This window comes from Bombyx mandarina, chromosome 21, assembly GCF_030267445.1.
Source record: "Bombyx mandarina strain Sakado chromosome 21, ASM3026744v2".
NCBI classification, from domain to species: Eukaryota; Metazoa; Arthropoda; class Insecta; order Lepidoptera; family Bombycidae; genus Bombyx; species Bombyx mandarina.
The window spans coordinates 6,553,954-6,798,459 of record NC_143227.1 but is presented as its reverse complement, the minus strand read 5'-3'; the positions used below and the strand labels follow the sequence as shown (position 1 = coordinate 6,798,459).

Below are 244,506 nucleotides of genomic sequence, written 5' to 3'. Positions count from 1 at the left end.
CCACAGGGTGGAAATGCCACGTATCATTTGGTCCAGCACTCACTCACTGACCTCTTGTACATTGCAGGCAAATAAAAATAGCACAGACAAGTAATTTTTTTTTAATAAGTATTTATTTAAAAAAAAATAGCAACAGTAAATCAGTAACAATCATTAAAATTCATGACTTGGAAGAACATTACATAAAAGAATAAAGGTACTTAACAAGTTCATAAAATACCACATCGTATTGTTCATTTTACATGCCCCTTTTATAAAATTACTAGCAAATTGCTGTTTACGAAATTTTCTATTTTATAATATAAATTCCGGTTGTCAGAAATAAGATCAAAAGAAATGTAGCCTATATGCACTTCTGTTAAAGTAAATTATTAATTTTATAAAATCAGTATGACTCTCTTCTAGTTTAGAATTTTCTTTAAGGTTGGGAGACAAACGTTCTAACTCGACCACCAGCCATTCTATTAACAACTTAACAAACTTCTAAAACAACAGTGCGCTAGCCGTGAGCTTTCGTGAACACTCAACGGTGCGAGCCGAACTACCAAATTGCTTTCTTTTATTGAGAGACGTAAGATATAGAGACCAGACAAGAGCAGGTTTGAGATGCGTTCGAATGAAATTTTTTTCAAACATCGGACATTAGACACGAAATGCCTGATGATACACGACCTCAATATTTCATTGCAGCTATATTGCAAATATTTTTGGGATAGGGTGTCTCTAAATAACTGACCAGAAATTATTGATCAAGGTGTGTCAATAGTATTTGAAGATTTTAAAAAAACTAGACACGAAGTCATAGTGGATAATACAATCAAATTATGTTCCTCGTGTCTAAAAGTCACGTTAGACAACTGATTTTCTACACTATTATAAAAAGAAAACAGGAAATAGGGCATCGAGTGGAGACCATAAGTCAAATAGGCGATATTTTCGTCAATACAAAGTGTTTTGTTTTTTTTTTACAAATTCCTTTTTTTATATTCATACATAAATGACGACGTTGGAACCAGAGTGATCTAATAAATTACAAAATAATTACAACGGAGTTTAATTTACACTTTTACATGTGAATATGACATTGAAGTGTTAGTAGGTATTCATTCTAAGTTTGTGAATTAAAAATCTATATCATTTATTTATTTTTTGATAGAGTACGTTGTTTCTCAGCATGTTGTACGAGTTGTTTGTCTGTAGCGAGCCCTTTCCTCGCCCGCACGGAGTCCATGTACGCTTTAGCGCGGTTCACTCCGTCATATTTCTCGCCCCAGTGCAGATACTCCTCTTCGGTGCAAGGCCGCCAAAATGGATCTATGTCGATTACCTATAAAATCAAATAATTGAAAATGTTAGTTTCCTAACGAGACTTAATGACATGTCCTTCTTCAAACGAGGCTTGTGGAGAGTATTAAGCGATAGGCAGCGGCTTGGCTCTGCCCCTGGCAGTGCTGAAATCCAAGGGCAACGGTAACCACTCACCATCAGGTGGGCTGTATGCTCGTCTGCCTACAAAGGCAATAAAAAAAGAGTACCAATAACATTTGAGAAACAATTTTCTTTGTATTGTTTTCAAAGACCACATGACGCGTATTTTTAATCATTTAATGTATTTTTTTTTATTGCTTAAATGGATGGACGAGGTCACAGCCCACCTGATGTTAAGTGGTTACTGGAGCCCATAGACATCTACAACGTAAATGCGCCACTCACCTCGAGATATAAGTTCTAACTAAGGTCTCAGTATAGTTACGACGGCTACCTCACCCTTCGAACCGAAACGCGTTACTGCTTCACGGCGGAAATAGGCGGGGTGGTAGTACCTACCCGTGCGGACTCCCAAGAGGTCCTACCACCAGTATTTATATCATATGTATATTTATATCTGTAGTTCTGACTTTTTTAAAGTTCACGTATGAGGGGACTAAACCTACGATCAGTTCAGCTATATACTTGTCGGCATATGATTGTAACATAATAACAATTCTCATGTGAACAAATGAAGACATGTGTGAACGATGAAGGGGATATGATACAATTTGTTAATTTTGAGAAAACGGTCAACGAACTTTTGTTAATAGTACTTTTACTTCTTACATAACTCCTTCATCACATGCAATTTCTAAAAATAGCCTTTACAACCGCGGTTTTAAGGTCTAATATGGTTTATAGGTATATAACACCTTCATTCAATGTAAAAACCCAAAAATCTTAAAAATCGTACTTAACTCCATTCATCCACTAATGTCCTCAAATGTGGTCTTAAAACTATTATTTCAAATGAAGTCCTCGTGAAAACAAGATCTTACCTCCCAATGACTGAACAACATCTGAGGTGCGGCCAGACCCGAAGTATGGGTTCTAAGTTCGAGGGCAAATTTAAAGCTCTCGGCTACTGGCAACAACGCTTGAACCCTGAAGGATGCTGAGCCGCTTTGTAAGTCGCTGCCTACTACACGCCCACCGCGGCGACCGAGAGCAGCGTACAGTTTACCTGGTAGAACAAAACAAACATTTCAGCACATGACTGCAACACAAAAAATTTGATGAGGTTCTCTATCTATACTTATAATATTATAAAGAGGAAATATTTGTTTGTTCGTTTGTTTGTTTGTACTGAATAGGCTCCGAAACTACTGAACCAATTTGAAAAATTCTTTCACTGTTTGGAAGCTACACTATTCCCGAGTGACATAGGCTATAATTATTTTTGAAAAAAATTAGGGATCCTCACTAAAACTCCAATAATGTAACCAGAGGTGGAAAAAAAATTACCTAAAATATTCTTTACATCGCGTGTCCTGCGAAAACTAATGATGATAGAATAAAATAGTGTACTACGACTTTGTAGAACACATTATTATTTACAAAAAGTATCGCGACAGCATACAGTCTTTCTATTATAGTTATGCCACAATAAGTGTTCTTTTATTTAAAAAAATAAAAAAAACGTCAAATATCTTTGAAATTTTTGTTAAAGACCCGAGCGGAGCCAGCATTGACTTAAGATCTCTGCTTGAGCTTAGGATCGACTGAGTTGCGAGCTACTACTGTTCACGCGAAACCCTTCCACGTCAGTCCTCCAGGACCTTCCTGGAGTATCCTCTATTGATTTATTCCTTTACTGGGAATGCTATTTGGGACCTTACGACAAAAAGCAAATACCTCAATATGTAAAACTATAAAGATTATCTATATATATAAAAATGAATTGCTGTTCGTTAGTCTCGCTAAAACTCGAGAACGGCTGGACCGATCTGACTAATTTTGGTCTTGAATTATTTGTAGAAGTCCAGAGAAGCTTTAAAAGGTAGATAAATATGAAAATGCTGGGAATTAAATAAAAATAACAATTTTGGTTTTCCTTTGATGTGTCTTCCGTCGGACGGATTCATTTTGTTTGTTTTATGTTTTTTTATACAAAAGTTTAGCTCTTTTATTTATCGATTGAGGCACTACGAAGTCTGCCGGGTCAGCTAGTAAAGGATATATAGTTTTTTCCTATCCAGACGTGCTCAGAGCACGTCCTACCACAATAAACTCATTCAACAATACTCTATTTTGAACTATCAATTTATGCTTACATTAGGCCTGACCTTATGTGATCCGATCTAACGTTTTTTTAGCTGTATCACATTTGATTTAAACATGATGGAAGTTATTTAGGAAATGTAATCTGAAGAAGTACTAATAAGAAATCCACTCAGTTCTTTTTTTGTTATTATAAAAATTCTCAGCCATTCTGTCGTAACCTTCCTAATTAACGATGAGGTAGTTAAGTTAGCTACACTAATAAATTATAACGAATGAGCCATGAAGGTTGAAAGCCTCGTGTACTTCATAAAACACATTATAGGTCATTCAGATGACTAAGCGCCCGGTGCCTAATCTTGATCGCGTGACGCCAAATTGTGAGTCAACCACCGATAGAATTACTGAAAAACTATCCGTGCCAATCAGGAAACCTAAAAAACACGGGCCCACCCAAAAAAAGTTCGCTTTCGTGCCGCTCGGGTATCGTTTAGTTTGATTTCTGATCTCTACACATCCAAGACAGTCATGATAAAATAAAAATTACATGGATTAATATAGATAATAGTTAGACCTTTTTTTTTTTTGGGAATGTTTACTTGAATTAGTTTGTGTTATTGTAGATTTTTTTGTATTTAGCAACATTTAGCATATATTAATACGTGAAGCAAGAACTTTGTATCCTTTTTACGAAAATTGCGCGGACGGAGGAGCATGAAGTGTCCCACACACACACACGCATGCATAATACTTGTTCATTCGTTATTCCTTAAAGTCTGTGGTCAAATTGACAATAGATTAATATTGTTTGTCTTTATTAATATTTGTCTAAAGTGTTGTAGTCTTGGTGAAATCTCGACGTATAATAAATAGTCTTTGACAATAGAATCATAATAATGTACAAACTTATAATTTCAATTAATTATAGTCGAATTTTGACCACCAAGAGACCACTAGTTATTATAAACACACAACTAACTTACGATTGTAAGTATATATGAGTACAATAAATAAATAAAATGCAAATATTATAATCGGAAAATCGATATAAATAGTTTTATCATAACTTTTTCATTTATGTTTATTAGAAAAATATAATAAATAGCTTAGCCTAAACGAGGCACAAGTATTCAGTGATCAGTCGGTTAGAAAAATTCCTGGCTTCATACCGATTGGGCGCGGTCATTTTCGGATGAAAGGGGCCTTCCGGTGACGGGCGGTCGCCACGACAGAGTTTGACGAACAAACAGACAACCTTTTTATTTGCATCCGTATTTGAACTATCGACACGATGAGAATGTCCCACAAAAAAAAACATTCTAGTAACCGTTCTTGTCGTGCATCCAGCCCACTGAGTTTCTCGTCGGATCTTCTCAGTGGGTCGCGTTTCCGATCCGATGGTAGATTCTGCGAAGCACGGCTCTTGCTAGAGTTCGTGTTAGCAACATCGTCAGGTTTGAGTCCCGTGAACTCACCTACTAGTTAAGGTTACGTTGATATGGTCTCTCTAGACCATCAGCTTAGATAGGAAAAAAAAAGTCGCGCATAGTCGCCTTCTTTTATTCATAGGTATATTAAATTCATAAACAAAGTTATCTGTTTGTTTGTACGTCTGTAGATGATGCCCTCCACAACAAGCGAATCAGTTTACAATTGTAGATGATTTATAATCGTTGGATTATCGTTTATGTGCTTCGTTTGAATCAGTTTAAAAATAAAAATAAAGAATTAATGCAATTTTAAAGCACGGATGAAACCGAGAGCACATGTTAGCGCGTATACGTAAAAGGACCTTAGTGTGTGTATAAAAAACTACAAATATATTGAATTGTTTTTTTTTTTTTTTTTTTTTTTTTTTTTTTTTTTTTTTTTTTTTTTCCTACCTATGCTGATAGCCTTGAGAGGCTATTTCAGCTTCACCCTAACGTTAGTAGGTGAGCTCGCGGGGCTCAACCGGAGAGTTGCTAACACTGACCCTAGCAAGAGCAGTGCTTCGCAGAATCTACCACCGGATCGGAAACGCGACCCACTGAGAAGATCCGGCGAGAAACTCAGTGGGCTGTGTCTATGGGTTAGTTCGCTCGTCGAGCCCTTCGTCGCAAGCGACGGGTTCGACGAGGACGGTGACCGGTGCTTGTGGTGCCTAAAAGCACCGTTAATGGATCAGGAGGATCCGTAATGACGTGCTTTGGGCGACGTCGACGGTTTACCATTCGGTCTACTGGGTCGGGTATGTAATTTCCAGCGGCTACGATGAGAGGGTTCTCATGTCGTGCCGCCTTCTCAAAATGGCGCAGCGATGCCGACTGTAGATACTTACTAAAAGAGTCGAGCTCCAGGTCGTCGTGGAGATCCACATTCCTAAGGAACCAAGGCGCTCCGACGGCTATCCTGCAGAATCGTGATTGAATAACCTGAAGGGATTTCAAGTTGGTGCGGGCTGCGTGAGCGAACACTACGCTTGCATACGTCATGACGGGGCGTATACAAGTTTTGTAGAGAGTTACCTTATTGCGGAGGGACAGTTTGCTTCGACTACAAAGCATTGGATAGAGTCGTCCTAGAATAAACGCGGCGCGGTCGCGTACCGTTTTTATATGGGGACGGAATGTCATCCCTCTGTCGAGGGTGACGCCTAGATATTTGACCTTCGAGACCCACGGAATGGGCTGGCCAAAGAGAGTGATGGGACTAACGGCGGAGGTGTTTGCGCGCCTACTACGGAGTGGGATGCTCGAAGTGATGTTCGGAGGGCGACCCCTTTTGAAGAGCACCGCTGCGCTTTTCGTGGGGTTGATGTCTATTCGCCACTTCCGGAACCACTGTCCCATGGTGGCTACTGCGATCTGGAGTCGCCGATGAAGCAGCGACATCTTCCTACACGAGTAGTAGATAGCCGTGTCATCGGCGAAGAGCGCTAGATGGGTCTCCGGAGACCGGGGTATATCATTGATATACAAACTAAATAATAACGGGGAGAGTGCGGAGCCTTGCGGGACTCCGGCGGTCAGTTGACGGGGACGAGAACGAGTTCCCTCTACTCGATATCGAAACGAACGGTTCGACAAGAAGTCTCGTATGATGAGCACGAGTCTGTCTGGCACTCCCATGTTGTACAGTTTATAAATTAAACCGTTGTGCCAGACTTTGTCGAACGCCTTCGCGATGTCGAAGAAGAGGGCGCCGGTCGGGATTTGTTTACGCCTATTTAGTCCTATCAGAATGTGCTCCGTGAGGCGGTGCACTTGTTGTACGCACGAGTGTTTAGAGCGGAATCCGAACTGTTCGTCAATGAGAATTTTGTTCGCGGTAACAAAATCCCAGAGGCGTTTCCTAAGGAGCCGTTCGTAAATTTTTCCTATCGTCGAGAGGAGACTAATCGGACGGTAACTAGAAGTTTCGTTTGTCGGTTTGCCCGGCTTATGTATACCGATAACGTCCGCTTCTTTCCACACCGCGGGAAAGATGCAGTGCGTCATAGCGGCATTTAAAATTGTAGCCAACATTGCTATCAGTTGGACTGGCAAAAATTTTAGCGCGCGGTTGTGGATGCCGTCGGAGCCGGGTGCCTTCCTAGGTTGGAGGTTGTGGATCGCGTCTCTAACTTCGTCAGTGGTAATGGGGGGTAACGCGTCCGAGGGCGGCAGGGAAGCTCTGCGCTCGACCTCCCTGTCGACTAACTCGGTGTGTTCGGGGTCCGCGTGTTGAGTGCTGGTGGTGCACTGCTCTTGCAGTGCATCGGCCAGCAGCTCAGCCTTGTCATCGTCATCGAATGCCGGTGGTTGGCCTGAAGGGCGTATGAGGGGAGGCATAGTAGCGGTAGTTTCGGATTTGAGAGTCCTAGCTAGTCGCCAGTATGCTTGGTGGGAGGGCGCGAGTTGTTCTAGATAACTATGCCAATTATCGTTACGCGCGTCGCTTAAGCGGGAGTGGACTTCGCGTTGTAGACGACGCATCCGAATCCGGTTTGAATGCGTGGGAAGACGATCGTAGGCCCGGATTGCCGCGTTCCTAACTCTTAAGAGATTCCTAAGATCGGGGGACAGTCTGATGCGGTGGAAGCTGTCCTCCACATCGACTTCTTTTGAAGATCTAATGATCGCGGAAGAGATGTGATCGGTAATGATGTTTATGGATTCGACGGTGTCCTCGGGGAATGGATTCGAATCCGGGCCGCAAGGGAGGATTGGCGGAGCGGCGTCGGCTAGGCACGTGCCCAGCTTATTCCAATCCACCATGGTCCTCGTAACAGTGACTGGGTTGTGAGGGCGACCGAGCTGCATAACGACAGGTCGGTGGTCTGAGTCGAGCTCTGACATTGCTTCGATGGAACGCAAGCGCAGAGTTACGTTCCTAAGCAATGCCAGGTCTATAGTGCTCGGACGGAGCGCGATGTTATACGGATAACATGTTGGAGTTGTGGGACCGACTATTTCAAAGGTGAGGTCGTCTATAAACGCGTCGAGACGCCTACCGTTGACGTTTGTACGATGGCAGTTCCACCTAGTGTGGTGGCAATTTAGATCGCCTGCCAGGATGACAGAGTCTCCCATGCCGAACAGTGACTCGATGTCACTGCTCAGAAGGGGCTTGTCCGGGGGGAGATAAACGGATGCGATGACGATCGGCTGGTGTCCCGTCAGCGAGATACGGCACACTGACGCCTCGATATGTAAGAGCGAGGGAGTATCGAGAGGGACAACGTGCAGGGCCCGTCTATAGTAAATGGCAGTCCCGCCTTTGGAGGCGGTGAGTCTGTCATTCCTAACCATGACGTAGTTCGCGACTTTCGGGTCGCGACGCGAGGGCTTCAGACAGGTTTCCTGCACTAATAGAATATCTACAAGATTATCGCGGAGGAATTCAAAAATTTGATCGCGTTGCCGCGCGAGTCCGTTAGCATTATAGAATGCTAACGTAAGGGAATACGGTTTTTCTCTACCTTTTTGCGCCATTGATTATCGGTAAAGATTTTATAACGTACGCGACACGGACTCGTAGACGTCCATGTGATCGAAAGCGGCCGCGAGCCGCTGTTCGGGGGTTACCGACCTACGTATCGCGTCTGCGAACGATCGCAGACGGTCGAAGTTGACTGCGGTGACGAAGTCACGCACGAGCGCGAAGTCGTTGACGGCAGAGGGTTGCGGGGGACGGAACGCGGGCGCGGGGCGAGGTGCGAGCAGGGGCTGGGGCGCGGGGCGTGTCACGAGCGGGGGCGGGGGTGCGGTTTCCGTTCCCGCCTTCGTATACGGCAGCGGTTTTTTCCACGCCGACACCGTGAGAACTGCAGCCGGCACGAAGGCGGGTTTCGGCACTGAAGGCGTCGAAGTCTTTGGGCCGACGGTTCGGGGGGCTGGGTGGGTCGGACGTTTTCGCGGAGCCCTAGGACATCCACGGTAGTTCGCGGGGTGCCCTTGCTTAAGGCATAGGACACAGCTTGGAGGTTCGGTCGCGGTTTCCCTAACACGCGAGCAATCTAGTGTGGCGTGGTCGCCGAGGCACTTTACGCAGCGGGGGCGCGCGTGGCAATTACGAGCCGAGTGGCCGTAAAGCTGGCATCTGTAGCACTGCCCGGGAGTGCCACGTCTATGGGGGGCTTCAATTGAGATCCCGGATAGGCCGCAAATTGTCGTGAGACATGCGATCTTCTTTTTGGCCTCCGGGGTGGGTTCTAGCGCTACTAGAATCATGTTGTAGGGCTGTTTGCCCCGCCCACTGTGCATCCGGTGCACACTAACTAGCGGGAGGGACTGAGCGGTCAGATCCTCCTTAATGTACTCGATATCTAGCTCTTTTGGGACTCCGCGTATTACTACGCGGAGCTCGCGGTCCTCCTGAAGAGCATAGGTGTGAAAACCTATGTTCTCCTTTCGGAGGTATGAAGAGAGGGCCCTATGGTCGCCCGGCGTTGCGACCTTTATCTGAATCCCATGCGCGACGTTACGCGCATGGGTATAATTAATTTTATTTGCCTGAAGGGCCTGGGAAACGCGGTTCCACGCAGTTTTTTCCTGGAGAATCAGCGGGGGCGGGGCAGCTACTTTAGGAGCGGGCGCGGGTTTGGGACGCGGCGGTGGGGTTACACGGCGAGCGGAGTCCGACTCCGGTGTCACGACTACCTGCGGGCGGGAGGCGGTCGCGGATTTAGTCTGCTTCGTCGTGGAGCTCCGGGACTCCACGGCGCGAGTACGCTTTTTACCGCGCGTTACGGTTTGGAACCCATCCGAAGTTCCAGGCTGAGGGCTTGACGCGGATTCGAAATCCATCTCCGATTCGGTATCGGAGCCTGAACTCGAAACGATCGAGGTCGCGACGGATGAAACGCGCGATGACGTAGTCGACGCGGGCGCGGGGGTGGGGGTAGCGTTAGGCGCTTCATGAGTCGCTACGTCGGAACGTGCGCTCGAATTTGACGCGGCGGCGGGGGGCGCGCGGCGTGCCTCCGAGGCACGTTTGAAGTACGCGGCGACGGACGCGGGGGGGGAGGGATTGCCACGGGCGGCCCTAAACTCTAGGTACTCGGCCCTAATTGACGGGTACCTATCCCGGAGGAACCCGACAATATCACTAGCACAATCTTCGTCCATTTTTCGGTCTTCTTGCCCGGGGGGGGCGGCCCCGGGACTTTTGTTGAACTCGCCGAAAGGCGAGGCCCCGGATAGGATTTGTAACCCCCCTGTGCTGCAGGACAGCAAGGAGCAGGGGGGGGGAATGCCTATGCCGTGAAAACGGCAATCGGCGGGGAAAAGGAAAGGAACCCGCTCGGGCTGTATAGTGCTACAGCAGGCAGAATCGCGAGCGGGGGTCTAGTCTTGAAAAAGACTGTTGTTTTGGGAAGGGTTAGGAAATCGCTAGCCTGTGAGTGCCACAGGAAGCCTGAACGTAGCGATTGGTTTTGCCTTGAAAAAGGCAGTTGGTAAAGGGTGGGTTCGCGGTTACAAAACTTTAGCGCACAAAAATGGACTCCGAGACGCAAATCGCAAGCGACCAACGGATCGGCACGTCCGCACTACCGAATTGTAAGCACGATGTATTCACGGTCACTACACTGTCGAGCACAACTGTGAGTTCAGAGACGCAGCTCGCAAGCGGGCCACGGATCGGAAAGCACGTCCGCGCACGACCGAGTCGTGAGCGAGAATGTTGAATTGTTTATTAGTTAGTATAGTATTTGTATTTACTGCTTGATTTATTTTATCTAAGCAGAAGAAAGTTTTTATTTATTAATTGCATAGATTGGTGGACGAGCTCTTGGCATACCTGGTGCTAAGTGGTTACCGGAGCATACTAGACTACGAGTGATAGCTTATAGGCAAAAATAGGTACCTATGCGTACGGCTTAAATAAGCCCTATGATCATTAGTGCGGGTTGGCGATTGCAGTTCACAATGAATGCAGCTATCCGCTTACGAGAAGACACCAACGAGAAGAGATGACTTGGAATTATTCTCTCTATTGGTCGATTACGCATTTATTCGATTACGAGATTTTTATTCAGTTTTTTTCTTCATTAATTTCATTATGTATAATCAAAGAAAAGTTGTGTTTTTTTCAAACTTTTTTCGAAAAATAATGTGATTTCGTTTGGAGGAGTATAAATTAGGAACGTTTCTAACATGATGGTAGAATTATCAAATAATAAAAAAATAACGCGCACACTATACGCCTCAATAGCGGTTCTACGAAAGAGAAGGCGAGATATTTATTATACGCTTTTACAAAAAAAATTATACTATATTATTAAACTATATTATACTATATTTCGTTGTCTGAACAAAATAAATCTATTTATTTTTTATTAGTTAATATTATAGTATATTTTATTAGTTAATATAGAGATCCATAAAATTTATATATATAAACTTATGCAGAAATTAACAAGTAGAAATATAGATTTTGTTAAATTAAATCTTAGTGTTAAAACAATGCATACATGTCTAAATTTAGTTTCGATTACGGAAGCTATTATAGATATGTTAATTTATCAAAAAAAAAAAAATTAAGAAAACCGAATCAATAATTAAGTAACACATATTGACCTACATAAATGTCCTTAAAGCCTACACGTGTATCGGAAATCCCACGCAGAATAATAATATCAGTATACATAATATGTGTATATTTTATTTCGTAATCATAAGCGATACCAGTAAGTAGCTATTTAATACCATGTTTGTAACTTTATAACGGGCTTGAATTGGTTTTACGTCTATAGTTTGAAAACATGTGTTTGCTTTTTAATATAAACATATAAAGTTTCTCGCAAGTTATAAGCACTGGCAAAGTACTATAATTTTGTCTCATAATATGGAGCGAATACTTAAAATTCCGTTGGCGCAGTGCACGAAGCCAATAATAATGTGGCGACATGGTCTTCCTTTGGATTTTACTAAGTCACATTTTTTTTTTCTTTTTTTTTCTTTTTTCCCTTGTAGACAGACGAGCATACGGCCCACCTGATGGTGAGTGGTTACCGTTGCCCATGGACTTCAGCAATGCCAGGGGCAGAGCCAAGCCGCTGCCTACAAAGTTGAAGTAGTACTGGTGGCCCGGAGGCCTTTCCAGTTTCACCAGGACATGTGGCCTTTCCAGTTTCACCAGGGCGAGCAAAGGCTTAGCCAGGAGGGGTGGGATTTGCTAACAGCTACCCGAGCGCCTCCGAAGAAGACCTAACAACTCAAGAGTAGCTGCTTCGCGAATGAATCTACCGAATCGGAATCGCGACCCGCTGAGAAGATCCGGCGAGAAACTCAGCGGGCTGATGCATGGGTTAGGTTGCACGGCGAAATCTTTGCCGAGTTCGACGAATACGGTTACCGAGATCCCTAAGCCTGCTCCTAGTGTTAGAGCTGAAGGTATCTAATGCAAGAGTTATTGGACCTGATGGATCCGTAAGGACGTGAAATCATCTTTATTCTTGGTTTTTACACATACATATCGAGAGGTGAAAGTAAAAATTTGGTTTGAACGAAATTTTTGCAACTTTACAGGAGAGCCGTTGAAAGGATAACATTTGGAGAAAATATCATAACGAAAATACTTCTTTAGCTATATGAATGGACTAAATTTAATTGAAGTTCAATTAAAAACACCGAATTATTGATACTAATATCAAATAAAATGGACCTTTAAATACAAAGATAAATGTTGCGTATTAACCGAAATGTCGCTTAAACCAAACAGCCTTTCACCCCTAGATATATTGGTTTTACCTAAAACATTTAAAACAATTAAATTTTATTTCTTAACATATTTTTCCATAGCAACGACGCCCGATGTGATACCAATCACCATCTGATAGGCCTTAGGCTCGTCTGAATACATACCGAATAAAAAAATACTAGATTCCAATATTCAACATCAATAAACACATTTAATAATGGGTTTTAATGTTATTCATTTTTTAGTATTTCGAACCCATTACGATTTCCGTTGGCCGTGACCATGAATTCTTTCTACATCAAAAAGAAAAAAAAATTGTTAGGAGATCAGCGAATAGGCGGGCAAGTACCGTTGCGTCCTAGTCCGTTAGTAACGGAATGCTTCCTAGGACATCCGTATAAATAGCGCCATATCTTGTAGACAGTTATTGCTGTGTTTCGAAATATCTTATGATTATAATGAAACGAGAAAGGGGAGATCTTCGAATTTTTTTTCCTACCTAAGCTGATAGATAGCCTAGAGAGGCTATTTCAGCGTAACCTTAACTAGTAGGTGAGCTCACGTGGCTCAAACCGGAGTGATGCTAACACTGACCCTAGCAAGTGCAGTGCTCCGCAGAATCTACCACCGGATCGGAAACGCGACCCACTGAGAAGATCCGGCGAGAAACTCAGTGGGTTCTTCGATCGAACGGGTGTCATTGACTTAATAGACTGGCGGAAAAAAGGCATTTACAGTTTTTTTTGGGACGGAAGGATAACTGGTGGCTCGAAGGCTTTTTCCGCTTCACTAAGACGGGTAGGCGAATTCAAGGGCTCAGATAAGAGTTGAAGGTTTGTTAACAGCTACCCCAGCGCCTCCGAAGGAGACCTAACAGCTCAACGGCAGCTAATGCAGCTACTACCGCATCGGGTTCGAGATATGCTGAGAAGATTCGGCAACTAAGCGGACTGATGCTATAAGAGGTCTAAGTTCGATACCTGTACATATGGAAGCTCACCTTGAAAATACGGTTAGCGCGATTCAGGTTTATGTTTGATTTCTTCTATTCTATGATAGCTAGGATGTATAAATAACTCTACATGTTCACTGAATAAATCGATTTTTTATTAGAATTCATTATGTTAAATTTCTAATAGAATTGTCAACACAAGTCCAAAAATGTATTATTCAAACATTCGAACAGCAATGGAATGTTTTAAGGATCGATGTGATTAAAGTGAATGCTTGGTGCTTATCTATCTGTTTACCCCTTAATATATCCGTCACTGGCGCTTTCAAACTTCCTGTACCACATTTATATTCTCGATACGGACAGTTTGTAAACACGTTCGGAGGCATGTAAATTTTATGTTTATAAATGTGCCGTTCGTAATACAATACATTAGAATGCGGAGAATACGGTAAGTATAATGTACACGCATGATACGTACAAGTTCTGTTCCACGCGTGATTTACAATTTTCCCACGGAACTGTAACGTTTGCAACGACAGTATGTATTTTTTGGTTTGAAATAGATGATATAGTGTCTTTCTTTCTTATTTAGTTTGAAGTGAAAGTAGTTAGTCTTATTATGAAACATATAGTTTAATATGAATGATAAGATTTATTGATGATTTTTGTTTACATTTCCTCCTCCTGTATATAAACCATACCTTTAAGCGTTTATAAGAATGCTATAAATGTTTGATCCGTCATCATAGGTTTTAAATCTTAGCTAACTTATCTTGTATAGATATTATAATCTAACTGAGGTATCTTTTTCAATTTGAGGAATCGATTGATTTTTAAGAATTGCTCTATCTTTCTTTTCAGAACTCAAAATCAAAATAACATTTACATGAAATTAAATAGATTTTTCCATTATCATTTGCAGACCGTAACTTGTTTCCGTCACGCGGCCGCACCACGAATTATAATCATAATTTTATTTGATATATACACGTGACTAATCTAATTTTATTTTGACCACAACAACACTACGATTTATTGGTGTATTGATACCTAGCAGAGTTGAAGTCTGCCTTCGTAGGATGCTAGAATTCTTCGGACATATTGCTCGTAAAGAGGGTCACAATCTAGAACAGCTGATGGTGACAGGAAAGGTAGATGGCAAACGTCCCAGAGGACGCAGTCCCACGAGATGGTCGGACCAAATGCGATCTTCTCTAAACATCAACTTCCACAATGCCCTTCATGAAGCTAAGGATCGTAGCAGATGGACGGAAATCGTACGGGAGAAACTGATGCAGCGGGAGAGTTGAAGTACTCGTAGTTTCGTTCAACACTTCGTGACTCGTGTTACGAGAATAAAAGTTATTAAAAATGAATATTTTAATTTTTAAGCATTTGATATGCACGGTTTTTTTTCTTTTAAAAAGAGAATCTTACGTCCTACGGGATAATAAACCCTTAAATATAGCTTACGGGGTCAAGAGACGACCTTGAGACTATATCGCACGTCATTTCGGATCCTCCCGATCCACTAACGGTGCTTTTAGGTACACCAAGCACCGGTCATCATTCTCGTCGAACCAGTCGCTTGCGACGAACGGCTCGGTGAGTAAATTAACCCACAGACACAGACCACTGAGTTTCTCGCCGGATCTTTTCAGTGGGTCGCGTTTCCGATCCGGCGCTAAATTCTGCGAAGCACAGCTCTTGCTAGGGTAAACGTTAGCAATTATCTCAGGTGGATCCCGTGAGCTCACCTACCGGTCCGTGAGTGGTTGGAATAGCTACTACCTAAATCACTAGATCACGGATATGGTAGCAAAAAAACTTTTACCGAACATGGCTTTTAGCGTAACGGAAATAGCCGTTTTGAAGTCGTCGTGGCCTACAGGATAAGACGTCCGGTGCATTTGCATAGAGCGATGCACCGGTGTTTGTATCCCGCAGGCAAGGTACCAATTTTTCTAATGAAATACATACTTAACAAAGCGAAATGCGAAGCACTGCTCGTGCTAAGGCCAGTGTTAGCAACACTTCCGGTTGGAGCCTCGTGAGCTCACGTTAGGGTGAAGCTAAAATAGCCTCTCAAGGCTATCAGCATAGACAGGGGAAAAAAAAGCGTAAGATTTTTTGACATAACACTGTCGTAACACTGCTTTGATAATTCATTCACCATTACCGGCTGCAGTGAGAGCTGCTCCAACTTTAAACTGCTTTAAAATAATTATGAAGGAACATTACTTATCTGCTTAGTGTTGTTTGTTTGTATACGATTTATCATTTCCATGCTGTTGATTTATTATGTGTATGTAAGTATTTTGGCATATAAATCATATAGTCATTTCATAATAATATGTATGTTTCATATGATTTTCAGGTGTATATATTTTCTTTAATAATGTATTGTTCACCGCAAAACACCTGCTGTATCCTTACATTTTCAGATGTTTTTTTATTGTGTTTTGGCGTGCAATAAAGTGTATCCTCTCTCTCTCTCTCTCTCTGAAATTTACTAATAAATATTTTCGTGAAACCTTAGACGGTAGTTCACACGATATTACATATTTTATAATGTCGACGAATAACACCTCAGTCGTTCGTGAGCCACGAAAACAGCGGAGTATTTAAAACGTCGGAAATAATAAAATGAGAATAATAAAGGCAAGATTAAATCGCAAAATAGGTTTTAATTGAGCCCTGTGTTCTTTATTATGAGTCGTGAACAAAGAACAAAGTCTTTATAATGTTAATGATTACAAGCCACATTTTAGGGATCGCTTCGTTGTTAAATCAAAGATGTAAATGATGAGGAAAGTTGATAAACTAAGATCCATATTCTCGGTGTTCTCTTCAATGTGAAATAAACGCGGGTAAAAAGTCGAACGTCATTACCGTTCGACATAACATTTTTACTCGTTTCCTGCCGTCTCGTTTCCCGTCACGATAACGCTTAACATAAGAACAAATTAAATACGATACTATGTCGAGGATATTCGTTAATAACACACCGTTGCCGATCTCCGTTTTCCGTTCGAATGTCGCTCGCTGTTTACATGGACGCGTTTAAATAAAATTTAACTAAAACTTGAACAGACCGGTACTTACCTACCGACGATTTGTAATTAACAAACTCTTCAATAGAAAAAAAATGTGAGCCGTCACGGGACGCCTGGCAGATGTGAAATATCGACATTATTTTGTAAAAGTTATATGCAGAAAAGAACAGATTGTGATAGGAACTAAATATGTCATAATGATAAAATAAAATATTACGAAAAAATAATTTGTTTTCAAGTAAACACACACAAACACAGGTTATGTGTACTGTAGTAAACAACACTGTATACACTACGGAGTATACACTATCACTATAGGTATCCAAAAAATTCAAAAAATTCAAAATTCAAAATCATTTATTTCAACTTGGATGTCATCAAAAACACACTTGTTGAATGTCAAAATGTAAAAGAAAATGTTAACTCTACCACCGGTTCCAAAAAAAGCCACAGTCCTGAGAAGAACCGGCGAAACAAACTCAGCGGGCTTTTTTTTTTTTTTTTGTATTTTCTCAACTATTTTCTTTTTTTTTTAAACAGGAAAACATATTTACAGTATACAAAAAAACAAGTCAAAAAAATACAATTCAAATAAATAATAATAATAATGAAAAATGAAAAGGCCAGGAGCGAACGCCTCATTCCCACGTAGTGCCATCTAGTAAAAAATCCTTAACTTTATAATATGCCTTGTTGCACAAACGTTCCTTGACAGTTTTCTTAAATCTATGAACAGGTAGTAGTTGAACGTTTTGTGGGATCTTGTTGAAAAGCTGTACACCCAGCCCCCTGAAAGAGTTGCTTATTTTCTTAATTCGAGCCGCCGGCAACGCAAGCCTATGTTTGTTCCTAGTGTTCACATTATGCAAATCGCAGACTCTGGGGAATTCTACAATGTTTTTACGCACGTACAATAAATTTTCAAAAATGTATTGGGACGCTAAAGTTAGAATTTTGATTTCCTTAAACTTGTCCCTCAAGGATTCCCTCGGGTGCATATTATAAATAGCACGAATAGCCCTCTTCTGCAGGATGAAAATCGTTTCGACATCGGCAGCATTGCCCCATAGCAAAATGCCATAGGACATAACACTATGAAAATAACTGAAATAAACTAGACGTGCTGTATCTTCATCAGTATACGTTCGTATTTTTTTTACCGCAAACGCTGCAGAACTAAGTCTATTCGCTAACTTGCATATGTGAGGACCCCACTGCAGCCTGGAATCAACTGTTATACCAAGAAAAACTGTCGAATCAACAAGCTCCAGTGTCTCTCCACTTACAATGATATTAGTGTCTACTTGTCTAACATTAGGTGTGGTAAATTTTATACATTTTGTTTTTTTGTTATTTAATAACAGATTATTAACACTAAACCAATGTACCACGCGCGAGATAGCATCATTCACATCGTCATAATCTTCCAATTGTCGTTTAATTTTAAACAATAAGGATGTATCATCAGCGAATAATACGACCTCGTGACGGGTTTCAATAAACTTTGGTAAGTCATTGATATACACAAGAAATAAGAAGGGACCCAATATGGAACCCTGAGGAACACCCATATTAAGTAAGACACCGGAAGATCTCTTTCCTTTAACGTCTACCTTTTGGATTCTTCCGGATAAATAAGATTTAATAAGTTCTAATGAAACGCCCCTAATACCATAATGGTGTAATTTCCTCAACAATGTATTATGCTCAACACAATCAAAAGCTTTAGATAAGTCGCAGAATACCCCAAGGGCATTATGCGATTCCTCCCAAGCCTGAAAAATATTTTTAATAAGATCTACACCTGCATCAATAGTCGAACGGCCTCTAGTGAATCCATATTGTTTGTTATGAAGCAGGTTATTGGAATAGAAATGGTTCAAAAGCTGTTCCAAAATAATTTTTTCAAAAATTTTACTCAAAGTTGGTAGTACTGAAATGGGTCTAAAGTTAGTGGGGTCAAAAGTACTACCAGATTTAAACAGAGGTATTATTTTACTATATTTCATTAGATCAGGAAACACGCCACTATCAATACAGTCATTAAATATTGTAGCAAGGTAAGGTGCGATTATATCAATAATGGATTTTATAACCTTAATTGATATTCCCCATAAATCACCAGTTTTTTTAATATTAATGAGCTTGAAATTATCAATTATGTCCTTTATAGCAATATTGGTGAACTTAAAGTTAACACTGCATTTATCAACATGATCTTGCAGTAATGATTCGGCGACGGTAGGAGATGAAATTAAAGATTTTGTAGTAGAAGCTGGGATATCAGCAAAGTAGCGCTCAAAAGCACTGGCCACTTCTTGATGAGAAGTTATTATTTTATCATTGATTTTCAAAATTGATTCAGCATTGCTGTTTCTGACATTCCCAGTCTCCCTATTAATGATATTCCAAGTCATTTTAATTTTGTCAGGTGCATTTTTTATAAGATTGCCTAAGTGCAATGACTTGGCCAATGTACAGACTTTTTTAAACAGCTTGGAATATTTACAGACATACTCATGAAATGACTTATTATGATTATATGATTTTTCATGATAAAGGTCATATAATCTCTGCCTACTTTTGTGAATTCCAACAGTCGCCCATTCATTGAATGATCTTTTATTATGTAAGATCAGAGTTTTAGAAGTAAAGATGGCACTAAATTCATCATTAATGCAATTAAATAAATCCATGTAGTGAACATTAGGATCTTCACTATAACAAACATTCGCAATTTTTGCCAAAACTTTACCTCTAAACTTCTCCATACGTCTAATATTAATAGGAACAAACTGTAGGTTTCTTGAACTATTAACATCTGTAACAGATTTAATTTTAAAAGATATGAATTGTCCACTGTGGTCTGAACTTAAATGATTAATAATATATTTATGCAAAGGTTTTACGTTTGTGAAAAGATTATCTATACAGGTTGCCGATGTGCTAGTTTTTCTTGTGGGCTCTGAAAATAAATTGCTAAGGTTATATGATTTTAACAATGTTCTGAATCTAATAGTGGCATTTGTATTTTCTAATAAATTTATATTAAAATCACCACAGATAAAAATATGTTTATTAGAAACAGAAAGCTTTAATAAAACATGTTCCAATATATTTTCAAAAGAATCATATAACGAATTCGGGGGCCTGTACACACTTACAACAATGAATTGCTCAATCTCTACACATGCCATTTCAATAATCCGTTCCACAGAGAGGCTCACAATGTCTCTACGTTCCTTACATTTATAATTTTTATTAACAATGATAAGAGAGCCTCCTCGTATAGCATTCTCTCTGCAGAAGGAACTCATAACCTGGTGATTTTTAAAATTACAATTTAATTCATATTTTTTAAGCCAATGTTCAGTTACACATAGAAAGTTGACTTTATTGTAATCTAGAAACAAATCAATTTCAAGTTCTTTACCCATCAAACCTTGTAAGTTCTGATGCACCAGGTTGATCACAGTTGTTTTCAAAGAAACAGTATTTGTTGATGGGCTGTGTCCAAATAAATCATATTTACTGCAAGAGGTAAACTCTGTTGTCTTAGTATTTAATTTAAATTGCTTGGAACGGATTCCAAATTAATAGATGTCATATTTTTTTCCTGCTCAAAAGAAGCAGTAGGTTGATTAGCCAAATTCATGGCTAGATAAATGTGTAAAAAATAATGTAGCGAGTTTGCTACTTGTCTAAAATTGTAGCTACCTAAATAGTATTTGTTAGGTTTTGTCATACTAATACATTTATTTTTTATCATGCAATGAATGTCAATAGTGTAAAATATATTTTGTGACTTGCATGGTGTCATGACATAATAATTATTTACATTTGAAATTGTTTGCATAAAATCATTAATACTATGTCTCATTTTGTTTTCCGCTGGCATACTCTGAATAAATGGAAATGCAAACATGATGATCTTTTTCACCTGTAGTGTTAATAATTGATTTATTTGATATTTTATATCTCTTATATCTGCATTTCCCCTTCTCCCAATCATTATAATTATTGTTGTGTCATCCGAGCTCAGTGTAGCGAGAGAGATGGCTTAACGCCGGATCGAGTGGGAGAGAATCGCATAGTCGATTGCGCATGGCGACGCGTCGCCGCGGCATGCGTCGCCACGCCAGAAATCGGTTTTACGTGCGTTCAAAAATACGTGAATATTCCCCTGCGTGATCCGAGAGCTATTATCGCCCGTCATGAGTCAGGGTAAGAACCAATCTATTGCCTATAACTGTGTCGCCACGTTATTATGCCATATCGAAATTCAATTCGTAATTGCAAATGCACATTTTGCTTTAGAACGTAATGAAATAACTTGTTAATTGGACGGACAGTTAAACGCTTTAGTTCGCGTTTCGAACGACAAATGTTTCCTTTTCCTTTAGTTAACGGTCCCGTGCTTCATAATGTAATCACTCAAGGCAAGAGACTTCCTACCATCCCGTTCGCCTATTTACAGTTCTGTACGTAATTAATCGTAGTTGGTGCTGTGGAAATCAATTGGAAAATTCATTTGGAAGCTTTACTTTTATTCTATTTACCTTACTATTCTCCTTTACCGTTTGCAATTGGAAAAGCACCCCTAGCGGCAAACGTAGGCAAACGTCCCAACTTCGTACAAATTTAAGTTAACTTTTACGCTATCGAGAACGTTAAAAAGCTCGCACTAAGCACAATGATAACCTTTTCAGTGTAAACAGTAAACTCAATTGCTGCATCCGTATTCGATTCCCCAATTCGAATCAATGTCTTAGCTCTTTAGCTATTTAGTAAGTCTGATTTGAAGTAATTGTGTATTAAAAGATAGGACGCCCGGTGCACTCATAACTAAAGATACAATAATGACATGATAACCAAAGATACTGTACAGATGCTCAAATTCCGTAGGCAGGTACCATTTTTTCCGCTAAAATACGTACTCGACAAATGTTCACGATAAACAAATAAAATCGTGTAGTAAAAAATAAATGCGTAAAAATTATATTTTGAATTAATACTGGTGGTAGGGCGTGTTGTTAGGCCGCAAGGATAGGTGCCGCCACTCTGCCTATTTTTGCCGCGAAGCTTTTGTGTTTTCCGGTTTGAAAGAATGAGATAGCCGTGCTAAAGATATAAGAATTAAGACTTAAACCTCATTAATCGAGGTGGGTGACGACATTCATGTTGTGATTTCTACCAGTTCTGCTATTTAGGTTATATCAGGGAACTGTAGCGGTCCGTTCTGACCTGACACTCCGATGGGTTATAATTGAAATATGCATCTCTAGAATATTCGGGATAACGGGATGACTATAATCCTGCATAAAAAAGTATATTGACAATCAGTATAGCCTTTCAATGTTTAGATGTATAGTTAGAGAGCTATGTACAAAATAAGTTTGTCTCATTAATTGTCTCTGTACAGAGGATGTCTTGTTTTTGTCATGAGCTTGAGATTCCGGCTTCTGTCATCCGCTGTTGCCAACATGCCGCTCGACATAGGGCTGCCCTAATCCAGTAATTGTAATTAAAAAATAAATTATCATAATGAAACGGAAATTATTTACCGTAATTAGTAAAACTTTACATTGATACATATTGTTTTTTATTCGCTGTTCGCAAATCGAATACACGATTAGAACCACTTTAACGGTTCGATATCACATTTTTCACTATTATTATTATTATTTTTGACGTTACGAATGTTTTAAGCATTTCGTGGTCACGGACGATTCATCAGTCCGACAATATTGTAACATATTGTTTCCTTAAATGAAAAGCTTTATACAAAAAAATCTAAAATGTGCGCACTGTCCACTTCGTGCCAAGAGGAAACCACGTGCATATCAATGAAAAAGCCACTGCCCGAATTGAGATATTACATTGAACTTACAGCTATCACACCCTTTAGATCGGAACACAATTACCCCCCGACGGTCAAGCTTTTTAAAGCTGCTTGTTCGATTTTCAAAATACTTTATTCAGGGATAAATTTTTTTAAACGAACGCTCGACAACCTTGTCTAAGATCTAGTTTCTTATAAGGTAACCGTCATCGGTTGATTACAGGTGGAATGTAGATCAACACTTTTATTACGACACGATGATTACTGACCGAGCCGCATGAAGACTGATTGTTGTTTCGTGCGATCTTTGCTTATCTGATTTAGAGTTACTTCAAGAAGGTTGGTTGGTAAGTGTGATGGCGTCTGTGCGCCTCCATCGGCTAGGCTCTGTTGTTGCACAAAGTAAGCAGAGTTCCGACGATACCGTGCTGCCATCTCTCGGGAATCGTGCCGCGTTTCGTTTAGCTACCAAACTAATGACCGTCTCCGACATATATTATATCTGAATAGACGTTTTTTTAAGCGAAACGCGTTCAATATTGCTAGTAGGTAATAATTTTTGCGGGATAACTAAGATGTCGACCAAGACAACACCTCATCACTTCCCATGGGCAAGATTTGTAATGACTCTGATAACCGTCATTACTAGCCCCATATCGGGGCGGCATATTCGATCCTGCGGACTAAGCGGTAAACAGTTGTCGTCGTCTTAAACACGTAACTTCGGATCCTCCCGATCACTATCGGTGCTTTAAGGTACCTCAAGCGCCGGTCACCGTTCTCGTCCAACCCGTCGCTTGCGATAAAAGGAGCAAGTTAACCCTTAGACACAGCTCGCTGAGTTTCTCACCACATCTTCTTAGTGGGTTGCGTTTCCAATCCTATGGAAGAAACTGCGAAGTTCTTGCTAGGCCTAGTGTTAGCAAACTCGTCAAGTTATAGGCCCGTGAGCTCACTTACTCGCTCGGCGAAGATGGAATAATCTCTCGAGGTTACCAGCATAGGTAGAAAAAAATCACTACTAGTGTTACGGTATGTTGTAAGCCCGCTAGATTAAGAAACACAGCCCTGGTACATCTGTCCATTTATACCGCGAAGTATTCATTCATTTCAGTTTGAAGGGTGAGGTAGCATCATGCAATGCAATAAAGTATATTAAATAATTCCATCTCATAACTTGAGGTGGCTTTGTCATGACATTCTGATGCCTGTGGGCTTCGATAGCCACTTTACACTAGACGGGCTGTGACATCGATGACAGCTGTAAGCAATGAAAATTTCTTTATAAGATCTGAGGCTGATTTCAATCGACGCTGGCGAAGTTCAATATCTTTTTGTTGCATCTATTATATAATATATACATACAAATATGTATACATATATCTTGGATTTGAATATCGAATTGAATTGAAATTATTATTCGTCCAATGTATAAAATCTGGTTTCAATTCATAAAATTAAATTAATAATAAGATTGGTACATTTAATTCATAAAAGGTAAAAGGCCTTGTCAATGTGCCCCATGAGTCATCAACCAGCTTCTGTGCTGTCATACGTCAATCCTTGTACGTTTTGATTATAATAGAGGTAATATAAGTACGAATGCAATCGGAAATAATAATAACTGTATTTTTTTTAAAATCTATACTAATATTATAAACCTGAAGAGTTTGTTTGTTTGAACGCGCTAGTCTCAGGAACTACTGGTCCGATTTGAAAAATTCTTTCAGTGTCAGATAGCTCATTTATTGAGGAAGGCTATAGGCTATTTATAAGACCAATACGAGCGGAGCACTAATAACCTCCTCTTTTGAAGTCGGCTAAAAGGCATGATTTTGGTGCCTTAAATAGCTCCTAAGCATTCTATTATTCAAAAATATACTTACTTCTATGTAAATGAAGTCGCGGGTAAAATTTAACGTTATACCAAAGTAACTATTCCACGCGGACGAAGTCGCGGGCAAAAGCTAGTGTAAAATATAGTATTTCAAGTAATACGAAAATTGGAGCCGAGGCGGCATTAAATAAAATAATAGTAATTAAAATAGTTTTTTTTGGGTAAACAGTTTGAATCATTTCGAAGCACAGGCTCTTTTTTTCCCCACCTATACTGATAGCCTTGAGAGGCTATATCAGCTTCTCCTTGACGTGTAGGTGAGCTCACGGGGCTCAAGCCGGGTGTGTTGCCAACAGTGGCCCTAGCAAGAGCAGTGCTTCGCACAATCTACCACTGGATCGGAAACGCGACCCACTGAGAAGATCCGGCGAGAAACTCAGTGGGCAAAACCGTTCACGTAATAAATGATTTTATATACTCAGCTATTACATACTTATTTTATATTTAACTAAGGTCATATTTCGTGATCGCAATACGAAGGCAGCCGAATCTTTTTTTATTTTATTGCATAAATGGGTGGACGAACTCACAGCCCACCTGGTGTTAAGTGGTTACTGGAGCCCATAGACATTTACGATGTAAATGCGCCACCCACCTTGAGATGTAAGTTCTAAGATCTCAAGTATAGTTACAACGGCTGCCCCACCCTTTAAGCAGAAACGCATTCCTGCTTCACGGCAGAAATAAGAAGGATGGTGGTACCTACTGGCGCGGACTCACAAGAGGTCCTACCATCAGTATTCCAGGCATATATTACTGCCTTCCTTTACCAATCTTTGTTTTTGCTTCCGACTCTTTTATAGCCAGATTAATATTGTACAGAGTGCAATTTTTCATATACCGTCTCTTAATAGTTGGTTACCATAAAAGACGTATCTAAATATAGTTATTCGGGGCAGTGTCGCTCGTAGGCGTAATAATACGACGCTTCACGTAGGCCATTTTCGGTCAGCAACATTATGTAGACAATGATGTTTGTTTACACTTCCGCCGGTACCTCCTCAGTTTTTGTTTTGACGTGGGTACATTTATTGTTTACGGATGCAATCGCGCGGAACCGGACCGTTATCGATCTAATCTAATTTATCTACAGTTTAGTGATTGTGATTTTACGCATCGTCGTTCATCGTTTTGTATCGTACCTACTAGTGGTCCCTCTGTAGTCGAAATTTAACTATAATTTATTGAAATTACTAATATTATAAAGAGGAAAGATTTGTTTGTTTGTTTGTTTCGAATAGGCTCCGAAACTACTGGACCGATTTGAAAAATTATTTTTCCATTAGAAGCCGACATTGTCCCTGATGAACATAGGCTACTTTTTAAAAAAAAAATTTTTTTTTTTTTTTGTTTCATGTGTGTTTTAATGTTTCCGAAGCGAAGCGAGGGCGGGTCGCTAGTTGAAATTATAAGTTTGGACATTAATATTGTTCTATTGTTTATTATACTTCTATATTCACAGTTTTCGTCACGACTACACCATAGACAAATAATATTAAAGACAAATAATATTAATCTATTCTCAATTTGACCCCAGTAACCACTTAGCACCAGGTGGGCTGTGAGCTCGTCCACCAATATAAGCATAAAAAAAAGATGTGTGGTGTCGCGGGACACCGGATAGGAACGAAGTTCCTTATTATAAAAATATTAATTTTAAGTTTTATTCGAGGTATAAAGAAAATTAACTGGAGGTTTCGCAACAACCCACGGTCACTCGGTAACGTGCGGACTTATTGTGGTACACTTCATTCACGGTTGTTTGCATAAGAGTTAGTGTATTGCGCAAACGAACGCTCTGAGATCGTGGTCAATGAATGATAAAAAAATATGTTATTTTTTTGTACGTTATTACAAAGTTAAACCGTACACTGTGTGCATTACTAATAAAAATCTTACGTTACGGACGTTTTTTCCCGGTTAGGGTACCCCTGCCCATCTTCCATTAAGGAACTTTGTTCCAAAAATAAATATTCCAAATATTCGAAAAGTAAAGTAAATGCTTGATATGATTTGGTTATTTCAAATCACGAATTTACATCATGCTTAACTATGTAGGTAGCTACTTATAAGCTAAAATACGTCGATAATTACTACAGGTGTTTGTTTATTTGGCACAAATAAGTCAAATCGCGGTGAATGTGATCGAAATGATTTCGAATCACATGAATAGAAGTTGCATTCGGTCAATCCGAATATTATCTAAACGACCGACAGTAAAAGTTGCTTCATCGAAAAATTATGTAAATGTTAATATGCAGGCGCGTTTTCAAGGAAAATTTACTCAACGTACCTACATACAGAGCGAGCCATATTTGTTTCAGAGGAAACAGTGGGCTACATCACGTGGGCGGGTGAATAGTGCTTACTACCCTACAGGTCGGTGAGTGGGTGGTAAAGTAATTACTGTTACGTCATTAATTAAGAACGCTTCGTATTGCTTCTGTGTACGTAGGTGTTAGTACGTGCGCAACTACAATACGAAATGTACCTGGTTATTTGTAAGAAACTTTGATTAGAAACATCTGTTTTGCAAATTTTACGGTGGTAGATTCTGCCCGGTACTAGATTCTGCGAAGCATTGCTCTTCAACCCTCAGACACGGCCCACTGAGTTTCTCGCCGGATCTTCTCAGTGGGTCGCGTTTCCGATCCGGAGGTAGATTCTGCGAAGCACGGCTCTTGCTAGGGTTCCTGTTAGCAACGTCATCAAGATTGAGCCCCGTGAGCTCACCTACTAGTTAAGGCGACGCTGATATAGCCTCTCAAGGCTATCAGCGTAGGCAGGAAAACAAAAAAAAAATTGTTCTTTCTAGGACTAGTGTTAGCAAATTTTCTCAGGTTGAGCCCGTGAGCTCACTTACCCGTCCGGGCGTAGCTGATATAGTCTCTTAGGCTATCAGCGAATATGTAGGGGGGAAAAAAGCAATTTCTAGTTTTATTAACAAAAGGAAGAGCACTTCGAAAAGCGTGGTTCGCAGCGTCCTTTAAAAAATGTGGTCGTGATAGACTTGTTGTCGTCGACACAACTACAACAACTAAAAGTAATTCTCCCAGGTGTCTCTCTCAGGCGTCTCTTGTATGCCCGGCACGAATGGTCACCCTCGCTATTTCTGACGTGAAGCAATAATGAGTTCTGGTTTAAAGAGCGAGGCAGGCGTTGTACTGGAAAACCGAGACTTAGAACTCATGTGTCAAGCTGAGTGGCGACATTTACGTTGTTGATGTCTATGGGCTCCGGTAACCACTGAACACCAGGTGGACCGTGAGCTTGTCCACCAATCTCTGCAATAATTGATGCTCCACTTAAAACAACCCAAAACTGTAATATTTTCCATTTGTTTTTCTTATGTTTCTCAAAACGATTCTACATGAATTCAAAGCAAACAGAATGGTTAAAACTCATTATGGATCGCTAGACATGAATTTGTACTGTCGCCGAGGTTTTCATTCAAAGGTCGGAGGTCGCACGTGGGTCCCGTGATTAGTGACGCGCGTGGAGAAAATTCGTGGAAAACATTAATATGTTTTACTTGGAATATTACAATTATATGACCTTTAAATTACGATCTCTTTTCTATTCGTATTTTCTTGAACTGTTTTGGAAATAAGTGATTGGCTTACTTATTACTAACTTTAGGAATATAAAAATGCTATGTTACCGATTAACTGTACAATCAAAGGTGATCTAAACACAGTCGTTAGACCTTCCGTGCTCACTTTCAGAACCTGGTCCCTCGCTTGTTGGGGGTGGCCGGCTCGCTAAACCAAACTCTGCCCAACGTCGGGGGGCATGACAAGGTGACGCGCCGTCTCTATACAGGGGAGGTGCGATCAATGGCCCTATACGGGGCGCCCGTGTGGGGCCAGTCCCTGGCCGTGGCGGTAGGGAAGCTGCTGTAACGGCCACAACGCACCATCGCGGTCAGGGTTATCCGTGGTTATCGCATCATCTCCTTCGAGGCGGCGTGTGTACTGGCTGGGACGCCGCCTTGGATCCTGGAGGCGGAGGCGCTCGCCGCAGACTATCAGTGGCGGGCTGACCTACGTGCCCGGGGCGTGGCGCGTTCCAGCCCTAGTGTAGTCAGAGCGCGGAGGACCCAATCTCAGCGGTCCGTGCTGGAGTCATGGTCCAGACGGCTGGCCGATCCTTCGGCTGGTCGCAGAACCATCAAGCGCAGGCCAGGGAGGATGGATTTTGCCCAAGCCCTGGCCCTCTAAGTGTTTCGGGTCCCCCTCACATGTTGGTCTGGGTACCGGCGAGGGGGGCTTAGGCGACATGCAAGCTGCTCTACACGCGTTTTACGCAAGAGCATCCGGGTGACAGAAGGCCGACTAACCTCGACCCACGTTTCTGACCCAGAGGGGTATTCCGTGGGATAAACCATTCTAACTGGCGCCATCTAAGCGGGTTCTGGATAGCCTGCCGACCGAGAGGGTTGATGGTCCGGCGTCCCGAGGGGGAGTGTGATGGGAGAGATGTGCTCCAGACTAAACGCTGCATTATCTCCCCTTTGCCTTTTCATGAGTTATGTCTCATGCGAGGTTCAGACGTGGGCTGTTGAGCGACAGGTTTTTAGTCGGTTCGACTCCGACATGCCCCGCCCGCCTTCCCCAGTGGAAGGCGGAAGAGCGGCGATTTCCTGCTGATCCAAAAAAATAAAATAAAACAAATGACGTTTATCTTTTGTAACAACAGGACCGATATTTTACATATATATATTACCGTTTAGGTGTTGACGTTGAAAATAGCGTGGAATAAACTATCATAGGGCTTTGTAAAGTTTGAAAGTTAACCACGTAGTCGTTGTGAACTGGTTCTAGTAAATTAGTTTTTGTTGAAGAACATTTATTTTGCGTAGCATTCGCGTACCACGGACATGGAAGTCGCAATGATGTTAATGCGATTTTGGTAATAAGTATTATAAGAAATTTTGAATTATAATAACATTTAAATGTTCAATATCTTATTAAATTTTCGCTTAAGCTTATTAAGCGATAACTAATGCTGGTTGTTAAGCTATACGTATTAAGAACGTTGTTGTCCAGTAAAGGGTACTCAATTGTTTCGTATTTTATCTGTTTAAGGACAAACTTATTGCCTATACGCCTACTATCTGTTTATTGTTTGCTATCTGCTGGTTCCCTATCTGTTTATATATAACATTAATAGCTGTACCGTCCGCTTCGCTGGGCATTTAAAATTAACATTATTATTTCTCACCCCCACAAAGATTCTCATCATTAACGCCCCCGCAACTGGTGTAGGGAGTGCAACACTCATATAAATAACAGCCTATCCATTGAGTACACGTATTTTCTACATGGACACCAAGTTTCGAGTCCATCGGATGCATGGTTCAGTAGTTATAACGGAACATCCGTAAAAACAACTGTAGATTTATATATTAGTATAGATTTTGCTTTACCTTGAATGTATTTGTTTTGGCGTTACTAAATCGTAAAAAAGACACACAGTCAATGGTAGTGGAATGAATACCGTGTCATGTTCTCACCATCATGATAACGTCGACAGCTGAAACTTAATTTTTAGTTGCACGCATCACGTTTTAGGATCGCGTGTTACGAAATAATGTTATTATGCCATTTGGAATTAGTCGACATGTAAATCTTTGTACTGTGTTTCCTTGTTATTGTTGTTTGGCTTATTAAAAGATTGTCTTCATCCATTGTTTAGGGAGTTAAAAAAAAAATTTTTTTTTGTTGCACCTTTTTGGTGTTTGTAATGTAGTCGAGAATTATATTAATGTATTCATTATCTTCTGTTTGTTTTACTATAGCGTTTCAGTGCCCTCATTCAACTCTTCAGGTTTATTAATTTCTTTTTTTAGTTTCATATGTCATCGTGGCTTAAAGGATAAGTCGTCCAGTGTACTAATAAGCCAATATGGCTTCCGCAAAGGCCGATCAGCTGGTGATCTTCTGGCTTTACTAACTCACCGTTGAGCGCAGGCGGTTGAGAGTAGGGGTGAGGCACTAGGCGTTAGTTTGGACACAGCGAAAGCCTTCGATCGGGTTTGGCATAAAGCCTTACTATCGAAGCTTCCTTCCTATGGGCTTCCTGAGAGGCTTTTCAGTTCAGGCAGTTCAGTTCAGTTCAGGCAGTTTCCTTGCGGAACGGAGAGTTAAAGTCGTCGTAGACGGCTCATGCTCGGACCCCCGGACCGTAAATGCTGGTGTTCCCCAAGGCTGCGTGTTATCCCCGACATTGTTCATTCTGCATATCAATGATTTGTTGCATACCAGTGGCATTCATTGCTATGCGGATGACAGTACCGTGGATGCACTGTATTTCGGCCGCAGCAATATCTCTCGGGATCACGCACTGGCGTCGCTGGTGACCGTGGGCGGCGGTGAATCACTTACCATCAGGTGACCCGTCTTGCTCGTTTGCATATTAGATGTTATAAAAAAAATATATATCAAACGATGCGACCGTGCCGGTGTTCATATCACGCAGGCAGGTACCTACCATTTTTGTAATTAAATACCTGCTTAACTCATATTCACGAATTATTTTCACGACGAAGGATTTACGTCGGGTAGTAAAGAGCACAAATTTTAATCATCGTAATTAAGTATTTACTACAGAATTGAGACGCAAACCCCAAGTCTCAAGATAAATTGCTGTGTTCACATGCATGTGTCTAGATAATAATAATTTTCTTTCATGTCAATTTTATTATCACTACATAGTATAAAACAAAGTCGCTTTCTCTGTCCCTATATACAGATATCCCCCCTCCTATGTGTGCTTAAATCTTTAAAACTACGCAACTGATTTTGATGCGTTTTTTTTTAATAGATAGAGTGATTGAAGAGGAAGGTTTATATGTATGTATAATAACATCCATTAAATAGTGGAGAAATCAATAATAAATTACAGTTTCCGAAGCGAAGCGAAGGCAGGTCGCTAGTATTTACAGAAGACTAGCTTTCCGCCCGGACCTTCGTGCTCTTGGACTACACAATCTATATGGCGTGGGCGAGGACTAACGCTTAGTACTGAAGAGTGATATGAAAGGTATCTTATATGACTTCTCAGGTTTTAAACGATTTTTTTGACAAATGTCGTCAAAATTATTTCAAAGCATTAGGCTAGGAAACAAACAGAGTTATTGACGTATTTAATTTATAATATTGGTATGGATATAGCAGACTTGTATTTAAATGTTTTTTTTATTTTTTATTAATTAAGTTATTTTACAAAATAATAATTTTTGTTTATTTAAAAAATAATTACTTTGGCCGCCATAACAATACTTTTTAGTTGCCCATTCTTTCAGTCGATCCGTCACAAAGCCTACTAAATTTCTTTTAAACATTACTCAACAAAAATAATCTGATTTGCTGTGAAACGAAACGGCATGAGTGAATCTTATTGTTGATTGTCGAGGACTAACTACAAAAAAGGCTCACAGGCCGGAACTACCACTTCTCAGTTCTAAGTATAGAACAATATCTTTAGTACGAAGACAGTAGGAAACCCTCGGAGTAACAAAGGGAATGAAGAGCGCGTGCCAATACAAACCCGACTCGAATTTTTATTATGAAGGAAGATACTGTGTTGCCAGACATTGAATGTAAATTTTAAAATATTTTTACTTTATAATTTAATATACTGTAATAAACAGAAACGAGTTTTAGGTTTTTAAAAACAATTTATTGGCCGGCAGGCCTTATTAGACAGTAATTACAAGAGAGAGTTCGGACAGAGCTTCCGCACGCTACAACAGTCGGCGAGATAAGAGAGCGAGCACAGTCAACACTGCTCCTTAAATAGGCGGCCACAGTGTTGCTACTTCGTAGTTTCCTTTTCTTCCAACACGGCCTTCTCCTGACGGGGCTACGTCCTCGAAGCCCTTAACAGGAACTCGTCGACGGACCGGCAACTCCCTGCGCGTACAACGTATTTTGCTCCTCGTCGCCTTCTTCAAACATAGAAAACACACTTAACATTTACCATGAAATTTATGAATTCAGCAGTATTATGAGCACATTATGCACCAATTAGCCAAACAAATCAATGGTATGCACAAGCGTCCGAGTCACATAGGCTTTATACAGGTCTATTCCCACGCAACCAAATACCTGCACATAGCAAGTGCAAACAGGATTTACATCAGTCTCTTGTAGGTCAACCCAGATACCCATAGCTAAGGGTCGGATTTATACAGGTCTCTTGTCAGCGGCGCTACTGACTCAACCCGATACCTTCCCAGGACTGTCAGGGTCAACCCAATACCGTGCGCACTTAGGATTTACATGAGTCTCTTCCTCTGAGCACCGAGCAGCTTACTTAATCATCGTTAATTAAATTATGTTAGTAAGGTACACAATTTATTTAATTAAAAAATGAAAAAAAAACTTGTAAACAAGCTTATAAAGCAAATAATGCATCAATTATAAAACAAGTACCTTCAAAAAATGCTGCACATGTCTCAGGCGTCCATTCACCTTTCCACAATATCATATATCCAGCAGCTGCTTGACTCTTCTTTCCATAGGCGCCTGCTAGTAGTTGTAGCTCATATCTGTCATTAGGCAGAACCTTAGTAATTTTATAGGGACCTCTCATCCCACTATCGAGCTTCCCAGTACTCTGAGAGCTCTTAATCACATAGACTAAGTCATTAACATTAAATTTTTTTGGCGGTTTCCTATTTTTATTTACATAAGAGTCTTGTTTATCCTTATTTTCTCGAATAAGTCCTTCAGCGCGTTGCCGTCTTATTTCTCGAATCGCATCTCTGTTTGGATTAGAGCCCTCGCATGTAATGTCTTTGATTAGTGCATTTATTAATGGAGTAGTAGAGTCAGTGCCAACAAGAAGATTTAATGCGGAGTATTGAGTAGTCTTCTGTTTTGTGACATTTAGAACTAGTTGTAATTTCCACAACACTTTCGACCAATCATTATCATTGTAGTTTACTTCAACCCTTATCATGTTCAGAACGGTTCGGCAGTACCGCTCCACTTGACCGTTTTCCCGGTGCATTTCAGGAGTGATAAAATGCATCTCGATTCCAAAATTTGAAATCCAATTAATAAATTCGTGATTGTCGAACATACGACTCCTATCGCATACTAGTCGTTTAAAGGTACCAAAAAGTGAAATCACTTGGGTCATTACGCGCTGTAGTTCACTACAATTTTGTTTCGTGATAGCATGTAGCAAACAATACTTAGTATATGCGTCAATCATGATGAGTACATGTTTGTGACCTTCACTTTCCCTTAAGGGTCCGAGTACATCAACATGTATCGTATCAAATGGTACTGGAGCCTTATGCCACGAAGATATTGGTTGCAAGGGTGCGCGTGGGACTTGCTTATGTGAGATGCATACTACGCAGTGGGTGACATATTTCGACACAAATTGTCTAAGTCCGGGAAACCAAAAATGCTGCAGAATCAGATCAACCGTCTTGTCTACACCGATGTGTTCATGTTCATCGTGGAAAACGCGTAGCAAACTTAACCGAAATGCCTTTGGTACATAACATAAGTATCGCGCTTGCTCACCCGTGACGTCATACTTATAGTACAAGAGATCATTACGTTTTACATAACGCGTGTTATCTAATTGACCGTTATTTAATTTTTCAAGCAATGTTAATGTTTCTTCGTCACCTGCCTGCGCCACCTGAGCCCAATTTTGTGGTTTTTGAACAAGGTCAACAACATTGACTGGATTCCTACTCAGATAGTCTACGTGTGACATGAGACAGCCTTTACGGTATTCTAACGTGAAATCGAAATCTTGCATATATATCCACCATCTAGCAACTCTGGGTTGGAGATCCTTTTTACGCTGGGTCATTTTTAAAGCATTACAATCAGTGATAATTTTAAAAGGTTTACCAATTAGATATTGTCTAAAATGTTGTAATGACTTTACTACCGCGAGGGTCTCCAGCTCATAGCTGTGGTACCTTGACTCAGCACCCACTGTCAACTTGCTGAAATAAGCGACTACGCGTCTACGTCCATCATTATGTACCTGCATGACGATTCCTCCATAACCTATCGAACTCGCATCTGTGTGCAATTCAGTTGACAGCTCCGGATCGAATATTGCCAAAACTGGTTCGTTGGTTAAGTGAGAAATTATTTCTTGGCGCGCTTTTTCATGTTCATTACTCCAATGAAAGTTAACACCTTTATTTGTTAAAGCGGCAATGAGTGCAGTTTTAGTAGCATAGTTGGGAATGTATCTTCGAAAATATCCTGCTAAACCCAGGAATTGTCGAACCTGTTTGACATTATTCGGTCGTGGAGACTTAACTAACGCGTCTATTTTATAAGTGCTCGGTCTAACCTGACCATTACTTATAATTCTTCCTAGGTACTCTATTTCGTTTGTTAAGAATGTACATTTCTTCAAGTTAATAGAGAAACCCGCTTCTGTTAGTGTTTTTATGACAGATTCTAACAGGGCAAGATTCTCGTCCAGTCCGTCAGTCATTAATAAAACATCATCGATATACACTAAGACCTGTCCAGCATCAATGAAGGTTTTGAGTGATTTGGTGATGGTTTTCTGATATACGATAGGGGCATTCGCTAGACCATAGGGCATTTTACAATATTCATAGTGACCTTCGGGGGTTACGAATGCGGTCTTGTGAATTGACTCCTCGGCCATTCTAAGTTGATGAAATCCAGAAACCATGTCCAGCGCACTGAACCAGCGCGCATTACCTAATCTATCTATGTAGTCATTAATCAAAGGGAGAGGGTGTCGAGTTTTGACGGTGATTCGATTCAAAGCGCGATAGTCCACCACCATTCTATCAGAACCATCTTTCTTTTTTATTAGTAAGATCGGACTGGCGTACTCCGAGTCGGACTCGCGAATAATGCCTTTATCAAGCAAATCTCTAACGATGGAGCGAACTTTTAACTTTTCGTCGTGCGACAGCTTATAGGGTCTATAATACACAGGGACATTAGTTGTTAATTTTATATGCATCTCACTATTTTTCACTGTTGTGGTCGCGGTACCACTTAAAAAGTATTTGGAATACCGATCAAGAACGGCTAATAACTGTTCCCTATTATATCCAGTAACAGGTGTATTTACTCGATCAGATAATGAAATCGAATTTACTTGCATAACGTTATTAGTGATCCCCTCACTGCGCACCACACGTTGGCAGCTACTAGTTCTAACGTAGGCAACACCATCCCTATTTAATACGTCAGTACCGATAATAACGGGTACGTTTAAATGATTACAGTCTACAATATAGAAATCAGTTTCCAAAGTTATGTCGCTGAACTCGACGGGTAGCGTAACTAAATATTGAGACTTAACCTCCTTACCGCCTAGGCCGCATAACAACTGAGTAGTAGGCTTCATTTTACATGGAAAGTATTTCACTAGGTTTTCCGACATTAAAGAGACACACGATCCGCTATCTATTAATACATCTAACGGTATCCCAGAAATTACGGCTGTTGTCACATCGCGGTTCTTATAGCTACCCGCTTGTTCACGGCAAAAATTAACACCACTTTTATTTCGTGACCTAGAGCGTTCTTTTGCGAAACAATCGTCCTCTGAGTGACCTGCCTTTTTACAGAATGCACATTTTGAAATATCGCCGCGAGATGTTGACGGTAGTGCAATTGCTTGTTCATCACTGCTAGGAGAATTGGGTGTAATATTATTAGGCCGTTTATAACAATTAGAAAATGTATGACCGAATTGATGGCACCGATAGCATTTAATTCTTACAGTTTTTGTATCTCTAGAATCGTGCTGACGCTTCAACGGACTATGATTAAAATGTTTATTTAACCGATTCGGAGCATTCGAATATACCCTCTTGTTATAATTGTTTGCGTTTGAAGGTTTGACAAAGCTTGATAAAAACTCCACTATCGAGTCAGAAGATAGTTTAGCATTAGTGGCCATAGCACGAATCTGTGGATCTGTAATTCCACGAACAATAATAGCGGTTAGAAGCTCGTCGCTGAGTCCCTTAACTATGCGTAATTTTAAAAGCGATTTACGAGCATACTCAGCATACGTGGAGTATTTATCAGACTCTGTCCGCATTACTTCGTATAGAATGTTCGCGACATCGACAGTACGTGGGCATAGCGACTTTAATTCTAGTTTGAAATTTGACCATGTTCGAACATTACTCGTCCATTGGCTAAGCCAGGTGCGAGCTTCCCCTTTTAAACAATGTCCGATGCGAGCAAGGCATTCTCCGTCGTCCCAACGGTTCAAAATACGAGCTTTTTCCACTTCATCAGACCACGTGTCGAAGTCATGAACACTCGGATCAAAATCTGAGACAAAATAATGGTTGGACCTGACCTGAGCACGGCTTATAGCGGACAAGAGACGCTCTGCAGTGTGTGTCACCATGTCTTCAATTTGGGCTGATTCCATATTGCTAGCGCGTGACGTCAATGTCGGCGTCCCCATTTCTGCGGACACCATCTCACGAGGCGAAGGCGGCGTCTCTGACACCGTGACTGGCACCAACACCGGTGGTGTAGTAACTTGCGTCTCCACATGGGCACGTGACCGGTCCTCCAGTGCGCGCAGTCTCGTCAGGATTTCTTCAATCGGGCTTGGGGAAGAACTTCGCTCACGGCGAGTGATTCTGCGTCTACCACGCTGGGCGTTACCAGACATCATGTAGCTAAACTCCGTCCGAACTTCAGCCCACTAAATTCGGCTGAGGAAAGCTACGATTCGTTTACTAAAGCAGATGTGGCCTCAATAGCTTTTCAGCCTTCGAATCCCACTTCTGATGTAATAAACAGAAACGAGTTTTAGGTTTTTAAAAACAATTTATTGGCCGGCAGGCCTTATTAGACAGTAATTACAAGAGAGAGTTCGGACAGAGCTTCCGCACGCTACAACAGTCGGCGAGATAAGAGAGCGAGCACAGTCAACACTGCTCCTTAAATAGGCGGCCACAGTGTTGCTACTTCGTAGTTTCCTTTTCTTCCAACAATACAATATATATTTTAAGTTCCGCTTTTTGTATAGATTGTATATAGTATACACATAGATAGAATTATGATTTATAATTAAATTAAAATACAACCGGATGTAGCTTCATTCTTGAAACAGCAAAAACATCCATTAATCAAATGTGCTCATTAATTTATTTGTCATAAAATTTTATCATCTGGTAACATTAGAGAGAATAATAACAAATAGGCCCTCAAAGTGTTTCGTTCGGTTTTTACGATGCAAAAAAAAGGTCTGACCACTCGTGTTTGAAGTGGGTAGGTACTGTACATATTGTCTAAGGAAATACTATACTTATCTAACAAGAGGGCATTTTATCTTTTAAGAGCAACGTTTTTGAACGGAAAGCCGTAACCCTTCCCGAGTTTGCGTGCTCATAAAGTTTTATTTATTAGTAAATGTCGTTTTCGAATACTTCTTTAAAAGCGTTCTTTAGTTGATAAAAAAAAAACATATTTTCTGAGGATTGACGACGGAGTTGTATATATGTATTTTATTATAGGATTAGGAAATGAATAGAATGTAAAGCTATTATATTTCTTGAAATATTTACTTACTATATATCGATAATTCCAAAATGAAATTATAACAAATGACCCCCTTAGCGCTTACCTAAGCTTAAGCTAAAATTGTCAAACAAATGATGATCAGTACTTTTACCGCAAATACAGGGTGTGATTTTAAATGTATTCCAATTCATGATTAGAATTGACGACAACTAATGCTTTGTGAAACTTAATCATAATCTTTGTATTATTCTCGATAATTTTCAACGATGATCTCATGAGGTCACGGTGTTAATCGTTAAAAGATCCTGTACCGGTAGGCAGCGGCTTGGCTCTGCCCTTGGTATTGCTGAAGTCCATGGGCGACGGTAACCACTCACCACCAGGTATGCTCGTCTGCCTACAAGGGCAATAAAAAAAAACCCGGGAATCACAAGTCTTGTCGTAAAAAAACGTCTAAAGAACGCGCCTGAGTATGGATGGTAGTGTTCTGTGACTACTGTATCAGCATACGGCCTTAGAACATACGGCGATCATCAAATGGAATATACTGGTAAACTCACACGGGTAGGTAGCACCATTCTGTCTAGTTCTTTCGTGAGGCAGTCATAGGTTCCGGTTGATAGGGTAGGACAGCCGTTATAGTTTGCAATAAATATTTCGAACTCCTATCTCACGATGGGCGTCGGCATTCCCTTCGTTTTGTTTATGGACTCCGGTACTTTACATCAGGTATGCCATGGTTCAGGCATCTACGCAAAAATCGAACCGTAGCAGCCAGTGTTACGACTAGACCGACGCAATCAGATAAGATACGAACAAATAATAATAAGAAATAAAACATATCGCCAACAAAACTAGAATAAGATTTCAATGTGATATCGCGCTTTTCAAACAGTACATAAATTAAATAACAAATTATCGGATTATAATGTAAAATAATAATTAAACTATAAACTAGATACATTAAAAACTGCTTTTATTCTCGATAAACCCACTACTGGTTATTTTACTAACACCGATAATAATTATAGTCGTGTATAATCACGATCAGGAACGATAAATATTATAAGAAAGAGTTATTTTCAAACTATAATCCATCATACGAAACCGCCCCTAAAAAGTATATGTAGAAAGGTCAGTGTATATTTGAAACCTAATTCATTGCAAAATGCCCGGTCATTGTTCTCGTCGAACCGGTCATCGTTCTTAACTTAGCCCTCAGAGTAAATTAACCCTCAGACACAGCCCACTGAGTTTCTCGCCGGATCTTCTCAGTGGATCGCGTTTCCGATCCGGTGGTAGATTCTGCGAAGCACGGCTCTTGCTAGGGTTCGTGTTAGCAACGTCGTCAGGTTTGAGCCCCGTGAGCTCACCTACTAGTTGAGGTTACGCTGAAATAGCCTCTCAAGGCTCTCAGCTAGGTAGGGAAAAAAGAAGCAAAATGTGATTTCCAAGTTATTCTAGTATGTTCTCGGCTTTTACGTATTCGGAGCATGATCGAAAAACAGTCTAAGCTAAAACCTAGGATCTTTTCGTAAGTCAGTCAAACAATTTTAGCAATAGATTGTGGGAGCCTAGTACATAAATAAATAAACCTCAGTTTAGCATTAGTTTTTTATCAACGAAGAAAACCTCGAACCTTTGTCTGTTCTTGGCGCGCTCGATCAAATTGACCGGTAATTTAAAAAGTTATCGATCATTATGCAATGCAATCAAATTCAATTCATTATTCAACTGTTTTTTTTTTCATAGTAAAGAATAAAATTAAGAAAAAACTACTTGAAATTGAGAGCGAAGAAAGTATTATATGTATATTCTGAGAATTTTCTTGTAGTTTGATAACGTTTAAATCTATTACATTTTACTACAGTTTGAATATAGATAATTTGAAGTAGGTTTAGTATTCAAATGAATGCAATTAGTCTGAGATTGATCACTGTAATAGTTTTTAATAACGAAATTACAGAGTGACACAAACAGCACTTTATATATGCAAGGGTTTTTTTTCATTAACTGACGAGGAACGTCTAGTGTATAATCAATGTGTTTAAATATACCCGTATATGTTTAATTAAATCCTTCACTAATCATTTTTGCTTTAATACGTACGACATCAGAACGCTTAGACAATTAATGAACACTATCGCGTTGGTCCTATATAGTGTTACTTTCAGAACATAAAAAAATTTTGATTACCAATCTCAAAAGCAACTTTATTGACTGCCGAAAAACAAAACTTCGACGAATGATACAATGGAAAACGTGACAAAGTTCAACGCGCGTATTTCTTTAATGGGATGACGTCATAATGTCCTAAGCTAATGTCTAGACGTCTGGAAGCTAATCAATTATAAATTCTAAATTTTTTTTATGTAATAAATACGGCTTTACTATTTTTCACGATACAATTCCGTTTGCAACGCTGTCGAGTCCGGACGTGTTTTCTCGAATTATTGTCGCTGCCGTCGCGAACTTGTGTTTTGGTTTACACGACATTGTCGCTGTCGCGTCGATCGCGACTTTGTTGTGAATTCCTGACGCACGGGCGCTGGCGTAGCGACCTTGGGTCGAAAAAACATTTCGAATTCGTTTGTTCTGCATTCGAAAACGCCAAATTCACATTCATTCACTCATTTCATTATTAAATTTATTTATCTATCCGTCGTGCAAAACAGTCTTTTTAAAGACTAAAAACCCCGCTGCGATCACCGCTTGTTGTGGCACTCACAACCCAGTGGGGTCCCCACCTTCCCAAACTCTCCACCCCAATCCCAGCTGACTGCCGTTTTCACGGCATAGGCATCCCCCCCCTGCAAATCACTGCTGGCAAGTACAGCGCAGGGGGTATAAATCCCACTCAGGGGACTCGCCTTTCGGCGAGTTTGCTTTAAGTCCCGGGGACGCCCTCCCCGGGCACACACTCACCATGAGTGACGCCAATGGCGCGCTCTTTCTTAAGTTCGTCCGCGATTTTTGTCCGGACATCATCACGAGATTTGAAGCCTACAAGGCCGGCCTTGACGCGCCGGCACTCCGCGACTCTCCGTTGTCGCCCCCCGCGCCGGTACCTCGCGACTCGCCGATGTCGCCCCCCACCCCCGCGCCAGCGTCGATCGCGTCCTCCGTAGCGGTAAGCTCCGGCTCCGACTCCGAGTCGGAAATGGAGTACGAGTCCGCCGCGAGTCCCCTACCGGGAACCTCGGAAGGGTTCACCACCGTCGCGCGCGGGAAAAAACGCGCCCGCGCCGTGGAACCGTCCGCGGCGCCCAAACAACCTAAGGCCGCGAACGCGTCGCGGCCTAAGACCGTTATAACCCCGGAATCCCCTCGCCGCGCAACCCCGTCGCTGCGCCCCGGGCCCGCGCCCGTTCGTAAAGTTCCCGCGCCGCCGCCGGTCATCCTGCGGGAAAAGTCTTCTTGGGATCGCGTGTCCCTGGCCCTTAAGGCCCAAAAGATCAATGTCGTCCATGCGAGGAATATCCCGCATGGAATTCAGATCAAGGTGGAAACATCCGACGACCATAGGTCGTTGACCGCATACCTCCGCAAGGAACGCATAGGTTATCATACCTATGCGCTCCAGGAGGAGCGCGAACTCCGCGTCGTAGTACGCGGAGTCCCTAAAGAGCTCGACGTCGAGCAAATCAAAAATGACCTGGTAGGTCAGTCCTACCCCGTCATAAGCGTGCACCGGATGCACAGCGGGCGCGACAAATTCGCGTATGATATGGTGCTCGTAGCACTAGAAGCCACACCGGAGGGCAAGAAAATTGCCTCATGTCTCCGCACCGTGTGCGGCCTATCGGGGGTCACCGTAGAGGCCCCCTACAAACGCGGCACTCCCGGGCAGTGCCACCGTTGCCAACTCTATGGCCACTCCGCGCGTAACTGTAACGCGCGACCGCGTTGCGTGAAGTGCTTAGACGATCACGCGACCACCGACTGTTCGCGGGTCAAAGAGACCGCGACGGAACCGCCGAGCTGTGTACTCTGCCGTAAGCAGGGACACACGGCCAACTACCGCGGATGCCCCAAGGCTCCACGGAAGCGCCCGGCAAACGCGCCCCCCAAAACCGCTGGCCCAAGGACTTCGGCGCCCCGCGCGCCGAAACCGGCTTTCGTACCGGCTCCGGTGCCCACCGTCTCCGCGTGGGCGAAACCGTTGCCGTTCACGAAGGCAGGAACGATACCGGCACCCCAACCGCGGTACGCGCCGCAACCTCTACTCGCGCCGCGCCCCGCCCCCGCGCCCGCGCCCGGTCCCGCGCCTCGCCCCGGCCCCGCGCACTCAAACGACTTCACAATTATTCGCGACTACATCGCCGCGATAAATATTGACCGCATGCGTGCATTCGCCGACGCCATGCGCAGAGCGGTCACGGCCGAAGACCGCCTAAACGCGACGTTCGAGTACATCGACGTCATCGAGTCCGTCCAGCGCACGCTGGTTTGATTACCGGTAATCAATGGCGTGCAACGCGAGATTAAAACCCCATTCTTTGAAGTTAGCATTCTACAATGCTAACGGACTCGCGCGTCAGCGCGACCAGGTTTATGAGTTTCTACGTGACAATCTCATCGACATCCTTCTGGTGCAGGAGACCTTCCTAAAGCCCTCGCGTCGCGAATTACGTCATGGTTAGGAATGACAGACTCTCCACCCGCAAGGGCGGGACTGTCATTTACTATAGGAGGGCCCTGCACTGCGTCCCTCTCGATACTCCCTCGCTCTTACATATCGAGGCGTCAGTGTGCCGCATCGCGCTGACGGGACACCAGCCGATCGTCATCGCATCCGTATATCTCCCTCCTGACAAACCCCTCCTGAGCAGTGACCTCGAGACACTGCTCGGTATGGGGGACGCGGTCATACTGGCAGGCGATTTAAATTGCCACCACACTAGGTGGAACTGCCATCGCACGAATGTGAACGGTAGGCGTCTCGACGCGTTCATAGACGACCTCACATTCGAAATATTCAACCCCCCGACCCCCACGTGCTATCCGTACAACGCCGCGCGTCGTCCGAGCACAATAGATCTGGCACTGCTGAGGAACGTAACTCTGCGCTTGCGCTCCATCGAGGCAATGTCAGAACTCGACTCAGACCACCGACCTGTCGTCATGCAGCTCGGTCGCCCCCTCAACCGCGAACCAGATACGAGGACCATGGTGGATTGGAAGAAGCTAGGCACGTGCTTAGCTGACACCGCTCCACCAATCCTCCCTTGCGGCCCGGATTCAACTCCATCCCCCGAGGACACCGTCGAATCCATAAACATCTTCACTGATCACGTCTCGACGGCGATCACAAGATCTTCAAAGCAAGTCGATGTGGAGGATAGCTTCCACCGCATCAGACTTTCCCCCGATCTTAGGGACCTCGTAAGAGTTAGGAACGCGGCAATCCGGGCCTACGATCGATATCCCACGGATTCAAACCGGACTCGGATGCGTCGCTTACAGCGGGAGGTCAAATCCCGCTTGAGCGACGCCCGAAACGAAAACTGGGATAGTTATTTAAAAGAACTCGCGCCCACTCACCAAGCGTACTGGCGACTAGCTAGGACCCTCAAGTCCGAAACTATCGTCACTATGCCGCCTCTCGTACGCCCCTCAGGCCAACCACCGGCTTACGATGACGATGACAAGGCAGAGTTGCTGGCCGATGCACTGCAAGAACAGTGCACCACCAGCACTCAATACGCGGACCCCGAACACACCGAGTTCGTCGACAGGGAGGTCGAGCGCAGAGCTTCCCTGCCGCCCTCGGACGCGTTACCCCCCATTACCACTTCCGAGGTTAAGGAGGCGATCGATAGCCTACAACCACGGAAAGCTCCCGGCTCCGACGGCATCCGCAACCGCGCGCTAAAACTGTTACCAGCCAAACTGATAACGATGTTGGCCACGATATTAAATGCTGCTATGACGAACTGCATCTTTCCCGCGGCGTGGAAAGAAGCGGACGTTATCGGCATACACAAGCCGGGCAAACCGAATAACGAAACCGCGAGTTACCGCCCCATCAGTCTCCTCCCGGCGATAGGCAAATTATACGAACGGCTCCTTCGTAAACGCCTCTGGGATTTCGTATCCGCGAATAAAATTCTTATAGACGAGCAGTTTGGATTCCGCGCCAGACACTCGTGCGTCCATCAAGTGCACCGCCTCACGGAGCACATCTTACTAGGGCTGAACAGGCGGAAACCCATTCCGACAGGAGCCCTCTTCTTCGATATAGCGAAGGCGTTCGACAAAGTCTGGCACAACGGTTTGATATTCAAACTGTATAACATGGGAGTGCCAGACAGACTCGTGCTCATCATACGAGACTACTTGTCGAACCGTTCGTTCCGATATCGAGTCGAGGGAACGCGTTCCCGGCCCCGTCACGTCACAGCCGGAGTCCCGCAAGGCTCCGCCCTCTCCCCGTTACTATTCAGTTTGTATATCAACGATATACCCCGGTCTCCGGAGACCCATCTGGCGCTCTTCGCCGATGACACCGCCATCTACTACTCGTGTAGGAAGAAGGCGTTGCTTCATCGACGACTTCAGACCGCAGCTACCACCATGGGACAGTGGTTCCGGAAGTGGCGCATCGACATTAACCCCACGAAAAGCACAGCGGTGCTCTTCAAAAGGGGTCGCCCTCCGAACACCACGCTGAGCATCCCCCTCCCGACTAGGCGCGTCAATACCCCCGCCCCCGCCGTTCGCCCGATCACGATGTTCGACCAGCCCATACCGTGGGCCCCGAAGGTCAAATATTTAGGCGTCACCCTCGACAGTAGGATGACATTCCGCCCCCACATCAAGACGGTACGCGATCGTGCCGCCTTCATTCTAGGACGTCTCTACCCGATGATATGTAGGCGAAGTAAAATGTCCCTTAGAAATAAGGTGACACTCTACAAAACTTGCATACGCCCCGTCATGACCTATGCAAGTGTAGTGTTCGCTCACGCGGCCCGCATACACCTAAAAACATTTCAAATTATTCAATCCCGTTTTTGCAGGATAGCCGTCGGAGCCCCGTGGTTCGTCAGGAACGTCGACCTCCATGACGACCTGGACTTAGAGTCCATCAGTAAGTATCTTCAGTCGGCGTCCATGCGCCACTTCGATAAAGCGGCACGACACGAGAACCCTCTCATCGTGGCCGCCGGTAACTACATTCCCGATCCTGCGGACAGAATGGAAAGCAGTCGACGTCGCCCAAAACACGTTATCTCGGATCCTCCCGATCCACTAACGGTGCTTTTAGGTACTTCAAGCACCGGTCACCGTTCTCGTCGAACCCGTCGCTTGCGACGAAGGGCTCGACGAGTAAATTAACTCTCAGACACAGCCCACTGAGTTTCTCGCCGGATCTTCTCAGTGGGTCGCGTTTCCGATCCGGTGGTAGATTCTGCGAAGCACGACTCTTGCTAGGGTTCGTGTTAGCAACATCGTCAGGTTTGAGCCCCGTGAGCTCACCTACTAAAGTTAGGGTTACGCTGACATAGCCTCTCAAGGCTCTCAGCTTAGGTAGGAAAAAAAAAAAAAAAAAAAAAAAAAAAAATTCACGATACAGTTAATTATAAACAAAAGCCGATCAATGAAAACGAAATTTAGATCTGTTTAGAAGCGTGATATTTATAAGGGTTTTTTTAGTTTCATGCAAGACAAAGGGGGCAATATAGTCAGAGATGACGTCAAAACTTGTTATTTAATGATTGATTGACGCCAACTTGAATGTTTATTTTTTACTTTTTGTTATTGCCGTGTAGTCAGACGTGCACACATCCCATCTGATGATGAGTGGTCACCGTTGCTCATGCAGCAATGACGTCAACAATGTCAGGGGCAGAGCCAAGCCGCTGCCTACCAAATTATACCAGCCTAGCCAAGCTGGAATACCGGCCGATTTGATAGGAAAAAAGAAAACCTTAAACAATAAAAAAACCGGATATTTATGAATTAAACGTAGATTTAAAATGTTCGAAGCGTTTTGAAACAGTACCTACAGGTATTCATTCACATTCTATCGATGGCCACATACCAAACATTCCGAATCTTGTAATACTTACTTAATACGTGGTGTCGTTTCTTGTTTGTTGTCACGAGTGTATTGGAGAATGTCACTTTAACTATTTGTGTATGTAGTCATAGTAGCAGTGTTTTGAAAGTTCCTAGCGTGATGCACAGCGTGTATTGGATCCGATAACCACGTGATACAAGAATGGCCCTGAGTTTGTCTAAGAAACTAGGTTAATAAAAAGTTGAAAAAAAAAAAAAACTTATCGGTGGCCAGTCATTGGTGGCCACGAAAATTATTTTGTAAAAATATCATCGAAATTGAATATTATTAGAAAAACTGAAGAATTTTGAATTTTAACCGCATATTTATTTATTTATTTATTTATTTATAGCTTCTTATAGTATAAAGTATAAAGGCGGACTTAATGCCATAGGCATTCTCTAACAGTCTACCTTAGGGGAGTGCAGAGATGAAGCTTGGTAGGTGTAGTGTGAAGTTTTTTGAATATTTGAGGTTTTTTATTTCATTTTGAAGGTTCCATTTGTTTTATTTCATATTTTTAAATAATTTAGTCGTCGGCTTTTCTTTTGCGTAAGATTCTTTAAATTTTAAATTAAAACTCTAAGTAATGTACTAGTTGGTCAAAATCTATAGTTAGTTATTATGAAACAATTAATGAGATTTTTTTCAATGATAAACAATTCACTGAAGGCTTTCGAATTATGTATCACTATTCGCCTACCGACAACAAAATTATTTTGACACTGTCGCATCAAAAACACTTACAAGAAAAACCAACTCGGGATTGACGCAACCTGAAATATTAATTCGCAAAGAAATACCAGACACCGTACCTAACACCCGGTATGGAGCCTATTGTTGTTTTAAATAATTCGATTACAAAAATACCGAGCCCGCGAACCGTATTATTAAATTATTGTGTGTTGCTATGAATTCGATATGAATGTTTCTAGGAAAAATACCAGTACAAATGTGATCAACAGGAAAATAATATACGATCGTCAATATTTTTCTATAGTAATTTTTATAATCGTACTTAATCAATATTTACGAGCTTCTTGAATATAAAAGTTCAATAAGTTAATGTCTAAATTAATTTATTATTCGTGACAAGGAACGCACCTTCTAACTGACGTACCTACCTATACAATTTACATATTGCTATTTGTCTTTTTCAAAAATATATTTCAAATATGGCCACTATTTAACGCCGAAAAGGCCTTGAACTCATCCACTTATATTATGATAACTATAATTAATACCTCGGTTACAAACTGCGGTATTTTTTTTAAATTAACTTCTGATCTTACCACATAACATTTATTACTGGTGGTAGGACCTCTTGTGAGTCCGCGCGGGTACTCACCACCCTGCCTATTTTTGCCGTGAAGCAGTAATGCGTTTCGGTTTGAAAGGCGGGGCAGCCGTTGTAACTATACTTGAGACCTTAGAACTTATATCTCAAGATAGGTGGCGCATTTACGTTGTAGATGTCTATGGGCTCCAGTAACCACTTAACACCAGGTACGTTGTGAGCTCGTCCACCTATCTAAGCAATAAAAAAAAGGTACTCAACATATCTGGAGTCAGAAAGCATCAATATTTTCCAAAATCAATTTATGTAACCGGAAAAAATATACTACCTAACCATTTTGCGATTAATAAAGGCATGCCTTTTTAAACAACTGCAATTCAAGATCGTTTTTTTTTTAATGATCACTGAGCATAAGAAGAAAACTCTAAATGCATTATCGATTTATTATGACTGCCCATTTATAAAAAAAATAAAAAGCAAATACTAAGGCCACGTGCCCTCTATATACATACCTACGCAACACCCGATAATCGATATACATAAATCTATATAAATACATTAACGGTATGTACGTATAGTACGATCTCGACTTCTCATTCATAAGAAGCGGTTCATTCATGAACCGAGGCCGGTGAATGGGAGCGAGCGAGACGCAAGATGTAAAGGCCCAATTACATTCACAATTGAGTTTTAGATTGTGATCGTGTTCTAAGAACGCCTTGAATGGTGTTGTTTTCGAGATAATTTTGTTTGTTGTTACTGCGCCGAGGGAAATTCAACCCTTGTTTTTGAATGGCTCGTATTGTCTACGTGGTTCATTTGTTACTGGATTTTTTTTGTATGTCTCTGTAATCCCTATTGACTTTGTTGTCATAGAATAAAAAAAAAAATTATATATATATAATCTAAAGTATATTTATTTACGTGTTGAACAGTATACTTAAAAATAGTTTTGCGTGTTTTATTAAGACAGGAGTTTTGGTAACGAATAAAAGTGTTATACACATTTCTTTCACAGTCATTCGATTTAATAAAGCCGGATAAGATAGGTTTTACTGTGTGACACAGTGATTATTATTAACAAATAAAATATATTATTTTAACCCACATGAACACAGCTTTATAAAGCAACAAGATTGTGTAAAAAACATCGTCGGTAGGAAGTTAAGTAAGTGCAACTAAACAGTCTTGATAGTTGCCACGTATTTTTTTTATTATATAGAAAAACATATTTGCAATCGAGTATTAGATTTAAGTATTTGACATAAAATCGTTGTAAATGAGGCGATTTAAAATTTACGATTCGATGCGTGGGTGTATTTTAAATTTCGCGATGGTCATTTGTTTTGTTTTATCACTGGTCCGAACAGGTATTTAAAAATAAGTGTCTTGTTGACATAAAATGTGCATCGCATATTTCAAATAAAACCAGCTATGTTTAAAAACGATTTTATCCTAGAACAACAAAATTCAAATCAGTCTACATATTTTAACCACCAAAGTTTGCGAATAAATGTTATTGAAGGTAAAAACAAAACTAAAATACGATACAATGATTTATCAGAAATGAGATAATATCAGATAAGACTCTGCGACTCTTGGCTACCTCGAGCTACAACTTGTTAATACCCAGGAGACATTAAGGCTCAAATTACAAAATACTTACATTTACGCTCTTGTGATTCCGCGCGGGTAGGTACCACTACCCTGCTTATTTCTGCCATGAAGCAGTAATGCGTTTCGGTTTGAAAAGCGGGGCAGCCGTTGTAACTATACTGAGACCTTGGAACTTATATCTCAAGGCGGATGACGCATATACATATTTACATTGTAGATGTCTATGGGCTCTGGTAACCACTTAATACCAGCAATGAAATAAAATAAAAAGCGCTGACCCCATTTGATGTGATATAATGGCATCAAGAAAAACAACGAAAACGATCAACCAGTGCTGGGTACACAAAAAAGCCTTTAAAGAATCAAAACTGTTCGGTTGCGATCGAAGGTGGTTATACCGGGCGCGTAGGCTAAGGCGTACCTGCTTCGGCGCGCCCGCTGCCAGTCCGAGCTTGCCCGACCTCACGACGCGACACTCCGCACGCGACCACAAAACGCACGCGAACTCAACATATATCGAGAGCGCTGAAAATCGGACAAGTTTCCCGTGTTAAAACATCGCTGTAGTGTCTTGTCAGTGCGAACATGCAAATGTTGGCGTCCCTGATTTTGGCATGCGCTTTTTGTGGCGTCCGAAGCGTCATCCGAACGCCTCTGGAAGCGTTCAGGCCGTCCGCAGAAATCCACATTAGAAGACCGGACAAACTGCCGCTTCCGCCGCACAGGAGGACGACGTTACCGCCGATGAGTGGAATCAAGATTTTATATCAAACAGGGGTGAGTGCTGCACGAATTTCTTGCTTCGACGAACGAATCTTGGTTCTTTCTAAGTTTTTGTGACATTCACGATTTTCACCCGTTTCAGGACGGCTTTGGATTAAACACGTTTAAAAGCGTTTTGTAATGTTAATAAATGCAACCTTCGCTCAATCAAAATTCGTGAGTGAAGAATGTAGTTGTGATAGTTTGTACATTCATAGTTTATTCGTATATTTGGCGCCAAAACTCCAATAGGTGAATCCAACGGTAGTGACAAGTCTACAGGCGATAATAAATAATAGTTTGTCGATCATATTGGTTATAATTTTAATGATTCAAAAGTCATAGTCGTGACGAGAGTCACGAATTGCCGGATGCAGGAATGCTCTGGTCGCAGATGCATTTGAACAGAGCATGAAAATTCAAAAATGACTTTAAGAACATGTCAATCTTAGTTTCGTTTCTATGCTATAGGTGTTTAATTTATATTTTCTTCGACACATTGAATTACGGAAGGGATTATTGCAAAAGATATCACGTTCGTGGCTCAGTGGATTCGTTTTCAGGCGAGTGGGCGCAATTCAGAAATAATTACGAAAGTAAGTAATGTGAAGATGCTCAAGAGTGATCATGGTTGAATAAGAACGCATATTTATTTGAATCTAGGCTTTGTATTTTTTCTTCTTAGATTTTCGCGACTGTAGACATTATTATAGCAACCTTTACGGTTTAATCTCACGTATACTATTTTCGACTTTTTTATTGGTTAGATGGGTGGACGAGCTCACGGCCCATCAGGAGTTAAGGGGGTACCGGAGCCCATAGACAACCAAAGCGTAAATGCCGCCACCCACATTCAGATATGAGTTCTGAGGTCTTCGTTCTTAGTAGTAGTAATACAACGGCTGCCCTACCCTTCAAATCGGAATGCATTACTGCTTCGCAGCAGAAATAGACAGGGTGGAAGTACCTTCTTGTGCTCACAGTATTTCTTATAATCAGCAAAGCTTTTGAAGACTTTACAGATTACTTTTCGTAGTCACGAAAGACAGTTACCTAGGCTTTGTGTTTAAGTTATATAATATATACTTATCACAATATCGATTCAATATTGTCTTAGGGAAAAGGTTGGATTATTGTATCATGGAATGATGAACAGAAGCCATCGGAACGTCGATGATTCCACGAAGGAGTCCGCTCAGCAATTAGGCCAATTAAACCTGACAAATAGGAAAAGAATGTCGACCATGTTCATTTTCATAAAACACGCACATCATCGTGACTAATCTGAAAACGAATGCCATAAATAAAAAAATAAAAAAAAACAAAAAAAGTATCGCGGAATTTTAACGACTTTTAAACATCCAGAATCCTTTCTCTTATAACGTTACATCTGCATCGAAAAACTTATCTCGGTAATTGCGTTATTAAACCAATAAAAATAAAAGCGGTTCCGGATGTCAAGTCTTGTCAGTCGTATTTTAAAAACAACGATAATCATTATTATACCTAATTTTAAAGTCGATTCAAGAAGATAATCGGTCTAACCTAGGATTGTGGACGGCGTGCGTTCGAGAATAGTTTTTAAAAATCATACAGCTTTATATGAAAACGGTCACTATGTTTTGTTGTTTAAGGTCGAGATTCATTATCGTTTTGAGATTGTTTAAATTATAGATTTATATGAAATAAGCGGAGCGCGGGTGCGTAGGCGCGCGCGTAACACCGGTAGCGGCAGGTGTCCATTCACTCATTCTTATCTTGACAGCTTCGATGACTTACGGGTCGAGTCCGTCCCGGCCCGTGTGTGCTATTTGGTTTAAAAAAAGCCTTTTTATGTCGCTGCCTTTAAAGCTTATTCGTAACGGTAACCGTCTTTTAGTTCGTCTTTTAAGAAGTTAATGTTTTTCTTCTTTTTTTTTTGGTTCGCTCATATTTCTCGTTCGAGTTTGAATGTTGGTGTGCTTTGAATTTCATATAATTTATTAATGGTATTTTGTTCTGTTTATTTTCATTGAGTAAATTTATCAAACTAATAGAATTGAAATTAAAGAATTTTTAAAGTATTTAAGACGCCGTACAAGATTAGGGTTCGCTGTGCCTTTTTCGTTCGATGAAGGTGCACAAATAAACAGCCAACAGATCGAGTATCAATTTTAAGCAAAACTTTTCTTAACGATAATGTTTGTGTAGTATACAACTCTTCTACCAAAATCAATATGATTTACGAACTAAAATCCTTGTTACAAAAGAAATTTTTGAGAACCAAACTGTGAGCTAGATTTTTTCTCAAAAATGTCAGCACGTGTTTCAATTATTTGATTCAAATAAATTCTTGCACTTGTTGGGATATTTATAAACACATAAGGCGAATATTTAAATTGTGTCCTTCAACATTAAGACAATCTCACTGGGCTCGGTTTTTGCTTATTCACGTGCCGCTAATGAAACCATGAGAAGTGACTATATATTTACATGCATTGATGTTGATAATCCCTTGTATTACGGACCATATAGTTAGTAGTTCATGTTTTGCTACTCGATTCCTTCCTTTTGACCATCGAACCATAAAATATTGGGACTATTATACCGACAATCGATAACAGTCTCACTAATCCTATACAAATTGTAATAATTGGAAATCTAACCAATGTTAATGTACTTCATAAGGGAATATTTACTGGGAGTAGGGCGGCTTGTGAGCCTGCACGGGGTAGATTAACCACCACCCTGACTATTTCTTCCGTAAACAAGTAATGCGTTTCGATTTGAAGGCAGCCGTTGTTTATAAAACTGAGGCTTAAAACTAATGTCTTAAGGGTAGGCGGCACTTATGTTGTTGATGTCTATGATGACTTCGGCAACTATTTAACACAACGTGGCCCGTGACCTCATTCATCCATCAGAGGAATATAAAAACAAGAATACTACCTAGAAACATTTTGGCAGCGTTTTAAAATGCATATTATACTTATAATGTTGAATTTTTTGAGCCTCTTTCGAAGCCGAACCGCGTCCTACTAGGTCAATTCTAAGAACAAACGTGTATCATCCGAACAATGTTAATGATTTATTGAGAGCTTCGAGATTGGCCCTTAAAGCAAATTACGAACACAAGCGAAGCCGAAGTGTTGCCGAATTCATTCCGTATCACACGGTCCCACGTGACGACTGGTAAATAGGATAATAGCCGCGCAATTTAGTCGTAAATTATGAAATTGCGTTTGAATCAATCGGTGCGGCTGTTTTGATGGTGCTGATTTGTTGCGAGGGGGCTTGAATTATGATTGATAGGGTATTATTAATCAATCGAAAACGTGCTGCCGCGATCAGGCCTTTTGAAGGCCACAGTTCTGTCCCTAGCGGAAATATTTATGACTTATAGGAACCATTTTTAGCTCCACAATAAGATTGTGTTGATTCAATTATATTTATATAATTTTTACAAGCGTAATTAAAACTAATTTGAAAGTTTAATATCGCTGTCATTACTTTCGACTTTTCAGTTTTCGTGGTGACGAAAGCTTAGAGTGTTATTTGTCGACACTTGAATTTTATTCCAACTACCCACAAAATTTTTATTAAAATTATTTATTGAAGTTTGCATTTCCTTGCATACAAAAATAAAATACCCGCGTTTACGACAACATTTTATCTTTCGATATCATCTTCACGATAAGAAGAGAAGAGTTGTTATATTAGCCCCGATCGCTTCTCCCTTGATGTTGGGGGTATTTTTATTTGAATGACCTCCAGTTCCATACGTGGAATCAGCTCGTTTTCTTTAACGAATATTTGTATATTGATAAAATTTATCAATGGGTAAGCATCAAATTGTATTCCTTATACTTACTGTGAATTAATTTTTGCAATTCCATATTTTGCAAGCATTACAACCAATATTAACACATCATGAATCTTCAACATTTTATACGGCCGCTTGGAAACGACCCTATTCGTTTTTGTCTAACGTGTTTAATGCCTTATTAAATAACCTAGTGAGTCCTCGTGCTTCCTCGTATTGTGCTCTTTCCGAGAACCGGAAAGATTTTATTGTTCTAGAAATTTTCAATTAAAATCAATAAAAAATATTTAACAAAAATGTGTATTAAATAGGTAGATGTTTGATATATTTTGTGTGTCTTGTGGGAACAAATTCACAGTGCTACAGGAGAAAAAAATCTACAAAAATATTCATGTCGGCATTTCCTGTATTCTGAACATACCAGTTTATAACAATATGTCAATTTCACGTGCCACGATTGGAATAGAAAAACGAAATATGTATAAATATTTATTGAACGTGTCTTTTTGCAGTCTAAGTCTGGCGCCGTTTAATTGATGTATTGCTGCTATTTTAGTGGATTCGCAAAAATAAACGAGTTGTCTATTTAAATAATCATTAAGTAATTTACTGCCTTGTTTTGTTAATAAATGAATAGAATAATCATTTACCACAGTTCAAACACATTGCAACTCAAATGCTACTGGTGATATTACATACTGGTTTATGAGATTCATAGATAATACACATAAATTAGTTCTAGATAAGCAACTCAAGCAATCGACAAAAATGTTGACGGGCGTCGGCCACTAGATGGCTTTGCTTCGATTAGTTTCTCATTGCTGCAGTAGATGGCAGTAACATATTACCTATCCTATATTTTATTTTTAATTAAGGATATTGTAAATTTTCAGAAACCACAAATTGATAAAATTTAATCATTTGTCTTTAACAAATAAAGACTTGTATGATTTTTTTTTTTTCTGTACTTAGTTGTACAATAATTAAATGCCTTAACTTTAACAACATATAGGTTTAGGGGCATCCACTGCGAGATGTCGCTAGTTTCCATAGAAAAAAAATATTCGTCTTAAAGTATCGCAGTTTCAGGGTCCTGATTCAAGTCTTAATGTATAATGGCTGTGTTACCCTTGAAATCGGATTTAACGATTGCTTCAAGATAGAAATCCCTACACTCATGCTCAAAGCTTGTAAAAAGAATAAGTGTAGTAGGTTTAACTGGCGGTAGGGCTTCTTGTGAGTCCGCGCGTGTAAGTACCACCACCCCGCCTATTTCTGCCGTGAAGCTGTAATGCGTTTCGGTTCTAAGGGTGGGGCAGCCGTTCTAACTATACTTGAGACTTTACCATACCACTTTAAGCGTTCACGAAAGATATTCTCCATTGCAAGAAGAGATACAGTAAAGATTCAGCCTACTGAGTTTCTCACCGAATCTTCTCAGCGGGTCACGATTCCGATCCGGCGCTAGATTCTGCTAAGCAATACTCTTACTAGGACTAGTATTAGCAAATTCCTCCAAGCTGAGCCCGTGAGCTCACCTATCTGTCCGCAAGAATCTAAAATAATTCCTTAGTCTCCCAGCGAATAAGTAGAAAAAAAAATTAAGATTACCTATTATTATTGTTCAATAATTGATGTTTAAATAATATTCACGGACCGCAGTATGATCATAAACAGACGCAAGATTTGTATTAATGTTTCTTTAAATAGAATAAGATAGGAAACAGAAGTGTTACACATATTAAAACGCACAGTCGTTTGACTGCCGGATGCTTAGTATTGCTTCAATATTATTTTATGTAAGCTCGTGTAATAAAATTACACACGACTATTTACAAATCAAGATTTTATATATACAAAAAAAAAAGAGTTATATTTTATATTAAATAGTATAGAATAATAGCGTGTTTTAATAATTTACGAGCAAACCGAATCTAAACTATGCGTATTATTTATTGCTTAGATGGGTGGACGAGCTCACAGCCCACCTGGTGTGAAGTGGTTACTGGAACCCATAGACATCTACGAAGTAAATGCGCCACCCACCTTGAGATATCAGTTTTAAGGTCTCAAGTATAGTTACAACGGCTGCCCCAGCCTTCAAGCCAAAACGCATAACTACTTCACGGCAGAAATGGGCAGGGTGGTGGTAGCTGCCCGCGCGGACTCTCAAGAGGTTCTACCACCAGTAATTTATAAATCAGATTCTAAAATTTAAATCGGAATATCATGTCTGGTCGAAGTTTCTGTCACACAAGCATCTAAATTTCAAATCTAAGCAAAATTCGAACTGTAGTAACAAATATCTACATCACTTTGCGTAATAATTGCATGAATGCGGTTATACGATATTCTTTCATTGTTGGGCGGACGAGGTATCACAAGCCGATGTTAAATGTTTGTCCTAAGATCTAACTATAGCATATGACTACAGTTATACCACATGTCTTACCTATTAGATCACGGAATATTTTAGGCGTGAGAGTGTGTGAGCGTTCAGGTCATTCAATCCCGATTCTGCAGGATAGCCGTCGGAGCACCATGGTTCCTGAGTAACGTGGATCTCCACGATGACCTGGAGCTCGACTCTGTCAGTAGGTATCTACAGTCGGCATCATTGCACCACTTCGAGAAGGCAGCACGACATGAGAACCCTCTTGTCGTGGCCGCTGGAAACTACATACCCGACACTGTAGACCGAGTGCTAAACAGTCGACGTCGCCCAAAGCACGTCATTGCGGATCCTCTCGATTCATTAACGGTGCTTTTAGGTACCACAAGCACCGGTCACCGTCCTCGTCGAACCCGTCACTTGCGACGAAAGGGCTCGACGAGCGAATTAACCCATAGACACAGCCCACTGAGTTTCTCACTGGATCTTCTCAGTGGGTCGCGTTTCCGATCCGGTGGTAGATTCTGCGAAGCACTGCTCTTGCTAGGGTCAGTGTTAGGAACACACCTACACACGTTAGGGTGAAGCTGAAACAGCCTCTCAAGGCTATCAGCATAGGTAGGAAAATAAAAGTTGAAATATTAGCGCTATGAAATAATAAGTGTAAATGAAAGTTTTAATTTCTTAGTAGGAGATTTTAATTTTCAGGGGACGGCTTATTTGAACACCAGCATTACCTTGATGTTTAGTACAACAATAATAACCGGAAACAAGACGTGCACGGTGATCCCGCCCCAAATTAGGATTGCCTGTACTATGGGAACCAGAGACTTATTTACATACGTTTACACATATATAGATTTGGGAATAACGAAAAAGGGAAGGTCTTCCACCGAGCAAGTCGTCGTCGTGGCCTAAAGGATAAGACGTCCGGTGCATTCGTATCTAGCGATGCACCGGTGTTCGAATCCCGCAGGCGGGTACCAATTTTTCTAATGAAATACGTACTTAACAAAATGTTCACGATTGACTTCCACGGTGAAGGAATAACATCGTGTAATAAAAATCAAAACCGCAAAATTATAATTTGCGTAATTACTAGTGGTAGGACCTCTTGTGAGTCTGCACGGGTAGGTACCACCGCACCGCCTATTTCTGCCGTGAAGCAATAATGCGTTTCGGTTTGAAGGGTGGGGCAGCCGTTGTAACTATACTGAGACCTTAGAACTTCTATCTCAAGGTGTGTGGCGCATTCACGTTGTAGATGTCTATGGGCTCCTGTAACCACTTAACACCAGGTGGACTGTGAGCTCGTCCACACATCTAAGCAATAAAAAAAAAAAAAAAGTCGGCAGACCGACGTCGCGACGGTACGGATGTTGTTCGGAACTGGTATTATACGTAAGCTTATTTTGGAAATGTCGTTAGCGCGATTCAGGCATCTGTCAAATATTATTTTTGTTCTATGATAGCTACCGCCACATTGAAATCAAACATCCAGAAACAAACCTGTTCATCAAACGATATGGGAATCGAACCCACGACCCTCCGTGCAATAGTCAGGTGCGCTAACTACTGCGCTACCGTATCAGTCGGACTATTGCTCGTTTCTTTAAATATATCTGTTTTTTGTTACAAAAGAAAATCGTTTGTGGTTTGAATTGTGTTCGAAATTTTTTGATTAAAAAAAAAAATCAGCTTATAAGTTACAAGGCAATAAAATCAATAAGAATAATGATATAATTTGTTCTTCGCTTCGGATTGAAGCGAACAAAAACTGTGACAGCGGACACGCGTCAGTAAAGAAAAGTGAACGTCAAACGTTACCTTGGATAAATTTTGGATACCTTCGTCTAAGGACATGATACTTACTATCTAAAAATATCATTTTGAAATTGTAATATCATTTTCTGTTCAATTTTGATTATAATTTAGGTACATTAAATTTTTTCAGACGTTTCAGACTCTTTACAATGCAAACAGATACTATACAGTTGTCGTAGTCACGGAAGACTAATCTATTTATTCGTTCGACGTTTGAATAATCCGGCCACTATAATAATATATCGTCCATTTTTTTAAGTTATCGTCAATTTTTTCAAAATACGGAGTTTAAATATAAAAAAAAAGAAATACTCTTTAATAGTAAATCGAAAGAAAAAAAAAACATTTTTTCTTTAACCGAATTTCAGACCAAGGTAACAAAATGATTGTGTGCAAAATACTCAAATTAATGTGACCTCTTGAAGTTAATGAAAATCATACTGAAGGTTCCATTGCATAGATAGATAGATAGATACCGGTCAAGCTAATAGCCGAGTTAAAGAGAAGTATTGGTCTTTAAGGATTTTTTGTATAACTATAGAGATATAAAGAACCTACCTAAGTTGATAGCCTTGAGAGGTTATATCAGCATCGCCTTAACTAGTAGGTGAGCTCACGGGGCTCAAACCTGATGACGTTGCTAACACGAACCCTAGCAAGAGCCGTGCTTCGCAGAATCTACCACCGGATCGGAAACGCGACCCACTGAGAAGATCCGGCGAGAAACTCAGTGGGCTGTGTCTGAGAGTTCATCATCACAAAGGGTCTTGTCACCTTTGATATGCTTCTGATACTGGGTGGTAGCTTGTAAGGGCTTTTGAGGCCAGAGGCATCACGGAGTTAATGCCATCATCCGCTTTAAGACACGAAGACAATTACATATCTGTCTACATATTAGACCGGAACGCGTAAATGTTTCGCGGTGTATGTAGGCATAATATTAGCTACCCATGCAGGGTTTCTATTCGACCTACCCACCGAAATTATTTTGAGCTGGTATCACTCTTACTCGTTCTGGGTCTACTTGTCTTTGACGTGAAAATGACGTTTCTTTTCAGCCAATAAGGAATCTATAATAATATATCTACATATTAATACGTGAAGCAAAAACTTTGTACCCCTTTTTACGAAAATTGCGCGGACGGAGGAGTATAATTTCCCACACTTATAGAGAATATAGAGAAGGAGTGCAGAATGTTAAGTTTTTTTTTAATTATGCATAAAAAATACATTAAATCAATAAAAAAAACATTACACACACTACCATGTATTTGACACACACGCATGCACACTATTTGTTTATTGTCAAACTTTTCTTATTGCTTAAAGTCTGTGGTCAAATTGAGAATAGATTAAATATTGTTTGTCTTTATTAATATTTGTCTAACTAAAGTGTAGTCTTGGCGAAGTCTATGATTATAGAAGTATAATAGTCTTTGAAAATAGAATCATAATAGTGTACAAAGTTATAATTTCAATTAATTATAGTCGAATTTCGACTACCCGGGGACTACTACTCGTAGTACCTTCCTAAAACGTGTTTAATAAATTTCCAATCCTCTGAATTCGTATCTGCAGTTTTTTGTAATTTTTATTTAGAATGGACTTAACAAGAGCCACGTATTCAACGCTAATAAAAAAATATATATCAATCGAACACTTCGCTGTTATCTTATTCAATAGAAGAATCACGTAGACACTCACAACTGGCAAAAAAAAGTTTAAGGCTGTTTCTTAGTTCGAGACAAAAAAAAAAAAAAACGAAACGAGCTACTGGTTTTAGTCATTAGTGGTTCGAAAATAAAGGGAGATGTGTTTTTGTGTTACCAAATATTTTTTTGCCTCTAAATACCTTTGTATTTTATATTTGAGCGTCAAGAAAAACATCTTTCGTTCGTTTGTGGTTAAAATCGGTAGCACGGAAATTTTGAGAAAATCTTTTATTCGTTTTTACTAGTTCGTGCGCGTTAGGACAGGGCAAATAGAAAATTATTGCCCTATTTTCAAAGACATTAAGTTTAATTTAGTTTAGTGATTTGTCATAAGAACTTCTTTGAAATTATTTCTTTGAAATCATTCGATTTTTTAAATACGAATTAATGGGCAGGTTCCATTATTGACAAAGCAATCCAACCACGGCGCAGATTAGCTGAAAGTAAATATTTTATAGTCGACATCTCATACTTACCATTTCTGAAAAAAATCCACAATTTAAAACCTTTTTTCATTAGATAAAGTATCGGAATTTCAATGGAAACTATATCGGTAATCATTACTAAGTCACGGATAATCAAAGTTTCCAATTTCGAATTGAACATCTCAACATTCATTACGATGTTTATTAAGTAATTAAGCAGCTATATATCTAATAATCTAGAGATATTATATATTTGTTTACGTTTGAATATATACATATACTATAATAATTATTAAGGACTCCGACAAAAACCATATAAACTTATTTGTGGCACGTATGTTTATCCGTAGTAGGAATCGAATCTAAAAACTCTAGACCTAGCAATTAAAGGGACTGAACAAATTATATTAGAATCTCAGGCGGGTACCTACCAATTTTTCTAATGAAATAAGTACTCGACAAATGTTCACGATTGACTTCCTCGGTGAAGGAATAACATCGTGTAATAAAAATCAAACCCGCAAAATTATAATTTGCGTAATTACTGGTGGTAGGACCTCTTGTGAGTCCACGCGGGTAGGTACCACCGCCCTGCCTATTTCTGCCGTGAAGCAGTAATGCGTTTCGGTTTGAAGGGTGGGGCAGCCGTTGTAACTATACTGAGACTTTAGAACTTACATCTCAAGGTGGGTGGCGCATTTACGTCGTAGATGTCTATGGGCTCCAGTAGCCACTTAACATCAGGTGGGCTGTGAGCTCGTCCAACCACCTAGCAATAAAAAAAAAATATTGCGTATGGATCCGACCTATAACTTTTGACATCGAAATTTTTACCCTAATATAAACATGTAACGTAATATGCGTTACTTTAGGCAACCGAAGTATTAAAAGTGAATTCGTTCTCACGTTGTTCCCGCGCCAAACTAAACGACTAAACAGACACTTGAGGTTATTCTCAGCATTGAAGTCGCGTCAGGATATCTCGGGCATCCGTCTCAGAGACACGTGCGTATTGAATAGAACCCTCCGGATGCCTTGGACCACAAAAGGACAGTGGTGTATGCACAGACATTATATGAACACGGATGTTGATTCGTTATAAGTTTACTGTAAGAGGGTTTTTGAAAGAAGAAAAAAAACTTGTTCGTTTCCTGGATTTAAAAGGACAACCGGAATGTATACTAGAGGTGTGTCATATTATTATTATTATTATTTTTGTTTTTTATTGCTTAGATGGGTGGACGAGCTCACAGCCCACCTGGTGTTCAGTGGTTACTGGAGCCCATGGACATGCATAACGTAAATGCGCCACCCACCTTGAGATATAAGTTCTAAGGTCTCAAGTATAGTTACAACGGCTGCTCCACCCTTCAAACCGAAACGCATTACTGCTTCACGATGGTGGTACCCACCCGCGCGGACTCATAAGAGGTCCTACCACCAGTGAAATTATACCTACCACCAGTAAAAATATTATTTTTAATACTGTAGTCGGGTAGTTGATCTTCAAGCCTCAATTGAAAAATAAGCTGATAACGGAGCCCAAATAACGTAACGTTGAGGTCGGATTATTTTGAACCGGAATATAGCTGAACATTCACTATCCAGTACCCTTTGAATTATATTAGTTTTATTACGCCCCTTTTATGGTCAGAACTAAAACGGTATAACGATTTCGATGTTTGATATAACAAGATTTAATTTTAAACCTTTCTCTTATACTCTGCTTTGGCTATTGCTGGATGTATGAATTACATTTGTTTTAATGCATCGCGTGTCACATATTTTTAAAACACTATTCTACAGTGTAACCTCACTCATGTGAATGATAAGTGAACGTTTACAATAAGAAACATACGTATTATATACAAAAATTGTTACATAGAATGTTCAGTTCATAAACGACTTTCGAAAGACTTTTTACTTTGGTGTACTTTTTGTACATCTGCGATAAACACATAAAAAATGTTATGTTGACCGAAGGCATTTCTCGAAATATTCCTCCTACTTCCCGGATGATAACAAGGAAGGTCTCATTACGAACGGAATGTCATTACAAAGAATGTTTTTAAAATAGTTTTTTTTTCTGTCTAAGCTGATGCTCAAGGGAGATTATATCAGCGTCACCGGTTTAGTAAGTGAGCTCACGACACTCAAACCTGACGATGTTGCTAACACAAATCCTAGCAAGAGCCGTGTGCTTAGCTGAATCTACCACCGGATCGGAAACGCGACCCACTGAGAAGATCCGGCGAAAAGCTCAGTGGGCTGTGTCTGTGGGTTAATTTACTCACCGAGCCCTTCCTCGCAAGCGACGGGTTCGACGAGTACGATGACTGGTTTTAAATCGATTTTTAAGACTAATATTAATATACAGGGTCATCAAGCCCGAGGCCAAATCTGGAATAAATTAGTTTCCGCACTTATTGGGGAACTATGCTTTTAGCAATTTGTTATTTCGTTACTCAGCATTATATGCATTCACACAGTGCTAAGAATCTCTGGTTTTACTATCTGTCTTATTTTTTTAGAAATTCTCCAATACGCTCTGTAACTTTGATTGTACGACGAATTATTCTAATCGTAATTAACTTAATAAAAAACTTGAGGCCGGAATTGAGACATGAGGTCGATGTCGCAATTTCATTATAGGTGTTTAACCCGCCTTTTGAGCGGGAACGCGTGAACGCTATGTATATCGCGGTGTGCTCACAATACATCCAACATTGTTCAACCCACGGAATTTCTGGCCGAATCTTCTCAGTTGGTCGCGATTCCGATCCGGTGGTAGTTTCTGCGAAGCACTGCTTTCCTAGGGCCAGTGTTAGCACATTCCCACAGGTTGAGTTCATTGAGCTCACCTACTAGTTACAGCGTAGCTTAAATATCCCTTTAGACTACTAGCGAATCTTCTTCTTTTTCTTCACCTTATCTCACTAGGTGGGGTTGGCACAGCGAATTTTTCTATTCCATTCTCTTCTATCAGCCGTCATATCAACACCCACTCCTTTCTTTCTCATATCGTTTTTTTAACCAACAATAAACTAATTAACAAAAGTTTTCACACATCCATTCGCGATTAGCTTATTCATACTATGTCCATTACTCAGTAATTCGCTTAGTACCTACTCAATATGTTTACCGCATTAAAATCGAGTTGTATGTGTTTAGTGTCATAAATTAACTGTGTTACTAAGTAGTCGTGGATTTATTGTAATATTTACATTTAATGTTTGAAGTTTATTTGTGACTTTTTTTAAATTCTTGAGACGTAGACCATAGGTGGATATGATGTAGTAGTTGTTCTTTTTATTGCTTAGATAGTCCATCTGGCGTTAAGTGGCTACCGGAGCCCATAGGCATCAACAACGTAAATGCCGCCACCTACCTTGAGACATGCGTTCTAAAGTCTCAGTTTTTACAGTACAACAGCTGCCACATTCTTCAAACCGAAACGCATTACTGCTTTACGGCAGACATGACCGCCTATTTCTGAAGTGAAGCAGTAATCCGTTTCGGGTTGAAGGGTGGGGCAGCCGTTGTAACTATACTGAGACTTTAGCACTCATATCTCAAGGTAGGTAGCTGCATTTATGTTGTAAATGTCTATGGGCTCCAGTTACCACTTAACACCAGGTGGGCTGTGAGCTCGTCCACCCATTTAAGCAATAAAAAAAAATGTAACACCTCCTCGAGTTATTATAACTATTCACTATCCATCTGTAGTCACTCGAAACATTAGTGGTAGGGCCTGTTCTCAACGCGACTTCCACGTAATGTCTCGATGTAGGCGACGGTATACATTTTGTAATAACTATGACTGCCCGCACAGTTCAAGCTCGTTTAACCTAATAGAATAAAAACACCCATGTTTTCACAGCGACAGCGAGGCTTCGTAACATGACATATGCCCACGTGCATCATAAAGCCTTGTTCGCACTAGCCGAGTATTTTAGTCGAATACAGAGTAATGAAGTCGTCGTGGCCTAAGAGATAAGACGTCCGATGCATTCGTGTTGAAGCGATGTACCGGTGTTCGAATCCCGCAGGCGGGTACCAATTTTTCTAATGAAATACGCACTCAACAAATGTTCACGATTGACTTCCACGGTGAAGGAATAACATCGTGTAATAAAAATGAAACCCGCAAAATTATAATTTGCGTAATTACTGGTGGTAGGACCTCTTGTGAGTCCGCGCGGGTGGGTACCACTACCCTGCCTATTTCTGCCGTGAAGCAGTAATGCCTTTCGGTTTGAAGGGTGGGGCAGCCGTTGTAACTATAGGTACTTGAGACCTTAGAACTTGTATCTCAAGGTGGGTGGCGAATTTACGTTGTGGATGTCTATGGGCTTTAGTAACCACTTAACACCAGGTGGGCTGTGACCTCATCCACCCATCTTAGCAATAAAAAAAAATTTAGTAGCTAAACTACTCGCTACTCGCCCGAAAAAATAGAACAAAATGGATTGACTTGACTAAATTATTTACTAACCTACTCGACTAAATTTTTGGTGTTCAGACACATTCAGCTACTAAATTACTCGGTACTCGACTAAAATACTCGCCTAGTCCGAACAAGGCTTAAGTGACATCCCATAAAAGGATAAGTCGATTAGTAAGAGCGCGTGGCGCATTCGGAAAAGCGCACAATTCAGACACGAGGCGTTGATGTCTTTCATACGTGAACGTGTAATGCCGCCCGTATAAGCTAAGCGTAGGTATCATCACAATGCTGCCTACTCCCGTACAAATGATATACGAATGTAATAAAAAAAAACACCTTCATTATATGAGAGTGTTTGGATTACGATTTTTATTGGTCGTAAAATTAAATATAATAATAATAAGTTATCGATTGAATATCATCGAGTTTATTAAAATGTATTTCTATAGTTACATTGTTCAAGCACAGATGCACATTATGATTGTGTTTCTACTTCTACGTTAACAAAAAAAAAAGAATTGTTGATATTGCAGTTTAGGTACGTTACGGTAACGGTTTTCATACTTTATTATCAAATACAATAGATAGTAGAATAAAATTTTCAAACTTGCTTTTAACGATAAACCTGTTGTTTCCTGATAAAAAAAAAAGAATTTTCCGAAAAAAATACGGCTAAAACTAGTTGACACAACATTAGAATTCTAATTTTGATAAATAATTTAAATAATACTCGTCTAAGTAAACTGTGTAATATATTTCTGCCAATTAAAAGCAAAAAGAAATCTAAAAAATGTAAAAAAAAAACATTAAAACACGCGATTGATTTTTTTTAATCCCGCAATAATCCCATTTGAATGTGAACTAACATATAACTAAATAAATAAATAGCTTGAATAAACCACGCACGGTGATTCGACTCCAAATTAGGATTCCGTGTGTTATGGGTACCAGAGACTAAAATACATATAAGCTTAAATATATATAATACATAATAGCGGCCCGCTCCGGCTTCGCTCGGGTCTTTAACAAAAGCTTTAGTAAGGACCCCTAATTTTTGTTAAAAAAATTAAACCTATGTCACTCGGAGATGTGAAAGAATTTTTCAAATCGGTTCAGTAGTTTCGGAGCCTATTCAATACAAACAAACAAACACATCTTTCCTCTTTATAATATTAGTATAGAAGTATAGATAAACACTCATATGAACGGCAAACAAATCTGTACATCACACGAATGTTTGCCCGATGTGGGACTCGAACCTACGACCTTTGGGCAACAGTCAGGGCTGCGAACTACTGCACCACCAAGTCAGTCAGTATATACACTGTTTTTGCTCTTTTCAAACATTTATATATCGAGGACAGTTATTTTTTTATAATGATTGAAGGATTACTAGCGGCCAAGAGTCCTTTCCAGTTTCACCAGGACAGGTGGACGAGCAAAGACTCAGCTAGGAGGAGTGGAATTTGCTAATCAGCTGTCCGAGCGCCTCCGAAGGAGACCTAACAGCTCAAGAGCAGCCGCTTCGCGAATGAATCTACTACCGGATGGGAATCGCGACCCGCTGAGAAGATCCGGCGAGAAACTCAGTGAGCTGATTGACGGGTTAGGTTGCACGTCGAACTCTTTGTCGAGTTCTACGAGTATGGTTACCGGGGTCCTTAAGGTTATTGGATCTGATAGATTCATAAGGACGTGTGGAGCAGTTATATTTTAAACTAGCGACCCGCCCTCGCTTTGCTTCGGAAACATTAAAACACACATGAAACCAAAAAAATAAAATAATTTTTTTTTTAACAAAAGTAGCCTATGTTCATCAGGGACAATGTCGGCTTCTAATGGAAAAAGAATTTTTCAAATCGGTCCAGTAGTTTCGGAGCCTATTCGAAACAAACAAACAAACAAATCTTTCCTCTTTATAATATTAGTATAGATAGCTAAGTATTGATCTTATAAATCTAATACGGGATAAGAATCGCGATACATCTACCCCAAATAATACACAATGTCACTACCATAGCGCACGTGTGTGAGCGAGTAACTTACATGTTTCCACTACACACCTATTCCCCTCACACCTCACACACCTTTATAAAACTTTGATTGTTACGTCATGTTATTAGTAATTTTCTTTTACAACAATTTTCCCATTAAATAATGCCTTTTAAATTACTTACGCAACGAAACACACGTTAATTTTCCGGATGCTTATTAAATATATTATATAAAAATGATGTTGGCTAATAACGGTGGTAATTGATCGGATTAGGCTCGTCCGGCTACCTGTGTTCCTTGAGTACCGGACACACTCACACATACACACACAAAAAAAACATTGTAATTTATTTAAGCCCATAATTTGCTTTTGGGTTGTGTAATTAAGCAAATTGGTTTGTGGAGAATAACTGCTGCGGCTCGGATTTGGTTGAACAAGGCTACTGTTGCAACATTCCATTTTTAAATTTATTAATCCGCGGGTTTTGCGTGCAAACATACTACGGTCAAACGTCGCGCATCTTACACACTGACGTCTTTTATTTTGTCGAACGATTTACTGGGATCAAATACTATATGGACTAGTCTAAGATATAATTATTGAAAATTGACGCTTATAAACGTTCAAACAAAAGAACCATTAAGGTTTAACAAAACGACAAATAGTAAGTACCTTTAAGTCATTTTCTTTATTTAAATCGTTAAAGGTACTTAGGTGAATAGGAAGTTTTTTTTTATTTATTTTTTATTGCCTTTGTAGGCAGACGAGCATACGGCCCACCTGATGGTGAGTGGTTACCGTCGCCATGGACTTCAGCAATGCCAGGGGCAGAGCCAAGCCGCTGCCTACCGCTAGTCAGGAAATTGAATTATTCTGTAAGATAGGTTTAAAAATTAACAAACGAAAACTACAGAATGGCATTTAAAAGCAAATGAGCGAGAGAAAGAACAATACGGTTATAGCATTGGTTAAAAGAGGACGGTCGTGTAGTGAAGGTTGTGGAAGGTCGTAGCGAGTAACAAATTATTTCATTAGAGTAGGGATGTCCGAAATGCAATAAAGTATCGATATTTTTTGATAAAATCAACATCGACATTGATTTTTTTATTAAAAAATATCGATATATCGGTATGACTTGACAGGGAATATTCGTGCTAATCAATAGACATCATTTTAATAAATCAAGAACAACTATTAAGAAATTTAGAAAAATTTAATTTTAAGAAACTTAAGAACCAAATTTTAAAATAGCAAATCGAGTCGATCAAAAACAAAAAAATACATAAAATATAATTTGTTAAAAAGATGATAGTATAAAAAAGTATTCTGTTATATTTTTAATCTTAAAACACATCAATGTTTATTGTATTGAAAAAAATATCGATTTTTATACCTTTTCGATATTTGGAATTTTATATCGATACATCGATATATCGAAGTATTAAATATCGATCAAAAATATCGATACATTGAAAAAATTATATCGATATATCGATATTTTTTCAACAAGCCTAAATTAGAGTGGGCGCGGCGCTCGATGGCACCTGTCCATTGGACCGGATGCACCGTCCCCGAACCTCGCTCAGCCTCAAGGCATTTTGTGCTAAAAAAAAAGTCAATGAAAATTCAACTAACAACCTTCTCATTTGGCGCTTTTCGCTCTATGATCGAATTACTACCGTAATTACTGAGGCTCCAAAGCATAATTCAATTATTTTCTATTTTGATTAATTATCGACATACTGATAAAATAATATCGCCCATTAATAGCTACTAAAAAAAGAAGGAAAAGCGGTTGACAAACATAAGCAAAACGGGTACTAAGCTGTTTGGCCCTTGCCTATTTAAATATTGTTGTTAATTGTCACTAAGTTCGCTGGGGTAATCTGAAGTTTTTTTAGGAGATGTTCATATGAGCTTACAGATCATCGGGTGTTAGAAGGTTAACGGAATCCAATGCGATAACGTAATGACGCCGGGCAGCTTGTGATGCGAGTTCATTTTTTTTAATATAGAGTAATGACCATCCTTTAAGCCGGCCTAACGCGCTCTACTTCTAATAATTAAGGATTTCAGGGTAAAAATGGGGATGCTGGGTAGGCAGCCTTTAACAATTGGTAAAACCGTTACCTGGTGTTACCCGGTCGATTAATATTAAAACTGTTAATAAAAATAAAATATCTTCGTTATTATACCGTTGTTCTGTTATTTTCTAAGGCGGTTGATTAAAATTTAATTTATTCATTACGCTTCAGGCTTTTTCGGTTAGGTTAGGTTAGGTTCGAAAACATGATCGATTATATTAGCACAAATTAAATCCAGGACAGATTAGTTACACGCGAGAGACCCTCATTTTTGATTGGCGGATGTCCTTATATTAAATTCGACTGGTTTTAGTAACATAATCTGCACGATTTCATTTCCCGAACACATCAGTACTATCGGGTCGCGATATTTGTTTCATGATAATATCAATCCATCGAGGTTGCATCTCTGATTATAGCAGATACGTAATATTTATTCGTCGACTAATGGTAGGTCCATTTTTCTGTTTCCACTTATTCATTTAGGTATTGTTAGGTACTGTTGTCTGGTTATATTTTGTATGCACTAAGTGGGTAGCTATTTTTGGCGACTTTGTTTTAGTATGCAAACACGATTGATACAAATAATTCACGAGAAACGTTTATGCAGTTAGGACGCAATTTCCTGCGCTGACGTTACGAATGCTAATAGAACACGTTAGACTGATACTGCGACGATGCTATTTTTTTTTTTAATACCCTAATAAAGATTCACTGGATGTCAATTCGTAATGTAATTTCGTTACGAGGCTACATTAGCATTCGGCACGACTATAATACGAGTACGTTAAATAAAGACCCCTCACGGTGTAAGTCAACAACCCGAAGAGATTGTGTTTCTTTGGATCGTGTGCTTTTTGTTTGAGACACAAAAGGGCTGTATCCGGCCTTCGGATGATTGTAGTTAAGTACGTTTCCACGAAATCTATCGCAATACACAACAAACGGGAAGTATATCCGGAACAACAACAAAAAAACCAATTTTTTTCACACCCACTCTACTTAGGGCTGGTACATTTGGCAACTTTTCATAATTCGATAGGTCACAGGATTTCTGTATTAACTTTATATCTTTATCAATACTTCGTTGATATAGTAGTTAGAGATTTCCCCCTTCTCTGATCTGACTTTGGTTGAGAGAGTTCAAAGGGAGTCGTTTGGTGGGTAGGGCCTTAAAACATCCTTGGGCCCGCGTTCTGCTCCCAACATCTGCGTACCGTTACGACCCACATACTCCGTGCACCTCCTAAGCGATGAAATCTCATGCATGAGTTTCGGCCACCGATCAGAAAAAAAAAGGAGTAGAGATGATCGGAGGCAGTAACTTTAAAGAAGTTAGCTTGAATGCATTTATGTCTGTATCCGTAAAACAGGAAATTATAACTAGAGACCGTTGTATGTAGAACACTACAGCTTAATTGAGATGGAGATCAAAAACGTTTAAGGAATGTACTGTATGGTAGCGGCCTGGCCATGCCCCTGACAATAACAGAGTCCATGGTAATATTTAGTTTACCCATTGACCGCTCGATTATTTTCGACAGCAATAATAATAAATAATGCAATAGTGTAACTTGCGAACCAAATTAAAATACGTATATGTGAGGTATTCAGTCCACATAATTATCTCTTATAGATTTCGTTTACTACCAATCAGTACGCTGCGTAAAAATCGTTACACCGCGTCGCGTTGGGTTGACACTTAGCTTCAAACCCGACCGTAAAAGACAAAAAAAAAACGGTGTAAAAGAGGATTTATTAAACCTCTACACTAACAGATTTAAATAAGAGTAGTTCAAACTATTTATGATAATGTTCGTTGAGACGTCAAAATCATAATGAGATTTAATAATTTAATTACAGCGGTAGCAGCCCTACAAGACGTGTGTGCGCAGAAAAAAAAGTTCTCATCATTAACAGGTTGCCGAATGGTATGCCTTCCGGTCGGAAGTACCGATGGTCCTTTTCTTCGAGCAAAAAAATTATAATGAATGGATTCAGAGCGCTCATGTTCTTACTTTATAACGTGTATTCGGGATAAGCATCTCTCAGATTCGTACGTCCATTATGATTCCCTTTCGGAGGACAGGTGCGAACTAAGTTTAAGAACACCTTACAGTTTTTCCCACGATCGCGACTCTTGGTCTTTTGTGGTCGAATTCGATTTCCCTTTGACTTCTGAATTCTCGCAACACAGCTGCAGCGAATTCTGTTTGAATGAAATGACGTTCGTTGAATTACAAGTGGTGCGCGCGCGAATTTCGATTCATAGTAAAACGTGTTGGTCACATTGTTTTGTATTATCATCGTTATATAACATTGTAATACAACGGCACATTTCCGGTGTGGTCAGTGACCCGAATAATAATACCATGTCGTTGAACAAGAAATAAGGAATCAAGCATAAAGTTTAGCATCATTTTTTTTTACGTTTCAGGTTTCGGAGGACGATTTGCCCGATTGCCGACCGCGACAAGTCTGCAGTAAGGTTGACCTCTACGACGCTTCCCAGCCGTGGATAGAGAAGAAATGTCGGTGCTTAGGACACAGGCCGTGTTCGAGGTATGAAAGGTATCCATAAAAAAATAGTTTTGTAAAAACTTATGAAAAGTTGCATAACATTAGCATTAGCAAGACACCACTTTAAAAATTAGATAATCTTGTAAAAAATGTAAAAGATTTTTTTGTCGTTTGTTTTTAGTTAAAGGCTTAAAATTAGTTCTGTGTGCTTAGTGCGAGTTTTTTAACGTTCTCGATAGCGTAAAAGTTAGCCCAATTTTGTACACACTATGCACACTAACGGAGAACCGATTTAAATAAACCAAAAATAAGACATTAAACAACAATATCTCGAATGTGAAAGCATGTATTCCGTCTCTCTTACGATGTCGCATTCCCGGAACATGCTCAATGAACCGTTTTTATTTCCAGCGAACTGTCGGCCGACGACAACCACACGCTGGCCGACAAGACGACCTTGTACAAAACTTGCGAGCCAGTGAAGAGGTTGCCTAAATGCCGTTACTTCAAGGACGCAGCGTGGATCATCTACACGTTTGCCGATACGAACGCGACTCAGCAGATCGTCAACTGTCACTGCCCCAAGTTCTCGGTCACGTATCTGCTAAAGAAGCTACCGTACACGGCATCTAGCGGCGAACAAGGGAACCAGTACCAGTTTGGTTGCTCACCACAAAGCGTGAGTAGTCGTTGACACGATTTTCAGTTATGAGGATAGATGGCGTTACGTGTCATCGTGTTATCGATTAACAGTTTGCTTTCCTTATTACATTACGTAGATTGAATTATTTAAATATATTATAAATTAACCTGTTTAAAACCCACAGACAGAGCCCACTGAGTTTCTGGCCGGATCTTCTCAGTGGGTCGCGTTTCCGATCCGGTGGCAGATCTGATAGTGCTCTTGTTAGGGCTAGTGTTAGAAACGTCCTCAGGTTTGAGCACCGTGAGCTCACCTACTGATTCGGTTACGCTGGCATAGCTCTCTAAGGCTATCTACAAGCTTAGGTAGAAAAAAAAACGTTAAATTCAAAACAGTGTAGTAAGTTCTAGGTTTGATTAAGCATGGCCAGTATTTAAATTCTCGAATTTTAAATGTTAAGGCAAGTGACCTGCTAAATTATAATTATTGCCTATTCATTCACAGAGGCTTCGTTGCTCAAGGAAGGAGCCTTGTAAGTTGTTCAGCGCGAGACGACGTCACGAGCAGATCGACGAAGTCAACGCCAATACCATCTGCCAGTGTCCAAGGGACCACAGCTGCCCTAGGCATCACACAGAGCCCGGAGTCCTCCCGGGAATCACGTACGCTTCAGAAGACATCCGTACGTACCACGGTTACTGCATGCAGGAACCACCCCCGGATACCTTCAGATTCGTCGGAGATAAAGATTGAGTATGAACTAATAAGAAAGTGTGAAGCAAAACCGATAACTCGATATTATATCGATTTGAGAATCGATTCGTGTGATTTATTGTTTATGTTTTAAATTTTGTTCCTTATTTTATTGGTATATCTTCAAGATATTATGAAAAATTTTAATGACATTGTAAAATATATTTTTTTTTAATCGAGAATAACGTTAATTTATAAGTTAGGTATTGTTATACGAATTATGAAAACACTTTTAAGACGAATGTTCCAGTACTAGTGTTTTTTAATTGCCCTATAATTTGCCTTATGTACTTTTTATAAATAATTATATTTCGAGTAAATACTGTACAGTTGTATGCTGTAGTTAAAGTACATAAGTTTTAATTTTATTGAATATACCGTTTCGTTCGTTTACCTGTATAGTACAAATGCGATATTATAGTTGATCGCTTTTGATAGTTTTACGATTTGATTTAGTTATGTATAAAATAAAGTACGATTGTTTTTGCGAAAACCGACTATTGCATAACGTTTTTGTGAAAACCGACTATTGTATAACGTTTTTGTACGATTGTTTTTGCGAAAACCGACTATTGCATAACGTTTTTGTGAAAACCGACTATTGTATAACGTTTTTGTCCGATTGTTTTTGCGAAAACCGACTATTGCATAACGTTTTTGTCCGATTGTTTTTGCGAAAACCGACTATTGTATAACGTTTTTGGCTGATTGTTTTTGCGAAAACCGACTATTGTATAACGTTTTTGTCCGATTGTTTTTGCGAAAACCGACTATTGTATAACGTTTTTGTCCGATTACCGACTATTGTAAAACGTTTTTGTCAAGTGATAGAAGAAAAATTAGAAAGTGTAAATAAAAATTTATAGTATTTAGAAATGCCATTTTAAATGAGTTTGATATTTGTGTGGCGTCAAACATTTTCTATTTCTTGTCTGTTTACAATTATATAAAGAAAAACTTAGTTGTGTTTCTATTCTATGAATGTATCTGTGCTTTTCTCAATAAATTCTTCCTCGCTGTTCTATTAAAAAAAAAAACAATATGTCGTTAGAACAGAAAGAACAACCGAATTACAAATAAGTGGCTAATTTCTAATTGTTTCTGTTAAATCGTGTAAATATTATATTAGTTTTAGATCGATCATTCCAGACGTTTTAGATTAAAAACGATTATATTTATGTTTTATTATTTAACTTGCCATAATAGGTTGAGAGAACGCAACTTGTTCATTGTTTTGTTTGCTTTTATCGAATTTGTATAGAACGTTAGTATTACGTTAACAATCTCTTAGTTTTACGCAGACTGTTCAAATAATTTTGACTTTTTTAATTTGGTAACAAAATTACACTTGTACCCATCAAAAACGCATTTACTAAATATACGTGAATATTTTGATGAGCTAAGTATACTGTGAAATTTTCTTACCAACAATCTGAACTAAATAAATTAAGATTGTTATAATCTTAGCAATAAGATGTGAAAAGGGTTCAGTTGAAATTTATGTCATTTAAATTACCAGTATATTCCATAGACAATCATGATTGACTGCACTTTTTTTTATTTCAACTCATAACAATTCTCTACGAGATATACTCATGTAACATTTAAACAAGTGCATTTAACGATATATATATATTTTAATACATACATTTTATAGTTTTATATGTATTTAATGTACGTATGTAAATACAAAATGAAAGTCGACGTTTGTATTGTGACTCGGTATGTCTTCCTTATTTTTGTTTTGATGTATAACTATGGTGTAAGTTAAATTATTCAAAGACGAATGAATACATGTTTTCGTATCAATAGTTCATCGTTTCAATTTTTTTCATTTGACAAAAGTGACCTGTTTCTTTTACACTAGAGCTCCCGCAGTAGTCGAAATTCGACTATAATTAATTGGAATTGTAAGTTTGTACACTATTATGATTGTATTTTATACTTCTATAATCACAAATTTCGCCAAGGCTACACTATAAAAAATATTAATAAAGACAAACAATATTAAAATTTAATCTATTCTCAATTTGACCACAGACGTCAAGAACAAAAGTTTGACAATAAATAGTATGCATGCGTATGTGCGTCAAATACATGGTATGTAGTGTGTGTAATGTTTTCTTTATTGATTTAATGTATCTTTTATGCATTATTTAAAAAAAAATGTTCGCTTTGTGCACTTCTTCTCTATATTCTCTAGTGGAAAATTTCATACTCCTCCGTCCGCGCAATTTTTCGTAAAAAGGGATACAAAGTTTTTGCTTCACATTTTTTTTTTATTGCCTTTGTAGGCAGACGAGCATACGGCCCACCTGATGGTAAGTGGTCACCGCCGCTCATGGACGTCAGCAATGCCAGGGGTAGAGCCAAGCCGCTGCCTATTAATATATAGATAATCCGACTAACCTCTGTTCCCGTTGCTTCGAATGACTCTCGATACTAGAATTTTACGAAATATTCGTGTTTATAGGCTAAGTTAAATTAAGTGAAATTGAAACTTTCACAGCACGTTGGCCGTGAAATAACCTACGTTACGAGAAAAGAGGTGAACGATTTTATTGTGAGGTACATTATAGTCGAGGCAGCAATGACATATCGGTTTTTTTTTTACCTAAGCTGATGGTCTAGAGAGACCATATCATCCTCACCGGGCTAGTAGGTGAGCTCACGGGGCTCAAGCCTGATGATGTTGCTAACATAAACCCTAGCAAGAGCCGTTCTTCGCAGAATCTACCGCCGGATCGAAATCGCGACCCACTGAGAAGATCCGGCGAGAAACTCAGTGGGCTGTATCTGTGGGTTAATTTACTCGTCGAGTCCTTCGTCGCAAGCGACGGGTTATCGTAATATTTTTATAGCCTACATGGGTGAATAATCTGATCATCTCGTTAATGCTTACCTAGGTCGACTGGCTCACGGCCAGGCGCTAAATGGTTACAGGGGCCCATAGATATCAACAACGTTAATGTCGCCACTCTGTTTGGGGCATGAGTTCTTAATCTCAATTTTTACAGTACAACGGCTGCTCCACCTTTCAAACCAAAACGCATTACTGCTTCGCGGCATTTCTTTTTTTTATTCCTTAGTTGGGTGGACGAGCTCACAGCCCACCAGGTGTTAAGTGGTTACTGGAGCCCATAGACGTCCACAACGTAAATGCGCCACCCACGTTGAGGTATAAGTTCTAAGGTCTCAAGAATAGTTACAACAGCCGCCCCACCCTTCAAACCGAAACGCATTACTGCTTCACGGCAGAAATAGGCAGGGTGGTGATACCTACCCGCACGGACTCACAAGAGGTCCTACCATCAGTAATTACGCAAATTATAATTTAGCTTTGGTTTAGGTTTGATTTTTATTACACGATGTTATTCTTTCACCGTGGAAGTCGATCGCGAACAATTGTTGAGTACGTATTTCATTAGAAAATTGGTACTCGCGTGAGATTCGAACACCGGTGCATCGCTCAACTCGAATGCACCGGACGTCTTATCCGTGAAGCCACGACGACTTCATAAGGCATGTCGTCTTGTATTTAGGGTTTGCCGTAGCTCACCACAATGTGGATGCCAAATTCTATCGTATAACTGTTAGCCATCAAATGTCATAACGAACGCTAGACTACTTCGTAGCAGAAATAGGGCGCATAATCAAACCTGCTCAAACGATCTTAATATACATAATTACATACATACCCCTTACCACCAGTTTAAAAAAATATGTACCCGCGAGCAAAAGTATTTGAATACTGCCACAACACGCAGCTTACCAACAGATGACACAGAAAAACTGAAAACTACGACTTATTAAAATTAAAAATATTTCAAAAATAATATATTTATATACATACATATTACATTTTAGTCGCACATTCTATAATTGTTATATTGCATTGGTTATAAATCAGTACGGTAAGATATATATATAAATCTCATTTAATCGCCAAATTCTAAAAAGTACACATACCTACTTTAATATAAAAAAAAAAAAAAAACGTTGAAAGATAATTCAAATTTTAATGTGCAAAGTAATATCATAAACACATGGTTATAACGGATAACTTCACTTGTCGCCTGACCTACTCAACTGATTTCTCTCAAAGCAAAAGGTCCTTTCGTTTATCGAAAATAATATTTAAATGATCACAATGTATGTCGGAAATTCTCACGCATACAGAATTTTAATAATTAATTATTGTACTTGGTAGTTAAGTTCAAAGTATTTATATACACCAAGGTGTTTTACCCGAAATCTAGCTATGTAACTAGTGATGATACGATTGTCATTAACTGATTACGCGCTTAATAAACGACAATTTGGATTATTTCTGTTTTTAACGAAACGCACTACGTATATCGTTGCCCAAAACACGTCATTACTGATCCTCCTGATCCATTAACGGTGCTTTTAGGTACCACAAGCACCGGTCGCCTCCTCGTCGAGCCCGTCGCTTGCGATGAAGGGCTCGACGAGCGAATTAACCCACAGACACAGCCCACTGAGTTTCTCGCCGGATCTTCTCAGTGGGTCGCGTTTCCGATCCGGTGGTAGATTCTGCGAAGCACTGCTCTTGCTAGGGCCAGTGTTAGCACCACTCCGGTTTGAGGCCCGTGAGCTCACCTACACGTTAGGGCGAAGCTGATATAGCCTCTCAAGGCTATCAGCATAGGTAGGAGAAAAAACAAAACGTATATCGATAAGATTACAAAGAGTACATTATACAGATACAAAACAATACTCTATTATGATATGATTGAAGAATTAATCATTTGAAGATTTAAATTTTAATATGCAAATATACGAAACATTTCATTTCAATGTATGCTAATAATTCGCTGTCATTAAACATGTAGAACGCACGACTTCAGCTAAACAGCTGATGCTTCCGGTAAACTTGGTGGCTATTTGCATGCAGGGCGTAATATTACCGTTAAAAGTCGAAAGGGGAATGAACTACCACCAACAAATCCAATTACGTCAAAAATGAGTCCGCACGGGTAAGTATCACCACCCCGTCTATTTCTGCCGTGAAGCAGTAATGCGTTTCGGCTTGAAGGGTGGGGCAGCCGTTGTAGCTATACTGAGACCTTAGAACTTATATCTCAAGGTGGGTGGCGCATTTACGTTGTAGATGTCTATGGGCTCCAGTAACCACTTAACACCAGGTGGGCTGTGAGCTCGTCCACCCATTTAAGCAATAAAAAAAAGAAAAAAATCGGATATCAAAGGATTGTAGATTCTATTTTATTGTAGATCGAGAAAGTTGACTCATGATCGCAATAAAAAGACAAAACTGTAATAGTCTTAACATTTAAAGCGATATCTTCTAGAAGATGATGACTCTCACAGATGAGTGAAAATAAGATCGAAGGGAGAGTGAAATAGTTAAATACATATTTTATTATTCCGCGAATTAGTCATGCGTCAACTGCGGGACAGCCTTTTTAATAAAATTTATATTTCGACCTCATGTCTATCGGCTCCGGTTACCATTTAAAAAAGGCGGGCCATGAGCTCGTTTACCCATCTATACAATAAAATAATTATAATAGTCCTTGTAAATTAGTGAATTAGTGAAACACTTTATAAAAAAATGCTTACCTCATGCTCATATTTCGTAAACGAGCAACATAACTCGAAATTAAACAGGTAAAAGTCATCCGCGTTCCATCTAGATTATAGAGACCGCACGTCAGATGTTTTTAAATGAATTGTCCATAATATTATTATATGCAATGCGACTTCTTTTTTATTTCCCTTTTCATTTTTCAGTGGTAACCTGTTGGGGACCACTAGCATTGTCTCTAACCACTGAGGACTGAAATTAAAGGCGATAATATCCTTGTTTCGAATCATTAAGCCTTGCATAATACAAATTAATTATTGTTATGGTTATTAGTGGTATCGGTTGATAGTGTTGTCGTATTTCGAGAATGCCGAGAACGTCTTTTTATTTTGAACTAGCTGACCCGGCAGACTTAGTAGTGCCTTAATCGATAAATAAAAGACCCTAAACTTTTGTATAAAATAAACTTAAAACAAACAAAAGGAATCCGTCCGACGGGGGACACGTCAAAGGGAAAACAAATTGTTATTTTTATTTAATTTTGGGCATTTTCATATTTATCTACCTTTTAAACCTTCTCTGGACTTCCACAAATAATTCAAGACTAACGAACAGCGAATAACGAATTCATTTATATATAGACTAGCGACCCGCCCTCGCTTCGCTTCGGAAACATTAAAACACACATGAAACCAAAAAATAAAATAAAATAAAAATTAAAAAAAGTAGCCTATGTTCATCAGGGACAATGTCGGCTTCTAATGGAAAAAGAATTTTTCAAATCGGTCCAGTAGTTTCGGAGCCTATTCGAAACAAACAAACAAACAAATCTTTCCTCTTTATAATATTAGTATAGATAGATAGATAGATATAGATGAAATCTGTCTAATTAATGAATTTACCGTGATGTTTGTACTGAAGTCGATGTAAGGTAAGGTTAACAAATTAAGAAGCTCGTTGTTCTCGTATCGACTTATACGTCGGGATTCAGGTTCTGCGGGCAGCACCCATGCATGTGAATACTGTAACATGTGGTCACGTACTACTTCCACATTGTAGAAATAACACCGTGTTATAAAATGGACAGTTATTTAACATACCTTCAACATGTCTATTCGATCAATATTTTACGTTTTCAATACAGTTACTTAGGGATATAACCGTTTTCACAATCCGAATTTAGTCTTCTTCTTTTTTTGTTATTTTATGGTCTGGTAACGAGACCTTTAAGCCAACTCTCAATTTTTTTCTTATATTCTGTCCTAATAAAGCGAAATGAGATGACATTGATTAATTTGAGATTTTAATCACTTGGGATGAAAATAATTTAACGAGATGAGATGAAATGAAATAAAGTCTCACTAAAATGGTGGTTTTTTATTTAAACTTTTTCAGGGGACTTACTGGAAGAACCTGAGTTGCAACGTCCGGCGGTTTTGTTTCATTTTCCCATATTTTTGGACTTTCAAAGAAGATAACAGTTATTCACATCTAATCCTGCAGAAACTCTACTAACAAAATAAAACAATTCACACAACTTAGCTCCCCACGTTCCTGCCAAAGTCCCAGTGATTCTCAAATTCTATTTCTCTAACGGATAATAGATTCCATGACATACTTAATACGGTCGTAAATCTTTAAATGAAACGATATTTTATCAAGCTGAAATACCATAATAATATTATTTGTTAGCAGACGAGTGAGGATAAACGATTTTGTAATAGACAATAATAAAATTCATTCCCGTTCATATTAATAATGATCGTGCTCTAGAAATGAACATTTACAAATGATTCGATTTAGTGCCAATTCATAACCTATTTTTGGCGAATCGTTCAATAACAATCGATACAGTTACGTTTCCACGATTCGACCGGATCTGATTGTTATAAAACATCATTTTAATAATGATTCGTGACGATCTGTGTAATGGAAATAAGAAAGGCTTGTAATGGTAGTAGCGCGTTTTTTTTGAAACAGAATGTGTTGGTACGTAAAAAAAAGTGTGTGTGTGCAAGTCACACACGGTAGAAGTGAAAATAATCGCAAGGGTCAACCACTCCGCAGTACAATGTAGCAGCCGCATCCCGGGGGAACCGCCTGCATGATCACGGTATCCCGACGCCGCCACGCCGCCGCGCCGGGTAAGTATGATTTAGCAAGAGAAATACGAAAACGTCTATCAAATGTGTAACATCTCGTCACCGCGATTCAGGAATTGTTCAATTTACGTGCAGTAACATCTGTTGATAACAAACTAAATAGGAATAAAATAAACATGGCGCGTAACGGAAGAAATTAAGATGGCACGTAACCGAAAAAACGTTACATACGTTTTTTCCTCCCTACGTCGATAAAGAAGTTTCACTTCAAAAACTTTCACGCATCCTACAGAGCCTTTTTAACCTTTTTTTCCCCCTACTTATTCGCTGGTAGCCTAAGGGACTATTTCAGCTACGCCCGGACGTGTAGGTAACCTCACGGGCTCAACCTGAGAGAGTTTGCAAAAATTAGCCCTAGCGAGAGCAAGTGCGGAATCTACCACTGAGAATATTCGGCGAGAAACTCAGTGGGATTATTTGCTTCTAGCAGTCTATGGGGCTTATTTGATGTAAACTATTTTCAAGTATCTATTTATTTAGTCAGCCTATGACGTAAAAACTGTCGAGAGTGCAGTCTAAGTTGTTGTTGTAGGATTCGATGCTCTATAAAAAGTTCTTTAATATTTGATCTATTTTTGAAACGAAGTTCCTTGTGGGACGATGCGGAGGGGTACCCTAACCGGGAAAAAACATCCGTAACGTAAGATTTTTATTAGTAATGCACAGTGTACGACTTAACTTTGTAATAACGTGCGTATAATAACGTACAAAAAATAACATATTTTTTTATCATCATTGACCAGGGTCTTAGAGCGTTCGTTTGCGCAATACACTAACTCTTATGCAAACAACCGTGAATTAAGTGTACCACAATAAGTTCGCACGTTACCGAATGACCGTGAGTTGTTGCGAAACCTGCAGTTTTATCTTCTTTACATCTCGAATAGAACTTAAAATTAATATTTTTATAATAAGGTACTTCGTTCCTATCCGGTGTCCCACGACACTACACATCTTTTTTATATCAGCATTAATATGCAGACGTTCATGTTCCACCTGACGCTTAGCACTGTCGTGACACCGCAATGTATCATATCCCTCATGAGATCTACGATTTACATCTCAACTGTATTGGTACAATGCCACATCATAGTCCTATTTCGCAACACGAGTAGATACTCGTCACATACGTAATGAAAATCCCGTTCGTTCATTTAAAATACTTCGGATTCATTATTTTTTTAATTAGCACGTTCGTAATTATGGAATAATGATGACATAAAATATTCCTACTACCCAATTATAAGATCATAATTAAAATATCCATTTAATCCTACCCAGTAAACCAGTTTGACAATTGACATTTCCAGAGTTAATTTCATTTTCGATTTGCCGTTTTGTAACATTACAATTTGCTCAACTTTCTTTGCGTACACCTAAACGCAGTCTCAACAATTACGGTCTTGTCTTATTGCAAAGAGCAGATAATTGAATAGTGGATGAAGTTCTGTCGTGACTTTGTTCGGAATCTGACATTCGTGGCTTGTACTAGTGATGTGACGATCCGGGATACTGACTGTAAAAGACTAGACAAGATAATGAAGGTTCGCTGTATACGTTGTCGTGACGTGTCCTGTGGCGTACCTATTGTGTGTTTTATGAATACGACAACAAGACAAGACGGTGATTATTTTAATTATAGTATATCCTAGAATTTGTTTTCACGACCGCGTAATTGTTATTTAGGTCAGTGCACCAAATGGTTTTTCCGTCAAATGTATAGGCATTGGTATCATAAAAGCAATGGATATAAAATGAAATTCCTGATTATTAATTTCTTGGCTGATTATTATTTTATTTTTTATTTTATGTTTATTGCCCTTTTATGTAGACGAGCATACGGTCCACCTGATGGTGAGTGGTTACCGTCGCCCATGGACTTCAGCAATGCCAGGGGCAGAGCCAAGCCAAGATGTCTATCGCTTAATACTCTCCACAAGCCTCGTTTGAAGAAGGACATGTCATAGCGCTCGGGAAACACAGTGGAGGGGAGCTCATTCCATAGCAGGATGGTATGTGGCAAAAAATACCTCTGGAAACGCACTGTGGATGACCGCAGTGGCTCAACAATTCCTCAGAGCACGCCCCATGGAACATACGGTACAAAATACAGAGGAAACCGAAGTCCCTCCGCAGACCCAGAGGTTCCAAACGATCCGTGAGAATGGGATTATCGACAATTTCTTTAGTTTTAGTCAATTATTTTCTTCGATATTAATAGTAGTATTCAGTTCAATAAAATCCCGGCACCACATCCTCATTGCTAGCGCCAAACATCCATTAAGGTGCGGCCACCCGTATTTCTATTTTGTCTCGTTCAGAAACCTTCGGGCCACTTTATTTTCTATTTATGGAAAGGTAAAGGAAGAACTCGTGATTGCCGACCGGACTCTTATATTATAATTGACGTATGCAATTATAATTACATTATGTTGGTTCTATTAAAAATGATTTCTAGCATAATTGGTTGTTATCATGCTGCTTTTTTATTATTTGTTAAATAATGTATTAAATCATTATTTGGTAATGACGTGGTAATACGTGACAATAATTATGTTTTATAATACTTTTATTAAATAAATCGTGTTTTATTGTTTACTAGCTGACCCGGCAGACTTCGTAGTCCCTCAATCGATAAATAGAAGACCTAAACTTTTATATAAAAGAAACTTAAAACAAACAAAAGGAATCCGTCCGACGGAGGACACATCAAAGTAAAAACAAAATTATTATTTTTATTCAATTCCGAGCACTTTCATATTTATCTACCTTTTAAATCTTCTCTGGACCTCCGCAAATAATTCAAGACCAAAATTAGCCAAATCGGTATAGCCGTTCTCGAGTTTTAGCAAGACTAAAGAACATTTTTTTTTTTTTTTTCCTACCTAAGCTGAGTGCCTTGAGAGGCTATATCAGCGTAACCCTAACTTTTGTAGGTGAGCTCACGGGGCTCAAACCTGATGACGTTGCTAACACGAACCCTAGCAAGAGCCGTGCTTCGCAGAATCTACCACCGGATCGGAAACGCGACCCACTGAGAAGATCCGGCGAGAAACTCAGTGGGCTGTGTCTGGGAGTTAATTTACTCGTCGAGCCCTTCGTCGCAAGCGACGGGTTCGACGAGAACGATGACCGGTGCTTGAAGTACCTAGAAGCACCGTTAGTGGATCGGGAGGATCCGAGATGACGTGTTTTGGGTGACGTCGACTGCTTTCCATTCTGTCCGCAGGATCGGGAATGTAGTTACCGGCGGCCACGATGAGAGGGTTCTCGTGTCGTGCCGCTTTATCGAAGTGGCGCATTGACGCCGACTGCATATACTTACTGGTGGACTCTAAGTCCAGGTCGTCATGGAGGTCGACGTTCCTGACGAACCACGGGGCTCCGACGGCTATCCTGCAAAAACGGGATTGAATGATTTGGAATGTCTTTAAGTGAGTGCGGGCCGCGTGAGCGAACACTACACTTGCATAGGTCATGACGGGGCGTATGCAAGTTTTGTAGAGTGTCACCTTATTTCTAAGGGACATTTTACTTCGCCTACATATCATCGGGTAGAGACGTCCTAGAATGAAGGCGGCACGGTCGCGTACCGTCTTGATGTGGGGGCGGAATGTCATCCTACTGTCGAGGGTGACGCCTAAATATTTGACCTTCGGGGCCCACGGTATGGGCTGGTCGAACATCGTGATTGGGCGAATGGCGGGGGCGGGGGTGTTGACGCGCCTAGTCGGGAGGGGGATGCTCAGCGTGGTGTTCGGAGGGCGACCCCTTTTGAAGAGCACCGCTGTGCTCTTCGTGGGGTTGATGTCGATGAGCCACTTCCGGAACCACTGTCCCATGGTGGTGGCTGCGGTCTGAAGTCGTCGATGAAGCAACGCCTTCTTCCTACACGAGTAGTAGATGGCGGTGTCATCGGCGAAGAGCGCCAGATGGGTCTCCGGAGACCGGGGTATATCATTGATATACAAACTAAATAGTAACGGGGAGAGGGCGGAGCCTTGCGGGACTCCGGCTGTGACGTGACGGGGCCGGGAACGCGTTCCCTCGACTCGATATCGGAACGAACGGTTCGACAAGTAGTCTCGTATGATGAGCACGAGTCTGTCTGGCACTCCCATGTTATACAGTTTGTATATCAAACCGTTGTGCCAGACTTTGTCGAACGCCTTCGCTATATCGAAGAAGAGGGCTCCTGTCGGAATGGGTTTCCGCCTATTCAGCCCTAGTAAGATGTGCTCCGTGAGGCGGTGCACTTGATGGACGCACGAGTGTCTGGCGCGGAATCCAAACTGCTCGTCTATCAGAATTTTGTTCGCGGATACGAAGTCCCAGAGGCGTTTACGAAGGAGCCGTTCGTATAGTTTGCCTATCGCCGGGAGGAGACTGATGGGGCGGTAACTCGCGGTTTCGTTCTTCGGTTTGCCCGGCTTGTGTATGCCGATAACGTCCGCTTTTTTCCACGCCGCGGGAAAGATGCAGTTCGTCATAGCAGCATTTAATATGGTGGCCAACATCGTTATCAGTTGGGCTGGTAACAATTGAAGCGCGCGGTTGCGGATGCCGTCGGAGCCGGGAGCTTTCCGTGGTTGTAGGCTAACGATCGCCTCCTTAACCTCGGAAGTGGTAATGGGGGGTAACGCGTCCGAGGGCGGCAGGGAAGCTCTGCGCTCGACCTCCCTGTCGACTAACTCGGTGTGTTCGGGGTCCGCGTGTTGAGTGCTGGTGGTGCACTGCTCTTGCAGTGCATCGGCCAGCAACTCTGCCTTGTCATCGTCATCGTAAGCCGGTGATTGGCCTGAGGGGCGTACGAGAGGCGGCATAGTGGCTATAGTTTCGGACTAAAGAACAGCAATTCATTTTTATATATATAGGTATAGATTATTTACTCTGGACGTGCAGACAAACTCGCGGCCTGACAATTGTAGGATAATTGGTTATTGACATCATAAGGATGTGAAATTTCAATTGTATTGCATAAAGGCATTCCCGCTGTTGAAGCCAAAATAAATGACTATTTGTGATAATTACCCGGATATATTATTATACACACATTATACATTATTATACATACATACGTACGTATTATAAATTTTAATCATTTTGTTGTTGATTAGGAACTAACTATAATTATAATTATACAACGGATTTAGTCTTTTGTTTGGGAGTTTGCTTTAAAAAGGATCTTACGCATTAATACGTGCAGTTTAAATTGTAATTAAGTAAGCCGTTTTAAAATAAACAAACGTAGTCATCGCTCTCCTGGTATTATGGGATTTTTTTATTTGTAGACAATTGCTTTTTTAGCAGAATAACGAAGCTACTGTTATGCCGACGTTGTTTTGAATAAAACAAAACATCGCAGGGCATAAAATGGATTATGAAAGGTTCGTGGCGCATGAATGAAATTTAATCTCGCAGGTGTCCGCGGGTTGTTAATAGGACCGTAAACTGTTATAGTTCGATGAAAATGATTTTTCTCGTAACGTTTTCAATACAAATCAACTACACTGACAGATTAATTTAAAGTTACATTTCTGCTCCGACAATGAATCTATGTGCTCGATGCGAGTTTTTAAACGTTCTCGATAGCGTAAAAGTTAACTCATATATGTATGGAATGGGATCGTTTGCGTACGTTTGCCGCTAGGGGCGCTGTTCCAACTGCATACTAAATTGGCTTAACTTTTACGCCATCGAGAACGTTAAGAAACTCGCACTAAGCACACTAGTTTCAACTTTTACATTACTTAAGATAATACAGAGTGACATATAAAGCTGTAATGAGATCTTGTATTTACCATGTGTTCTGTGTTGTTTTTACGATTACATTAAAGGTAAGACATCATAAGTATGTAACTGTTAATTGGCATCTACAAAAGGAAATGTACTCCAGCGCGTTTGATTATCATCGAAAGTTGGTTACCTTGCACGTAATGTAGTTTATTTTGTGTAACATTGATGGCCGCTAGTCGCCTTCGATTGAAATTGCGGGATAACCAAATATGAACGAGCTAAAGTAAGAAATTGGGTAGGTTTTTAGCTTGGGAAAATTGTTTGAAGGATGGGACAGTAGTTATTCCATATCCAATACTTCCAGAAACTTCAATCTTGTGTGTTAGAGTGGGTGAACTGTAAGGTCTATCCTGTGAGGCTATTATAGCGTCTTATATCACTATCACTTAAAACTCCGAGTGTTTAATTGGTACGTTCAACTAGATTTAAAAAAAAAACCGAATCAGTTAATTTTTTCATAAACTATACTTTTATGTATAGATGCTTATGCAACACACATATATAATATGTAGTACTAGGAGGACTGCTCGTTCGAAATTATACAAAATTTTAAATTCGACAAAAGCGATTAATTCATAAAATTCGGTAGACAGCGGCTTGGCTCTGCCCCTGGCATTGCTGAAGTCCATGGGCGATGGTATAACCATTCACCATCAGGTGAGCCGTATGCTCGTCTGTCTACAAGGGCGATACAAAAACCCACTATTAATTAAGATGGATTTGGAAGTCGTCGTGACCTAAAGGATAAGACGTCCGGTGCATTCGTGTGTAGCGATGCACCGGTGTTCGAATCCCGCAGGCGGGTACCAATTTTTCTAATGAAATACGTACTCAAGAAATGTTCACGATTGACTTCCACGGTGAAGGAATAACATCGTGTAATAAAAATCAAACCCGCAAAATTATAATTTGCGTAATCACTGGTGGTAGGACCTCTTGGGAGTCCGCACGGGTAGGTACCACCACCCCGCTTATTTCCGCCGTGAAGCAGTAATGCGTTTCGGTTCGAAGGGTGGGGTAGCCGTTGTAACTATACTGAGACCTTAGAACTTATATCTCATGGTGGGTGGCGCATTTACGTTGTAGATGTCTATGGGCTCCAGTAACCACTTAACACCAGGTGGGCTGTGAGCTCGTCCACCCATCTAAGCAATAAAAAAATAAAAATAAAAAAAAAGATGTTAAACAATTAAATTACTTAGAGTGAATTTGTTTTCGTGCGAGAATCGCAGAGTTTTAATCCGATGTCATCAGTTCGATTCGTGTTATTAGGGCGGAAGGCTCCCACGGGCGCCGCAACCTCTCACACCGAAGCGAACACGTCCGCGTTCCACCACTTCAATTAGAAGCGCAATCAATTTTCACTGCGTTGTTCAATTCCGAGCGCCCAACGCGGCAACGGTGGCAAATGCAAATTTAGCGTTCGGTCGCGGCGTTTGTGACGCGGTCGGCGTTCCGTACAAGAATTTTATTTTATTTCTATAGCGTTAATTCAAAACGCGGAGAAAAAACCTATCCAAAAAAAAAATAGGGTGCTGCACCGAAACAAACCAAGACTTTTTAATATAATGTATCTAATTAAATCTACCGCCGTACTGATGCTTGAAATCATTAGCATCTGAATATATAAGCAATCGGATGGAAACATAGTTGAACAGACAATAATGTATAAATTAAAAAGGGACAAAAATCAATTAAAAAAAAATTACCCGCATCTCGAACATTGCGTAAAAAGTTAATAGCTATTAAGACGTTATTCAACGCAGATAATTTAGTAGAACATATTACATAACGTACAGCGATAAGGCGACAATAAATTAGAAAGCCTGTCACGGGAACAGAAGACAATCAGTTGTCCATCAACATGAAAATCGTTACCGTCCTCATTGAAACCGCCAATAATCAATGGGTAATAACGCTGCTAATGACATCGTCAATTCATTCAGTAAAAGTGTTAGTAATGTGTTCGCACCATTACTTGTCCGCCTCCTAACACTTGGCCATTATGTTCTGTTACCTTTTACTTCATGATCGCATTGATTATGTTATGAGAATGGGTTCGTGAATTAATAAGAAACTAGAGGAAGCGGCCACTTTACGGAGATCATCTTTGCATATTAGAATTGTGAGTTCAGTATCAGATACAGCTTAATTAGAGGTTAAAGTAATTTGCTTTCTGTATCGTTTATATGGGAACTGTAATTACTTCGGAACTGAGATCATAATTTACGTTATTCGAACTGGCCTTTGTGACCGAATAACATACAATTGTTACCAAAATGGCACACGGTATCATGGCACAGAGAGGGCTGGTGGTCGTGGCGCCGACGACCGCCAGTCCGACGTCCCGAGGGGAGGGTGATGGGAGAGATGTGCTCCGCACTAAACGCTTCACTTTCCCCCCTTTGCCTTTTCATGAGTTCTGTCTCATGTGAGGTTAGGATGTTGGTTGTTGAGCGACAGGAGGTTTTAGTCGGTTCGACTCCGACATGCTCCGCCCGCCGTCCCCAGTGGAGGGCGGAAGTCCGGCGATTTCCTCCTGACCAAAAAAAAAAAAACGGTATGATGGCGGTTAACTTGATTCAGCTGCTTACCGAAATTTAGTCCTTTGAAAGCATCTCTTTTGTCGTGAAAGAAGAAACAATAGCATAGTTTTTTTTTGTTCTGATGTATTTTGTTTTCTTTATATCCTGAGGGTGATGATATTTAAAGAAATCCTTATATTATACCTTATACCTCGTTTCGATTGGCGAGCATGGACAGACGTTGTTCTAATGAAGTCAAATTACAAACTGTCCAACTTCAAATTGGGTAGCGTGTATTGGGCGTTCATGAGTTCCGGTAATCGCTTTAGCTCAGACAGCTCGAAGTTCATCTATCCACTCATATTGGCTTTAAATAAAAAAAGTCAGTTACTTACCGGTAAAATTAAAATCTGCGGTGTTAATTTTTACAATAAATTGTAAACGCACACGTTCTAGAAACAAGTTGAAGTATTTTACATCTGTTTCGTGATACGGTACCAATAAACTAAAACTGTGTTTTATAACCAACAATGTAAATAAAATATAAAAATTAGAAGAAGTGCTAATTCAAGAGCCAGGCTTTGTTATACACTGCTTGCTATAGACATTAATTTACTAAAACCTAACATATTTATGCGTATTACATAAATAATATTTGCTTTCTAAATCAAGTCTAATTATAGCATAATTCGCTTTTATTTTTATTAGTGTTTATTCTTGTTTTTTCTTTTTCTACAGCTTTCATTTTGACCTCGAATACATTTTTTTATCAATTAGATTAAGAAATATTAAGTAATACATGATCACTCAGATATCAATTATTTACAATTACAATTACAAAAAATGGATGCTCCATGTAATGCTGGATAATCTTTAAAACAAGAACGAGAGGATTCCCCAGGCAAATATTTAATGTTTCCCTTTTTGAATTCGCTTAATTATCTTGGTAGCTAATTACACAGTCAAGGAACGGATGAAATTGCAACAAAACCACGGCGATGTCCAAGACGAACGGAAGAAATCAAACAGTTACTTTTCCTGTGTACCATTGCGCTTTAGTAACATTGTTGAGGTGATTTAATCCTACAGCTCGGTATTTATTGGCCAGTTCTAAGTGCGATATATACATAGTACTTAGATTTCACAGAGCTCTGTCACGCTTAGACTCGTTGTTTATGCGGTAGGTGTGAGCAGAATGGATACTGAAGTTAGAATAAAGGCGACTTAACCCCGGAAGCGAGCCGTATCGCGAGGATAGCTACGTCGATCTTTGTTTATGCGAAGATACAGAAGCATTATATTACGTAGACAGTTTGAGCACATAAAATATGTTGAAAGCTATATTGAATGTTCTAAAATATTGTGTATCCCCATGCAAATGACTTCCGTGATCGCATGACGCATTGTGTACAGAAAACGAAAGCTGTAAATCGAATTTTACGTTTATTGCCTGTGTTTGGCAGACGAGCATATGGCCCATCTGATGGTGAGTGGTTACCGTTGCTCATGGACGTCAACAATGACAGAGTCAAAGTCAGGCCGCTGCCTACTGTTTCTGTCTAACCTTATGCAAGCATAAGCAGTTAAGCGTTCCAATAATGTCAGTTGCAGCTTATACCTGAAGGTGGATGGAGGTATTCACGTTGTTGAGATCTATTTCGATCCGGTGGTAGATTCTGCGAAGTACTGTTCTTGCTAGAGCCAGTGTTAGCAAATTCTCACCTAGCAGTCATAGCGTAGCTGAGCCCCTTAGCTTACCAGCGAAATAGGAAAAAAACCAGTAACGACTTAGCACTATGTTAACCGTGTGCCCAAAAGTATGTCGACAGTGAATAAAATTTGGCGTTTTATTATTTATTATGCTTTAGAACAGAACAGTGACTAGCAGATGTCGTGAGCGGTTGTTCTAGTGTAAGCTAGGAATCATTACGGCATTACCGACTGACACAAAATCTCAGCACGATTGCTGATTGATTTAGCTCAGATATAATAATGGTTGGGTTCAATCTAACTTTCATTGTGATTGTCAACGAAACAACTTCCTCATTATACCATGAAAATACAAAAATTTTAGAAGCCGTAATTGCCTCTGTTCGATTTATTTGTGTTTTTTTGTTTTGTCATTTTTATTAAAGGGCTTTTTTTACTTTCACCGGATATTAATAGTTTCTTGGGTGGTAATTGGATTGATGACGTAAAGGATTATCGTTTTTTAAATTTAAATGTTCATACATCTATAGATAAATGAATTGCTGTTCGTTATTCTCGTTAAAACTCGAGAACGGCTGGATTTAGCTAATTTTGGTCTTGAATTATTTGTGGAAGTCCAGAGAAGGTTTAATAGGTAGATAAATATGAAAATGCTCGGAATTAAATAAAAATAACAATTTTGTTTTTCCTTTGATGTCCCCCGCGTCGGACGGATTCCTTTTGTTTGTTTTAAGTTTATTTTATACAAAAATTTAGATCTTCTATTCATCGATTGAGGCACTACGAAGTCCGCCGGGTCAGCTAGTACATAATAAATATTAATTTGCAATGTGGTCTGTATTGAATGATGACAAAGTTCAAATCCCGTAAACCTATCTCTGCAATGCAGTAAAATAATGAAATCAATCGGAAAAAAAAATCTTGTATTACCTTGTAAGGTTCTACACTTTTCCAGCAGTCTATGATGATAGTATTACGTAAAAACGTAATTAGGTCATTCTTCGATTTCTTAACCTACAAAACTGAAGCATTAAGGAAGTAACACCATTATCATTGACAGCTTCGTGCATGATAGGAAGTTCGGGCATACATACGAATGGTAATCCAAAACGCGTACTGAATTATAATATGTTTTTAAAACTTGTTTACATTACACACACTAGCAATTGTGTACTTTAACGTGCAAGCATTAGCGATCATTTCCGAACGGAGAGCTAATAAGATTAAATGTCAAATTTGAAAAGCGAAGAGTAGGTGCTGCGTAAGCGGCGCATATTTATTTATACAAGATTTTCACGCGATTTTAGATTTGGTACCCGGCCGGCGTTGTTCCGGTTTCGGTCGACTCTGGCCGAGCGGTGAAAACCAAGAATTCCGTTAAGCGACACGGGGACAATTGGAGCAATTGCCCCGACCGACAACGAACAAAATCGAGATGCAGCCAATTGTGCAATGCGCAGGTATCAACCGATGATAACACCGACAAGCCATTTGTTTTCGTAGTATTTGACGTAAAAAATAGAAAATTTATACATTGTAACATGTACACGTACCATTCGGCTGTGGAATGAGCTCCCCTCCACGGTGTTTCCCGAGCGCTATGACATGTCCTTATTCAAACGAGGCTTGTGGAGATTATTATATTGGATAAAATTTTATTGATTTTAGGCTGTATGCTCTGCTCTTATTTATAGTGTAACACTAGATGGCGCCACTTTTGTACATCCTTCCTTCTTGCCATCTTGTATGCGGTGTGTAAATGTGTGTGAATTAATTATTAAAAATAAAACGTATAGTTCAAAGAATTCTTGTTTATCAACGTAATCTCAATATATTAAACGGTAGGCAGCGGCTTGGCTCTGCCCCTGGCATTGCTGAATTCCATGGGCGACGGTACCACTAACCATCAGGTGGGCTGTATGCTCGTCTGCCTACAAGGGCAATAAAAAAAACATTAGATTTGACTAGTTTTTAAATTAAATTGCACGTTAAAAAGAAAGTTTAATTTTCTTTAAGTGCGAATCATAAACTTGTTTACGCACGCGACTACCAAAGCTATTATCCGCCGATTAAAATTCCGCGTTTTAATAAAAGAGCTTTTAAGCTACAAGAAGCATTACCGGTGTTTCTGAACAACGGTAGCCACCTTTCACCGTCGTTGATCAGCCGGAGAATAAGACGTGTTTCTAAATAATTATGCTTTAGTCTGATTTTTAGTCATCAAAAAGTTATGCACAGAATAAAAACATAAAAAAAAAGAAATGGAAAACCACAATTTGAAATTGAACTAATTAATGTAATGTAGGCTGGTACATTTTTTTGTAAGTTGCAGTGAGATGGAGATTTATATCGTAAGGAGCAAGTCCTGATCGTTTTCTGATTCTTTTTAGTGGTAAACTAGCTTACATTGGTTTACGGTGGACCACTCGAGATCACCGTGGGCAATTTTTTCCTCTACTTATTAGCTGGTAGCCTAAGGCTGTGCAAGCTACGCCCAGATGAGTAGGTTAGCTTACGGGCTCAATCTGAGCGAATTTGCTAACATTAGCCCCAACAAGAGCAGTGCTTCGCAGAATCTACCACCGTAAACCATTTTTAAATGTATACTTATTATTTTTCAATATTTAACCAACTTCAATAGGTTCTCAATTCGGGCCGATTGATAATCACGATTTAAATTTACAAAAACTAGAGATTATTAACCAAGAGAAACTGTTCATCGCTAAATACAAAAGTTATTCGCGGAAACGAAGGTTGCCAGATTTGGAAAAAGAAAAGAAAGCGCTAAATGCGTAGGTGCATAAAGTGCATAATCTTTCGGTGCATAAAAATACCTTTATTTGGTGTCTGTCGTGGTCTGCGCTTTAATTTATCCGATTGAGTTTATACAATTGTTATTGGCACTACATGGTAAGTCTCTTGCAATAATCAAAGTAGGATACACAAAGTAGTATTGTCAACAAACAAATGTATTTCAAAGAAGTCGTCGTGGCCTAAGAGATAAGACGTCCGGTGCATTCGTGTTGAGCGATGCACCTGTGTTCGAATCCCAGGCGGGTACCAATTTTTCTAATGAATTACGTACTCAACAAATGATCACGATTGACTTCCACGGTGAAGGAATAACATCGTGTAATAAAAGTGAAACCCGCAAAATTATAATTTGCGTAATTACTTGTGGTAGGACCTCTTGTGAGTCCGCGCGAGTAGGTACCACCGTCCTACCTATTTCTGCTGTGAAGCAGTAATGCGTTTCGGTTTGAAGGGTGGGGCAGCCATTGTAACTATACTGAGATCTTAGAACTTATATCTCAAGGTGGGTGGCGCATTTACGTTGTAGATGTCCACGGGCTCCAGTAACCACTTAACATCAGGTGGGCTGTGAGCTCGTCCACACATCTAAGCAATAAAATAAAAATTACGAGCTAAGAGGATAAGTCGTTTGTGATTTTCTTGTTTTTTTTATATTGTGAGTAACCAAGCGTCGATGTAACCGTTCGCTATTTAACACCTCCCGTCTACGATCAATCTATTTCTTTACTAAAGTTCATTAATTAAAGGTTGATCTGTCAACAAGAAGCGTTTTCTCATGGTGCTGGTTTAACTAATCTAATAGACAATGAGTTAAATCAACCGCTCTGTAAGTCGGGGTAGGGACGAAGCCTATTGTTCATTGTTATTAATTCAATGTTAGATACACCCAAGTTCTCGTCGAATACAAACAACTAGAGCTGTTTAATTAATGGATTTTAAATGTACGATTATTGTCAGTTTTGTTTGTGATTTAATGTTTCATTGTCGTTTCTAATTTTGCTTTTAGTGGGACCAGATTATTTCAATTGTGACAGTACTTCCTCATTTCCTCGGTTCTATGAGCTCACGGGCCACAAGGACGTATGAATTCCAATAGTGAAGCCCAAAGAGATTAATACCTGGTGTTTCGGGGTTACCGAAGTCAACGGACATAAATCGCTCAGTAGATACCCGTCTTGTTTCAAGATCGCCTTGTCGAAGTCTGCAGTGAATGCATCCAATGCTTCAATTATCATTACTTCCTTGAAATATTGGTGCGTTCCGATATTAAGGATAGGAAATCCGCATTTGAATATTGTTCAAACTTTCATCTCATTCTTCAAGATGGACGCATTTACTTTGTGAAGATTCCTGCTCCATAATTATTTGGTAAATAATATTTAACCAAGGAACGATCTATTATAGTCGTAAGACTACAACTGTACAATTACATAGAGCGGCATAATATCACGAATCTTTCGAACAGCAGAGTTAAAACACAAACACGAGTCGAACGTGAGCCGATATCGCAAATTAACAGTTTCCAGAAACAAAAAAAAAAACGACAAATATTTGACCTCCCATCGTGACATTGTGAGATATGGAAACGCCTATAACTGGAGCGTGTAAAATGACCCGACTTGTACATCCAACGGTTTGGTGGACCGCATCACATTTACTATAATGCAACAATTTTAGAACGAAGACGTGCATTCCTACGAACACGATGCGAATTTGAACGCCTCTGATCGAATAGCGGTATTGGGCTAGAGCGGGGAACCGCAGGGCGAATTTACGCAATAGAAATTAAACAACGTCAATCCTTATTGCAGACTTATAATCGCCGTTGAAACGTTTTTCTATTGCATTAAGTAGCTGAATGATCTCACAACCGTCCCGCCATCTAAATTGGAACGCATCGCGGCCCAAATGGGCAGGAAAGTGTTGACAGGTCCCAATATGCTCTGTAGTAGACGCTAAAAATACATACATATATAAATTTTGTTATTGATTATTTCTCCATGGTGGAAGTTTACTTTTAAAACAAATGTATAAACCTAACATATTTAAACCTTGCGGTTAACTTTTCTGGAATAGTCGCAACACTTGATACAGTAGTCCACGTGTGTTATTCATTAGAATTCGTGATTAGGTTTTTTACCAACAAAACATAATGAAACTTTTAACAGTTGTGTATTATTATTTAACATATCACTAGTGGTCCCGCAGTAGTCGAAATTCGACTATAATTAATTGAAATTGTAAGTTTGTACATTATTATGATTCTATTTTCAAAGACTATTATACTTCTATAATCACAATTTCGCCAAGACTACACTATAGAAAAATATTAATAAAGACAAAAAAAAATTAATCTATTTTCAATTTGACCACAGACGTCAAGAACAAATGTTTGACAATAAATAAATGTACGCATGCGTGTGTGCGTCAAATACATGGTAGTGTGTGTAATGTTTCTTTAAATTGATTTAATGTATTTTTTAGGCATAATTTAAAAAAAAAAAAAATATTCTACACTCCTTCTCTATATTCTCTATAAGTGTGGGAAATTTCATACACCTCCATCTGCGCAATTTTAGTAAAAAGGGATACAAAGTTTTTCCATCACGTATTGATATATAGATAATAATTTGTTTTGTGCTTAAATCGGCAAACGTAAACTAAAATAATCAAAACACGGAAACTAGTGTGGACTGACGGAACATAAGGCATTGCGGAGGTTGCATCTGCATAGTTTTCCGTAGGGCGGAATGAGCTGGGAGAGTGCCTGCGAGTTGTGCGCCTTAGTACCGGCTTGCGCAGTTCCGCTTGCATCGTTGTCGCGGCCGCACGCGCACGCCGCGCCATGAATAAGTCTCTGTTTGTACTCCTCGCGCTCGCCGCTGTCGCCTATGCCGACGAACCTCGCGGCTTAGATTTCAACCCTTGGACATGGCTATCGGCCACGAACAGAAACAAATCTCCCTCGATCATGGACTATTTCTTCCCACCGTCCCGAACGCCCAAACAATCAAACCTCGATCCGCCCGCCGATCGCAGGCCACCTCCTACCACGCAAAGTACGGACAGCACCCCGACAATGACGACCCTAGAAGAACGTACTACGTACGCGAAAAAAATCTCCACGAAAACTAAGTCGACTGTTCCGGTAACAAACCCTACAGCCACGACATCACCAAAAACCAAAAAGGGCACTCGGAAACCTACTACGACACATGAAACTAAAATAACGCAGAGTAAAACGGAAACGATCCCGCCGGCTACGAAAGACGCGACCGCTACTACGTCGAGGCCTACAAAACATTACACAATCCGAACCATAGTTAGAACGACAGAAACCCCTACGGTTCAAGACGCAGACACGACACTGAATACGGATAGTACAGAAACAGTTTCCGCTGATACGGCTGGTATTACGGTAGATGGGCCTAAAGTTACTGCTTCGACGGCGAACATAGCAGACGAGACGAGATCCACGGACGCCGGTACCGCGAGCACCGTCACCCTGGACTCGACCACGCAAACGGAGACTACTATAGAACCGGCCGACAGTCGCGAAGGATATCTACCGCTGCGCGACAAGCCCCAACAAACTCAAGTCAAGATCAATGAGCAAAACAAAAAAGAGGTCAGTGATTTAATACTATTGCTCTTTTTAAATTGTTCACAGTCTAATAGCTACAGCTTTCCTGTTTTCTAATGCCATTGTTTCTCTCGAAACGTTTGTAAACTTATCATGTTCGAAAGACCACATAATTCGGTACATTAAAATCGCGGCGACCATTTCAATTCTCACGATAATTTATGTGTGTGTCAGTGCAACCGATAAAGTCCCTAAAGTTCGCTCGCTGTACGTGAACGCGAATAAATTGAAGTTAATTAGCCTCTAGAGAAAGGTTACTTACTGCGCATTCACTAGCTTCGCCTGCGTTTCCCACGTCATTCGCTTTTTTATTTATAAAATTATTAATAATTCTTGTAACTCGATGAAGTGTGTGTTCAATGTAAGAACTTGTAATAATAAAAAAAACAGTCTTTAACGCCCTCTGCCCATAAATGAATGAATGCGAACAATTACAATTAGTGAGATAATTGTTGCATATCGTAATTTTGATTGAGCCAGGGGCTTCTAATCATTCGCTTTAATTGTTTGCTGTTCAAGAAAAACAATAACGTAGCGTTTACGATTTCTTTCATCATTTAACATTTATGTTGTTTTAGAAATTTTCATAAAAAATCAGATGTATACGAATTCGCAGAACACGTTTTTAGATAGAGCACTTTTTTTTTTTAACCTATGCTGATAGCCTTGAGAGGCTATCTCAGCTTCGCCCTAACGTTTGTAGGTGAGCTCACGGGGCTCAACCGCAGAGTTGCTAACACTGACCCTAGCAAGAGCAGTGCTTCGCAGAATCTACCACCGGATAGGAAACGCGACCCACTGAGAAGATCCGGCGAGAAACTCAGTGGGCTGTATCTATGGGTTAGTTCGCTCGTCGAGCCCTTCGTCGCAAGCGACGGGTTCGACGAGGACGGTGACCGGGGATAGAGCACATTAGCTGTTAATTACATACGACAAGAGGGGTTTATACAAATCTGGGTGAAAGAGACCAATGGAATCGAATATTGATATTGTTAAACTCATACTTGTAATTCGACGTTATACAAGAACGCATTGTCAGTTTATTGACATCTATTTGTATGTTTTTGAGAATGAAATCAAATTTTACACTAAGATAAGAAAGTAATGTATTCGTTGTAAAAAATTTATATATGTATGTTTTAGCGCATTTTGAACTTCAGGCTAGATTATTTTATTTTTAATTAAAAAAATTGCTAGTTAATTTGTCTCAAGAATTCAGCAAATCTCAAAATGAAATTGTCGTAACGATTAAAAGTACAATCTTTCAGGACATCAAACGTGACAGACTGAGAAATGTTAAAACACAAACGTAATCAAGTGTAGCAGCAATTAGAGATTTCTATATAGAAGTGAAAAAAAAAACCACTTCTAGACGACTCATTGTACTTTCCTGTCATTAACGCGGCTGTGGTCGCAACGCCCGCCAAATTCTTGGGCAGACAAAAATTTATTTCGATTTCGTGGAGACATTGTTCACAAAGAGAAACTTTCACTCTTACAAATTCAATCTATCATTAGTTTTGTGAGTGAACAGTCCCTAATGGTTTATCTTTTGTACGCGTTTTTGAGAATGTCACTAATTATTTTCCTGAATCGACGCTATGTTTCATATTCATCTTTTGATTTATGACGGCTTTTGTTTTATGATATATGGTACATCACTACTTTTCAATCGGTAAGCGAATATTTTCATTGTGAAGTATGTGAGATGAATGAATGACTTAAGGTTCAGTTTCGCAATAACAGTATAGCTTTAGAAATAAGATTCGCATTATTTGGTAAAGATTAATTTCCAAATTTAACAAATTGCACCTTAATTTCGTATTTCATTTTGTGTGTAATAAGTAATCCGGATAATATTTATATAATATGACACTTTCTCGCAGAGTGTATCTCAAGAATCATGTTGATAGATGCACGGCTGTATAAAAAAAGAAACACAGTAACATATGTATTTTTAATACAATAATTTTAGGGATAAATTTGGAGAAATAAAATTTGAATTTTTAGTTCAATATTATAAAGTACTAGAAACGTCATAAATTTTGAATATGAGAAAAAATAAATACATTACGAAATTTTAACAGAAAAGAAAAAAAACAACAATTACTAAATGAGAATATCATAGACGTAGTCGAAGTTAATTAAGGATGCATTATTAAAGATAACTCAAAAACTACTTGTCAGATCTTGATAAAATTTAAACACGAGCACATGGAAAACATCAGCTCTCTCTCTCTCTCTCTTCCCAGCTATTTATCCCACAAGGTGGTGGGGTCAGCTTTCCTGACTTTACTCCTCCACTTCGCTCTGTCTTCGACATCCTCGTCAGCAACATTGCATTCTCTCTTGTCCTTCAGCACTACGTCCCTCCACCTTGTCTTGGGTCTGCCTCTAGGTCTCCGACCGGGGAGGTCGAGCAGTAGCGCCAAATTTCCGACGTAGTCAGGTGGCTTCCTTTTCACGTGACCATACCATCTCAGCCTACTCTCCTGCATCTTGTCGGCGATGTCCCGTACACCTAGACTTCCACGCACGTACTCGTTGCGGATTTTATCGAGCCTAGTCACGCCGCACATCCACCTCAGCATTTTCATTTCAGCAACTTGAATGGTATGTACGTTCCTTTTGGTTGCCGCCCATGTTTCGCTGCCATACATAAGAACAGGCCTTATTATGGTCTTATAGATCATACCCTTGAGCTTAACGGGCATCCTCCTATCGCAGGTGACACCACTTACTTCTCGCCATTTTAGCCACGCTGCGGCTATTCGGTGTTGAATGTTGCATTTTAAATTTCCAGATCTGTGCATCATAGTACCCAGATACTTGTATTGATCGCACATGTTTACAAGTTGACCGTCAATGGAAATCGGACTGTTGTCACCTGGATCTGGGTCATTAAAAGACATGTAATGTGTCTTCGCAACACTCAATATTAGGCCACCGGCTTATAACTGCTGTTTCCACAACAGGAGTGCCTCTCGTAGCTCTGTGCGGCTCTCGGTGCAGATAGCAACGTCGTCTGCATAGATGAAAGTCCACGAGGCTGAGGACTGCGCTACCTCAGTGAGTGAGTCTATAACCATGCCGAACAGAAAGGGACTCAGTACTGAACCTTGATGCAGACCTTCTGCAACTGCTATTGGTTTTGTCTGACCCACTACTGTCCGTACCATTGACCTCGCATCCCTGTACATGTCAATTATGACGTTAACATAATGTTCGGGTACATTCTTCTTGCGAGGGCTCCACCAGATCGTATCTCTTGGCACACATGGAAAACATCAGCTATCAAACAAAAAAAAAAGTTCTATTACACAAAGATAAATGTTGAATTGAGAACCTACTTCTTTTTTTGGATTCGATTAAAATTTATAACTATTGACGTATTGTGAACCCACACACGAATCTATACCTATCCTGCCTGTTTCTATCATGAAGCAGTCGTGAGTTTCAATTTGAATTTGAGGGTCGTTATAGAATTTGGAGCTTCAATCTCATAGGGCTGGTGGAATTTAAATTGTGTTGGCTATCGACCTTAGAAACCACATATAACCAAGTGGACTGCGAGCTCTTGTATCGATCTAGTATAATAAAAACATCTTAAGCACACGGCATGTGACGAAAATAAACACATCATTATATTAGACTAATTAAATATTCGTTATTTGATTTCGTTTTCTAAAATCCAAATTCTTTCTAAAACACATTTATACATACGATAAAGCGGGACAAGTGCGGTTGAGGCTTTATCGTTAATATTCAAAAATGCAAATGATTAACCATCCACTCAAGGTTGTCACATAAAGTATACCTCACATAAAGTATTTTTACTGGTGGACCTCTTCTGAGTCCGCACGGGTAGGTACCACCACCCTGCCCATTTCTGTCGTAAAGCAGTAATGCGTTTCGGTTTGAAGGGTGGGGCAGCCGTTGTAACTATACTGAGACCTTAGAACTTATATCTCAAGGTGAGCGGTGCATTTACGTTGTAGATGTCTATGAGCTTCAGTAACCACTTAACACCAGGTGGGCTGTGAGCTCGTCCACTCATCTAAGCAATAGAAAAAACCTCAGTGAATTAATTGAATACAGACCTAATACCAGCTGAATGTCTACATTGCATACCAGTTTATCTTAAACCGGCTTTAAACCATTTGCATTGAAGTTCTTCAATGGAGCAAAACCTTTATAGTTTCAAGCACCGTTACTTCTGATTCATTATTTTTCATTTTATTGATATCCCGAGAAATAATGTTAATTTTAAAACCATATCGAAATAGCATGCCGATTAAAATGCATTTTCTATAACTAATTTGTATTGCAAAATAAGATACGACACTAAAGCTTTCTGTCGAAAAACAACTTTGTAATAAGATAACGATGGACATAAAAAAAATCATCCATCTTTAGTAAATACTTTTTTAGTGGTTTATTCAGTTAATTTTGATAGAGGAAGCGTCAAGGTAGCACCGGTAATCTACAAATTAAAGAGCGGACGGTTAGCGTGGTATGGACATGTGATGCATCGAGAGAAGATGCATGTGACTAGGAGATATATGGAAATGGTCGTGCAAGGTAGAGGGGGAAGAGGTCGACCGAAGAAGACACGGATGGAGTGTGTGAATGAGGATATGAGAGAGAGAGGAGTGAGTGTTGAGATGATGGCTGATAGAAGAGAAAAATTTGCTGTGCCGACCCCACCTAGTTATCTCACTGTATGGAGAAAAAGAAGAAGATTCAGTTAATTTTGGTCAGATGGTAGCTATGTATGTGTTGGCGGGAATATTAAAAATCAAAATAAAATTAAACAGCCCTCATGCGTGATTCCATTTATATTCCACTTATGAACACGTAACTAAGTCAGTCTGACAAATTATCAAACATCAAATAAACGGGCGTGAAATACAAAATTTTTCATGTAGTAAACGTTCTATTTAAATTGGTTATGGCTGCCAAATAGGCTTTAGTATAATGACATAATTACGAGCTAAATAGCCATTGTTTTGACAAGACGATACGAATGTAAAATTAAATATTGTAAGAGGTCGTAAATGTTGATATTTTTCGAGAGCGCTATGGAGCACGATTTTTCTGTTTGATTTAAATTAATGAGGCAGTTAGTTTACGGAATGCGATGGAGCTATGCGTTCGTTATTACTTAGATATGCGACGAGCAACAGACGGTGTAGGAATAGAATATGTGAATAAATTTTATCGATAATTAATTTCATATGAGACATTTCATTTCTAAATTTGAAACTATTATAATGAATTATAATTTGCGTAATTACTGGTGGTAGGACCTCTTGTGAGTCCACACGGGTAGGTACCACCACCCCGCCTATTTCTGCTGTGAAGCAGTAATGCGTTTCGGTTTGAAGGGTGGGGCAGCCATGGTAACTATACTGAGACCTTAGAACTGATATCTAAAGGTGGGTGGCGCATTTAGGTCGTAGATGTCTATGGGCTCCAGTAACCACTTAATATCAGGTGGGCTGTGAGCTGATTCAACCATCTAAGCAATAAAAAAAATACCTAATAATAATAATTATTATTATTAGTCGACATGGGACGTCAATTTCAATGGTACATTATTATTGCAATTTATGAACGGGTAAGTCTAATCTCCAGCCTTAAAAGTCTCTATTTAGATCGACGTGAATTTGTCACCCATCTTGAGACATCGAAGTCTATGTAGATAGAAGCACGTTTAGTCAGAATAGCATTATTTTCTTTTGACACTTTTATTAACGTATTTCATCTCGGGAATATTTACATTAGACACATAGTATGTGTTTCTTTAGAGTGGTTAATACTCGTCATATGAGTCCCGGTATAGCCGCCTCAATTTTAATATTACTATGTCGTTCATTGGCGACGTTCGCATGGAATCCATTAAACGTAAAGAGAAACTCTGTTGGATCAAGACTATTATTGAAGCTAAAGAATGCGATGGTCAATTACGCGTTCGTGATTCATTTGAAATTAAAAACGTATCGAAACAAATAAGATACTTTCGCGAATCAAAATAAACGAATCAAAGGTCGCGCCGACGGTACTAATCGTGTCTAATTAATCGGTTTGCGTTATTAGTAGAAAGTTGTTGAACAAATTCAGTGCGAATTCGAAGAGAAAGGGTTTATAGTGCAAAACGAACTAGTTCTGAGTTGAAGTGGATAGATAATGAAGGCTTCTTTAGATACACTTGCAAGATACGCATTTTCAAAATCCACCTGTGTGCTTAGTGCGAGTTTCTTAACGTTTTCGATAGCGTAAAAGTTAACCCAATTATGCAGTTGGAACAGCGCCCCTAGCGGCAAACGTACGCAAACGATCCCATTCCATACATATATGAGTTAACTTTTACGCTATCGAGAACGTTATAAAACTCGCACTAAGCACACTGGTCACGATGACTCACGAGTGGTCGAACGTAATATCGGAACTAGGGTTCAGGAAATAGCGAGCTAGTAGGCACAAGTCGAAACAATGATGTCTTCCAAGATTCAACTTTAGAATTGATTTTGTTTTACAAAATAAAAACATGTTTTATGTTGAACGAAAACAAATGAAAATCGCTGGTTTACTACTGCTGCATTTTATCCGGAATTTTTTTTTGTTATGTTTACTTTACAAAAAGATATCTTAAGATACTTATGTAAACGTTTTAGTTTTGGTTCTTTATATAAGCAGCAAATTGAATCTTTTTCTTGTTTGTGACATTTTTATCCGATACGGTTACGACAAAAGCGCGCTCAATACTTTCTTTCACGCTCTTATGTACTATTAAGTATTAAATAATGTATTGCATAATCCGGTTAGATTGAAAAGCAATAATAGAAATTTAATTTAGTCGCTCAAAAGCATCCAGATAGTAATACAAGCTAGACAGCACTTTTTATGGAAGTAACTTACATACTCGATTTTAAGGTTGAGACGTCCGATGCATAAAGCTACAAATTGCCATAATTAAATACGTACACTACACGTGTTTACAAAAGATTCATGATTAAGAAATACTATGGTTTAATATTCCTATTTCGGGCTCAAAACATGCGTTCTGATACATTCTGATTTGATTTGAATCACGCAACCCCAGGTGACTTTCAACGTGACATAAATAATACGTGTTGCAAACTGTCGTGTCTTATTAATAATTATCACCCTGCATAATATCACACACGCTCTATATAAGCACAGACTCAACAATACGTAATTTCAATTTCGCGCAAACGTACGCAGGTCGCCGATGAGAACTGCACTAAATCTTTAATACGCGTTTCGTTGCCTTTTGAATATGTATGTTAAGAGGCCGTACTGATTGTCAATGTAGACGTGGTGACCCGTTAAGATCGGATTACCGGTACCTCGACCGCAAGTAACAAGAATCTCGATATTTCATCACTGTATCGCCTAATGATATCCGAGAATCGTTTTTGCACGCTACCAGTATTTATCTCAACGTCGGACGTGAATTAATCGAGTCACGACCCTTCCCGTATAGGGATCGTTAAGACGTTCCGAATGTGTCTCTGTGAAAGCTTAGTATTTCTATTTAAGCATGCACTGTTACGGTGAATTTCATTATTAAATTCAAACCGCGGTAACAGTGTGAAGTAGATCAAAACAATCGTAAAGTAAATAATTGTACGACTTCTTGAATCTGGAACGTGATTAACTCGAATGTGTCTTAATTAAACTAATATTACTTAATGCCTTATTGTCCGTTAACTTGTGTAGTGCCTACTTGAATTTTAATATGTTTGTTTAATTGAGATTATCAAGTGAAGTTTTTTTTTTTTAAATGCGCAATTAAGTTGATACATTAGTGTGGTGGCAAAAAGTGTCAGATAAATTATAAATTATTATAAAAAGTGTGCTTATAAGTTAAGAGTTTTTCTTTTTTTAGTATATTTTTGTAGTCTCGTCTTACTTTAAGATAGTGACGGTACACTATGCACACATATATGCTTTAGAAATTTAACCAACTTCAAAAAGAGCGGTAGGTTCTATGTTTGACGGTATGTGACCGTGTATGTATGTTCATCGATTTCACCATTACTCGAGGACCATTTTTGACTCTGTTTGTAAGGAAGGGTATATATAATATACTTTCGTGCTGATCCCATTGTTAAGTTTGAAAGTTGAATTCCACTCCAGAAATCAAATTATTATTTTTATTACAATTATTTATTCTGGAATTGAATATCCTTCAGATAACTAACGAGCCATTAAACAGATATTTCATATACACAATGAACGATAGTGACATTAATTCATTAAAATGTACACTCATTTAATTTTGTTTTTGATCCATTGCTTCTGTAAAATTATTATATTCTGATTTAAGAACTATCTGTACATTGGCTGTTTCCTTTGTAATATGCTTAATGTCCGTGTAATATCTTTATCATAATTACAATTAGATTATATTATATTTTGTTTGAATAATACTCAAATTAGGTTGTAAATGACTTTAGCCGATTTTAATAATAAACAAATAACATCGGTCCAGAAATAAGAAACGGTGTGAAACGACGACCTAAACTGACCTATATATTTCACTCGAAGACTCATAAAATTGGATAAAATATTATATTTTATCTGTTTTAATTTTTTTTATTAAATTACAACGAGACAGAGACAGCAATGAGTTATACTCGCGTAATCGATAAAAAAATCGCAAATATTTATGAAAAGTAAATCCGATGATTTGTCACTGATATGAATTATCTCACTGTAATTAAAACTACCCTGTGATCATGCTCGATCCAAAGAATAGAGAGCCAGACCATGAACGCGGATACAAAAAAAAAACAATACTAGAAGAACGCCAGTCGGAGATTCATGATCCAAAGGCTAAAGTTACATCAGCCGTAAACGATACAAGCAATTCGCTTCATCCAATTAAATGCTGCGTCACAACTGGATACCGGTAACCGCTGCGATTGCCATGCGAATAACAGACGAGAAACCCGATTACTGATGCACAAAACCGATAGAACGATGTGACTTTTTCAATGAAAATAAATCACTTGAGAATTTTTCAAGTTCGAGTCAGTTTTGTTTAAGGAGATGTTTCAACAAAAGTATTTATTTATTCTATTTTAAAAAACTTTTACGCAATTTTGAAATCGGATATGTTATTGTTGTAGCCGATTCCACTACCCACGGTTTCCGGAGCCTATAGACATCGCAACGTCAATGCCACCACTTTAAGACACAAAGTCCAAGTCTCAATCATATTCTCAGATTTATTTATTTATTTGTCAGGTTGTTGTTGTAGTCCTATGGTAACCCGCTGGTATGTACATAGGGCCCTCACAAATTTTCTCCACGTGACCCCGTCTTGCGCTGAAGTGTAATCTCTTCTTCTTTATTTCCTATTACCCTCTGCTGGGGTGTAGGGCTCGAATGAAATCCTTCCATTTACATCGGTCTTGGGCAGTCTGTTCTAGCTCCTCCCACGTCATGCCCAAGACCCCTAGCTCCTGCTCCACCGAGCGACGCCAAATCGTTCTGGGATGGCCTCTCTCAGATGTAACAGATAATCTAAAGATATTTCTTAGAAACTGTGTAAAACGTACCTGTATATACAATCCGTAACGTTCACATCCAAAATTGACACGTACTGCCAAGTGAATCTCAACTTAATAGAAGGTTTTGGACGATCGTAATAATATCGAGGGGTGAAAGGCTATTTGGTTTAAGCGACATTTTTGCAACTTTACAGGAGAGCCATTTAACGTAAAAATTTTGAAAAAATTACGTAACAAAAAAATGTTCAGTTATTGGAATGGTAAAGTAAACTTAATTAAAGTTCAATTAAAAAGCATCGAATCGTTGATACTAATCTATATATTAATACGTGAAGCAAAAACTTTGTATCCCTTTTTACGAAAATTGCGCGGACGGAGGAGTATGAAATTTTCCACACTTATACAGAATATAGAGAAGAAGTGCACAATGCTAATACTTTTTTTTAAATAATGCCTAAAAGATACATTAAATCAATAAAGAAAACATTACACACACTACATACCATGTATTTGACGCACACACGCATGCATACTATTTATTGTCAAGCTTTTGTTCTTGACATCTGTGGTCAAATTGAGAATAGATTAAATTTTAATATTGTTTGTCTTTATTAATATTTTTTATAGTGTAGCCTTGGCGAAATTTGTGATTATAGAAGTATAAAATACAATCATAACAGTGTACATACTTACAATTTCAATTAATTATAGTCGAATTTCGACTACTGCGGGACCTCTAGTACCAAATAAAACGCACCTTAAATTACAAAGATAAATGTCGCGTATTAAGCGAAATGTCGCTTAAAATAAATAGACTTTCGCTCCTAGATATAATTTTATTATTGTATCTATTTTAATACGATACAACGAGCAGCATATTTAGAAGGCATAAATAAACATTACAAGGAAAGCGAATCTAACACGTCGATAATCGTAGAAAGTGTACGAAATTGATTTCTGGTATATGTTAAGAAAAACTGTTAATTCGACATCAAGCAGATGTGTTATCGAAGAGTTCGGATTTAGAATTATATTTTCTGATATAACAACGTAGTCGCTGTTGCGTGACCGTTGCAACAAACAATACAACCGGTGAGTATATTACATGATGTTTTTAAAATTGTTCCTAATAATATGATTCTGCAAGTCAACGAGATCAAATGATTTCACATGGTAATACTCCAGAAGATTATTCATGAGGTTTTACTACTGAGTAGCTTCTATTACACTTCTAGGTCAACAGTATCGTGACTAATGCCATTTTTAGGCCTAAGCCCCAGTAGAGTTGGTGTTGGGAAAACAAAATATTGTCAAATTTTAAGCAAAAAAATATATATTAGAAAAATGTCATCTCTGTGAAAAAAAAAAGAAAACTATTTCTAATTAAAAAAAAAGACCAAACATTATGTTTGTTGTGATAACAGTGTTGATCGTCTTGTTAATCCGGTTGCAATTGCGATGGTTTAATAATTAATTAATAAGAAAATATTATACAATCATCTGTGATAAAACACCAGTACGATGCAAATCATGTTATAGTACGGTTAAAATGTAATCAATCGCGGATTGGATTACTTTAGAAATTTAGCTTTAGAAACTCGAGTTAAAATTACTAGAGAAACTAAAGCCATTTACATCGCACTGAATTCATTAAGTTGCAATTGTATTTGTAGAAAGGAGAAAATATTTAGATGAACGATTTTCAATAGGTCAGTTTCAATTATTGATCTTATTTTAACATGAGAAAGCAAAACAAAGTATGTTAATTGGACGTTCGCTTAAACAGTTCTCACTCTCGATGAGATGCGAAAAATTACACATGCATTCAGAGCATCTTACGTTGACATAAGCTAAACAGAACACTTTAAATAACAGGCAGCCGACAAAACGGTATGCGCTTAACTAGAATAAATACTTGAAGAGCACGTAGATGAGACCACAATGGACTACAAGAGAGCTATTAGCATAAAAACGTATTTTCAGTGAAAGTCATCGATTCGAATGCATTAAAGCGCCAGAATGTCGATTTTAACGCCCCAGCTTTGACCTGACTGACAATCTAAATTCACTATTCATGGGAAATAAATCGTTTTTTTTTCGATAGAACGCCGATCCGATATTAAAGTAAAAGGTGTTGTGAAAACGTGATTTGTAAAAAAAAAGATACATTGTTTGTTGTAATGATACAGCATTTGTTCCATTGAAATAACTGATCTTGGAGCACGAATATGTGAACGCGATACGAATTATTAATCTAAAATCTACAATAGAGTTCTATTACAATGAAACCTAAAAGAACTTGCGATATCATACAAAAACAATAAAGTCATCCAAACAAATCAATCATCGAGAAAGCGAAGTAAACAAGTTGAACATACAGTCGCACATTACGATGAAAACTCCTATTAAATTTTTATAGTGATGCAGCAGTATTCGATACGTACCTGCAACAAAAACACAGTTGTTAATATAAAAAAAAAAACATAATGATGTCATAACACTATTGGATTCCGATTTGCATGCAACATTGAATGTTATTACATTACTAGCCCCGGGCGAAAGTTTACCGGCACTACTGACCCCACTGTTCATTAAAAAGATAATCGAAAGTGAAATTAATTCCGAGCTGAGATTATTTTGACAGCGATTTTATTCACAAGTGTTTTGATATTAGCTGCCCAAAATTGATTCTTGGCGTTAGAACGAATATCGTTTTGTTACGGATCGATTGAATTTTGTTTGTACTCAACGTGCGTCCCTTGGTTGAGAATTTACAGAGAAATCTAGTTTATTTTCAAACACTTTGAATGACTTTCGGGGTTTAGAATATTTTTACTCAAACATTTAAAATAATTCAAAATTATTTTACATAAAACAGGGTGTTAATTATCTTAATATAATTAATCATCAGACGTGAGTTATTTTGTCTTTCTCTCTTTGGTTATAATAAGGGCTTTATTTAGCTCATTATACAATTTGATTGGTATCAAGTAATCATCAACATTTTTGTTAATTTAATATTTGATTTGATATTTGTCATTTTCAGCTAAGATATTTTGTCTATCAATAATTGGAAGTTTTTAATGAGCAGGTAATTCGCTACCACACGTGTAAGATTGTAATTATTGTTGGATAGTTGGCAATACAGTAGGGCTAAAAGTTCCAATTGTGGACATGTGAAGTGAAATAGAAACTTTACGCTCATGATATAATCATCTAAGAACATCTACATCTTAACATTTTAATTGTTATAACCTTATAAATACACTTACCCGTGATAAGTTAAATGTTCAGTTACCGAATCTAAGTAAAGCATTGATTGGATTTGGCTATTCTTCATTTATGACAGGGAAAGGTTCTATTTGTTGTCATGGAAATTTCTATAATCCTATTATGCTTGGACCCTCACGCATTATCGGTTGGATTACAGATTATTGGATGGTTACAAGCAAAACCTTTGTAGAAATTCGCATTGATATAAAATTCATGTAGTTAATATTAAACGTATCCAATGAAAATCATGGTTGTGTCACAAACACAAGCTGTTTTTTAATTTATGTCCTTTGCAGAAATTTTGCTAAGAAAAATTCACTCAACCAGGACACCATTCAGCGCATTCCCTAAATAAATAAATATGATTTCTATCTTTCGTGAAGTCGTACTAAGTTTACTAAGGTTAGTAAGTGTTGTATCTGGACAATTTAACAAAACTTATTTTCTTTTTCTTTAAGTGGAGTTTTCGGTTAGTGGAGTTATCAGCTCGATATTTTTGAAATATCCTTTATTGTGGATTTTTCATACAAAACTATCATTGTATAACTTAGAACGACACTTAACACTCCAAAAAGAATTCATTAGTTTAACATCACTAAAATGCTATAAAACCGAATTAATATTTAAAATTATTTAAGTAGGTGCATGCCATATGTGAAATTTGAATCAGATTTTGTAAGTGGCATCGTTCGATTTAAATAAATTTTGGTTGTATGTAATTTCACGAAACCATTAGCGTATTACGTTTAAGTTTTTATCTTAGTTGTAGTCCGTTATGGGAATTGTTTGTTTGACAACTAAGAACCGACGTGCGGTTTACACTATCGCAAAAAGTAACGCTATTCGTTTAAACTTGAAGACCTACACTGGTCTCTATATATTATATTACATTTTTCTGTGTAATTTTGTTGTCTGATGAGGTCTTTTCTTTACGGTACAGCCAGGTCAACGTTTTACGTACATTCATTCATTTGTGTAACCTTAGTTGTTCGTGACCATGAAAACTAATATACAGAATTCAAATTGTCGCAAACAACATAGTGATATTAAAAATACGAGATTAAATCGTAATGGTTTTAATTATACTAATGAGTCATTTAATCATACATGTCTGGAACTTATGTGTGAATTATTTAAAGATTGTTAAATATTTCGAATGTCTATTAACTCGAATGTAATTTTTTACTCTTCTATTATAACAAAACATAAATCCAGGGAACTAGTTTTTTAGCATAACGAGAAGAATCTCATTGTTAATATTTATATATTCAGAGAATCTAATTGTCAATGCTACTGAATTGCTATTAACTAGACTTAATAATTATTAAGACTTAATAAGACTTAATAATTATTAAGTCTAGTTAATAGCAAAGTTCAGTTCTGCGTCTAGTATTTTCAAAAAATCTACGTTGCTTCAATACATTACATACCCTTAAATAGTTTGTGTTCTATATCGAAACTAAACTAAACTATTGTTCGCAATGGATAATTTGACATATCTCACAGTGTGGGCTATAGATTTGTGTGTCTATTTAGATAAAAAATATAGTACTTACGTATTAATTCATCAGTTTCAGAATATCTTCTAACACATTTATTACATTACAAAGGTTCTGGTATTGAATAAAATTGCATTTTATAACACAACCAAAAATTTCAGTTGTGGATATTCGATTTTATTATTGAGACTTTATATTATGTTTTATTCAAGACTAGCTGACCCGGCAGACTTCGTAGTGCCTCAATCGATAAATAAAAGACCTAAACTTTTGTATAAAATAAACTTAAAACAAACAAAAGGACACATCAAAGGAAAAACAAAATTGTTATTTTTATTTAATTCCGAGAATTTTCATATTCATCTACCTTTTAAACCTTCTCTGGACTTCCACAAATAATTCAAGACCAAAATTAGCCAAATCAGTCCAGCCGTTCTCGAGTTTTAGCGAGACTAACGAACAGCAATTCATTTTTATATATATAGATAGATAGGTGTTGGGATATAGTTGTTCAAGTTTGCCATATTTTATTCAAGATTTCTAGAAATATTTTTGTAAGGAGGTGTAGGATGGTTTGTAGTAAGGTTTCTCCAATTTTGTTCTATTTGTCGATACTTTGACGATACAATACCAATATAAAGAGAATGAAATATGATATTTGACATTTCATTTTCGATGTTTTATGAGCTCGAAGACCTCACAACAAATTATATAAGAATGGGATGTTTTCTAAAATCAACATATAAAATCGATAATTATGTAAATCACGATTGTTTGAATAGTTGAACAATAAGTTTCACATTAAATTTATAAGCACACCAATTTCATTTTCGTAAATAATAATAATTTCGAACTCTTGAATAAAATCTAATATAAATATAGTGCTACTATATATCAAGTTAACATTAGATCGAACTTTTTTTTTCCTACCTAAGCTGGAGAGACCATATCAGCGTAGCCTTAACTAGTAGGTGAGCTCACGGGGCTCAAACCTGACGACGGTGCTAACAGGAACCCTAGCAAGAGTCGTGCTTCGCAGAATTTACAACCGGATCGGAAACGCGACCCACTGAGATGATTCGGCGAGAAATTCAGTGGGCTGTGTCTGTGGGTTAATTTACTCGCCGAGCCCTTTGTCGCGACGGGTTTGACGAGAACGATGACCGGTGCTTGGGGTACCTAAAAGTACCGTTAGTGGATCGGGAGGATCCGAGATGACGTGTATTAGGCGACGTCAATTGTTTACCATTTGGTCCGCAGTATCGGCAATGTAGTTACCGGCGGCCACGACGAGAGAGTTCTCGTGTCGTGCCGCTTTATTGAAATGGAAGATCGAACAAAAGAAGCACGAACGTATAACCACGAATATAGACCAGAAACTAGAAATAGATTTTTTGATATATATTTTTTGATTGATAAATTAGAATATAGAAAAGATGCCACAATTTATTGTGATGAGTCTTCAGCTTTTGTGTAGCGAATTGGTTACTTTAATGTCTAAGCTATTAGTCTCGTTCCTTATAGTAATAATCCTTATAGTAATATTACTTCTAGCCATAATTGAGTTATAGACTGTCATTACAGTAATATGATCTGCGGAGCAAATTAAAATTAACTCATTTTATATTTCTGGTTTGACATGTTGTTCGAAAACCGACGTCATGAAGTAATACACAGAGCCCTAAGTCGCATTGAACAAAATTGTGAACATATCTTCGTGTGTGTCATGTATTATAAATAAATTAACGGTATGCTACAAACACTTTGGGTATTATTATATAATTATTACCACATACAATTATAATGTGATGATGGGGGCAACTAAATAAAGGGAATCCAAGTTTTGTGTTTGAGCCAGACATAAAGTCAGACGCCGCAAAAAGTGAAAATAAAGATAGACTCCTACGAGAAGTAATGTCGAAGGACATGCTCCGTGTCTCCTGAACAGAATTTGGCACGAATTTCTCGTTACTCGACAAATTCGGTGTTGTTATACGGCGTCAGTCTTTGTCGACAGCAATGTGAGTTGCCTTACAAAAATTCTTCGTTCACATATCAAGGTGGGAAAATTACTCCATAGAGCTGTTTATAATGATAATAATAAGGTAGGGTGCACAAAATTACGCGGATCCACGAGATTAAGGCGTTGAGTTTGTGTTAATATTGTAAAGACGGTATAGTAGTGAAGTAGTAGTCGTGGTCTAAGGGATAAGACGTCCGGTGCATTCGCGTTGAGCGATGCACCGGTGTTCGAATCTCAGGCAGGTACCAATTTTTCTAATGAAATACGTACTCAACAAATGTTCACGATTAACGTCCACGGTGAAGGAATACCTTCGTGTAATAAAAATTAAAACTTCAAAATTATAATTTGGGTAATTACTGGTGGTAGGACATCTTCTGATTCTGCGCGGGTAGGTACCACCACCCTGGCTATTTCTGCCGTAAAGCAGTAATGCGTTTCGGTTTGAAGGGCAGGAAAGCCGTTGTAACTATACGTGAGACCTTAGAACTTATATCTCAAGGTGGGTGGCGCATTAACGTCGTACATGTCTATGGGCTCCAGAGAGCACTAACACCAGGTGGTCTGTGAGCTCGTCCACCCATCTAAGCAATAAACAAATAGTAAGATATAACCTCAATAGGGGATGCAAACGAGTTATTAGTTTTTTTGTATTTTTAGTAAAAAACGATCGGTTGTACTACATCTGTTAACGGCGTCATGGATCATCGAAGCCCGTTAGATTGTTTCCTAGTAGTTAACACAAACAAAAAACTGTGATAAAACTTAACTGTAACATTTTCAACGTTCCTATAAGGATAAACGTTCATTAGTGGCGTTAAGAATCTTCCTGTGGCGACGTCCTTATAGAGACAGAGGAATGAGTATCCGACTGCATAAAAGCATCCTTCATTGTGATAGAGTATAAAACCTACCGTTGGATAACCAACGGAATCTGTTCAATAAACCACTGTGTCAGTTAGCGGTATGATCATTTTTTCTTTAGTTGTGTTGGATCCGGCGGTTATTCGACAAGACGGTATTACGTTTTTACGTCTTATTAACAATTTTTTGAGCATCTTATGGATATTTTGTTGGCAAATGAGGTTAATTGATTGGATTTTTTTATATCGTGTGAAAATTGTTTTTAATTGCATTTCATTAATACCTAATTACTTTGGATATTTGAAAACAAATCTAATGAAAATTATAGAATCAGTAGCTTTAGCCCGCGACTTCGTTCGCGTGGAATAGTTCACAAATAATGCTTTATTTTAGAACAAATTTGGTTAGCTTAAAAAACGTTATAGTAAGTCAACCTTAACATATAGACATATGCTGTCGCGGACTTTTTTTTAGATCTTTTAAAGGGGAACAATTCTGTCATACATTATTTTAGCGAAACTTTAACCGTTTCCGCAGCGCACGCAGCGGAAGCTCACAAAAGGGACAAAAACCACGATTTTGAAACATTCTTTATTGGTGCTCCGCTTGTATTGGTCTTAGCGTGATTTTATATAGTCTATAGCCTTCCTCAATAAACGGACTATCTAATTTTGACAGAATTTTTCAAATCGGACCAGAAGTTCCTCAAATTAGCGCGTTCAAACAAACAAACTCTTCAGCTTTATAATATTAGTAAGAATCATTAACTAATTTTTAGTTATGTATTCAAAAATCAGTTAGCTCTATGCATTCAAAGAGCTCGAATGATATGATTAACGACAATGTAAATTGATTGATTAATTCATGTCAGCACTGTTGTAGCATGATACAGAACGAGTGTAAATAGCTAAAGATTACAGTAAAAAGTGAATTGATTAGACACATACGGAAGGCTATCACTGACGCCTGCACTTAACTGTTTCTGTGCATAGTAACCGACGACTTAGCAATCAACTATGGTTATATCGCTAACACTTAATGACCATTTATTTCTTGTCGTTCATCCTCAAGGACTCGTCTAGTCGATCTGTGAGTACAGAATGAGACTTATTTAGCGCGATGATTATACAAAAAAGTTGCGTTTGGACTTGAGAAAGTAAAAGACTGTTACGTTATTTTTTAAAAAGCTTTAGCGTGCAGTAATCGATAATGCCATTCGAATTATAAGAAGATCTAAGATATCTCTACTTACGTGCCTTATTTTCCTATCTAACATGCCCATTATACCTAAGCAGTGGAGGTAGGAACTGTTCTGATTTAGAGCCACATTCCTGCGTAATTTTGTTTCGCACCAGTGTAGAGTTTCGCCGTTAATGATGACCATGGACTCAGTTAATCGTTTGGCATTAGAAAGAATCCTTCGCTCTTTTAGGCCGATAAAAAAAACTTAAATTTTTTACAGATCTGGAACTTTTTTCAGATGTGGTGGACTCTAAATGACTTCACATTTAGACGATGTATTCTTAAACCGCAATACGAAGAGTACGTACCACTAGAAACACAAATGCGAAACGCACCTTAATTTTTTGTATAACGTTAATTGAATTTAGTTCTATCAAAAAGAATTTGCGTAATTGATCTGCACAATCCAGTGTGATTAGTGCGAGGTTTTTTTTAATTTGAGTTAGTTTTACTGGTGGTAGGACCTCTTGTGAGTCCGCGCGGGTGGGTACCACCACCCTGCCTATTTCTGCCGTGAAGCAGTAATGCGTTTCGGTTTGAAGGGTGGGGCAGCCGTTGTAACTATACTTGAGACCTTAGAACTTATATCTCAAGGTGGGTGGCGCATTTACGTCGTAAATGTCTATGGGCTCCAGTAACCACTTAACACCAGGTGGGCTGTGAGCTCGTCCACTCATCGAGAAATAAGAAATAAAAAAAACTTTAACGCTATCGAGGACGTTAAAAAACTCGCACTAATCACACAGGTACCAGAACGCGAGAGTCCGTTATTCGTACGTTACATTTACGGAAGCAAATATATATTTTTTATCGATAATTATATATGCAAGCGGTCGATTTCTTTGCGAAAATTTCATTCGCTACAGAAACTAGTATATGTTTTTAAATATCTCCCGTTTATGGTCGAACTAGTTTCTCTAATCGACAAAGTCGTGAACCCTGCCGTTAGCAACGTCAATATTAAAGTAAATCAGTTGCTCGATTCAACTCGTAAAAACTTTACAGCTTTCAAGTTTATTAAAATAATTTAAATTAGTATATATATTAGTTATTAGTTCATTAAATACATATATACAATTTATAGAATAGACCAGGGTTGACCTAGTATTACGTAGACACATGAATGTCACAACCCATCATAACACATGAGGAGGAAGTCTCTTGTATAACTCGATATTAAAAAATTTACGTATGATGACTCGCCAGAGAGGGGTAGGATTCCAATACTCTATGACACCAACCAGTAAATGTGTATTGGAGAACGCTATAAAAATCAAATATTATTTCTTTCCATTCTCCGGTCTCCCTCGTCTTTTACGACAATTTCATTGAAAGGCTGAGTGGTGTTCTAAACTTTCATATCGACAATACTTATCTGCGATCATGGTAAAATATCATCTTGTATATGAAATATGCAAATATGTATCATCTTACTGGTGGTAGGACCTCTTGTGAGTCCGCACGGGTAGGTACCACTATCCTGCCTATTTCAGCCGTGAAGCAGTAATGCGTTTCGGTTTGAAGGGCAGCCGTTGTAACTATACTTGAGGCTTTAGAACTTATATATCTCAAGGTGGGTGGCGCATTTACGTTGTACGTCTATGGGCTCCAGTAACCACACCGGGTGGGCTGTGAGCTCGTTCACCCAACTAAGCAATAAAAAAAGGCATAGTGGATCGTATTCACATATTAATGCCAATGTCAGTAATGCTTATGCCAGGTAGGCCGTCAGACCCATCGACAGAAAGAAAAAGCTTGTATATTTTATGATTTCACTCTCAGAACGACGGCTTGAGTCGGTTGTGTGTCAGTGTGTTAAATCGACGTATGAATGCAAACTATACAAGAACGCTGCGCAAAGCTGTCACGTTTGCAGCGAAATTCGCATACCTCTGGCACGTGCGGTCAAACACATCCGACTACTAATTGATTCCTTGTTTTTCTAGAGCAACATTTTATTCGTAACAATTGACGTGGACTATCGTTTTGAACGATTTTAAATGTTAATAATATGCGATTTTATTATCAATGTTTTGAGTGTTCAGACACGCTTAATAGCTCAACTGATGAGCAAGAGTGCTGTTGCACTTCACACAAGAATAATTATTCATACTGATGTTTAGATATGGGAATGTGAGCGTCAGTGTATGTCATATATGTTATCGTAATGAATACATTTAAGAAATCTTTTCAAGAACAAAGAAGCAGCGATAGAGGGGAAATAAACGGCTTATATACATTAAGCGTTTACAGTCATTATTTATGGAAGGTCGGTTTTTTTTTATGATTGAAAGATTACTGATGGCCCGGAGGCCTTTCCAGTTTCACCAGGATAGGTGGGCGAGCAAAGGCTCAGCCAGGAGGGGTGGGATTATCTAACAATTGCCTGAGCGCCTCCGAAGGAGACCTAACAGCTCAAGAGCAATTGCTTCGCGAATTAATCTACTACCGGATCGGAATCGCAACCCGCTGAGAAGATCCGGCGAGAAACTCAGCGGGCTGATGCATGGGTTAGGTAAGGTCATAGTGTGAGCCGATCCGGGTAGGTATCCCTATCCCGTCTATTTCTGTAGTGCGATTCCTGCAGCCATGTATTTTGGTTTGAAGGATTAGAAGCCGTTAGAATGAGTCGTTTTCTTAACTCTATTTGATAATAATATAGAATAGAGGACAAATCACGTACAGACATCCGGCCCAAAATTAGGATTCCTTGTCTTATAGGTACCTGTTTACGCTACATCTGTGTATCAGATACATCGATTTAAAATATTTTTGAACGGAACTAAGAGCGCATCTATGATAGTCCCTTTCCCCTCTTATATCAATGCAGGTTATAAAGTGGACTTTTGAATCGTGCGCAACAAAGTTGTGCGAACGCAAAAAAAAATAAAAATTATAACCACAAGGACACAGGCCTACGGTGAGTTTCTAACATATTACCAAGTACTATATCGATTGCGCTCTAAATTTAAAACAAAAACTAAAGAACCAAGCCCAAACAGTACCAGAGACTTAAATAAATATATATACATATATAGATTATAGTAAACACACAGGCAAATAGCAAACGAACCTGTTCATCACACGAACGCTTGCCCGATGTGGGAATCGAACCTTAGATTTTACTGGTGGTAGGACCTCTTGTGAGTCCGCACGGGTAGGTACCACCACCCTGCCTATTTCTGCCGTGAAGCAGTAATGCATTTCGGTTTGAAGGGTGGGGCAGCCGTCGTAACCATACTGAGACCTTAGAACTTGTATCTCAGGGTGGGTGGCGCATTTACGTCGTAGATGTCTATGGGCTCCAGTAACCACTTAGCACCAGGTGGGCTGTGAGCTCGTCCACTTATCAAAGCAATTAAAAAAAATTACCCTCAGCACAAAAGTCAGGCACGCTAAGTACTCGAGTCATTCAATTTTTGTCTACTTATTGATAGTAACCTCGTGTTATGTTAGCTTCACCTGACGTATGGCGTTGGTGATCACTTAAACTATAAAGATTCACGGTCTTTAATTTCTTAAATAAAACCTTATTTGTAATATGTTTCATTAGAATTTATTTATAACCAACCAAGAAATGTAACGATAAAACTCAGTTAATTAAAACATTTTTTCATAATAATAATAATAATTTCTAAAGACTCCATACGTAGTATACAGGTTTATCGATAACATGTTATCACAATTACTATGTTTACAAAGAGCAATCAGAGATGGTCATTTAAATAAGCGTGTAGAAAATAGCTGTGCATGTAAATATGCGGCATTTACGAGATAGGGTGTTGCGAATTGCTTCCTGCTTTTAAAATAATCTTTCACGCGATGACGCAATGCAGTGCAGAAAATTGACTTAAAATCGAGTCGCTATTTTTACAAAGCTTCTTGAGAAGCTATTCTGGCCTAACGCCTTCTGACTGGTGGGTGCCTTCACTGGGCTCAGCCTTAGAATTTGCTAACATCTTCCCTAGCAAGATCGAGTAACCATACCACGTCTTTTATACGCTATGGTAATGAATGAGATTGCGATCGTTCCGGAGCTATTTATTCAACAAGAACAAACTTAAGTCGTTCTACAAAATCTATTTTATAATTGGAAGCGACGCTCTATATTTAAATGAAGCAAATTGTAGATAAAATGCCTTAATAATATTATTACTAGTATTTTTAGTCTTCGTTACCACACTGACAAATAAAGGCGTAACAATAAATAAATTATACAAAAGTAGTTCCAAGAATTTTAAGGTCTTATCAAATTAGCGATTTATTTTGGTCAATCGGTCAAATGTACGATACTAGTAAACTTAATGAACTCAAATATCAATAGTATGTAACGGCTGTCTTTTCGTTTCACTACTAACGAAGCCCTTATGAGTTTCTATTTGTTAACATTCAAGTCGAACGCCCACCGTAAGTCGTGAGTTACTAATCGGATATTTAATAGAAAAAATCGATATATTATGATCAAAATCAATATGTCTCATTAGTAATAGTTAAGGGATTGATAAGTTTATCATGAATCTAGTTAATTTCTCACTTGCTTTCAGAAAAAATGTCCGTCAGTGATTTTAGTATATTTTGAGTACTACATACTTAATTTTATTTGAAGATAAACATTTCAGACGAGAGATTAAAGTTAATTCCTTGATAATTGATAGATAAAGAAAATTTTTTTTAGGACACAAAAGGATAGTCACGTGGCTTCAATTAATATTATGTAACACGTGATTGATGTAAAAGCAAAACGAATAGGCGACGTAATCGGTGAAAGCAAACCGAAGGTCTCATCATTCGGTCTGATAACCTTTGCTGCTATTGTATCCCGCTATCTAACAATAAGGGAGAGTCGAACGTATTGAAATAGGCTTTTCATTTTCCTAAATGAGTTGTAAATTCCGTCGCATAAGGGTTATTAGGCAGAAGTCGGTAGCATTGTGTAGCGCATCGATGTGGTCGAATACAATGGCTGCTTTCACATGGCCTTTGAGCTGTCAATAAAGATGTTCGACGGAGGTTGTAATGACGGTGAGTCGTTAATTATATTATCATTGACGATTCCGAGGTCATGATAATTTGGAGAGAGCAGCCGAACAAATTACACTGGATGCGTTAATTTCCATTGTTGTTGCGATTTCGCCAACGAATGATAGATTTATAAAGAAATTAGTGCACGTTTACCACAAAGAGATAATGATCGATCTACAATTATTACTGATTCGTTCATCGACTATCAAGTCAAGTTTCAATCGTGCTAATCAAATACGTGATGTTTTACACTTCATTGTTGTTTGATTGAAATCTAGTTAAGGGAATGATGACATAACCAAAGTACCGACGACAAAAAACGTTTTAATCAGAGCATGTATGATGCACAGAGGGAGCACGTAACTCGATAAATGTTCGTGTAACAGCATGGCGAAATGCAGCACAAGCACTTTTGTATTACAGTCGAGTGCGAGGTGTCTCCCGTTAGTTCGAATTCCATGGAGTGCCCACAATAGATGCGCTTGAGATTCTCCATCGATGGGTAATTTGGGTCTATATTGTATTATACAAGGGCCCCGGGGCCGTGAAAAGGCATTTTAACGGCGACCAGCGGACCGGAAACGAGTCGACATTTTAATTGAAACTTCATTAAAAAAAACTCAAAATCAGGTGGAATTAGTTGCGTCGTCTAGAACGGTGAAAAACGGTGGCAAAAAAAAACACAAGACACGGTAATTCGATGATATGGTTACCGTTAAACCATGCGTTTTTTTTTAAATATCTTTGCCTCAAATAGGCCAAACTATTATGTGGTAGTCGATCCCATAGCGATAATTTTTTTTGGAAATCGTTAAGCAACTTGTTTTAATAAGTAAAAAATGCTTGTCATTTTGGGGTATTTAATCCTCTTTAAGGTACTTAATGTGAGACGTTTGTAGTAATACCTCTAATGTTATCTATCGGCGAGAATATGTAAGGATAATCATAACTTACCCATACGTCTAGGATCGTTACCGAATAAAATTACGTTTCGGATTAAAACCCAAAAGGACGGGCCGTTGAACCTGCGACGGTTGGTGACTATAACTTGACCTTCAAACACCGGCTTTCTAAAGGAAACTCTTTGTAGTCTTCACCGCAAGCGAATTCAAGCCTCAATGCATCGTGTAAATTTATGAGGGCGAGATCATCGGCCAGCGGTTAGATCGTACATTAACTAAGGCGGAAGCGAACGCAGATCGCGAGGCTGCGAAGATATTGCAATTATATTAATGTTCATTTGAGACAGTGGTGTGTACAGTTACAGTTTGTTTCCAGCAATTATTCAAAATTAATTTATTTTTTATTTGTTTCATTGCTATAGATTTTTTGACAAACTCCCGGACTATTTGATGTAAAACAATTGTTGAAATTTGAATGGAAATTACATTGGAGTCCTGCCACGGAATTTTTGCCTGTCGACGCTTGAAGTCTCATCTTTTTTTTTTTATGGTTGAATATTTACTGGTGGCCTTTCCAGTTTCACCAGGACAGGTGGGCGAGCAAAGGCTCAGCCAGGAGGGGAGAAGTCTCATCTATTATTAGGCCAAGAATACTTCGATTTAGTAATTAGTGTAAATTAAAAATAGATTTAAGGTTTAATCTTGTTTTATTATTATTATTATTCGTTCTGTGAAACGATTCGAGTACTTTACAGGTCCCGTGTCAAGGACGAGTCGGAAACTAAAATATTCGAAAAATTAGAAATAATATAAGGACATTACAAACGCGATATTGTGCCCGTAAAAGTATCTGTAATTAATCTTAAATTTTTTATCCTTAATAATAGCCTTTTTGTATAATAGCCTTGAGAGGCTAGTTCAGCTTCGCCTTGACGTGTAGGTGAGCTTACGGGACTCAAACCGGGAGTGTTGCTAACACTGGCCCTAGCAAGAGCAGTGCTTCGCAGAATCTACTACCGGATAGGAAACGCGACCCACTGAGAAGATCCGGCGAGAAACTCAGCGGGATGTGTCTATGGGAATATTCTTACAACCAATTCACTGGTGATATGGGCTTTGGTAACTACTTAATACCAGGTGGACTGTGAGTTCGTCCACCCATCTGAGCAATAAAAACATATAATAATTGTAAAGTTAAGTATGCGAGATCAAAGGAAATACGAATGATTTTAAATCGCTTCTCCGTCTAGAAATAGAATCTACGTTGTGAGGTTAGCCTTAGATCGGTACCGCGCTAATGCCATAGTCACGAACTGGTCTCTTTTGTTGAAAAGGCATGTAGGTACGCTAATTCAATTAATATTCACATAAATTTGCTAGCCGATAGAGTATGCGTTTCAAAGCGGAACGCGGGCTCGATTTTACTGATGCTATCGGAGCCGAGTGAAAGATACCATGGTTATTGAACCGTGAAAGTCCTTACGTTAATAAACCTTTCAACGTAAGAGTTTTGTAATTAATTACGAAGTATAAAATCGTAGAAGACGTGAACACGATATCAAGCCATACTAAATATAATGTTACTTTTTTCTTTTTATTTTTTATTTTTATTAAAGTATATATATGTTACGGCTTGTACCCGAAGCTAATACCCGTAGTTCTAGCCAGCTAAAACTAGGTGTAGCCGATTTCATTTGGTTAAAACTATAATATAGGTATGTATATATTATAGGTATAGCCTTCTTTATGCTGGCTAAAACTAGATGTAGACAATCGTACGTGGTTAAAACTAGATGTAAAGTAGCACGAGCGTCGCCAAGGGGTCGGGCGGGATTACCTCGCCTCTTCCCTACATCGACAACATAGAAAAACAGGAGGAGGAAGATCTCGAAAAAAAAATTAACAGTTAGAAGAAAATGAAAGTGGTGGTGAAGAAGTGATGATGGCAGAACCGACTGAACTATGGTAGCAGAAAGTTTATGAGCTGTGTGATCAAAACGGAAATGAAAAATGTGATCTGTGCAAGAAAAGAGAAAGAATAGATAGAAAAAGAAAAATAGAAATCTACAACGTAAATGCCGCCACCCATCTTAAGATATGAGTTTTAAGGTCTCAGTATAGATACAACGGCTGCTCCACTCTTCAAACCGAAGCGTATTGCTGCTTCACCGCAGAAATAGGCAGTGTGGTGGTACCTACCCGTGCGGACTCACAAGAGGTCCTACCATTTTGAGACTATGCTTGAATTTTGCAAAACAGAAACAATTATGTCGCAAGGCAACAGTTATCCAAGAAAGTCCGTTATTCGAAGTTCAAGCGGGATGGTGAATTATAGAAACCGATCATTGTGACTTGCGAATTTTCTCGACCCCGTGCAGAAAATGATCGTAGCAATGATAAATATATAGATGATAGACATTACGTAGATGCGTTTGATCTTTGATGGTAAGTGGCAGCTATCGTTCGATGACTTGATTGCTTCATAATTTTCACGATAGACCTTTCGCCTTGGAGCTCGAGAATCACAAGTAATTTACTTCGATGTCTTCAACGACAATTTGTTTTATACTCATCTTAAATAACGTACAGAGTTTCACTAGAAAACGCGGCATTATTCAATATTGGAATGTATGAAATAAAATTTATTGTTTCTTTTTTATTTATTGTTGCGATTGGTGGACGAGCTCACAGCCCACCTGGTGTTAAGCGGTTGCTGGAGCCCTTAGACATCTACAACGTAAATGCGCCACCCACCTTGAAATGTGAGTTCTAAGGTCCCAGTTTAGTCGCAACGGCTGCCCCACCTTTCAAACCGAAACGCATTGCTGCTTCAATTCCACAGACACAGCCCACTGAGTTTCTCGCCGGATCTTCTCAGTGGGTCGCGTTTCCGATCCGTTGGTAGATTCTGCGAAGCACTGCTCTTGCTGGGGCTAGTGTTAGCAACACTCCGGTTTGAGCTCCGTGAGCTTACCTACACGTCAGGGCGAAGCTGATATAGCCTCTCAAGGCTATCAGCATAGGTAGGAAAAAAGTAAATTAAAAAAAAACTAATTCACGGCAGAAATAGGCACGGTGGTGATTTCTGTTCACTTATTGCTTTACTATCGAAGGCCGGACGGACAGTTACCGAAGATTTGAGTATCACCACCCACCTTGAGGCTAGCGATTGAATTTTCAATAGTTTTGCGCAGCGGCTCTCCTATATATAAAATCGGAACGATTGATTTGGGCTACTTAAGAATAAATAAAATATGAATAAAAAGCGTATAGTTGTTGTAGTTGGTATAGATGATATTGATTATTATATTACGATATTCATAAAACGAACACAAGTCAACGGTACTCAAACATCTCGAGATGACATTAGAGTTGTAGCGGCACTTGTACGTAGAGGACAATGACCATACATGGCACTGCAAGTGCTATTAGGGATTGCTGCTTTAAAGACTTTAGACTTCCTGCCAACGATTTGCGGTTACACATCGAGAGGGGAATTCAAACGTTGACGGCACGTTCATTCCCAATTAAGATTTAAAATGAAGCTCAGTCACTTCACACAAGAATCACGACAGCTCTAAATCTAGAATGAATCTATAGGTTGTGATAGCATAAAACACATAAGTTGTGTTTTGTAACGAAAACGTTAGATTGACGTCTTATAGATTTCGTAGCGTAAGACGTTGATGCATCTATATGTTAATACGTGAAGCAAAAACTTTGTATCTCTTTTTACGAAAATTGCGCGGACGGAGGAGTATTAAATTTTCCACGCTTATAGAGAATATAGAGAAGAAGTGCACAATACTAATTTTTTTTTTTAATAATGCTTATAAGATACATTAAATCAATAAAGAAAACATTACATACACTACATACCATGTATTTGACGCACACACGCATGCATACTATTTATTTTCAAACTTTTGTTCTTGACGTCTGTTGTTAAATTGAGAATAGATTAAATATTGTTTGTCTTTGTAAATATTTTTTATAGTGTAGTCTTGGCGAAATTTGTGATTATAGAAGTATAAAATAAAATCATAATAGTGTACAAACTTACAATTCCAATTAATAATAGTCGAATTTCGACTACTGCGGGACCTCTAGTAGTAAAAGCTTAATCTCTGTATATATGAATGGGAATCTCATTACAACTTGGCGGTGGCGTTACGGATTGTTAGACGCAAACATTTGCGTCCATATAAGTGGGGCTCGTCTTCGTCATCGCGCTAGGTGAAAAAAAGACGTTTCCGAGTCGAATGTCGCACGACATATCTGTCTCAATGGAGCAGTTCAGTTGCTTCTAACAATACAACTCGGTGAGATGCACGACAAAAAGGTTATCAACACAATAACGCAGCGTTTTCCGACCTTGCGTTTCACTTCGTATACGGGACGCGGTCGTGCCTCAAGATGATACTTCCGCGAGATATTACAATTGCATCTCAAAATGTAATACCGTTTTAAGTACCGCTTAATCCGACGACGTAACTATTGCCGCACGAAAGAAAACGAACACGGCGACCGTTTATCTGGTGCGATCATGAAAAACAACGCGACCTCCTAAGCAATCTCCTTTAACTAGAATCGTGAAAAGCGCTGTCTAATATCAAGGATGGTATTTGATTTTGAAGTTTAAAATAACTAATAGTTTAAAAAACTAACAAAATACGCTATATACGCTAATAAATACGCTAAATAATAAATACGCTAATAAAAAGCGTATTTTGTTAGCTTTTTTAAACTATTATTTATTTTTCATTTTTTAGTTGAATTTCAATGTTTTTTTTTCAATTTTTTTTAAATATGGTATTATCATCGGTCCTTAATAAGTATACCAAATTTCGAGTTAATTCGACGTTTTGAAAGGGGTCAAAATCATGTTCAAAGATTCCGTTACAAACATACATACGTCTGAAGCTAATAAAAGCGTATTAAAATCTAAATCGTGATTGATTTGCAAACGCATTTTGATTTCAATGACGTTTAACGAAGACTTCACAAAAAAAAAACGGAACAAAATTTTGTTACGGTACATTCGGCGACAAAGTGCAAACAACGACAATAGCCTGAGATATGAAACTTGTGTCCACAAAATACGCTCGTCTTGTTTTAGCAGTTTGCTTATAAAAACTTAACAGAACGATCTAGATAAAAAAAAAGCGTGGTCTAAAAACGAACAAGTTACGCGAAATGTTTTATGTCTATAATTTGAATAATAATTATTGATATTTCAAAGCATACACGAATTGAATATTCAGTACTGCGTGAGAATATGAATTATGAAGTAACAGGATTTTTAATAGTAACTCAGATTATCAAACAATGGGTTATGGCATAATACATAATTTACATGGTAGCTTGTGCATTGGAATATGAGGTTTTGTTACTAATTATTTTCTAGGAATATATTATAATTCGGGGAAGATAGTCTGTTGAGAGTAAGTTTTTGGACCACTTGCAATTTTTATTAGTTTGTTTAAGTTGGCTTTACACAGAAACCCTAGCCAGTGGTTTGATATCAAGTGAAGGAATAATATCGTGTTATAAAAATCAACACGCAAAATTATAATTTGCGTAATTACTGGTCGTAGGACCTCTTGTGAGTTCGCGCGGGTAGGTACCACCACCCTGCCTATTTCTGCCGTGAAGCAGTAATGCGTTTCGGTTTGAGGGGCGGGGCAGCCGTTGTTACCATACTGAGACCTTAGAACTGATATCTCAATGTGGGTGGCGCATTTACGTCGTAGATGTCTATGGGCTCCAGTAACCACTTAACACCAGGTGGGCTCGTTCACCTATATAAGCAATAAAAAAAAAATTTTTTTAAATCAAAACGAAGGGTTAAAATATACATATATAAATGCTTCGAGCATATAGACCGCATTTTTTTTTTTTTTTTTTTTCCTACCTATGCTGATAGCCTTGAGAGGCTATTTCAGCTTCCCCCATAACGTTTGTAGGTGAGCTCGCGGGGCTCAACCGAAGAGTTGCTAACACTGACCCTAGCAAGAGCAGTGCTTCGCAGAATCTACCACCGGATCGGAAACGCGACCCACTGAGAAGATCCGGCGAGAAACTCAGTGGGCTGTGTCTATGGGTTAGTTCGCTCGTCGAGCCCTTCGTCGCAAGCGACGGGTTCGACGAGGACGGTGACCGGTGCTTGTGGTGCCTAAAAGCACCGTTAATGGATCAGGAGGATCCATAATGACGTGCTTTGGGCGACGTCGACGGTTTACCATTCGGTCTACTGGGTCGGGTATGTAATTTCCAGCGGCTACGATGAGAGGGTTCTCATGTCGTGCCGCCTTCTCAAAATGGCGCAGCGATGCCGACTGTAGATACTTACTAAATGAGTCGAGCTCCAGGTCATCGTGGAGATCCACATTCCTAAGGAACCATGGCGCTCCGACGGCTATCCTGCAGAATCGTGATTGAATAACCTGAAGGGATTTCAAGTGGGTGCGGGCTGAGTGAGCGAACACTACGCTTGCATACGTCATGACGGGGCGTATACAAGTTTTGTAGAGAGTTACCTTATTGCGGAGGGATAGTTTGCTTCGACTACAAAGCATTGGATAGAGTCGTCCTAGTATAAACGCGGCGCGGTTGCGTACCGTTTTTATATGGGGACGGAATGTCATCCCTCTGTCGAGGGTGACGCCTAGATATTTGACCTTCGAGACCCACGGTATGGGCTGGCCAAAGAGAGTGATGGGACTAACGGCGGAGGTGTTTGCGCGCCTACTACGGAGTGGGATGCTCGAAGTGATGTTCGGAGGGCGACCCCTTTTGAAGAGCACCGCTGCGCTTTTCGTGGGGTCGATGTCAATTCGCCACTTCCGGAACCACTGTCCCATGGTGGCTACTGCGATCTGGAGTCGCCGATGAAGCAGCGACATCTTCCTACACGAGTAGTAGATAGCCGTGTCATCGGCGAAGAGCGCTAGATGGGTCTCCGGAGACCGGGGTATATCATTGATATACAAACTAAATAATAACGGGGAGAGCGCGGAGCCTTGCGGGACTCCGGCAGTCAGTTGACGGGGACGAGAACGAGTTCCCTCTACTCGATATCGAAACGAACGGTTCGACAAGAAGTCTCGTATGATGAGCACGAGTCTGTCTGGCACTCCCATGTTGTACAGTTTGTAAATTAAACCGTTGTGCCAGACTTTGTCGAACGCCTTCGCGATGTCGAAGAAGAGGGCGCCGGTCGGGATTTGTTTACGCCTATTTAGTCCTATCAGAATGTGCTCCGTGAGGCGGTGCACTTGTTGTACGCACGAATGTTTTGAGCGGAATCCGAACTGTTCGTCTATGAGAATTTTGTTCGCGGTAACAAAATCCCAGAGGCGTTTCCTAAGGAGACGTTCGTAAATTTTTCCTATCGTCGGGAGGAGACTAATCGGACGGTAACTAGAAGTTTCGTTTCTCGGTTTGCCCGGCTTATGTATACCGATAACGTCCGCTTCTTTCCACCCCGCGGGAAAGATGCAGTGCGTCATAGCGGCATTTAAAATTGTAGCCAACATTGCTATCAGTTGGACTGGCAAAAGTTTTAGCGCGCGGTTGCGGATGCCGTCGGAGCCTGGTGCCTTCCTAGGTTGGAGGTTGTGGATCGCGTCTCTAACTTCGTCAGTGGTAATGGGGGGTAACGCGTCCGAGGGCGGCAGGGAAGCTCTGCGCTCGACCTCCCTGTCGACTAACTCGGTGTGTTCGGGGTCCGCGTGTTGAGTGCTGGTGGTGCACTGTTCTTGCAGTGCATCGGCCAGCAGCTCTGCCTTGTCATCGTCATCGAATGCCGGTGATTGGCCTGAAGGGCGTACGAGGGGAGGCATAGTAGCGGTAGTTTCGGATTTGAGAGTCCTAGCTAGTCGCCAGTATGCTTGGTGGGAGGGCGCGAGTTGTTCTAAATAACTATGCCAATTATCGTTACGCGCGTCGCTTAAGCGGGAGTGGACTTCGCGTTGTAGACGACGCATCCGAATCCGGTTTGAATGCGTGGGAAGACGATCGTAGGCCCGGATTGCCGCGTTCCTAACTCTTAAGAGATTCCTAAGATCGGGGGACAGTCTGATGCGGTGGAAGCTGTCCTCCACATCGACTTCTTTTGAAGATCTAATGAGATGTGATCGGTAATGATGTTTATGGATTCGACGGTGTCCTCTGGGGATAGATTCTAATCCGGGCCGTAAGGGAGGATTGGCGGCTTCGGCTAGGCACGTGCCCAGCTTATTCCAATCCACCATGGTCCTCGTAACAGTGACTGGGTTGTGAGGGCGACCGAGCTGCATAACGACAGGTCGGTGGTCTGAGTCGAGCTCTGACAGTGCTTCGATGGAACGTAAGCGCAGAGTTACGTTCCTAAGCAATGCCAGGTCTATAGTGCTCGGACGGAGCGCGATGTTATACGGATAACATGTTGGAGTTGGGGGACCGACTACTTCAAAGGTGAGGTCGTCTATAAACGCGTCGAGACGCCTACCGTTGACGTTCGTACGATGGCAGTTCCACCTAGTGTGGTGGCAATTTAAATCGCCTGCCAGGATGACGGAGTCTCCCATGCCGAACAGTGACTCGATGTCACTGCTCAGGAGGGGCTTGTCCGGGGGGAGATAAACGGATGCGATGACGATCGGCTGGTGTCCCGTCAGCGAGATACGGCACACTGACGCCTCGATATGTAAGAGCGAGGGAGTATCGAGAGGGACAACGTGCAGGGCTCGCCTATAGTAAATGGCAGTCCCGCCTTTGGAGGCGGTGAGTCTGTCATTCCTAACCATGACGTAATTCGCGACTTTCGGGTCACGACGCGAGGGCTTCAGACAGGTCTCCTGCACTAACAAGATATCTACAAGATTGTCGCGGAGGAATTCGAAAATTTGATCGCGTTGCCGCGCGAGTCCGTTAGCATTGTAGAATGCTAACGTAAGGGAATACGGTTTTTCTCTACCTTTTTGCGCCATTGGTGACCGGTAAAGATTTTTATAACGTGCGGGACACGGACTCGTAGACGTCCATATGATCGAAAGCGGCCGCGAGTCGCTGTTCGGGGGTTACCGACCTACGTATCGCGTCTGCGAACGATCGCAGACGGTCGAAGTTAACCGCGGTGACGAAGTCGCGCACGAGCGCGAAGTCGTTGACGGCAGAGGGTTACGGGGGACGGAACGCGGGCGCGGGGCGAGGTGCGAGCAGGGGCTGGGGCGCGGGGCGTGTCGCGAGCGGGGGCGGGGGTGCGGTTTCCGTTCCCGCCTTTGTATACGGCAGCGGTTTTTTTCCACGCCGAGACCGTGGGAACTGCAGCCGGCACGAAGGCGGGTTTCGGCACTGAAGGCGCCGAAGTCTTTGGGCGGACGGTTCGAGGGGCTGGGTGGGACGGACGTTTACGCGGAGCCCTGGGACATCCACGGTAGTTCGCGGGGTGCCCTTGTTTAAGGCATAGGACACAGCTTGGAGGTTCGGTCGCGGTTTCCCTAACTCGCGAACAATCTAATGTGGCGTGATCGCCGAGGCACTTTACGCAGCGGGGGCGCGCGTGGCAGTTACGAGCCGAGTGGCCGTAAAGCTGGCATCTGTAGCACTGCCCGGGAGTGCCACGTTTATGGGGGGCTTCGATGGAGACCCCGGATAGGCCGCAAACTGTCGAGAGGCATGAGATTTTCTTTTTGGCCTCCGGGGTTGGCTCCAACGCGACGAGAATCATATTATAGGGCTGTTTGCCCCGCCCGCTGTGCATCCGGTGCACACTAACTATCGGAAGGGCCTGAGCGGTCAGATCCTCCTTTATGTAGTCGATGTCGAGTTCCTTAGGGACTCCGCGTATTACTACGCGGAGCTCGCGGTCCTCCTGAAGAGCATAGGTGTGGAAACCTATGTTCTCCTTTCGGAGGTATGCTGAGAGGGCCCTATGGTCGCCCGGCGTTGCGACCTTAATCTGAATCACCCACCCATGCGCGTAACGTCGCGCATGGGTGTAGTTAATTTTATTTGCCTGAAGGGCCTGGGAAACGCGGTTCCACGCGGTTTTTTCCTGGAGAATCAGCGGGGGCGGGGCAGCTACTTTAGGAGCGGGCGCGGGCTTGGGACGCGGCGGTGGAGTTACGCGGCGAGCGGAGTCCGACTCCCTAGACCGCATCGGAAAGAGTAGCCGACAAAACGGCCCGTCACGCTTCAACTAGCCACGCAACGCTGAAATTCTAAATGCAAACTTAAAAAAAAACACGTTCACAAAATTTGTAACAATCAAGATATATCATTGTTTAGATGCAAAAAAAAAGTAGGAACCGGTAAAAACTGTTTATTTATAAAGCAACACTTTCTTTTCACCTCGTTAAGATAAATTCAAAACAGGTAATAAAGTTAAGCATTACAGCACACAGGCTGAGTACAAACGTATGAGAAATTTACAATTGTTCCGTCGTAGTGAGTACATTCGAGTAACTCAACGACATTTCTCGTTCGCACACAATTAACCAAGAAGATTTACATTCACTGTCAAAAACTAAAGTGACGAGCTATGGCGTTTGTTTGAATAGTGAAAACGCGAAACAAAAAACTGACCCAGATTTGTTCAGGTGTTTCCGATGTCAAGTTTATCGATTTCTTCGTTTTATGCATTTCAATCAAAATCATTCGAAACTTTAATTCGAATTCTTATTTCGTCAGCGAACATCTAATGTGTTTGGGTTGATCAGTGTGATCGATGCAGTTGTAGTATTTACGCCAATAAATTGTTAAATACATACCGGGTTAATTAAAACTGTTATTGCGATTTAAACACTTCTTTTTATTTATTTTGTTGCACCGACAAAGTGATCATAAATATAAAGCCAATTAACAGGAAGTACATGACAGATGTCCCATCAATCATAGGCACAATCGACTGTTCAATAGTTCACAACATCTTGAAATTAAAAAAGTAAGATTAATTGAATAAAAATATAATGAATAATTTTAAGAATAATTAAGTCCAGAGTAATACCTATTCACGGAGTAACAAAAGTTTTAATATCTACACTAATTAGAAAAAATAAATTAAGTTAGTTAAGCTATTAGTTAAGTTAGCTAGTTAAAGTTGTTAGGTTTAGCATACTAGTGGATACGGTACAACGATAAAAAGAAGAAGAAAAAAACTGTACAAGCCATCATAATCGCTGGTATCTTAACGTCAAATCCACAGAATGTTTGTTTAGCAAAATTCTAGAAAGTCGTCCGTTTATCAGATCATAAGGAAATTTAGAATACCGTTGTACTAGACTAAAGTCGCAAAACAATAGTCGCAGTTCTTTATCGGAGATGTAAACTTATCTGTATAACTTTAATCGAACGAGGTAGCTTCGAACAGTGTCAATGTAGGTTAGTGGTCAAACGAATCTAATCCTCTATGTGGTCCGATACGATCTTTCTAAGTTTTCTATATAAGAATAGGTAAAGGTTTTGAGTAAAGAGGCTGATTGATATGCCAATTGACGAATTCGGACACTACGATTTTTTGTTATTGCTCATCGTGATTTAAGCATTAGTTTACAGGAGTCTAAAGAAAGCACAACATTAATGCCAACACCTAGTTTGAGAGATTTGCATGAGCTCCCAATCGTTTAATGCATTACATAAGGTATTAATTTTATTCAAATTGGAGCTATACCTTTAAAAAGCATCTCAATTATCGGTGTGCGCTTTTCAATTCACTTTCGCGGTGAATTTATAAGGGAAATTATATGTAGGAACTGCATTCTTTGAATACTAACTAGCTATGCAAGCACCAAACATGTTATAGCGAAAATATTAATAAATTACTATAATTTATCCGCTTAGAGAACTGCAGGAAAGCGCAGCGCGTGCGAGGTGCTGCTCTAATGACCTACAAAGTACAATTTACTGTATTATGGTGGTAACAAACGATTTACGAACCTATGACTACGGTTGTAAACGATACTGATTCCAAATAAACATAAACTTACAGAAAAAAATTACTAAATTCAATATCATTTTCTAAAGTATACGTTAAAAATTGTCATTGATTCAGAAGCTAGTGACCTGAATTTTTCTAACTCGAATGGATAGAGCATTTTAATCTTAAGGTAAACTTATGATTTTCGGTACAATAGTTAATGTGTGAAGGATAAGTAGGTACGAGTATGTAAATCGTTCGGTATTTTATATGAAACTTATGAAGATATTTATAAATTTTGCTTAGGTTACAAGAATCTAAATTGAGATTTACTATATCAATAATATTTCTGATAACGTTAACACGTGGACATACAGAGTGGCAGGTCTTTTTGAACTTGCATGAGTTCAATTATTTACACAAATATGAAACAAAAAAATTTGTAAACAAATTTGAAAAAGAAAGAAGAAAATAACATCGATTGGAAATGGAGTACAACGGTAACCAAATGATAAACACCAATCCTCCGACCGAAACTAACGCTGTAGCAAATTGCTGAATCGTTTTTTTTTTAAATGTACAGCCGCTATTAAACAGATATACAGCAGAAGTCAATTTGATTGGATAAACGAATATAGCGGCTGCATATCATAGAATCGATAGTGTCAATATCGATTTCAAATTAGTCTCGTTACTTTCACGTTGCTAGTATTTCATGAATCGTAGATCAAATGAATGGATATATATTTTTTTTGCGATGCCAACGATTATGTAATTTCGACGGTTTGCGATAATAAAAGCACGTACGGGTATTTCGAATCAATATCGAATTTATTGTTGATAGATTTCATTACAATCACCCTGATTAATCGTTCATTGCTTATCGATTTAAAAAATTCGCGTTGCCTGTTTTTTGTTACTCTAATAAACTTAAAGACCCGTACTGTCTTCAAAACGAGTTTCATTGTTTGCGCAAAATGTAACAGTTAAGGTTAAAGAGCAAGTATTTTCGTATCAGTTTTATAACAAGCAGCTGTCAACTTTATAGCTATCTCTGATCTTAAGCATTTTTATGATATCGATCTTCGTTCGGTACAAGACTCGCGGAATATCAAAACTATATAAGAACGTCAGTATTTAGAGATGGAAATCTCTCAAGTTCCGAGTAAGGTTTTAACAACAATACATCAAACCTTTCACTTCGATAACAATCCGAAACTTGAACACGTAGAGTTGCTTCCGAAAGGTATCAGCGGTTTCGATCCGAGATGGATTAGGGCATTCCTTAAAACATTTTGGTTTTTGTATATAATCTTAGGGATGTTAAACTTCTGAGAAATACTAAACATGTTTTAAATTAAGTTGTAACACATAAAGGCGACACTGCTATGTAAGCACAGGTTTTCTTAGCGAAACTAATAAGCATGGATAAAAAGCGGTCTTGCAAGTAAGATGCAGAAAAACAAGCACATAGGTTCAGTGCACATGATCTCGGGAACACTAGCCTGTTCCCATCAGTGTCTTTAATTGTTATAACTAGACAATGAATAAATTTAAATAATTCAGCTTTAGCGAACTTCTTCACGTCAACAGAATTCGCATGAATATCCAAACGATTCATTACCTCACTTTCTATAATTTAACATTAATTTAGCGCTGTTGATAAAATTACTTAACTATTCACCCGGTATACAATTTAACTTTTAGCTAACACATAATTTGTTAAGATGATTGCAGTAATAAGCGTTATTAGAGTTTTAATTCGAATACAATATTTAAGTGCCGAGTCCGGAAGCGAAATTTTTGCAAGCGAATGAATTATATATATTCACAATCATATTTTGATTACGCGCAGTTTGGCATTCCGTATTAGTGCGATTAAACAATATAATTTACTTGACAGGATTCAGATTCACGAATTTAGCTTTGGTAAAGTAAAAATATTAAAATTAATATGTACGATACAAACATGACTACGGACAATGAGTGTTAAACATACTTCAGTAAAGATGATGTTAAAATAAATTAGGTTTAGCAGTGAATTTAAAATATTTCACGTAAATTGGGTCCAAAGTCCAAAATTTATTTTTCAACGATATTTCTATTTTCTGATAATATTTATTTTTAGATCATTGCATAAACTACGTAATGATTTATCGGCCCTGATTCTTGAATGTTACCATTTATTGAACGTTTGAAAAGAAGTGTAAAGTTGTTTATATCGTGACAAACGATCAATTAGCCATCATTATAAAGCAATTTGTCAGTTTGCTCTGCCGAAGAAAGTTCAAGTCGCGTGTCGACTACGGTGTTTTTAAATTAGGGCTGTAGCGAATACTGATAAATTGTAGATTAAAAATAAATTATGTGAATTTTTTTTTTTTGGCACGGATTTAATTTCCAAATATCAAAATTCGAAAATCATTTGTTCCAAAGTTCAATAGACATTACTCAATTCTATACTTAAATTGTAGCTTTAACTACTAAAGAAACGAGTAATTGTTAGGTATGGACTTGGATAATAGGAATTTTAATGGGCATTTTTGTTGTCGCATATACGCATGTAGTTAAGGTATTAAGTGGTAAATTCCGATAAAATTAATGTTTACACAAAATGCGAGTTGTAATTATAGTTTTTTCCCCAATGTTGTCTATGTCATTTACTATCGAATTACAAAGTTCACAAGTCTAGCTTAAGGCGGATTCGAACATCAGTTAATTTTCAAAATAAAAGTTCTTTACGTCGCAGCCCTATTCCGAGTGCATGGAATCACAGAACTAACCGCTTTTTGATTAATGATTTGTGTGTGAAATTGAAACAGCTTTTGGCTTTATGCTATAATAAATGCCGCTTTGATGTCGTCTTTGTACGTCGCTTAAATATATGTATACACATTGATTATTTAAAATTCGAATCAAATGTGTGATCTTTGTTGTGATTTTTATGATTCCCCATGATTAAGCGCGTGATGCAAATAAAATATGAAAATATGTACTTAGTATACGCGTATACATTAGTATAGGTAGTATACGTTAGTACACGCTGTTAAGTTAAATTCGTACCTGATCTACGAGAATCCGGGGCAAAAAAAATTTAGTTTCGTATCATGGATCTCGCTCAGTGCTTCTATACTTAGCCTTGCTAAAAATATTATTATAAGGATATTTCTTTTTTATGTATTATATTACACATTTGTTACTGCAGTTTATACATTAATATTATCGGCATTTGCTGGCATATTACTTGAAATATTTTTTGAAATTTGTCCAGCTAGAGGTCATTCTAGGATATATTATTTTAAAACTTTTTTCTGTCAGTCTAATGTTAATGTTTGGTGATTACACAATACTGAGATAGCTTGATTGTATGTCTCAAATACGTATATATGTTTTTGTTTGAGTAAGTAATAGTTTAACAACAAATATATGGCATGTATTCGTTGTAACCAAACAAATGCGATAGCTTATTACACAAACACAATCAAATATTAGTCTATAAACAAAACTACATGCGTTACCGATAATTTTATTGAATCAAAATTACAGGTGAAATCGTACAAACCGTTCGGAGTACGATTCTTATTGTGCTGTGATGATGTAAAGGCTATTTAAAGATTTTACGATGCCCTTTCTCCGGTACATAAGCTTTCTAATTTTATGTCGTCTCTCCATGCCGTCTCCCGTAACTCGGTGTATTTCCAGTGCAATATACTGAATATACTTCAAATTACTTCGGTACAAGCCATACTCCAAATATTACAAACTAAAACATGTTTGCTAGATAGATATATGCATAAAACAATACGACCTTTAGTATTTTCTTATGCGAGTAGTGGACATAATTAAAACTACTCTTACGGTTTAATCTCGGATCTATTATTGCAGTTTTATTATTTCCGACTTTTAGAACATTCCACTTCGTTTTATACGACTCCTGTAAAAGTCGTTTTAATTACGATCTTCAAGGTCTTTTGGAATATATACATATTTTAAGTCTCCACGTAACACTGTGTACATACAACTACTACTATGAAGGAATATGTGAATTGTGTAATAAAATTGAACACGCAAATATACAATATGCATAATTATTTCTGGTAGTGCATATTGTTAGCCCCCGCGTTTGGGTACCACCACCATTTCAGCCGTAGAGCACTCATACACTGCGGTTTGAAGGGTGAGACATTCGCGCATAAGACTTCGAGCACAATTTTTTTTTATTGCGCTTGTAGGCAGGCGAGCATACGGCCCACCTGATGGTGGGTGGCTACCGTCGCCCATGGACTTCAGCAATGCGAGGGGCAGAGCCAAGCCGCTGCCTACATGTTTCAATGTGGGTAGCGGAATCCGAATTGTAATGCTAATACGCTCCCTTAACAATTTAACACGTGTGTGAGATCATTAGCTAGTTTATGCAACATATAAAAACCTACCAACCATAGGTTTACCATACCATTTTTACGGGTGGTAGGACCTCTTGTGAGTTCGCGCGGGTAAGTACCCCACCACCCTGCCTATTTCTACCGTGAAGCAGTAATGCGTTTCGGTTTGAAGGGCGGGGCAGCCGTTTTAACTATAGTTGAGACCTTAGAACTTATATCTCAAGGTGGGTGGCGCATTTACGTCGTAGATGTCTATGGGCTCCAGTAACCACTTAACTCTAGGTGAGCTGTGAGCTCGTCCACCTTCCTAAGCAATAAAAAAAAAACATAAGGTCCGTTACTTATTTAATTCTCACAGTAGCGAGTGCACAAGTCTTTTTAACAGTTACATTTTATACTCGAATACTGGGAATGGTTGTCACAACGATATGGCTCTTTCATCTGGCAAGCATCTCACGCACGTGCACCTGACTGGCCACTTTCGGTTTCGGCACCAAGTTTCATTGTGCTTACGGCCTTTGTAACGCCAACGCCGGCCAAGCACACAAAACGTCTCCGAGAATGAGTGCAAACACGAAAAAACGACTTAAGAAAAGTCTTGTCCACATTTCATCTATATTATATATAAAAATGAATTGCTGTTCGTTAGTCTCGCTAAATGGACCGATTTGGCTAATTTTGGTCTTGAATTATTTGTGGAAGTCTAGAGAAGGTTTAAAAGGCAGATAAATATGAATATCCTCGGAATGAAATAAAAATAACAATTTTGTTTTTCCTTTGATGTGTCCCCCGTCGGACGGATTCCTTTTGTTTGTTTTAAGTTTATTTTATACCAAAAGTTTAGGTTTAGGTTTAGGTCTTTTATTTCTCGATTGAGGCACTACGAAGTCTGCCGGGTCAGCTAGTTTTAAATAAAATTAGCCCGATAAATTCGCGTTCGTGTCAGCCTGCTTCTTGGTCGAGGACGGTGTGATCTTTATGATAATCCAATAGAGACTGAGCTCATTAGTATTCATCATCATTTAAAAAAAAAACTTTCGGATTGTCTCCTAAAGATGTCTCATCGAAAAAACTTAAATAAATTACGGTAGCGGTGTCGCTTTTAAATAAGTTTTTGTCGCGTTCACAGCTTGTTTTCGACAGTAGTTTTTCAGGGATTTCTTGTCGAAGGAGACAGTGAAGGCCGATTATTCAAATGTAGTACAAATTCCGATGCGTCACGGAAATGCTCAGGCAAGTGGGTTAAGTGATGTTACTAGACTATTCTCAAAGATAAACGTTGGTGTCTATGTTTTCACTACGTGCGTTCCAAGGGACGGAATGGAAAGCAAAATATTTCCCATTTAGCTTTCAATGTCGAGATTCTTGTTTGAATTAATGTGCAAGTTAATACTGAACCAAGGGAATCAGAAAATACCCGAATAACATTCGGTTTTTTTTTATTGCCTTTGTAGGCAGACGAGCATACGGCCCACCTGATGGTAAGTGGTCACCGTCGCTCATGGACGTCAGCAATGCCAGGGGCAGAGCCAAGCCGCCGCCTACCATAAAGTACTTTCCGCAAGCCTCGTTTGAAGAAGGACATGTCATATCGCTCGGAAAACACCGTGGAGGGGAGTTCATTCCAAAGCCGGATGGTACGCAATGGTGTGCAAAGACATTTCTTATGTACAGGTATGAATTTAAAGGACTTACAATGAATATGTTTCATGAATTAGGCTATTCGAAAGTTAAGAAGTATTAGATGTTACCACACAAAGATCAAATGTGATGATAGGTGAATAAGTATAGCGTGAAACTATAAATTTTCTCCAAATAAACATTTCTGTTAGCTACCCGGAAGCCGCAAAAGTACACAGACACCGCTGCATTAGCTAGCCGCAATCACTGTAGCGAAAGGGCAATTTCATAGCATCGGTTAAGACACGAGCTCTCCGGGAATTGCGAGGACGAGTCACGCGGTGTAGTTTTAGAACGATGAAGAAGTAAATCACGATAATGATAGCCATAAGGAACGATTTATTGTTCCCTGTGCGCACATTATAAGGACATCTATCTTCGTAATACTAGACTTCGATTATCAAGTTTCTGAAAATGTCGTAGGTGAAGCAGCTTGGATCTTTACGTGTAGTAAATATTTTCCTATATTATATTGATATTGAAGAACTGCGAAGAGAAACCTATTCGTCGTGGCCATGCAATTCCAAGGATCGCTCGATCTCTTTCGGGGGCTATTGAAATTATTCAGATCGCTTTTTCGAGTGATGTTCAGTATCGAATCATTTAGATGGTAAAGTCAAGTTGGCTGCTAAGGTCCCGGGATATTTTAACACAGCGGAGCGTACTTAGCGCCGAGATAAAAATTTGGTGGCTTTACAAGGCAAGGCACAGGTCCTATCTCGCGTGGACTAAGTACTAGAGAGAGTAAGTAAGAAGAGTACTAAGTTCATATAGAAAAGGGGTCGCCGACAATGCAGTTCTCGCGGATAGTTTGGAAAGTTTTAGGTTTATGGAGGTACTTCTGTTAAGTTTTTTTTGTACCGTAAATTCCATGGGAAATGATGTAGAGAATTTTTTTTTTTAATGTTTCGGAATGAAGCACTCGCCTCGGTGTGTCCTGATCGTTATGACACATCCTTCATCAGATGCTTCAAGCCTTCGTGATGGGCAGCGGCTTGACAATGCCCCTGGTATTGATGATGTCTATGCGTAATGCTAATCGCTTACTACTAGGTATATAGAATATTCATCTGCATTCTAAGTTTCCTTATCCTAATCCATTTTATAGTAATTTGCTACACACACTATGCAAATCATTTTAACCTGTAAGGCCTTATTATAATCAAGTTGAATGTACTTATGTAAAATATTCAAGGTTTCTCTTGAAACATTACTCGACGCAGGGTCAAGTATGAAAATATTAAGTGGAATTCCTTAATTGAGTCATTTATCTTTTCAGAATTTCACTCCTTATTTTGGTATGAGTTTCGTGACATAGTTTAAGTATTCGACATTCAAATCTTGACTTTTACTATTAAACTTGAAGAACTTGAACTAGCACGTATTTATATTGTGTCCTCATAAACAGTAAACTACAGTTAGGTATTATTATACGCTATAAAAGTGGGTGAACCAGCTATGAATAATAAACGTAAGGGCAATAAAAATCTTGTTAAAGATCCCTTCATGTCTGTATCTACGGCAGTTAGTTTTATGAATATTGGTCTAGAAATTAACACGGAAACTTGTAATCTATCTATGTTAATTTTTATCTACAGTTTGTGATTTAAATAAGATATTTACCTGCTTATAACTTATCATACTGTTTGTAAATTTATAGATACAGATTTCTTTAGAAATTTTTAATACTAATAATAATAATAACATGAACAAAAAAAATACTATTTCGCGCTTATAACTTCCGATAGTTTCCTTGGCGACGGTCGACTAAGGTGTTACATAGAAATATTAAATGATTCTAAAATACTGTTACCGTCTAAAGATAGAAATTGTTCGTTAGTTAATAAGAAAAAAAAAATATTTTAATATAGCAAGCAACTTAAAGCATACATTGAACTTCACGCGAACGGTTATCAAATGCGGCGACAGATATATATCATAACCAATGAGTGTTTCCGTAGCTGATAAATGCAATACGATAATACATCAAAACGATATCGCTTCTGGTTTTATATTAAGGAAAATGAAATATTTTGTTGGCCGTATTAAAAGCATGACTTGTCTCAAGATTAAACTGTTCCTCTAATGCATATCATCAACCGCACGTCCCAAGTTGGGCGGCAGCATACACTGCGTCGTGTATAATGTCTTTTTGAATTGGATAGCCGCCTAATACCAAGTCATAAATAATTTTAAATAAGAACGAAAGCGTTAGTTATTGTCAGAATAAAATCCCAATTTCTTAACTCACTGTAAAAAGTTATTAGAAAAGTGTTGTTGAAAATGCCTTTAAAAACTGCGATTTCATATATGAAATTAATAAAGTACATTTAAAAACATTTCCTGATTGGACAGTACGATTCTAATTTGATAATTTATATACGACTAGCGACCCGCCCTCGCTTCGCTTCGGAAACATTAAAACTCACATGAAACCAAAAAAAAAAATAAAAAAAAAAAAAAGTAGCCTATGTTCATCAGGGACAATGTCGGCTTCTAATGGAAAAAGAATTTTTCAAATCGGTCCAGTAGTTTCGGAGCCTATTCGAAACAAACAAACAAACAAATATTTCCTCTTTATAATATTATAAGTATAAGTATAGACTAGCCGTACTCGCCCGCTTCGCTGGGCATTTAAAATTAATATTATTATTTGTCATTATTATTAGGGAGTCAGACACTCATATAAATATTAGCCTATCCATTATGTACATGTATTTTCTACGTGGATATAAAGTTTCAAGTCAATCGGATGCATGGTTCAGTAGTTAAAACGGAACATCCGTAAAAACCACTGAGGATTTATATATGAGTAATAGCTGACCCGGCAGACTTCATAGTGCCTCAATCGATAAATGAAAAATCTAAACTTTAGTATAAAATAAACTTAAAACAAACAAAAGGAATCCGTCCGACGGAGGACACATCAAAGGAAAAACAAAATTGTTATTTTTATTTAATTCCGAGCATTTTCATATTTATTCACTTTTTAAACCTTCTCTGGACTTCCAAAAATAATTCAAGACCAAAATCAGCCAAATCGGTACAGCCGTTCTCGAGTTTTAGCGAGATTAACGAACAGCAATTCATTTATATATATATAGATAGATAGATTCTAATGATTTTGTTTTACGTATCTTTATTATAGTTAAGCACAATAAGTTGCAGTTTCCCGAAGTCTGATGATACGCACGATCGGTCATTACGCACGTACCAACCAGAACGGGTTTCGCGCAAGCAGGCGTCGCTTCGTGCCGGCGGAAGAGTGAGCTAATGACCGTTCTATCGAACGAAATCGGTGTTATACGAGAACAAATCGTTTTAAGAGGCTTCCTTGAAGGGCGCTGATGTTGTTTGTTGTGGATAATAGGAAGCTTAATTTACGATGTACTGTAATAATAATACGGCGCTTGTGCATGGACGCATACTATCATTTTTTTGGACATGTCTCCCGGCGAGGAAATGATTCCATATAGCGTCTTGTCGTTCAGGGCAAAGTAGAAGGCATCAGACCACGTGGAAAGTTGCCCATGCGATGGACCGACCAGATTAAGTCGGCAGTTGGCGGCTGTATGCATGATTGTACCAGGCTCACCGCAAACCGGGAGGAGTGGCGATTGCTCGTGAGGCGCATAACATCTGCCCACAGCAATGATGCTGGATGACGACCACGACCGCTCTGATAAGAGTGATACGACATACGAGTAATAAAGGAGTAAGATGTCTAGTGCAGTGATAGTCATTCAAATATACTTTCGTTCGATCCTACCTGGTTGCATCCTATCAATTTCGAAAATTTTAGAGATTTTTATAAATTTAACAAGAAAATTACGTAAATACAGACAAGCATTTTACGAAAGTGAAAGTCACATAGATACGTTCTATACAAATATTTTACAACTACCGTTTCCGATAATAGCTCAATTATGTACAAAGGCGTATGGTGAGCCAGCACATAAATAATGCAAGCAATGCCGCGAGATTTGCTCAAAAATACTTTCTAACAATACGCGAGCCAAGATATACGAGCCATTACAGAACGTACAAAGCGAGAAACTTTCATTTCCAAGGAAAGAGAAGATGGAATCGTGAAAACAAAACGAAACGCCACAGTTGCCGCAGCCACAAATAGAAAATATATCAGTAATAGTCACAAGTATCGACAAAATACGAAAACGAGAAGTTGAGCTTTTAGTTGCAAAGCTCAACTTCTCGTTTTTTTGTTATTATAAACAACTAGCTATACCCGTCCGTTTCGTTGGCCATTTAAAATTAACATTATTATTTTTCACCCCCACAAAGATTCTCAACATTAACGCCCCCGCAACTGATGTAGGGAGTCAAACACTCATATAAATATTAGCCTATCCATTTAATACATGTATATTCTACATGGATACCAAATTTCAAGTCAATCGGATGCATGGTTCAGTAATTATAACGGAACATCCGTAAAAACCACTGTAGATTTATATATTAGTATAGATTTTATATCAATTTTGGAGTCAGCTCCGATCTTACGGAGTATACAATGACGGACCTGCAGAATACACGACTATATAGTTGCATAATTTAACACCGTTAAAGCGACACATAAACAACAAGAAAATCGATAAACGAGAAGACAATGGAGCGAAAAGAGATTAATTGGGTATGCAACGGTGATTGATGTACGCAACGATTACTGTAAGTTCTGTTGAAAACGGTAACCCGTTTTATGGGCATCTCTGATAGGAATAGTGGGCGATTTGATGTGGGCAAAAAATACGACCGTACACATTGTTTGTAGATAATGGAGTTTTTACCAAACAAGCATTCGTTGTACTGTTAGGTTTACGAAGCTGCAATAAATTGAGAAAATAAAGACACCGAATACTTGGCCAAGAATACTCGGGAGTAATCTGGAGGTTGTGCTATGTACAATCGTGAGCATTGTTTTAGAGACGAACGAAGAATTTATGGGACACAAGTCGACGGGGAAATTCATTCGCCTAGTCAAATAGGGATTGCGGAAACGATGTGACGCCCACGTTCTATCGGGCCAATTATGTGGAGTGTATTTATAGTAGAGGTGAGGTTAAGTTTAATGTAAGGAAGACAGGAGAGGCAGTGTTCGGATAAGCGTAACGTACGATAGTCCGTGTTATCGGCGCATCGGCGGTGTACAACGCACGTGCCCGGGTTAACACGCAGCTTAGATCTTAGATACAACTAAGAACGCTGTCGTCTTTCTAATGTCGTCGTCCTGTAAGTATCCGAGAAACTTGCACAATGTAAATGGCGGTCTACAGATGTAAATCTCGGTTCGCTCGTTTTCAATGGGCAGTATTGTTCTAACAAAAATTTTCGATTTACTCGTATTTCTCAGTCTTTTGAATTGGATGTTTCGTTTTGAAGAGAACGATTGTTTCATTGATTTCTGCGCTCTAAAAGATCATCTTTAGCTTTCTTTTATTAATTTGCGGATATTGTTAAAACACCAACGCTACACTACGGAACGCTAATGGTGCCTTAATATTATTCATAGATTTGACTTACAGTTGAAACAGTTTTACGCTTTTATTGAATCTATTTAAGATATCAGCAAATTGGCGGCATACTTTACGAGAAACTATCCAGTTTAATTTTAGTGCATGATATAATATGAACTCTATAGGTCGTTCACATCTACTTAATAATTATTATATTAGGTTTTCTTTTATTGCTTAGATGGGTGGACGAGCTCACAGCCCACCTGGTGTTAAGTGGTTACTGGAGCCCATAGACATCCACAACGTAAATGCGCCACCCACCTTGAGATATAAGTTCTAAGGTCTCAAGTATAGTTACAACGACTGCCCCACCCCTCAAACCGAAACGCATTACTGCTTCACGGCAGAAATAGGCAGGGTGGTGGTACCCACCCGCGCGGACTCACAAGAGGTCCTACCACCAGTAATTACGCAAATTATAATTTTGCGGGTTCAATTTTAGGTATACGAAAAAGCAATTAACAATCTAAGTAAAACCGACTACAGAATAACAAGATCGTAACTCAACTGTTTAATAAGGCCGGACCACGCAGAACCCCAAAGTTCCTACAAGATTTAATAGTCAATAAATACTATTTATCTTATTAGTTGCGGTTTATCTGGTCTGCGAGATGCGGCCGTGCCAAAGCGTGGGCTTCGCGTATCGTGAATGTTGAAAGCGTTCGTGTTAAGTATTCACCGGTACCTAACAATACAACGATATTGGAGAAAATAGCTTATTTGAAATAGCATAATTTTTCTTTACATTTATAAAAGTTATTGAACTTGCCACGGAAGATTTTTGGAACGAAGTTCGTTATGGGACGATGAGGAGGGGTACCCTAACCGGTAAAAAACGTCCGTAACGTAAGATTTTTATTAGTAATGCACACAGTGTACGACTTAACTTTGTAATAGCGTACAAATAATAACATATTTTTTTTATCATTCATTGACCACGATCTCAGAGCGTTCGTGTGCGTAATACACTAACTCTTATGCAAACAACCGTGAATGAAGTGTACCACAATAAGTTCGCACGTTACCGAATGACCGTGGGTTGTTGCGAAACCTCCAGTTTTATTTTCTTTATACCTCGAATAGAACTTAAAATTAATATTTTTATAATAAGGAATTTCGCTCCTATCCGGTGTCCCACGACACCACACATCTTTTTTGAATTTTTATTTAGAAAAAAAAAAAAGAAAAATGTTTTAAGGGTACCTATCCTATAGTCGTTGTTTCGATAAAATTCGAGACTTAGAAATAATGTATTGTGTCATTAAATTCAGACGACAGTATGTTGCGGTAACTTCGGTAATTTAACAAAAGGCGGGTTAATAGCTGATCTTCCCACTTCGACTAATGATAAAGTGCGCACACGCGAAATGCACAAACGGGGTTTAAAAGACGATTAAATCCTCGTAGATATAATATATCGAGGAGCTATTTAGTTGAAGCGACATTTTAGCAACTTTACAGGAGAGCCATTTAAAGTTTAAAATTTTGAAAAAAATATAATAACAAAATATCTTCTTTTTTTTTATTGCTTAGATGGGTGGACGAGCTCACAGCCCACCTGGTGTTAAGTGGTTACTGGAACCCCTAGACATCCACAACGTAAATGCGCCACCCACCTTGAGAATAAGTTCTACTAACTATACTAATGTAACTATACTTGAGACCGTAGATCTTGTATCTCGGATACAAGATAATAAAAAAAAAAGGTCTCAAGTATAGTTCTTCAGCCCTTTCAATGAAGTAATCTTAATAGAAGTTCAATTAAAAACATCGAACTGTTGATGCTAATATCAAATAAAAGGCACATTTCATTACAAAGATAAATGTCGCGTATTAAGCGAAATTTTGCTTAAACCCAATAACTAGCCTTTCACCCTTCCATATACCTAATTATGACCTGATTTAATTTATATTTGAAGTGTTCTCCTTCGTGAAAATGCACCAATAATGTATGTAATATATTTTGGGTTATCCATGTTACGCTTTCGTGGCCTACGCAGTAATTTGCACACTATTATGGTACCGTTACTAATACGTTTATAGCTAAACAGGGACAACATGCACTTGTATGCATCGTCAAGTGCTTTTAGAAAGCGTTCATCTGAATACTATTTTGTGGCAGTAAAACACATTGTAAAATAGATGAGGTTTTTGTTGGATGAGTATTGTTATAGGCACTGTCATTTTAATAAACTAGTTTCTCTGAAAAAAAAATGAAAAAACTCATACATATGCATAATGAGTATAAAAATGGTGACGAGAATAAAAATAGTGACGGTAGCCATCGTAAGACACAAGATATTTGACCGATGCCTCAATCTCGCTAACAACATTTTCCGGATAAGCTTGCATATACACAAAAACATTGAACTGTCGGCCTTCCCAGCAAATTCAACCACTCTTTGCGAGAGAACTTTTCTTTGTCGTCGTCCAAAAAACTTACAACTTTTTGTACAGAATTCTCATTGGTTACTTAAATTTTGTTCTTTAGAGACCTATTAAAACAAACTAGTCTAGTAAAAAACATGTTTGAGAAAAAATACATAAATATAACCTGTGAGTATTAAAATTAATTTCCTTTAGTTAATTGATTATAATTTCGTAAATAATACATTGTTCCGCTGAATGAAATCGTTGTTAGCAAAAAGCCGTGTACCGTTAAAAATCTGTATTGATTTTAAACCTTTATCGTTGTTCATTTATTTGTAGTGTTTCAATAAAGGTAGGAGTTTACTTATTATTATAGTAAAACATTCTTTTTATAATAAAGGTAACCGACTTCAATACAATAACAAGAGAATTTCGTTAATCCAAAATGCCTTATTATGGATAACTCAAACAGTACAAGTGCGATTTTAATAAAATGGAACCACGTGAGAAGAACCAGCTTTCATATAATAATAATAATAAAAATCGGTTCACCTAGAAAAAGGTTCTCAGATAAGGCGTATACGAAAGTACATCCGAATTGATTACTTTCACTCTTTTTTGAAGTCGGTCAAAAACAATAATCTCTTTGAGAATATTATTTCATAATGTTTATCATACCTGTACCTAAACTTCACACGTTCCCACAAAGATTACCTCTCTCGTATCTGTGCTTAGATGAAGACAAACAAAGAATGAAAGTCGTGACTGAAAATTTCTATGTCAGATTTATCTCATTTTAGAAATAACGTCTCCGGCGGAGTCCTCGCGTGACTTCAGTTTCGTTATACGCCGAGACAGGTTGGCTTTTGTATATATATTTTAAGTCTGTCTATTTGTTAGACGTGTAGACGCTATTCGTTTTATTTTGAGGTTGTTTTTCGTATATTGTATCCCGAACAAACCTATACTTTTTATCTTGGCCGAGTCCAGTTGAAACTTAAACATGCCACATTTAATGTCCGCTCTAGACGAACGAACGACTAAACTCAATTTTATATTTATTTATTATAGCTGAGTGAAGAAGTATACGGCCCGCCTAGTTTAATGTGGTTACTGGAGCCCATAGACATCTACAACGTAGATACTTGCTCATGGACTTCAACAATTCTAGAGGGTCAGAGCCAAGCCCCTGCCTACCGTTTAATACTCTCCACAAGCCTCATTTGAAGAAGGACATGTCATAGCGCTCGGGAAGCATGTGGAGGGGAGCTCATTCCAAAGCTGGACGGTACGTGGCAAAAAATATATCTGGAAACGCACTGTGGATGACTGCAGTGGCTCCACGTACTATGGATTAACTATACTCCGGTGGCGGGCGGTGCGACGGTGCACTAACAATGTTATCGTAAAGTTCGTTTTTATTTACATAGTACATTATTAATTAATTTATACATTACCTTAAATAAGCTTAAACGCATTTTTTTAAATAAGGCTTAGGTTTCAAAAGATTTTTATAGCCATATACATATCTTAAAATAAGACTAAAATAATATTTACCAGTTAGCGCACCACTCGAAGCGCCATTACCGCGATTTGGTTTGCAATGCGTAGCTTCTAGCTTCCTTCAACGTCAGTTATCTCCTCTGCGTTGTAGCCTAGCTAGTTGAGCGAAACTAATTATTATGGTAAGACACGCCGAGTCTTGTACCGGTCTGTTTACAAGTGTTACCGATGTAACTTGAATATGCAGTTATTACGGAGAGGAATCGAGATGTACATGGACAGATTGGTACGAAGATTACATGTCCCGCTAAGTCAAGGCTGACTACGTTAAGATTAATCAACAACTAAAAAAAGTTGTGAAATTGCAAGATAATATAGTAACATATTTTATGTGTATAGGGAAAACCGAAATAAGTTTTGCAGAAATGAATTTTCGATCATACGTTTATTAGATATTCTATCTTACCCTTAAAATTGAAACGTATGATTGCCAGTTTATTGCCTCCATTTTGTCTAAAATAAAATAGTCTTCATAACCTTCGATTGGACCTACCGTGGGAGATATAATTGTTAAATTATTGTACATATAATCAAAAACAGCGTATACCATGAACGAATGGCCCCGAAATCAAAGTATAACTATGTGCAAATATAATATTATGCTCACATTTCGCTATGATTATAGCTGATAGTATGAAAATTTGCGGGTGAACTTTTCAAAAATATTTTTTTTCAACATTTTTCTTATTGCTTAGGTGGGTGGACGAGTTCACAGCCCACGGGGTGTTAAGTGGAGCCCATAGACATCTACAACGTAAATGCGCCACCCACCTTGGGATATAAGTTCTGTCTCAAGAATAGTTACAACGGCTGCCCCACCCTTTAAAGCGAAACGCATTACTGCTTTACTAGCAGCACTTCACTGCTGCAGGGTGGTGGTACCTATCCGTGCGAGTCCGCACAAGAGGTCCTACCACCAGTATTAGTAAATATCCTTAGATACTAAGCTAGTTCAAATAGGTACACGTCAAAAAACAAATCAGCCAAATCGATCGAAATGTTTCAAATGGAAATTGAATTTTATTTGCAAAGTCGAATGTTTTTGGAACTACACGCAATTAACATAGTATTTAAATAGAATAGATGACAATTTCGCGTTGATTTCGTAAGTTGATTGGGGCAGCTTCTCCGAATCTACAGCACAGAGTTGGAAGACTCCTTATCTATATCACGACATATAAACTTGCTAAATAGACAAGTATTTATGTGTAGTGCAGTAATGCCAATATTATGCGGTTTCATTTAAACCCTAGGGCAGTCCGATACGAAGCTGGTACAGTTAAGATAGTTTAATGGTAGGGTTTTTGGATTGTACCTACTTTGATTGATAACTTGATTACTGAATTGCTGATTTAAATTGCACCCACCAGGTATAAACTATACTGTTACACAGAAGTTTACTTTGAAATTGTTGCATGTGAATGTTGTTTTTATTATTTTGTTCGTTTTGTTTGTTTTTCACTGGCGGTAGGATCTCTTGTGAGTCTGTGAAGCAGTAATGCGTTTCGGTTTGAAGGGTGGGGCAGCCGTTGTAACTACACTGAGACCTTAGAACTTATATCTCAAGGTGGGTGACGCATTTACGTTGTAGATGTCTATGGGCTCCAGTAACCACTTAACACCAGGTGGGCTGTGAGCTCGTCCACCCATCTAGGCAATAAAAAAAATCATTAAATGTAAAAACTCAAAAATCTTAAAAATGGTACTTAATGCCTTCATCCACTCATGTCTTTAATTATAAATGCGAAATTAAAAAGTTAATGTCATTTTCTTTATATTTATTAGTTGTATTACGATTGCGTAAAGTTCCTTATTTTGATGTCAAAGCTTAATATTACGCGACTTCTTCATTTACGTGCAGCACTTCGTTATAAAGGCAACGAAGTATTGTTTAAATTATTATATGTCTATGAAAACGTTAGATAACTCAAATAAATAATATTTTTATTGAAAAACAATAATTAAGCGTCACTTAAATAGAATATAATTTAAAAAGAAGATAACGACTAGTTGATTTGTTTAATTAATTCAGGCAAATCAACACGGTTTTAACGATCATCCTAACTTTGTGGAACATAAGTAATATGTATGGAAACTGGCTATATTATTTATACAGGAATAAAGCAAACGTAATGAGCTTTTTGTGCTATCAGCTTATTTATAAAATAAGACTTTTTCGCATCATTATGTACGCTTCCCACATGCGATTATTAGATTTTTTGCAACACACTCATAACTATATCGTTTTGCATCGTATACATTGAACGTTAACATGCAAATACATTTAGACTAGTCGGAAGTTATTACGCGTTGGTTATGTAAGGTAATTTACGTATTTAAAGTTCGCGGCCAACGATGTTCTATTGAAGCGTTTGATATTTTATACCGATTTCTGATTTGAATTTGATTCGATCACTGACAAACTTCTAGGGTGAGGCAGCCGTTGTAACTATACTTGAGATTTTAGAACTTATATCTCAAGGTGGGTGGCGCATTTACGCTGTGGATGTCTATGGGATCCAGTAACCACTTAACACCAAGTGGGCTGTGAGCTCGTCTACCCATCTAAGCAATAAAAAAAACACGATCTTCCGCTAGGCGAATCTGGTGATATCCTGAAAGTTTCAACGAAATCGGTTTAGCCGTTTCGGAGTCTATATGTAACATAACACGCATCGACTTTTAAATATATTTAAATAAGACGTATTTATAAAAAAATAGGTTTATGCCGAAAGGCGGTCGAAAAAAAAAATTTTTTTTGACGATACCACTAATTATTTTCTTGGAAATAAGATCGCATATGAAAATCATTGGTAACATTTTATTTATGTTTTGTAAACAGAACGAATCGTGAATTTTTTCGGTACCGATAAATTGGAATATCGCAAAAGAAAAAAATATGTTGCATTATATACTTACTTAAACAGAATATGTCTTTTAAGGTTTGCTAATTTTAACTAACATAGTAAGCATTTGCTGTTCTGCTAAAAAAATTGAGCGCTCCATGAAATATGAAAATAAAAAAGGGTGCGTGTACTTATGTACGCTCGAAAGAAGTTATACTTTATTTTTATTAAATTTATTTATTTATTTTTAATTAAAATTTTAATCAATTTGAAAAAAAAATCGATAAAAAATCGATTAAACAATATCCTCAAACACGCATATTGGACATCCCTTTTCTTAACATCGTATAAATTCGGTAATTCTCGGTACGGTTCGGAAAGTTCACCTGCGGCTATATTCAGACTCGCCAAGTTACGTCGGTCGTATTGTAATGAGCGATTTAGTGGGCAACTTCATTCTGTTGATTTTGTGTCACGGTGCGCGCGCATCGTAAAATTTCACTCTCATCAATTTTTCATAACGCGCCTAAAGAAGTATAACTTCAATAAATAATGTACAGTTATTTGCATAGAAAATATTTGGCTGAATGTAACGAATTCAATTATTACGCGTGAAAATTGTAAAGTCGCTACGCTGTCCGAATTCTTGTTGGAATCCGTTGTAAACGTTTGAAACGGGACGCCTGGGATCATTTTAATATACCGCAACTAATTTTCTGAATTAATGGCTTTTATCAATAAAATTCTGGGTAATTATTTCGCTTTGTGCCAAAATCTCTTAAAAAGTAGGTATCAAGACCAATGAATGGGCTTATTCTTTGTTATTTTGATGCAGATGTCATAGTAAAAATCGTTGTAGGGGCATTCGAGTTGAATATCATAGTAAATGTGGTTATATGTACAATTAAATGAAGTCTTCGTGGCCTAAATGATAAGACGCTTGGTGTTACTCCTTTTAAGCGACGGGACTATGCCGGTGTTCAAATCGAGCAAATTTTTTTTTCTTCTAAAATTTTTAATGGAATTGCTTACTCACAGGAGTCCACGAAAGACTGACTCACTTTGAAAAAATTACATAGTGTCCTAAAACACAAACCAGGAAATTTTATAAAATTGCGTTATTAGTGACCCCCCTCCTAGGCCACGGCTAGTTATCGTCTGTCTATCGGCCCCGATAACTAATTAACACTAGATGGGCCGATCACTCATTTACTAGTCTAAGCAACAAATGGTAATCGTACCCACTTTTTTTTTTAATCAATTTACAGAACTTTGCAGACGATTACTTTCATGTCGCACGACACTCCGCTTACTGATCATAGACTATTTAAACAAAAATCTTATAAATTATATAGCTAATCGCATTAAATTCTTATCACGACTAAAGTCTGGGAGTTTGAAATTTTAAATATTATCCATTCTATTCAATGTCACGTTAACAGTTTTCGAAATACGAACGAGTAAGAAAATATATAAATGAGTTATTTTGGTCTAGTTAAATCAGCATAATAATATCTAAGTAAGTGGTTTGAGGAAAGCAATGACATGTTAATGATTCAAGACCAGATAAATAAAATTCCTGAAACCGCTAAGATAATTTCGATCGTTCAACTTGAACGTGACATCCGGAACAACGTTACGAAAAATAAAAAAGTTTATCCGAGGACTTAGCCTTACTTCGTTGGCCTGACTCATCTCTGCCGCAGCACTTATCGTAGTTAAAATCAATACGGTATCGACTTTCAAAAACACCAGCATCTTTGCGTCTAATGACATCACCCGAAATGACTTTACATCCGAATCGCCAACCTTCAAGGCTTGTTTCGTTGACGCCATAATATCGTTAATTACCTAAAAAGCAAATTGAAGTGAAAGCATCGGTCGAGCAGTGAGATTAAGAAACAATCGAACTCGAAAAGAACTAATCAGAACCGCGGTTGGTTTTACAGAACGAAGTGAAAGTTTGTTATTATACCTACCATATTATAAGAACAAAAATTTATTCAATCGAATTACAACAAAAATTATGTCTATTGTCGAGTTAGTCGTGAAGGTCAATAAGGAGCATAGAAAGGCTTTAAATATTATCTCTCGCACGTGCGCACATAAACAATGATGGTTTCAGTGTTTTCTTAAATCCGACCGAGCGATGAGAGTTAGTTCCCAGCAGTGAAATGCTAGTTTTGGCAATAGCTTTAACTTTATGTCAATTTCAAGTAAAAGGTAGGGAAAGTACACGTGAGAAAAAATAAACAAAGACATCAAAAGGAAACAAAGGGATAAGGTAGTTAAAAACAAAATATGGCCATAAACTAACATTAAATCTTAATATTATTATTGATTATGAAAAAAGATAATACATTATAATACAATAAAGGATAAAGCAAAGAGCAGGAGATTTCAGTCGGAAACGGAGCATGTAGTAATTGTAAGAAATTGAGAAAGGTCATATTGGGAACAAGAATATATGGTCGAGGTCACCAATATCTTCTCCACACTCACAAATAAAACAATACGAAGCCTTGCTAAATGTGAGGTGAAAATCTAGTTTACAATTTATTAAATTAATATTATAATTAATATATTTATATTAGACTGGGGGCCCAAATGTTGTTGTTCGAAACTTGTATACATGTAAATTTATCTTGAAAGTCTCGTTAGCACGATTCAGGCATCTGCCTAATATCTTCTCTTTTATGATAGCTACCGCCACAATAATGTAGTTACTTAACTTTTGCAAATTGTTTTTCTAAACATCTGCGTATGTAGATTTAATTGCAGATATTTTTCGACAGTACACAAAGGTAACTAAAGCTAATACTATCACCGCTATTCTCAAAATGTTCAGAGCTACAAAAAAGAAAAACAATCATTGCGAATACTATGACAGAAGTACAAAGGAGTCTTTGTAAGTTCCAATCAAAATACAGGTTAGTAGAGCGATGAATGCATTGATCGAAGAGCGACAGATACATCTTAAAATTTAATCTCACAGCAGGTGAACAATTACAAATGTTGACAGTGTAAGCTAACAAGATATTATAGGCGCAATGAACGTTTTTTAAAATATTGAGACAGCAAGTCTTAGTCGTCTTGTATTATTCATTCCATAATTGAATGCAATAGAAAATGTCAAAAGCCTAGTAACAGAATTAATTGTGATTTCAATGTTAATCGAAGTGCAAATAGGTGGTAGGACCTCTAGGTGAGTCCGCGCGGGTAGGTACCACCGCTCTGCCTATTTCTACCGTGAAGCAGTAATGCGTTTCGGGCTGAAGGGTAGGGCAGCCGTTGTAACTACGTATACTGAAATCTTAGAACTTATATCTCAAGGGGGGTGCCGCATTAACGTTGTAGATGTCTATGGGCTCCAGTAACCACTTAACACCAGGTGGGCTGTGAGCTCGTCCACACATCTAAGCAATAAAAAAAAATAGAAACAAATTATTTATGTGCATGAAGAATCTTTAAGTTAAAATGTGTAATACTAAGAATATAACATTTAAAAGAATAATCACAGCATTTATCAACTCAATAATAATGCGTTTTTTTTTTTTTTCGTTTCCCAAAAAAATACAACGACCACCATCTTTTGATGCACAAATGGCAATGGATAATCGTCATTTAACAGGTTTATTAACCTGATCAGCTACAAACGTGACTTTGTAATCGGCAAATCGCAAGGTGCATGACCGTGAAAAATTATACGAGATCCGAAACAATCGGGCACGGACTTCTTTCATATGACAGATGACAAATTTCTGATACATTACAGACGCAGTCTAATAAAATTAAATTTTAATCTTTATACCACTTTTCACGAAAATTGCGCGGACGGAGGAGTATGAAATTTCCCACACTTCTAGAGAATATAGAGAAGTAGTGCAGAATGTATTTTTTTTTAATTATGCATAAAAAATACATTAAATCAATAAATAAATAAAACATTACACACACTACCATGTATTTGACATACACATGCTGGTGGTAGGACCTCTTGTGAGTACGCACAGGTAGATACCACCACCCTGCCTGTTTCTGCCGTGAAGCAGTAATGCGTTTCGGTTTGAAGGATGGGGCAGCTGTTGTAACTATACTGAGACCTTAGAACTTATATCTCAAGGTGGGTGGCGAATTTACGTAGTGGATGTCTATGGACTCCAATAACCACTTAACACCATGTGGGCTGTGAGCTCGTCCACCCATCTAGGCAATAAAAAAAAAAAGAATAGGTATTTAGGCCGAATGACCGAAATAGAGACTAGGTATAAACGGAATTGTATCTATGGACTTCACACTGACACACAATGACACATTTTTTGTTCAGTTTTATAATTACTGATAGCTCACTCATGTTGTATACGGAACACGCTAGTTCTATGATTATTTTATACACGGTTAATGTGTACGCTGACTGACTTGAAGTAGCACTCACTCGGAGAATCATTATAATTATTATAGTTAATAGCTTTTAATTTCTAACAACTTTTTTAAAGCTTACCCGAGGAGCTTTTTATAACATATATTAGATAATTACACTTTTATAGTTTTCTAATATTACTGTTTACTTGATGCGGTCAAGTTGAGAGAAATTTGAATTAAAAAAACAAACAAAAAAACAGACTTTAAAGCGTCTTAAATTTGTAAGTTGTGGTAGCATCATTGTAAAGTTGATTTCTTGATAATTAACCAACGCCTTTATTGATTTCAGACGGTGCCTTTACCAGCAGGATCGACTTCGGTGTTGGCTAAGCCAACAAAGTATCACTATTATCCTCACAATCAACATATCTATTTGCTACCAGAATGCGCTATTCAACAGGTAAGTCACTCTTGTTTAATCACGAAAATATAACGTACCTAAAGATTGTTGACAGTTTTTAATGTCTGAGAAGCAGAAATACGTTATGTCTGTCACCTAAATGATATAATCAGGCAATAAAGTTGTTTCATTAGAAATAATTTAACAATTTTCTCAGTAACGGTGTAAGTTAAAAGGCTATTAACCGTAACGCAGGTATGCAACGCTGTATACGTGAGATTGAATTACACGCAGCCGCTCTGTGCGTGCCCGGCCCGTTACCGTGATCCGTGCTCGGCCAGTCTCAACGCTGACGATCTGCATACAACTCGGCTCGTTACCGATTCCAAAAAGAAGGTAAGAATTTTAATGAATACACATCGCTGTTTTATTACGCAATCCTATGCGGTTATGTTTGTGTTGGAAAGAAATAGACTATAGGTCTTGAGAGGCTGTTTTAGCTTCATCCCAACGTGTAGATGAGCTCGCGGGGCTTAAGCCGGAAGTGTTGCCAACATTGGCCCTAGCAAGAGCAGTGCTTTATGCACTATGCACATTAACATATATATCATGTAAGTTGGTTAAATTGCTTATTGTATCAGTCACATACACATTTGAAACTCATTTGCTCAAATGATTTTCGATATGAATTAATATATATTTTATCTACACCACGCCTATTTACAGGACATCCGCATTGGATCGTGATTCAATGCGATTTTCGATGCTGCGAGATCGTGAATGATTTAATTTTGATTTACACGGGAATATCCTGTTGAAGTTATTGCAAAATTTTCACATTAAATTCCTTTTTTTCTCTCTGCCTAATCACCAGTAGCCTCGTGGGGTTATTCCAACCACACAACATTTGGTAGGTGAGCTTAGGAGCTTAGACGTAGAGAAATTGCTAACACTAGGCTTAGCAAGAGTGGTGCATCGCTGAATCTACCACCGGATCGGAATCACGACCGACTGAGAAGATCCGGTGAGACACTCAATGGGTTAGGTTATACATCGAACTCTTAGACAAGTTTTTTTTTTATTGCTTAGATGAATGAACGCGCTCACAGCCCACCTGGTCTTAAGTGGTTACTGGAGCCCATAGACATTTACAACGTAAATGCGCCACCCACCTTGAGATATAAGTTCTAAGGTCTCAAGTTTAGTTACAACGGCTGCCCCACTCTTCAAACCGAAACGCATTACTGCTTCACGGCAGAAATAGGAATAGTTCAACCAGAACCGTGATTAAAACACCGCGAGTAGATCGGGAGGAAGCAAATTCCAGAAACAGGTTCAGTGGCGACCGTTGCTTGTAAATGTTGCGCTCTGATAGAATATTGTTTATTTACAGTTTGCTAATAAAGCAGTTACCCTCGTTAAGACCTGTGAAGCGGTCTCCGAGATAAGGGAATGCCGTGTCCCAAAGGACTGGTCGTTGATGGCGTTGCAGAACATTAGAACGGGAAAATCGCACTACCTGGTCATCTGTAGATGTCCTAACAACTACATACTAGGTAAAAAGTTCCCAAATTTATTTGGCAATATAACCATGACGTCATAAACAAAATATAGGATTTACATTTTACAAAGGTCGCTGAAATACGGATTCGATTGGATATTTTTCTTGGACTTTGTATTCTGGACTGCAAATTGTAGGTCAATTGCATAGAGCAAAGAGTCAAGAATTGATTTAGAACAATAACATAATATATTCGGTTATTAAAAAAAACTAAAACAGGAATATATTTATAATTCAGTTAGAAATGAGTAAATTAGAAACCTTTAGAAACTGTAAAATGAATCCATGTTGCGGTTTATGATATCATTGTCACAGAAGTTCGGCCGTGCGAGAAAGATAACGCGATGTGTCAATCTCGGCACAAGTTTTTCATCAAATTATAATAGTTATTAGAATTTGATTTAAAAAAAAAAACTTACAATTGCTAGTACATATTTGCATAAATATCTACTACATAGCTAAAAATACGATAGTCTATCGAAATAATATGTTAAGACTTGTAAATTTTAAGACAATAATTGTTTGGATAACGTAACTTTAAATTGAACTAAAATAAACTAAAGTACGATGTTTTTTGGCTAAATATAAGGCACCGTAGGAACTATTGTTGTCACCCGAGTTTTGTACAACACACATTGCGGACTTACAAGAGCAGAACAGATAAACGATACTTGGATTAGCAAATGGATATTTTTTTGGATATTTTTTAAGATTTTGAGAGAGATTTTGGTATAAGATGTATTTGCTTTCCCAATAATATGATCTTTGTTTCTCGCAGAAGGGCCCATTTCACACGAGCAACCAACGTACGCATCCGTTCCTGGTATCAGGGTTTACGGTATGATGTGTGTTCCTGTAACTACAACAGCCTACCATACCGGTATGTTTAATTTTATGTAATACTTTAAAGGCGTTGCATAAAGCTAATCATTCATGCATTCCGATTTAAAGACTAGGGTACCTGTTATTCGAACGTAATAAAAATAAATATCCTTGTTCACCTTCATTAAATGTGTCACAGAGCTCTCCTATTTGGCTACAAGTGCTTAAGCCTAACCAATTTTCTGTATGTGAAACGCCTGAGCCGATTTGATGCAGATATCATATCAGCCAATCGATTTGTGAGCACGCAATGCAACGTGTACTTTTGTCATTACAATAAATATCGTTTTTTTTTCCAGGATTATACAATCGCTACACTGGAGTACAAAGCAGCACGGTCGGTTATAAAGTGGACTATTCGCAGCCCAATTCGTATTTGAACAAGCCAATCTATAACAGATATCCCGCCAATCCGTATCCAGAAACTAATTTCTACAACAGAAGATCCCGAGTGGCCAGAATGAGAAGAGCAGCCACATACCCACCATTCCCTTGGTACAAAGTTTTAGAATTAGCGAGATCATTGCATTGGATTTAGATTAATTTAATTGTAATTTTAAAGAAGAATTTGTTGAGTTCATTGAGGCTTCGTTCAATAAACTTATTTTAGGGTTAGCTCTCTCGTACTTTCGGGTTTTAATTTTGTTTTGTTGATTAAAATCTGTTCGTGAAGAAAAAATACTTATACACCTATAACGAATCTAAAAGTTCTGTAATTAGCGCAATTTAATAAAAAAGTGTATTGATGACTAAAATCAAATCAATAATAAATTTAAATGTTTACGGCGGGATCAACCCTTTAGTAACTTAAATTTGGTATAAAACCTCTTTGAACTCAACGGATACCAGAAAAGTTTGGTTTGTTCCGAAATGAATATTCTGGAATGTAGATAATATGTATAACCGAGCTGCTTTATTATGTTTTCCCGCCTTAAATTAATTTTTAACGCGGCGAAAGGGAATCTATGCCTACGGAATACCTACTCAGTGTACAAGTGCATTTACTAGAGTGTAGTTAAGATTCGAATAACTTATATAATTTTAAGTAACTTTTTATCGGTGATAATCATTTTAGTGTATTATAAAAACTGAAATGTGTGTGATGTTCTCAATAACGAACGGATTTTTAAGCTCTTTTATTAATGAATAACTATGTCTCGATTGTGTTTCTTTTAAACAAGCTCAATTATTTAAATTTAGTTTTATTTTTGCCAGAAAATTAGAAATTACAATGTCTATAGTATTAAGTGTTTCGGCTTTTAAATTAGTATCGCCCACCATCACAGAAAAAAATAATTAAAAATGAGTTTTTGTTAATTATTTAAAATGATTCGGTATGTACTTCGAATATAGTATATTTTCAAATGAATTTATCGTTAAGTATTTTAAAAAAGACAATATTTATTGATCTATTTATGTTAAGCTAAGTTGTAAATAGTAGATTAATTGATTGCAGCATTTGTAATTACAATAATAAATTTCTAGGATTGTAGACTTTGTTTTCTTCGTCCCCTCAAAAAAAAGTATCACCAGCTGTAATTTCTAACAAACACTTACTTCTATATGTATAGATGGCATTATTATTTCGAGTGTATGACTGTTCTATTTCATTGTACGTATTATTATATTAGTTTAGACCTAAGCTTGAATTTAAGCTTATCAATGAAGATATACAAAATGGTTTATGATCTGGATATTTGGACCACTACATTGGAGTAACAGCTACCCTTCACTTTAGATTTGAATTTGGAATTATTTTGCAGCAGAAGTAGTAAGTGGTACATACCAGTGCAAGCCTAACAGTAAAATCTTACTACAGTGATTTCTATTCTATCAGCCCATAGACGTCCACTGCTGGACATAGGCCTCCCCCAAGCCTCGCCACAAAGACCGGTCCATGCTATGTCTTCCGGTAGGCGGATGCCACTGAGGAACTTAACTACACTGATTAGGCAAATTTATAAATCTCATGGTATTTGGTTTTTATCACACGATGCTAATTCAGTTATGTTGGAAGACGTTTGGGAATACCTCACATGTACATGTTTGATTAGAAACATTGGTACTTCGCTGCGGAATTTTAACGCAGCTTTGCACAGCGCGTAGACCTAGCATCATCTCATCTCTTCACCGGGGAAGTTGCAAAAGACGGCTAAGAGATTCGATCGGAGAACGATCAGCGACTTTCTTTAATTAGTATACCAGAATACCGCGATCGACAACTGGCATGTACTGGTAGTATGGTGTTGTGTAAGTCTATAAGGTTAAGCACCACAATCCGGCTTACTATTGCTCAAAAGTACTCATACGTTTTGGTAGAACCTCTTGTGAGTCCGCGCGGGTAGGTACCACAACCCTGCCTATTTCTGCCGTGAAGCAGTAATGCGTTTCGGTTTGAAGGGTGGGACAGCCGTTGTAACTATACTGAGACCGTAGAACTCATGTCTCAAGGTGGGTTGGGAGGAGCTCACAGCCCACCTGATGTTAGGTGGTTACTGGAGCCCATAGACATCTATAACGTAAATGCGCCACCCACCTTGAGATATAAGTTCTAAGGTCTCAAGTATAGTTATTGTTTACGCTATCTGCAATGGATAATTAGCATTAATATTTTTTAACGTAACTGAGAGCGCATCGATATAGTCCCGCCCCTTTCCCCTCCTATATCAATGACACTTTTAAATTCGAGTTTGAATCGTGCGCATCAAAATTGTGCGATCGCGAAAAAGTAGTGAATATTGAGTGCAGCTAAGTAAGTACTTAAAAAACTGAAAGTGTTTCATCAAGATAAAAAGAAAGAAGACAAGAGTGGCCACTCCATGAAGATAGTGCTACAAATATTATAACTACAAAGACACAGACTTTCGGTGAGTTCCTAACAAAATTACCTACTACCAAGTATCATATCGATTGCGCTCAAAAATATAAATACAAAAGAACCAAGCCCAAACAGTTATAGTCTAGGATATGAGCGTAGACAGTAATTCAGTTCATGTTGGATTTGTTCGACAAATATATTTAATACTTCGAGTTGGTTAGAATAGATCCGTGTGGGATTTACAGTCTCACCGTATCCCAATATCAATATATCAACACTGTCGCGTCTTTACAATTATTATAATCTGCGTGGATTTAGGAGGAGGTCGCGATAGTGACCAGGCGTATACATATGCAAATTTGATAACTAACGAAAAGTTCTAGCGTCCGCAACGTCTGCGTAAAATATCTCATTTTCATAAAATAATAACATATGAGTCGACTATTATCAAAGCCGGCAATCTGACTTTTGGACAATGATTGGTAAATCAGAAAAACGAATTATTGACTTTGTATTCCATTGGCAGTCACAAAACTCTTCGGAACGACATCTTAGATAAATAACAGGTTAACTATTAACCTTTATTTAATGCAGGTTTTGAACCGTATTCTTTGAAGGAGACGATTATATTCAAATCAATCTGTATTGACATATCAATAAAAAATTTTTGTCCAAATGCACAGATTGCCACCTTTGATAATAGACGACTCATATACACTAAATTGGGGGGAATAGAAACTTAGAGTTAGAATAGGTACAAATCTGGGATGTCACAATACTTTTGTCGAGTTGTTAGAATTTGACTTTGTTGAACTGAAAATGACTTTTATTTAGTGTTTAAGAATATTTAATAGTTTAATTTAGTCATCAAAGTTTTGTAACTCATTAAATATATTAAAAAGATAATTACCTAAAGTTAGGTACCTACCTAACAACTAAATAGTGCCAGCCCTAACGAAAAACTATTGTCCCCATACGAAATCTGATTCACCCCAAAGCCAAGGTGAATCGGGTCAAGCTAGTTTTTTCAGTTGTTTTGTGTATATTTTGTAATGAACTATGTATAATAACGCATCGTACATAAAATTTTAAACCTCCATACCATTTTAATCCCAATTTTATTGGTATTACCCTAAGAAAATGGATTTGAAAAGAGTCCAGATTCCTCCCAATCTACAGTACATACTCGTAGTTAATTATCTAATCGTTACTACTATCTGTCGATTCAATAACAAACACCCATTGTACTTACCTAAAACTTTCTGGTCGACGGCTATATCGCAAGAGTACATGGCCGCCATCAGCCTCTGTGGTTGCACTTGGAAAGCTTTTCTGCAGCCCTCCTTTACTGCTGATACTATTTGACCTGTTTGAAAATATGTGACTATAGACATTACTATAGACTATAGACAGGTATTCATATAGACTGACGTTATTGGCACACTTAGACGTCGCTAGCGACATCTATATACAAATACAAGTTGTTAATCAAAAACAGAACCGCTTTAAGGTTCACGAGGAAACGATTATCTCGTGGTGTTCAACTCCTTTAGATCGAGAATATCCTAAAGATATGCCTTAGGGAGACCAGTTACCTGTATATAGATAAGAAACTAGTAGACCGAACATAGTATACAGATACATACAAATAATAGTTAATGATTAAAAATAAAAAGTTAATAATGAACTAAATGTTAATGAAACAAAATGCAATGGTCTTTCCAAAGAAGAAAACTTGGAATTATTATATTTGTTTGAAAAAAAAGTTGAACAGTTACAGATTAAAAACGCAATTAAATACAGGTAATCCTCCCATAACATGGTAGACATGTTCCTACAAAATCCCATGTGCCAAGCCGTGTTATATGAAACTAGAAGCCAGTACAAGATGGAGAGTAATTTTTTTTAATGAAATATCTCAATGCCTGTATTATTTTACCTATTATACATACAAATATAAGCAGTGAATTTTCGGATATACCCATGTATTGTGTGTTCATAGTGCATAATGGAATTTTGTAAATAACTTTATACAAAAATCTCGTTATCGTGTTGTAGCCTACCGTGTTATAAGATAGTTTTGGGGATTTTTTCTTTACATGTTAGACTGGAACCGTGTTGTAAAACATCGTGATATAGGAGGGTTACCTGTGTGCTTAGTGCGAGTTTTTTAACGTACTCGATAGCGTAAAAGTTAGCTCATATTTGTATGGAATGGGATCGTTTGCATACGTTTACCGCTAGGGGCGCTGTTCAACTGCATACAAAAATGGCTTAACTTTTACGCTATCGGGAACGTTAGGACACTCGCACTAAGCACACTGTATTCCATTTATTTTCGTTCAGCAAATATACTCGTACCTGATAAAGGTCCAAATGTTTGCGATACGTCGTCACTGAATGATTTCTCTAACGTCCATTCTTCGATACAAAAGGCCACGCCCATCATCGGCTCATCGCACAGGGGTCCGGCCAAAGTCGCCAATTGAAACCCATTTACAAAACTACCCTCGTATTCAAATCTCGGGTCTTCACGTATCTCTTTTTCGTGATGCAAATATTTTGTGCAATAATCTGCAGTATGGTTCAGCAGCATGTTTGGCCCACAGTTCCTGGGCCCGACAGACCATATCTGGTTTACAAGGTCCTTCCAATCCGGGCCCAGCTTGGAGCAAATACTTTGTAAATCCTCTTTAAAAGTCTCGATTAGTTTCAGCATACGTTCGGACAGTTTATGTTTGGTGCCATTCAAATATAGGCCTTCCATTTTGTTATCCAACTTGTCGTTCATTGATAACGTTTGTAAAGTCTTTATATGTTGGGAAATTGCTTTTAGTAAGTCCGCAGATCTGTCTAACAGTTTCGTTATTTCGATTGGAATGGATTTCGCTCGAATCTTAATTTTGCTTTGCTTGTTATTTGTGTATATTGTTATTATTGGATCTTCCAACTTTGTGTTGCTCTTGTCTACGTTCTGCGAGGCGATCTCTTCATTGGCCATATCCATCTTCGGTGGTTCCACTATTGTTTCCCTGAACGGTACGATTGGTTCGGAAACTGTTATCGGGATGTTTGCGTAATTAGTCCTAGAAATTAAACGACATTTATATACGACTAGCCGCACTCATTTAAAATTAACATTATTATTTCTTGTCATTATTATTAGGGAGTCCAGCACTCATATATAAATATTAGCCTATCCATTAAGTACATGTATTTTCTACATGGATACCAAATTTCAAGTGAATCGGATGCATGGTTCAGTAGTTATAACGGAGCATCCGTAAAAAGCACCGTAGATTTATATATTAGTATAGATATAGACTACAACATAGGAATATTTTAGCAATGTTTGGTCACTTTCAAGGTTTATAGTTTATTTTGACATTAATTACTACAAATTACTAATAAACAAACACCCTAGTTTCTATTACTATCATTGAGTTCATGGCCAAATTGAATTTCACTGGCAATAGCCCGCACGGCTGGTTACTACTATTTTGTCTATTTTTACCGCTGTACAATAAAATTCCGATTTCGACCTCATATAGCTCGGGCTTTGTGTGTCGAACAGACAAAGAGGCGAAAGCGCAAAGCTTTATTGCACGTTATTTAAAAAAAAAATGGTGCAAGAGAAAACATGAAACTTATTTTGCGGCGTGTAGTATTGTGGTTTTCTTCATGTTTCATCCTTAAATCAAATTTCTCTTGTAATACGGAATGCTGTGTATAGGAGAAATGACCTAGCTCGCTTTGTCATTTCCCCCTCTCCATGGTCTAGTGGTTGGGGAGACACTCTGCAGCTAAATATGATAACGCTAAATTGTATCTTTTCTCTATAGCCATAACATAATATAATAACAATATTTTTTTTATATAATACATTTTAATATTTACTAACAATCACGCCACGTTAACTGGTCCCGTGATAAGTTCATAAAGAACTTGTGTTACAGGTACCAGATAACGGAAATAAATGTAAGATTTTTATTATACACATACATATATTTAATATACATCCATAACCCTGGAAAAGACATTTATATTTATCATACAAATATCTTCCCTTGGCGGGATTCGAACCCGCGACCCCCTTGTGTAGTGACCATGTCACTTACCACTACACCAGACCATAACGAATCTGTCGCGAGTTAAATTTTATCCTCAACGCGCCTAAACAAGTTTCACTACAAAAATTTAGCATTAGCTTAGAAAGAAGTTGTTACTGGTATTCGATGATTACCGAACGAGTCTTTATGTTGTACTTAAAATTATATTAATTGATAATTTAAAATATTACTTTTATTTACAATGCCACTCGCTCTCTATATATATTTTAGAAATTAAACAATTCACACCGTTGGCTTCGCAATATAGTAGTTTATATGAAATCCAATAGATGTCGCTAAAATAAATATAATATAAGATAGTATTTTACTGCCATCTACAGGAGCAATGAAAAACTAATAATAGGCCACCTAGTGGCCGAAGCCCGTAAACAGTGGTTTGCGAGATGCTCTGTCTATTTTTTCACTCTCGCTCTTCTTAAATTGTATCTTTTCTCTCTAGCTGTAACGAATCTATCGCTATTTAAATTTTACTCTCAACGCGCCCAAAGAAGATTCACTTCCAAAATTAAAAAAATAACCCCAATAATATACCTTAAATCTTCTAAGCATCTTTCAAGATGAACTTCCCCGGCGGTGACTAGTACATGCTCTCCAGTCTCTTGTAATAAAACTTGTACGCACGAATCAGATTGATTTAACAGTTTTAAACCTGAAATGAGAATTTGATCACTAGTTAAACTTAGTTTTTGATACAAACTGAGTTTTTAAAGTAATTTGTGTTAAAACACTAATATAACTGGTGGTAGGGTTCAACTGGTGGTAGGGTTCAACTGGTGGTAGGGTTCAACTGGTGGTAGGGTTCAACTGGTGGTAGGGTTCTGTGTAGAAGCCCGCCCGGGTTGGTACCACCGTCCTGTCTATTTCTGCCGCAAAACAGTAATACTGTGTTCCGGTCTGAAGGACAGGATAGCCGGTGTAACATACATAAGGCTGCCCATCCAGGCCAGGATAGGCAGCGCATCTGAGTCACTGATGTAGTTTGGATGTCTATGGGCGACGGTTATCATTTCCCATCAGATGAGCCGTAAGTTCGCCTGCCTAACGAAAGCAATAAAAAAAAAAACTCAGAATTTTGACCAGATTAAAACAAAAAAGTCACCTTTTCAATTATTCAATTCTTACCTTTTACTAGTTGAGGCAACTGTGACGGATTAGTAGGCTCTATCGCTACTCTTAAAATCGGTACCACTGAGTATTGCATCTCGCTAAAAGCCGGACAAGCTACTGTGCTGCTCAGAGTTGCCGTCTTTAGTACATGCTCCTCTAGGCCGCCGATTCCTGTAATTTATTTTTAAATTTAACAACAAAGAAATCATATTCGGACGTATGATTACTATTATTATTAGTCGTCACGGGGACTTAAGCATGTACACAGTGCAAGAGAGATTCAGTAGTCACAGAGATCAATTATTAGTTCGCCGTGAGTGAAAGCAATGTTCATTAGGATTTTTATAGTGTTTGGTTACGGGCAACGTAAAAATCATGTGTATATTTAATTCATTGATCGCGATATTTTTAGTAATATGTTAGGAATCTCGTCAAAATCGGTTCAGGGATAGGTACTACAGAATTGAGAAAACGCGGGTTTATGGAATTTGAATTATAAATATATGAGAACTATTGATATTCAGTTTAGTAAATTAATAATATTTTCCGTTCTCTTCAAGGTAGTGATTTGTTTTAGTGCCTTGGACAATGGTCTGTAAATAGCCTTATAGCTATGATTATAGAATATCAATATCGACACTTAAATTAACATATTTAGAAGCAAGCAGACATTTGTCTGACTCTAATGTAGGTTTTTTTTTTTTTAATTCAAATATCGAACCTCACCAATAATGTTACCAGCAACAGCTTCATCGATGTCTTCTAGTTCTCTTCCCATCAAAATGTACAATGATTTGATTCTGAAAGTTAATTCAAATACTGGCTTATTTAAAAAAATCTACTGTCATTTAAAAATCATATAATATGATGAATATTTTAAATGGTAATCAAGCTTGACAAAGCTTGGATGACTATTCAAGATCATTCAGTCTAATAACTTGTCATACTGTAGTTAAAAGGACCAATCTATAATGCACAAATAACAGCATCAGTAATCATTGCATTCACAAAATTAGGATAAAAAATATTGGAGTTTAATTTAATTTCTATTTTTTTATTTATATTCTGATAATATCTGATAAAATCGATATTATAATTTGGCAAGGCTGGCAGTAATCTGCTGTAGTGAAAAAAAAAAAAAACAAATCTGAGGTATCAACCTGGTACATTGAAATAAGCTTTCCAGTAAAAAGCAAATACTTTATCCCTCTAACATGGACTGTAATAGGGACTTATATTCCATATTAGTTTATGTTTCGAATTTGTTAGGATTATTTAAAATAAGTTTATTTTCATTTCAGTTAATTTGTTTAGTACTACTACTACTACTATTCGTTTAGTAATGACATTATTAACCATTATAACATAATTAATTAGTAACCTTCTAAGCGCTTGGTGAATTACAAACACTAGGAAAAATAATTAGAAATATCATAACCATTAAAATTTTGATGTGTGAGTATTCATTGTTTACTAGCAATTTTAATATTTAAATTTTAAGTTGTTGTATAGCTCTGTCACAAATTTGAATGATAATAAAGCAGTTTCTTTCAAATCAAGTCTTATTAGTGGTGGGGCATAGTGTAAGCCTTCAGGACTAAGCATCATCCTCCTGCCTATTTCAGTCATGTATTTCCGGTTTGAGGACGATATACTGTAAAAACGAGACTTAGATCTCATTTCTCAAGGTCATTTTGAGATGTCTAATGACTCCGGTTATTGCTTAAAGCCAGGTAACTCACCCAAGAAAGCAAAAAGATAATAGGAAGCTTTAACATACTTACTCTGCACAAGTTATATGTTCATCGCTGTGTAAATCTTTTAACTTTTTATTTGCATCTATTTTAATGTTACAATTAAGAATTTTAGAGGGATCATGCTTGGGGCCTAACACATATACTCTATCACCTTTCTTAACTTTTCCACTAAAAATTCTAGCAAAAGCAATAAATGTCACTTTTTCTTTTTCATTCTCATCTTCAGCACTTTTCTCTTGTTCCTCGTATGGTGACTTTTCTTCTGATTGAGTATTTATATTAGCGTTATTCTGTTTTAACTCTTCGCGCAATTGCCTTGCTTTTTCTCGTCTTAAAGCCATTTCTTCGGAAGTCAATGCTTTAGGCCTATTTTCTGGTAGAGCACTTTTATCAAAACTAAACATTTTAGATATAAAAATAATTATAGGTCTATTCTCATTACTATCACAGGCTAAAAAGTCTTCTTTTAATTTCTGTGTTTCTATATTGAAAGAATCAAAATCTCGTATTCTTGAACACATGAGTCTCTCCACTTTTTCTGGTAATATTTCTTTCGGAGATGGTAATTTTTTACATACCATATTTAATATTGTATGAGATAATGGCAGCCATTGGACCATCAAAGATTGTAATTGGACTCGAGAATCTGTGTGTCTTAAATCTCTAGCAGTGAGCTTGATTCCCAGTTTCTCACAGATCACAGGCACTTTGTCTTTTTCATGCCTCATTACAACAGTTTCATAGACATTCCATAAGTTATCTAAAATTACTTGAACAAAAAGTGGTTTTTTAGCTTTTTCTTGGGCACCTTTCATGAACCGTTTAGTCTTTGCATTCAAATAAAAATCACCCCATAGAACTTTCTTCAGAATTTCCTCCTTTACACCTGTAATGAAAACAAACAACAATGAAAATAGTATTATTAAATTTCTCTAGAAATACAATAGTAGATTTGAAATTTTCATGGAACCAAAAACTTATTTTGGTGATTGTATTAATTATCATCACTTCTTTACTAGCACAAGTTGGATCACTGCCAGAATTTAATGGAATGGTTTATATATGGAAATACCTATTTGTGTGTTACGTATTTAGTGTTTTTTTTTTCCTACCTTTTCTAGTGACCTCGAGATATCATACTAGATAAACCAAATACCAATATCAGTTCTTGATAATTTATAGAACATACATACCAAGTTTATCAGAGAACAGTTTAGCAAAGGTTAGAGTTGTAAAGCCCCAACCATCGACAGCACTTGCAAATACAACATTTCCTTGATCTGGAGAGAAGTACAGGTGTGAATCATCAGCTTCTTCTAAAGCAGAAGTCCAGTCATAGAAGTTGTTGTCTTCTTTATTCAATGCCTCTTTTTCCTGAAAAAAATAAACAGATTTGTATTGTTAATAAGCATTACAGTTTTGTGGTTGTAACAAATTTTTTCAAATATTTTTTAAACAAAATCTTGATTAGTTTCTTTTAAACTGAGGATGAAACCTTTGAATGAATAAGGGTAACAAAAAAATTGTAATGAAATTGAATAAACAAAAGTTTTTTTTTTTCGGTTTTTTTTTTCTTATTTAAGATTATAGCCTTGAGAGGCTATTTCAGCTCCTCCTTGACGTGAGTGTTGCTAACACTGGCCTTAGAAAGAGCAGTGCTACGCAGAATCTACCACCGGATCGGAAACGCGACCCATTCAGAACATCCGGCGAGAAACTTAGTGGGCTGTCTGTGTCTATGGGTTAATTCACTCGTCGGTGACCTGTGCTTGTGGTACCTAAAAGCACTGTTAATGGATCGGGAGGGTCCGTAATGACGTGTTGTTTACATTTCGATCCGTAGAAGGAAAATTAGTCACATACCTTTTTCTCCATACTGGCTTCTTCATTTTCAAATACCTCAGTGGTGAACAACTCTCCCACAACTGCATTAACTTGTTCTAGTACTTGCGTCAAATGTACGTATGCATCCAGAGGTGTGAGTTGCATTTCAACAATGAGTCTATCAATTTTATTGAGGACGAGCACTGGTCGAATGTTTTCAGAGTAAGCTTGTTTGAGTACAAGCCTTGTTTGTGGGCACACTCCTTCAACCACATCAACCTAGAATTGGCACATTTCAAATAATTAAAACATGTGCTTAATATTATTTAACTTGGTTTAGACATTATAATTTATCAAGGAATTAATGGCTAAATAAAGGTTGCTCCTGCATTGGTACTTTGTACTTGTTTAAGGTAAAATTTTTAATGAACGTGATATTTACAAAATAACTGTTAATTTAGAAAATAATAAATTATGTGGATTTAGTAATATTGACAATAACTTTTCAATCTTATTTGGTCTTTCCCATTATTTCCCAAATTATGAGAAGAGCTCTGTAAGAGTGTGGTGTTCACTCAAGCTCACACACACATTTGTATCAATATTTTTTATTAGACAATTAGATATTTTGTTTAACATAAAGGGCATTGAGTGTAGCATTCTTTTTTTAAATATATGACGTATGATATGGATATCATTAGTAGAACTGTTCATACATACAACAACAATGGCTCCATCGCAAAGCCTTACAGCAGTGGAAACTTCACTTGAAAAGTCAATGTGCCCCGGCGAATCTATGAGGTTCACCAGGTATTCTTCTTGATTCATAGCGTGATACAGCGATATACTGCTACTTTTCATAGTTATGCCTCGTTGTTGTTCATCTGGCCTGCTGTCCATATATCGAAGTTTTCCGGACATTCTCTGGGATATAATTCCATTACTGGATATCAAGGAATCTGCCAGTGTGGTTTTGCCATGGTCCACGTGAGCCACAATGCAAATATTACGAATATTTGATGGATTGTTTTGAAGTTCTAAAAGTTTCTTTGAATCTACGAGCCGCATTTTGATAGATTTTATTCTGTAGATGAACTTAACCCTTATAATGCTGTATTTTTAGTAGATGTCTACAACGTGAAGTATGTATATAAGTCAAAAAAATTGCGATAAAGCGAGTATTTCTTGCACAACTTGAGAAATCGTTGTGCTTTCGCATGATAATGTTGACAAAAATTGACATTGACATTGTCTAATTTTCTTTTTGACAGCAGTAGTAGTTTTATTTTTCCAACTGGAAAAGCAAAGATCTTATAGCATACAGCGTAATCTTTTATCATACAGCCAAATAATAAAGGCTCGAGCTAAGTGTTTTATTTGAAAAGTGACCTAGAATGAAATAAAATGAAATTAAGTGAAGAACAAAATTGAACAAATGAAATAGAATTGAATTATATGTGTTTTAATAACACTGTGCGTTTTTTTTGATTGGATATATCATCTTATATATCAGCACAAAACATTACAAGTAGCGCATAAATTAGTCTCACACTAAATGCTAATATAATTACAAGTACTAACTGCATGCATTGGTGAAAGAAACGGTTCATTTTTAGTTCATAAATATAAATATTGTTTTGGGGAAATAACCCCCTAGTAAGCTGATTAGAAATATTTGTATTTTATTAGAAGTCTATTAAAACCATACACGGGTAAATATTATTACAATCCGGCCTATTTATACCACTCGTTCAACCGTCGGCGTCTGTACAATACAACAAAGTGTTTGATTTATCGTCGATAGGCTAAATATGAGACAAAACATACTATTACTTAAATATTATATCAGACTACTAATAGATAATATTTGTGTGTAGTGTAGTACCTATGTAGTGGGTTCTATGTGTCTATAAATACACAGCTGCCTCTTAGATTCAATATATATTTTTAAATACATTTGGTATTTGGGGCTTGTCTATAGAAGTTTTTGTCTTTTTTATGTGATTCCTGAACTCTTAACGACCTTAGTTTCTGTCCGGTGAATTTGATAAGTTATTTAAAAAAACAGCAGATTCCGCGAACATTATTCACCTCTTAGATTTTTGAACATGGAATTGAATAGCAACGTAGATTAATACTCAAATACATAACGAAGGCGTGTTCTGCTTCTGGCGTAAATGTGCCGCTTTAAAAGACAGATGACCCACATTATGCCAACTACCACGTCTTAAAACTGCTATTGTAAGTTCTCTCGCTTCCTCCAAATGATTTACATAGCCTAATATATTTCATAGTTTTGTTCCGTACCTATGTGTTCAAATTAAAACTTTTTGAATAATACTGAATTAAGTTATTATTAAATGGTAAATTTAAGTATAAGAGCGGATTTTTGGGATTCATATTTTGAGCAGTGTTTGTTTGGAAGATGAAGCAAAGTTATGCAGGTATATTCGTTCTACTTATTTCTGCCGCAAAGTAATTAAGCTTTTTGGCTCAGAGTGGTGGTAGCGCTGTTCACAATTTATTTCAGGCTTGATCTCATGTTCATGCTATGTACCGTATGTTCCACGGGACGTGACCAGTAGTCTCAGGAATTATTTGAAACCACTCGTCATATTTCATGTTCTACCGTTTTAATCCTACATCCCAGCAGAATTCATCTCGATTACCCGGAACTCCCATGTCCATTTGCAAAGTACGTTTCAATAGTTAACTTTATCCTACCAATGAACTCCTTAATCCAAATGAAGTGCGCTACTCGATACTTTTAAGTCAATTAATTTTAATATTTATGCAAAAACATGATTCGCGCCAAAAATGTGTTCTTGAATTCATTATGTTCGGATCTTGGTAGCGTTTATTTTGTTTTCGGGTAATATGAGCTATAAAATTAGCTTATTTGATTGACAAAATGACTCTATAATAAATTGCTCCACCCTTTTAGCCGGAATGCATTACTGATAGATAATACACATAAATCTATATATTAATACGTGAAGCAAAAACTTTGTATCCCTTCGGAGAAGTAATTAATTTTCCACACTTATAGAGAATATAGAGAAGAAGTGCACAATGCTAATATTTTTTTTTAAATAATGCATAAAAGTACATTAAATCAATAAAGAAAACGTTACGCACACTACACACCATGTATTTGCCGCACACACGCATGTATACTATTTATTTATTGTCAAACTTTTGTTCTGTGGTCAAATTGAGAATAGATTAAATATTGTTTGTCTTTATTAAGATTTTTTTATAGTGTAGCCTTGGCGAAATTTGTGATTATAGAAGTATAAAATACAATTATAATAGTGTACAAACTTACAATTCCAAGTAATTATAGTCGAATTTCGACTACTGCGGGACCTCTAGTTAGTTATAAATAAGCAACTCAAGCACTCAACACAAATGTATACGGGCGTCAGCCACTAGATGGCTTCGCTTCGATTAGTTTCTCATTGCTTCTGTAGATGGCAGTAATATATTATCACCTATCCTATATTTTATTTTCAATGAAGGATTTTGTAAATTTTCAGGAACCACATATGATAAAAATTTATCAATTTATCTATAGCAAATAAAGACATGTATGATTTATTATTTTTTTATTTTCTGTGTTTAGTTGTACAATAATTAAAGGCTTTAACTTTAACAACATATAAGTTTAGGGGCATCCACTACAAGATGTCGCTAGTTTCCATACAAAAAAAGATTTGTCTTAAATTATCGCAATTTCAGGGCCCTGCTTACTAATTCGTGACAGAAATACCAGGGTAGTATCTACCCTTACGGGCTCGCAAGAACTCCTATCACGATCTCCATCTACAATATTAATTTTGTAACAACTGTTATAATGTTATTTATGAAAGGAAAGTTATGAACTTATTCATTTTCGTTCGCATTTCTCATTTGGTTTACAGACAGGCAAAGTAGAAGCGCCTCGCTGTTTTACTTGTGCAACTTTGCGAGCGTATTTTCAGACCGGCTGTCAAAACTGCATACAACGTGAATTTAAAATTTCGCTCCTGCATTTCCAATCATGAACCGGAAAACTTCGCTCTCCTCAGGTGAAAACAATTTTTTTGTCGAAGAAACCGAAAAAGTTATTTTCAATTTCCAAAGTTATTTCGGCAAATTGAAAAGGGTCTCGCGGATGTTACCGCGCAAACTAATTTCTAGTTTTACATCTGAATCCTTTATCTTGAAATATGTTTCCGAAATACGAATTTCAGAAATATTTTTGTAGAAGGCGTTCAAGTTATGCTAAAGATATTTTGGTAGGCAGCGGCTTGGCTGTATCCTTGAGATTGTTGATGTCCATGAGCCACTATAACTATTCACTATCACGTAGACCGTCTGTCTGGTTATGAAAGTAATATAAAACTTAAGAAAGCTTTATGAAGTTTTAATATTTCCCTTATAAGCATCTGTCTATGTATCTATGTTTTAACTGGTTATCGGTGACTACATAATATGTTATATCAAAAAACGTTGACGCCACTCGTTTTGAAATTTGAAGTCAAAGTCTTATTTTCTTTGGTAGAGTAACTATTCCGCTCCTGAAACATGAGCTTCCAACAGTAGAGGTAGACTGGTAACCCCACCTGGCTCCTGGAGGGATCGTCGATCGATCGAACCCAAGGCCCGGTGAGGTGGTGGTGTGCTGTGGCTCCAACGCACCCCTCACTTTAGTGGAGTTCAGAGGGGGAAAAAGCCCCTAGAGTGGTAGACTTCGCCCTACGTACATAGATCGCGACGGAAACTGGCGAAGGCTAATCCATGGCGCGCACATGGCGGTTACGGGGTTCCCGCTTAGCCGGTGTGGAGTAGCTCGATTGGGTTTAGTTGGTAGTCGCTCTGTGGGGCGGAACTTGCACGGCTCACGTCTCGTGCCGTCTCGTGAACCTTTCTCAAGGCGTAGCCTCCTAGAATCAATTGGAAGAGGATGAGGTCGTCGGTCCGCATCTTTTGCCTATTATTCTCTGGAGTTCGATATAGTCTGTCCCGTATCCCCCGGGGCTGGCTATTCATAAAGTGGGGTACCCCGACGTTAAAAAAGGGTAGGTCAGTGTAACAACCCTCATTTGCAACTACTTTATTTAATGATACCGGACATATTTCTACTATAAAATTCATTGCCTATTTTATTGTAAATGAACAAATCTGAATCTTTTCCGGTATGTAAAAGAAGAAGATAAGCGACTTAAAATATCAGGGAAACACGCCACGAGAAATGAAACATGTAAATTTATTAATGGCAACGAAGATTCCACTTTATTATTCATGTTTATTTTATTTGGAATGAATTTTGTTTGTGAAACGAGATGATTACTGAAATACTTCATTGGCATTGACAGTATTAAAAGTTTGATTCGGGCTGTGTGACAGCAGCTCGGCTAGCGGCAGGCAGCGTCTTGGCTACCGGTAGGCAGCGGCTTGGCTATCGGTAGGCAGCGGCTTGGCTATCGGCAGGCAGCGACTTGGCTATCGGTAGGTAGTGGCTTCGCTCTGCCCCTGGCATTGCTGAAGTCCATGAGTAACGGTAACCGCTCACCATCAGTTTGGCTGTACGGTCGTCTACCCATAAGGGCAATAAAAAAAGATCAGCTTAAGACCTCATTTTTTTTTTCCTACCTAAGCTGATAGCCTTGTGAGGCTATATCAGCGGAACCTTAACCAGTAGGGGAGCTTACGGGGTTCAAACCTCACGACGTTGCTAACACGAACCCTAGCAAGAGCCGTGCTGTGCAGAATCTACCACCGGATCGGAAATGCGACCCACTGAGAAGATCCGGCGAGAAACTCAGTGGGCTGTGTCTGAGGGTTAATTTACTCGTCGAGCCCTTCGTCGCAAGCGACGGGTTCGACGAGAACGATGACCGGTGCTTGACCGGTACCTAAAAGCACCATTAGTGGATCGGGAGGATCCGAAATGACGTGTTTGGGGCGACGTCGACTGCTTTCCATTCTTTCCGCAGGATCGGGAATGTCATGACTCTAAGTTCGCGCTGGCATTCATAGTGTGGTAAGCGCCACTAATCAGTCTGCTCATCTGAAGTAATAAAAATCTATTACATAGTATAGATATACCTAATCAATACCATGCCAAAAATAAGCTCTTATTTTTAATGAGCAAAAATAGAAGCGACTTGGGCACGACAATAAAAACAACTATCGCGTAATAATATTTCCGAATCTGTCCAATTACAAAGGTCAAAGCTATAAAAAGTTTCGTATTCTATCATAATAAAAACGTATAAAGTTCTCATATAAGTCTTTTCTTATAAACGTGTCGCAGATTTAGATGTTACTAAACGTCTTTAGCTATCTAAGACTACCGTCAAGTTAATGGTTGAAAACAGTCGTGCGGCTTCCCCGACGTTCGCTGGCTCAAAGCTTTGTTAAGTTCTTTATTAAGTCTTCCAAGTTCGGTGAATCTGATTGTGGAGAGTTTTTAAACTCAATATTGAAATAAGTTGAACGGAGTAAATGCCGACGGATAAATGCTGACCCGATGCACGATAAAAGTTACACATTATGCAACTTTAAATTTTATTCTCATTTCAATACGAATCAATTTCAACCTAATATAATAATATTAAGTACGCATATCACAATATTTCAATAGATTAGTTGGATTAATAAGATTAATTTATCCGTTCAATGTTCAAGTTTTTCATCTAAGACCAATTTTCAGTCTGGTTAAAAGAATTGATTAATACAAAGGCAGGTCCATAAAAACTTATGTTCGTTCTGACTTTAGATCGGTTTACGAGCACAGTGATTTTTGTTTGGCTCATTCGTTTAGATGAGAAGAAGAATTTATGATCTACCTTTCATACCTTACCATAATTCACAAGCACGAGATGTAACGTAGTCTCAATTGTACTGAAAAATAACGGCTATTCCACTATCCTAACCTCATAATTTTATTCTTAGAAAAAACTAGGTGCGATGTTCCAAACTTATTGAAAAAAAAATCTTCATAAGTAGTCTAAGACATGTGTGTAATATAATTAAAGTTTTATGTACTTTCCATTTTTTGGTAGAGATCAAAAAATACTTTTAGTAGGCGCTAATAAAAAATTTAAGGGCTGCAATAAAGCAATAAAGTAACTTGAAGAGGCTTAATAAAGAATACCATTGACATGTTGTCCTTTGATATTACAACTAAATCAAATTAAATCGAATTAAGGCGTTAGTTACAAAAGAGTTTATCAATACGAAAATTCTTTGGTGCCATTTCTCCTTTCACTGTGATAGTGACATGACTGGGTCCATTCCTTGCAGAAACAATTAGCGATGAATCAGATATGGCTAGTTCGTAACGACGGCATTGACTTTAGGTTATTGTAGTGATACAAAACGTATTAAGTCGCGGCTAATTGCAAGCTAGACTTGCCAAGAATAATGCTTTGTTGTTAAGAAATTGCTTTTGCTTTCTTATAGCTCGTTTACTTTACGATATTTCACAGCGAAACGGATTTTAAAGCTGGAATCCAATTTGCGCGTCGCTCAGTTGATTGGAACGTTGTTTGTCTCGCATAGTTCGATGCGCTGTGTCGAGTTCCGATCTCAGAAATAGTTTTTGCAAAATATTAATCCAATAAAGCTTTAATGTTGATAACTTTCTGTTATTTTATATTATTTGTCCGTCTGTCACATAATGGATAAGTATTAGAATGATATATTATTCTGTAGTATACTCCGCAGAAATTCAAGTGGAATTGGCTTTTTACTGGTGGTAGGACCTCTTGTGGGTCCGCGCGGGTAGGTACCACCACCTCACCTATTTCTGCCGTGAAGTAGTAATGCTTAGATGGGTGGACGAGCTCACAGCCCACCTGATGTTAAGTGGTTACTGAAGCCAATAGACATCCACAACGTAAACGCGCCACCCACCTTTGACATATAAGTTCTAAGGTCTCAAGTATAGTTACAACGGCTGCCCCACCCTTCAAACCGCAACGTATTACTGCTTCACGGCAGAAATAGGCAGGGTGGTGGTACCTACCCGCGCGGACTCACAAAAGGTCTTACCACCAGTAATGACTATAACTATAAAAAAAGTTAGAAATGTGACATTGCAACATTCCGTGCGCGATAGTAGCCTAATGAAACGATTGCGTTCCAACACGTGCGCAATCGAAACGTAAAATCAAATAAAACCAACGTTACAACCTTCAGCGTGGCAACGATTTTCCAACTAATCGCAGTAAAGTTCTTTAAAGTTTGTAACGAACCGAAATGTGGCCACATTACGAACTGTGAACTAATCACGGCCAGAGATGAAACTTCCGTGGAAATTAAGGTAAAATTATCCGGTTTAAAAAGTTACGTCTGAGATTCCTTGGTACATTAATTTTGAATTACCTTTTTCTTATGGTCTTATCTTCTTATGGGTTATTCTAACAAATCTACTTTCAAATTATAAGACGAAAAGTATATTACAGCCTATGTCGAATACTAAAAACATATGTACGTTATACGGACATGTGAGTACCTTACATTATATGCACTACATTTACCGATATGTTCGCAGAAATGACAGTGACACCTTTATTTTTTGAATACCTATCTATATATTAATACGTGAAGCAAAAACTTTGTATCCCTTTTTACGAAAATTGCGCGGACGGAGGAGTATGAAATTTTCCACACTTATAGAGAATCTAGAGAAGAAGTGCACAATGCTAATATATTTTTTAAATAATGCATAAAAGATACATTAAATCAATAAAGAAAACATTACACACACTACATACTATGTATTTGACGCACACAGGCATGCATACTATTTATTGTCAAACTTTTGTTCTTGACGTCTGTTGTCAAATTGAGAATAAATTAAATATTGTTTGTCTTTATTAATATTTTTTATAGTGTAGTCTTGGCAAAATTGTGATTATAGAAGTTTATAATACAATCATAATATGTAGTGTACAAACTTACAATTCCAATTAATTATAGTCGAATTTCGACTACTGCGGGACCTCTAGTGTAAACAATTACATCATCAATCTATTTTAAAAACCTATCGAAGTTAGTAGACATCCAACACTGTGTGAAATTGTCGCCTAACAGAAGCTTCAAGTGAGAGGGTATATTGGTCTCGTAACAAGGTTCTAGAAATTTCGAAGACGCTCGAAGTATTACGAAGTTTTAGGAAACGCACATCATAATTGTCCATTTAACCACGTAACATAGCCATGTAAATATACGCGGATTTTTTTTGGCTTATCGAGAAATTGTGAGACCACCCACATTGCGGCACCTCGCTACGTCTCTGACCGACTGAGTAAATTTCTTCAATGTCCTAGATTTGACGAAACCGAAGGTCTCTTAAAGAAATTCAACGACAGAGTTTCGCGTAAAAGCTAGATAGTTAAAGCAGCTTTGGCTTTAACGCAAACAAAAAAAGAAAAAAAATGCTTAAATATTGGGAAGAAAAAAAGGGAGAGTTGTTTGACAAGCGAGAGTCGTGTTTTTTTAATGACTAATTATCTTGTTATACAAATCTATATATATAAAAATGAATTGCTGTTCGTTAGTCTCGCTAAAACTCGACAACTGCTAGATCGATTTGGCTAATTTTGGTCTTGAATTATTTGTGGAAGTCCAGAGAAGGTTTAAAAGGTAGATAAATATGAAAATACGCGAAATAAAAATAAAAATAACAGTTTTGTTTTTTGTTTGTTTTATACAAAAGTTTAGGTCTTTTATTTATCGATTGAGGCACTACGAAGTCTGCCGGGTCAGCTAGTGTACAATATTTATTTATTGGAATAACTGTTGCTGCCACAAGTAATTATTCTATTAATTGAGAATATCTTATTCGAAGTCTCCCTAGAGGACAAGGTTTATGTCCTTACATAGTACGCGGGAATTTTCTGTACAAAGAAAACTGTGCAGAGTTTTAGAGATAGGAATTGTGGAGTCTAAAGTTTACCTATCTCCTATATCTATTTACTTTGGATTTGGTTCTTAACCATCAAATATTTTTGTTTCTTTGATAAAATATTTACGTCTAAAGTGAAATCTTGCCATTTTAAAATAACACATTCAATAGACGTTGTTTGGTCTTAGCTCAATATAATTTGAATTTGAAACATAAAATCAGTTTTTACTAGACGCACTATTGTATTTGAATGTGTCTGATCATACATAAAATATGTATTATTGATTGCGTGATTAGTCAAAACCGTAAATAAGTAAAATTCTTATTTATTGTAATTAAATAGATCTGAAAAAGGGTTTTACTAAAAGAGCAAACCTTGTAATAAATGTTTTGGTTGTTAAGCTACATTTTAGGTACCCGTGGAATTACTTCGTTCAAACATTGTGGTAGGTGTTTAAATTTTAATGAAACAAAACTCTTTCACAGTTACGAAAATTACCACAACTAAGCTGTTGTAGTAAATTTACGTCAAGTAGAAACTATTCGCAGTAACGATACAGAATATTTTGAGTGATATCTATTAAGACTGTTAATATTGTTTAAAACATTAACGTTGAAAATCAGTTTTAATTTAGTAAATCAATAATTACGTGGTCGGTTATTTCGTTTCGAGTGATGCGATCATACTGAAGATCAAATTATAGGACAGGTATCCGTTTATTGATGGGTGAGAACGTATTAACACTACTAGTGGTCCCGCAGTAGTCGAAATTCGACTATAATTAATTGAAATTATAAATTTGAACATTATTATGGTTATATTGTCAAAGACTATTATACTTCTATAATCACAGATATAGACAAATAATATTAAAGATAAACAATATTAACCTATTTTCAATTTGACCACAGACTTTAAGCATTAACTAAAGTTTGACAATAAACAAAGAGTTTAAAATATACATAATATGTGTGTGTGTCAAATACATGGCAGTGTGTGTGTGTAATGTTTTCTTTATTGATTTAATGTATCTTTTATGCATTATTTTAATAAATTTAGTATTGTGCACTCCTATAAGTGTGGGAAATTTCACACACCTCCGTCCGCGCAATTTTCGTAAAAAGGGGTACAAAGTTTTTGCTTCACGTATTAATATATAGATTGATACTTCGACTTCATGTCTGGTGGAATATAAGCTATATTGCACGCTTGTTAGGCCATTTCTAAAGAATAATAATAAATACATACACATGCTTAAAAACGCTCACAACAAAATGTCGTTATCGATAAAAAGGGTCGCAAACGCTCGGGTCGGCGATAAAAAGTGCTTCAATTAATTTGGAAATTAAGCAACTAGAAATTTTCTGGTCGTTTTTCGTCAATTAGGCGGATAGAATTTTGAATAGCCCTTAATTACGGTTTCGTTGATTAAATACCTATTATCAATTTACACCAGAAATTGTCTGTGAAACGACCTTTAAGGTAAAATTAAGGGCTTTCCACAAATCCTGGTTTCTGTGTTTCTGGTCGCCTTTGGCGCTAGATTTACTGGAGGTAGGACCTCTTGTGAGTCTGCGCGGGTAGGTACCTTGCCTATTTCTGCCGTGAAGCAGTAATGCGTTTCGGTTTGAAGGGTGGGGCAGCCTATGTGACTGTACTTGAGACCTTAGAACTTATTCTCAAGGTGGGTGGCGCATTTACGTTGTGGATGTCCATGGGCTCCAGTAACCACTTAACACTAGGTGGGCTGTGAGCTCGTCCACCGATCTAAGCAATAAAAAAAATATTGCTCAGATTGGTGGTCGAGCTTACGGCCCACCTTGTATTAAGTGATTATCGGATCTCACAGACATCTAAAACGTAAATGCCACCACCTACCTTGAGACATGAGTTCTAAGGTCTAAGTTTTTACTGTACAACGGCTACCCCACCTTTGCCAATTGAAACGCATTACTGCTTCACGGCAGAAATAGGCAGGGTGGTGGTACTTATCCGTGCGGACGCACCATACTCTGTACCACCATTAATTACGCAAATTATAATTTTAGCGGGTTTGATTTATTACACGATATTCATCTTTTACTGAACATCTGATATTACTTCATCGTGGAAGTCATTCGTGAACATTTGTATTTCGTTAGAAAAAACGGTACCTGCCCGTGGATAACTTTTCTCTGATGGAGTAAGTTTCAAATGACTTCGTTTGATCATTCATTTTATTCATTTTATAATTTATTATAATTTTTTTTTTTTTTAATATTTCATTTTATTCCTATTTTGGCTAATGTTTACAATGTCGCTTACCAAACACTCAGCCATTGATTTTAAATCAATCAATCATGATTCACAAATCACAATTTTTTAAAAAATATGAATAGTGATTTTTAAATGAACAAGAATACTCACAACGTTTAGTGAGCAAACTGTGCATCGGCAGAATAGTAATGCTCACTTATTATGTATATTATTCTGTATCTTACATATGTTTACAGATTTACACATAACAACTAACTTCACCTACGTTTGGTACAGATACAGTTGAACGCGAAACTTTAGTGCCTTATTAATGAGCTTCACAATCTACTTTTTCTTATTCAAGAATAAGAACAAGTAACATGATTTTTAACTATCATACAGAACTATAAAGAAACTTATTTTGATACATATTGTAATACACACATTAGGCTTAGAATTCGTAAGTAGTAGTTTTTTCATTTCTTAATTTTATCAGGTAAGTTATGGACAACATTTACTCCTTCAAATAATATAAACACTGTTTCATGGAAAATATTTTACTGTTTCTTTATATTATATTATACTAGCGACCCACCCTCGCTTCGCTTCGGAAACTGTAATTTATTATTGATATCTCCACTATTAAATCAATGTTATTATACATATACACCTTCCTTTTTAATCACTCTATCTATTAAAAAAAATCGCATCAAAATCCGTTGCGTAGTTTTAAAGATTTAAGCATACATAGGGACCGACAGATGTAGGGACAGAGAAAGCGACTTTGTTTTATACTAGGTAGTGATTTATCACTGCAGTGTACACATTAATTTTAACATTGATATAATAGCAGTTTAAAAATATACAGCTCGTTTAAAAAAACACCATTGATTTATGGACGCTGTGCTGGGTATGCTTTAAAAGTTGTGGTCAGTTTTCGATTAAAACGCACACTTTTCTCATGAGGTAATTCAGCACTGTCTCCAAATTACCATAGCATTTTTAGAGCATACCATAATCCCTAAAAGAGACCATAAAACCTAAACTTACTCTTTTTCTTGCCCTTATTCTACAATGGGAGTAATGCCTATCATAAGACATCTCTGAACTCACACTCCTCAGATTTCGTCATGTTGGGTTCTGGCAGGTAACAGCGTTGACGTTGATGTTTAGGGGCATCACTATCCATTTATGACCATTGGCCTAAGATTAAAAGGCCCTTTAAAATAGAAACACTAAAATTTTGATTGAAACAGTATTTATTTATCTTGTCACTAAAAAGGATTTTGTAGATAATCATCCTTATCAGCGGAATTAAAATTACAATTCCGTTTTAATATTCATCATTGAAACTCGGTCTGTTTAAGCTTACATTTTAGATTATGTTTCAATGTAAACAAAGCATTCGTTATTTCCGGATTTCCATAAACGGACGTTCAATTGCATCAACAAAGTCTGCTAATTAAAATACAACCGTTTTGAATGACGAAACAAATTGAATGATTCGTGAAGTTTTGACAATAATCATATATAATATACAGTTTGGATATACCGTTATATTTTAATACTTAGATTGGTGGACGAGTTCCTAGCCCACCTCATGTTAAGTGGTTACCGGAACCCATAGACATCTACAACGTAAATGCCGCCACCCACCTTGAGATATGAGTTCTAAGATCTCAGTATAGTTGCAACGACTGCCTCACCCTTCAAACCGAAACGCATTACTGCTTCACGGCAGAAATAGGCAGGGTGGTGGTACCTACCCGTGCGGACTCACAAGAGGTTCTACCACCAGTAATTACGCAAAATATAATTTTGTGGCTTTGATTTTTATTACACGATATTATTCCTTCACCATGGAAGTCAATCGTAAGCATTTGTTAAGTATGTATTTCATTAGAAAAATTGTTACCCGTCAGCGAGATTCGAACACTGATGCATCGGTAGATACGTATGCACCGAACGTCTTATCCTTTAGGCCACGACGACTTATATTAAAATTTGAATTTGGAATATGTCATGTCAAAGCATCGGCCCAAGTTTAAATTAAAATACTAGAGAGCGATATTATGATATTAGAGAGTAATGTCATAGGTAAGAATGACATTAGGAAAATTGATACGCACTTTGAGGATTTAATTACGCCCTTTTGTGAGTCGTCGTGGTCTAAAAGATACGACGTCCGGTGCATTCGTATATAGCGATGCAACGGTGTTCGAATCCCGCAGGCGGGTACCAATTTTTCTAATGAAATACGTACTTAACAAATGTTTACGATTGACTTCCACGGTGAAGGAATAACATTGTGTAATAAAAATCATTTACGTTGTAGTTGTCTATGGGTTCCAGTAACCACTTAACACCAGGTGGGCTGTGAGCTCGTCCACACATCTAGGCAATAAAAAAAAGGAGTATGTCGGGCTTCTTAACCACGACAACTTGTAAAACACAAAAAATATGTTTGTCCCGAACAAGCTTCATTGCATTTATTATTCGATTGAATTGAATCTAACCGCAACAACACCGCTCAGTGTTCACGTAGCCCTTTTTTGTAAACACAGGTCACAGATGGGTGTGTCAATCAAAGCCTTTTCCAACGCCGAATTTAATTGGATTGAACGCTTTTCACTTCCAATTGGGATGGACGAATCGATTCGTTGAATGTGAAAGGGTTAGGCAAGATACGCCATAAATACGGGACATTGCGTACAGTATTATCATGTTGAATTTTTCGCGATACAAGAGTCTGTTCGAAATGGAAAAACAATAAATCTTTACGTCGCAGTGGATTAAGCTAGGAAAGTATTGAATTTACTTAATACATCATTATAAAACTTAAATATGTTGTTGTTTCTTCAAAAATCATTTTATTATGATACTTGTTGAAATAATTTTAAAGGAGAAACCCCATTTTGGGCCTAAGCGTTACACGAATGGGATATGTACAAAAAAATTCGTCTATTTTGCTTGATTAACCTATTAAAATCTTAGCTTCATTGACAATGGCCAAGTGTAGAAAATAAGTTGAATTCAATTTTTTGTTTTAAACAATCTTTGTAAACATCTGCAACACTTATTTCAATATCCGTAACTAGCTCCACAAACGTGCGGATTAGAATTAGAGCATCCATAAAATAGGATCGATTTAGTGGAAATCAAGTGTAAAAAATAATTAATACTCTTTTGCTTTAGGATAAATTACTGTTTTTATAGGCATTTTAATCAATGTAAATAGAGTATGGCCATCGAATCGTGACACAACTACTTACAATGGCGGCAATTCAAAATATCTACAACTGACAACATTAAATATAGCATGAAAGGGTAGTTTTGCATTTTTATATTAATATGACTATGCCATAGAAAAACACAAATGTATCAAATCGTGATAAGTTATCTTTAATGTTGCCAACTGAAGATATTTTGGATTTTGCCGTAAAGCAGTAATGCGTTTCAGTTTGAAAGGCGGGGCAGCCGTTGTAACTATACTGAGACCTTAGAACTTATATCTCAAGGTGGGTGGCGCATTTACGTCGTAGATGTCTATGAGCTCCAGTAACCACTTAACATCAGGTGGGCTGTGAGCTCGTCGAAGGGTATCTAAGCAATAAAAAATTAAAATAAAAAAGGCATGAAATAAAATGAAATGAAATGTGATGAGATAATATGGGAGCACGTAATGATTTATATTTTATATAAAAAAGTTATCATATAAATATAGTTTTTCATATAAAAAAGTTTTCATTAAAATTAAAATAAGACTGACCTAAAGGTCTTAGTTACCAGGTCATAAAATCCCTTAAAAAAATCATTTCGTGCGCAGCGCGTTTCGCATTACGTTGTTTTTAATTTTTGGCTTTCGTTCGTTTTCGTAAACAACCTAACGCGCGATTTCTCGTAACAGGTTCCATTTTTATTTTAAAGCAACCTGTTGCTACAACAGGTTTCGTAAAAAAATACTTATCTTTAGTAGGAAATAGCCTCAAAAATATCGTTTTTATTAAAATATCTCGAACAATAAACATAACCTAAAATGTAAACATTGTCTGATTTTACCAATTTGGCCATTGCTGGGAGACCTGAAAATTGGGCTCATGAAACCTTCTTAGGTATTGTAACTTATACCCAAATTCTAGCACTGTAACGCCAGGCCCAAGTTTGTATGGATTTCGGGTTTGTCCTTTGGCGCCTTATAACTCAATATGAATATGAGATGATATATAATCTATGGCAATACTTGTCTCTCTACTCCGTGACATCCACCGCATTGTATTTTCATCTATATTAAATATTAATAAATACAAAGGATAACTATGTAAAACTTAGTGTTATTTATTTAATCTAACAATACTCTTAATGCCACAAGTGCTTCATGTGATGCTGACTCATGATTCAAGGTTGTGGCGGCATTCCATAGAGTTGTCTAGTGGCTTTAATAGCTGCTTATCACGTAGCTTGTTAGCGCTCGGTAATCGTTTAAATTTAAGTCGAAGGTATTTTACGTAAGTGATTAACAGCAATTTCTTCAAATTAGAACCTGGCTTTCGGCCAGACGATTAACAACTTAGTGCAAGCTGTTTCATTTCATGCCTGGACGCGCGCGTTTTATGACTCGCTCCTGCCCCTAGCAAGTTAACGAATCGTTTATGTTTAGTTTACGTCAAAAATCCTTCTATCGCCGCTTCCCTTGTTACATACTGTATTCGATCGAAAAAAGAACAAGCCTATTATAAGTGTCAATAAAATTTCGTAACGTATACAGATTTACGAATACTTTACGAATGCATTGCAGTTAGCAAGTCAATTTAAAGTTAGGCAGATTTCTTCCTATCCACGTCCTCCATAACTTTAAGTATGACTTTAAGTAACGTCCTCACCACAGCTAGCTCTGTCTCAAGGTAGTGCCAGATAGATCATTATTATTCAGATTCTACTAAATAAACTAAACCATCTCTCAAATTTCATCTTTCCAATAAGAGACCGACTGAGAGGCTGAAATTAAAATGCAGAAAGAACCCTTTTAATTCATGCCATTTAGCTACGGAGCCCTTAGACCGATATTCGTAGAATATTTCTAAGTAAAAGTCGTCTGATTCGTTTTAAATTAGATTTATTTTGACTTCGACGAGAGTTTCACGTAGTTAATTTAAAAGTCGGACGATTCTAGGACGTTTGTTGGTTCACTGAACATTCGGTGACTTGATAAAGAGATGTTTTTTGCAGTTTTACGTCGATATGTTTTATTTTTGGCACAATCCCTTTAATTAAGATCTTGACACTTTATTCACCTTCGTTATAAAGTAAGTAGTACTTTGTGTGTGAATCGATGCTTATTATGACTTTTCAGAATAATTTAAAACGCAAAAAAAAAACCGACCGTTTTGCTAATAGTTTTTTCTTTTGTTGTTCGCAGTAACCCTCTTACCTCGCCTGGGTTCTAATCCGGGGGAATCGGACGATTGGGTCAGAGTGCATAGAAGTCATTTAGTGGGTAAGGCCCTAAACGCCATTCTTGGACCTGATTCTGGAATATCTGCCCATAATCCAGTTGCACATACACCGTGTGAGCCCTAAGCACAGGAACTTCGTAGAAGGTTCGGCGTCCGGCTTATGACTAGTTATTGATACTGATATTTTAGCCCGCACGGGTAGGTATTATCAGATTGCCAGATACCGCGACCAGTTGAAGGCCCGCCCTCCTTCTGCCATAACCTATAATTATAAGAACGGCGTGCTTACGTGCCCTCAACGCGCAAGGAGCTTTGCCACGAAGATAGGCTATATAAGCCATCTTCGAGCGCACGAGCGCCAAATCGACGGATAGGAGTCAAAGTGGTCGCCATGGCCGAAATCGGTCGGATGAAAATCATCATCATTACCAGATTGCCCATTTCTGCAGTGAAACAATAATTTGCATTCCCCTGTTTACTGATGGGATCATTATTTAATACTTGAGACATCGACCTAATATATTGATATGAGTGGCGAGGTTTGTTTTGTGATATGATGAGCTCGTGGGAGTTTCAGTCATTTAAAACGTATTTTTTTGTCATGCTTTTAAGTATTTTAAAAGTATTTGGAGATAGTGATGATGATATCCCAGTTCTATCCAGTCGGTGGAACATGTTGTGCAATAAGTAACGCGGATCAAATAGGATAAAACCGTGAATGCTACAACAATAACAACGGGTTTATCAGAAAATTACTATTTATTTGTTTGTTTGTCGAAATACGGAAAAAAAACTGCTCGTATTATTCTCGCAACGATAAGTTGACTATCGCAGTGAATGTTGTTTTTATGTTTTGTAGTAAAATTAACTGTTAAATTTATTCTTCTTTTATCGGATAAATGACGAATAAGGGCTGATTAGGGTTTTTTTAATTATATCAGTCGGAGCTTAGTAATTAAGCAATTAGCTAAGCGATTACCAGAACACAAGACCACCACAAAGTTAATATTTTCTTTCACCTTGCTTTAAGAGGCTAATTATCAAAATTGCAACCTAAGATTGTTTCACAGCAGAAGTACGCAAGATGGGGATTTGCAGCTAGCGGATATGAACAGTAATCAACATACGAATCGATATAAAAACCTCAACATACGAAATGCGAAGTCGCAATAGTAGCTACCACCCAGGTTGTCTACTGGTGGTAGGACCTCTTGTGAGTCAGCGCGAGTAGGTACCACCGCCCTGCCTATTTATGCCGTGAAGCAGTAATGCGTTTCGGTTTGAAGGGTGGGGCAGCCGTTGTAACTATACTTGAGACCTTAAAACTGATATCTTAAGGTGGGTGGTGCATTAAAATTTACGTTGTAAATGTCTATGGGCTCGAGTAACCACTTAACACCAGGTGGGCTGTGAGCTCGTCCACCCATCTAGGCAATACAAAAAAAGATTGCATAACAGAATCGTCAGATTAATCGCTGGATAAAACATTTAACATGTAACCTATTCAAAAGCTCTGGCCTATTTTTTATGGTTTTTTGATGTGATCTATAGTCGCACGTAAAACCGATTTCTGGCGTGGCGACGCATGCCATAGTATATATATACAGTCTATAAGCAGTAGTGTGTACGGTGTGGCGACGCGTCGCCATGCGCTATCGACTGTGCGATTCTCTCCCACTCGATATTCAGTTCCTATCACAATCTGTTCTTTTCTGCACATTACTTTTACAAAATAATGTCGATGTTTCACATCTGCCAGGCGTCAAATCAAATCAAATCAAATCAATCGTCCCGTGACGGCTCACATTTTTTTGTTTATTTTTAACAGGATTACGGATTTATATCCGTACTTTATAGCTTCTAGGCATAATAGGCAATAAATTCCAGAGTTATGTTCGGATGATATAAATAGGCTCAAGATCAAAAGGTGAATGAAACTGTTTATCCTAATGCTTTAAATGCCTAAGATATGTGCTTAAGAAGATAGGTGTGGAGGACCTTAAAAATAACCAAATAGCACACGAACTGAGAACTCGAAAACTCGAAAATCGAAGATAAAGATAATAATGAAGACATTGAATTGTCATCGATCATTGATATACCATATTTCCAGTATTCCTACGATTTGAAGGGTTCAAAGTTTCCGTTACATACATACACACTAAAAGACGTACGTATGAAACTAATAAAAGCGTATTAATAATAAGCCTTATTCTTATCATATTGGGATCTGAATTGCGTAGGTTTCGAAAAGTGGTTTTTTTTTTTTTTTTTATTGCCTTTGTAGGCAGACGGGCATACGGCCCACCTGATGGTGAGTGGTTACCGTCGCCCATGGACTTCAGCAATGCCAGGGGCAGAGCCAAGCCGCTGCCTACCGCTTAATACTCTCCACAAGCCTCGTTTGAAGAAGGACATGTCATAGCGCTCGGGAAACACCGTGGAGGGGAGCTCATTCCATAGCCGGATGGTACGTGGCAAAAAAGATCTCTGGAAACGCACTGTGGATGACCGCAGTGGCTCCAGGTAGTATGAATGAACTCTACTCCGGTGGCGGGCGGTGCGATGGTAAAAACGAGATGCTGGTATCATCTCGAACAATTCCTCAGAGCACTCCCCATGGAACATACGGTATAAAATACAGTGGGAACCGAAGTCCCTCCGCAAACCCAGATATTGTGGTTTTAATAAACAATAGCGATAAAACAATAACAAATAGAGTTTTTATACTTTATTTTTCTTCATTTTTGTACTTTATTTTTTAACCTTTTAAGAAAAGTCGGCTTACGTCATCGTGAAAACATGATAGGCTTAGGGCGTTTATGCTTAGCAAGATTTTCCCGGAACGGTTTATGCAAGATCAAAATGAGCTTGTCTTCTCTTCGCTAGTGTATTATTCTACGTTCGTATATCCGTACACGGCGTGAATAACTTGACAAGTCGACTAATATCAAATTTTAAGTTATAGCAGAATTGTCGTCCAGATTACTTGTTTTATATGGGGAATAAATGAGTAACTCGATTCTCTCACGTATTTTTGGGATATCGCACTTGTGAATTACTAAACAACTCTGTTTCCAACGAGAACATAATGACATTTAGATATGTCTAAACATATTAGTGTTATTTATTTAATTAACTCAACACGTTAAGTTATTTACGTCACATAATTAAATGAACTAACAGAATACCTTTAGATGATCAATTATTCACATAGCCCATAATTGTGTTCGCGACTATACATATCCGGTTGTCAAGTTATTACCGGCATGAAAAAGCATAATAATATTCAGAAAAAAGAAAGGATAAAGATGAAGCAAAGTGCAAAAGAAGCAAAAACATATGATCTTCAGCGGTGCTTACCCACCCCCTATCTTAAAACTTCTGTTTCTTTTTATAAACGACCGCTATGGTCCTACAATCTCACAATCCATGATTTAGCAACTAATAAGGCTACATGTTACATGTAGGACGAAACCATCGGTGCTCGTGAAATCGCGTCGTGTCTGTGGCATTTTCTTCAGAATTTGCCTTCAAAAGATAAACAGGTCACATTTTATTCAGATACATGTGGAGGCCAAAACAAAAATAATACGGGTGTAATGATGTTCATGTATTTACTTCATGTGTATCCAACGCTAGAAACTATTAATCACAAGTTTCTTGGATTGTGAATCACATGATGTGTGATTCGGATAATGCCTTGATTGAGAGAACCAAACAGAAAAGGCGACTTAAAATTTACTGTCTATTTTAATGACTGGGTGCAACTCATAATATCTTGTAAGATTAATAACGCATATGCCGTTGAACCAATTAAGTGCGAAAATTTCCTAAATTAAGTTCGAAAAAGAGCCATTCACGATTTAAAAAAGACAGTTCTGAAGATAAATTCTTGCGGCAAACTGTAAAATGGCTGCAATACAAAAAACCTATTGGAGAAATACGTTTCAAGATAGATTTGACAGTGAAAGCTCTTTTAAGGTAATCAACTTTCAGAAAAGGAGCAAATATAATATAGACGTAACGTATATAACGTCCAGATAGAAGTTGTCTCCAAAGACATCTTGCCAATAAGTACAGAAAAGAGAAGAATTTGGTGGATTTATTACCTTTAATAGACACAGCATTTCACGATTTTTATAAAAACATAAAGACTGACAACCCACCAAAAAATGCCACGACTTAGATACTGAAGACCCTGATTTAGAGGGAAACGGAGAAGAACAGTAAAGAATAATATAATAGTAATTCCAGAAGCAGAATAATTTCAGTTTCTTTTAATTAATAAAAAATAAAATTAAGTACAAGTTTTGGGTTTTAGTTTGAGATTGATCAATTCAAATGACTTATTATTACATAATTATTCTCCTGCCCTTCTCCCAGTTACCTGGGGTCGGCGCAACTTGTTTTCTCCTTCCATACTCCTCTATCATATAGCATTTCTTCGCTCACTCTTACACATATTGTCTTTCACGCAATCCATCCATTTCATCTTAGGTCTACCTCTTCCTCTATATCCTTCCACATTTATAGTTAACACTCTCTTACCAACCTCATTATCATTTCGTCTCAGCACATTTTTTTTATTGCGTAGATGGGTGGACGAGCTCACAGCCCACCTGGTGTTAAGTGGTTACTGGAGCCCATAGACATCTACATCGTAAATGCGCCACCCACCATGAGATATAAGTTCTAAGGTCTCACATGTCCATACCATCCCATCACATCCCATCCCATCTCACCATCCAACCACCATCAAATGGCTATTACGTATTTATGTATTTTTTTTAAATCTCTTATGTTAACAATCTTATTACTTTTCTCGGATTTTAATAAATTGCTTAGGTGAATAAATTGACAAGTCGTCGGTGAGCAACTTGATATGTCATTTTTTTCTTGATTAAAACGTTAATTGATTATTATACTTACACTGTGTGAAAATTCCGATGAAATTACTTAAATACGCATAAAAATTTTATAAAAGGATAAGAAAATAGATTTACCAATAATATGTAAACTTGAAAATGGCTGCCCTGAAAAGTATGCATTTTCGACTTGTCAATGTATTCACGCCGTGTACGGATATATCCGGTTAGAAAATTCAATCTAGTTAGGAAAATATTGTTTTCTTACATTTCTCACATTTCGATTAAGAAAACTGTCAGAGGCGATAATTTTTCTTGGGGTTTTGTTATTTTTATATTACAAAATGTTATAGTCTAACACTTTGAGAAGTTAATAAGTAAGTTAAGTAATACGTTTTGAAGTCGTCGTGGCTTAAAGGATAAGACGTCTGGTGCATTCGTGTTGAGCGATGTACCGGTGTTCGAATCTCAGATGGGGTACCAATTTTTCTAATGAAATACGTACTCAACAAATGTTCACGATTGACTTCCACGGTGAAGGAATAACATCTATACTAATCTATATCTATACTAATATTATAAAGAGGAAAGATTTGTTTGTTTGTTTGTTTCGAATAGGCTCCGAAACTACTGGACTGATTTGAAAAATTCTTTTTCCATTAGAAGCCGACATTGTCCCTGATGAACATAGGCTACTTTTTTAATTTTTTATTTTATTTTTGTTTTTTGGTTTCATGTGTGTTTTAATGTTTCCGAAGCGAAGCGAGGGCGGGTCGCTAGTCGTGTAATAAAAATCAAACCCGCAAAATTGTAATTACTGGTGGAAGGACCTCTTGTGAGTCCGCGCGGGTAGGTACCACCATCCTGCCTATTTTCTGCAGTGAAGCAGTGATGCGTTTCGGTTTAAAGGGTGGGGCAGCCGTTGTAACTATACTTGAGACCTTAGAACTTATATCTCAAGGTGGATGGCGTATTTACGTTGTGGATGTCTACGGGCTGCAGTAACCACTTAACACCAGGTGGGCTGTGAGCTCGTCCACCCATCTAAGCATTAAAAAAAATAGCATTGGAAAAAAGGAAAGACAAGAACATCAACGCCCACACCCCGAAAAACAAATGCTTCACAGAGATATTGACTCCAAAGTCCTATCGAGCTGGAACTATGAATCATCGAATCATCAATCAACTAATGTAAGACATTTCTTTTTAAGAAGATTAAAATTGGGAGCTCTGTGCGACGGAGTAAAAGATTGAAAAAATACACTGTCCAAACAGTTGAAAAACACTTGAAATTTCTAAAATCACAAAAGCTACCCATCAGTTAAATTATTACTTAACTAAATGTAATTCGTATTTTCGTTTTTTTTTGGTCATACAAGTGTAATATTAATTTGTTTATGCGTTTACAGTGCGTTTCTGGGGATATTTTTGGCAATACTTTTAAGATACACATATTATTTGAAGTAGTAAATGTAGTCCATAACTTACCTGATGAAATTTAGAAATGAAAATACTACTACGAAGTTTAAGCCTAATGTGTGTTTATACACATACAATATGTATCAAAATAAGTTTATTTATAGCTCTGTATGATAGTTAAGAATCACGCTAAACGAGTTAAATTGCAAGAATATCCCCTCATCTCCTTTTTATCATCGCACCTCCCGCCATCGGAGCAGAGTTCATCCATATTATCTGGAACTGCTGGGCTTATCGACAGTGCGTTTCCAAAGATCTTTTTTGCCACGTACCGGCTTTGGAATGAGATCCACTCTGCGGTGATTCTCAAGCGCTACGACATATCCTTCCTTAAAGGAGGCTTGTGGCGAGTACTAAATAAATTGGCAGTTGCAGTCCATGGGCAACGGTAACCACTCACGATCAGATGGGCCGTTTGTTCTTCTGCCTACAAGGGCAATAAAAAAATGTTAGTTTGAATTTCTTTCTTTCTTTTCACCGTAAATGTTGATGTATGCCTATTAGGTACTATTTGTTTTGTAGCACTTGTGAAAATGATATTCACGTTATGCGCATTCAAAATATATTTTATAATGGGATCGATTATGTATAAAGAGTAAACAGAGATTCTAGAACATGTTTTTACCGTATTTTCTTAGTTGTGCGCAACAAGCTCACCGGTTGAGGAACTGAAATGAAAACCGCCAATACCGCTGAAGTTGAAGTCACAATTACACAATATTATTGCACACTAGCGACCCGCCCTTACTTCGCTTCGGAAACAATAAATTTTATTATTGATACTGAGTCCCGCGATGTAGCCCGCGGTTAGTGTCGTACCGCGGGTGACGCCGCGAGGCGAAGCTAGTCTAAAAAAAGAAGCCTAAGTTACTCCTTATATCATCAGCTACCTATCAGTGAAAGTTCCATCAAACAGACAGACAGACAGAAAGAAAAATATTGTAAAAAATGTTATTTTGGTGTATGTACCGTATTTGTATTCATATGCATGTAGTAAAAAGCGGCTATTTCAATATTACAAACAGACACACCAATTTTATTATAGATGTATAGATATAGTGTCAGTGATTACTAAGAAACCATCGATGTGAAGCACTTAGTAGGAACTTTTCGATATCGAGTCGAGGGAACCCGCTCCTCCCCGCGACCTCTTACAGCTGGAGTCCCGCAAGGCTCTGTCCTCTCACCCCTCCTATTTAGCTTATTCGTCAACGATATTCCCAGGTCGCCGCCGACCCAGTTAGCTTTATTCGCCGACGACACGACTGTTTACTATTCCAGTAGAAACAAGTCCCTAATCGCGAAGAAGCTTCAGAGCGCTGCCCTAGCCTTAGGACAGTGGTTCCGAAAATGGCGCATAGACATGAACCCAGCGAAAAGTACTGCGGTGCTATTTCAGAGGGGAAGCTTCACACGGATTTCTTCCCGGATTAGGAGGAGGAATCTCACACCCCCGATTACTCTCTTTAGACAACCCATACCCTGGGCCAGGAAGGTCAAGTATCTGGGCGTTACCCTGGATGCATCGATGACATTCCGCCCGCATATAAAATCAGTCCGTGACCGTGCCGCGTTTATTCTCGGTAGACTCTACCCCATGATCTGTAAGCGGAGTAAAATGTCCCTTCGGAACAAAGTGACACTTTACAAAACTTGCATAAGCCCCGTCATGACTTACGCGAGTGTGGTGTTCGCTCACGCGGCCCGCACACATAGACACCCTCCAATCTCTACAATCCCGCTTTTGCAGGTTAGCCGTCGGAGCTCCATGGTTCGTGAGGAACGTTGACCTACACGACGACCTGGGCCTCGAATCTATCCAGAAATACATGAAGTCAGCGTCGGAACGGTACTTCGATAAGGTTATGCGTCATGATAATCGCCTTATCGTTGCCGCCGCTGACTACTCCCCGAATCCTGATCACGCAGGAGCCAGTCACCGTCGACGCCCTAGACACGTCCTTACGTATCCATCAGATCCAACAACCTTTGCATTAGACGCCTTCAGCTCTAATACTAGGAGCAGGCTTAGGGACCCCGGTAACCGTACTCGTCGAACTCGACAAAGAGTTCGCCGTGCAACCTAACCCATGAATCAGCTCGCTGAGTTTCTCGCCGGATTTTCTCAGCGGGTCGCGATTCCGATCCGGTAGTAGATTCATTCGCGAAGCGGCTGCTCTTGAGCTGTTAGGTCTCCTTCGGAGGCGCTCGGGTAGCTGTTAGCAAATCCCGCCCCTCCTGGATGAGCCTTTGCTCGCCCACCTGTCCTGGTGAAACTGGAAAGGCCTCCGGACCACCAGTAATCCTTCAATCATATAAAAAAACTTAGTAGGAAAGTCCATTTTACGCTCACAGTTTTAAAATATTATGTTTCCTTATGAACCTTTGCTATTTCTTTTCATGTACGTAAACAATTACAAGTTGTATTTGTTTAGTGTTCACTCCTTTGACATTCCCAATCATTTCGAACACGAAATTAATCTGTACACAATGATTGAGTTCGGAACTTGTAAATAAGGAACTGCTTAAGTGGTTTCCGTATCTTTCGAACTTCTCAAATGAGCGAGGAACGTACAAATAGATTTTATCTTTGTCATGAATCAGGGGGATAACGCTATGCTTTTGTTTGTTTCACGTAAAAGCATTGTAGCAAAAAAGGTTCAGTGTTTATATTCGTGGATACTGTATTATTTATTTGCTTCAATTTTTGTTTCGAATGAAACAGGGGCCATAAGTCATGAACGCACGTAACGAAAACGTTTTGTTTTGTTTTCTTGGTAACATTTACAAAAAAAAAAGGTGCTGCGTGGCAAAATGTGACTTTTGTGTACTGGTTTATAAAATTCTCGTGTTAGTACAATCGTTTTTGTTCTAGGCGTGGCTCTATAATCCCTTTAATTAATTTTTTTACGTTCAATTCTTTGTTCATCAAATTCTTTAACACAACAGTGGCCGTTCGATTAGAAGGTGGGGTAAATGCATATAGGTTTTTTTACTCACCGTGTATACTAACCCTCTAAACTGAAACGAATGATTGCTTTGCGGTAGATTTTTTTTATAGCTTTGATGGGTGGACGAGCTCAAGCTCATTATACAATATAAATGCTGCCACCCACCTCGAGACAAGAGTTATAAGGTGGTAGTTTTTATAGTAAAACGGCAGCCCACCCTTCAAACCGAAACGCATTAGTGTTTCACGATAGAAATAGGCAGAGCGGTGGTACCTACCCGTGCGGACTCACAAGACGTCCTACCAACAGTAAGAAGGATGGGGCACAAAACCTCTTACAATTTTAATTACACATTATATAGGTTTTTTCGGTTTCATTTCATAGCACGTTTGTATTCATCCATATGAAACGCTGTTCTTTGATACGTATTAGGTACCTACTAAAGAGAATTGGTACCCGCCTGTATTTATATTTATCATCACCAGCCTATTGACTACTATTGTTAAATATAGGCCCGGCTCGCCATAATGACAGGTCTTGTGCTACCCGAATCCAGCGGATTCGCGTGTCTTTCATTAGGTCGTTGGTCCATTCGTGTGGGGGTCGCGTATACATACACGCGCTACTTCATACCTTTCTAATTTACATGAAGATTTAAAGGCTACCTTTATACCAAGATCCCATAAAAACGCTCAATACATATATTTTTTCCTACCTATGCTGATAGCCTTGAGAGGCTATTTCAGCTTCACCCTAACGTGTGTAGGTGAGCTCACGGGGCTCAAACCGGAGTGTTGCTGACACTGACCCTAGCAAGAGTTAGCTTCGTCACAAGCGACGGGCTCGACGGGGACGGTGACCGGTGCTGGTGGTGCCTAAAAGCACCGTTAATGGATCGGGAGGATCCGTAATATCGTGCTTTGGGTGACGTCGACTGTTTACCATTCGGTATACAGGATCGGGTATGAGCTCAATACAACTGCTACTACTATATTATATACTTGGATCCGATTCAAGAGAACTATCAATAAACATTTGTAGAGTAAAGCTTATTCTAAAATTAAAAGGGGCGGTTATTTGAAGAGCACTATTCAGAATGTGACGAAATATATGCTTCTTGGTAATGGTAATGTTTTCATTATCTGACATTCACATATATTGAAATAAATCTGTTTCAATATCGTTTTGTTGCGGACGCGCAAGCGTAATATATAATGAAAGCAACCCAAACATGTCAATAACGGGCATTGCCGTTGCAAGACCGCCTCGAATGCAAACGTCGGGCCCGGAATTAAATTTAATGATTTACAGGCGCTCGGGAGCGCGTTTCGAACTCGATTACAGAGGGGTTGTCAAAGCAAACAGAGACAGGCGACCTTCTAAATTAATTGCGCGACCTGACGTGAATATGACGCCGGAGAACTTGTACTGATTGAGGGCCTCCTTCTAATACTTCGTGACTTATTCGTGACTTTCATGAGGAAATTTAAATTTCGCGAATTCTGGTTAGTTATATTATAATTCTTTTTCAATTCTGTTGGCATCATTTTAATGATTTTGATACGAGCACTAACTGGCCAAGCTATTGTTTGTCAAACTGTTTGTTCGAAGCCTGTGTGCTTAGTGCGAGTCTTTTAACGTTCTCCATAGCGTAAAAGTTAACTCAAAGTTGTATGCAGTTGGAATAGCGCCCCTATCGGCAAACGTTAAAAAACTCGCACTAAGTACACTGGCCACGTACTTGTTCAGATTATGACGCATTACCTTATCGAAGTAACGTTCCGACGCGGACTTCATGTATTTTCTGATCGATTTGAGGTTCAAGTCGTCGTGTTAGTTGACGTTCCTCACGAACCACGAAGCTCCGACTGCTACCCTTTTTTTTTTTTTTTTAACGCTGGGGAATCCGTTTACGGATACCCGGTCGAGAGGGGTAACGGACCGGGTTATGTCGGACTCCGGCGCCTCCTGAGAGGAAGAAGGGGAGAAGAGAAGGGCCGAGGTCCTTCACCTCCCCCAATTTCTCACAGGAGACTACGCCTTGAAAAAGGCGCGCGAAGCACTTGCCCCGCAGAACGACTACCGACTAAACCCCATCGAGCCCCACCACTCCGACTCCACGAAACCCACGGTACCGCACAGTGCGCGCCGAAGGTCCGACTGCTACCCTGCAAAAACGAGATTGTAGGGATTGGAGGGTGTCTATGTGTGTGCGGGCCGCGTGATCAAACACCACACTCGCGCAAGTCATAATGGGCCCTAGAAAGCTTTGTAAAGTGTCACTTTGTTCCGAAGGGACATTTTACAGATTACCGCTTACAGATCATGAGGTAGAGTCTGAGTAGGGTCGCGGACTGATTTTATATGTGGGTGGATTGTCATGGATATATCCAGGTAATGTCCCGCAAGGTGTGTCCCGTAGTTTGCCAGGAAATGTCGAATGGCCGATCTTTCGCTGCTGACGTCAGACATCTATCTTGGAGAAATATCGGTAGGTGCAATTTATAAATTTATTAATCAAGGCGAGCTCCGGATAGCCCGCTGACCGAGAGGTCTGGTGGTCGTGGCGCCGACGACCGCCGGTCCGGCGTCCCGAGGGGGAGGGTGATGGGAGAGATGTGCACCGCACTAAACGCTTCACTTTCCCCCCTTTGCATTAAGTTCATGTTACGAGTCATGTGTTCTGTCTCATGCAAGGTTCGGACGTGGGTTGTTGAGCGACAGGAGGTTTTAGTCAGTTCGACTCCGACATGCCCCGCCCTCCATCCCCAGGGGATGGCGGAAGTCCGGCGATTTCCTCCTGACCAACAAAAAAAAACCGCGCAATTTTTGCACATGAATAACGTACCATGCAGACCTAGTTGGCTTATTAATTTGGTATTCATGAAGAAAATATCAAAATTTCCTAGATTCTGGGTTTTAAGAGACAGAATCAGAATAGAATTATAGTATTGTTGGCGTAGTTGGCCAGACGAGTGTTATATTTGATGTTACGCGGTTATCGTAAGTAGTTGACCACGCAGCCTAAATGCTGCCGATCATATTGAAACCCAAGTTCGAAGTCTCACTTCTGTTGCTTAGACTGTAACTTATCAACTCTATGTGGCTGAAGTAGCCAATATAGTGGCATAATTCTAAGCGGGTTCAGAACACAAATGAATTTGAATGAAACTTTAGATTCAGAAAGTTAAGTTCAATAACAGTCGACAATAAATAATAGATACTAGAGGTCCCGCAGTAGTCGAAATTCGACTATAATTAATTGGAATTGTAAGTTTGTACACTATTATAATTGTATTTTATACTTCTATAATCACAAATTTCGCCAAGACTACACTATAAAAATATTAACAAAGACAAAAAATATTTAATCTATTCTTAATTTGACAACAGACGTCATGAACAAAAGTTTGACAATAAATAGTATGCATGCGTGTGTGCGTCAAATACATGGTATGTAGTGTGTGTGATGTTTTCTTTATTGATTTAATGTATCTTTTAGGCATTATTTTAAAAAAAAATTCCATTGTGCACTTCTTCTCTATATTCTCTATAAGTGTGGAAAATTTCATACTCCTCCGTCCGCGCAATTTTCGTAAAAAGGGATAAAAAGTTTTTGCTTCACGTATTTTAATATATCTAATATCGGACCACTCTTAGTCAGTAGATAATTTTAAAATTGATTCACGTATTTTGTGAATTGATCTTTCTTTGATATGTGCGGTTAAATGCGGACCGCTTCCAATTGAACGCTTTGGTAATCTATTGGTGATTTGATGAGTGAATACATATTCATGGCATCGAGCAGTCTGCTGCTAATGGAACCAAATCATGTATGTGTGAAGGGAGGTCAGCCGAGCTAGATTAAGAATGAGAAAATTGTCTACTGAAAAGCTTTCCAAGATTAGGCTAATATATCGATCAAAACCTCGCGCAATTCATCTAAATTGGAGAAAAAGTATACCGGAGCATAGGGAGCAGAAACACGAATCAAAAAAACAATAAAATAAAATTATCTTAATATTTTGTTTCAGTAAACAAATTAAGTTTCAAAGGAGTAATGTATTTTAAGACTTTTCGTACTAAAGTAATTTGATAACAGCTATTATTGAAATTGTTCCAAGCTGGTTGAAGTGGAACCCAATGATTTAGTAATTTTTAATTAGAAAATTCCATGAACGGTTTCTGATGGAGCAGTCCATTATGAATTTATTTGAGCGGGTCCTTTCAACTCGTCCCTGTTGTAATGAAAAGAAGAATTAGAAATTAATACGTCAGAACTTTTTCGGTTGTGTGAAACAAATTTTGGGCGAACAAAAAGTTCGTTTTTTTTTAATATGAAGAAAAAAAAATTGAATTTGTTCGTATAGATTAATAAAATGAAAATGGAAGTGACTTTTAGTCATATATAGAGCTATTAGAGCAAGTCTTTTAATACAAGACGATTGGTATTTTTTACCACTGATGTTTTCTAATGTTTTTTGAATCATTCATTTTTAAGCATTTAAAAAAATCTTTTTATAATTTAAACAAAATAGATTATCTTAATATTATGATATTGTTATGATATAAGTAAAACCGAAATGAAAGTGGAAATCGCGCAGTATCGTGTCTTATCACAGCTACTTATGGTCAGTAATTTCGTTTCCAAAATAAAATCCTTACTTGTACGATATAGACGTGAGTAATAATCAATATTACTCCTATCAATATTCCAGATAGTAATTAAGCGTCTATTGTACGAATCTATTAGTCTGCGACAGTAATCTGCGTCAAGATATATTGATCTTAGTTATCGGTGCTCGCATTCACTTTGTTTCACATTATGAATTATTGGGTTATATTGAAACGGGCTTATAGTGCGTATAATCGCGTACAGGCGCGTACAATTTTGTTAGTAAGGGTGTTCAATAACTTTTTAAATATTTCATGAAAAGTTACATTAATAATATCTAAAATAGCAAGAATTAAAGAGATATGTTTAAATGAAAGTAAAAAAATATATGATGAAATAATGTGAAACAAATAATGTATGTACACGTGATATCAACGTCATTAGGATAAAAATAGCGAAATGCTTCCGCTACGCACCCAATCTTTATTATACCCAAAAATTTAATTCACAGGTGTAATTTGAGATATTTTTACATTTAAAGCGCCTTATCTATGAGTGTACCATACGTATCTTATGGTGTGAGAAAATAAGTTTGAAAAGCATTCAAAATATCTGTAAATTTATCTTGGACCAATAATTTGAATCATTCTAAATATTTCAACAAAATAATTTGGAAATTAAATTAGCCGTTCGTGTACATTTTATTTCATTTCTACACGACGTAAAACTATCCTCTTTAAAATAAAATTTCACTACTATCTTCCCAATGGACGAGAGTATAAAAAGCAATAAAGCTTAAGAAGGTAAATGGTTTTAGGCCGGCTCTGTACATAATGTAATCCGCAATGCGGATTCTATCACAAGGAGGACATGAAAGATAGACTCCAAAGTAGGGTCTGGTATAATAATACATGAAAGATACAATTTCAAAGAACTCCAAATTTTCCTACCTTAGTATTTTTGTATTCAAAACACACAAAAAAAAAACAAATTTATTTACCACTTTGAAAATTGTAATCATAATGTATAATTTTACTGGTGGTAGGACCTCTTTGGAGTCCGCGCGGGTGGGTACCACCACCCTGCCTATTTTTGCCGTGAAGCAGTAATGCGTTTCGGTTTGAAGGGTGGGGCAGCCGTTGTAACTATACTTGAGACCTTAGAACTTATATTTCAAGGTGGATGGCGCATTTGTGTGATGTCTATGGGCTCCAGTAACCACTTAACACCAGGTGGGCTGTGAGCTCGTCCACCCATGTAAGCAATAAAAAATGTTTTGGCTCATAAACCTAAATTGACGTTATGACGTTAAATCATCATTGTGGCTAAATTGTCCGCCGCTGCAGAGGTCACTCTGAAATACAACGCTCGTTCCGTTTTTGACTATTTTATTTTACGTAGCTAAATTTAAACTGTAATAACTAAAAAAAAAAACCTAGAGACAAGAATAACACAACTTTATCATTTCAATTTTGGGTTTCACACGAAAAATCTCTTATCTTGGATTTTCTTTCAATTATTTTTGATCCGTACTTTCTTTACAAATACGTTTCACTGTGTTATCGAAAACATAAGCTACGATAGAGAGACACACACGAACGCGTCATAAATTTTGAGCTCCATTTACTGTTTTTTTGTTTGACATTTTATTTGTTCAGCAACAAACTCATCAAAGCTATTTTCGACCAATAACAATGATATTTAGATGAAACAAATAATAGAAAAAAACAACACTGTCAATACACAGTCGCTACACGCAACGGGAACAGAATTAATTCTACTAAGCAGCCTACATTGCTGACGAAGAAAATAAAGTTGGAGTGATAAATATGCAAATAAAACAGAGGAAAAGCTCGGCTGATCCACAGGATGAATATAAATCGTGTCATAGTTAATTGAAGCAGACGTTTTGCGAGCATCAAAAAGTAACATTCTACTTGCGTTTTCCTTTTCTATAACAATGTTTTCTTAAAGAATTATTGAGTTTCCTTTGAATGAATCTGAACCTCACTTCTTTCAAGTGTCAAACTAAAAGGCGAAGGAAACCTATCTATTTGTAGTGGAGCACTGTAGATATCTAACTTATTTAGTGTCGTGTATTTTGGACGTACTTTGTATTTTGTATTTTGGACTTAAACATATGATTTACAACGTAACTAAAGTGATTTATAATATTAATCTACAGTACTTCCAACCCAAGTTCAGTAAAGCAATGTATTTTATAGTAAAGGATTCCAAGACTTAAGAATTATGTGTTGCCTTTTTTGTGTTTTTTTTTTTATTACATAGGTAGGTGGACGGCTCATAGATAACGGCTCATCTGGTGTTAAGGACGAGATAAGGGCTCACCTGATGTTAAGTGGTTATGGGAACTCGTAAACATCAACAATGTAAATGCCACCACCCACCTTGAGACATTAGTTCTAAGTCTCAATTTTACAGTACATCGGCTGACTCATTCTTCAAACCGAAATCCATTATTACCTGACGGCAAAAATAGGCAGGGTGTGAAACCTATCACCAACTTCACGTGGTAGACGCTCTACTATTAACACGTTGACTGCCATGTAGGTCACCAGTGCCCTACGCGGCGCACTGAAGTAATTATGTCAATTTATCTCTTCGATCTCCTCACTAAAGTGCCAGATTATCTTGTAGTCTCTGGGAAAGACGAATCCGGAGACATCAGTGACTGAATCTATTTCTAAAGACCTAAAAGACTAAAACATACATTAAAAACAAAAGAAGGTGAAGTTAGACAATCCAGACGCGCTTAGTAACAGAAATCGATATAATTGCTTCAGTGCGCCGTGTAGGGCACCGGTGGCCGACGCGGCAGTCAATGTGTTAAGAAATAAACAACAATGAAACAAATTTACGTACAAAAAGTATATTTTATAAATGTATTTTTTTCTTATAGTTTCATTTACATTAAACAAACACAACAAATCTTATATGAACCTATATACATATGATATGGACCTCATAGAGTCGCAACGTTATTCGAAGTCGGAACCCCTCAACGTTGGATACTCCAGTGTTTGCCATATGCACACCAAACAGCCGAGCAAACAACAGCGGTGCTCCTATTCCAAGCGTTCCTGCACTCAAACTGAGGGTCGACTCAACGTCATAAAAATAAATTGTATCCACATACGTGTTCAGATTTCGGAATTCCATCTAAACGATGGCCAAGCTGTTCTGAATAGGCTAACGTTTAATTCTAACGTTGTAAGGGCCGTTTCTAAGTGATATATGATATGTTTGTGTCCAAAGGATTTTTGCGATTCCCATTATAAAAGAAAAACAGATTTGGTCAAAAATTTTTGTTGTTTTCTCTCTTTCTTTCATTAAATTTAAATTTTTTGTTGTTTTCTCTATTGTTTTCAAAATTTTGAAAGTGTAATTCGTATTTTGAAAATTGCGAAGCCGTTTCAAACGTGGTACTGTTATCTTGATAGTTCGATGCTCTATATTTGAGAACCGTCGCACTTCATTACTTCAAGATAGCGAATTTGCCATCGAATTAGAAGTTAGGGAATTGTTAATGGAAGTGGCCTAGAGAGTTTTAATAAAATGACAACTCTTGAAACTGTAACGCTTATATAATTCTCTACATGCTAAATTTATTGTAATATCTATGAAGGACATATTTACATGAACTTAACTGAAATCATCATACATTAAAGACATCTTAATATATGTGTGCAAGACTAGTGAAGCCTCGTACCTAATTCACACAACGCTCCTCGCTTTTTTTTATTGCTTAGATGGGTGGACGAACTCACAGCCCACCTGGTGTGTTAAGTGGTTACTGGATCCCATATACATCTACAACGTAAATCTCGTAAATTAGTTTATGGTTCTGTAGATTCTAAATTCTAAATACAGAATTATATCTCAATACATAGTTTATTTATGGAATAATGAAAGCCAATTATTTCAATGATTTGCATATTATATATTCTTAATTTGCACACACTTTTGTATACAGAAAGAAGTTTAGCAGTTTGTTTGACTTGAGTTTTCATCTTCACAATAAGAGCACTTCAGCTATTAGTTAAGCGTCAATCATCTTCTCGATTAAAGTTAGATGAAATTTTTGTTTTTCCTTTAGCTAGTATTTGGATTTTATTAAATCTAATAAGATGGTTGTCATGACTTCCAGAGGAGCTTTGTACTAATTTGTATTTTCTACGGTGATCTACGTATAGTAATATAAATTTGGTAGATCACGTTGGCGCAATGTCAATAACTCAAAAACAGAATTTTAGTACAGAGCACAACAGTAATGTTTCAAATTGAGTTGTCCCGAAGAGTCCGATAAGTCCGTCCGATAAGATATTAGCGTAGGTACTCATTTGGCAATCGTTTAAATATAGCAGATACTTTACTGCCAGAAGTCTTTAGAATTAAAGTTCTCATTCGTGTTGACAAATAAGACCAACATTAAAAGATATAGGATGATGAAGATCGCGTATTAAAATTCGAACATGCAAATAAACTGCGTGAACACACAAAACATTCATACGTTGTAATTGAATCTTCAATCTCATATTAAAGTAGGAGCCACCATCCGTTTCATGTTATGGTCTTCTTTAACCAAATTTAGTTAAAGAAGACACGAATACTAATCAGTATAAACATAGTAGAATGAGAGGTGAAATTCAAGTGATTGCTGTGTTTGTAAGCTTGGAGAAAACATAATATTTATTTAGGTTTTTGAGAACCAGTTCATTAGATTGTTTTATTTATTTATTTTGTAAATACAATTAGCTACAATCGTTCGCTCAGTGTTAAGTATCGTGATGCGCCCGTCTGAGACCTTTTTTTGTGATTTGTAGCCAATTATGATCACTCCATCTTTTTTGGCTCCGAACTCTGGATGCATTCCACCCACTTTACCCGTTACTATGTATCTTTTCTTTTTTACTGGTGGTAGGACGTCTTGTGAGTCCGCACGGGTAGGTACCACCACCCTGCCTATTTCTGCCGTGAAGCAGTAATGCGTTTCGGTTTGAAGGGTGGGGTAGTGACGTTGTAACTATACTTGAGATCTTAGAACTTATATCTCAAGGTGGGTGGCGCATTTACGTCGTAGATGTCTATGGGCTCCAGTAACCACTTAACATCAGGTGGACTGTGTGCTCGTCTAGCCATTTAAGCAACAAAAAAAAGTTAAAAGTAATTTATGTAAAATAAATTAATGTCAGAGTCATGTGAAAATCACTAAAATATTTATTGTGACTATTAAGCTACATTTCATGGATTGTTTAGCAGTAATTCCATTTGTTTGTATAAAGGAAGTTGTAGTTGCTACGACTATCACAAAATGGCTAATCGTGTAAAAACTAAGACGTGGCTTTTTGTAATAAACATGTAATGCTAACGTTTTATAGAATTGTATTGTATTTTCATTGTAACAGGTCGTATGTGCGAAAACCCTGGCGCAACGCTACGTATATACGGCAATAAAAGAATACCTTTAACCTGGATATATTTGTCACAAATTATTTCAAAGTAACAACATTGTATCTGTTCTTTTGACAAACATGTTTCTGTGTTACATGTTACTTTGCCAAGCGAATGTAGCCATTATTGTTGCTTCAGAAGCAATTAATCGTAATAGAGTAGAACATTTATTTTGTCGTTAGAAATTAATGGACTGTGAATTGCTCCGTAAAGATTGGTTCTCAGTAACACGAACGTGTGTTACGAGCATGCGTTCACTTAGTATTGGTAATGTTTTGTTAAGGAATTAAAAGTTATTTATGTGTGTAAATTACTGCTTTTATACTTTTTGTTGTTATTATAGACTAACTAGCTGTACCCGTCCGCCTCGCTGGGCATTTAAAATTAACATTATTATTTCTCACCCCCACAAAGATTCTCATCATTAACGCCTCCGCAACTGGTGTAGCGAGTCCAACACTCATACAAATATTAGCCTATCCATTAAGTACATGTATTTTCTACATGGATACCAAGTTTCAAGTCAATCGGATGCATGGTTCAGTAGTTATAACGGAACATCCGTAAAAACAGCTGTAGATTTATATATTAGTATAGATTTATCAAATTTAAAATTAAGCTTCTTCAAGTAAGCCTCTCTGAGTGTTTTCATTTTTTTATGAATATACCACAAATTTGAAATGCAGTTTCTCCTCTGGAAAGAATAGCTAAGAAGCTTGCGTTTCTCTTTATCAATATGTATGTACTTTTCAATGCTTGTTACTCTAGAGATCATTTTTTCTACCTGTTAAGAACTTCCTTTCACGATAATTTCTGTGCACTATAATTAGTTTTTCATTACCAGGTTTTACGAGAGAGTCCATTGGCTGTTCCTTTTATTCATTATGTCCATCAATGGGATCTTAAAAACTCACCATCCGGTGGAATAGTAGCTCATTTTCCCATTAATGCTAAAGATTAAAATAACAAACGAAATGTAGCAAGAAATTTAACAATTCTTTTAAAGCAGTCGTGACTGATAATATTTTTTCTGGCCGAGATCTTCCATTTCCCTCAATCGACACCATTTGACTAGGTATCATATTTCCTATTTCGTTTGCAATAAACGTGAGATTCTTTTATTGTTATATTAAAATAGATAATCTCAGTTTGAATCTCAATTAGAATTGAAAAACATTACGATTAAGGCCGAAGACCTTTAGCGTACTCATAATTTAGGTCAAATTCATTAAGATTAAATTAAATATTTGTGTACGCAGAATTAAATTTGTTTCCAAGTTGTATTTGTGTAATGACGGAACGTGGAGAGACCCGAGTTAGAGTATTGACCTTTGTCCCACATTATGCTTTGTTTGCGGAGACCCGTGCTCTGTAGGACTTTGCTTTAACTTCCTACCAGTTAGTTAAGAAATGCTCTGCAAGTTTTCACAATACGCTTGTTGAATTCAACCAAATCTAGTCTAAAGGATGAACAACTGTAGACAATTGTTTTTGTTGGAACTCGTAATAAAACATGATGTGAACGTTATTATTATTTATTTTATTTTAAATTAGGTGTGGTTTTGTCGAAGCGTGAACATAATTAAATCACTTTTACGATTCATTCTCGCGTTAATTTTGTACAAATTACAATATTCGGTTTTTTTTATATATTGGAATTTTTGTGATGATGTGTTTAATTGAATTTCAAAGTACAATATATTTTTTTATCAAACTAAAAAAATACAGTTTTATCTTTAAAATTGGTTTTGTCGAAATAACCATCATATAATAATATGTAGGATTGGTAAGAACGGAACGTATGAAAAGAGTGTGGAACGGAGCATTAAGATGTGAGTGAGAGAAAACGGAAAGAAAGGGAGAAGAGAATGACAGAGAAGAGGAAGATGGCGAAGGCGGTTATAAAATGAGCAAGGCGTAATAAAAGTGTAAATTAATATCTAAATTATTATTATAATAGATGATTTTGGAACAGTGTAATTTTTATTTTATGTGCTACGATCCCTATTCTACATATATTTACAAGGCTAACTGAAAAAAGTGAAAATTGACTAACTGAAAAAAAAGATTACATATTTTCCATTAAAATGAATAAATACTTGTCTCTGGAAATTCTTCCTAGTTACTGGTTCTCATGTAAGTGAGTTGTTATTTCTTTGAAAGAAATAAAGGTTCTAAAAATGAAAATATCCTAACTAAAATGTTTTTGCTTCAACATTCTAATTAATACTAGGGTCTATGACAATATCCCAAAGGACGAAGTGTCGGACGATATTTTGCGCAGTCTGAAACCTCAAAAATTTACGAAACCTTAGTTAATCGCTTTTTAGGCATAGAATAAATGGCGAACACACACATACCTATATACTCTGTGGTTAAATCACCACAACAACGGCTTGCACAAAGTTTATTTCATCGCGAGATAAAAGATCGAAGATAACATTTCATTACTTAGCAATTACTATTAATACAATTACAAACTACAACTGTATATAACAAAACTTATCTTTTTAAAATTTGCAAGATAGTGGTATTAATACGTAATGGATAAATATGATGTAACTAATATCTGTGTGATATTAAAGCAGTAGGTTTTATTGTAATTTGAATATGAAGCGGCGGGCAGCGGCTTGGCTCTGCCCCTGGCATTGCTGAAGTCCATGGGCGACGGTAACCACTCACCATCAGGAGGGCCGTATGCTCGTCTGCCTACAAGGGCAATAAAAAAAAAAATATATATTTTAATCTCATTGATTTTCTAGCCATAATTTTGATACTAAGCTTTTTATATTATCCTTTATATTATCCTATATTTATCCTTACACGAAGTCCAATTTTAGATATTAAACTTTTCCCATATGAAAATCACTATTATCTCTCGAATATATTAAGTGTATAATCTATGCTATTATCAGACTAGCAAATTATAAGAATGGACTAGAAAATCAAGAGCTTTAGAAAAGAAAAAAAAGGTTAAATAAGATGCAAATTCCTGGCGGTATTTTAACAAAGGAACAACTTTGCATATTTCATCGGCGTTATGAAAAATAGAGGTAAATGTGACCCCTGCATCCGATAACTGTATACAATGGACGTATTTTTTACGTTGAATCGAGCTGTCATATTCGCCAATGTTGCCAAAATGATGTGAGGCGCCATAAACGTATGCAGTCGGGAAATTGAAGGATTGTCAGTCGCAGATGTTGGATACGGTATACAATAACTTTTATAAGCTTATTAATATATGTTATATGTGTTTGTGTATATATATATATATTTGTGTATGTATTTGTAATTTAATATAAATTTCATTGCACCTACGACTATTTACTCTGCATTACCTTTGGTTGACTGGTAGAGAATGCCTTAGGCATTAAGGCCAATGTAAATTTTTACATGAAGTGTAATAAATAAACAAAAAATAAATAATATAGTTAAGGTTTTGGAGTTGGATGTTTTTTCAAGGCAATGTAACATAACAGCTACAAGCTTTATCAGCTAGGTATATAAGGACGATGTTACCAAGAATTACTGGCCTGATGACATTAGAATCGGTAAATTGTGCATTACATAACATTCAGCGTAACTTCTGTATATATCTAAATAGGTAAAAACAAAACATTGTACTACCTTTTCCTCTTTATTTTGTCAATTCATTTTGTACCTCTTTTCATCTTATTTTATTTTTTGCTTATTGCTTAGATAAGTGGACGAGCTCACAGCCCACCTAATGTTAAGTGGTTACTGGAGCCCATAGACATCTACAACGTAAATGCGCCAACCACCTTGAGATATAAGTTCTAAAGTCTTAGTATAGTTACAACGGCTGCCCCACCCTTCAAACCGAAACGCATTACTGCTTCACGACAGAAATAGGCGAGGTGGTGGTACCTATCCGTGCGGACTCACAAGAGGTCCTACTACCAGTTATTACACAAATTATAATTTTTGCGGGTTTGATTTTTATTACACGATGTTAGTCCTTCACCGTGGAAGTCAATCGTGAACATTTGTTAAGTATCAAAATAGAAAATAAAGTTAACAAAATAGAAAATTTAGAAAATATCAAAATTTCGTAGATTCTGGGTTTTAAGAGACAGAATCAGAATAGAATTATAGTATTGTTGGCGTAGTTGGCCAGACGAGTGTTATATTTGATGTTACGCGGTTATCGTAAGTAGTTGACCACGCAGCCTAAATGCTGCCGATCATATTGAAACCCAAGTTCGAAGTCTCACTTCTGTTGCTTAGACTGTAACTTATCAACTCTATGTGGCTGAAGTAGCCAATATAGTGGCATAATTCTAAGCGGGTTCAGAACACAAATGAATTTGAATGAAACTTTAGATTCAGAAAGTTAAGTTCAATAACAGTCGACAATAAATAATAGATACGAGAGGTCCCGCAGTAGTCGAAATTCGACTATAATTAATTGGAATTGTAAGTTTGTACACTATTATAATTGTATTTTATACTTCTATAATCACAAATTTCGCCAAGACTACACTATAAAAATATTAACAAAGACAAAAAATATTTAATCTATTCTCAATTTGACAACAGACGTCATGAACAAAAGTTTGACAATAAATAGTATGCATGCGTGTGTGCGTCAAATACATGGTATGTAGTGTGTGTGATGTTTTCTTTATTGATTTAATGTATCTTTTAGGCATTATTTTAAAAAAAAAATCCATTGTGCACTTCTTCTCTATATTCTCTATAAGTGTGGAAAATTTCATACTCCTCCGTCCGCGCAATTTTCGTAAAAAGGGATAAAAAGTTTTTGCTTCACGTATTTTAATATATCTAATATCGGACCACTCTTAGTCAGTAGATAATTTTAAAATTGATTCACGTATTTTGTGAATTGATCTTTCTTTGATATGTGCGGTTAAATGCGGACCGCTTCCAATTGAACGCTTTGGTAATCTATTGGTGATTTGATGAGTGAATACATATTCATGGCATCGAGCAGTCTGCTGCTAATGGAACCAAATCATGTATGTGTGAAGGGAGGTCAGCCGAGCTAGATTAAGAATGAGAAAATTGTCTACTGAAAAGCTTTCCAAGATTAGGCTAATATATCGATCAAAACCTCGCGCAATTCATCTAAATTGGAGAAAAAGTATACCGGAGCATAGGGAGCAGAAACACGAATCAAAAAAACAATAAAATAAAATTATCTTAATATTTTGTTTCAGTAAACAAATTAAGTTTCAAAGGAGTAATGTATTTTAAGACTTTTCGTACTAAAGTAATTTGATAACAGCTATTATTGGAATTGTTCCAAGCTGGTTGAAGTGGAACCCAATGATTTAGTAATTTTTAATTAGAAAATTCCATGAACCGTTTCTGATGGAGCAGTCCATTATGAATTTATTTGAGCGGGACCTTTCAACTCGTCCCTGTTGTAATGAAAAGAAGAATTAGAAATTAATACGTCAGAACTTTTTCGGTTATGTGAAACAAATTTTGGGCGAACAAAAAGTTCGTTTTTTTTTAATATGAAGAAAAAAAAATTGAATTTGTTCGTATAGATTAATAAAATGAAAATGGAAGTGACTTTTAGTCATATATAGAGCTATTAGAGCAAGTCTTTTAATACAAGACGATTGGTATTTTTAAGCATTTAAAAAAATCTTTTTATAATTTAAACAAAATAGATTATCTTAATATTATGATATTGTTATGATATAAGTAAAACCGAAATGAAAGTGGAAATCGCGCAGTATCGTGTCTTATCACAGCTACTTATGGTCAGTAATTTCGTTTCCAAAAAAAAATCCTTACTTGTACGATATAGACGTGAGTAATAATCAGTATTACTCCTATCAATATTCCAGATAGTAATTAAGCGTCTATTGTACGAATCTATTAGTCTGCGACAGTAATCTGCGTCAAGATATATTGATCTTAGTAATCGGTGCTCGCATTCACTTTGTTTCACATTATGAATTATTGGGTTATATTGAAACGGGCTTATAGCGCGTATAATCGCGTACAGGCGCGTACAATTTTGTTGGTAAGGGTGTTCAATAACTTTTTAAATATTTCATGAAAAGTTACATTAATAATATCTAAAATAGCAAGAATTAAAGAGATATGTTTAAATGAAAGTAAAAAAATATATGATGAAATAATGTGAAACAAATAATGTATGTACACGTGATATCAACGTCATTAGGATAAAAATAGCGAAATGCTTCCGCTACGCACCCAATCTTTATTATACCCAAAAATTTAATTCACAGGTGTAATTTGAGATATTTTTACATTTAAAGCGCCTTATCTATGAGTGTACCATACGTATCTTATGGTGTGAGAAAATAAGTTTGAAAAGCATTCAAAATATCTGTAAATTTATCTTGGACCAATAATTTGAATCATTCTAAATATTTCAACAAAATAATTTGGAAATTAAATTAGCCGTTCGTGTACATTTTATTTCATTTCTACACGACGTAAAACTATCCTCTTTAAAATAAAATTTCACTACTATCTTCCCAATGGACGAGAGTATAAAAAGCAATAAAGCTTAAGAAGGTAAATGGTTTTAGGCCGGCTCTGTACATAATGTAATCCGCAATGCGGATTCTATCACAAGGAGGACATGAAAGATAGACTCCAAAGTAGGGTCTGGTATAATAATACATGAAAGATACAATTTCAAAGAACTCCAAATTTTCCTACCTTAGTATTTTTGTATTCAAAACACACAAAAAAAAAACAAATTTATTTACCACTTTGAAAATTGTAATCATAATGTATAATTTTACTGGTGGTAGGACCTCTTTGGAGTCCGCGCGGGTGGGTACCACCACCCTGCCTATTTTTGCCGTGAAGCAGTAATGCGTTTCGGTTTGAAGGGTGGGGCAGCCGTTACTTGAGACTATACTTGAGACCTTAGAACTTATATTTCAAGGTGGATGGCGCATTTGTGTGATGTCTATGGGCTTCAGTAACCACTTAACACCAGGTGGGATGTGAGCTCGTCCATCCATCTAAGCAATAAAAAAAAAATTGGCTTATAAACTTAAATTGACGTTATGACGTTAAATCATCATTGTGGCTAAATTGTCCGCCGCTGCAGAGGTCACTCTGGAATACAACGCTCTTTCCATTTTTGACTATTTTATTTTACGTAGCTAAATTTAAACTGTAATAACTAAAAAAAAAAAAACCTAGAGACAAGAATAACACAACTTTATCATTTCAATTTTGGGTTTCACACGAAAAATCTCTTATCTTGGATTTTCTTTCAATTATTTTTGATCCGTACTTTCTTTACAAATACGTTTCACTGTGTTATCGAAAACACAAGCTACGATAGAGAGACACACACGAACGCGTCATAAATTTTGAGCTCCATTTACTGTTTTTTTGTTTGACATTTTATTTGTTCAGCAACAAACTCATCAAAGCTATTTTCGACCAATAAGAATGATATTTAGATGAAACAAATAATAGAAAAAAACAACACTGTCAATACACAGTCGCTACACGCAACGGGAACAGAATTAATTCTACTAAGCAGCCTACATTGCTGACGAAGAAAATAAAGTTGGAGTGATAAATATGCAAATAAAACAGAGGAAAAGCTCGGCTGATCCACAGGATGAATATAAATCGTGTCATAGTTAATTGAAGCAGACGTTTTGCGAGCATCAAAAAGTAACATTCTACTTGCGTTTTCCTTTTCTATAACAATGTTTTCTTAAAGAATTATTGAGTTTCCTTTCAATGAATCTGAACCTCACTTCTTTCAAGTGTCTCTTCGTAACCCAGTAAACTAAAAGGCGAAAGAAACCTATCTATTTGTAGTGGAGCATTGTAGATATCTAACTTATTTAGTGTCGTGTATTTTGGACTTACTTTGTATTTGTAAAATTATAATTTGCGTAATTACTGGTGGTAGGACCTCTTGTGAGTCCGCACGGGTAGGTACCACCGCCCCGCCTATTTCTGCCGCGAAGCACTAATGCGTTTCGGTTTGAAGGGTGGGGCAGCCGTTGTGACTATACTGAGACCTTAGAACTATATCTCAAGGTGTGTGGCGCATTTACGTTGTAGATGTCTATGGGCTCCAGTAACCACTTAACACCAGGTGGGCTGTGAGCTCGTCCACAAATCTAAGCATTAAAAAATATATATATATATTTTGGACTTAAACATATGATTTATAATGTAACTAAAGTGATTTATAATATTAATATACGGTACTTCCAACGCAATTTTAGTAAAAAAATGTTTTTTTTTTGTAGTAAAGGATTCCAAGACTTAAGAATTATGTGTTGCCTTTTTTGTGTTTTTTTTTTATTACATAGGTAGGTGGACGGCTCATAGATAACGGCTCATCTGGTGTTAAGGACGAGATAAGGGCTCACCTGATGTTAAGTGGTTATGGGAACTCGTAAACATCAACAATGTAAATGCCACCACCCACCTTGAGACATTAGTTCTAAGTCTCAATTTTACAGTACATCGGCTGACTCATTCTTCAAACCGAAATCCATTATTACCTGACGGCAAAAATAGGCAGGGTGTGAAACCTATCACCAACTTCACGTGGTAGACGCTCTACTATTAACACGTTGACTGCCATGTAGGTCACCAGTGCCCTACGCGGCGCACTGAAGTAATTATGTCGATTTCTCTCTTCGATCTTCTCACTAAAGTGCCAGATTATCTTGTAGTCTCTGGGAAAGACGAATCCGGAGACACTGAGACTGAATCTATTTCTAAAGACCTAAAAGACTAAAACATACATTAAAAACAAAATAAGGTGAAGTTAGACAATCCAGACGCGCTTAGTAACAGAAATCGATATAATTGCTTCAGTGCGCCGCTTAGGGCACCGGTGGCCTACGCGGCAGTCAATGTGTTAAGAAATAAACAGCAACGAAACAAATTTACGTACAAAAAGTATATTTTATAAGTGTATTTTTCCTTATAGTTTCATTTACATTAAACGAACACAACAAATCTTATATGAACCTATATACATATGATATGGACCTCATAGAGTCGCAACGTTATTCGAAGTCGGAGCCCCTCAACGTTGGATACTCCAGTGTTTGCCATATGCACACCAAACAGCCGAGCAAACAACAGCGGTGCTCCTATTCCAAGCGTTCCTGCACTCAAACTGAGGGTCGACTCAACGTCATAAAAATAAATTGTATCCACATACGTGTTCAGATTTCGGAATTCCATCTAAACGATGGCCAAGCTGTTCTGAATAGGCTAACGTTTAATTCTAACGTTGTAAGGGCCGTTTCTAAGTGATATATGATATGTTTGTGTCCAAAGGATTTTTGCGATTCCCATTATAAAAAGAAAAACAGATTTGGTCTAAAAATTTTGTTGTTTTCGCTCTTTCTTTCATTAAATTTAAATTTTTTGTTGTCTTTTCTATTGTTTTTAAATTTTGAAAGTGTAATTCGTATTTTGAAAATTGCGAAGCCGTTTCAAATGTGGTACTGTTATCTTGCTAGTTCGATGCTCTATATTTGAGAACCGTCGCACTCCATTACTTCTAAATAGCGAATTTGCCATCGAATTAGAAGTTAGGGAATTGTTAATGGAAGTGGCCTAGAGAGTTTTAATAAAATGACAACTCTTGAAACTGTAACGCTTATATAATTCTCTACATGCTAAATTTATTGAAATATCTATGAAGGACATATTTACATGAACTTAACTGAAATCATCATACATTAAAGACATCTTAATATATGTGTGCAAGACTAGTGAAGCCTCGTACCTAATTCACACAACGCTCCTCGCTTTTTTTTATTGCTTAGATGGGTGGACGAACTCACAGCCCACCTGGTGTGTTAAGTGGTTACTGGATCCCATAGATATCTACAACGTTAATCTCGTAAATTAGTTTATAGTTCTGTAGATTCTAAATTCTAAATACAGAATTATATCTCAATACATAGTTTATTTATGGAATAATGAAAGCCAATTATTTCAATGATTTGCATATTATATATTCTTAATTTGCACACACTTTTGTATACAGAAAGAGGTTTAGCACTTTGTTTGACTTGAGTTTTCATCTTCACAATAAGAGCACCTCAGCTATTAGTTAAGCGTCAATCATCTTCTCGATTAAAGTTAGATGAGATTTTTGTTTTTCCTTTAGCTATAATAGTATTTGGATTTTATTAAATCTAATAAGATGGTTGTCATGACTTCCAGAGGAGCTTTGTACTAATTTGTATTTTCTACGGTGATCTACGTATAGTAATATAAATTTGGTAGATCACGTTGGCGCAATGTCAATAACTCAAAAACAGAATTTTAGTACAGAGCACAACAGTAATGTTTCAAATTGAGTTGTCCCGAAGAGTCCGATAAGTCCGTCCGATAAGATATTAGCGTAGGTACTCATTTGGCAATCGTTTAAATTTAGCAGATACTTTACTGCCAGAAGTCTTTAGAATTAAAGTTCTCATTCGTGTTGACAAATAAGACCAACATTAAAAGATATAGGATGATGAAGATCGCGTATTAAAATTCGAACATGCAAATAAACTGCGTGAACACACAAAACATTCATACGTTGTAATTGAATCTTCAATCTCATATTAAAGTAGGAGCCACCATCCGTTTCATGTTATGGTCTTCTTTAACCAGATTTAGTTAAAGAAGACACGAATACTAATCAGTATAAACATAGTAGAATGAGAGATGACATTCAAATGATTGCTGTGTTTGTAAGCTTGGAGAAAACATAATATTTATTTAGGTTTTTGAGAACCAGTTCATTAGATTGTTTTATTTATTTATTTTGTAAATACAATGATCTTCAGCTACAATCGTTCGCTCAGTGTTAAGTATCGTGATGCGCCCGTCTGAGACCTTTTTTGTGATTTGTAGCCAATTATGTTGGTCAGTGGCACAGTGAAGTGCGTGGCTCAGTCTCGTGGTCCAGGTGATGGGACACTTGATCACTCCATCTTTTTTGGTTCCGAACTCTGGATGCATTCCACCCACTTTACCCGTTACTATGTATCTTTTCTTTTTTACTGGTGGTAGGACCTCTTCTGAGTCCGCGCGGGTAGGTACCATCACCCTGCCTATTTCTGCCCTGAAGCAGTAATGCGTTTCGGTTTGAAGAATGGGGCAGCCGTTGTAACTATACTTGAGATCTTAGAACTCATATCTCAAGGTGGGTGGCGCATTTACGTCGTAGATTTCTATGGGCTACAGTAACTACTTAACATCAAATGGACTATGAGCTCGTCTACCCATCTAAGCAATAAAAAAAAGTTAAAAGTAATTTATGTAAAATAAATTAATGTCAGAGTCATGTAAAAATCACTAAAATATTTATTGTGACTATTAAGCTACATTTCATGGATTGTTTAGCAGTAATTCCATTTGTTTGTATAAAGGAAGTTGTAGTTGCTACGACTATCACAAAATGGCTAATCGTGTAAAAACTAAGACGTGGCTTTTTGTAATAAACATGTAATGCTAACGTTTTATAGAATTGTATTGTATTTTCATTGTAACAGGTCGTATGTGCGAAAACCCTGGCGCAACGCTACGTATATACGGCAATAAAAGAATACCTTTAACCTGGATATATTTGTCACAAATTATTTCAAAGTAACAACATTGTATCTGTTCTTTTGACAAACATGTTTCTGTGTTACATGTTACTTTGCCAAGCGAATGTAGCCATTATTGTTGCTTCAGAAGCAATTAATCGTAATAGAGTAGAACATTTATTTTGTCGTTAGAAATTAATGGACTGTGAATTGCTCCGTAAAGATTGGTTCTCAGTAACACGAACGTGTGTTACGAGCATGCGTTCACTTAGTATTGGTAATGTTTTGTTAAGGAATTAAAAGTTATTTATGTGTGTAAATTACTGCTTTTATACTTTTTGTTGTTATTATAGACTAACTAGCTGTATACGTCCGCTTCGCTGGGCATTTAAAATTAACATTATTATTTCTCACCCCCACAAAGATTCTCATCATTAACGCCTCCGCAACTGGTGTAGCGAGTCCAACACTCATACAAATATTAGCCTATCCATTAAGTACATGTATTTTCTACATGGATACCAAGTTTCAAGTCAATCGGATGCATGGTTCAGTAGTTATAACGGAACATCCGTAAAAACAGCTGTAGATTTATATATTAGTATAGATTTATCAAATTTAAAATTAAGCTTCTTCAAGTAAGCCTCTCTGAGTGTTTTCATTTTTTTATGAATATACCACAAATTTGAAATGCAGTTTCTCTTCTGGAAAGAATAGGTAAGAAGCTTGCGTTTCTCTTTATCAATATGTATGTACTTTTCAATGCTTGTTACTCTAGAGATCATTTTTTCTACCTGTTAAGAACTTCCTTTCACGATAATTTCTGTGCACTATAATTAGTTTTTCATCACCAGGTTTTACGAGTCCATGGGTTGTTCCTTTCATCCCTGATGTCCATCAATGGGATCTTAAAAACTCACCATCCGGTGGAATAGTAGCTCATTTTCCCATTAATGCTAAAGATTAAAATAACAAACGAAATGTAGCAAGAAATTTAACAATTCTTTTAAAGCACTCGTGACTGATAATATTTTTTCTGGCCGAGATCTGCCATTTCCTTCAATCGACACCATTTGACTAGGTATCATATTTCCTATTTCGTTTGCAATAAACGTGAGATTCTTTTATTGTTATATTAAAATAGATAATCTCAGTTTGAATCTCAATTAGAATTGAAAAACATTACGATTAAGGCCGAAGACCTTTAGCGTACTCATAATTTAGGTCAAATTCATTAAGATTAAATTAAATATTTGTGTACGCAGAATTAAATTTGTTTCCAAGTTGTATTTGTGTAATGACGGAACGTGGAGAGACCCGAGTTAGAGTATTGACCTTTGTCCCACATTATGCTTTGTTTGCGGAGACCCGTGCTCTGTAGGACTTTGCTTTAACTTCCTACCAGTTAGTTAAGAAATGCTCTGCAAGTTTTCACAATACGCTTGTTGAATTCAACCAAATCTAGTCTAAAGGATGAACAACTGTAGACAATTGTTTTTGTTGGAACTCGTAATAAAACATGATTTGAACGTTATTATTATTTATTTTATTTTAAATTAGGTGTGGTTTTGTCGAAGCGTGAACATAATTAAATCACTTTTACGATTCATTCTCGCGTTAATTTTGTACAAATTACAATATTCGTTTTTTTTTTATATATTTGAATTTTTGTGATGATGTGTTTAATTGAATTTCAAAGTACAATATATTTTTTTATCAAACTAAAAAAATACAGTTTTATCTTTAAAATTGGTTTTGTCGAAATAACCATCATATAATAATATGTAGGATTGGTAAGAACGGAACGTATGAAAAGAGTGTGGAACGGAGCATTAAGATGTGAGTGAGAGAAAACGGAAAGGGAGAAGAGAATGACAGAGAACAGCAAGATGGCGAAGGCGGTTATAAAATGAGCAAGGCGTAATAAAAGTGTAAATTAATTTCTAAATTATTATTATAATAGAAGATTTTGGAACAGTGTAAGTTTTATTTTATGTGCTACGATCCCTATTCTACATAATAATATATTTACAAGGCTGACTGAAAAAAGTGAAAATTGACTAACTGAAAAAAAAAAGATTACATATTTTCCATTAAAATAAAAAAATACTTGTTTCTGGAAATTCTTCCTAGTTACTGGTTCTTATGTAAGTGAGTTGTTAGTTCTTTGAAAGAAATAAAGGTTCTAAAAGTGAAAATATCCTAACTGAAATGTTTTTGCTTCAACATTCTAATTAATACTAGGGTCTATGACAATATCCCAAAGGACGAAGTGTCGGACGATATTTTGCGCAGTCTGAAACCTCAAAAATTTACGAAACCTTAGTTAATCGCTTTTTAGGCATAGAATAAATGGCAAACACACACATACCTATATACTCTGTGGTTAAATCACCACAACAACGGCTTGCACAAAGTTTATTTCATCGCGAGATAAAAGATCGAAGATAACATTTCATTACTTAGCAATTACTATTAATACAATTACAAACTACAACTGTATATAACAAAACTTATCTTTTTAAAATTTGCAAGATAGTGGTATTAATACGTAATGGATAAATATGATGTAACTAATATCTGTGTGATATTAAAGCAGTAGGTTTTATTGTAATTTGAATATGAAGCGGCGGGCAGCGGTTTGGCTCTGCCCCTGGCATTGCTGAAGTCCATGGGCGACGGTAACCACTCACCATCAGGAGGGCCGTATGCTCGTCTGCCTACAAGGGCAATAAAAAAAATATATATATTTTAATCTCATTGATTTTCTAGCCATAATTTTGATACTAAGCTTTTTATATTATCCTATATTTATCCTTACACGAAGTCCAATTTTAGATATTAAACTTTTCCCATATGAAAATCACTATTATCTCTCGAATATATTAAGTGTATAATCTATGCTATTATCAGACTAGCAAATTATAAGAATGGACTAGAAAATCAAGAGCTTTAGAAAAGAAAAAAAAGGTTAAATAAGATGCAAATTCCTGGCGGTATTTTAACAAAGGAACGACTTTGCATATTTCATCGGCGTTATGAAAAATAGAGGAAAATGTGACCCCTGCATCCGATAACTGTATACAATGGACGTATTTTTTACGTTGAATCGAGCTGTCATATTCGCCAATGTTGCCAAAATGATGTGAGGCGCCATAAACGTATGCAGTCGGGAAATTGAAGGATTGTCAGTCGCAGATGTTGGATACGGTATACAATAACTTTTATAAGCTTATTAATATATGTTATATGTGTTTGTGTATATATATATATTTGTGTATGTATTTGTAATTTAATATAAATTTCATTGCACCTACGACTATTTACTCTGCATTACCTTTGGTTGACTGGTAGAGAATGCCTTAGGCATTAAGGCTAATGTAAATTTTTACATGAAGTGTAATAAATAAACAAAAAATAAATAATATAGTTAAGGTTTTGGAGTTGGATGTTTTTTCAAGGCAATGTAACATAGCAGCTACAAGCTTTATCAGCTAGGTATATCAGGACGATGTTACCAATAATTACTGGCCTGATGACATTAGAATCGGTAAATTGTGCATTACATAACATTCAGCGTAACTTCTGTATATATCTAAATAAGTAAAAACAAAACATTGTATTACCTTTTCCTCTTTATTTTGTCAATTCATTTTGTACCTCTTTTCATCTTTTTTAATATTTTTTGCTTATTGCTTAGATGAGTGGACGAGCTCACAGCCCACCTAATGTTAAGTGGTTACTGGAGCCCATAGACATCTAAAACGTAAATGCGCCAACCACCTTGAGATATAAGTTCTAAAGTCTTAGTATAGTTACAACGGCTGCCCCACCCTTCAAACCGAAACGCATTACTGCTTCACGACAGAAATAGGCGAGGTGGTGGTACCTATCCGTGCGGACTCACAAGAGGTCCACCAGTAATTACACAAATTATAATTTTTGAGGGTTTGATTTTTATTATACGATGTTAGTCCTTCACCGTGAAAGTCAATCGTGAACATTTTTTAAGTACGTATTTCATTGGAAAAATTGGTACCCGCCTGCGGGATTCGAACACCGATGCATCGTTCGATACGAATGCACCGGACGTCTTATCCTTTAGGCCATGACGACTTCTAATAATATCTAATGAATGTCTGTCGGATAACTGCAGCACGCACCACTATGAAAGCTCTCGACTGTTCGAAACGTCGGAAATAGTAATATTCAAGTAAAAGCATCTTTTATTACATTAAAATATGTACTATCAAATACATATATTTTGTTAAAAAAAGCCAATATCAGAACGCTACCTTTTAATCAAGATATCATCAAATTTTTCGTTCAGCGCAAAAAGAATATTGAACACGACTAATCTAAAAAACAACACCCTATAGCTCACATCCCACTCTAACATTTTGAAATACAGTAAGCGAGATCGAGGGAGACAGAAATAACCAGAAATGGTTTAAAGATTCCGATTCGAGATAGTCTGAAAGAATAGTTCATTAAGACTTCGCAAACGTAGACTTTTCGAATGGAAAATTGAAAATCGTACTTACTTTTTACTGTTCCAGAGCTCTTTGTAATACTTCTTTTATTTGAATGTAAATAAAAATGTATTTTATAAACAACGTTCACGCGTTACGTGATATAGACTACGTATTTTATTTATTTATATGAAATAATAATAATAATAATAATAATGTTTTTATTGCAAGTAACCATGACTCATATAAATTGTTAATAAGACTTAGAACTATGTTAGTACATAGTTATATTTCCATCACAATGAATTACTGTCGTAACATCCCATGGGAGATGGCACCACAGCGGCCCATGTATACACAGTCCAGCCTGCTTGCGATCATGCTCAGGATACTGTTGGAGCTGGCTCTGACTCTGCTTACCAGAGATGCACACCTCTTACGCATGGTAGCGTAAAAACAATCTATGTGCGCGTCTGCAAACATCCCTGATGCGCTACAAAAGCGGAGCAGCACCACCAGCACCCTAAACGCGTTATTATATTGAACACGGAGAGCGTTGTACGATCTTTGAGTATATCCAGCCCACAAGCTGCACGTGTAAAAGTTAGTACAGTAGGCCCTAAAGAGGAATAAAGAAGCAACAAAGTTTTCTCTACCTTTTAACTACAATTGAGTTGTTTTTATAATATCGACGGCGAAGGATTGATTATAGTATATAACGGCTGTTACGTCCTTTAAGCCAAACCGAATTACCAGTACCAATTAATCTAATGAGATATGTACTTAACAAATGTTCACGATTAACTTCTACGGTGAAGGAATAACATCGTGTAATAAAAATCAAACCTTCAAAATTAAAACTTGCGTAGTTACTGGTGGTAGGACATCTTCTGAGTCTGCACGGGTAGGTACCACCGCCCTGCTTGTTTTTGCCGTGAAGCAGTAATGCGTTTCGTCTTGAAGGGTTGGGCAGCCGTTGTAACTATACTAAGACCTTAGAACTCATATTTCAAGGTGGATGGCGGCATATACGTTGTAGATGTCTATGGGCTCCGGTAACCACTTAACGCCAGGAGGGCTGTGAGCTCGTCCACCCATCTAAGCATTAAAACAGAAAATATCCATTTGAAAAGTGTGTTAACTACCGTTTATAAAAAAAAAGTTTCATTGAAATTACCTAAAAATAAAATAGTAAAATAAAACCATTTACGTCTACGACTTCAGAAAACACTAGACATTTAATTTTGTTTTGCTAAAAAAATATAGTGTACCAAAATAGATACAATTTATTGGTTTCAAATGCAGAAAATTGTATTAAAAGTTCTAAAAAGGTTTAATAAAAATTGATAAGTGAATTTATTTATTTAATAAACATTTTGTTATCCATCCATTTTAATATAAAATTGTCAGAATTTAATAATATGTTGAAACCTTTTACTTTTAAACAATTTAAAAATCAATTTTTTACTAACGTTCAAAATATCAAATTTTAAATAATTTATTCTGTGGACAGCACGCTTATCTACCATCGAAAACAAAGCGTGACTTAATTGTGTTTTCACTATAATTGTATTATTAAAAATATAAAGTTCAATTTGTGTTTAAAGGAACGAAATTATTGTTAGTGATTTTCTTATTTATTAAAAAATTCAACCATATAATAATATCGCCACATGAAAAACAATTTGACCAGTACTAATTCCTTTAAATCGTCTTAGTAAATCTATACTTCTATACTAATATTATAGCGACCCGCCCTCGCTTCGCTTCGGAAACATTAAAACGCACATGAAACCAAAAAAAATAAAATAAAAAAAAATAAAAAAAAAGTAGCCTATGTTCATCAGGGACAATGTCGGCTTCTAATGGAAAAAGAATTTTTCAAATCGGTCCAGTCGTTTCGGAGCCTATTCGAAACAAACAAACAAACAAATCTTTCCTCTTTATAATATTAGTATAGATATAATATTAGTATAGATAAAGAGGAAAGATTTGTTTGTATTGAATAGGCTCCGAAACTACTGAACCGATTTGAAAAATTCTTTCACTGTTTGGAAGCTACACTATCCCCGAGTGACATAGGCTATATAATTTTTTAACAAAGATTAGGGATCCTTAACAAAACTACAATAATGTAACCCAAGGTGTAAAAAATTACCTAATTTTTTTGTTAAAGACCTAAGCGAAGCCGAAGCGGGCCGCTAGTCAATAATAAATGCTTAAAACGAAGTACCAAACAAGCATATAGTCGATGAACAAAAATACCCAGCTAAAGAAACTGTACATCTTCCTTGCATTCAATCGGACCGTAAACTCTAATGCCTGTAAAGTCACTCAGAATTGTCACTGTATAAGCTTAGTCCACGATATTTTATGTGAACAGTAAAATTGTATTATACCCACATTTTCTCCGTTAGTTTTGCTTTAGGCAAATCAAATTTTGACAATGAAAACGAGCTACGTTGAAAGATAATATCGCCATTTCGTTCGTAGAACATATTTTTGTGATAGCGAAATATGTAGGTATCTAAGATTATGTTGCGTGAGCTATCGTTGGTAATCTTAGAGTAATTTTACTACATTTTTTTCAACTGTATCACTTATTTAAAGCACGTACTAAAAAAAACGTTTGCCCGGCGCGTTTCACGGGGAGTGCTCTGAATTATCCCTTCGTCTCTTTTTAGTACTTTTTACCATCACATTGCCCGTTACCGAAGCAGAGTTATTCTTATTTTTATTGCCTTTGTAGGCAGACGAGCTTACGGCCCACCTGTTGGTGAGTGGCTACCGTCACCCATGGACTTCAACAATGCTTACTCTCCACAAGCCTCATTTGAAGAAGGATATGTCATAGCAGTCGGGAAACACCTTGGAGGGGAGCTCATTCCAAAGCCGGAGGGTACGTTTTTTTTTTTTATTTTTTTTTATTGCTTAGATGGGTGGACGAACTCACAGCCCACCTGGTGTTAAGTGGTTACTGGAGACCATAGACATCTACAACGTAAATGCGCCACCAATCGTGGCAAAAAATATCTATGGAAACGCACTGTGGATGAACGCAGTGGCTCCAGGTAGTATGGACGAACTCTACTCCTAAGTGCCTGCCTAAGTGCCTTCCTACCCCTAAGTGTTCTCCACACGGAATAGATAAAGTTCTCCGCAAGCCTCATTTGAAGAAGAACATGTCATAGCGCTCCGGAAACAGCGACATAGCGATGGTAAAAACGAGATGATAGTATCATCTCCAACAATTCCTCAGAACACTCCCCATGAAACATACAGTAAATACAGAGGGAACCGATGTCCCTCATTATTTACAAAAACTGTTGCAACAGCATATGTCTAAATATTATAGTTATGTCGCAATAAGTGTTCTTTTATTTAAAAAAATAAAACAACATCGTTGAAATTTTTGTTAAAGACCCGAGCGGAGCCGGAGCGGACCGCTAGCGTTTTATAAACAAATTCAAATTGTAAATCGCATCACAGACGTAATTTCAATATTTAGGTTAAATGAAATCCGCTTAAAGCCGAGTATCTATATATTAATACGTGAAGCAAAAACTTTGTAACCCTTTTTACGAAAATTGCGCGGACGGAGGAGTATGAAATTTTCCATACTTATAGAGAATATAGAGAAGAAGTGCACAATGCTAATATTTTTTTTAAATAATGCATAAAAGATACATTAAATCAACAAAGAAAACATTACACACACTACATACCATGTATTTACATTATTTACATTTACGCACACATGCATGCATACTATTTATTGTCAAACTTTTGTTCTTGACGCCTGTTGTCAAATTGAGAATAGATTAAATATTGTTTGTCTTTGTTAATATTTTTTATAGTGTAGTCTTGGCGAAATTTGTGATTATAGAAGTATAAAATACAATCGTAATAGTGTACAAACTTACAATTCCAATTAATTATAGTCGAATTTCGACTACTGCGGGACCTCTAGTACTCGTTATTAAACGTCAAATGTAAAACTTTGTATGCGGTTTACGTACACGTATCAAAATCTGTTTTACCGCCATCGTAAATCGACAGTCGAACGTAAATTGTATTTATCCAGATACAGCGTCGCGCTGTATATGTGAGCTGAGCTGTTCCCTTTTATTTTTCCGTATTTTTCCGTTATAAAACTTTCCGCAAACAGGAAGACTTGCCGTCTGATCGAAGGCGACGGCATATTTCATTATTAACAGGTTTGTATTGCAAAAGTTTGCGTCGAGTATAATAATACTTTTTCCCTTGAAACTTTGTTGATCAGTCGCCGTGAATGTCGTTATTGAATCGGATTTACGAGTTTTCAAATTAAACTGTGCAGAATTTTTTTTGAGAAGTTATAGTACGACGAGATAAGGAAGTCAAAAAAAAAACACGAATATATTAAAAATATATTGATGACTAGCGACCCGTCCTCGCTTCGCTTCTTAAACATTAAATTTTATTATTAGTTTTATTCAATATTATTAGTTACGGGTCAGTTACCCGGCAGACTTCGTAGTGCCTCAATCGATAAATAAATGACCAAACTTCTGTATAAAATAAACTTAAAACAAACAAAATGAATCCGTGAATGAATGAAAACAAAATTATCATTTTTATTTAATTCCGAGCATTTTCATATTTATCTGCCGTTTAAACCTTCTCTGGACTTCCACAAATAATTCAAGACCAAAATTAGCCAAATCTGTCCAGCCGTTCTCGAGTTTTAGCGAGACTAACGAACAGCAATTCATTTTTATATATAGAGATTGTCGTACCGCGGGTGACGCCGCGGGGCGAAGCTAGTCTAAAAAAAGTAGCCTAAGTTACTCCTCATATCATCAGCTACAGTGAAAGTCTCGTCAAAATCGGTCCAGCCGTTCCAGAGATTAGCCGGAACAAACTGACAGACAGACAAAAATTGTAAATCAAGACAAGCATTCAATTGTCATTATTTGGAGCAAAAATACGAGTAGTTTTTTATTTATATACAGAATTAACGATAAAGTCTTTCTAAACCCGCCTTAAGGTATTCAAGCATACATTGTGAGACAGACATTCATGTTATCCAGTTCACAGTTCATTGGGCTGGCTCAATGAGGAATATTCCTTGTACATCGAGAGGCACGAGTGGGCTCAAATCCCACCCTACTTTAGCAATATTCAATGTATTTTATCCTGTTCGCGATACTAATGTTTACGATTCGAATAAGTCCCTTGATCTTATTTCGCGGTTGGATATGGCGCAAGCCGTGCTAATGCAAATGGAAATTCAATGTATTAGCATCGACGTTTATCTTATTATACGATTAGCTTTTGCCCGAAACTCCGTCCGCGTGGAATAGTTACTTTGGCATAACGCTAAATTTTACCTCATAGTTCATTTACGTAGAAAGTGAAAATATTTTTGAATTTACTGGTGGTAGGACCTCATGTGAGTCCGCGCGGGTAGGTACCACCACCCTGCCTGTTTCTGCCGTGAAGCAGTAATGCGTTACGGTTTGAAGGGTGGAGCAGCCGTTGTAACTATACTTGAGACCTTAGAGCTTATATCTCAAGATGGGTGGCGCATTTACATTGTGGATGTCTATGGTAGCGGTGGGTTGTAGCGGCATTTTCGGTTAGCGAAACGAAACTAGCTATCGAATGTCAATAGCGGCTTTTGAAACGCGCTATTTCATTAGCGAGCAATAGCGGGTTTTGTTTAGCAGTAAACTAATGTGCACACGAATGAGCTAGCGTCGCGATTAATATTTCAGTAATTACGACTTTATTTGTAATTTATCTTTAAGGATAATCTATATTAAACAACTATACACTTTATATTTTTAACTATTCAATTTGGCAATTAAACTTAAAACTAAGCGCCGAGTCTTTAATACATTTTGTCGCTAAACACGCGATTCGTGAATAACTGGTTCAAGGCCACAAAATTCGACTTCAACTTGCACTCATAATTTAATTTTATAAATCTTATTTTAAGGGCTTTAAGAGCTAAAGTCAAAGGTCAAATGCATCTCAGTCGTGTGCGTGAAAGAGACAAAATGATGATTGTCTATTTCGATCGAACCGATGTTTGCGCTGCGTGTCGCGATAGCTGCCGACCGAGCGGTACGAAGTAAAACGAATATTGCCGAACGTTGTGTGATTTGTGTTCGTGATCGGTGACGTGATTGAGTAGTAGATGTTAGCAGGTTATTGCAGTACGGCGAAACTAGCTAACCGCTATTTTGTCTATAGATAGTTTCAATAACCATTTACGTTGCGCAACGACCATGCCTACTGCTATGGGCTCCAATAACCACTTAACACCAGGTGAGCTGTGAGCTCGTCCACCCAACTAAGCAATAAAAAAAAATTTATATAGAATTTTAAGGAGCTATTTAAACCCCTATTTTGAAACATTCTTTATTGGTGTTCCACTTGTATTGGTCTTACCGTGACGTTATAGCCTATAGCCTTTCTCAATAAATGAGCTATCTAACACTAAAAGAATTTTTCAAATCGGACCAGTAGTTTCTGAGATTAGCGCGTTCAAACAAAGAAACAAACTCTTCAGCTTTATAGTATTAGTACATATATATATATATATATATATATATATATATATATATTCCATAATCTTTGATACACACTCAAATAAATGTTTTATATGGTCTAGTATCTATTAATAGTTTGGTCATCATATAACAGAATGCGTATTTAAACACCAGTTTTTTTTAAATGTTTGAAGGTGTTTTTTTGTATCGTTGCAGAGTATTTATTATATTAGCTTAAATAACTCACGCAGCATTAGTAATATGCTATAATATATTTATAGTTTGATTTCACAATGAGTTACCTGACCCCAAGCTATATGTCAACAATTACATACAGAAAAAAAGGAAACAGAGGTCTATTTGTCACCCTAGTGTTTGCACGAAGTATAGAATTTAATAAAATAATAGTTTCGTAGATATAATTAAAACTTACCAGTCTGTAACCACGAAAGCTGTAAAGTATTTGAAAGCTTGAAATAATAAAGTGAGATTAAGCCGTAAAAGTGATTTTGAAGTAATTAATACAGATTTAATTAACAAAAGTAACATTTTTAATAGGGAGAATTGGTTGAGTTTGTTTATTTAGTATTTCGATAATAATAAATTTATCCGTTAGCTGAGTAACTGAGTCGCAGGTGCGAGCTTTTTTTTTATTGCTTATATGGGTGGACGAGTTCACAGCCCACCTGGTGCTAAGTGGTTACCGGAGCCCATAGACATCTACAACGTAAAGGCGTCACCCACGTTGAGATATAAGTTCTAAGGTCTCAAGTATAGTTACAACGGCTGCCCTACCCTTCAAGCCGAAACGCATTACTGCTTCACGGCAGAAATAGGCGGGGTGGTGGTGCCTACCCGTGCGGACTCACATGAGGTCCTACCACCAGTAGGTAGTATCTTGTTTCATTCTAATTATGAATTCGAATTACTTATAATGAAAATAGGTAAGTTTTAGGTTGTCAGTTTTTATTGGTCATTTGTCGGCACCGCGTAGGAAGGGAGATCGGCGCATTTACGACAAATTTGTTGTTGACAAACTTTTCTCAAGATTTATATATCTTTCTTTTGTGATCGAACACAAACTTTTTGTTCCAATATTTTCGGCGATACACAGCTGTGAAGCGAATGAAGCAAAAAATTGTCTAGTAATTTTATTGAGCCATTGGCAAAAAGTACGTGGATTAAAAAAAAAAAAAGGACGATTCATAAGAAATATAGAGCAATTAGCATACTAAGTAGATAGACGTGGACGTGCTCATAGCCTACCTGGTGTTAAGTGATTACCGGAGCCCATAGACATTAGCAACATAAAGCTACCACTCACTTTAAGACACGAGTTTCAAGTCTTATATCTAACCTTAGAACTTATATCTTAAGGTGGGTGGCGCATTTACGTTGTAGATGTCTATGGGCTCCGGTAACGACTTAACACCAGGTGGGCTGTGAGCTCGTCCACACATCTAAGCATTAAAAAAAAAAAGATGCAATGCAGATATCGAACAGAATTGAAAAATCGTCGCAGAATCACGAACGATTTGAATTACCGTGGCAGAGTTCCAACGGTAGCAGAGAGGTGAAAACGTAGTTGAAGTTTTAAAGTTTTACTTGTTCTTGGTGAAGACTTGGGCGAGACTAAAAATGTTCGAAAACAAAGCGGAACTATCGGATCTTTAGAATACAAAGAGATAGTAAGACGATTACTATGCTTTTATTTTCATTTTAACGAGATCTATATTTATAATGCGAACAAAACGTGTAGAATGACATGGCACACGAATAAACATATTGTTTAACGCATATCATGTATACCAAAATGCATTTTGCTACAACGTATGGGCTCCAGTAACCACTTAACACCAGGTGGGCTGTGAGCACGATCACACATCTAAGCAATAAAATAAAAATCGCTGAAATCACTGATATTGGGGATAGGATACACATAGTGTTAGGTATATATAATTAATTTGGAGATTTTTTTCATTGTTATGCACGGGTAGGTTGTGCAATGTTTTGTTGACAGCTGGATATGTACTCGTCTTTCTCCGTGCGTAGCCACTACTCGTACAGCTCACAATACCACAAATACTAGAAATCAGGCAGGTAGGTTGTTAAGTTGTACATATGCTTACAAACAACATTAGAAAATAGATTTGAATTTGTTTCATTGCTCTATAATTCTATACATCATGATTGCGGTCTCTATTTACCCGTGTTTGGCTAATTTAACTAGTAGGTAGGCAGGGAATTGGCTATGTCCTTGATTGACATTGATGTCGTGCGACGGTGCCACAATAAGGGTGCCACGTGCTAAGGCAAAAAAAAATTAAGTTGAAATCTTTCAAAGTAGGAACGACGGTGATCACCCTCCATTAGGGAGGCGCATGCTAAGGCAACAAAAAAAGTTGAAGTCTTTAAAAGAAGTATACAGAAAACTATAGATATTTTTCCCCCTAGCCCCCTTCCACCTCATCTACACACAAGAATTCATGACTTCTCTACTACGTCTAATAAGCCGAAAGCGGCACATATATTGTCGTTAAATGTAAATTTACTTGGCGATGCGGAACTGGTCTAAGTAGGATGAATGGTGTTTATAATATAAGCACAGGGCAGCGCGTTATTTTGCAGAGCTACACGGCTCATTCATTACTTTTTAACATCAGTTACATCAATGAAATAGAAAATTTCTTTTTTGGTTTTCTATCTTAAAATTAAATGGTTATTTGTTAATATTGTTACGCTTATAAGAGTAAAGCCATCTATCGTTGAATACTTGAAACGAATATCAAAAGAACTAGTGAGATCGAGAACGCTCGAGAAGTACAACGCCATCTATTGTCAAATGACGGAAACGCATATCGACAATACTCGACTTGTGAGGAATGCTCTCGATAATTCTAGGGATGTCGTATCGACTATAAAAGCGTTGCAGGGATGTCACGAAGTCATTTAGTAATTGGAACTACTCGAAGCGAAACAGCGATCGGATCACCTGAAGCGAAGCGAAAGAAGCAGAATTTGAAAGCGTTCGTTAAGTGTTCTAAGTGCTAATATAGTTTCAATTTGTACTTCGGTAGAATTTTTATTTATCTCGAACTCTAGCGCGTAACATATTTTATGTAGAAGAAGAAGAATTAATCCAAAGTGCAACAGATAATCCTATGCTCGAAGTTTCCCATGCGAGGTCTAATCAGGAATGATATTCGCAGGAAAACCATGATAACCGACATATCCTAAAGGATTTTGAGATCGAAGTGGCCGTGGATAGAGCACATTGATCGTAGAACAAATGTCCGCTGGGGCCGAAAAGTTCTCGAGTGGCGATCGGAAGACGTAGCGTTAGTAGGCCCCTCACAAGGTAGACCGTTACCTGTTAAAGGTCATGGCAATCCGCTGGATGCAGGCAGCGTAGGGTCAGTCGTTGTGGCGAGGTCTAAGGGAGGCTTATGTCCAACAGAGGACGTCTGTGGGCTGATAAATAGATAGATGTTAAATGATTATAATATATAAGTAGTATTAAAAAATGTAATAAGAAACGAGGAAATGTCAAACGAACACAAAAAAAACATAATTTTTCTAGCATGTAAGTGTATGTTAAAAACAGCCAATGTAAATAAAACATAGTTCATTCTGGTTGTGGTTAACGTAAACATTTGATTTAAAATTCTCAGGCCGGATAATGCGTTCTTTTATTTCCCAGTCTGCCGTGGCCAGCTATTCGGAATGTCGAAAGTTGCACAACTGAAAATGACATCTGCTTCTACCGTACATGACTGTATTTTACTGTGTTTTACTAGAATGATCTATTAAAAATATGAAAGTGAACGCAGATAGTGCGTGAATCGTAAATTACGAATTTTATAAAATCTTATTTACTAATTTGCCTTTAAGTTTGGATAAATGTTAAAACTCACGTCTATTCTATTAATATAAAAAAAAAATACTTCATTTTTGGTTATAAAATGGAAATAATTAAAGATTTTACAAATTCTCGCTGTATAACATACTGTAAACATAGCCCAAATATAAAAGGGTAATAGTTTACTAATATTATGTAACGGAGCAATACGTTATAACATGTTCATGAGGGTATTTTGTTAACGCGTAATTTAAAGCAAAAGTATCTGGCAGATACTCGATTTCGTTACATTGCTGGTTATACTAATTTACGATACGAAAAAAAAACACCAGCAAATATCACAACAAACAAAAAAATGTTATCTGGAAAACTGCACCATTTTTTTTAGTTCCGTTACATAATTAAAACCATTAATGAGGATACCATTATTGACCAACACGATCTCTTCAACAAGCACGAGTCGTTCGTGTTTGATGAAAATAAATTTCCTTAACGCATGACTGCTTCGCAATCGAAACAGGCATGCGACGCCATGTCCTAGAAGTCTTTTTTAATACACTAGCGACCCGCCCTCGCTTCGCTTCGGAAACTATAATTTATTATTGATTTCTCCACTATTTAATGGTTGTTATTATACACATAAACCTTCCTCTTCAATCACTCTATCTATTAAAAAAAACCGCATCAAAATCCGTTGCGTAGTTTTAAAGATTTAAGCATACATAGGAACAGACAGATATAGGGACAGAGAAAGCAACTTTGTTTTATACTATGTAGTGATAAGCATTTTTATTGACATGAATCAGAAACATAATGACAGCATATTATGTAAGTAACTATACATAAATCAATTAAAAACTATATTTATTTACCAGTATTTAATTTATTCTCAATTAAATATAAGAATTCAAACCTATAAAGTGTTTCAATAAAGATCAATTACTGTGGATATCGACGAAGCCTTGTGACGACTTATAAAAACGGCTGCACAAAAGAAAATTGAATCCAAACATTATATCTATTCTCTCGAACATTGAGTGGGTTTAAGTTTTCTTCACAGCGAAAATAAATAGTAAAGAGCGAAGTTTCAATATCGATATCTGATGCAAGTTGGAGCGTTGAGTTGTTGAGTTTAATATTGTATATAAAATAATAAACTCTTTATTAAAATATCAATAATGGTATATCAAGTAAAGAAAATGGGAGTGGAATGTATTAATTTAGAGTTAATTATGTAGTTTAAAATTAAACTTATTAACAATAACAAGTAAATTAAACTTATATCATACTTTAAATACTTCGAAATATTTTTCTTTTTATTTATTATGAATTGTAGGTCTTTAAAAAAGTCATTTTCATTAATATTCTGTATTAAATATACTACTTTTTTTAACCACTAACATTGTATGTGCGTGAGCTCTTTCGCCCATTTTAACCATAAAAAACAGTGTTGTGAAATGATATATTATTAATCTTTTTTTTATTTGTAGTTTTAAGTTATTATTATTATAAAAGTAATTGCGAACGTTTATAAGACGTGTCGCGTTTAAATTGAAACCAATATTTTTCAAGTTACAAGTCAGTGGAACGTGAGCGTAATTTTCGCTGTCTTCGAAAATTCCCTAAGTACGCGGCGTGTTCACGCTGGGGTAATCAAGACGTTGCTGTAGACTACGTTTGGGTAAAGTTTGTCGGCGTCTGGAGTAATCTAAGTGCACGGCGGACCGCAGGGACCGAGGCTGGCAACGAATGAACCAAGTAATTCGATTTTGGTACGTTTCAAAAATTCCAGCTCGGCTTCTGAGATACGGTATGTGTGTTCTGAATATTTATATTTACATTTTTAAGTTTTCGAATCATTTAGGCGACCGATGACTGTTAATATAAGTGATTCCACTATAAACTTTCATAGTATAACGTGTCTGTGTCTGAGGGTGCCCCTGGGTATGCCGATGTTACATGAGGCCCAGTCGCATCACTTCCCAAAAGGTGGTCTATGGGTCGAGAGACACGGGGCCGAGTCGCACCACTTCTTGACACGTCACCACCGGTAGACAACCGGTGAACAGGAGACTCTGTGAGGAGGATCTCAGGGCGCCACCACTTACCGCTCTGGAAGAATTATACCAATAAAAGATACAGAAAGAATTTTATACCAATAAAAGATACAAATTAAAATTAACAAGATTGTGTTTATTTGACGCAAATTTACAAGTATAAAATAAGTTTAATTTACAATAATAGTTAAAAGATTATAATACTAGTGAGAGGTTAAGATAGTTACAATATTTAAATTAATAAAGATTGTGTGTCGGTAGATACACCGAACACTCGAGAAAGTTACACAAAAAAAATTATACAAATAAAAGAAATAATACGATTCACCGGGATCACTTCTCAGTAACCGGGGTTGCAGTATGCGAGCGAGGCTGGGAATGCGGGTGTGTCCTGTTACTACCGTAGTCAAGCAGCCTTCCTTGGACCGACTTGTTAGAGCTCCTCTACGTATCAAGACATTATGTTTTAAAATTTATTTAATTAAAGATTGTGAACACAGTGTGGAGAATAATTCAAATACACTTACCCTGGTTTAACACACGTCACCAAGGATTAATAAAACTGACTTTAGTAAAGCAATGAACATAATCACCTCGCAGCTCGAAAGATGTTACACGAAAGAGAGCTAGACAAAGTAAACTTGTCCTTTTATATTATTAAGATGTCGTTTCTCGAAGATTCTGCAGGCCAGAGATGTGCAAAGTTTGTCGTCGAATAATTGATACAAAATCGCACAGTCACGACATGCAGTGTCGAGTAACCGAACTTATTAGTGTGTATTGAATTCTCCACACTGCGCCACGTACAATCGCTAGATGGAGTTAATTTAGAAAAAGGTTTAAATTAATTGAAATTAAATATTCTGGCGTTACAATAGTACAATCATATTTTTTATATATTGCATCGGTTGTCTTTTTGTATGTTCTAGAAAGACTATTAAGTACTTAGGAGTCTTCTGAGGCTTTTTGACGTAGATGATCGAAATAGTTTAATGTCCGCGCTAACCAAGTTCTGGAAAGTTTCGAATAAATTGACCGCTCTCAAACATGACTTCAAGACGAAAAAATCTTAAATGGCTTGGAATGGCGGCTGGTTTGGTTATAGGAGTCGACAGACTTCACAGAGTAAATGCTCATCTTGTGGAATACTAACTGAGGCTATGTACCTATCGTACAGACTTACATTACAAGACTTATTACCTACCATCACTAAAAATATACAGAAATCGTCTATGGTATATTCTAGATTATCAATAGCAAATTGTTTATAAAAATGTTAAAATTTTATGAAGTTTTACGTCATACTTTTTTACACCAACTGACTCGAAATTTTTCGTATAGAGAACAAGGAAGGAAGTTTTAAACGAAAGAAATCTTGAAACAATCGACACGTTCTGTCAATGACCCTATCCATCACAGGCTAATTAAATTATTTAAACCATTACTCTTCATTAGCTACGAGTATTAATTAAGCTATAGAAAGTTTTCGTTACCGTTTTCGGCGGCGTTTCCTTGTTTATGTTTATTTGAATACCTTCCTTCCTGTTCGGTGTTACGATCGATAAACAAAGGTGCTTTTAGGTACTTCAAGCACCGGTTACCGTTCTCGTCGAACCCGTCGCATGCGACGAAGGGCTCGACGAGTAAATTAACTCTCAGACACAGCCCACTGAGTTTCTCGCCGGATCTTCTCAGTGGGTCGCGTTTCCGATCCGGTGGTAGATTCTGCGAAACACGGCTCTTGCTAGGGTTCGTGTTAGCAACGTCATCAGGTTTGAGCCCCGTGAGCTCACCTACAAACGTTAGGGTTACGCTGAAATAGCCTCTAAGGCTATCAGCTTAGATAGGAAAAAAAAAAAAAGATAAACAAAACAAATATTCGTGTAAGGTTTAATACATATTTTGGCGTTTTTCAAACGGCTTCGTTTGGTTTTTAAGTTATGAATTGAAGTTTAAAATGGCTAGAAAAAAAAAACACATTATTATGGTTATTGTGTTTGATAGATCATAAGTAAGGTTTTTTGGGGGCCTATCCTCCTACAAGGTTTTACTGGTGGTAGGACCTCTTGTGAGTCCGCACGGGTAGGTACCACCACCCCGCTTATTTCTGCCGTGAAGCAGTAATGCGTTTCGGTTTGAAGGGTGGGGCAGCCGTTGTAACTATATTGAGACCTTTTAACTTATATCTAAAGGTGTGTGGTGCATTTACGTTGTAGATGTCTATGGGCTCCAGTAAAGAAGCGCTGGCTCGTGGGCGAATACCACTCAACAAGCGACTTTTCACTTGCACTTTTGCCGGAAGGTCCAAACGCCTAATATGACTCCTACGATATAACTGTATAACTTGCTACTTATTTTGTATTTACTTGCATATTTTTAGTATTTATTTGTATTTAATTGTATGTAAGTCTATCTAATATTGTGTTTATTTTTTACATGTGTATATAAGTATATATTTTTATGTAAGCTTATTAAGATATAGCACCGTCCATGCTAGTTTGCCTATTCCTTTCCCAGCAAGGTTGCCTGGAAGAGATCGCTTTCAGCGATAAGGCCGCCAATTTATGTCACCGTCTATTATTTGTGTTATATGCTTACTCTGTACATGTGGTGTCAAATAAAGAGTTATATGTATTATTATTATAGTGCAGTCGATGAGAAAGCATCGCAGTCCGCGTCAGAACCATCCTGCCCGATCAGGACGCAATTGCCAGCCGGTCGCTATATAATATCAACTCTGCGGTCTCTCCATCTCTCCAGTCGTGCAGGACCGTCGTCGAGGGAGGCAGCCTCCTATAGAAAGCGACTAACGCTGGTATATCTTCTCTTCTCATTTCGGAATTCGCATGTTTTTGGACCTTTTTATTTGTACTGTTTGTATAATTTTTTTTGTTGTTGTTTAGATGTCTGAACGAGCTCACAGCCCACCTGGTGTTAAGGAGTTACTGGAGCCCATAGACATCTACAACGTAAATGGGCCAACCACTTTGAGGTATAAGTTCTAAGATCTCAGTATAGTTACAACGGCTGCCCCACCCTTCAAACCGAAACGCATTACTTCTTCGCGGCAGAAACAGGCAGGGTGGTGGTACCTACCCGTGCGGACTCACAAGACGTCGTACCACCAGTAAAAACGGTATGTACGGTTTGTTGTTTGCACTCACATTTTGGCAACACCTTCCTACCTATTTCTTTTGCCTATGCGTTTAGTTTGAAGAATAGGATAGCCGTTATTGCAGTACATTCAAGAGACTCGAATTGCATTGCACTAAATTTTGTTACGTTTACATAGTGGTAATCACAAAACGTTAAGTAAATACACTGTAAGCTAGCGGTGGGTTGTAGCGGCATTTTCGGTTAGCGAAACGAAACTAGCTATCGAATGTCAATAGCGGCTTTTGAAACGCGCTATTTCATTAGCGAGCAATAGCGGGTTTTGTTTAGCAGTAAACTAATGTGCACACGAATGAGCTAGCGTCGCGATTAATATTTCAGTAATTACGACTTTATTTGTAATTTATCTTTAAGGATAATCTATATTAAACAACTATACACTTTATATTTTTAACTATTCAATTTGGCAATTAAACTTAAAACTAAGCGCCGAGTCTTTAATACATTTTGTCGCTAAACACGCGATTCGTGAATAACTGGTTCAAGGCCACAAAATTCGACTTCAACTTGCACTCATAATTTAATTTTATAAATCTTATTTTAAGGGCTTTAAGAGCTAAAGTCAAAGGTCAAATGCATCTCAGTCGTGTGCGTGAAAGAGACAAAATGATGATTGTCTATTTCGATCGAACCGATGTTTGCGCTGCGTGTCGCGATAGCTGCCGACCGAGCGGTACGAAGTAAAACGAATATTGCCGAACGTTGTGTGATTTGTGTTCGTGATCGGTGACGTGATTGAGTAGTAGATGTTAGCAGGTTATTGCAGTACGGCGAAACTAGCTAACCGCTATTTTGTCTATAGATAGTTTCAATAACCATTTACGTTGCGCAACGACCATGCCTACTGTAAGCACGTTAGTTTTTTTTTTTTTTATTGCCTTTGTGTACAGACGAGTATACGGCCCACCTGATGATGAGTGGTTACCGTCGCCCATGGACTTCAGCAATGCCAAGGGCAGAGCTAAACCGCTATCTACCGCTCAATACTCTCCTCAATCCTCTTTTGAAGAAGGACATGTCATAGCGCTCGGGAAACACCGTGGAGGGGAGCTCATTCCATAGCCGGATGGTGCGTGGCAAAAAAGACCTCTGGAAACGTTCATACGCCAGTAATGACAGGAAACTTGCACCTTTCATGTAATTGCAGTCTGATTTCTTTTTTAAAGTGAAGATTTTACTTCTTTCTAAAATATAATATTTAGTTGGATAATAGACATCGTTGCGAGTTCCAGACACAATTCGCTTGGCTTAATTATTAAGCTGTTTGCATAATTAGCTATGCCCCGGGGACTCTTTGTGTTTATTTTGTTTTAAGCGGTTGTATTTCTGTAGATATTAAAGTTGGACTGCATTTTATTTAACACTAGCGATCCGCCCTCGCTTTCCTTCGGGAACTGTAATTTATTATTGGTCTATTGATTATTGATCTGAATCTGGTCTTGACAGTAACAAACACAATAAATAAGAACGTAACAAAAAATGTAATCTTTTCTCTTCTTATATTTTCTGGTAATATCTGGTAAATATTCTTTTACTGGTGGTAGGACCTCTTGTGAGTCCGCGCAGGTGGGTACCACCACCCTGCCTATTTCTGCCGTGAAGCAGTAATGCGTTTCGGTTTGAAGGGTGGGGCAGCCGTTGTAACTATACATGAGACCTTAGAACTTGTATCTCAAGGTGGGTGGCGCAATTACGTTGTGGATGTCTATGGGCTCCAGTAACCACTTAACACCAGGTGGGCTGTGAGCTCGTCCACCCATCTAAGCAATAAAAAAAAAAAAAAATTCATGACTCACTATTTTGGCAATAACGGCTTACAAATAAAAGAAAGATTTAAGCTGTCACGGTATTTTTTTATAGGAATATTTAAGATAAACATACACATTTTACATTATAGACGCGTAACTTCAACGGGTTTTTGCCAGAATAGTCAGAGTTGCTCGCAGATGGCTTTCCTGGCTGAGCATTTGCTCGCCCACCTGTCATGGTGAAACTGAAAAGGCATTCGGACCAACAGTAATATTTCAATCAAAAATAAAAAAAAGATTTTTTCCTTCTTATTTGACACTTATCGTGATATTTTAGGTAATAATTTACACTATATCTTTATAAATTGTAGCCTATGTGTTATTTTTATGTGTAAGCTGTAGTATTGTAAAATTTCATCGAAATCAAATCAGTAGTTTTGCGCGAAAGAGTAACTAACATACATTCATACATTATTAAATTATTAACTACGAAATTAAATAAATCATTCGTTACATGATATACGTCTAAATAAATTCGACCATGAGTTCCATGAAGAGCCATTTCTTTAAAAAACTAGCTACACTAATTCGGAGGCTTGTATTTTAAGTGACTACAAAATATTTTTGCATTTTGTTTTCTGTATTAGAACTCCGTCATTATAAAACTGATTTGTTTTTTTTTAAAGGTGCCATTGGTCTTATAGTAATTTAATAAAAAAGTTTAGTAATTTGAAGTGACCGAAATAAGTGAACAAAAACCACAAATAAACGGTATCGCGTATTAATTATAAATTGAAATGAGTTTAATGGAATTGCTCTGAATACTATGGAAGTCAGTATTTGATTTAAGATCCTATTTAATAGCCAGAGTAAATAAAGAAACATTTATCTTTTTAAATTGTAGTATTTGGTTTTTTAATAGTACAATACGATACTTAATGTACTTAATAATAATATAAATTTAGAATGAAAATACCAGAAGTGAATATTTTATTCCCACAAAGCCTAGTAATGAGTTTTTATTGCGCTTGACCAACTAGGACGAATGAGGGGGAACTAGGGTACGGGTTGTACTAGTAGTAGATTGTCAGGTTGCATAACCGTATCTTCAAATTAGCAACCCAAGAAACTATGACCACAAGACGTCTTCTGACAAACCAACAATCAAAACTTGCAACGTTGAGTACACACTCCCGTTAATTCATGTTACAACGAGTATTTTCACTTTAACCTTTCCAACAGCCGCTATTAAACTTGGTAGTATTTTAACCGCAAAATCATAAGCGTAATGTCGAAATTTATTCGCTACTAATTTGGTCGTATATGTGAATGTGTCGCGCAATAATTTATGTGTTACAGGAAAATCGCTATTCCGTAATGAAATACCCGGGCAAGATGGAAATACAGTGACACGAATACATCGTGAACTGTGCGTCACATTTCCGGTGAAATTGTCAATTTGTAATTGCAAATTTCGTCAAAATCGGTTCAGTGGTTTAGGCGTGTATCAGAGAGATAATTAAATTCGAATTAATGATATTACATTTTCTTTCTTTTGTTGCAACATTAGATTTTACATATCTGCTGCAAATTATTTTGTCTCCTTGTAAATAAAAAAATAAATGAAAATCTATTGAGTAGTTCTAGATATATGCACGAACAAACAAGCTGTCAATCATATGAACAAAGATAATTAAAAATAAATCCTAGCGACAATATTCAGTCTATCCGTGAACACTTGCAAAGGCATCGAAATACATTTAAATTAAAAAACGTGGTAAGAACCTTTTAAAAATGGATTTTATTATCTTAAAATTAAATATTCTATTACTAACTACCTTTCTATGAAGCTCACTCTAACCGGCGCCATCTAGGCGGGCTTCGTATAGCCTGCCGACCGAGAGGGCTGGTGGTCGTGGCGCCGACGACCGCCGGTCCGGCGTCCCGAGGGGTGGTAGGATGATGGGAGAGATGTGCTCCGCACTAAACGCTTCACTCTCCTCCCTTTGCCTCTCATGCGATGTTTGGACGTTGGTTGTTGAGTGACAGGAGGTTTTAGTCAGTTCGACTCTGACATGCCCCGCCCTCCATCCCCAGTGGAGGGCGAAAGTCCGGCGATTTCCTCCTGACCAAAAAAAAAACCTTTCTATGAAGTGCTGTGAAGCACTTAGAAGATTGACCGGCCTATCTTTGTCCAGGAGATGACGACTGTGGGCTGATGATAATGATGCTGAGGATAACGTCGATAATAATTTTAATTAGATACGTCAAATTACTTTTATGTTTTAATCTTACGTTTGACTTACAGACGACTGAACGTGTCCATGAAAACTGAAGTATTCGAAATGTAGAAAATAATTTAATAACAATAATCAGGGGAGATTACGGCTTAATAAAAATAAAAATAAATGTAATTATTTACGTTATTTTTTTTTTCTCCTACCTATTCTAGTGATCTCGAGGGGCTATACTAGATTCTCTGGGCGAGTAAGTGAGCTCACGGGGCTTGACGACGTTGTTAACACTAACCCTAGCAAGAGCAGTGCATAATCTACCACCGGATTGGAAACGCGATCTACTGAGAAGATCCGGCGAGGAACTCAGTGGGCTGTATCTGTGGGTTAATTTACTCGCCGAGCCCTTCGTCGCAAGCGACGGGTTCGATGGAAACGATGACCGGTGCTTGAAGGTACCTAAAAGCACCGTTAGTGGGAGCGGGAGGATCCGAAATGACGTGTTTAGGGCAACGTCGACTGTTTATCATTCGGTCCGCAGGATCGAGAATGTAGTTACGAGGGCTGCACTAAAAGTATCGGGAATGGAATATTTCCACTGTTCCTGTCATATTAAAATCTTTTTAATTGAAAACTCCTTGGTTTTAAAAATCGAATACCATTTATTTATTTAAAAAAAGATTCTCGGTCTTGTCACGAGGTTTTGTCAAACTTGTTTAGTCGTTGAGAAAATGGAATTGACTCGAGAAAATTCAAGAGCGATGATTTATTATGACTTTCGAAGTGGTTTAACACAAAAACAGTGTGTTGACCGGATGATTTCTGCATTTGGTAATGAAGCCCCATCCAAAACCACAATTTATCGCTGGTTTGCTGAGTTTCAACGTGGACGTGTCAAGCTCAGTGATGATCCCCGTCAAGGTCGTCCAAAAACTGCAGTCACCCAAGAAAACGTTGATGCTGTGCGTAAGCTGATTGAGGAAGATCGACATGTGACATACCGCGAAATTCAGGCAACTTTAGACATTGGCATGAGTCAAACACAAATAATCTTGCATGAACGACTAGGTGTAAAAAAGTTGTTTTCCCGATGGATACCGCATTCGCTCTGTGAAGAGCAAAAAGCGGCTCGCGTTACTTGGTGCGTCAGAACTCTCGAAAGATTCCACGCAGGATCCTCAAATGCTGTATACAACATTGTATCAGGTGACGAATCCTGGATATACGCGTACGAACCCGAAACAAAAAACCAGTCACGAGTTTGGGTGTTCGAAAATGAGTTAAAGCCAACAAAAATTGTTCGTTCACGGAGTGTTGCAAAAAAAATGGTGGCCACGTTTGTCTCCAAAACCGGCCATGTTACGACTATTCCTCTTGAGGGACAAAGAACGGTTAATGCAGAATGGTATGCTAGCATTTGTTTGCCGCAGGTCGTTTCTGAACTCCGTAAAGAGAACTGCAACCGCCGCATCATCCTCCATCACGACAATGCGAGTTCTCACACCGCGCACAGAACAAAAGACTTTTTAGAGCAAGAAAACATAGAATTATTAGACCATCCGCCGTACAGCCCCGACCTAAGCCCTAATGATTTCTATACTTTCCCTAAAATAAAGAATAAATTGCGTGGACAGAGATTTTCATCACCTGAAGAAGCTGTGGACGCCTACAAAACGGCCATTTTGGAGACCCCAACTTCCGAATGGAATGGTTGCTTCAATGATTGGTTCCATCGTATGGAAAAATGTGTCAAATTTCGCGGAGAATACTTCGAAAAGCAATAAATACATTTTTAAATAGTAATGTTGTGTCACTTCGTTAATTCCAGAAATTTTCAGTGCCGCCTAGGTACCAGCGGCTACA

The 244,506-nt window shown here is 37.9% G+C and overlaps 3 protein-coding genes across 6 annotated transcripts; 2 read left to right on the top strand and 1 right to left on the bottom strand.

Annotated features, from left to right (window-relative positions):
• Positions 1–1,038: 1,038 nt before the first annotated feature.
• LOC114248619 (elongation factor-like GTPase 1) lies at positions 1,039–171,272 on the bottom strand. 2 transcript variants are annotated; one of them, XM_028181903.2, is made up of 11 exons: positions 170,739–171,272; positions 170,058–170,297; positions 169,388–169,568; positions 168,222–169,080; positions 167,164–167,237; positions 166,453–166,608; positions 165,862–165,979; positions 163,562–164,286; positions 162,453–162,566; positions 2,310–2,494; positions 1,039–1,327 (listed from the first exon to the last, which is right to left on the bottom strand). In XM_028181903.2, exons 1-11 carry the CDS (start codon positions 171,084–171,086, stop codon positions 1,139–1,141), a joined length of 3,189 nt encoding a protein of 1,062 aa, XP_028037704.2. In that variant the 5' UTR covers positions 171,087–171,272; the 3' UTR covers positions 1,039–1,138. The 2 variants fall into 2 exon arrangements, with proteins under 2 accessions (XP_028037704.2, XP_089592373.1); XM_089736247.1 differs by lacking the exons at positions 1,039–1,327; positions 2,310–2,494 and adding an exon at positions 108,171–108,525.
• On the top strand, positions 49,403–74,128 carry aos (protein argos). Of its 2 annotated transcripts, none has more exons than XM_028181907.2 (4): positions 49,403–49,734; positions 70,839–70,963; positions 71,333–71,600; positions 72,069–74,128. In XM_028181907.2, the coding sequence occupies exons 1-4, from the start codon at positions 49,543–49,545 to the stop codon at positions 72,315–72,317; spliced, it is 834 nt and encodes a 277-aa protein (XP_028037708.1). In that variant the 5' UTR covers positions 49,403–49,542; the 3' UTR covers positions 72,318–74,128. The 2 variants fall into 2 exon arrangements, with proteins under 2 accessions (XP_028037708.1, XP_028037707.1); XM_028181906.2 differs by having other exon boundaries at positions 70,839–70,972.
• dsx-c73A (doublesex cognate 73A) lies at positions 93,728–159,874 on the top strand. Of its 2 annotated transcripts, none has more exons than XM_028181904.2 (6): positions 93,728–96,521; positions 155,889–155,999; positions 156,195–156,335; positions 157,333–157,495; positions 158,279–158,380; positions 158,682–159,874. In XM_028181904.2, the coding sequence occupies exons 1-6, from the start codon at positions 95,739–95,741 to the stop codon at positions 158,918–158,920; spliced, it is 1,539 nt and encodes a 512-aa protein (XP_028037705.2). In that variant the 5' UTR covers positions 93,728–95,738; the 3' UTR covers positions 158,921–159,874. The 2 variants fall into 2 exon arrangements, with proteins under 2 accessions (XP_028037705.2, XP_028037706.2); XM_028181905.2 differs by having other exon boundaries at positions 158,282–158,380; positions 158,682–159,051.
• Positions 171,273–244,506: the final 73,234 nt, after the last annotated feature.

Bases quoted from the DNA above. Each gene is read 5' to 3' on its own strand.
- aos (XM_028181906.2), top strand. From the start codon at position 49,543: ATGCAAATGTTGGCGTCCCTGATTTTGGCATGCGCTTTTTGTGGCGTC. The intron at 70,973-71,332 runs GTATCCATAAAA...TTTTATTTCCAG, and splicing joins CCGTGTTCGAGGTATGAAAG to CGAACTGTCGGCCGACGACA. The intron at 71,601-72,068 runs GTGAGTAGTCGT...ATTCATTCACAG, and splicing joins TTGGTTGCTCACCACAAAGC to AGGCTTCGTTGCTCAAGGAA.
- dsx-c73A (XM_028181904.2), top strand. From the start codon at position 95,739: ATGAATAAGTCTCTGTTTGTACTCCTCGCGCTCGCCGCTGTCGCCTAT. The intron at 96,522-155,888 runs GTCAGTGATTTA...TATTGATTTCAG, and splicing joins ATGAGCAAAACAAAAAAGAG to ACGGTGCCTTTACCAGCAGG. The intron at 158,381-158,681 runs GTATGTTTAATT...TTTTTTTTCCAG, and splicing joins TACAACAGCCTACCATACCG to GATTATACAATCGCTACACT.
- LOC114248619 (XM_028181903.2), bottom strand. From the start codon at position 171,086: ATGCGGCTCGTAGATTCAAAGAAACTTTTAGAACTTCAAAACAATCCA. The intron at 2,495-162,452 runs GTAAGTACAATG...TTGTTCTACCAG, and splicing joins CGTCGACCAGAAAGTTTTAG to GTAAACTGTACGCTGCTCTC. The intron at 1,328-2,309 runs GTAAGATCTTGT...TTGATTTTATAG, and splicing joins TGTTGTTCAGTCATTGGGAG to GTAATCGACATAGATCCATT.